Genomic DNA, 288,358 nt, shown 5'->3' on the forward strand with positions numbered 1-288,358 from the left:
CCAATCAATAAATGCTTATTGCGATTTTTTTTTACCAAAAATATGTAGAAGAACACGTATCGACCTAAACTGAGGAAAAAAATATTTTTTTTTAGATATTTTTTGGGGAATATTTATTATAGCAAAAAGTTAAAAATATTGCATTTTTTTCAAAATTGTCGCTCTATTTTTGTTTATAGCGCAAAAAATAAAAACCGCAGAGGTAGTTAAATACCACCAAAAGAAAGCTCTATTTGTGGGGAAAAAAAGGACGTCAATTTTGTTTGGGAGCCAGGTCGCACGACCGCGCAATTGTCAGTTAAAGCAACGCAGTGCCGAATCGCAAAAAGTGGCCCGGTCTTTGACCACCCAGATGGTTATGGTTTAGGGTTAGCAGTTAATGGTTAGCATTAGGGTTAGGGGTTTAGGGTTAGGGCTTAGGGTTAGCAGTTAGGGTTAGGGTTTCGGGTTAGAGTTAGGGGTTAGGGCTAGGGTTAGGGCTATGGCTTGGGTTTAGGGTTAGGGTTACGGTTGGGGGTTAGGGGCTAGGGTTGGGGTTGGTGTTAGGGTTAGGGCTTAGGGTTAGCAGTTAGGGGTAAGGGTCAGGGTTAAGGGTTAGGGGTATGGTTAAGGTTAGTTTTTCCCCTTGAAGAATAAGGCTAGGACTGAGGAATTTGAATAGGGACCTCCCCCAGAGGTCAAATGTCAGATTGCAGTTTCCCAGAGGCCAATGGTCACAAGGCATGGCTGACCCACCCCCACCAAAGTTTACCACCTACCCCAACAAAGTCGGGGAATGAACAACTCGGAATACCGAAATTTCGAAAATTAGGAAATTCAACATTTCGGCAATTCGAAATTCTATATTTTGGAAATTTGGAGATTAGGTATTGAAATTTCCTTTCAAATTTGGCTGTTAGTGAACGTAACGAATACAAATTCATCCAAAGTTAAGAATTATAAAAAATAACGAATGGAACTAATAATAATTAATAATAATAAATGTTATTATTGTTTATTATTCATTTGTTCCATTCCATTGCCATGCAAGCTTTTTAACCCTCTTCTTGATCAACATGCCTAAGAATAAGCAAGCTTGGTGATTTTAAACTCTATGTAACATATGACGATAATCTTTTTTATGCATTCAATATGTTCTACTAAGGCTAGGCTAGACTCTACTTTGTAGAGTACATAATGACAGTACTTCCAAGTGGGAAGATATATAGTCAGATTCAGAAAGACTAGCTTAAGTTTGTGCGGGCGTAGCGTATCTCAGATACACTACGCTGCCGTAACTTAGAGAGGCAGGTACTGTATTCACAAAGAACTTGCGTCCTAAGTTACGGCGGTGTAGTGTAAATGTGCTGGCGTAACACCGCCTAATTCAAATTAGCAGGTAGGGGGCGTGCTTCATGTAAAATACCCGTGACCCCATGTAAATGAGGGCCGTTGGTACTGCGCATGCGTGCGCATGCTCAGAATCACGTCGCAAATACTCCTTGCTGTCGACGTGAACGTAACCTACGCCCAGCCCCATTCACGTACGCTTACGCAAACGACGTAAAATGCGACGTCTGTTCCGTCGCCTATACCTTGCATGGGCCATGCCATCTTTTTGGTGGTTCATCTTTACGCCGGAAAAACGCCTTACGTAAACAGCGTATCTGGCGCAAGTACGTTCGTGAATAGGCGTATCTTGCTCATTTGCATATTCTCGGCGTAAATCCACGTACACACCCGTAGCGGCCAGTGTAAATATGCAACTAAGATACAATGGCGTAGGAGACTTACGCCGGTCGTATCTTAGCAAGATTTAAGCGTATCTCAATTTGAGAATACGCTTAAAGATACAACGGCACGGATTCGGACTTACGACGGCGTATCTAGTGATACGCCGTCGTAAGTGTTTCTGAATCTAGCTAATAGACATTCTAAGGGCAGTGTTGGGGGCCTAAGGACATTTGCTACTTCTGAAGATTTTGCTACTATACCCTTATCCCGTACCCAGCTAAGTTGAGAATTTATAGAAACTTCTTAACGCTCTTCTTGATCAACATGCTTAAGAACTTGAACTCTACGTTACATATGACTATGATCTTCTTTATACAATCTTCAATATGTTCTACTAAGGCTAGGCTAGACTCTACTTCGTAGAGTACATCATGACAGTACTTCCAAGTGGGAAGATATAGACATTCTAAAGTCAATGTTGGGGCCTAGGGACATTTGCTACTTCTGAAGCTTTTGCTACTATACCCTTATCCCAAATCCAGCTAAGTGGAAAATTCCATCCGTACAAACTTTTTAACCCTCTTGATCAACATGCTTTGGAAATAGCAAGCTTGATAAATCTGAACTCTACATTACACATTACTGTGATCTTTATTACGTGTTCAGTATGTTCTACTGAGACTGAGCTAGACTCTACTTTGTAGAGTACATCATGACATTACTTGGTCAGGGCCGGACTGGCCTACCGGGATAGCGGGAAAATTCCCGGTAGGCCGCCTGCTGTGTCAGTCAAATTTATCAGGTCAGCGTCAGCTGTGGGCCGCGGCCGCCATCGCGGCCGCACTTTACAATTGTACCCCTGCGTGCGATATGATTAGCCCATCCAGTGTGAAGTCTGTAAACAGCGGCGGGCCGGCCGCCGGCGGGTTGCGGCCGCCATGCTCGCCGCTTCACTGACACTTTCCTTCCAGCGCCGCTGTGTGAAGTGACTGGAGCGATCATGCTGATGGAGGGAGGGGAGGAGCCGAGCAGGAGAACCGAACGTCCCATCGTCCCGTGCGGCGCCAGCACCGCCCACTAAGTTTCTCCACGTGTGAAGGCAGAGCCGCAGAGGAGAACAAGTGTACGGCGCCGGCCACCCTTGGAGCAGAAGGCAGAAAAGGTAGGTGCAGGGGAGGGGGGGGGGGCCAGCCATGCAATGGTGAGAGAGATTATACAGTCCAGATTACAATTTGCAGGGGCAGCAAAGGTGACACAGAGAGGGGGGGGGTTGCATGGTGCACCCCCTTTCTCTGTCACCTTTGCTGCCCCTGCAAATTGTAATCTGGCCTGTATAATCTCTCTCTACCCTGTCACCCAGCCTCCGTCACCCAGCCTCTGTCACCCAGCCTCTGTCACCCAGTCCTCTGTCACCCAGTCCCTGTCACCCAGCCTCTGTCACCCAGCCTCTGTCACCCAGTCCCTGTCACCCAGCCTCTGTCACCCAGCCTCTGTCACCCAGCCTCTGTCACCCAGTCCCTGTCACCCAGCCTCTGTCACCCAGCCTCTGTCACCCAGTCCCTGTCACCCAGCCTCTGTCACCCAGCCTCTGTCACCCAGTCCCTGTCACCCAGCCTCTGTCACCCAGTCCCTGTCACCCAGCCTCTGTCACCCAGCCTCTGTCACCCAGCCTCTGTCACCCAGTCCTCTGTCACCCAGTCCCTGTCACCCAGCCTCTGTCACCCAGCCTCTGTCACCCAGTCCCTGTCACCCAGCCTCTGTCACCCAGCCTCTGTCACCCAGCCTCTGTCACCCAGTCCCCTGTCACCCAGCCCTCTGTCACCCAGTCCCTGTCACCCAGTCCCTCTGTCACCCAGTCCCTCTGTCACCCAGCCTCTGTCACCCAGTCCCTCTGTCACCCAGCCTCTGTCACCCAGTCCCTCTGTCACCCAGTCCCTCTGTCACCCAGTCCCTCTGTCACCCAGCCTCTGTCACCCAGTCCCTCTGTCTCCCAGCCTCTGTCACCCAGTCCCTGTCACCCAGCCTCTGTCACCCAGCCTCTGTCACCCAGTCCCTGTCACCCAGCCTCTGTCACCCAGTCCTCTGTCACCCAGTCCTCTGTCACCCAGTCCCTGTCACCCAGCCTCTGTCACCCAGCCTCTGTCACCCAGTCCCTGTCACCCAGCCTCTGTCACCCAGCCTCTGTCACCCAGTCCTCTGTCACCCAGTCCCTGTCACCCAGCCTCTGTCACCCAGCCTCTGTCACCCAGTCCTCTGTCACCCAGTCCCTGTCACCCAGCCTCTGTCACCCAGCCTCTGTCACCTAGTCCTCTGTCACCCAGTCCCCTGTCACCCAGCCTCTGTCACCCAGCCTCTGTCACCCAGTCCCCTGTCACCCAGCCTCTGTCACCCAGCCTCTGTCACCCAGCCCTCTGTCACCCAGTCCCCTGTCACCCAGTCCCCTGTCACCCAGTCCCCTGTCACCCAGCCTCCGTCACCCTGTCACCCAGCCCCCTGTCACCCAGTCCCTGTCACCCAGCCCTCTGTCACCCTGTCACCCAGTCCCCTGTCACTCAGTCCTCTGTCACCCAGCCCTCTGTCACCGAGCCCTCTGTCACCCAGCCCCCTGTCACCCAGCCCTCTGTCCCTGTCACCCAGCCCTCTGTTACCCAGCCTCCTGCTGTCACCGAGCCCACTGTCACCCGGCCGTCTGTCCCTGTCACCCAGCCCGCTGTCACCCAGCCCCCTGCTGTCACCCAGTCCCCTGCTGTCACCCAGTCCTCTGTCACCCAGTCCTCTGTCACCCAGTCCCCTGCTGTCACCCAGTCCTCTGTCACCCAGTCCTTTGTCACCCAGTCCTTTGTCACCCAGTCCTCTGTCACCTAGCCCTCTGTCACCCAGTCCCCTGCTGTCACCCAGCCTGCTGTCACCCAGTTCCCTGCTGTCGCTAAGTCCTCTGTCACCCAGTCCCCTTGCTGTCGCCCAGTCCTCTGCTGTCAGCCAGTCCCCCTGCTGTCGCCCAGTCCCCCTGCTGTCGCCCAGTCCCCCTGCTGTCACCCAGTCCAAGTCCCCCCTCTGTCACCCAGTCCCCTGCTGTCACCCAGCCTGCTGTCACCCAGTCCTCTGTCACCCAGTCCTCTGTAACCCAGTCCCCTGCTGTCGCCAAGTCCTCTGTCACCCAGTCCCCTTGCTGTCGCCCAGTCCTCTGCTGTCGCCCAGTCCCCCTGCTTTCGCCCAGTCCCCCTGCTGTCACCCAGTCCAAGTGACAAGTGACACGCTGAATCTGGTGAGGGGATGGGTGGCAAGTGACATGCTGAATCTGGTGACAAGTGGCAAGTGACATTTCCGAGTGTCTCCGATGCTCTCCGGCGCCCCCCACCTCTGGCCACATGCGGTATTGCATGCAATTGAAGTCAATGCGGAACAAATTATTTTCGTTTCCATTAACTTCAATGCGGAAACTCACTTTGATATGTGAGCACTTTGGATTACGAGCTTCTCCTGGAACGGATTATGCTCGTAATCCGAGGTTCCACTGTGTAACATTATATAATCTCCCTAGCCCTATGTGCTTTCATATCTGTCTTATCTTTATATAATACACTCTTTAAATGTTTCTTTAAAATATATGGTTTTCTCTTTTATGAACAAAAAAATAATGACGTTATGATGTTGGGCTGGTATAATAATGCTATGGGGCTGGTATGAAATGTTTTCCAGGGCTGGTTTTTACTCCCAGTCCGGCCCTGCTTCCAAGTAGGAAGAAGTAGACATTCCAAGGTCAAAGTTGGGGCCCAGAGACATTTGCTGCTATACCCTTATCCCAAACCCAGTCAAGTGGGGAATTCTGGCCATACAAGCTATTTAACCCTCCTCTTGATTAATATGCTTAAGAATTAGCAATCTTGGTGATTTTAAACTATGTAACACACGACTATGATCTTCTTTATGCATTTAATTTGTTCTACTAAGGCTAGGCTAGACTCTGCTTTGAAGAGTACATTATGACAGTACTTCCAAGTGGGAAGATAAGCCTAAGGACACTTGCTACTTCTGAAATCATAGCCTTATCCCGAACCTAGCTAAGTAGAGAGTTATATAGAAACTTTTTAAGGCTCTTCTTGATCAACATGCTTTAGAATTAGCAAGCTTGAAGAACCTGATCTCTACGTTACATATGACTATGATCTTTATGCATTCTTCAATATGTTCTACTAAGGCAAGGCTAGACTCTACTTTGTAGAGTACATCATGATGGTACTTCCAAATGGAAAGATAAAGACATTCTAAGGTCAATGTTGGGGTCCAGGGGTATTTGCTACTTCTGATGCTTTTGCTACCATTTGTTCTACTAAGGCTAGGCTAGACTCTGCTTTGAAGAGTACATTATGACAGTACTTCCAAGTGGGAAGATAAGCCTAAGGACACTTGCTACTTCTGAAATTATAGCCTTATCCCTAACCCAGCTAAGTAGAGAATTACATACAAACTTTTTAACGCTCTTCTTGATTAACATACTTTAGAATTAGCAAGCTTGAAGAACCTGATCTCTACGTTACATATGACTATGATCTTCTTTATGCAATGTTCTACTAAGGCTAGGCCAGACTCTACTTTGTAGAGTACATCATGATAGTACTTCCAAATATGAAGATATGGACATTCTAAGGTCAATGTTGGGGTCCAGGGATATTTGGTCCTTCTGATGCTTTTACTACTATACCCTTATCCTGAACCTAGTTAAGTAGAGAATTCCATACAAACTTTTTAACCCTCTTCTTGGTCAACATGCTTTCGAATGAGCAAGCTTGAAGAACTTGAATGCTACGTAACATATGACTATGATCTTCATTATATGTTCAGTATGTTCTACTGAGGCTAGGCTAGACTCTACTTAGTAGAGTACTTCATGACACTATTTCCAAATGGGAAGATCTAGACTTTCTAAGGCCAATGTTGGGGCCTAGGGACATTTGCTACTTGTGATGCTTTTGCTACTAAATCCTTATCCCGAATGTTTTCGAATGAGCAAGCTTGAAGAACTTGAATGCTACGTAACATATGACTATGATCTTCTTTATATGTTCAGTATGTTCTACTAAGGCTAGGCTAGGCTAGACTCTACTTTGTAGAGTACTTCATGACACTATTTCCAAATGGGAAGATCTAGACTTTCTAAGGTCAATGTTGGGGGCTTAGGGACATTTGCTACTTGTGATGCTTTTGCTACTAAATCCTTATCCCGAATCCAGTAGAGAATTCCATACAAACTTTTTAACCCCCTTGATCAACATGCTTTAGAATAATTAGCAAGCTTGACGAACCTGAACTCTTTGTTACAAATCACTTTGCTCTTCATTACGTGTTCAGTATATTCTACTGAGACTGAGCTAGACTCGTATACATCATGACAGTACTTCCAAGTAGGAAGAAATCTACATTCCAAGGTCAATGTTGAGGCCCAGGGACATTTGCTGCTATACTCTTAACCTGAACCCAGCGAAGTGGAGAATTCCAGCCATACAAACTTTTTAACCCTCTTGATCAACGTGCTTTAGAAGCTTGATGAAATCAAACCCTACGTAACATAAGACTACGATCTTCATTATGTGTTCAGTATGTTCTACTGAGACTGAGCTAGACTCTACTTTTGTAAATAAATCAGCGTCAGCAGTGACCTTTTAAAATGATGGAAAAAAAAAATGTGAAGGTAGGATTTGTTCTCATCTAATCGCAGACCAAAGCGGTTAACATGGGTCAGTATGCCAAAGCAGTTCTCATTAGTTCTATTCTCATAAGGCAGGACATTGGCCTCTCTCTTATTCCAGCTTCCAAGGGCCCCCTAATTGGGTCTGTTTCCACCAACAACACAAGCTCCACGACAGGAAAGTTTTAATTATAATGTTCAGGAGGGTGGGCCGCATTCCCCCGCACACTCAGAGGTCCTGTCCGTTCTACTCAGTCCTTGCAACACTAAGCACACAGTTTTCTTTGTCACCCAGACCTGCCCTGCCAGTCTCCAGGCAACTTGTTTTAGTAGCAGCGATGCCCTTGGGCCGGAAGCTTGATCGGTAAGAGGTAATCCGCTTGATATGGATCTCATTCAGCTTTTTAAATTATTTAGTGTGGGAACAATGCTGCTTAGGGCTCAGTGAAGGTTCACGGCTGTTACGCATTTGTTTGGTTCTACAGACGCCAAATGCCAAGACTTTTCAATCCAAACTTATCAAGTATTCCGTCTTGGCGCATTTGTCTCTGGAGCTGTATTTCAAATTTTATGACTCGTCAACTGTCCAATATACAGTTCCAGTGGCGGCTCGTGGGTTTTTTGTTTGGGGGGGGGGGGGCGACTAACAACCACCGCCCGCGGCACCTAAAAACCCACCACCCCCTCCGACCGCTGTCTGCTGGTCGATCCACTTACCCCATCTAGGCGGCGGGCATCGGTGGGGATCGGGCAGCGGTGGACCTCAAGGAGCGGCGGGGATCGGGGCATCGGCGGACATCGGGCTGCGGTGGGCAGTAGGTAGCTGCTCCTGCGTCTTCTCCTCCTCCTTGCTTCCACTGTGCGTCTTCTCCCCTCCTCCTAAGCATCCAATAGGATCGCCTGTCCTTTATCCAATAGGGTGACCGGTATCAGATCCACTTCTCGATTGGCCGGGAGGAGGATCAGAGTTGTAACAGCAAATTTTCATTCGCTGTTGTAACACCTGGGTGGGCTTGTAGCGCAATGCTCTGCGCCACGAGCCCACCCTATTTTGAAGCCTATTAGCATCAAATTGCCGCATCGCTAGAAGGTGGAGGGGGTGGCGGCCCTGGATAGAGGGGGCGGCGCTCGGGTGCCCCTAATGGACGGGTCGCCACTGTGCAGTTCTTCATTTACTGTATGTGGTGGAGTCATTATGACCCTGGTCTGGTGATCTGCTTGTGGGGTGGTGCAGCGTGGTGCCGTGGCAGTAAGCGCTCAGTGTTCAGATGCAGTAACAACTGAAATCTCTCCCTACCACTAATACTGTCCCTGACAGATGGGTTACCTGTCCCTACATTACCCGAATGCGAAATGCACGGCAAGCCTGGGAGCCAGGGTTTTAAATAGACTCTGCCTGACTCAAGATGGCTGCCAGACTCACATGTGTCAGCATCCAATAGGAAAGCTGCACTGCACCCGGTGCGGGGTAAACTGCAGCACTGCAGTGTGAAAGCAGCCCTATACTATTATACCCAGTGTATTGCTTCACACTGAGCTGAAGATCTCTTCTTTCCTGCTGCTGGCACCACTCTGGAGACCACAACCCGGGATAAGAGGTGGAGTGCGGTTGGTATCACTCCGCATGGGACAGGAGCCGGCACTACAGAGGAGTCATTGGCTTATGCGGCTCTTGATCCCTACTACACCTCCAACTTTACATGTAGTCGGTAGTCCCTCTGCAGTACACTCTGTTTGATGCTGTGGGGTGGCGGGTCAGCAAGCCCAGACCGCGATCTACAGGTTGCTGACCCCGCCATAGAGGAATCATGTTCCCCTTGACTTCTTCTCCCTCCGCAATACTGCTGCGGTTGAGCACCACCTGCAGTGGAGAAGGTATACTGCACCTGCCTACATGCGTATATCAAATTGTCCCAGGCCAACAATTTCCCCCTCTGGGTCCTGTATCAGACACGCTGACCTTCTTGTGGAAAGATTCTCCTCTGTGCGGAGATGTCTATCCTATACATATGCATAGGCATGCGCACAGGGTGTGCCAGACAGGGGAGGGCTGGCAGGGGGGGCAGCCACCGGCCGCCACTACCAAATGCTGTTTTTGCAGAGCAGAAATATGCCTGCTGGAGCTCTGTTATCACGGCCGCTGCTCACCTCCCACTGTGCAGCCGTGCCTGTGTCAGCTCCGAGGAAGATGGCTGCAGAGCTGAGCTATGTCTCGTCTCACACATAGCTCAGCCTCAGCGCACACCAGCGCTGACATCCCCTTCTCTCTCTCTGCACAGACACAAGGAGAGATAGAGCTCATCTGCTCCTCCTCCTTCTGAGTCTGCCCCGCCCACACTCCCCGGGCATGTGTGGGCACTGTACAGGAAGTTTGAATCCAAAAAAGCATCAGACAGCCTGCCTGCGCCTCAGCCTCCATCCTGGTAAGCTCGCCCTCTCTAGTCTCTCCTGCCTCCCAGTGTAAAAAAAGGGGTGCTCTATGGACTTTGTTAAAGGGGAGGGGGGCAGGCTTTGGTGAGCAGAGACCCTCTTTACACAATAGTCCACAGCATGCACCCTTAAATCAAGTTTCTCAGAACACCCCTTACATCAGATCTGATGTATATGGGTCTGTGCGGACGTAGGGGGGGGGGGGGCCTCTGTGCAGACTTTGATGTAAGGGGAGCCTCTGTGCGGACTCTGATGTAAGGGGGCCTCTGTGCGGACTCTGATGTAAGGGGGCCTCTGTGCGGACTCTGATGTAAGGGGGCCTCTGTGCAGACTCTGATGTAAGGGGAGCCTCTGATGTAAGGGGAGCCTCTGTGCAGACTCTGATGTAAGGGGGCCTCTGTGCGGACTCTGATGTAAGGGGAGCCTCTGTGCAGACTCTGATGTAAGGGGGGCCTCTGTGCGGACTCTGATGTAAGGGGAGTCTCTGTGCGGACTCTGATGTAAGGGGGCCTCTGTGCAGACTCTGATGTAAGGGGAGCCTCTGATGTAAGGGGAGCCTCTGTGCAGACTCTGATGTAAGGGGGCCTCTGTGCGGACTCTGATGTAAGGGGAGCCTCTGTGCAGACTCTGATGTAAGGGGGCCTCTGTGTGGACTCTGATGTAAGGGGAGCCTCTGTGCGGACTCTGATGTAAGGGGAGCCTCTGTGCAGACTCTGATGTAAGGGGGCCTCTGTGCGGACTCTGATGTAAGGGGAGCCTCTGTGCAGACTCTGATGTAAGGGGGGCCTCTGTGCGGACTCTGATGTAAGGGGGGCCTCTGTGCAGACTCTGATGTAAGGGGGCCTCTGTGTGGACTCTGATGTAAGGGGAGCCTCTGTGCGGACTCTGATGTAAGGGGAGCCTCTGTGCGGACTCTGATGTAAAGGGGGCCTCTGTGCGGACTCTGATGTAAGGGGAGCCTCTGTGCGGACTCTGATTTAAGGGGAGCCTCTGTGCGGACTCTGATGTAAGGGGAGCCTCTGTGCGGACTCTGATGTAAGGGGAGTCTCTGTGTGGACTCTGATGTAAGGGGAGCCTCTGTGCAGACTCTGATGTAAGGGGGCCTCTGTGCGGACTCTGACGTAAGGGGAGCCTCTGTGCGGACTCTGATGTAAGGGGAGCCTCTGTGCGGACTCTGATGTAACGGGGCCTCTGTGCGGACTCTGATGTAAGGGGAGCCTCTGTGCGGACTCTGATTTAAGGGGAGCCTCTGTGCGGACTCTGATGTAAGGGGAGCCTCTGTGCGGACTCTGATGTAAGGGGAGCCTCTGTGCGGACTCTGATGTAAGGGGAGCCTCTGTGCGGACTCTGATGTAAGGGGAGCCTCTGTGCGGACTCTGATGGAAGGGGAGCCTCTGTGCAGACTCTGATGTAAGGGGGCCTCTGTGCGGACTCTGATGTAAGGGGGCCTCTGTGCAGACTCTGATGTAAGGGGGGCCTCTGTGCGGACTCTGATGTAAGGGGAGGCTCTGTGCAGACTCTTGTGATCATGAAAAATCTTAGACTGTTTTCCTCGATCCGTCACTTTTCCACGCTCTATGGGCCACTTGACTGGACTTGCCCCCCAGGCCTAAGGCTGCCAGCCCTCCCCTGGTGCCAGGTGTGCCTGGGCACACCACCCTAATCACCCTGTGCTGCACAGATTTCCTCTGCTGCTTGGTTGCAGAAAAAAGGGACTGGGGGATCTCTGTCCTCATTCCCTTTCTCTCTCCCAAAAGTGAGACCCCTGATATTTTACCAAAGCAGGGCAAAATCGTGGGTGCGCGGTATACGCCGATACCCGCTTTCCCGCGCCGAGTTTTGAATACTGCGCCGACATATACCGAGCGCAGTACACTCGGGTATAGTCGGGCAGTCTCGGCTCTTTCCGCGCTCACGTCCTGGACGTACAGGACGTCAGCGCGGGTAGCCGAGCATTGCCGACAATACACGAGTGTACTGCGCGTTATACCGCGATAAATACGGTATATATATTACAGTGGAACCTCGGATTATGAGCATAAGCCGTTCCAGGAGAACGCTCTTAATCCAAAGCACTCGCATATCAAAGCGAGTTTTCCCATTGAAGTCAATGGAAACAAAAATAATTTGTTCCGCATTGACTTCAATTGGATGCAATACCGAAGGCGGTCAGGAGTGGGGGGGCACCAGAGAGCGCCGAAAAGGCCAGAGGACACTTTGGCTTGTTTCCTGCGCCCCCAGTACCTCAGGCCAAATGAGGTACTGCAGGCCAATGTTCGGCTTTTCTCGGCTCCTGCGCCCCCAGTACCTCAGGCCAAATGAGGTACTGCAGGCCAATGTTCGGCTTTTCTCGGCTCCTGCGCCCCCTGTACCTCAGGCCAAATGAAGTATGGCAGGCCTATCTAGCTTGAATTCTGCTCGTCTTTTGCGTGTCAACACTCGCAAACCGGGTCAGAATTAAAAAAAAAAATCAAAATGCTCTCAAACCAAGTTACTCTTAAACCGAGGTTCCACTGTATATATATATATACAGTATATATATACACACAAACTTGTGTTTGGGTTGCACACCCTAATGCAATAGGCTGCGCACACCTATGGAGCAAATTATAACATACAGTATCTCACAAAAGTAAGTACACCCCTCACATTTCTGTAAATATTTTCTTGTATCTTTTCACGTGACAACACTGAAGAAATGACACTTTTAGCTGGATTCACGTAGGACGGCGTAACTTTACTGCGTCGGCCGGGGGGGCGTACGTTCGGGAATTCGCGTATCTAGCTAATTTGCATACTCAACGCGGAATTCGACGGAAGCGCCACCTAGCGGCCAGCGGAAATATGCAGTTAGGTTCCGACAGCGTAAGAGACTTACGCCTGTCGGATCTAACAGATATCTATGCGTAACTGATTCTAAGAATCAGGCGCATAGATTCGACGGCGCAACGCAGAGATACGACGGCGTATATGGAGATACGCCGTCGTATCTCCACTGAGAATCTGGCCCTTTGTTTTGTTTTTTCAAATCGTCGCTCTATGTTTGTTTATAGTGCAAAAAATAAAAATCGCAGAGGCGATCAAATACCACCAAAAGAAAGCTCTATGGGCCCGATTCACAAAAGGGATACGACGGCGTTTCTCCTGATACGCCGTCGTATCTCTGTTTCTATCTAAGCGACGGATTCATAGAATCAGTTACACATAGATATCCCTAAGATCCGACAGGTGTAATAGTTTTACACTGTCGGATCTTAGGATGCAGTACCTCGGCCGCCGCTGGGGGGAGTTTGCTTCGTAAACCAGTGTCGGGTATGCAAATTAGGAGTTACGGCGATCCACAACGGATTTTCGCGTTCGCTACGTCGCCGCTAGTCTAGTTTCCCGTCGCGGTAGTTCACCCTCACCCACATGATTTTACCATCGAGACAGGCATAGTAGCGCGAGCTACAGTATGCCTGTCCCGATTTTATTTACCCCCGTACTCACTGTGCACTCGTACATCGTAGATTTCGGCTCCCGCGGGGAATGGGCGTGCCTATGGAGAGGGAGGATGATTGACGGCCGGCCCTGGCACGTCACTCTCCCCGAAGACAGCCGGAGTAGGTCTCGGCTCTTCACGGCGCCTGCGCACAGGCTATGCGCAGGCGCCGTGAAGAGCCAAGCCTATTTCGGCTATTTCCGGAGAAGCGTGACGCGCCAGAGCCGGCCGTCAATCATCCTCCGTCTCCATAGGCACGCCCATTCCCCGGTATCTTCGATGTACGAGTACAAGGTGAGTACGGGGGTAAAAAATCGGGACAGGCATACTGTAGCTCGTGCTACAATGCCTGATTTTATGGTAAAAGAAAAAAAAATTTTTTTTTTTTGCGTTGATAGGGTGAACCCCCGCTTTAAGTCAGCAAGTGTATTGCTGTCTAAAGTATGGCCGTCGTTCCCGCGTCGAAATTTAAAATTTAACGTCGTTTGCGTAAGCCGTCCGGGAGTACGGAAGTACGCTACGCGCGTCGCCGTTCAAAAAAATGACGTCACGGCGCGCAAAGCACGGCGGGAGTTAGGAAACGGAGCATGCGCAGTAGGTCCGGCGCGGGAGCGCGCCTAATTTAAATGGCACACGCCCATTTGAATTGGCCCGCCTTGCGCCGGAGGCCGCGGGCGTAGTTTTCACCGCAAGTGCTTGGTGAATCAGGCACTTGCGATGAAAAATTGCGGCGGTGTAACTTATCTAGGATAAGTTACACCGCCGCGATTCTACGTGAATCTGGCTCTATGTGTGGGGAAAAAAGGACGCCAATTTTGTTTGGGAGACACATCGCACGACCGCGCAATTGTCAGTTAAAGCGACGCAGTGCCGAATCGCAAAAAAAGTGGCCTGGTCTTTAAGCTGCATAATGGTCCGGGGGTTAAGTGGTTAATGGGCACAAATTGGCAATCGGTTGGGACGTTTTTGAGCCAAAAAACAAAAACAAAAGGACAACTTTGGAAATTTTCTGCCCAATGGACGATAAATTGAAAGGTTAATGTGTTTCCCGTCCAAACTGTTTGCATTAGGTATATGTGAAAAATAAAAAAATGTATTCATTTATGTCCATTGAACGATTTATCGGTCATTACACGGTGGCACTATCGTTCGCTCTCGCGGCCGAATGTTCGTTTATTTATTTATTTATTTTTTTCGAAAATGGGTTTGAACGATTTTTCGTATAGTGTGTGGCCAGCATTAGACTTTATTGTACATTAGGCCAGAATGAAGACATTTTTAACATTTTGTACAAAAAAACTTTATTTTATTTTTTTTATACAACAAAACAAGTTTGATTTGAATTTTAATTGCTGCAACAGAATCCCATGGGAGATACTATTTTTTATTAATTTTTTCATGATTACTGACACAAGAGCATTTCTAATCATTTATAAATGTTTGAGAGATTTTTTATTTTTTATTATTTATTTGAAATGCACAAGAGAACTTTTTCCTACAATTGACACATTTAAGGAGACAGCGCCACCTGGTGTTGGTTGCATGCCTGACTGATCAATAGGGACTACCAGCTGCTCTGAGCTACACTTTATGTAAAATTAAGCTGATCTGTTAACCGCTTAAAGTGGAGGTTCACCCAAAATATAAATGTTTAACATTAGATTGAGGCTAATTAAGGGGAGCAGAAACAGGTATTTTTTTTTAAATCAATGCAGTACTTACCGTTGTAGAGAGAGATGTTCTCCCGCCGCTTCCGGGTATGGTCTTCGGGACTGGGCATTCCTATTTGATTGACAGGCTTCGGACGGTCGCATACAGCGCGTCACAAGTTTCCGAAAGTAGCCGAACGTCGGTGCACAGGCGCAGTATAGAGCCGCACCGACGTTCGGCTTCTTTCTGCACCTGGTGACGCGCTGTATGCGACCGTCGGAAGGCTGTCAATCAAATAGGAACGCCCAGTCCCGAAAATCGTACCCGGAAGCGGCGGGAGAACATCGATCTCTAAAACGGTAAGTACTGCATTGATTTAAAAAAAAATACCAGTTTCTGCTCCCCTTAATTAGTCTCAATCTAATGTTAAAACCTTTTTTTTCGGGTGAACTCCCGCTTTAAGCCCCGTACCATTATGCTTGTTAAGGACCTTGCCCCTTTTTGCGATTCGGCGCTGCGTCGCTTTAACTGACAATTGCGGCGGTCGTGCGACGTGGCCCCCAAACAAAATTGGCGTCCTTTTTTTCCCCACAAATAGAGCTTTCTTTTGGTGGTATTTGATCACCTCTGCATTTTTATTTCTTGCGCTATAAACAAAAATAGAGCGACAATTTTGAACAAAATTCAATATTTTTTACTTTTTGATATAATAATTATCCCCAAAAATATATATAAAAAAACATTTTTTTCCCTCAGTTTAGGTCGATACGTATTCTTCTACATATTTTTGGTAAAAAAATTCGCAATAAGCGTTTATCGATTGGTTTGCGCAAAATTTATAGCGTTTACAAAAGAGGGTATATTTTTATGGCATTTTTATTAATAATTAATCTTTTACTACTAATGGTGGCGATCAGCGATTTTTTTTTGTGACCGCGACATTATGGCGGACACATCGGACAATTTTGACACATTTTTGGGACCATTGTCATTTTCACAGCAAAAAGTGCTATGAAAATGCACTGATTACTGTGAAAATGACAATTGCAGTTTAGGAGTTAACCACTAAGGGGCTCTGAAGGGGTTAAGTGTGACCTCGTATGTGTTTCTAACTGTAGGGGGGTGGGGCTGGACATGTGATGTCAGTGATCGTCTTTCCCTATATCAGGGAACACACGATCACTGACACTGCCACAATGAATAACAGGGAAGGTGTGTTTACACTCACCTCTCCCCGTTCTTCACCTCCGGTGACGATCGGGTCCGCGGGTCCGGAGCTTCAGGCCAGGTCGCTCGCAACCCCATGGCTGGGCCTTAAAGAGACACGTACAGGTACGTGCTTGTGCCCAGCCGTGCCATTCTGCCGACGTATATCGGCGTGAAGGGGTCCTTAAGTGGTTAAAGGACCGAGCCTCTTCCTGAGATTTGTTGTTTACAAGTTAAAAAAAAGAGCTATGGGTGTAAGGGATGTTATGATGTCACTTCTGCCCCGCTATAGTATGGAGATCATGGTATCGCTTTACCTCGGATGCCTCCATACTTAGATGTGCCTCTTTTAATCATAAATCATGTGAGTTGCTAAATGTTGTACCTTAACCACTTACCCCCCGGACCATATTGCTGCCCAAAGACCAGAGTACTTTTTGCGATTCGGGACTGCGTCGCTTTAACAGACAATTGCGCGGTCGTGCGACGTGGCTCCCAAACAAAATTGGCGTCCTTTTTTTCCCACAAATAGAGCTTTCTTTTGGTGGTATTTGATCACCTCTGCGGTTTTTAGTTTTTGCGCTATAAACAAAAATAGAGCGACAATTTTGAAAAAAATGCAATATTTTTTACTTGTTGCTGTAATAAATATCCCCCAAAAACATATATAACATTTTTTTTTCCTCAGTTTAGGCCGATACGTATTCTTCTACCTATTTTTGGTAAAAAAAATCGCAATAATCGTTTATCGGTTGGTTTGCGCAAAATTTATAGTGTTTACAAAATAGGGGATAGTTTTTTTGCATTTTTATTTATTTTTATTTTTTTACTACTAATGGCGGCGATCAGCGATTTTTTTCGTGACTGCGACATTATGGCGGACACTTCGGACAATTTTGACACATTTTTGGGACCATTGTCATTTTCACAGCAAAAAATGCATTTAAATTGCATTCTTTATTGTGAAAATGACAGTTTGCAGTTTGGGAGTTAACCACAGGGGGCGCTGTAGGAGTTAGGGTTTACTTTGTGTGTGTTTACTAGTGTAGGGGGGTGTGGCTGTAGGAATGACGTCATCGATCGTGTCTTCCCTATAAAGGGAATGATGCGATCGATGCGCCGACACAGTGAAGCACGGGGAAGCCGTGTTTACATACGGCTCTCCCCGTTCTTCAGCTCCGGGGAGCGATCGCGACGGAGCGGCTATAAACGAATAGCCGCGCCGTCGTCCCGGATCGCTCCTGAAGCCACGGGGACCGCCGCATGTACGGGGGGGATCGGACCCCCGATCGGACCCCCGACCCACGTCAAGCAGGGCACGTATATATACGTTGATGTGCCTGCCTGTGCCATTCTGCTGACGTATATGTACATGAGGCGGTCCTTAAGTGGTTAAATGTAACCATATTGCTACACTTAGGCCTCGTACACACGTCCGAGAATCTCGTCAGGAAAAACCCATCGTTTTTCCCTGACGAGATTCTTGGCAAGAAACTCTTGCCGCCGGAGTGTACTGACTTTCATTTCAAAAGAACCGCGGTTCTCTTGAAAGGAAAGAACGCGGTGACGTCATCGCGTATGCCGTGGAAGCTACCGCGCATGCGTCAAAGTCATTTTGAGCATGCGCGGGTTATCACGGCGACAGGCATGTTTACACACTCTCGGGTTTCTCGTCGGGAAACAGGCCGACAAGAATCTCGAGAAGAAAAAAAAAGAGATAAGGTTCTTTTTTCTCGTCGAGATTCTGGCCAGATTTTCAGACGAGAAACCTGATTGCCTCGTACACACGAACGGGAATCTCGGCAAGAATCCATTTTCTTGCTGGTTTTTGCCGAGAAACCCGGTCGTGTGTACGAGGCCTTCAGGGCGCCTCTCTTCTCTTTTATAATCTGGAGCTCCTGCTGGATTTTGCTTCTTGTGGAGGCTTCCATTTGTAGACGGACATTTTATGGTTACACAACCAATCACATCGTTCTAATCTTTTTTATATGGACTATAAACTGAAGGACTTATGAACAAATGGAACGAATCATTTGAGTTTCCATTATTTCTTATGGGGAAATTTGCTTTGATATACAAGTGCTTTGGATTACAAGCGTGCTTCCTGGAACGAATTATGCTTGCAATCCAAGGTTTTACTGGGGTAGATTCACGTACCTATTACGGCGGCGCATCTCCAGATACACCGCCGTAATTTGAAATCCGCGCCCGCGTATCGTTACGCCGATTCTTAAAGGCAGATACGCTTAAAAAATAGGCTTCCTCCACCGACGCAACTTGATTGCGGGCGGCGTAGAATTGTGTGCAATATTACGTTGGCCGCTAGGGGCGCTTCCGTTGTTGTCGGCGTAGAATATGCTAATTACCTAGATACACCGATTAACAAACGTACGTACACCCGTCGCAATTTTTTTACGTCGTTTACGTTAGGCTTTTTCGGCGTAAGGTTGTTCCTGCTATTAGGAGGCGCAGCCAATGTTAAGTATGGACGTCGTTCCCGCTTCGAAATTTGAATTTTTTACGTCGTTTGCGTAAGTCGTTAGTGAATAGGGCTGGACGTAATTTACGTTCACGTCGAAACCAATACGTCGTTGCGCCGTATTTAGAAGCAATGCACACTGACATAGGTACACGGCATGCGCCGTCCGTAAAAAAAACGTCAATCACGTCAGGTCATCATACATTTACATAAAACACGCCCCCTCATCCACATTTGAATTACGCGCGCTTAAGCCGGCGCCCCATTTACGCTACGCCGCCGCAACTTACGGAGCAAGTGCTTTGTGAATACTGCACTTGCTCCTGTAAGTTGCGGCGGCGGAGCGTAAATACGATACGCTGCGCCGTCGTATCATTGCGCGCCCCTACCTGAATCTACACCATTGTATTTTTCTGTCAGTCGTTTCTCCTCTATCAATGTGAGTAGCAGGCTAGTCGGCAAAACGGAGAACGTAGTTGTGGAATGAGAGACGACCCTATAAAACATTTGCTGGGTCCTCTAGGACAATGCCTCCTAATAGAAGGTCAGCAGCCCATGGTGCTTTGCGTCCCGCGACCAGCAGCCTTTTCTGTACGTTCTGTGGGCCTCAGCTAATTTCTCCGGCCTCGATCGTTCTGTTTTGTTTGGGGGGTTTTGGCTGCAGCCAGAGAACATCAGGACCAGACTCTTCTCTGAGTTTCCAACATTCTCGCTGATATTCACCTTCGGGACAATTGGCTGGAGCCGAGTTTGTGAGAAGAACATAGGAAGGACACAGGAAGGACACAAGAAGAACATAGGAAGGACACAGGAAGGACATAGGAAGAACACAGGAAGGACACAGGAAGAACACAGGAAGAACATAGGAAGAACACAGGAAGGACATAGGAAGAACACAGGAAGGACACAGGAAGGACATAGAAAGAACACAGGAAGAACATAGGAAGGACACAGGAAGGACACAGGAAGAACACAGGAAGAACATAGGAAGGACACAGGAAGGACATAGGAAGGACACAGGAAGGACATAGGAAGAACACAGGAAGAACACAGGAAGGACAGAGGAAGGACACAGGAAGGACACAGGAAGGACATAGAAAGAACACAGGAAGAACATAGGAAGGACACAGGAAGGACACAGGAAGAACACAGGAAGAACATAGGAAGGACACAGGAAGGACATAGGAAGAACACAGGAAGGACACAGGAAGGACATTCTTGACCAGGGGAGGTAAGCTGGACCTTCAATTTACAGAGATAAATACAAGCAACCCTCGTGTCAGGCCCCGTACACACGACCGGTTTTCTCGGCAGAATCCAGCAAGAAACTCGATGGGAGACGTATTCTGCCGAGAAAACCGGTCGTGTGTACACTTTTCGCCGAGAAACCCGTCGGGAAACTCGTCGAGCCAAATAGAGAGCATGTTCTCTATTTCCTCGTTGGGCAATGGGAAAATTTGGCTCGACGAGTTTTCTGACAGCCTAACAAGGAACTCGACGAGCAAAACGATGTGTTTTGCCCGTCGAGTTTCTCGGTCGTGTGTACGGGGCTTCAGTCATGGGCTAGGATAGCGGAGTCACCCATGGACAATATTTTAATATTTACGTCTGGTGCATCAAAAAAAACGAGGGTTGCCCCGATACCACTTTTTTAAGCACCGATACTTTTTTTTTCAAGTACTCGCCGATACCGATTACCGATACTTTAACCACTTGCTTACTGGGCACATATACCCCCTCCCCTTCCTGCCCAGGCGAAACTTCAGCTTTCGGCACTGCGTCGCTTTAACTGACAATTGCGCGGTCGTGCCACGTGGCTCCCAAACAAAATCGGCATTCTTTTTTCCCCCCACACATAGAGCTTTCTTTTGGTGGTATTTGATCACCTCTGCGGTTTTTATTTTTGACAGGCAAGTGCCGTATTCTCAAACTAAAGTTGCGGCCGCATAGCGTAAATAGGCCGGCGTAAGCCCGCCTAATTCAAATGTGGTAGATGTGGGCGTGTGTTATGTAAATTTAATGTGACCTCACGTAAATGACGTTTTTTTTTACGAACGGCGCATGCGCCGTCCGTGAAAGTATCCCAGTGCGCATGCTCCAAATTAACACGCAAGAAGCCAATGCTTTCGACGTGAACGGAAATGACGCCCAGCCCTATTCGCGAACAACTTACGCAAAATTTTCAAAATTCGACGCGGGAACGACGTCCATATTTAACATTGGTACGCCTCATCTACTCCTCATATAGCAGGGGTAACTTTACGCCGGGAAAAGCCTAACGTAAACGCCGTATCTGTACTGCGTCGGCCGGGCGTACGTTCGTGAATTGGCGTATCTAGCCGATTTACATATTTCTAGGCGTAAATCAGCGTACACGCCCCTAGCGGAAATATGCAGTTAAGATACGACGGCGTAAGAGACTTACGCCGGTCGGATCTAATACAAATCTATGCGTAACTGATTCTAAGAATCAGGCGCATAGATACGACGGCTCGGACTCAGAGATATGACGGCGTATCTGGAGATACGCCGGCATAACTCGTACGTGAATCCGGGCCAATATTGTTGACTTTTTTGCTATAATAAATATCCCAATAAAAAAAAAAAATTTTTTGTCAGTTTAGGCCGATACGTATTCTTCTACATATTTTTGGTAAAAAAAAAAATCGCAATAAGAGTATAGTGATTGGTTTGCGCAAAAAAGTTATAGCGCCTACAAAATAGGGGACAGAATTATTATTTTTTTACTAGTATTGGCGGCGATCTGCAATTTTTATTGGGACTGTGACATTATGGCGGACACATCGGACACTTTTGACACATTTTTGGGACCATTCACATTTATACAGCGAACAGTGCAATAAATGTGACTGGCAGGGAAGGGGTTAAATCTAGGGGGCGATCAAGGGGTTAAATGTGTTCCCTACTAGTGATTCTAACTGTGGGGGGGAGGTGACCGATCAGTGTCCCTATGTACAAGGGACACAGCATCTCCCTGACAGGACGTGGATCTCTGTGTTTACACACACACAGAGATTTGCGTCCTTGTGTGTGTAACGGGCGATCCCGGGTACCCGGAGGACATCGCGGCAGCCAGGCACGCGCAATCGGCACCTCAGTGACGAGGCGGGCGTGCGCTCGCGCGCCCCCCAGTGCCCGGAGGAGCCGATAGCGTCAATAGACGTCCTCCCGGCATTGGTTTAGTGGTTAAAATTTTTTTCTATATATTTATCTATTACCACAGGATGCTCTGGATAGGCACTACAAGTACCAGCATTGCAGAACCTAACACCACAGGTTGCTTTGGGTTGTACAGGGACAGCTGGCAGTTCTGGAGACACTACAAGTCCCAGCATGGCATGATAATCAGCACTGGTTGCCCTGCCTTTTATAGGGCAGTCCAAGGACAACTGGCATCTTTAGAGGCACTACAAGTCCCAGCATTGCAGGATCTATCACCACAGGATGCTCTGGATAGGTACTACAAGTACCAGCATTGCAGAACCTAACACCACAGGTTGCTTTGGGTTGTACAGGGGGACAGCTGGCAGTTCTGGAGACACAAGGAAACAAGGGAAGTATTAGTCTTGGAACGCATAGCCCAGTGTTTTGTATTGTCTGTAACGTCACTTCCGTGACTTTATCTGACGGTTTCACTGCTCTGTATTGTCGCAAATCCTTTGGAACGCATCGCGCATGCGCAGTGCGAAATTTCTCGGCGGAACATCACTTCCGTAGCAAGATGCGATGGGTAGCCGAATGTGACGAGACATGGCTCCCTGCCAGCCTACTTCAGGACTCGCTCGACGCTCCGCCCTCTGCCTTTGCTCCATTCAAGGTATCGGGTGAAGCAATCGGGAGCATTAGTGCGAGTACAAGTACTCGCGCAAATGCTCGGTATCAGTCTCGGTACTAGGTTTTCGGTAGCGGGACAACCAGTGGCTGCTGGTGCTCAAAATTTTTGGGCGCAAACAATTAAAAAAAAAAAAAAACATCAATTGCAGCCTCACTGTGCCCATCAATTGCTGCCACTGTGCCCATCAAGCGCAACCACTGTGCCCATCAAACGCAGCCACTGTGCCCATCAATTGTCGCCACTGTGCCATCAAATGGAGCCACTGTGCCATAAAATTGTCGCCATTGTGCCATGCCATCAAAGCAGCCACTGTGCCCATCAATTGTTGCCACTGTGCCCATCAATTGTCGCCACTGTTCCATGCCATTGTCGCCACTGTGCCCATCAATTGTCGCCACTGTGCCATGCCAAACGCAGCCATTGTGCCATCAATTGTTGCCACTGTGCCCATCGATTGTCGCCACTGTGCCATGCCAAACGCAGCCATTGTGCCATCAATTGTCACCACTGTGCCATGCCAAACGCAGCCACTGTGCCATGCCATTGTCGCCACTGTGCCCATCAATTGTCGCCACTGTGCCATGCCAAACGCAGCCATTGTGCCATCAATTGTTGCCACTGTGCCCATCGATTGTCGCCACTGTGCCATGCCAAACGCAGCCATTGTGCCATCAATTGTCACCACTGTGCCATGCCAAACGCAGCCACTGTGCCATGCCATTGTCGCCACTGTGCCCATCAATTGTCTCCACTGTGCCATGCCAAATGCAGCCACTATGCCATGCCATTGTCGCCACTGTGCCCATCAACTGTCGCCACTGTGCCATGCCAAACGCAGCCACTGTGCCATGCCATTGTCGCCACTGTGCCCATCAATTGCTGCCAGTTTGCCAGTAAAATGCCGCCAGATTGCCCCAAAATGCTGCCAGATTGCCCCCCCCCGCCCGGCACTTACCTTTCTCGGTCAGGCATCCTCCTCCACAATCCCTCGATGTAGTCCCGCCCTCGGTGTCGCTTCAGCCAATCAGGTTACCGGTAACCAGATCCGGTGAACCTGATTGGCTGAGATGCGTGCCAGTGTTAACCAGGGAACGCACACACGTGCGTCCCCTGGTTAACTATTTGGAAGCCGATTACAGCCCTCAGGCTGTAATCGGAAAGCCTATAAGAGCCGCTGGCCCTGATAGACACTTCCACAGCCAACCAGCTGCCTTTATTCAGATGGCCGGCGCTCGCCAGGGGGCCGGCCATCTGAATAGTGGGCGGCAGCGGTGACAATACATGGATTCATGCAATGTATGAATCTATGTATTGTTTTCAGTGGCGGTGCAGGAGCGAGAGGGGGCGGCGCTCCTGCGCCCTCTATGGACGCACCGCCACTGGAACCCTACAAAAAACGATGGCCCGGATTCAGAAAGAATGGCCTAACTTTATGCGGGCGTAGCGCATCTCATATACGCTACGCCGCCGTAATTTAGAGTGGCGAGTACCATATTCAAACAACTTGCGCCCCAAGTTACGGCGGCGTAGCGTATATGGGCCGGCGTAAACCCACGTAATTGAAAGTAGGTTGGCAGTGGGCGTGTTTTATTATAATGAACTGTGACCCCATGCAAATGAGGGGCCGAACGAACGGCGCATGCGCCGTCCGTGGACGTATCCCAGTGCGTATGCTCAGAATCACGTCGCAAATACTCAATGCTTTTGACGTGAACGTAACTTACGCACAGCCCTATTCGCGTACGACTTACGCAAACAACGGAAAATTCGACGCTGTTCCGACGTCCATACTTAACATTGCCTGCGCCTCATATAGCAGGGGTAACTTTACGCCGGTCATACGCCTTACGTAAACGACGTATATCAATGCGCCGGGCGCAAGTATGTTCGTGAATCGGCGCATCTAGCTCATTTGCATATTCTACACGTAAATCTACGGAAGCGCCCCTAGCGGCAAGCGTAAATATGCAGTTGAGATACGACGGCATAAGAGACTTACGTCAGTCGTATCTTAGACAAATTCTGGCGTATCTGATTCTTTGAATCAGGCGCCAAGATACGACGGCCCGGATTCAGACTTACGACGGCGTATCTGGAGATACACCCGCCAAGAAAAAAAATCGAGAGCTGGTTCTCAATTTTTCCGACTGGAAAAGTTCTTGTCGGAAATTCCGGTAGTCTCTGTTGCATAAAAAATAAACACGCATGCTCGGAATGAAGTTGACGCATGATCGGAAGCATTGAACTTTATTTTCCTCGGTTCGTCGTAGTGTTGTACGTCACCGCGTTCTTGATGGTCGGAATTTGGTGTGACCGTGTGTAGGCAAGACAAGTTTGAGACGAAATTCCCTCTGAAAAAAAAAAGGACAGGTAAGTGTCCTTATTAGGCCCCGTACACACGACCAAACATGTATGCTGAAACTGGTGTGCGGGCCAATTTCAGCATACATGTTCGGTCGTGTGTAGGCGCGAGCGGGCCGAATTCCAGCAAACATTTGCCCGCCGGGCTTTTTCCCAGCGGGCAAATATTCCTGGACGTGTTTTAAAACCGTCCGCTGGAATCCTGCCCGCTCGGACATGTACGGTCGTCAGTACAGACCTACCGTACATGTCCGAGCGCCCGCCGTCCCTCGCATGCGTCGAATGACTTTGACGCATGCGTGGAAGCCTTTAAATGGCAGGCCCGCCCACGTCTCCGCGTCATCGCCGCGGCGACGACGCGGACACGCCCCGCGTATTGTTTACGCGCGGACTTCTGTACGATGGTTAGTACAACCATCGTACAGAAGCCCTCTGGCAGGCATGTACGGTGAAAACGGTCCGACGGACCGGTTTCACCGTACATGTTTGCTCGTGAGTACCCGGCCTTAAAAGTCAGTAGCTACAGTGTTTGTAGCTGCTGACTTTTAAAAAAAAACAAAAACAAATCGTGGGTGGAACCCCGCTTTAACCACTTCCCGACGGCCGCATGTATATGTACGTCCACAGAATGGCACGTACAGGCAAATGGGCGTACATGTACGTCCTTGCCTTTCCGCGGGTCGGGGGTCCGATCGGGACCCCCCCCCCCCCCCGCTACATGCGGCGGTCGGGTTCCCTCGGGGAGCGATCCGGGACGAGGGCGTGGCTATTAGTTTCTAGCCGCTCCGTCGCGATCGCTTCCCGGAGCTGAAGAACGGGGAGAGCCTTATGTAAACACGGCTTCCCCGTGCTTCACTGTGGCGGCTGCATCGATCGAGTGATCCCTTATATAGGGAGACTCGATCGATGACGTCCATCCTACAGCCACACCCCCCTACAGTTGTAAACACACACTAGGTGAACCCTAACTCCTACAGCGCCCCCTGTGGTTAACTCCCAAACTGCAACTGTCATTTTCACAATAAACAGTGCAATTTAAATGCATTTTTTGCTGTGAAAATGACAATGGTCCCAAAAATGTGTCAAAATTGTCCGAAGTGTCCGCCATAATGTCGCAGTCATGAAAAAAAATCGCTGATCGCCGCCATTAGTAGTAAAAAAAAAAAAAATTAATAAAAATGAAAAAAAACTATCACCTATTTTGTAAACGCTATAAATTTTGCGCAAACCAATCGATAAATGCTTATTGCGATTTTTTTTTACTAAAAATAGGTAGAAGAATACGTATCGGCCTAAACTGAGGAAAACATTTTTTTTATATATGTTTTTGGGGGATATTTATTATAACAAAAAGTAAAAAATATTGAATTTTTTTCAAAATTGTCGCTTTATTTTTGTTTATAGCGCAGTTACTTCCGGGCATTATACCACTCCCCCGCCCCCTACCCTCTGTCTCCTGGGAAACAAACTTTCCAGGAGAGAGCGGGGACCAGTGAGGACAGGCTGTGCCGATCACGCATGCGCAGTAGGGAACCGGGCAGTGAAGTTGCAACGCTTCACTTTGTGATTCCCTCACCGGGAATGGAGGCGGGGGCAGCCAAGAGACGAGCGATTGCTCGGCCTCGGCTGCCAACATCGCGGGCGTGCTGCCGCTGCACAGGCATTTGTAGCTGCAGTATTTGTAGCTGCTGGCTTTTAAATAAATAAAATTCGGGTGGACCTCCGCTTTAATGTGGAACCACTCACCAATATGAGGATAGGAGTTGCCTATCTATAAAATATCCGGGAAAATTCAGAAAAGGAAGGGGCTGGTAAATGAAATATTCATATTTACCAGCCCCTGCCCCCGCTGTCAATCCTGAAACAACCCCCCCGTAGCAGCCGGAGGGGGAGGAGGGAAGCTGGCAGCACTGCAGGAGGGACACAGGGGGTGGGTGCCAGGAAGCATGGGGAAACAGTACTGCACAGGGATTAGGGTGTGCCCAGGCACAACCGGCACACCCTGTGTGCACGCCTATGAGACCGTTAAGTGTTGAAGGGATTTACAATTACATTAAAGATCGTCTGACGTCTTTGTATTTCAGGCTGTGAGCTGCGGGAGCCACGGGCGGAGAGTTTGAAGCGAGTCTCTGGAATCTGATGGACCTCGCTGGGGTAGGCAGTGATGTGACCTACAGAGGGAGCTTCTGAAAGTCTCATGGTGTGTGACCATCACTGATGTAGCTTTGTTTTCTCATATCTGCAGCTACTGAATCTGCTTGTTTCTCGTATCTTTGATCAGGGCCGATCCTAGGCAGGGTGCACAGGGTGCTTTGCACCCAGGCGCCTGCAGAGGTGGGGGCGCCAAAGTGGCAGAGTTCTCCCCTCCCTCCTCTCCTTGTTTGTGTCTGTCCAGAACTAGTGTTCTGAGCATAGGTGTGTGTCCGTCCAGAACTCATGTGTCTCTGACCATCTCCTGTACTATGTCTACAGTCTCTGACCATCTCCTGTACTATGTCTACAGTCTCTGACCGTATCCTGTACTATGTCTGCAGTCTCTGACCATCTCCTGTAGTATGTCTGCAGTCTCTGACCATCTCCTGTACTATGTCTACAGTCTCTGACCATCTCCTGTACTATGTCTACAGTCTCTGACCATCTCCTGTACTATGTCTACAGTCTCTGACCATCTCCTGTATTATGTCTGCAGTCTCGGATCGTCTCCTGTACTATGTCTGCAGTCTCTGACCATCTCCTGTAGTATGTCTGCAGTCTCTGACCATCTCCTGTACTATGTCTGCAGTCTCTGATCGTCTCCTATACTATGTCTGCAGTCTCTGATCATCTCCTATACTATGTCTGCAGTCTCTGATCGTCTCCTGTACTATGTCTGCAGTCTCTGACCGTCTCCTGTACTATGTCTGCAGTCTCTGACCGTCTCCTGTACTATGTCTGCAGTCTCTGATCATCTCCTATACTATGTCTGCAGTCTCTGACCATCTCCTGTATTATGTCTGCAGTCTCTGACCGTCTCCTGTACTATGTCTGCAGTCTCTGACCGTCTCCTGTACTATGTCTGCAGTCTCTGATCATCTCCTATACTATGTCTGCAGTCTCTGACCATCTCCTGTATTATGTCTGCAGTCTCTGACCGTCTCCTGTACTATGTCTGCAGTCTCTGACCGTCTCCTGTACTATGTCTGCAGTCTCTGATCGTCTCCTGTACCATGTCTGCAGTCTCTGATCGTCTCCTATACTATGTCTGCAGTCTCTGATCATCTCCTATACTATGTCTGCAGTCTCTGATCGTCTCCTGTACTATGTCTGCAGTCTCTGATCGTCTCCTGAACCATGTCTGTAGTATGTCTGGGGGTCTTTCTAACAGACTCTCTGTCGGGGGAGCATCTCTGTGGTTAAGTCATTGCCATAGAAACATTTGTAAAGGGGAGGAGTTAGTAAAATGACCACGCCCATGTGGGGGGGCGCCAAAAAATATTTCTGCACCCAGGCGCCTGTGACCCTAGGATCGGCCATTGAACATGCTCTAATTTTTCACGTAGATTTTAACGTTGTAAAAAATGATCGTGTGTGGGCTTTAACGACGTGAAAAAAAACCCGCATGCTCAGAAGCAAGTTATGAGACGGGAGCGCTCGTTCTAGTAAAACTACCGTTCGTAATTGAGTAAGCACATTCATCACGCTGTAACAGACAGAAAAGCGCGAATCATCTTTTACTAACACGGAATCAGCTAAAGCAGCCCCAAGGGTGGCGTCATCGGCATGGAACTTCCCCTTTATAGTGCCGTCCTACGTGTTGTACGTCACCGCGCTTTGCTAGAGCATTTTTTTTCTCACGATCGTGTGTAGGCAAGGCCGTTTTAATGATCTGGTTGAAAAAAACATACACGCAATAATTTTTTCGGCATGAAAAAAACGACGTTTTAAAAAAATGTCATTTAAAATGATGGTGTGTGGGCTTCACATCATTTTTCAGGTTCAGAAAAAAGACACATTTTTTTTCGAACATTTGCATTTTTAAACGACGTTTTAAACGATGTTGTTTTTCGAATTGTAAAAAATGATCGTGTGTGGGCAACATCGTTTTGATGATGAAGTTGGAAAAAATGATCGTGTGTACGCGGCATATGTCTTACTAGTCTTGAAAATGCTCCCTCCCCCTCCTAACACCTACAGCCGGGAGAACAATGGTAGAAAAACTACTGCGCTTATCCAACAAAGTAAAAAACAGCAAGCAACTATAGGTGTTATATTACACTAAAAACAGAAATGGATAGTACCTGCCCTCCTTACATTGAGGAGTGTCCATCAGAATCCCCTCCTTACATTGAGGTTACATTGAGGATTGCCCATCAGAATCCCCTCCTTACATTGAGGAGTGCCCATTAGAATCCCCTCCTTACATTGAGGAGTGTCCATCAGAATCCCCTCCTTACATTGAGGAGTGCCCATCAGAATCCCCTCCTTACATTGAGGAGTGTCCATCAGAATCCCCTCCTTACATTGAGGAGTGTCCATCAGAATCCCCTCCTTACATTGAGGTTACATTGAGGATTGCCCATCAGAATCCCCTCCTTACATTGAGGAGTGCCCATTAGAATCCCCTCCTTACATTGAGGAGTGTCCATCAGAATCCCCTCTTTACATTGAGGATTGCCCATCAGAATCCCCTCCTTACATTGAGGAGTGTCCATCAGAATCCCCTCCTTACATTGAGGAGTGCCCATCAGAATCCCCTCCTTACATTGAGGAGTGTCCATCAGAATCCCCTCCTTACATTGAGGAGTGTCCATCAGAATCCCCTCCTTACATTGAGGAGTGTCCATCAGAATCCCCTCCTTACATTGAGGAGTGTTCATCAGAATCCCCTCCTTACATTGAGGAGTGTTCATCAGAATCCCCTCCTTACATTGAGGAGTGCCCATCAGAATCCCCTCCTTACATTGAGGAGTGTACATCAGAATCCCCTCCTTACATTGAGGAGTGCCCATCAGAATCCCCTCCTTACATTGAGGAGTGTTCATCAGAATCCCCTCCTTACATTGAGGAGTGTCCATCAGAATCCCCTCCTTACATTGAGGAGTGTACATCAGAATCCCCTCCTTACATTGAGGAGTGCCTATCAGAATCCCCTCCTTACATTGAGGAGTATCCATCAGAATCCCCTCCTTACATTGTGGAGTGACCATCAGAATCCCCTCCTTACATTGAGGAGTGCCCATCAGAATCCCCTCCTTACATTGAGGAGTGTTCATCAGAATCCCCTCCTTACATTGAGGAGTGTCCATCAGAATCCCCTCCTTACATTGAGGAGTGTCCATCAGAATCCCCTCCTTACATTGAGGAGTGTACATCAGAATCCCCTCCTTACATTGAGGAGTGCCTATCAGAATCCCCTCCTTACATTGAGGAGTATCCATCAGAATCCCCTCCTTACATTGAGGAGTGTCCATCAGAATCCCCTCCTTACATTGAGGAGTGTCCATCAGAATCCCCTCCTTACATTGAGGAGTGTCCATCCGAATCCCCTCCTTACATTGAGGAGTGTCCATCAGAATCCCCTCCCTACATTGAGGAGTGTCCATCCGAATCCCCTCCTTACATTGAGGAGTGCCCATCAGATTCCCCTCCTTACATTGTGGAGTGCCCATCAGAATCCCCTCCTTACATTGAGGAGTGTCCATCAGAATCCCCTCCTTACATTGAGGAGTGTACATCAGAATCCCCTCCTTACATTGAGGAGTGTCCATCAGAATCCCCTCCTTACATTGAGGAGTGTCCATCAGAATCCCCTCCTTACATTGAGGAGTGCCCATCAGAATCCCCTCCTTACATTGAGGAGTGCCCATCAGAATCCCCTCCTTACATTGAGGAGTGCCCATCAGAATCCCCTCCTTTGCATCCAGCAGTGCTCATTAGAGTCCCCTCTTACGTCGATGTATGCCCAGCAGAGTCCTCCCTTTTACCCATGTGCGGGGCTGCTGTTGGAAATCGTGGGGCCCCATACAGCCTACCTGACGGCCTCTCCACTGAAAGTAACTGAGGACATACAGTAAGTTTATCCGTCTCTTTTCTCTGTAGCCTCAGCTGCACAGATGAATGAATAGGAAGCGCCCCTGAGGCTTCCTGCTCCTTCACATACTGAAGCATAATTTTACTATGCTTCAGTGACCAATGGGCACAGGAGTGATTGTTATTGATCACTCACTGTGTTCATTCAGGAAAGGAAGGGGCCAGTAAATTACATATTTACTGGCCCCTTCCCCCGCTCTCCATCTTTGAACAGCCCCCTGTGTGGTGGCAGCATATGCCGATAGGACAGGAAAGAAGCCGACAGCGCTGCAGGGGAAAGGGGCACACGGGGAGCCCGGACAGCAGATGGAAGGGGCGCATGTACTAGAACCAATTTCCCTGCGGTGCAGCTGGAGGGAGAAAGAGAAGAAGAAGCTGGCAAAACCTAGTACAGGAGGGCTGGCTGTACTGCCTTATCCATGGCCCTGCGCATGTGTGCCCAGCAGAGTCATCCCTTTGACACATGTGTGCCCAGCAGAGTCCTCCCTTTGACACATGTGTGGCCAGCAGAGCCACCCCTTTCACCCATGTGTGCCCAGCAGAGTTCCCCCTTTCACCCATGTGTGGCCAGCAGAGTCCCCCCTTTCATCCATGTGTGACCAGCAGAGTTCCTCCTTTCACCCATGTGTGCCCAGAAGAGTCCCCCCTTTCACCCATGTGTGCCCAGAAGAGTCCCTCCTTTCATTCATGTGTGGCCAGCAGAGTCCCCCCTTTCATCCATGTGTGGCCAGCAGAGTCCCCCCTTTCACCCATGTGTGGCCAGCAGAGTTCCCCCTTTCACCCATGTGTGCCCAGCAGAGGCCCCCCTTTTACCCATGTGTGCCCAGCAGAGTTCCTCCTTTCACCCATGTGTGCCCAGCAGAGTTCCTTCTTTCACCCATGTGTGCCCAGCAGAGTCCCCCCTTTCACCCATGTGTGCCCAACAGAGTCCCCCCTTTCACCCTTGTGTGCCCAGCAGAGTCCCACCTTTCACCCATGTGTGGCCAGCAGAGTTCCCCCTTTCACCCATGTGTCCCCAGCAGAGTTCCTCCTTTCATCCATGTGTGCCCAGCAGAGTCCCCCCTTTCACCCAAGTGTGCTCAGCAGAGCCCCCCCTTTCACCCATGTGTGCCCAGCAGAGTGCCCCCTTTCACCCATGTGTGCCCAGAAGAGTCCCCCCTTTCACTCATGTGTGCCGAACAGAGTCCCCCCTTTCACCCATATGTGCCCAGCAGAGTTCCTCCTTTCACCCATGTGTGCCCAGCAGAGTTCCTCCTTTCACCCATGTGTGCCCAGCAGAGTTCCTCCTTTCACCCATGTGTGCCCAGCAGAGTTCCTCCTTTCACCCATGTGTGCCCAGCAGAGTCGCCCTTTCACCCAAGTGCGCTCCCGCGAGTCCCCCCTTTCACCCATGTGTGCTCAGCAGAGCCCCCCCTTTCATCCACGTGTGCCCAGAAGAGTCCCCCCTTTCACCCATGTGTGCCCAGCAGAGTCACCCCTTTCACCCATGTGTGCCCAGCAGAGTCCCCCCTTTCACCCATGTGTGCCCAGCAGAGTTCCCCCTTTCACCCATGTGTCCTCAGCAGAGTCCCCCCTTTCACCCATGTGTGGCCAGCAGAGTTCCCCCTTTCACCCATGTGTGCCCAGCAGAGTTCCCCCTTTCACCCATGTGTGCCCAGCAGAGTCCCCCCTTTCACCCATGTGTGCCCAGCAGAGTCCCCCCTTTCACCCATGTGTGCCCAGCAGAGTCCCCCCTTTCACCCATGTGTGGCCAGCAGAGTTCCCCCTTTCACCCATGTGTGCCCAACAGAGTTCCCCCTTTCACCCATGTGTGCCCAACAGAGTTCCTCCTTTCACCCATGTGTGCCCAGCAGAGTTCCTCCTTTCACCCATGTGTGCCCAGCAGAGTCCCCCCCTCAGCTAACATTGGGGGTTCATTCTGGGGGGGTGAGAGCGACACATTGCATGTTGATGAATGTGTAATGGGCGACACTTATTATTCGTAGATCCAGTGAAGTCACCAAGCTGCAGAATGTTGTTCCCGGTGTTCTGGGTGGCCCAACTCTTGTCGCTGGTACTACATAGCTGGGCAGAAGAGGAATTCCAGTGGACACAGACCGATCGAGGATCGTTTTATTACGGCACTTTCCCACCCAGTAAGTTTCATTGGTGAATAGTTACATAGTAACACTTCAAACATCTTCTAGGGCGATCAGCGGATGCCAGCGGACATCTATTGGCCGGCACCCACTGATCAGCTTGTGTTGTGTCAAATCATTAGACATGCGCACTGCTGAAAAATGTATTAATTTTCGTTTCATTTGTTTCAGTTTTCTTTTAGTTTTTCGGAGTATTCGTTAAGATCGCAATTAAAAAATTTGTAAATTAAAAAATTTGTAAATTAAAAAATTCGTAAATTAAAAAAATTGTAAGTTAAAAAAAGTGTAAATTAAAAAAATTGTAAATAATTTACTATTTTTTTTATTTACAAATTTTTTAATTTACACTTTTTTACACTTTTTTAACTATACATTTTTTTAATTTACGAATTTTCTAATTTACGAATTTTCCTATTTACAAATCTACGAATTTTTAATTAACACATTTTTTAATTTACAATTTTTTTTAATTAAAAAATTCGTAAATTTGTAAATAGGAAAATTCGTAAATTAGAAACATTTATAGTTAAAAAAAGTGTAAATTAAAAAATTTGTAAATAAAAAAATTGTAAATTAAAAAATGGGTTAAATAAAAAATTTGTAAATAAGAAAATTTGTAAATACGAAAAATAAGAAAGAAAATACGAAAATTCTAAAGAATAACTAACTAATAATAACTAAACTATTAAATTATAGGTAGTGGAATTTCCTTTCAAATTTGCTGTTAGTGAATGTAACGAATACAAATTTATCCAAAGTTAGGAATTACCTGAAATACCGCATCTAAACAAATGGAATAGAATGAATAATAAATAATAATAAAAAGTTTTTATTATTATTGTTATTTATTATTATTAGTTTGTTACATTCCATTCGTTTAGATGCGGCATTCGTTATTTTGGATAATTCGAAACTTTCCTTCGGATTTGGCTGTTAGCGAATGTAACGAATACGAATTTGTATTCGTTACATTCCCTAACAGCCAAATTGAAAGGAAATTCCAATACCTATAATTTAATAGTTAGTAATAGTCAAGTTATTATTAGTTAGTTATTATTTACAATTTTCGGGTTTTTGAATTTCCGAACAATTGAAAAAATGTGTTAAAAGGGTTTCTGTTTTTATTTTATAATTTCCGAAGTTCAAATTTTTTTCTAATTTCCAATTTTTTTCTAATTTCCGAAAAAAATTGTTAAACGGGTTCCTGCTTTTTTCCCCCCAATTTCAGATTTTTTTCTAATTTCCGAATTTCAGATTTTTTTAAAATTTTTAAAATTTACGAATTTCCGAAAAAAATTGTTTCTGTTTTTTTTTTCTAATTTCCGAATTTTCGAAGAAAAAATTGTTAAACGGTTCCTGTTTTTTTTCTAATTTCAGATTTTTTTTTCTAATTTCCAGTTGTATGCATTTTTCCGAATTTCCCCCAAAAAATGTTAAACGGGTTCCTGTTTTTTTTTTTCTAATTTCCAAATTTCAGATTTTTTTCTAATTTCCAGTTTTATGCAAATTTACGAATTACCTAAAATAATTGTTAAACGGTTCCTGTTTTTTTTTTTTTTTCTAATTTCCAAATTTCAGATTTTTTTTTTGATTTCCAGTTTTATGCAAATTTCCGAATTTCCTAAAATAATTGTTAAACGGTTCCTGTTTTTTTTCTAATTTCAGATTTTTTTTTCTAATTTCCAGTTGTATGCATTTTTCCGAATTTCCCCAAAAAATTGTTAAACGGGTTCCTGTTTTTTTTTTTCTAATTTCCAAATTTCAGATTTTTTTCTAATTTCCAGTCTTATGCAAATTTCTGAATTTCCTAAAATAATTGTTAAACGGTTCCTTTTTTTTATTATTTTTTTTCTAATTTCCAAATTTCAGATTTTTTTCTAATTTTCTGTTTTATGCAAATTTCCGAATTTCCCCAAAAAGAAAATGTTAAACGGGTTCCTGTTTTTTTTTTCTAATTTCCAAATTTCAGATTTTTTTCTAATTTCCAGTTTTTATATGCAAATTTACGAATTTCCCCAAAAAAATGTTAAACGGGTTCCTGTTTTTTTTTTTTCTAATTTCCAAATTTCAGATTTTTTTCTAATTTCCAGTTTTATGCAAATTTCTGAATTTCCCCCAAAAAATGTTAAACGGTTCTTGTTTTTTTTTTTCTAATTTCCAAACTTCAAATTTTTTTCAAATTTCCGAATTTCTTTTTTGATTTACGATTTTTTTTTTCTCGAATAATTTTTTTTTTTCGAATTTCAGATTTTATTGGAATTTACAAAATTGCGATCATAACGAATAACCCGAAAAGGCAAGAATTTCCAAATTAATTTGTTAAACGGGCTTTCATTAATTGGTGCCAATTCCGAATGAACGAATTTCACGAAGTTAATAAAAAAAAAAACGAATTCGGAACGAAACGAATTGCACACGTCTATAAATCACGGTGCGTGTTCACGCCCCCCTACTGGCAAGTGCCGGATCGCGTACTAGGTACGCGATCCGGCGCAGAGCGGGCCGCCATGCTGCAGTATATGTACGGTGGGCGGCCCGCAAGCGGTTAATTGAAGGAGCTGAAGCTGATTGGCTGCCAGAGATGCACCAGATTTTGCACTCTCCAGTTTTAGTAAATCCCCCCCCCCCCCCAATGTATTGAGTGCGACTTTGTCTTCTGTGCAGCTTTCATGTGGGGAGTGGGGAGCTCGGCCTATCAGACGGAAGGAGCCTGGGACCAGGATGGGAAAGGGAAGAGTATTTGGGACGTCTTCACCCACAAGAAAGGGAAAGTCTATATGAATCAGACGGCGGATTCTTCCTGCGAAGGATACAGCAAGGTCAAGGTGAAGACAAAATGTTCAAAACACAAAAACTTTATGTATAAAAACTGAACGCTAAACTAAATGCAAATATAAAATACATGTATGGGAGACGATCGACCTGCCAGAGGATTTGAATGAATGTCCATCCGTTCCTAATCTGCATGCTTACCCCCTGAGCGTAAAGCCCCCCTCCTCCCAGTACAAATCCCCCCCCCCCCTCGCTGAAAGCTGCCCTCCCACCACCCCCCATCCACCAAAATTACCTTTCCAAGCACAAATCCTCTCCCTCCCACCCCGGCACAAATTCTCCTTCTAATCCCCCTCCTAGCAAACCCCCCCTAAACAAATCCCCTCCTAGCACAAACACTCCCCCCCCCAGGCACAAATCATCTCCCCTTACTGCAAATCCCCCACCCAACAGAAATCTTTCCACCCCCAAGCTCAGATCCTCTCTCTTTACAAATCCCCCCCCCAAAAAAAATACCCCTCCTAACACACATTCTCCCCTCGGAGCACAAATCCTCTCCCCCCCCCACTGCAAATCCTTCATCCCAGCACAAATTCTCCCCCCTCCTAGCACAAATCCTACACACACCACCTCCCCCTAAACTTCCCCTCCTAGCACAAATTCCCTCCCCCCCCACCAAATGTCTCCTCCTTGCAAAAATCCTCTTCTCCCAACATAAATTCCCCCAAATCACCATTCCGATCACCCCCCCCCCCCCCAGCACAAATACCCTATCCCTCCTAGCACACATCCTCAGCCCCTAATTTTCCCCTCTGGGAACAAATCCTCTCCTCCCTCTGCAAATCCTTCATCCCAGCACAAATTCTTCCCCAAATCCCCCCTCCTAGCACGAATCCTACACACACCACCTCCCCCCTAAACTTCCCCTCCTAGCACAAATTCCCTCCCCCCCACCAAATCTCTCCTCCTTGCATAAATCCTCTTCTCCCAACATAAATTCCCCAAATCACCATTCCGATCCCCCCCCCCCCAGCACAAATACCCTATCCCTCCTAGCACAAATCCTCAGCCCCTACATTTTCCCTCTGGGCACAAATCCTCTCCTCCCTCTGCAAATCCCCCACCTAACACAAATCTTTCTAGAGAGGTCTATTGATGCTGGATGATCTATTGTCAATGGGGGGAGGGGAGGGGGTGGCGCTCAGAAGTGAGTAAGATGAGGGACTAAGGGGCGGTGCTCAGAAGTGGGTAGGGGGTGGCCCTCAGAAGTGAGTAGAGGTGGAACTAAGGGGTGGCACTCAGAAGTGGGTAGGAGCAGAACTAAGGGGCGGCGCTCAGAAGTTGGTAGGGCGGTGCTCAGAAGTGGGTAGGGATGGAACTAAGGGGCGGCGCTCAGAAGTGGGCAGGGGCGGCACTCAGAAGTGAGTGGGGGCGGAACTAAGGGGTGGCGCTCAGAAGTGGGTAGGGATGGAACTAAGGGGCATTGCTCAGAAGTGGGTAGGGGACGGAACTAAGGGACGGTCCTCAAAAGTGGGTAGGGGCGGTGCTCAGAAGTGGGTAGAGGCAGAACTAAGGGGCGGCGCTCAGAAGTTGGTAGGGGCGGTGCTCAGAAGTGGGTAGGGATGGAACTAAGGGGCATTGCTCAGAAGTGGGTAGGGGCGGTGCTCAGAAGTGGGTAGGGGCAGAACTAAGGGGCGGCGCTCAGAAATTGGTAGTGGTGGTATTTAGAAGTGGGTAGGGATGGAACTAAGGGGCATTTCTCAGAAGTGGATATGGGACGGAACTAAGGGGCTGTGCACAGAAGTGGGTAGGGGGCGGTACTAAGGGGCAGCACTCAGAAGTAGGTAGGGGGCGGAACTAAGGGGCGACGCTCAGAAGTATGTAGAGGGCAGTGCTCAGAGGGGGTAGGAGGAGGAACTAAGGGGCGGTGCTCAGAAGTGGGTAGGGGGCGGAACTAAGGGGCTGTGCTCTGAAGTGGGTAGAGGGCGGCACTCAGAAGTGAGTAGGGGGTGGAGCTCAGAAGTGAGTAAGGGGTGGTGCTCAGTAGTGGGTAAGGGGCGGCATTTAGAAGTGAGTAGGGGGTGGCGCTCAGAAGTGAGTAAGGGGCGGGACTCAGAAGTGGGTAGGGGAGGCGCTCAGAAATGAGTAGGGGGTGGCGCTCAGAAGTAAGGTGCGGGACTAAGGGGCGGCGCTCAGAAGTGGGTAGGGGGAGGCGTTTAGAAGTGAGTAGGGGCGGAACTAAGGTGCGGTGCTCAGAAGTGGGTAGTGGGGCGGTGATCAGAGGGGGTAGGAGGCGGAACTAAGGGACGGCGCTCAGAAGTGGTTAGGGGCGGTGCTCAGAAGTGGGTAGAGGCGGCACTCAGACGTCTGTAGAGGGCGGAACTCAGAAGTTGGTAGGGGCGGTGCTCAGAAGTGGGTAGGGGCTGAACTAAGGGGCGGCGGTCAGAAGTGGGTAGGGGCGGTGCTCAGAAGTGGATAGGGGCAGAACTAAGGGGCGGCGTTTAGAAGTTGGTAGGGGCGGTGCTCAGAAGTGGGTAGGGGCAGAACTAAAGGGCGGCGCTCAGAAGTGGGTAGGGGGCGGAGACAAGGGGTAACTCAGAAAGGGGGGGGGGTCCTGCACCTATTTTCTAAGAAAACAATCCCTGCCGTGGGTAATGTTCCCGCTGTCAGAATCCCCGATCACCACTCCCTGTATTGATGGGTGAACCGCGGGTTACGCAATCTATGGCCAGCCGCCTATGTATGGGGAGATTAGTATTTACAATGGGATGAGCTTTTATAAATATCAAAGGCTGAAAGCTGAGATGTGATTGGCTCTGAGGATCGCCATTCTCTCTCTGTCTATGGTATATGACTATCACTGTGTGTTGCAGGAGGACATCGATCTGCTGAAGGAGCTGAAGGTTTCTCATTACCGTCTTTCTATCTCGTGGCCTCGCCTGATTCCCACCGGCATTAAATGTAAGAAGAAGAACCACCCAATCAGGACGTGGATGTGTGATGAAGCTCAACCAAACTTGCTACAATGTACTTCTCATCTACCAACAAATACACTAGAGTGATAACAGTGTCAAAAGTATTGGGACGCCACGCACATGAACTTTAATGGCATCCCAGTCTTCTGCCGCGTACACGCGACGTTTTTTTCAACCCGATCATTAGAACGGCCTTGCCTACACACGATCGTGAAAAAAAAAATGCTCTAGCAAAGCGCGGTGACGTACAACGCGTACGACGGCACTATAGAGGGGTAGTTCCATGCGGATGGCGCCACCCTTGGGGCTGCTTTATCTGATTCTTTGTTAGTAAAAGACGATTCGCGCTTTTCTGTCTGTTACAGCGTGATGAATGTGCTTACTCCATTACGAACGCTAGTTTTACCACAACGAGCGCTCTCCCGTCTCATAACTTGCTTCTGAGCATGCGCTTTTTTTTCACGTCGTTAAAGCCCACACACGATCGTTTTTTACAACCTTAACGTTAAAAACGTCGTGAAAAAATAGAGCGTGTTCGAAAAAAATTTGGTAATTTTTTAGAACCCGAAAAATGCTCTGAAGCCCACACACAATCGTTTTTAACTGGTTGGCTCTCCTGCGCGAGAGCCCATAGCTCTACGTCGGCAGGGGAAGTGGCCACTAGGGGCCCGCGCGTGCCCCCCGCTCGCGATCACCGCTGGGCACCCGCGATTGCTCGTTACAGAGCGGGGACCGGGAGCTGTGTGTGTAAACACACAGCTCCCGTCCTGTCAGGGGAGAAATGTATGAACAGCCATCAGTCATTTCCCCTAGTGAGGCCACTCCCCCCTTCAGTTAGAACACACCCAGGGAACATACTTAACCCCTTCCCCGCCCCCTAGTGTTAACCCCTTCACTGCTATTTTTTATAGTAATCAATGCATTTTTATAGCACTGATCGCTATAAAAATGCCAATGGTCCCAAAAATGTGTCAAAAGTGTCAGAAGTGTCCGCCATAATGTCGCAGTACCGAAAAAAAATCGCTGATCGCCGCCATTACTAGTAAAAAAAAAAGATTAATAAAAATGCCATAAATCTATCCCCTATTTTGTAAACGCTATAACTTTTGCGCAAACCAATCAATAAACGCTTATTGCGATTTTTTTTTACGAAAAGTATGTAGAAGAATACGTATCGGCCTAAACTGAGGAAAAAAAATGTTTTTTTTTATATATTTTTTGGGGGATATTTATTATAGCAACAAGTAAAAAATATTGAATTTTTTTCAAAATTGTCGCTCTATTTTTGTTTATAGCGCAAAAATAAAAACCGCAGAGGTGATCAAATACCACCAAAAGAAAGCTCTATTTGTGGGGGGAAAAGGACGCCAATTTTAATGACATTAAAAAAAAACGTAATTTTTTAGAACCCGAAAAACGGTCGTGTGTACGCGGCATTAGTCCGTAGGGTTCAATATTGAGTTGGCCCCGCCCTTTGCAGCTATAACAGCTTCAACTGTTCTAGGGAAGGCCGTCCACAAGGTTTAGGAGGGTGTCTATGGGAAGGTTTGACCGTTCTTCCAGAAGTGAATTTGTGAGGTCAGGGCACTGATGTTGGAAGAGAAGGTGTTGAGGTCAGGACTCTGTGCAGGCCAGTCAAGTTCCTAAACCCTATTGAGAATCTGTGGGGGCATCCTGAAACGGAAGGGGGAGGAGCGCAAGGTCTCCAACACCCACCAGCTCTGTGATGTCATCATGGAGGAAGGGAAGAGGACTCCAGTGGCAACCTGTGAAGCTCTGGTGACCTCCATGCAGGGCCGCCATCAGGAATTATGGGGGCCCCTTACACAGCTTTAGGCATGGGCCCCCTGGAGTAGAGAACCGGGGGGGTGCTGCCACCTGAAATTGAGAAGCAGGGGGGGAAATCAATAGTCTTTTTGATTTTCTTATCACACAGCAAAGATATCAACTACCACTTCACCTTCAGAAGTCTTCCTCAGCTCACTGCTCACCCTAACTCCACAAGCCTCAGGATGCAGCATTCAGTAGTAATCCTCTGGACAACTTATAGAGGCCTTCATTTCCTCATTCTGAACAGCTGAAGCCATCCAACGTCCTTAAACCTTTCTGGCTACCTCTGCAGCCGACACCCGATAGTAATTGGTGAATTTTCTAAACAAGGCAGAGATGTTTCTCCCGTCTGTGACAACACCCCCAGATTTACCTGACTTCCTGTCACAATATATACAAATAATTGTTTAAAAGAAATCACAAAAAAAAGGGGGGGTTGCCACCCGGGACCTCTGAGCCCTTTAATAAAAAAAATAAATAAATAAATAAAACCTCTGGGCCCTTTAATAAAAAAATTAATAAAATAAACATGTATATATATATATATATATATAAAAAAAATTGCCCTTTTAATAAAAATTTCAATAAAAATATATAAAAAAAAATATATATTTTTTTATAATAAAAAAAAAGGGGGGGGGGGTTGCCATCCGGACCTCTAAAAAAAAATTATAAAAAAAATTGGCCCTTTAATAAAAATTTAAATATATTAAAAAATATATATTTTTTATAAAAAATAAATAACAAAAAGGGGGGGGGGGTTGCCATCCGGGGCCCTGGGGACCTCTAAAAAATAAATTAAAAAAATTGTCCCTTTTAATAAAAATATATTTAAAAAAAATGTATTAAAAAAAAAAGGGGGGGGTTGCCATCTGGGGCCCTGTGGGCCTCCGGGCCCCTGGGAAACTCCGGACCTTTTTTTTTTAAAGGGGGGTTGCCATCCGGGCCCCTTACAGGTGTACTGCCTGTACCCCCCTGATGGCGGCCCTGCCTCCATGCCCGAGAGGGTTAAGGCAGTGCTGGAAAATAATGGCGTCCACACAAAATATTGACACTTTGGGCCCAATTTGGACATTTTCACTTAGGGGTGTACTCACTTTTGTTGCCAGCGGTTTAGGCCATTATCAGCGCAGTGCATGGAAAGCACGTCCTCTGTAAATGGAATGTTATTTCTTATACAGTAAATTTAGAATTCTTTCTTTTTTTTTTTTTTTTCAGCTGAAAGCGTCAATGAAAAAGGTATAAAATATTACAACGATCTAATTAATGCGCTTTTGGAAAACAAGATCACTCCGGTGGTCACCTTGTATCACTGGGACCTGCCACAGGTAAGTTACACACAAGTTTTCTTTTTTGGTCACAGATCTCGGGAGGACTTTCTGTAACACACACTATCTTATCAAAAGTATTGGGACGCCTTCCTTTAATAGAGTCCTGACCTCAACACGATAGAATACCTTTGGAATGAATAAGCGTGGAGGAATAGTGCCTCATCATTGGTGTCAGTGGGAGGAATAGTGTCCCATCATTGGTGTCAGTGGGAGGAATAGTGCCCCATCATTGGTGTCAGTGGGAGGAATAGTGTCCCATCATTGGTATCAGTGGGTGGAATAGTGTCCCATCATTGATATCAGTGGGAGGAATAGTGTCCCATCATTGGTATCAGTGGGAGGAATAGTGTCCCATCATTGGTATCAGTGGGGGGAATAGTGCCTCATCATTGGTGACAGTGGGAGGAATAGTGTCCCATCATTGGTGTCAGTGGGAGGAATAGTGCCCCATCATTGGTGTCAGTGGGAGGAATAGTGTCCCATCATTGGTATCAGTGGGAGGAATAGTGCCCCATCATTGGTATCAGTGGGAGGAATAGTGCCCCATCATTGGTGTCAGTGGGAGGAATAGTGTCCCATCATTGGTATCAGTGGGAGGAATAGTGTCCCATCCTTGGTAGCAGCGTGCAGCCCCACTCCAGGGGATGACATTCTCTGTGTGGTTCCAGCTTTGTGCAGTAATGGGGAACTTACTGCAATATTCCCCAGATCCCGTCCCATGCTGAGCCCCCCTCCTTTCCTCGCCTTGGCCCAGCTTGGTGCGGCTCTATGATGTGTTCTGTAGCCTCGCAGACCAAGGCTTCCTCTCACATATGGGTGGAACTTTCCCTTTTATATAAACCTCACAAACCTCGAGTCACACTAATCGATGGGAAATCACGATGGAAAATCACGATGGAAAATCACGATGGATAACACGGCATACTTCATTCTTTACAAATCTGGGATTGTATGAATGACTTGTGTAGTGAAGCTCTCTATGGACTTGTATGAAGCCCGCCCATCAATGCCGCCTCTCTAACCCCCGTTCTCTCTGTGTGCCCATCTGCAGACCCTCCAGGAGAAGTACAGCGGCTGGCAGAACATCAGCATGGTGGCCTACTTCACCGATTACGCCAACCTGTGCTTTGAGAAGTTCGGTGACCGGGTGAAACATTGGATCACATTCAGCAACCCATGGGTGAGTGACAGCCAATGGCTGGCCGTGAAATGAAGCAGAACTGTCATTTGGAAGTAGGGAGAGACATCGCTGAGCACAGAAAGTTCTGCTGGAAGTGGAATCTCTATGGCTGTCATGCTGACCCATTGGGCTAGATTCAAGTACAATTGCGCTTTTTTTACGGAAGCGCAGGGCAACGTTTTTGCCCTGCGCCCCTGCAAATTTACTGCGCTGCCCTTGATTCACGGAGCAGTAGCTCCGTAAATTGCGTGGGCGCGCCGGCAAAATGCCCGGCGTAAGCGCGCGCTATTTAAATGATCCCGTAGGGGGCGGGAATCATTTAAATTAGGCGCGTTCCCGCGCCGATCGTAGAGCGCATGCTCCGTCGGGAAACTTTCCCGACGTGCATTGCGGCAAATGACGTCGCAAGGACGTCATTTGCTTCAAAGTGAACGTGAATGGCGTCCAGCGCCATTCACAAATCACTTACGCAAACTACGTAAATTTGAAATTTCGCGACGCGGGAACGACGGGTATACGTAACATTGGCTGCCCCTGCTAATAGCTGGGGCAGCCAAATGGTCAGCATGACATTGGCTGCCCCTGCGAAAGACGCCGTACGGAAACAACGTAAACTGCGTACGCAGGCCTCGCGTAACGTTGTGAATCGGCGTTAGTATGCAATTTGCATACTATACGCTGAGCCATCGCAACAATGCAGCCTAAGATATGCGGGCATAAGAGCCTTATGCCGCGCATATTTTAGGCTGCAGTCGGCGTAACGAGGTTCCTGAATCAGGAGCATTCGTTACGGCGGGGCAAGTAAGCAATTGCGCTGTGTAACTATGGTTACACAGGCGCAATTGCTTCTTGAATCCAGGCCATTGACTTCAGTGCCGGGGACTCAGAACTAATAGGCAGAGGAGGAGGTTCTTCATACTTGATCTAGTCCAGTGACTTATATAGCTAGATTCAGAGAGAATGGCTTAACTGTGAGCCGGCGTAGCGTATCGCAAATACGATACGCCGCCGTAAGTCAGAGAGGCAAGTACTGTATTCACAAAGCACTTGCTTCCTAAGTTACGGCGGCGTAGCGTAAATGGGACGGCCTAAGCGCGCCTAATTCAAATGTGGAACAGGGGGGCGTGTTTTATGTTAATAACTAGTGACCCGACGTGATTGACGTTTTTAACGAACGGCGCATGCGCCGTCCGTGTACATATCCCAGTGTGCATTGCTCCAAAGTATGCTGCAAGGACGTATTGGTTTCGACGTGAACGTAAAACGACTTACGCAAACGACGTAAAATTTTCAAATTTCGACGCGGGAACGACGGCCATACTTAACGTTGGCTAGGCCAGCTATTTGTTCGACTAACTTTACGCCGGAAAAAGCCTTACGTAAACGACGTAAAAAAAATGCGCTGGGCGCACGTACGTTTCTGAATCGGCTTATCTAGTCATTTTCATATTCTACGCCGAACTCAACGGAAGCGCCACCTAGCGGCCAGCGAAAAAATTGCACCCTAAGATACGACGGCGTAGGAGACTTACGCCACTCGTATCTTAGCCTAATTTAAGCGTATCTGGTTTCCAGAATACGCTTACATTTGCGACGGCGTAGATTCAGAGTTACGACGGCGTATCTACTGAATCTGAATCTAGCTACGAATATTTAAACCAAATGGTCAGCATGACACCAGGCAACTAGCATCTCTCCTTCAGGACTTCTCTAGAACCTCTCCCAGCCTCTGACACTCCCTATCCCAGTATGTCAGGTTAGCTCCTACCATCCTTAAAGCGGGATTCCACCTACAATTTTTTTTTTTTTTTAAATAAACAGCTTCTTTTTTTCTTTTTTTTTTCTTTACCACCTCAGCTTTTTACCAAATTCTAGAGACACGCTCATGATTTGATGCTTCTTACGTCTCTATTTGAGGTTTGCATCATGTGTGGTATATATTCTGTATGCTTTTAGTATTTCTTAAATATATATATTTGTGAACATAGCAGTATAGATGCCAACCACCTGTAGGGGCATCCAGGTCACGACCCAGCTGTTTTTCCCCCAGCGCCCCGTGTTGGCTGGTCAAAACTGGATTGTTCTACAACAAGAAAGACACTTATATATATATATATATTTTTTTTTTTTTAATTTGCGCCCACCCTCCCTCCCCTCATGGCTCCCAGGAATCTCCTGTTTGTCCCTAGTAAAAGAAACAAGAAAAAGAAGAGGGAAAAAGAAGAAGACTTAGAAGACGACTTAGCCTCAGCTGTTCGGCTAATAATAACTAGGGAAATGGAAAAGAGGAGGTATAATAAAAATAGAAGAGGGCCGAAGAGAGAAAAAGATATATGTATCTCGCTTTAGAATGACAGAGGGAGGGATGAAAATTTTTGTGAGACCCTTGCATATATCTAGAATCAATCAGACCCTAACTCTCTCTGCATAGCTCCATGTTTTTTATATTCCTTCCATTTACCCCATTTCTCCCTATGTTCGCTGTTCTTCTCCAAATAACTATCCTTTAGTTCTTCTAATCTATACGTTTCCTCCACTGCGTCTATCCAACTCCAGATATGTGGGCTTTCCGTCTCCTGCCACTTCTTAGGTATAAGTCTCTTGGCTGCATTTAAAAGGTGGGGGATTAGGGACTGCTTATATTTTTTTACGCCCACTTGGCTGCCATGAAAGAGGACGACCCATGGGTCTTTCTTGATCTCCTCTCCCGTGATAATCTTTATTTGTCTCAGTATTGTGTCCCAATACGTTTGGATTTTGGGGCATAGCCACCATAAATGGGCCATCGTACCTCTTTCTTGGCAGCCCTTCCAGCAGTCTGCGGACTGACCTGCTTTAAATTTGTTTGCTTTGTCCGGGGTGATATACCATCCTGAGAGGCACTTATAATTTGCTTCGGCTGTTCGTATATCTATTGCAGATGAGTAGGTTAATTGAGTGATCCTCTGTACAGTGTTAGTCCCCCTCGTGATCCCTAACTCTCTTTCCCATTTGTCTATAAAAGGTGCTTCACCCCGTGTTCCTAACTTAACCAATAACCCGTACAATTTAGTGATTGTGCCCTTAGAATTCTTAGATTTACAAATTTTCTCGAGTGAAGTCAGCTCCGCCTCCGTCCGTAGTGGGCGGGGGAGGTGCCGCACGAAGTGAGTCAACTGGTGGTAATGCCACCTATCCAGATTCCAGTAGTCCGTTTTGGCTTTCAAATCTTCATAGGTCATTATCTCACCGTTTTTAATAATATCCCCCAAGTGCACTGTGTCTCTCCTTATCCAGTTCCCTCCTATTTTTTTTTCCCCAGGTGGGAAATAGGGGTTTTCTTTTAGATTCATTAAAGGGGAATTAAATTTCCCTTCTAATTGTGCCTGCGTCCTGTCCCACATTCTTAAAGTGTCCCGTGTTATGTCGTGTATTTTGTGATCTAGTGCTCTGTGTTGTGCAGGGATCCAAATAATGTTATTCAAATGGTTATTTGTTAACGCTTTCTCAATTTGCACCCACCTTTTATCTGTCCTGTCCCGAGCCCACTCTACCGCACGCGATAAGACCGCCGCCTTGTAATAACTTTTGATGTCCGGGGCTGCCAGACCGCCGAGTGGCTTGCCCTGTTTTATTATGGAGAGGGATATTCTATGCTTTTTATTTTTCCAAACGTAATTTAGTAACAAAGTGTTAAGGATCCTCAGAAATTGCTGGGGAAGAGCAATTGGGACTAATAAGAATTTGTAGAGAATTTTAGGAACTACCACCATCTTCAACATATTTATACGTCCAATCCATGATATGGGTTTATTGATCGTTCTTTTTAATTCATTCTTGATCTCATTTAATAAGGGAATATAGTTTATTTTATACATCTTCTGTATTGTGTTGGCAAGTTTTATTCCTAGGTACTTAAGTTCTTTAGTCCATGGGAACGCGCATACTTCCTTAACTAAATATACCTCTCTTTTATTTAAATTAATGTTCAGGATTTCAGATTTGGTTACGTTAATTTTAAAGTTGGAGATAGCGCCATATTGTTGCAAGACTCTAGAAAGCTTGGGGATAGATTTGACTGGGTTAGTTACATAAAATAATATGTCATCGGCAAAAGCCGATAGTTTGTGTTCCTCCCCTTCTACTCTCACTCCGTTGATGTCCGGGTCATTACGAATAGTGGCCAGCAGCGGCTCTAGGGATAGAATAAAGAGGAGGGGAGACAATGGACACCCCTGTCTCGTCCCGTTTTTCATCTCGAAGGGTTCCGATAGTATGCCATTGATTTTTATTTGCGCGGTAGGGTAGTGATATAATGTTTTGATCCAGCGGGACATCCTGCTTCCTATTCCCATGACAGTGAGAGTTTCCATCATGAGCCCCCAGTCTACCCTGTCAAATGCTTTTTCAGCATCGACTGACAGGAATAGACCTGGGGGCTCGTTCTGCCTTATGGTCTGGAGCAGAAGAATTGCCCTTATGCTGTTATCTTTGCCCTCTCTGTTGGGCACAAAGCCTACCTGGTCGGGGTGCACCAATAAGTGCATGACCCCTTTCAGGCGGCCCGCCAGAATTTTTGCAAAAAGTTTGATGTCTGTGTTTAACAGAGAGATAGGTCTGTATCCCGAACATAGAGAGCTATCCTTGCCTTCCTTCAAGATTATTGCAACCACAGCCGCTATAGCTCCGCTGCTAGTTTCAAATTCCGACCCCAATCCATTAAAATAATTGCAGAGTCTCGGTATCAGGATGTTACTAAATCTCTTATAATAAAAGGTGGAAAACCTGTCCGGCCCCGGACTCTTTCCGCCAGTGGTAGAATTTATGGCCCTTTTTATTTCTTCCTCGGTTATGGGGCGGTCAATGATCAAGCTTTCCATCTCCTCCAGCGATGGACTGGCCATCGGGAGTACCGGGAGAATCCCGGTGGGCCGATCGGATAATTGGGCCGGCCGGCTGTCAATCACTGTCATTTTCGTCCTGGCCGCGTCCATCAAGCTGCGCTGGCCTGCCACTTCCCTCCGGCTCCGCCTCCTCCTATGTTTAGAGCGGCCCTGATCACCTCCCAGCGGCGTGACGTATCTCAGGGGTCACGCTCACGGCCGTATGCAGGAGGGGATGGGAGGAGCCGAGCCCGAGGAGAGAGGCCTCAAGCTGCAAGACGAGGTGGAGCCAGCGCCGCCGAGGAGGAACGTGGTACAAGTACAGTACGCTTCAGTGCCACCACCACCGCACCATTCCGGCAACAAGTAAGGTTAAGAAAGAGGCAAAGGATGTAAATTATATGCAGGAAAAATGTTAATTGCTGAGTGGTGGATAGTGAGACTGTTTAGTGTAGACTTTTTTTTTTTTACTCTACTTATTTCTGTTTTTTCTTTCTATACACTGTACCTGCCCCAACACAACCCTCTGAGGGTTGCAAATAGAACCATCCTTTGCCCCTTTAAGTGCTTAGTTTCCTATTGGCTATTAACTAATGCCTTAGTTAGCATCGGATGTATGCAGATTATGAGATGTGATGACTGCCATTTTTTTTTTAATATGCATCATGGGGGGGGGGGGGGGGCGGGTAAATCTGCCACCACTGGTCACAGTTACTGATGTGATATGTGTATGAAGATACTCACAGTTCATAATCTTCATACACTTATTACATCAGTTACTATGACCAGTGGTGGCAGACAGTACATCCCCCCCCCCCCCCTGCCATGCTGCGTATTAAAAAAAAACAGAATGCTAGTCTGTGAGGGGGGGGGGATGTCTGCCACCACTGGACATAGTAACTGATGTAATAATGTGATATGTGTATGAAGATTATGAACTGTGACTGTCATTCAGATTTTTTTAATATGCAGCATGGCGGGGGCGGGGGGGGGGGGGGGAGAGGGGGAGGTAAATGAACTGTCTGCCACCCACTACTGGACATATCACATTATTACATCAGTTACTATGTCCAGTGGTGGCAGACAGTACATTACCCCCCCCCCCCCCCCCCCCACCTAGCATTCTGTTTTTTTTTTTAATACGCAGCATGGCGGGGGGGCAATGTACCGTCTGCCACTACTGGACATAGTAACTGATGTAATTTGTAAAAAACCTGTTTATACTTACAGTGGAATGTTTTTACTTACGTTTTTTTTTTGTGTGTTTGGGAAAAATAAAGTGGGCCGGTCTGGCTGAAGTCCAGGGCCACTTTATTGTCCCAGTCCATCCCTGATCTCCTCCAATCTAGGAAGTCCTGCATTATCAAGGAACTCTCGGGTCTCCTCCTCCCTTTCCCCTACCTGCCGACCTGGGTGTTTTATTGTGTATAGGTCCTCGTAATATTTTTTGAATGTATCCGCGATTTCGCAGGTTGCGTAAACCAATTTCCCGTCTTTACCTTTAATTTTCTCAATATAATTCCTGGCTTTCTTTTTTTGGGCCATTTTAGCTAAAAGTTTGCTTGGTTTGTTTCCCCATATGTACCTCTCTTTGGAAATGCAGTTTAGTTTATACCTTGCTTCTTGTTCCATGATCTCCTTAAGTGCGTCTCTTTTTAGAATTAAATTATGATAAGTCACTTTTGATCTCAGCGCTTTGTGTTCGCGTTCTAGAGTCTCTATCTCTTTCCTCAGGGTGATAGCTTTACTTTTTCTCTCTTTTTTTTTTTGCGCCCTCGGCAATTAGAATCCCTCTGATAAAAGCTTTGTGCGTCTCCCACAGGGTTGCGCTGGTAATCCCCTCTGTGTCATTCGTGAGGAAGAATTGTTTTAATTCTGCCTCCACCCTGCTTCCCCCTCCTTCATCGTGGATCAGGCTATCATCCAGGCGCCACGTCGGCCGCTGTCTCCTTTGTGCAGCTAATAAAATTTTCATAGAGACAGGGGCATGGTCCGATATAGTCATAATTCCAATTTCTGTCTCCGTAATAGCGTCAATCAACCTGTGGTCTGCCAGGATGTAGTCGATCCTAGAGTACGTTCCGTGGGGGGGGGGAGAAAAATGTGTAGTCATGTTCATTTGGATGGTTAATCCGCCAGACATCCACTAGTTGACATTCATGGAGCTTATGTCTAATTCTCTGTAGATGCACATTTTTTGTCTATCTCCCACGGAACGTGCTATCTTCTGTTGGGTTCAAAACAAAGTTTAAATCGCCCATCAGGATTATAAATCCCTCGGCAAAGTTGTTCAATTTTCCCAGAATTTTATTTAAATATTGGGTTGGGTGCACGTTAGGGGCGTATATGTTGGCTAAGGTGTAAATAATATTTTCAATCCTTATTTTAAGGAACAGGAATCTCCCTTCTGGGTCAGTCATCCTTGCCTCCAAGGTAAACCCGAACCCTCTTGTAAACCCAATTGCTACTCCCCTTGCGCGTTTTGAGATGGAATCACCGTAGACCCAAGTAGGGTACGCCGGGGAGTAAAGCTTGATATTAGCATCCAGGGTCAAGTGAGATTCTTGAATAAACACTACATCCGCTCTAAGTTGTTCAATCTCTGCTAAGACCTTTAATCTTTTACCTACTGAATTTAATCCCTTTACATTATAGGATAAACATTTTACTTCTGTCATTTCCAATAACTAAGTCACCTCCTTAAACGCACGGGACTTTTCAGGAAGATCCTAAGATCCTTCTAACACTGTAGCTGCTGACTTTTAATAAGGACACTTACCTGTCCTAGGCACCTGCGATGACGCAGTGCCGAATCGCAAAAAGTGGCCCGGGGCTTAAGCGGTTAACGAGCGTTTCGCAATACAAGCATTTTTTTTCCCCCAAATCCTGACTCGGTTTGCGAGGGTTGTTTCAGGATTCAAGCCTCTGCGGTGTTCAGTACCTTATTTGGCCAGAGGTGCGGGGGCGCCGGAGCCGATCGGAAATACTCTGTTTCCAAGTTCAGCTGAGCTGTCCCAGAGTATTTCTAAGCCTCTCTGGCGCTCCCCCCACCTCTGGTCGCATGCGGTATTGCATGCCATAGAAGTCAATCCAGAACTAATTATTTTCATTTCCATTGACTTCTATGGGGAAACTCGCTTTGATATACGAGCATTCTCCTGGAACGGATTATACTCGTAATCCGAGGTTCCACTGTATAGGTAGGCTGGACCCTGCTAGATTGACACTTTTTTTTCCTTGTGGGTTGCTTTCCACGTTGTCTTCTAATAAAGATTTCTGCATTTAAAAAAAAAAATAAAAAATGACCTATTTTTTTCCCTATAAACAGTCTGTGGCAGTTGAAGGCTATGAGACGGGAGAACATGCGCCGGGCCTAAAGCTGAGAGGGACTGGAGCATACAAGGCGGCACACCACCTGATCAAGGTGAGTAAAACACCCACTCGCTGCATTTACACCTGAGCGTTTCCAGCTCATAAAACGTTCGAAAAAAAATGCCCAACAATCAAAAAATCCCATTCATTTCAACGGCACCTGTTCACATCTCAACGTTTTGTCACCATTCTTTCAATGAATACAAGGCTTTTTCTGATTGGACGAGGTGGAGATTGTGGCGTCACCGCCCCTCCTCTTCACCTTGTCCAATCAGAGCATGCCTTGTATTCATTAAGAAAAATACAAGGCGTCCTGTGAGTGGTGGCAGTGACAAGCAAGTGCAGGGCCGCCATCAGGGGGGTACAGGCAGAACACCTGTAAGGGGCCCTGATGGCAACCACCCCCCCTTTTTTTTTTTATAAAAAAAAATGTTTTATATATATTTTGTTTTATATATATATATATATATATATATATATATATTATTTTATTATTATTATTAAAGGGCCCAGAGGTCCCCAGGGCCCCCAGATGGCAACCCCCCCCTTTTTTTATAAAACAAATTTACATTTTTATATATATATATATATATATATATATATATATATATTTATTTTTAATATATATATATTTTTATTAAAGGGCTCAGAGGTCCCCAGAGCCCCATGTGGCAACCCCCCCCTTTTTTTTTTTATAAATGTTTATTTATTTATTTTTGTTTATATATTTTTTTTATTAAAAGGCCCAGAGGTTTCTTTTTTCTTTTTATTAAAGGGCCCAGAGGTCCCCAGGGCCCCCGGATGGCAACCCCCCCCCTTTTTTTAATAAAAAAAATGTACATTTTTAATATATATATATATATATATATATATATATATATATATATATATATATTTATTAAAGGGCTCAGAGGTCCCCAGGGCCCCATGTGGCAACCACTCCTTTTTTTTTATAAATGTTTATATATTTATTTTTGTTTATATATTTTTTTTTATTAAAGGGCCCAGAGGTTTCTTTTTATTAAAGGGCCCAGAGGTCCCCAGGGCCCCCGGATGGCAACCCCCCCATTTTTTCTATATATATATATATTTTTTTTTTATATATATATATATATATATTTATCAAAGGGCTCAGAGGTCCCCAGGGCCCCCCCCTTTTTTTTTAATGTTTTTTTTTTAAATATATATTTTTTTTATTAAAGGGCCCAGAGGTTTATTTTTTCTTTTTATTAAAGGACCTAGAGGTCCCCAGGGCCCCGGATGACCGCCCTTTTTTTATAATTTATTTTATATATATATATTTTTTTTATTTCTTCTTTTTTTTTGTAAAGGCCCCCCCCGCTTCTCAATTTGCAGCACCCTCCCCCCCCCCCCCCCGGTTCTCTGCTCCAGGGGGCCCATGCCTGAAGCTGTGTTTTGGCGGCCCTGAGCAAGTGACCCGCCCCCCTGTAGTCAGCGTGCCGATCAGCACAGGACCCAGAAGATTGCGGCTATCACTGTAATAGAGTAGACCACTATAGTGATTTTCAGCTTTCTCATTGTCCCCTCAGGTATGAGATATACAGATGTACATCGCACCAAGCTGGACCAATAGAACTTATACAATACACATCATACCTGGAGGCAGAGGCGGGCTCTAGGCTTCGTGAGGCCCTTAATAGACACGGGGGGCCCCACTCATGCCCATAATGAAAAAATTCAAGCAAATAAAAAATGGCTGCAGAAAGATGCATGGATCTATCACACAGTGATTGAGCAGAGGCAAATTAGGAGGCCGCGAGGCCCCATGTGAGTGCGAGGCCTCAGGTGACCGCCTAATTAAAGAGCCGCCTCTGCCTGGAGGTCGGATTTACATACAACGCAGTGGCGGCCTGTAATGCAGGGCAAAAGGGGTCCAGCCCCCTACCCATGTGTCTGGCCCCTTAATCTACATGCAGGGTGCCGGACGCATGGATTCCAATGTTTTTTTTTAATGAAGCACGTGAGGCTCTAATAGGCTTCAAAAAAAGGGTTGGACCCTCTTCCTGATTGGCCGGGAGGAGAATCAGTGTGACAATAGCAAATATTCATTCACTATTGTCACACAAGTGGGTGTGCTGGGGGCGCACTGCGCCCCCAGCACACCCACTTGTGTGACAATAGTGAATGAAGATTTGCTATTGTCACACTGATTCTTCTCCCGGCCAATCAGGAAGCGGGTCTTGAGACTCGTTTCCTGATTGGCTGAAAGGAGAAGCGATCCTATTGGCCTAAGGAGGAGGAGGAGGAGGGAGGAGACGCATGGCCACGGGACGGCTGCACATCCAACGTTTCCAAAAGTGCCTTTTATCTGTGCTTAATCATCGGTAATGATTAAGCACAGGTGAGATGTGTGAAACGCGTCCACGTGACTAACACCTGGTGTTCCTGGTGGATTTTGACCGTCTGCAATAAAAGGCACTTTTGGAAACTTTGGATGTTCTTTTTCTCAAGTTTTTACGGAGGCGGGTCGGGGGGGCTAGCACTCCTACTTGGTTCCAATCAAGGTATTGCACACACCTGGGGCAGCAGATTTCTCTTCTTATGACACGGCCACGTGATGCCAAGGAGGAGACACAGGGGAAGCCGTCACCCAGAGGAAAGTGCTACCCGCAACATAAATGGGGCAAGTGTGGGGCTGGTACTCCAGTTGTACTGACCGACTGGGGGGGGGGGGGATGGGTGACCTGACCAACCGCCACACATACCACCAGCCACCACTGCATATAAGTAGGCCCGTCGCTACAGCACAGGCAAAACAAACAATTGCTTGGGGCCCCGAGCTGGCCTGGGGCCCCCAACTTCCCCTTCCCAGGCTGTAGTGTGGCCGAGCTCCTCTTCCTTCCTCCTGGAGTCCTGTCAGTCCGGCCGGGTACCGCGCGTGGTACAGGAGATTCAATTTCCTGTTCCCGGCCGGACTGACAGGAAGTTCACACTGAGTGCTCACAGGAAACTGAATCTCCTGTACTGCGCGGTACCCGGCCCGGGAACTGTCTGATAGGGGACTGGGGACCCTGGGGGCTGGGGATGTAACACGGGACTGACAGGAGGAAGAGGAGCTCCGCCACGCTACAGCGGCAGCCTACAGGGAAGAAGGGGAGGTGAGAATAGAAAAACATACGGACAAGGGAGGGGGGGGGGGGGAATAAGAACATGGTTGTAAAAAATTTGTGTAGCGCCAACGTAGGCTTTGCGTGCGGGGGGGGGGTGCTTCGGGGGCCCCCCATTTTGCTTGGGCCCCCAAAATTCCTTCAAACGGCCCTGCATATAAGTACACCTCAATCCACTAAGCAGTTTTTACACGGCTGCCAATAACACACCTGTGACGTACGATGTTCTATATGTTGCAGGCACATGCCAGGACGTGGCACAGCTATAACAAGTACTGGCGCGGCAAGCAGAAAGGTATGACCCGAGTGCCCTCGGTAAATATGTTCACATTTGCACAAATGTTTTTTTGGTTGATATTCTGTCTCTATCATTTAAATAACACCTATGATAAAAATTATAGACCCTTCATTTCTTTGTACAGTAAAACCTTGGTTTGAGAGTAACTTGGTTTGAGAGCGTTTTGCAAAACAAGCAAAATTTTTCAATACATTTTGACTTGATATACAAGCGATGTCTTGATATAAGAGTAGCGTCATGTCACCACTGATTATAACCACTTAAGGACCGCCTCCCACACATATACGTCGGCAGAATGGCACGGCTGGGCACAAGCACGTACAGGTACGTCGCCTTTAAGAGCCCATCCGTGGGTCGCGCGCACCCGCGACCCGGTCCCGAAGCTCCGAGACTGTGGCCGCGGGACCCGATCGCCGCCGGTGTCCCGCGATCGGTCACAGGAGCTGAAGAACGGGGTGAGGCGAGTGTAAACAAACCTTCCCCGTTCTTCTCTGTGGCAATGTCAGTGATCGTCTGTTCCCTGATATAGGGAAAGACGATCAATGACGTCACACGTCCAGCCCCGCCCCCCTACAGTTAGAAACACACATGAGGTCACACTTAACCCCTACGGTGCCCCCTAGTGGTTAACTCCTAAACTGCAATCGTAATTTTCACAGTAATCAGTGCATTTTTTATAGCACTGATTACTGTGAAAATGTCAATAGTCCCAAAAATGTGTCCGATGCCATAATGTCGCAGTCACGAAAAAAATCGTTGATCGCCACCATTAGTAGTAAAAAAAAAAAAAAAAAAATGTTATTAAAAAAAATGCCATAAAACTATCCCCTATTTTGTAAACGCTATAAATTTTGCGCAAACCAATCGATAAACGCTTATTGCGATTTTTTTTTTTACCAAAAATATGTAGAAGAATACGTATCGGCCTAAACTGAGGAAACAAAAAATGTATATCTTTTTTGGGCGATATTTATTATAGCAAAAAGTAAAAAATATTGCATTTTCTTCAAAATTGTCGCTTTATTTTTGTTTATAGGGCAAAAAATAAAAACCGCAGAGGTGATCAAATACCACCAAAAGAAAGCTCTATTTGTGGGGGAAAAAAGACGCCAATTTTGTTTGGGAGCCACGTCGCACGACCGCGTAATTGTCAGTTAAAGCGACGCAGTGCGGAATCGCAAAAAGGGGCCCGGTCCTTTACCTGCATTTTGGTCCGGGTCTTAAGTGGTTAAAATAACATTCCCTGAAATCGCAGCGGCAAAATTGCTCCAAAATTGCGCAATTTTGAATTTGCAGCAGTGTGAACCTAGCCTTAGATGCTCCTCTCTTCTCTTTTATACTCTGGAGCTCCTGCTGGATTTTGCTTCTAATCCCCTTGTGGAGGCTTCTATTTGTGGAGGACATTTTATGGTCACACAACCAATCACATCGCTCTAATCTTTTTATATGGACTATAAACTGAAGGATTTATAAATAAATAATTGTGGAACCAATCATCTGAGTTTCCATGATTTCTTATGGGAAAATTTGCTTTGATATACAAGTGCTTTGGATTACAAGCGTGTTTCTGGAACGAATTATGCTCGCAATCCAACGTTTTACTGTACATGGGAACATTTACACAATCTGCAGGGGATTAGATAAATATTTTTGCCGCTGTACGCAGAATTGTGAAACTTCACCAATCATCTTGCCGTACTATCGCAGATACACTACGCCGCCGTAACTTACAGCGTAGTTTCCTTATCCAGAAAGAATTTGCGCCGTAAGTTGCGGCGTAGTGTAAATGTGTCGGCGTAAGGGCGCGGAATTCAAATGACTAAGATGTGGGCGTGTTTTATTCCAATGCATCTTGACCCCACGTAAATGACTTTTTTTTTTAACGGCGCATGCGCCGTCCGTGGGGGTATCCCAGTGCGCATGCTCGAAATTACGTCGCAAATAGTCAATGCTTTCGACGTGAACGTAATTTACGCAAAGCCCTATTCGCGAACGTTTTACGCAAACGACGGAAAATTCGTTGCTGTCCCGACGTCCATACTTAACATTGCGTACGCCTCATGAGGCAGGGGTAACCTTACGCCGAAAACAGCCTTACGTAAACAACGTAAAAAAATGCGCCGGGCGGACGTACGTTCTGAGAATCGGCGTATCTAGCTTATTTGCACACTCTACGCGGAAATCAACGGAAGCGCCACCTAGCGGCCACCGTAAATATGCACCTAAGATCTGACGGCGTACTAAGACGTACGTCAGTCGGATCTAGCCCACATTCAGGCGTATCTTGTTTTGTGGATACAAAACAAAGATACGCCGGAGCAAATTAGAAGTTACGCGGCGTATCAATAGATACGCCGACGTAGCTTCTTTGTGGATCTGGCCCGTAGTTTCTTCCGACGCTCTGGTGTTGAGGAGTACAACGTGCGGGTGAATTTCTCCCTTCTCTTTAGGAATGGTTGGCATTTCCCTGACTACAGAATGGGGTGAACCCGTGGACATCTCCAGCCAGAAGGATATTGAAGCTGCGGAGAGATTTGTTCAGTTTAATTTTGGATGGTTTGCTAATCCTCTTTTCAACGGAGACTACCCACAGATCATGAAAGAATATATAGGTAAGTGAGAGACTTTCTGCTTAAAATGGACCCGAGGTTAAAACCAAAAGATTTTCTATGTTACCGGGGAACATCTAGAAAGGTTTGTTTAACCACTTCCCGACCTCCTCATGTACATATACGTCACATGTATGTACCTGTACGTCCTCTGCTAGACGTGGGTGGGGGGTCCGATCGGGACCCCCCCGCTACATGCGGCGGTCGGATTCCCGCGGGGAGCGATCAGAGACGACGGCGCGGCTATTTGTTTATAGCCGCTCCGTCGCGATCGCTCCCCGGAGCTGAAGAACGGGGAGAGCCGTATGTAAACACGGCTTCCCCGTGCTTCACTGTGGCGGCGCATCGATCGCGTCATTCCCTTTATAGGGAAGACACGATCGATGACGTCACTCCTACAGCCACACCCCCCTACACTAGTAAACACACACAAAGTAAACCCTAACTCCTACAGCGCCCCCTGTGGTTAACTCCCAAACTGCAACTGTCATTTTCACAATAAACAATGCAATTTAAATGCATTTTTTGCTGTGAAAATGACAATTGTCCCAAAAATGTGTCAAAATTGTCCGAAGTGTCCGCCATAATGTCGCAGTCACGAAAAAAATCGCTGATCGCCGCCATTAGTAGTAAAAAAAATAAAAATGCAAAAAAACTATCCCCTATTTTGTAAACGCTATAAATTTTGCGCAAACCAACCGATAAACGATTATTGCGATTTTTTTTACCAAAAATAGGTAGAAGAATACGTATCGGCCTAAACTGAGGAAAAAAATATTTTTTATATATGTTTTTGGGGATATTTATTACAGCAAAAAGTAAAAAATATTGCATTTTTTTCAAAATTGTCGCTCTATTTTTGTTTATAGCGCAAAAAATTAAAACCGCAGAGGTAATCAAATACCACCAAAAGAAAGCTCTATTTGTGGGGAAAAAAGGACGCCAATTTTGTTTGGGAGCCACGTCGCACGACCGCGCAATTGTCTGTTAAAGCGCCGCAGTCCCGAACTGTAAAAACCCCTTGGGTCTTTAGGCAGCAATATGGTCCGGGGCTTAAGTGGTTAAACAGTGCTATAAAAAATGTTTCTGTTGTTTTGAATTCCTTCTGAAAAATAAGTGTACTTCCTGGTAGGGGAGGGTGCCTAGGCACGCCTGGGATTCTCAATGTTCTCCTTGCTGGAGGCTCTGACATGACAAAGCAAAACCCTGCCTCTAGGAATATGGCCACCTCCAGGGCCGATCCTAGGGTCACAGGCGCCTGGGTGCAAAAATATTTCTGGCGCCCCCCACATGAGTGTGATCATTTTACCAACTCCTCCCCTTTACAAATGTGGCAATGACCCAACCACAGAGATGCTCCCCCCACAAAGTCTTCGTGGGATCCTTACATGATCTCTTAACAATAAACAAAATACAGGAAGAGAAGCAGAGTACTTTATTGGGAACTGGAGGGGGGCCTCTGTGATGGACACAGAGAGGGCTTCTGTTAGAAAGACCCCCAGACATACTACAGACATGATACAGGAGACGGTCAGAGACTGCAGACATAGTAAAGGAGACAGTCAGAGACTGCAGATACAGAGATATAATCCCCCCCCTGTACAAATCATTAGTGAGACCTCATCTGGAATATGCAGTTTAGTTTTGGGCACCAGTTCTCAAAAAGGATATCAGGGGACTGGAGAAAGTGCAGAGAAGGGCAACCAAACTGATAAGAGGCATGGAGGAGCTCAGCTATGAGGAAAGATTAGAGGAACTGAATTTATTCTCTCTTGAGAAGAGGAGAATAAGGGGGGATATGATCAACATGTACAAATATATAAGGGGTCCATATAGTGAACTTGGTGTTGAGTTATTCACTTTACGGTCATCACTGAGGACAAGGGGGCACTCTTTACGTCTAGAGGAAAAGAGATTTCACCTCCAAATACGGAAAGGTTTCTTCACAGTAAGAGCTGTGAAAATGTGGAACAGACTCCCTCCAGAGGTGGTTCTGGCCAGCTCAGTAGATTGCTTTAAGAAAGGCCTGGATTCTTTCCTAAATGTACAGAATATAACTGAGTACTACGATTTGTAGGTAAAGTTGATCCGGGGTAAATCCGATTGCCTCTCGGGGGATCAGGAAGGATTTTTTTCCCCTGCTGTAGCAAATTGGATCATGCTCTGCTCGGGTTTTTTGCCTTCCTCTGGATCAACTGTGGGTATGGAGTTGGGTGTATGGGATTGTACTATGTTTTTTATTTTGTTTTTTTATTTTGTGGTTGAACTGGATGGACTTGTGTCTTTTTTCAACCTGACTAACTATGTAACTATGCAGACATGGTACAGGAGATGGTCAGAGACTGCAGACATAGTAAAGGAGACAGTCAGAGACTGCAGACATGGTACAGGAGATGATCAGAGATGGCAGACATAATACAGGAGATGATCAGAGACTGCAGACATCGTACAGGAGATGATCAGAGACTGCAGACATAATACAGGAGATGGTCAGAGACTGCAGACATGGTACAGGAGATGGTCAGAGACTGCAGCCACAGTACAGGAGATGGTCAGAGACTGCAGACATAGTACAGGAGACGGTCAGAGACTGCAGACACGGTACAGGAGATGATCAGAGACAGCAGACACAATACAGGAGATGGTCAGAGACTACAGACATAATACAGGAGATGATCAGAGACTGCAGACATCGTACAGGAGATGGTCAGAGACTGCAGACATAATACAGGAGATGGTCAGAGACTGCAGACATGGTACAGGAGATGGTCAGAGACTGCAGCCACAGTACAGGAGATGGTCAGAGACTGCAGACATAGTACAGGAGACGGTCAGAGACTGCATACACAGTACAGGAGATGATCAGAGACAGCAGACACAATACAGGAGATGGTCAGAGACTGCAGACATAATACAGGAGATGGTCAGAGACTGCAGCCACAGTACAGGAGACGGTCAGAGACTGCAGACATGGTACAGGAGATGGTCAGAGACTGCACACATAGTACAGGAGACGGTCAGAGACTGCAGACATGGTACAGGAGATGGTCAGAGACTGCAGACATAATACAGGAGACAGTCAGAGACTGCAGACTTGGTACAGGAGACGGTCAGAGACTGCAGACATGATATAGGAGACGACCAGAGACCGCAGACATAGTACAGGAGACGGTCAGAGACTGCAGACATGATATAGGAGATGATCAGAGACTGCAGACATAGTACAGGAGATGGTCAGAGACTGCAGACATAGTACAGGAGATGGTCAGAGACTGCAGACATAGTACAGGAGACGGTCAGAGACTGCAGACACGGTACAGGAGATGATCAGAGACAGCAGACACAATACAGGAGATGGTCAGAGACTACAGACATAGTACAGGAGATGATCAGAGATGGCAGACATAATACAGGAGATGATCAGAGACTGCAGACATCGTACAGGAGATGGTCAGAGACTGCAGACATAATACAGGAGATGGTCAGAGACTGCAGACATGGTACAGGAGATGGTCAGAGACTGCAGCCACAGTACAGGAGATGGTCAGAGACTGCAGACATAGTACAGGAGACGGTCAGAGACTGCAGACACGGTACAGGAGATGATCAGAGACAGCAGACACAATACAGGAGATGGTCAGAGACTGCAGACATAATACAGGAGATGGTCAGAGACTGCAGCCACAGTACAGGAGACGGTCAGAGACTGCAGACATGGTACAGGAGATGGTCAGAGACTGCACACATAGTACAGGAGACGGTCAGAGACTGCAGACATGGTACAGGAGATGGTCAGAGACTGCAGACATAATACAGGAGACAGTCAGAGACTGCAGACTTGGTACAGGAGACGGTCAGAGACTGCAGACATAGTACAGGAGACGGTCAGAGACTGCAGACATGATATAGGAGATGATCAGAGACTGCAGACATAGTACAGGAGATGGTCAGAGACTGCAGACATAATACAGGAGACAGTCAGAGACTGCAGACTTGGTACAGGAGACGGTCAGAGACTGCAGACATGATATAGGAGACGACCAGAGACCGCAGACATAGTACAGGAGACGGTCAGAGACTGCAGACATGATATAGGAGATGATCAGAGACTGCAGACATAGTACAGGAGATGGTCAGAGACTGCAGACATAGTACAGGAGATGGTCAGAGACTGCAGACATAGTACAGGAGACGGTCAGAGACTGCAGACACGGTACAGGAGATGATCAGAGACAGCAGACACAATACAGGAGATGGTCAGAGACTGCAGACATAGTACAGGAGATGATCAGAGATGGCAGACATAATACAGGAGATGATCAGAGACTGCAGACATCGTACAGGAGATGGTCAGAGACTGCAGACATAATACAGGAGATGGTCAGAGACTGCAGACATGGTACAGGAGATGGTCAGAGACTGCAGCCACAGTACAGGAGATGGTCAGAGACTGCAGACATAGTACAGGAGACGGTCAGAGACTGCAGACACGGTACAGGAGATGATCAGAGACAGCAGACACAATACAGGAGATGGTCAGAGACTGCAGACATAATACAGGAGATGGTCAGAGACTGCAGCCACAGTACAGGAGACGGTCAGAGACTGCAGACATGGTACAGGAGATGGTCAGAGACTGCACACATAGTACAGGAGACGGTCAGAGACTGCAGACATGGTACAGGAGATGGTCAGAGACTGCAGACATAATACAGGAGACAGTCAGAGACTGCAGACTTGGTACAGGAGACGGTCAGAGACTGCAGACATGATATAGGAGACGACCAGAGACCGCAGACATAGTACAGGAGACGGTCAGAGACTGCAGACATGATATAGGAGATGATCAGAGACTGCAGACATAGTACAGGAGATGGTCAGAGACTGCAGACATAATACAGGAGACAGTCAGAGACTGCAGACTTGGTACAGGAGACGGTCAGAGACTGCAGACATGATATAGGAGACGACCAGAGACCGCAGACATAGTACAGGAGACGGTCAGAGACTGCAGACATGATATAGGAGATGATCAGAGACTGCAGACATAGTACAGGAGATGGTCAGAGACTGCAGACATAGTACAGGAGATGGTCAGAGACTGCAGACATAGTACAGGAGACGGTCAGAGACTGCAGACACGGTACAGGAGATGATCAGAGACAGCAGACACAATACAGGAGATGGTCAGAGACTACAGACATAGTACAGGAGATGATCAGAGATGGCAGACATAATACAGGAGATGATCAGAGACTGCAGACATCGTACAGGAGATGGTCAGAGACTGCAGACATAATACAGGAGATGGTCAGAGACTGCAGACATGGTACAGGAGATGGTCAGAGACTGCAGCCACAGTACAGGAGATGGTCAGAGACTGCAGACATAGTACAGGAGACGGTCAGAGACTGCAGACACGGTACAGGAGATGATCAGAGACAGCAGACACAATACAGGAGATGGTCAGAGACTGCAGACATAATACAGGAGATGGTCAGAGACTGCAGCCACAGTACAGGAGACGGTCAGAGACTGCAGACATGGTACAGGAGATGGTCAGAGACTGCACACATAGTACAGGAGACGGTCAGAGACTGCAGACATGGTACAGGAGATGGTCAGAGACTGCAGACATAATACAGGAGACAGTCAGAGACTGCAGACTTGGTACAGGAGACGGTCAGAGACTGCAGACATGATATAGGAGACGACCAGAGACCGCAGACATAGTACAGGAGACGGTCAGAGACTGCAGACATGATATAGGAGATGATCAGAGACTGCAGACATAGTACAGGAGATGGTCAGAGACTGCAGACATAATACAGGAGACAGTCAGAGACTGCAGACTTGGTACAGGAGACGGTCAGAGACTGCAGACATGATATAGGAGACGACCAGAGACCGCAGACATAGTACAGGAGACGGTCAGAGACTGCAGACATGATATAGGAGATGATCAGAGACTGCAGACATAGTACAGGAGATGGTCAGAGACTGCAGACATAGTACAGGAGATGGTCAGAGACTGCAGACATAGTACAGGAGACGGTCAGAGACTGCAGACACGGTACAGGAGATGATCAGAGACAGCAGACACAATACAGGAGATGGTCAGAGACTGCAGACATAATACAGGAGATGGTCAGAGACTGCAGCCACAGTACAGGAGACGGTCAGAGACTGCAGACATGGTACAGGAGATGGTCAGAGACTGCACACATAGTACAGGAGACGGTCAGAGACTGCAGACATGGTACAGGAGATGGTCAGAGACTGCAGACATAATACAGGAGACAGTCAGAGACTGCAGACTTGGTACAGGAGACGGTCAGAGACTGCAGACATGATATAGGAGACGACCAGAGACCGCAGACATAGTACAGGAGACGGTCAGAGACTGCAGACATGATATAGGAGATGATCAGAGACTGCAGACATAGTACAGGAGATGGTCAGAGACTGCAGACATAGTACAGGAGACGGTCAGAGATTTTTCAGGCGCTTTAGCGTTAAAAATAGCGCCTGAAAAAAGCAATCATCTGCAATCCTAGTGTGAGAGCCCGGGTGTTTTCACACTGGACGGACACAAACAAGGAGAGAAGGAGGGAGGGGAGAACTCTGGCACTTTGGTGCCCCCATCTCTGCAGGCACCTGGGTGCAAAGCACCCTGTCTAGGATCGGCCCTGGCCACCTCCACACACAGAGGGCAGAACAAGGCATGGTATAAGTAACGGGAGAAAAATCTGATGCAGGGAGAGGAGATTCTCAAGTTTTGTTTTAACATCTGTTGGCATACAATATGTTGAATAGCTATAGACTTTAAGCATTTCTTAGTGATAATGTCAGGTCAATCTGTATTTAGCTGAATATATCTATAAGCAGTGGTGGCTGAGACTGCAGACCCCCTTCCTGGTCGGTTGGCCCTATACTTACCCCATCGCGGGCAGCGATTCCCTCTGGGCGACAGCTTTTTCCTGCATCTCCTCCCTCCCTCCTAGGCAAACAGGAAACGGGTTTGAAGGCCCGCTTCCTGATTGGCCCGGGAGGAGAATCAGTGTGACAATAGCGAATATTAACGGCCTGCCGACCCAGTCGCCGTCATTGTACTGCAAGAAAGGAAATCGCCCTGGACTGCCGCACTCTGTATAAGACGTTCTTTATTGAAGATAAAATCCAAATCACAGCGGACAGTCAAACTTGAAATGAAGACGGGGACAAGGCTAACGCGTTTCACATTGTGAGATGCAGAGCCAGCACCTGTGTGTTCAAAGTAGGGCGGGAGCTTCTAAAAGACTCAGAGGCTTGGTGAGCGGTAATCCTTTCCCCTTTCTCTTCACCCGTCATTATACTGCGGCAGGTTTGCACGGCTGCACGAATCGCCGTAGGTGTACGTCAGCCACTTTAAAAGCTCTAGGGGGTGTGCACGCGGCACGATTCCGGAGCCAAAGCTTGTGGCCGCAATGTCCGCCGGCGACCCGCGATCGCTCCTCAGAGAGCCAGAACGGAGATCTGTCAATGTAAACAGAGATTCCCGTTCTGTCAGGAAAGTAGAGAGAGATCTGCTGTTCCTAGTGATCAGGAACAGTGATCTCTCTCTATTCCTGATCAGTACACTCCCCTCATGGTTAGAAACACCTCCCTAGGGAACACTTGACCCCTTGATCGCCCCCTAGTGATAACCCTTTCCCTGCCAGTGACATTTATACAGTAATCAGTGGCTATTTTAAGCTCTGATTGTTGCTATAAATGTCACAGGTCCCAAAAAAGTGTCAAAAGTGTCCGATCTCTCTGACGCAGTGTCCCGATAAAAATCACTGATCACCGTCATTACTATTAAAAAAAAAAAAAAATGGCATAAATATATCCCTTATTTTGTAGACGCTATAACTTTTGCGCAAACCAATCAATATACGCTTCATTCGATTGGGCCGGGCATAAGCATGTACAGGTACGTTGCCCTTTAAGAGCCCAGGTCCTGAGCTCCGTGACCGCGGGACCCGCAGACCTGATCAGTGACATCACACGCCGAGCCACTCCCCCCTACAGTAAGAAACACACATTAGGTCACACTTAACCCCTTTGGCGCCCCCTACAGGTTGAACCCCTTCACTGCCGGTGTCATTTTCACAGTAACCAGTGCATTTTTATAGCACCGATTGCTGTAAAAATGACAATGGTCCCAAAAATGTGTCAAAAGTGTCTGCCATAAAGTCGCAGTCACGATAAAAATCGCTGTTTGCCGCTATTACTAGTAAAAAAAAAAAAATATTAATAAAAATGCCATAAAACTATCCCCTTTTTATAAATATAAAAATATGTAGAAGAATACGTATCGTCCTAAACTGAGAAAAAAATACGGGGGTAGATTCAGGTACAGCTGCGCGCTCCTTACGGAGGCGCAGTGTACCCTTTTTACCCTGCGCCTACGCAAATTATTTGCGCTACGCTTCATTCATGAAGCAGTAGCCACGTAATTTGCGTGGGCGCTCTTCAAAAATGCCCTGCGTAAGGGCGCCTAATGTAAATGATCCCGTAGGGGGCGGGAATAATTTAAATTAGGCGCGTTCCCGCGCCGAGCGTAGAGCGCATGCTCCGTCGGGAAACTTTCCCGACGATTAACTTACGCAAACTACGTAAATTTCAAACCTCGCGATGCGGGAACGACGGGTATCCTTAGCATTGGCTGCCCCTGCTTTTAGCATGTGCAGCCTTACGTGAAACCCGACGTACGCAAACGACGTAAACTGCGTACGCAGGGTTCGCGTAACGTTGTGAATCGGCGTTAGTATGCAATTTGCATACTATACGCTGACCACAACGGGAACGCCACCTAGCGGCCAACGCAAGAATGCAGCTTAAGATATGAGGGCATAAAAGCCTTATGCCACGCATATCTTAGGCTGCAGTCGGCGTAACGAGCTCTCTGAATCAGGAGAACTCGTTACGCCGGGGCAAGTAAGCAATTGCGCTGTGTAACTATGGTTACACAGGCGCAATTGCTTCTTGAATCCAGGCCATTGTTTTTTTTTCAAAATCGTCGCTCTATTTTTGTTTACAGCGCAAAAAATAAAAACCGCAGAGGTGATCAAATACCACCAAAAGAAAGCTCTATTTGTGGGGGAAAAAGGACGCCAATTTTGTTTGGGAGCCACATCGCACGACCGCGCAATTGTCTGTTAAAGCGCCGCAGTGCCGAATCGCAAAAAGGGGCCAGGTCCTTTAGCTGCATAATGGTCCGGGTCTTAAGTGATTAAGTGATCACCATAGCCCTAGGTTATTTTCTGCAAATAGGATAATTATTGTAACCTTTGCCTTTCTGACCTTCCTGGGGCCCTAAGCTGAATGACATGTCACACTAAAGTTGAAAAGCGGTGGGGAAGGGGCCGAAAATTACTTCTCAAAAAGGTGGGGCCTCCAGTAATTTGGGGGGCCCTCCGCAGCTTTGCGGGGCCCTAAGCGGCTTGAATAGTGAGCCTATAGGGCGGATCGGCCCTGCTTTCGCCTATGGCATTTCAAAAAGTGATTTTAAAAGCAACCTGTGCATTCTTTTGTCTGAGTAATGTGTAAATTGTCTTCTGCTTTAAGGCCAGAAGAGCGCCCAGCAGGGTTTAGGAATGTCCAGACTCCCGACCTTCAGCTCTCAAGAGAAAGCTTTCATCAAAGGCACAAGTGACTTTCTTGGGGTCGGCCACTTCACCACCAGATACATCACCAACAGGAACTTCCCATCTGCTCAGGGGCCCAGCTACTTTACCGACAGAGACCTGAGAGAGCTGGTGGACCCCAAATGGCCTGAGCCGGAGTCCAAATGGCTATACTCCGTCCCGTGGGGTTTCCGGAGGCTGCTGAATTTTGTCAAGGTAACTTCCTGGAGGTAAAACACTTCTCACTAAACACTACGGGCCAGATTCTCGTAGAATGGCTTAAAAATGCGGCGGCGTAACGTATCTCATTTACGTTACGCGGGCCGCAAGTTTTACGGGCAAGTGCTTGATTCACAAAGCACTTGCCTGTAAAGTTGCGGCGGCGTAGCGTAAATCCTCCGGCGCAAGCCCGCCTAATTCAAATGATCCGGGTAGGGGGGCGTGGATCATTTAAATTAGGCGCGTTCCCGCGCCGAACGTACTGCGCATGCGCCATCCCTAAAATTTCCCGAAGTGCATTGCGCTAAATGACGTCTCAAGGACGTCATTGGTTTCGACGTTAACGTAAATGGCGTCCAGCGCCATTCACGGACGACTTATGCAAATGACGTACATTTTCAAATGGAACGACGGCCATACTTAACATTGACTGCGCCTCATAGACCCAGGGGCAACTTTACGCATCGCAAATCTTACGTAAACGTCGTAACTTCACTGCGTCGGTCGGGTGTACGTTCGGGAATTCGCGAATATTTTGCTAATTTGCATACTCGATCGAGAAAACGACGTCGGCGACACCTAGCGGCGAACAAAAAAATTGCATTTAAGATCCGACAGCATAAGAGCCTTACGCCTGTCGGATCTAACGGTTATCTATGCGTAACTGATTCTAAGAATCAGTCGCATAGATACGACGGCCCAGATTAGGACTTACGACGGCGCACATGGCGTTGCGCCGTTGTAAGCCCTTTCAGAATCTGGGCCTATAGGAGGACACACGCACCTTGGTAGTTGGATGAAAAATATGTTTCAGCCGCTGCTGTCCAGTATTAACCCCACTGGTGGGGCAAGAAAATTATGAATAAAAATAAATGAATAGCGCTGCTCCTCCTTAAAGGAGTTGTATACCCTGTAAATTATTATTATTTTTTTTACACCTGTAAAGGAAAAGCCATAATGAGCTAGTATGCACCGCATACTAGCTCATTATGAAATACTTACCTTAAAATGAGGTGACGGAGCTGCGGTGGCTCAACGCGATTGGCACTGCGCTGACAAGCCATTCACCTCTGCAGCTACGGGTTCGGATCCCGGTCTCGGCTACATGTGAATTGAGTTTGGTGGTCTCAGCCCGGCTCCCGGTGGGTGTGCTATGCGAGGTAAGCCTGGGCTTAGTACGCCCACCCCCCTCCCACAAAAACCACCACACTTACACGCACTTGAAATTGGGTTAACATGCACGCACTCTGACCACGCGGTCTCTAAAAAGAGAGGCGAAGGACTAACGGGGCTGGTTGAGCGGGCTAGATCCTCTCACTCCCTTATAGGGAGTCCCTCTGCCCCGTTGGGCTTCAAAGCGGAGCAGGTAGGACGGGCTGTGTGGGAGGACCCCCTCACACACCCGCCATTGCCACCCGGGGCATGGAGAAAGGTGGCAGATTGTTTTGTCACAAAGATGCGACTTTATTTCCTCTCCATCTTTGGGAGGATTAGGTTTAATGTCTAACACTGGCTGGGGAAAAACACAATTCACTGACAAAGGCACTCTATAAACATAACTGATTTTTACTCTACTTCATTAACCACTTAAGGACCGCCTCCTGCACATATTCGTCGGCAGAATGGCACGGCTGGGCACAAAGCACGTACAGGTACGTCCTCTTTAAGTGCCCAGCCATGGGTCGCAGGCGTGCTCCCGCGACCCGGTCCGAAGCTCCATGACCGCGGTCGCGGGACCCGATCGCCGCTGGAGTCCTGCGAATGGTCCCCAGAGCTGAAGAACTGGGAGAGTTGTATGTAAACACAGCTTCCCCGTTCTTCACTGTGGCGCCGTCATTGATCGTGTGTTCCCTGATATAGGGAATCACAATCAATGACGTCACACCTACAGCCACACCCCCCTACAGTTAGAAACACAGATGAGGTCACACTTAACCCCTTCAGCGCCTCCTTGTGGTTAACTCCCAAACTGCAATTGTTACTTTCACAGTAAACAATGCAATTTAAATGCATTTTTTGCTGTGGAAATGACAATGTCCCAAAAATGTGTCAAAATTGTCCGAAGTGTCCGCCATAATGTCGCAGTCACGAAAAAAATCGCTGATCGCCACCATTAGTAGTAAAAAAAAAAAAAAAATAATAACAATGCAATAAAACTATCCATTATTTTGTAAACGCTATAAATTTTGCGCAAACCAATCGATAAAAGCTAATTGCGATTTTTTTTACCAAAAATAGGTAGAAGAATACGTATCGGCCTAAACTGAGGAAATTTTTTTTTATATAGTTTTTGGGGGATATTTATTATAGCAAAAAGGAAAAAATATTACATTTTTTTCAAAATTGTCGCTCTATTTTTGTTTATAGCGCAAAAAATAAAAACCGCAGAGGTGATCAAATACCACCAAAAGAAAGCTCTATTTGTGGGGAAAAAAAGGACGCCAATTTTGTTTGGGAGCCACGTCGCACGACCGCGCAATTGTCAGTTAAAGCGACGCAGTGCCGAATTGCAAAAACTGGCCGGGTCCTTTAGCTGCCTAATGGTCCGGGTCTTAAGTGGTTAAGTAACTCCATTCTGCTCTAATGCATATGCTTTTCTTAGACCCAGTATGGAAATCCAATGGTGTTGGTAACAGAGAATGGGGTGTCAGAGAAGATGCATTGTTCTCAGCTGTGTGATGAATGGAGGATTCAGTACCTCAAAGGCTACACCAATGAGATGTTAAAAGGTGAGTGGTGAATGTTGGGATGCCCCAAGTAACTTTCTAACATCTCCTGTCCACATTTACAAACTGGCCCAACGACCATCAAGTCATTACACATGAAATTATTTATAGAAACACAGTGGGATAGATTCAGATAGATCAGCGGATCTTTAGATCCGCGTAATCTATCTGATTTACGATCCGCCGGCGCAAGTTTTAGAGGCTAGTGCTGTATTCAGAAAGCACTTACCTCAAAACTTGCGGAGGCGTATCGTAAATCCCCCAGTGGAATTCAAATTCCGCGGCTAGGGGGAGTGTACTATTTAAATCAGGCGCGTCCCCGCGCCGATTTAACTGCGCATGCGCCGCCGGCTAAATTTCCCAGCGTGCATTGCTCCAAATGACGTCGCTAGGACGTCATTGGTTTCGGCATGAGCGTAACTTGCGTCCGGCCGTATTCTGAATCGACTTACGCAAACGACGTAAAAATTCAAAACTCGGCGCGGGAACGACGGCCATACTTAACATAGGATACGCCGCATATAGCAGGGGTAACTATCCGCCGGAAAAAGCCGAACGCAAACGACGTAAAAAAAAAAGCGACGGGCGGAAAACAAGGCATTACCCTGTTCTGCCTAGTGACATGTCACTGATCTACTGTTCCCCCGTGATCGGGAACAGCGATCAGTGATGTGTCACTGGTAGCTCCTCCCCCTAAGAGTTAGAATCACTCCCTAGGACACACTTAAACCCTTCAGCGCCACCTAGTGGTTAACCCCTTCCCTGCCAGTGTCGTTTTCACAGTAATCCGTGCATTTTTATAGCACTGATCGCTGTAAAAATGACAATGGTCCCAAAAATGTGTCAAAAAAGTGTCCGATGTGTCCGCCATAATGTCGCAGTCGCGATAATCGCAGATCGCCGCCAATACTAGTAAAAAAAAATATATATATATATAATAAAAATGCCATAAATCTATCCTCTATTTTGTAGACGCAATAACCTTAGCGCAAACCAATGACTGGGGGAGTGGTGTGAATCCGCGCCACGGAAAAACCCTAAAATATAGGCTGCAGGAAGGACGGTGAAAAAGATACAAGGAAATGCCTAAAAAGAATGTCAGTTACAGTGGCTGCCTCTACAAATGTACCCCACCTAGGTGGGATATAGATACGAGGGAGGGAGTTAGTAGGTGGTGGCGCCTTCTGTGTGGATCATAAACATGTGTAGTGCACGTAAATGTTGATATGAGTGTTCAGGTGATATATAAATAAATAGTGAAAAGATAATAAATTAAACAATGAAAATAGAAATGCTTAAAAAGATGCTAACAAAGTTGCATATATAAAATAGTTGATAGTAGAAATGTGTCACATATGAAATCTGATATTAAACAATATAGTCCATTTATCTTTAACGCGCTGAATAATTCATTTCTAAAAAAATTTGTGCTGCAATATAAAGTGCTGGATAATCCGTGCAAAAGTGCTGCATGCCACTCAAGATGAGGTATTCTGGTGTTTCACTCAGTGCCCCCTCCGTGCTCGGGTATATCCCGCACTCACCAGATACAGACCCCCTCCTGGGGTAACAAGCATCCACAGTGTCCATGGCTGGACTGGGACAGAAATTTGGCCCTGGACTTCATTCAGACTGGCCCATTTTGACAGGTCTCTCCTATGGCAGCCGGACAACTCCCGCACCCACCCCCCCCCCCGCCACCCAAGCCCCCTCTCCCCCTTCACTAGCCATTCTACTTTATTAGAGTAGAACGGTTGGTACTGGTACTCTTATAGGCAGTGCCAGTGGGGAAGCTAGACATTATTTCACCCGGGGCAAAGAATCAGTTCGGTGCCCCCCCCTTATGGGACAAGATTAGGCAGAAGTGAGAAACTCCCAGGCCATAGCTGTTGAGTCAGCTGTCTGTCCCCTCCCCCCATGCTCCTCTGTCGTCTGGTCCTCCCCCTGATTCTCTGTTCCCCCCCAGGTGAGCGCTGCGGGAAGGGAGAGACAGAGGAGCGGAGGGGGGCAGCGGTCCGCTGTCACTGAGGTCGGCCCACTGAGCCAACGGCCCACCGGGAAACTCCCTGTAGTCCCAATGGCCAGTCCATCCCTGGTGCTGCGCTCTGGCAAATCTTTGATTATCCCCCTATATATGGCTTGGTTCCAAAGACCATTCAGGAGAAGGAAAAGGGATGCCCAAATAGTGTGATACCGTTTTTAAAAGTCTAATGTTTATTAAAAAAAAACACACTGGGTACTCACAATACATACGCTCCAGACGACGTCATCACGACGAAACCGGTCGAGCGGACGCACGCTGCTACAGCACTTCCACGAGGATTTACTACGCCTGACTTGTTTTTATGTATTGTGAGTACCCAGTGTGTTTTTTTAATAAACATTAGACTTTTAAAACGGTATCACACTATTTGGGCATCCTTTTTCCTTCTCCTGAATGGTCTGAAAGATAATCAAAGATTTGTCAGAGCGCAGCACAGGGCGGACACTGTGGATGCTTGTTACCCCAGGAGGGGGTCTTGATCTGGTGAGTGCGGGATATACCCGAGCACGGAGGGTGCACTGAGTGGATCATCAGAATACCTCATCTTGAGTGGCATGCAGCACTTTTGCACGGATTATCCAGCACTTTATATTGCAGCACAAATTTTTTTAGAAATTAATTATTCAGCACGTTAACCACTTAACGACCGCCGCATGTATATGTACGTCCACAGAATGGCACGTACAGGCAGATGGGCGTACATGTACGTCCCCGCCTTTCCGTGGGTCGGACCCACCCCCCCCGGGAAATGCGGCGGTTGGAAATCGTCGGGGAGCGATCCGGGATGAGGGCGCGGCTATTCGTTTATAGCCGCCCCCTCGCGATCGCTCCCCGGAGCTGAAGAACGGGGAGAGCCGTATGTAAACACGGCTTCCCCGTGCTTCACTGTGGCGGCTGCATCGATCGAGTCATCCCTTTTATAGGGGAGACTCGATCGATGACGTCAGACCTACAGCCACACCCCCCTACAGTTGTAAACACACACTAGGTGAACCCTAACTCCTACAGCGCCCCCTGTGGTTAACTCCCAAACTGCAACTGTCATTTTCACAATAAAGAATGCAATTTAAATGCATTTTTTGCTGTGAAAATGACAATGGTCCCAAAAATGTGTCAAAATTGTCCGATGTGTCCGCCATAATGTCGCAGTCAAGAAAAAAATTGCTGATCGCCGCCATTAGTAGTAAAAACAAAATAATTAATAAAAATGCAATAAAACTATCCCCTATTTTGTAAACGCTATAAATTGTGCGCAAACCAACCGATAAACGCTTATTGCGATTTTTTTTTACCAAAAATAGGTAGAAGAATACGTATCGGCCTAAACTGAGGAAAAACATTTTTTTTATATATTTTTGGGGGATATTTATTATAGAAAAAAGTAAAATTTTGCATTTTTTTCAAAACTGTGGCTCTATTTTTGTTTATAGCGCAAGAAGAAAAAAAAGGCAGAGGTGATCAAATACCACCAAAAGAAAGCTCTATTTGTGGGGAAAAAAAGGACGTCAATTTTGTTTGGGAGCCACGTCGCACGACCGCGCAATTGTCTGTTAAAGCGACGCAGTGCCGAATCGCAAAACCTGGCCTGGGCCTTATATAGTCCAATCTCTACAGAGAGATAAATGGACTATATTGTTTAATATCTGATTTCATATGGTTCCAAAGACCATTCAGGAGAAGGAAAAAGGATGCCCAAATAGTGTGATACCGTTTTAAAAGTCTAATGTTTATTAAAAAAAACACACTGGGTACTCACAATACATACTCTCCAGACGACGTCATCACAACGAAACCGGTCGAGCGGACGCACGCTGCTACAGCACTTCCACGAGGATTTACTACGCCTGACTTGTTTTTATGTATTGTGAGTACCCAGTGTGTTTTTTTAATAAACATTAGACTTTTCTACTATCAACTATTTTATATATGCAATTTTGTTAGCATCTTTTAAGCATTTCTATTTTCATTATTTAATTTATTATATTTTCACTATTTATTTATATATCACCTGAACACTCATATCAACATTTACGTGCACTACACATGTTTATGATCCACACAGAAGGCGCCACCACCTACTAACTCCCTCCCGCAAACCAATCACTATACGCTTAAAAAAAATAGCCACCCTCCTATTTTTATCACTTATCTCAGTCAATCACTGAAATTTTGGGGTGCAGCTTTATAATATTATTTAATTGAATTTTTTATAATATTCTCAAATTTCTTTTGCGCGAGATATATTTTTTTCTCACTATACGCTTATTGCGTTTTTTTTTTTTACCAAAAATATGTAGAATAATACGTATCGGCCTAAACTGAAAAAAAAAATTGCTTTAAAAAAAAAAAAAAAAATTGGGGATATTTATTATAGCAAAAAGTACAAAATATTGCCTTTATTTTTCAAAATTGCCGCTCTATTTTTTTGTTTATAGCGCAAAAAATAAAAACCGCAGAGGTGATCAAATACCAAAAGAAAGCTCTATTTGTGGGAAAAAAAGGACGTCAGTTTTGCTTTGGGAGCCACGTCGCACGACCGCGCAATTGTCAGTTAATGCGACGCAGTGCCAAAACGCAAAAAGTTGCCTGGTCTTTGGCCAGCCAAATGGTCCGGGGCTTAAGTGGTTAAATGGACCTTTGCTACAGCCTTTAACCACTTACCCCCCGGACCATATTGCTGGTCAAAGACCAGAGCCCTTTTTGCGATTCGGGACTGCGTCGCTTTAACTGACAATTGCGCGGTCGTGCGACGTGGCTCCCAAACAAAATTGGCGTCCTTTTTTTCCCACAAATAGAGCTTTCTTTTGGTGGTATTTGATCACCTCTGCGGTTTTTATTTTTTGCGCTATAAACAAAAATAGAGCGACAATTTTGAAAAAAATGAATATTTTTTACTTTTTGCTGCAATAAATATCCCCCAAAAATATATAAAAAAACGTTTTTTTCCCTCAGTTTAGGACGATACGTACTCTTCTACCTATTTTTCGGGAAAAAAAATTGCAATAAGCGTTTATCGATTGGTTTGCGCAAAAGTTATAGCGTTTACAAAATAGGGGGTATTTTTATGTCATTTTTATTAATATATTTTTTTTTACTAGTAATGGCGGCGATCAGCGATTTTTTTCGGTACTGCGACATTATGGCGGACACTTCGGACACATTTTTGGGACCAGTGGCATTTTTATAGCGATCAGTGCTATAAAAATGCATTGGATTACTATAAAAATGCCACTGGCAGTGAAGGGGTTAACACTAGGGGGCGGTGGAAGGGGTTAAGTATGCCTGGGTGTGTTCTTACTGTGGGGGGGGGGTGGCCTCACTAGGGGAAACACTGATCCTCTGTTCATACATTGTATGAACAGAAGATTAGCATTTCCCCCGCTGACAGGACCGAGAGCTGTGTGTTTACACACACAGCTCCCGTTCCCCGCTCTGTAACGAGCGATCGCGTGTGCCCGGCGGCGATCGCGCCCGCCGGGCACACGCACGGGAGTCGGGGGCGAGCGCGCGCGCCTCCGGTGGCGCGCACGCGCCCCTAGTGGCCGCTCTAAGAGCCGACGTAGTATGACGTGCTCTCGCCCAGGAGAGCCGACCTGCCGCCGTAGAATGACGGCGGTTGGTCGGCAAGTAGTTAACATGCCAAACAATCACCAATTTGTAGCATCATGAGACTACTTTTTAAAATTGTCTAACTTACAAACTCATAGTAATAAAATTTAGTAATTTTAAATAAATACAAAGAGATAAGGTGTTCCGGAGTAGTACTCGTTGTTGACATTTCTCCTTCTATGGCAGCAATAAAGGACGGGGTTCACATCCAGGGATACACAGCTTGGTCTCTGATGGATAAATTTGAGTGGGATGAAGGCTTTTCAGAAAGATTTGGACTCTATTTTGTGGAATTTCAAAGCAAGAACAAGCCTCGTTATGCAAAAGCATCCGTTCAGTTCTACAAAAAGATTATAAGAGCCAACGGCTTCCCTAATATCCGAGAGGTAAGTCCAATCTCTACAGAGAGAAAATGAAATGGAGTTATTCTGATATAATATAAAAACTGGATACTTTACCCCTGGATACTTTATACCGGTCCTTCTCAACTTTTTCAACACAATGGAACCCCATGAAATAACTTTCCGGTCTCGGGGAATCGCTCCTAAACATTCCTATATCTACAACTCATGATGGAGGGGGAGATTATGGTGTGGGGGGGAGGGGGATTATGATGCGGGGTGGTTTTTCAGGGGTTGGGCTTGGCCCCTTAGTTCCAGTGAAGGGAACTCTTAAGACGTCGGCACACCAAGACATTTTGGACAATTTCATGCTCCCAACTTTGTGGGAGGAGTTTGGGGACGGCACCTTCCTGTTCCAACATGACTGCACAAAGCAGGGACCATAAAGTGATGGGGGACACGGTGACTGGGGGGGGAACACGCATTGATAGGCGACACAGTGCACAATGCATATAGTCTGTTAATAGTTTGGCCACATCTACTTTTCGCATAGCGCCCCGATGGTCACTTTCTTAAGTTCTTAAAGCGGTGTTACGCCACCAAAAAAATAAAAATTAAAGGCCAGCAGCTACACATACTGCAGGTGCTGGCTTTTAATAATAGGACACTTACCTGTCCTGGAGTCCAGTGATGTCGGCACTCGCAGCCAGGGGCGGACTGACCATTGGGGCTCTCAGGCACTGCCCGAGGCCCCCATGCCACTAGGAGGCCCCATCTGGGTTTCCAGGCTCAATAAAACCAGGGACAGTATGTAAAAATCTGTGTTTATTTTTACATCTGTCCCTGATATGTCCAAAACCAACATGCTTTTGATGTGAAAATCCTGAGATTTTAGCTGCCCTGCCTATGCAATCCCTCCTGGCGTGGTGGCCATCTGTAAGCCCGGGGGCCCCATAATCTTCTATTGCCTGGGGGCCCCATGAGTTGTCAGTCCACCCCTGCTCGCAGCTGATGTTTTCATCAGCTGTCGGGTGCTCCCGCCGGCATTGCTTGTAAGGGAACCCAGCAGTGTAGCCTTTTAGCTTCACGCCGGGAACCCTACTGGCATGCGCGAGGCCCGCTCCTCTCTCCTACTGGCCCGGCGGCCGGGGGAGGAGGGAGCTCCATGGTGAGGTCATGGGCCGAACTCCTGGAAGTGGGAAATGATACCTGTCAAAGGTATACTGTCTCTCCTCCCCCCCAAAAGGTGCCAATTGGCACCTTTTATGAGGAGGCACCATGGCTTCCTCTGGCATCATCAATGGGGCACCATTCCTCCCACTGATAAACAATGGGGCTCTATTCCTAAAAATTAAAACTAGGGTTGTCCCGATACCACTTTTTTAGGACCGAGTACAAGTACCGATACTTTTTTTCAAGTACTCGCCGATACCGATACTTTTTTTTTAAATGCAGCCACATCCCTTAATTCAGCCATGTCTCTAAATTCAGCCATGTCTCTAAATTCAGCCATGTCTCTAAATTCAGCCATGTCTCTAAATTCAGCCATGTCCCTAAATTCAGCCATGTCCCTAAAGTCCCCATCAGCAGTGTCCACCGCAAAACATCCCCATCAGCACAGCAATGTCCCTGTCAGCGGTGTCCCCATCAGCACAGCAATGTCCCCATCAGCAGTGTCCCCAGCAGCATGTGTCCCCATCACCGCTGATGGGGACACCTCTGATGGGGACATTGCTGTGCTGATGGGGACATCGATTATGGGGTCACCGCTGATGGGGACATTGCTATCCTGATGGGGACACCATTGATGTGGACACCCATGTCCCCATCAGCAGTGTGCCAAACAACGGTGTCCCCAGCAATGTCCCCATCAGAACAGAAATGTCCCCATCAGCAGTGTGCCAAACAACGGTGTCCCCAGCAATGTCCCCATCAGAACGGAAATGTCCCCATCAGCAGTGTCTCCATCATCGCTGATGGGGACACCTCTGATGGGGACATTGCTGTGCTGATACCATTGATGGGGACACCTGTGTCCTCATCAGTGGTGTCCCCCATCAGAACAGCAATGTCCCCATCAGCAGTGTCCCCAGCTGCACAGCAATGTCCCCAGCAGCAAGTGTCCCCAGCAGCAGTGTCTCCATCATCGCTGATGGGGACATTGCTGTGCTGATGGGGACACCATTGATGGGGACACCCGTGTCCTCATCAGCGGTGTCCCCATCAGAACAGCAATGTCCCCAGCAGCAAGTGTCCCCAGCAGCAAGTGTCTCCATCATCGCTGATGGGGACATTGCTGTGCTGATGGGGACACCATTGATGGGGACACCCATGTCCTCATCAGCGGTGTCCCCATCAGAACAGCAATGTCCCCATCAGCAGTGTCCCCAGCTGCACAGCTTGTGTCCCCATCAGCTTGTGTCCCCAGCAGCAGTGTCCCCAGCAGCAGTGTCCCCAGCAGAAGTGTCCCCATAAGCATGTGTCCCCATCAGCGCAGAACAGCAATGTCCCCAGCAGCGTTTTGCAACATTCACTTGCCTCCGCTGTAGCCGGCTTCTGCTCCTTTTCTTTTTTTCTTAGATTCCAGAGTCCCGACTCCCGCCCGCTGCTACACACGTGGAAGATTTGTAATTTCAAACAGCGGGCGGGAAGAGGGGAGGTGCCGCGCCTGTGACGTCACTGGTTGTCGGGACATCGGCGGTCCCAGCAGCCAATCAAAAAGCACAGCGGGCGGGCCGGATCGAACACACAAGCGGACCGGGGTTTGGAGACCCCTGCGCTAGGGGAACACAACAGCTGTCATTTGCATTTGAATAGCTGGGTGTTCCCCCCGCCGCGCTGTCATGTATAGCCCCTCCCCCTTGCCCAGAAACTTTGATAGACAGTCGTATCAAAGTGCCCGGGCAAGGGGGAGGGGCTATACATGACAGCGCGGCGGGGGGAACACCCAGCTATTCAAATGCAAATGACAGCTGTTGTGTTCCCCCTTGCATAGTAACTAGATGTCGGCAGCGGCGAGGGGAGGGGGATTGAGCAGCGCCCTCTCCACCATACGAGGACTGCTCTGCTCCGCTCTCCACCCGCACTCGAAAAAAAAAAAAAAAAAGTATTCTATTTAGGCATCGGGAGTATTTGCGCGAGTACAAGTACTTGCGCAAATACTCGGTATCGGTCCCGATACCGATACTAGTATCGGTATCGGGACAACCCTAATTAAAACTAATGATGGGGCTTGGTTTACTTCAACTGATGCTGGGGCATTTTCTACTCTGCCGCGGAAGTTCCCCTTTTGGGTGGAACTCCGCTTTAAGTTGGAAGGTATGTATATACATGAAGGGGGGTGGCAGGAGGGCAGCAAAATGCACCTTCGCCTGTGTAGACAAAAATCATTGCACCGGCCCTGAAGAGGGGCACCTTTAAAATTAAACCAGGTGAGTAAGGTTCCTTTTCCCTTCATATAGAAATGTTCTTTATTAAAACTTGTAGTGCTGTAACTTGGCATTGTGTGTTACAGAGAGAGGGGTGCCCGCTGATGGTGTATGCACAATTACCATGAAAAGAGTAAGGCCCCTTTCATACCTTCCACTTTTCACATATGTAGCCAGATTCAGGAAACTTACGACGGGCGTATCAGTAGCTACGCCGTCGTAACTCCGAATCCGCGCCGTCGTAACATTAAGCGTATGCTCAAACTGAGATACGCTTAAATGTTGCTAAGATACGACCGGCGTAAGTCTCCTACGCCGTCGTATCTTAACTGCATATTTACGCTGGCCGCTAGGGGCGTGCACGCTGATTTACGCCTAGAATATGTAAATCAGCGAGATACGCCTATTCACGAACGTACGCCCGGCCGTCGCAGTAAAGATACGCCGTTTACGTAAGCCGTTATCAGGCCTAAAGATATTCCACCAAAAAGATGGCGCAGCCAATGTTAAGTATGTACGTCGGACCCGCGTCGAATTTTAAAATGTTTGCGTAAGTCGTCCGTGAATGGGGCTGGGCGTAATTTACGTTCACGTCAAAACCAATAAGTCTTTGCGGCGTAATTTGGAGCATGCGCACTGGGATATGTCCACGGACGGCGCATGCGCCGTTCGTAAAAAACGTCAATCACGTCAGGTCACGATTAATTTGCATAAAACACGCCCACCTCTTCACAATTTGAATTAGGCGTGCTTAGGCCGGCACATTTACGCTACGCCGCCGTAACTTAGGACGCAAGTGCTTTGTGGATACAGCACTTGCCTCTCTAACTTACGGCGGCGTAGCGTATATGCGATACGCTACGCCTGCCTAACATTAGGCTCAACTACCTGAATCCAGCTAATGGAATAGAACATGTTCATTGTATTTTATATGCACATTTTTGTTAAATTCATTATGCAAAGTAAGCGAGAAACTTTTAGAATTTTCAAAACGGCAGATGCATTAAAAACACATTTGGAAAGAGTCATTTCAGTGCAAACTACTTAATGAGGCTTAACTTTATCAGGTGGAAAACTGGCACCGTATAGCAACAGAAACCTGCTCCACTACAAACAAACTCCTGGCTGCAGGTAAGCACATATGAGCTGTGCGAGTGTGTGATTGGAAAATAATATGGGGGGCTGTACTGAAAGTAATGCAGAAGTGGGCCCCTTTTTTTTCTTAACTTACATCGTTCTACAGGAGGGCTTCTATAGACATGATCGTGTTGCTCACACGCCCCTGGAGGCATGCTCCGTGGGCTGATCACAGAGAGTGCCTCCAGGGGCGTGCGAGCAACCCGATCATCTGGGGGATGTCTATAGACGCCCTCGCGGCACTGGAAGCCCAGAAAGTGGTTAATAAATCCTTATTGGTTATTACTAATGATTAGGGATGTCCCGATACCGATACTAGTATCGGTACCGGTACCAAGCATTTCCCTGAATGCACTCGGGGGAAATGCTCCGATGCCTCACCCGATACCTTGGCAGTCAGGGTGATCGGTGCGGCAGGGGAGTTGCAAGTCTTCTCCGTGCTGTCCCCCCCCCCCCCCCCCCGCCGTGCTCCGTGTGCTGCCTTCTCCTTCTTCCCCCCGCCATGCTCCGTGTGCTCATTGTGCTGCCTTCTCCTCCCCCGTGCGCTGCCTTCTCCTCCCCCCCGTGCTGCCTTCTCCTTCTCTCCCCCCCCCGGCCGTGCTCCATGTGCTCATTGTGCTGCCTTCTCCTTCTCCTCCCCCCCGTGCTCCGTGTGCTGCCTTCTCCTTCTTTCCCCCCCTCCGCCGTGCTCCGTGTGCTGCCTTCTTCCCCCCCTCCGCCGTGCTCCGTGTGCTGCCTTCTCCTTCTTCCCCTCCGCCGTGCTCCGTGTGCTGCCTTCTCCTTCTTCCCCCCCGCCGTGCTCCGTGTGCTCATTGTGCTGCCTTCTCCTCCCCCCGTGCTCCGTGTGCTGCCTTCTCCTCCCCCCCGTGCTCCGTGTGCTGCCTTCTCCCCCCCCCCCCCATGCTCCGTGTGCTCATTGTGCTGCCTTCTCCTCCCCCCGTGCTCTGTGTGCTGCCTTCTCCCCCCCCCCCCCCATGCTCCGTGTGCTCATTGTGCTGCCTTCCCCCCCCCCCCGTGCTCTGTGCGCTGCCTTCTCCTTCCCCCCCCCCCCCGCCATGCTCCGTGTGCTCATTGTGCTGCCTTCTCCCCCCCCCCGTGCTCTGTGCGCTGCCTTCTCCTCCTTCCCCCCCGCCGTGCTCCGTGTGCTGCCTTCTCCTCCCCCCCGTGCTCTGTGCGCTGCCTTCTCCTTCTTCCCCCCCGCCGTGCTCCGTGTGCTGCCTTCTCCTTCTTCCCCCCCGCCGTGCTCCGTGTGCTGCCTTCTCCTTCTTCCCCCCCGCCGTGCTCCGTGTGCTGCCTTCTCCCCCCCCCCGCGCTCCGTGTGCTGCCTTCCCCCCCCTGTGCTCCGTGTGCTGCCTTCTCCTTCTTCCCCCCCCCGCCGTGCTCCATGTGCTGCCTTCTCCAAAACTATGGCCTGGGGGCTGCATGCGGCCATTTGCTTACCTTTAACTGGTCCTTGGGTCACTATTCCTCTAACTGACACAAACAATGGGGGACAATTCATAGCAATGGTACCAACGATGGGTCACAATCACAATTCCTCTCACTAACTCCCAAAATGGTGCATTGTTTACGCCAACTGATGCCGGGACATTTTCTATTCCCGGTGGCCACAGTCCGGCCCCCCCAAAGTCTGAAGGACAGTAATCTGGCCCTATGTTTTGGAAATCCCTGGTCTAGAGGAATACACTCCTTTTTTCCTTAATTTGGGAAGGAGCGACGGCCTATATAGGGTTCAGGTTTATTTGGGATTAATATATCCCCTCTTTTACCCAATACTGGGGTGACACTCATAGCTTTTTTTTTTTATCTTTTTCAGTTATATGCACTATTACTCCTACTGATACCAATGATGGGACACTATTCCTCCCACTGACGCCAGTGCTGGGGCAACATTTTGCCCCAACGATACCAACAATGGGTGACTATTGCTCCAACTGACACCAATTATGAGGCACCATTGCTTCCACTGGCCCCATCAATGAGGCACCATTCCCCCCACTGATATCAACAATGGGGCTCTGTTCCTTAAAGTGGAGTTCCACCCATAAATATAACATTACATCAGTAGTTTCAAAAAAATGTCATTAGTCCTTTACGGAAATTTTTTTTTTTAGATGCCTTCAAAGTGTTGTTGCTAGGCAGAATAGTTAATCTTCCCACTTCCTGCACCTAGGTGCTTAATGCTTCCTAACCTACACCGCACAGACTCCTGGGAATGTAGTGGGTGTAACTTTCCAGGAGTCTGTGCATTCCCCAGTCTCAAAGAATCATGTGACTTTGACAGTACAGGTGCTGAAACCTGATCTGAAACCTATTACACTGCTTGTGCAGCACTGAGCATGTGCGAGATCTGCAAGGCTGAAATCCAGGAAGTCATACAGTCTGGCTTCATGATGCCCACACTTAAGATGGCCCCAGTCAATTTCTATTTTATAAAGTGTCTAAATGCTGTAACAACCTAACAAAACGGACCTTAGTTTACAGACTAACTTTACTAGAATACATTAAGCTTGTGTATTACAGGGGTATTTATATTTAAAAAGTGAAATTGTGGCCGGAACTCCGCTTTAAATTTAAACCAATGATGGGGCTTGGTATACTCCAACTGATGCCAGGGCATTTTCTACTCCACTGACCACAGTCCACCCCCCCAAAGGCTGATGAGCAGTAAACTGGCCCTTTGCTTAGAAAGTTTGGAGACCCCTGCTATAGGGGAAGAGTTACTCTACCAACAAGACCAACGTGAAATTTGACTAGCCTATAAGTTATTACAAAAAGTTATGCCCACAATTGCTTTACTTTCGGTACAGCCCTCATAGATCAGTCCACGACAAAATCCCCCTGATCGGTTGTAGGCAATTGATGTACTGTAGAATATACCCAGAAAATATCATAGGGTCAAACGACTGAGGAATACAAAACATTAAATACGGTAATAGGAGCTTACAGGCACCTAAAGTCTAACTCCAGGTTTCCTGTCACTTTAACCACTTAACCCCCCGGACCATATTGCTGCCCAAAGACCAGAGCACTTTTTTGCGATTCGGCACTGCGTCACTTTAACTGACGTGCTCCCAAACAAAATTGGCGTCCTTTTTTCCCCACAAATAGAGCTTTCTTTTGGTGGCATTTGATCACCTCTGCGGTTTTTATATTTTGCGCTATAAACAAAAATAGAGCGACAATTTTTAAAAAAATGCAATATTTTTTACTTTTTGCTATAATCAATATCCCAAAAAAATATATATAAAAAAAATGTTTTCCCTCAGTTTAGGCCGATACGTATTCTTCTACATATTTTTGGTAAAAAAAAAAAAATCGCAATAAGCGTTTATCGATTGGTTTGCGTAAAATTTATAGCGTTTACAAAATAGGGGATAGTTTTATTGCATTTTTATTAATTTTTTTTTTTACTACTAATGGCGGCGATCAGCGATTTTTTTTCATGACTGCGACATTATGGCGGACACTTCGGACAATTTTGACCCAGTGAAAAGTGCTATAAAAATGCATTGTTTACTGTGAAAATGACAATTGCCGTTTGGGAGTTAACCACTAGGGGGCGCTGTAGGGGTTAAGTGTGACCTCATCTGTGTTTCTAACTGTAGGGGGGCGGGGCTGGATGTCATTGATTGTGTTTCCCTATATCGGGGAACACGCGATCAATGACAGCGCCACAGTGAAGAACGGGGAAGCTGTGTTTACACACACCTCTCCCCGTTCTTCAGCTCCGGGGACCGATCGCGGGATTCCAGCGGCTATCGGGTCTGCGGAGCTTCGGACCGGGTCGCGTGCCAGCGACTGGGCACTTAAAGATAACGTACAGGTATGTGCCTGTGCCCAGCCGTGCCATTCTGCCAACGTATATCTGCAGGAGGCGGTCCTTAGGTGGTTAAAAGCAGCGGCAAGCCTGCTCACCTCACAGGTTTGCTAATCCACTGCTTTTAAAACTCAACATCTAACCAATCAGACGGCTTTCTAAGTACTGTTATAAATAAGTGTAAAACGCAAAACTCCGGGGGGGGGGGGGGGTAACAAGGTGTCCGCTTGCCCCCTTCTCAGTGTCTTTACTGTGGAGGAGTGCGGGGTGTAGCAAGATGGCGGTGTCGGATTGCCACTTCCTTTACCAATTCTGACGGGTCGCCATATCTGATGAAACACTGGCCCCCCTGCATTGTATGTTCATAGCAGGAAGCTCAGCCTGTTTCTGGGGGGGGGGAGAATTCATTCTGAGATTGTTTAGAAAGGACTGCGGTCTGCCACGAGGACTTTTATGTGGGAAGTGATTAATAAACATAAGGAATATAGGAAAAGACGCTGCTTCATCTAGTGACACCCCATAGTGTGATGTTGTGGACCTCTACCAGCCATGAGATTGTGCAGGATTTCATCTCCATCGATTTTCATGTTGCCTACCCTTTTTATTTTTTTCTGTTTTCTTCTTGAAAAAAAATAAAAAATCAGAGGAACAGAGGAATACGGCTGCAAATATTCTGCGGCTAATTCATGGTAAGATGTGCTTTCAGAAAGAAATGACATATAAATGTAGTGAAATCTTCTACAGTCACTGTTTATTCTAACTCTCTTCCCCTTACAGTAGGACTTTAACCACTTGAGACCCGCGCTATTGACAAAAGACGTCCACAGCGCGGCTCTCAAGTGCCAAGTGGACGTCATTTAAAGTGCATTACCTGCGCGCGCCACTGGGGGGCACGCAGCGGGTAAACACTGTCCCGGCGCATCCCTGGGAAGCCGATGCGTGTACCTGGCGGCCGCGATGTCCGCCGGGTACACGCGATCGGCGGGAACACAGCAGGGACGTGGAGCTCTGTGTGTAATGATGAGGTGTAAACACAGAGCTCCACGTGCTGTCAGGGAGAGAGGAGACCGATCTGTGTCTCTTGTACATAGGGACACAGCATCGGTCACCTCCCCCAGTCACCCCCCCTCCCCCACACAGTTAGAACACACCCAGGGAATACATTTAACCCCTTCCTCACCCCCTAGTGTTAACCCCTTCACTGCCAGTCACATTTATACAGTAATTAGTGCATTTTTATAGCACTGATCGCTGTATAAATGTCAATGGTCCCAAATTTGTGTCAAAAGTGTCCGAAATGTCCGCCGCAATATCGCAGTCCCAATAAAAATCGCAGATCGCCGCCATTACTAGTAAAAAAAAAAAAAAAAAAAAAAAATCATAATTCTGTCCCCTATTTTGTAGGCGCTATAACTTTTGCGCAAACCAGTCGCTTATTGCGATATTTTTTTTTTTTTACAAAAATACGTTGAAAAATACGTATCGGCCTTAACTGAGAAAAAATATATATATTTTTAAAAAAAATTGGGATATTTAGGTGATCAAATACCACCAAAATAAAGCTCTATTTGTGGGGGAAAAAGGACGTCAATTTTGTTTGGGAGCCACGTCGCACGACCGCGCAAATGTCAGTTAAAGCGACGCAGTGCCGGAAGCTGAAATTTCGCCTGGACACGAAGGGGGTTTATGTGCCCAGTAAGCAAGTGGTTAAAAGAAGGATCCTATACAGAAGTTTAATTTAAAAGCGGGAAACTATTTCACTAACCCCATTATATCCAAAGATAGATTTATCCCCTTTCTTTGCAACGTGAAAGAAGCTTGTTTACAGTCAATCACCTGGCACCTGAGCCACTACATCATGGTATTTAGTAGGGTTGTCCCGATACCGAGCATTTGCCTGAGTACTTGTACTCGGGGGAAATGCTCCGATGCTTCACCCGTGGACGGCCCAGCGCGTAGCTAAGGGCCGGCACACGCTCGATGGCCGAAAATGGGGGGGAATACAAGGATCGAGGATCCAGCCTGTCACCCAGTCGGCAGTTGATTGTAGATCTCAGGATCCAAAAATGCAGGAAAACAAAAAGAAAAGCAAGAAAATTGCAAAAAAAATCCCCAGAGCACATGGGCACAGAGGAGCCATGTCATCTCCTTTGCTAGGCAGAAAAAAACTGGGGCTGCAGAGCAGAGAGTGGGGGATGTACCCGGGGGAACCGCCCCCCCTGGGAGGTACTGTACTGTGTGGAGTGTTTAACACTTAACATGCTGTTTTTCTGTATTTAAATTGCATTGTTTATTGTGAAAATGACAGTTGCAGTTTGGGAGTTAACCACTAGGGGGCGCTGATGGGGGTTATGTATGACCTCATCTGTGTTTACAGCTGTAGGGGGTGTGGCTGTAGGTGTGACGTCATCGATTGTAATTCCCTATATCAGGGAACACACGATCGATGACGGCGCCACAGTGAAGGCGGTCCTTAAGTGGTTAAGCAGCCCATAGATTATGCTATTTTCCTTCTACCTTGGGTCGGTGTTGATGGAGGAATCCCTCCCACCAGCGCTATTGTGTTTTGCCCGAAGGGGAAGCCTTCCCTACTGGCAGAACGCAATTATCGCTGCTGGTGGCTATAGCCCCCCTGTAGTGACCGCATTAAGAAAAAGAAAAAAAAAACGACAGGCTGGTTGTCGGTTTTTGTGGCTGGGAGGTGACTAGCGGTGACCGCTCAGTTTGTAATGACAGGCTGGGAGAGGCCGTCACTTATCGCATGTATCTGCGCACCCAGAGTTTACGGGCGGATGAGCGACCCTGGACGAAGAGAGACGCCTTCAGGCTTAGACATCCGTCCCTGACTGCAGGTACTCATTGGATGTGAGAATGCAAAGAGCGACGGCTCGTCTCAGCCTGTCATTAGTTTGTGACCACCGGCTGTTCCCATACACCTGTCATTCCAGCTGCAGAAAACGGGCACAAGCATCTCGCCTGTGCCAGGGAGCCTGGCCTTTTCCTGCTTTACATTCTTGTAGGTAGATTCAGAAAGAGTTAGGCCGGCTTATCAGTAGATAAGCCGACCTAACTCAGAATCTACGCCGACTTATGTTTAAGCGTATGCTCAAACAGAAATACGCTTAAATAAAGCTAAGATAGAACGGCGCAAGCCGTCCTATCTTAGCTTGCAATTTTTCGGATGGCCGCTAGGTGGCGCTTCCATTGCGGCCGGCGTAGATTATGTAAATGAGCTTTTACGCCGATTCCCGAACGTACGCCCGGCCGCCGCAGTCGATTTACGCCGTTTCCGTAAGGCCTTAGGCGACCTAAAGTTATTCCACCTATGAGGTGGAATAACAATGTTAAAGTATGGCCGCCGTTCCCGCCGCGAGGTTCGAATTTTTTACGTCGTTTGCGTAAGTCGTCCGCGAATCGGGATTTACGTCGTTTACGTCCACGTCGAAATCAATAGGCCCGTACGGCGTACTTAGCCGCAATGCGCCCTGGGAAATGTAGGCGCCCGGCGCATGCGCAGTGTAAAAAAACGTCAAAAACCGTGAGGTCAAGCCTCATTTCCATACAACACGCCCCCCTCCCAGTCATTTGAATTAGGCGCCCTTACGCCTGCTCGTTTGAGGTTACGCCGCCGTAGATTAGCAGGTAAGAAGATTGAAAATTATTACTAGCCTAAATAATTTACGGTGGCGTAGCCTAAACAGGCTAGGCTACGCCGCCCTAAAGATATTCCTGTGTACCTGAATCTACCTATTGGTGTTAAAAGTAAAAAAACGAAGACGGTTGGGGCAACTTTCTGATTTCATCCGATGAAAACACGATTTAGTGGTCATATGATTGGCAGCAATAATATATCTTACAATGTATACTGCCGTATATATTTCATATGGTGTATAATAAACGTCTAGGATAACCCGAGTATTTCTCTACCAATCCCCAGACCCGCTGACCAGCCACATGGAGATGGTGACGGAGATCGTGGTCCCCACAGTGTGTACTCTGTGCATTCTGATCAGCGCTGTGCTCCTGATGATTCTTCTGCGAAGACAGAGCTAGGAGATCTATAGATACGATGGAATACGGACAGTGCCGCCATCTCTGCCCCGCACAGACTCTCTGAAGAATTGTGACCCCTCCCCCCCCCGTCTGTTCTGTTACCCTGATGAAAAAAAAGAAATACAGTGTTGGAGTTATCAACCACATCCCAGAGTGTACAGAGTTACCCTCCACATCCTAGAGTGTACAGAGTTACCCTCCACATCACAGAGTGTACAGAGTTACCCTCCACATCACAGAGTGTACAGAGTTACCCTCCACATCCCAGAGTGTACAGAGTTACCCTCCACATCATAGAGTGTACAGAGTTACCCTCCACATCCCAGAGTGTACAGAGTTACCCTCCACATCATAGAGTGTACAGAGTTACCCTCCACATCATAGAGTGTACAGAGTTACCCTCCACATCATAGAGTGTACAGAGTTACCCTCCACATCATAGAGTGTACAGAGTTACCCTCCACATCATAGAGTGTACAGAGTTACCCTCCACATCACAGAGTGTACAGTGTTACCCTCCACATCATAGAGTGTACAGAGTTACCCTCCACATCAGAGTGTACAGAGTTACCCTCCACATCATAGAGTGTACAGTGTTACCCCCCACATCATAGAGTGTACAGAGTTACCCTCCACATCATAGAGTGTACAGAGTTACCCTCCACATCATAGAGTGTACAGAGTTACCCTCCACATCATAGAGTGTACAGAGTTACCCTCCACATCATAGAGTGTACAGAGTTACCCTTCACATCATAGAGTGTACAGAGTTACCCTCCACATCATAGAGTGTACAGCGTTACCCTCCACATCATAGAGTGTACAGTGTTACCCTCCACATCATAGAGTGTACAGAGTTACCCTCCACATCATAGAGTGTACAGTGTTACCCTCCACATCATAGAGTGTACAGTGTTACCCTCCGCATCATAGAGTGTACAGCGTTACCCTCCACATCATAGAGTGTACAGTGTTACCCTCCACATCATAGAGTGTACAGAGTTACCCTCCACATCATAGAGTGTACAGTGTTACCCTCCACATCATAGAGTGTACAGTGTTACCCTCCGCATCATAGAGTGTACAGAGTTACCCTCCACATCATAGAGTGTACAGTGTTACCCTCCACATCATAGAGTGTACAGAGTTACCCACCACATCATAGTGTGTAGAGCAGGGGTAGGCAACCTGGGGCCACCTCCGGCTGTTGCAAAACTACAAGTCCCATCATGCCTCTGGGAGTAATGGTAACTGCCAGCCTTGCAATGCCTCATGGAAAATGTATTTTTCACAACAGCTGGAGGGCCCCAGGTTGCCTTCCCCTGGTGTACCCACCACATCATAACATGTATAGCAGAGAACTGTAGGTAAATACAAACCTGGTTAGTGAGCCTTTATTTTAAAACAGAAACAAGTGAGTAACATGGATTGGTATATTACAGTGCCTTGAAAAAGTATTCATACCCCTTGAAATGTTCCACATTTTGTCATGTTACAACCAAAAACGTAAATGTATTTTATTGGGATTTTATGTGATAGACCAACACAAAGTGTCACATAATTGTGAAGTGGAAGGAAAATTATAAACGATACAAATAAATATGTGAAAAGTGTGGGGGGTACGTTTGTATGGCGCCCCCCGGAGTCAATACTTTGTAGAACCCCCTTTCTCTGGAATTACAGCTGCAAGTCTTTTTGGGGGTGTCTTTACCAGCTTTGCACATCTAGAGAGGGACATTTCCCCTCATTCTTCTTTGTACAATATCTCAAGTTCTATCAGATTGGATGGAGAGCGTCTGTGATCAGCAATTTTCAAGTCTTGCCACAGATTCTCAATGGGATTTAGGTCTGGACTGTGACTGGGCTATTCTAACACATGAATATGCTTTGATCTAAACCATTCCATTGTAGCTCTGGCTGTATGTTTATTAGGGTCTCTCCAACAGGGCACTCGAAATGCGGAAGAGGCAGGAGTGCCGCTGAGGGACCCCAGAAGAGGAGGATCTGGGCCACTCTTTGCAAAACCAACTGTACAGAGGGGGTAAGTATGACATGTTTTTTTTTTTTAAAACAAACCTTTAGATATTCTTTAATGCCGATACTCATGTGGTATTTAACTCTAAGATCCCTTTCACACTAGAGGCGTTTTAGCGATAAAAATAGCGCCTGTAAAGCACCTGAAAAACGTCTCCCAATGCTCCCCAGTGTGAAAGCCAGAGGGCTTTCACACTGGAGCACTGTGCTGGCAGGATGTTAAAAAAAATCCTGCAAGCAGCGTCTTTGGGGTGATGAAGGAGCGGTGTATACACCGCTCCTCCAACGCCCCTGCCCATTGAAATGAATGGGCACCGCTGCCAAAGCGCTTCGGCAGTGGCGCTATTAACCCTTTCTTCAGCCACTAGCGGGGGATAAAAGTGTCCCACTAGTGGGTGAAAAGCACAGCTAAAATGACGGTAAAGCGTCGCTAAAACTAGCGGCGCTTTACCTCTAACGCGGCAGGTGGCTCAGTGTGAAAGGGGTCTTAGTGAGAGCTCATTGTCTCAGTGGGGAGGATTTCTCCATCCATTCCTCCTTTGATTATGTGGATGGAGAATCCATTTGTTTTGTTTTATTTTTAATTCAGCCTGCTGATCGAGAGGGGAGAAAGAAGGAAGTGAGAAGAGAGAGAGAGAAGAGAGGGAAGAGGAGAAGGAGAAGAGAGGGAGGAGGAGAAGAGAGGGAGGAGGAGAAGAGAGGGAGGAGGAAAGGAGAGGGAGGAGGAAAAGAGAGGGAGGAGAAGAAGGGAGGGAGGAGGAGGAGAAGAGAGGGAGAAGGAAAAGAGAGGGAGGAGAAGAGGGGAGGGAGGAGAAGGAGGAGAAGAGAGGGAGGAGGAAAAGAGAGGGAGGAGGAAAAGAGAGGGAGGAGGAAAAGAAAGGGAGGAGAAGAAGGGAGGGAGGAGGAAAAAGAGAGGGAGGAGGAAAAGAGAGGGAGGAGCAGAAGAGAGGGAGGAGGAAAGGAGAGGGAGGAGGAAAAGAGAGGGAGGAGGAAAAGAGAGGGAGGAGGAGGAGGAGAAGAGAGGGAGAAGGAAAAGAGAGGGAGGAGAAGAGGGGAGGGAGGAGGAGGAGAGGGAGGAGGAAAAGAGAGGTAGGAGGAAAAGAGAGGGAGGAGAAGAAGGGAGGGAGGAGGAAAAAGAGAGGGAGGAGGAAAAGAGAGGGAGGAGCAGAAGAGAGGGAGGAGGAAAGGAGAGGGAGGAGGAAAAGAGAGGGAGGAGGAAAAGAGAGGGAGGAGGAGGAGAGGGAGGAGAAGAGAGGGAGAAGGAAAAGAGAGGGAGGAGAAGAGGGGAGGGAGGAGAGGGAGGAGTAAAAGAGAGGGAGGAGGAGGAGAGGGAGGAGAAGAGAGGGAGAAGGAAAAGAGAGGGAGGAGAAGAGGGGAGGGAGGAGGAGGAGAGGGAGGAGTAAAAGAGAGGGAGGAGGAGGAGAGGGAGGAGAAGAGAGGGAGGAGGAAAAGAGAGGGAGGAGAAGAAGGGAGGGAGGAGGAAAAAGAGAGGGAGGAGAAGAGAAGGAGGAGGAAAAGAGAGGGAGGAGGAGGAGGAGAAGAAGAAGAGAGGGAGGAGGAGGAGGAGAAGAGAGGGAGGGAGGAAGAAGGAGGAGAGAGAGTAAGAATGAGGAGGAGTAGGAGAGAGAGAGAGGAAGGAGGAGGAGTAGGAAAGAGAGAAAGGAGGAGGAGTAGGAGAGAGAGAGGAAGAAGGATTAGGAGTAGGAGAGAGAGATGGGGAGGAGGAGGAGAGAGAGATGGGAAGGAGGAGTAGGAGAGAGAGAAAGAGAGAGGGGAATGAGTAGGAGAGAGAGGGAGGAGGAGGCGAGAGGGAGGAGGAAAATAGAGGGAGGAGGAGGCAAAGAGAGGGAGGAGAAAAAGAGGAGGAGGGGGAGAAGAGAGGGAGGAGGAGAAGAGAGGGAGGGGAGGAGGAGGAGGGGAGGAGGAGGAGGAGAGAGGGAGGAGGAGAGAGGGAGGAGGAGGAGGAGAGAGGGATGAGGAGGAGGAGGAGGAGAGAGGGAGGAGGAGAGAGTGGAGGAGGAGAAGAGAAGAGAAGGAGGAGGAGAAGAGAGGGTGGAGGAGTAGAGAGGGAGAAGGAGGAGGGGTAGGAGGAGGAGAGAGTGGAGGAGGAGGACCACATGTGGCCAGCCACATACTAGCTTTGTAGCTGCAGTCTATCTCAGTAGGAATACTTATTCTAATGTGAAGAAAGGGTGATCAGTCACCATATAGTTCATAACCTCGAGAATCAAAGAAGCTAAATCCATCTCAGGACTGGGGACGTGATTTGCAGACTGGGATCAGCTCAACATTTTATACTATTGATCTTCATCCAAATAAGTTGTAGCGTCAGCGACACTCCATAGGTGAAAAGGATCGTCGCAGGATCCATCCTGCTACATAAGACTCTAATAAGGGAACTGAACAGCCTCGGATTGCCCGCTGTCAAACGATCGTTAGATGGAACAAAGTAAATAATAAAAAACAACAAAATGCAGTTTAATAGAAAATCATTTATAAGAAATATGGTTACAATGTAGGAGAACATTCACCTGTGTGAATACTCAGCAGAAGCACACGTGACTGCAGCTGATCTGGGCTTGATAGTAAGCGATGTCCTCATTGTCCACGCTGAATGTCATGTCAGGCTGAACACCTAGGAATACAAATACAACAACTCTGAGGTCACGGCATAACTATTGTTGTATCTATGGGAACATCAGAAATAATGTAGTTAAAGCGGGAGTTCACCCATTTATAAAAATTTTCCCCTTTTCCCCTTAGATGGATGCTCGTTTGGTCTAGGGGAATCGGCTATTTGTATTAAAATATGATCCGTACTTACCCGTTTTCGAGCTGCATCTTCTCCGCCGCTTCCGGGTATGGGTCTTCGGGAGCGGGCGTTCCTTCTTGATTGACAGTCTTCCGAGAGGCTTCCGACGGTCGCATCCATCGCGTCACTCGTAGCCGAAAGAAGCCGAACGTCGGTGCGGCTCTATACTGCGCCTGCGCACCGACGTTCGGCTTCTTTCGGAAAATCGTGACGCGATGGATGCGACCGTCGGAAGCCTCTCGGAAGACTGTCAATCAAGAAGGAACGCCCATTCCCGCAGCCCATACCCGGAAGCGACGGAGAAGATGCATCTCGTAAACGGGTAAGTACAGGTCATATTTTAAAACAAATAGCCGATTCCCCTAGAGAAAACGAGCATCCATCTAAGGGGAAAAAGTGCCCTCTAAGGGTGAACCCCCGCTTTAATTCACTCCCCTCCGGGTGATCTCTGTACATTGCAGGGATTTTAACAAACTTTGTTGCAGATTCCTACTTTTTGTTATTCTGAAGTAATCCCTGTGTGTTGAACAAAAGGGGCGATAGGGGGCGCTAAGTGAAAAAAATGAAAAACCCTTGTATGACCATATGACATGGCAATAAAGTGAACACGTGCAAAAAAGTGCAACAATAAACGTCGCAGCAAAGATTAATCACAGCCGATCAGCAGCTTTCAGCTAAAATCTCATGCTCCAATCACAGCACAGGTCAGCAGGGGGCGCGCGCATGTGTGACCCAAACCCGGAAGGAAGCCGGCAACGTGCCATCGGGCAGGTTGTTATTTTATTACCTTCCAACATACAAAAAAAGTGCCGACTTCCCTACAAGCTGTCCTGCTGCATGCTACCATGGAGGCCAACAATGGCGGCAGCCTAGATATCTCCATTAACCAGTTAAAGACCGCCACACGACTAAATACGTCAGCAGAATGGCACGGCTGGGCATATGGATGTACAGGTACGTCCCCTTTAAGAAGCCACTCGCGACCCGGTCCTGTGCTCTGTGACCGAGCCCCGCGGACCCGATCGCCTCTGGTGTTCCCGCGATCGCGTCAAAGAGCTGAAGAACGGGGAGAGGTGAGTGTAAACAAACCTCTCCCCTGTGCTTCCTAGTGAGCCTGTGACTGATCGTCTGTTCCCCGTCATAGGGAACGACGGTCAGTGAAGTCACACACCCAGCCACGCCCCCCTAGAGGTAAGAAACACACATTAGGGAACACTTAACCCCTTTACTGCCAGTGTCATTTTTACAGTAATCAGTGCATTTGTATAGCACTGTTTGCTGTAAAAATGACAATAGTGTCAAAAGTGTCCGATATAATGTTGCAGTCACAATACTAGTAAAAAAATAAATTATTAATAAAAATGCCACAAAACTGTCCCCTATTTTGTAGACGCTATAAATTTTGCGCAAACCAATCCATAAACGCTTATTGCAATTTTTTTTACCAAAAATAGGTAGAAGAATACGTATTGGCCATTTTTTTTTATATATTTTTGGGGGATATTTATTATAGCAAAAAGTAAAAAATATTGGGCCAGATTCACAGAAGTACGCCAGCGTATCTACTGATACACCGGCGTACTTTCAAATTTGCCGCGTCGTATCTTTAGTTTGAATCCTCAAACCAAGATACGACGGCTTCTGGCTTTGATCCGACAGGTGTACGCCTTCGGATCGTAGATGCAATACTTCGGTGCCCGCTGGGTGGAGTTTGCATAGTTTTCCGCGTCGGTTATGCTAATTAGCTTTTTCCGTCGATCCACGAAGGTACGCGCGGCTGTCGCATTCTCTTACGTCGTCGCTAGTCGGCTTTTCCCGGCGTATAGTTAAAGCTGATATTTTGCGGCATATAGATAGACTTGCCATGTTAAAGTATGGCCGTCGTTCCCGCGTCAAATTTAAAAAAGTCGTCCGTGAATAGGAAAGGACGTAACTCACATCTAAGTTCAAAAAATGACGTCGGTGCGACATCATTTCGCGCAAAGCACGGCGGGAAATTTCAAAACGGAGCATGCGCAGTTCAATCGGCGCGGGGATGCGCTTCATTTAAATGAATCACGCCCCCTACCCGCCCAATTTGAAATACGCGCCGAGAGATACACTACGCCGCCATAACTTATGGTGCGAAATCTTCCTGGATTCGACTTAGAGCCAGGTAAGATACGGCGGCGTAGCGTATCTCTGATACGCTGCGCCTGGGCAATTCTATGTGAATCTGGCCCATTGTTTTTTTTTTCAAAATTATCGCTCTATTTTTGTTTATAGCCCAAAAAATAAAAACCGCAGAAGTGATCAAATACCACCAAAAGAAAGCTCTATTTGTGGGAAAAAAAGACGCCAATTTTGTTAGGGAGCCACGTCGCACGACCGCGCAATTGTCAGTTAAAACGACGCAGTGCGGAATCGCAAAAAGGGGCAAGGTCCTTAACCTGCATAATGGTCCGGGTCTTAAGTGGTTAAACTATATCTGAAAAACAAACACACACAATAAATCATGCAGTACGTTCGCGTAATACCTGAAACGTCACACGGCAGATGGTCTACGGGTGGTCTGGCACTGAGCTGCCATGTGGTTTTTACTTCTTTTTGCCCGTGTCCACTGATGATCTCCAGTCTCCATGTCTGAGGGTGTGAACTGCAGAGGAAACAATCAATATCAACTGTTTATTGAAAGTTTATTGAAAGCAATCAAAAATCAAAGACCATAATACATCATTTATTTTGTTATTTACTAAGGCCCGGATTCTCGTACGAGTTACGCCGGCATATCTCCAGATACGCCGTCGTATCTCTGAGTCCGAGCCGTCGTATTTTGGCGCCTGATTCAAAGCATCAGATACGCCCAAATTTCACTAAGATACGACCAGCGTAAGTCTCTTACGCCGTCGTATCTTAACTGCATATTTACGCTGGCCGCTAGGGGCGTGTACGCTGATTTACGCCTAGAAATATGTAAATCAGCTAGATACGCCAATTCAAGAACGTACGCCCGGCCGACGCAGTACAGATACGCCGTTTACGTTAGGCTTTTCCCGGCGTAAAGTTACCCCTGCTATATGAGGCGTACCAATGTTAAGTATGGACGTCGTTCCCGCGTCGAATTTTGAAAATTTTACGTTGTTTGCGTAAGTCGTTCGCGAATAGGGCTGGGCGTCATTTACGTTCACGTCGAAAGCATTGGCTTCTTGCTGGGTTAATTTGGAGCATGCGCATTGGGATACTTTCACGGCGCGTGCGCCGTTCGTAAAAAGCGTCATTTACGTGGGGTCACATTTACATAACACACGCCCACATCTACCACATTTGAATTAGGCGGGCTTACGCCGGCCTATTTACGCTACGCCGCCGCAACTTTGGCTTGAGAATAAGGCACTTGCCTGTCAGGACCTGTACCGCATCCTGCCAGAACATTTTTGGTATGTGGTTATAACCAAAGTACTGGAACGCAGGATCTAGCCCTCCAAAGAGAGGCATTACAGGCAAAAACCTTGTGCTTCGGATACGAGGCCCCAGGTTCCATCCACTTTGGCCTCAATGGCACTTTGGATGGATCTGGTCTTTATGGAGGTTATTTAAATCCAGCATGGATCCCTCCAGTGGAGCTCCTCAGAGTACATCTTCACTTGTAACCAACACCTTAGACACTGGTGAAAAAACTGAGGTGCTCCCAGTATGGGAGGGGTTATATAGGGAGGAAACTTCCTGTCTAATTGATTACACCAGTGTCCAGCACCTGAGGGTGGAATATAACCCACTTAGTAATTACTAGACTCTGGCCCAGATTCAGAAAGAAGTTACGCCGTCGTATCTTAGTTGCATATTTACGCTGGCCGCTAGGTGGCGCTTCCGTCGATTTACGCGAGGAATATGCAAATTAGGTAGATACGCCGATTCAGAAACGTACGTCCGCCCGGCGCATTTTTTAACATCGTTTACGTAAAGCTTTTTTTCCGGCGTGAAGTTACCCCTGCTATATGAGGCGTATCCTATGTTAAGTATGGACGTCGGGCCAGCGTCGAATTTTCCGTCGATTACGACGTTTGCGTAAGTCGTTTGCGAATAGGGCTGTACGTAAGTTACGTTCACAGCATTGACTATTTGCGGCGTAATTTGGAGAATGCGCACTGGGATACGTTCACGGATGGCGCATGCGCCGTTAGTCAAAAATTTCATTTACGTGGGGTCAGCCTTCATTACCATACAACACGCCCACTGCATGGGGAATTTTAATTCCACGGGCTTACGCCGGACCACATACTCTACGCCACCTTAACTTAGGGCACAGGTTCTTTCTGAATACAGAACCTGCCTCACTAAGTTACGGCGGCGTCGCGTATCCGAGATACGCTACGCCCGCACAAATTTACGCCGGGCTTTTTGAATCCGGCCCTCTGTGTCCATCTTATCACTTTTATTGCTGTCAGAAGGAATCTAAATGTCCCTTGTGACAGTAATAGGTGGTGACAGGTACTCTTTATGGAGGGACCAGGGATCTAAAAGACCCCAAATCGCAACTTTGCACTTCAAAGTATTCAAAATGGCAAAAGTGGCGTTTTAAAAAACGTACTTTTGTGTTTTTACATCAGAGACCTGATCAAAGTAATTTCCGACTTCGTTTGGGACTTCAGTCTACCAGTGGGACGGAAGACCAGCGCAGAGCGGCGGAAGGGGGATGTCTTAATGCATAGAGTGCACCTTCCGCCTTTACAATCACTTTAAAGTGGAGTTCCGCCCAAAAAAAAAAAATGTTCTTTTAATATTAGGACACTGACCTGTCCAGGGCGCCCGCGATGTTCTCACCCGAAGCAGATCTGTCCCTCGGCTCTCGGGTGGAGTCGCTACCTTTGGTAAGGGAATCAGTCGCTATCTTTGGTAAGGGAATCAGGAAGTGAAGACTTGCGTCTTTACTTCCTGGTCCCTTACTGTGCTGCGCGATCCCACTGGTCCCGGACGTGGCGTAGTCACCGCGGTAATCTATGACCAGAAGTGGGAGCACATACCTGGTTTAGATTCCAAAAAGCAGAAGTTCAATTTTTGGGTGGAACTCCGCTTTAAGTGGAAATTAAGCGGAAGTAAAAGCATAAAAAGGAAAATACATGACTTGGGCGACTTACTTTTGGTAAAAACTGCCGATGACAGTCGGTCTGATTGGAAGCTTAAACACGTGCTGCTCATTCCAGGGGTTCTCTTTGTAATGCTTGAGACAGATTCTGTGCAGGGGGAAATAAACAGGCTTCAATGTCTGCTTGGTGAAACATATCTAATATATAAACTGCAGAAATCTAGAAAATGCCATATAATGCAAATGTGATGTTCAGTAGAAAAAGTGCTACTCGGACCAACCAATCAGAACGCACAGAAATGTGTATTATTACTTGTTATGGGTTGAAGTGTAGTGTAGTATAGCACCAGCCAGGGCAGGACTTAGGGTGGTGGGGGCCCCTGGGCTTGAGTGTTGAAGGGGCCCCCTGGAGCCGAGAATTGGGGGGGATCGAAGTTGTTGAGCGGGGGGGGGGGGGGGGGCGAATTGAAGTTGTTGAGCGGGGGGGAGCGCATTAAAGTTGTTGAGCGGGGGGGGATTTTGCAGTTGTTGAGGGGGGGAGTGCCTCTCACCTGTGCCAACAGCCGGGGCCACAGACTGTCATTAGCCCGGCTCTCGGCTTTCTTCCCTTCAGCAGCCACAGTCCTCCACACACCACTCCGGTTCCTCCTGCTTCCGTGCTGCCTCCTCCTCTTGCAGTGCGGGAAAATTAACCCTTTTGCGGGACTGCGGGAAGAAGCTGTCTGTGCGGGAAAGTCCCACAGAATCCGTGCGTGTTGGGAGGTATGCGCAGGGCCGCCATCAGGAATTTTGGGGCCCCTTGCACAGCTTAAGGCATGGGCCCCCTGAAGCAGAGAACCTAGGGGGGGTGGGGGTGCTGCCGCCTGAAATTGAGAAGCGTGGGGGCTGCCGCAAATTGAGAAGCGGGGGGGCCTTTACAAAAAAAAGAAGAAATAAAGAAGAAAACAAATATATATAAATATATGTAGCCATCCGGGGCCCTGGGGACCTCTGGGCCTTTTAATAAAAAGAAAAAATAAACCTCTGGGCCCTTTAATAAAAAAAAAAAAAAACATTTATAAAAAAATACATAAAAAAAGGGAGGTTGCCAAACCCGGGGGCCCTGGGGACCTCTGGGCCCCTGGGAACCTCTGGGCCTTTTAATAAAAAATAAAAAAATAAACAAAAATAAAAAAATAAACATTTATAAAAAAAATAAAAAAGGGGGGGTTGCCACATGGGGCCCTGGGGACCTCTGAGCCCTTTAATAAAAAAAAAAATATATATATATAAAAAAAATGTAATTTTTTTTATAAAAAAATAAAAAAGGTGGGTTGCCATCCGGGGGCCCTGGAGACCCCTGGGCCCTTTAATAATAATAATAAAAAATATATATATATATATACATATATATATATTATATATATAAAAATAAAAAATATATAAAAAAAACATTTTTTTACAAAAAATAAATAAAAAAAAGGGGGGTTGCCATCCGGGGCCCTGGAGACCCCTGGGCCCTTTAATAATAATAATAAAATATATATATATATATATAATATTATATATATAAAAATAAAAAATATATAAAAAAAAACATTTTTTTACAAAAAATAAATAAAAAAAGGGGGGTTGCCGTCAGGGGCCCTGGGGGCCTCCGGGCCCCTGGGGACCTCCGGACCCCTAAAAAAAAAAAAAAAAAAAAATTTTTTTTTTTTTTAAAGGGGGCCCCCTATTGGGTGGGGCCCCTGGGCTTGAGCCCAGTCAAGGCCAATGGTAAGTCCGGCCCTGGCACCAGCTTATTGAATAAAGCCAGCCACATATGGATCGAAATTCGTCCTGGTCAGCAGGCAATGGCTGAATTTTGATCCATGTATGGGCACCCTGGTTGTGCAATCTACTGATCGACTTTTGTACAACCTGCCCCTCGAGTTAGTTTCCGAACTATCGGTGCCGGTTTTCTGTCGGGAAGTGCCCTCCCCCACATCGAATAGTGCCCGGGATGAACTGCGCATGCGCATTACAACAGATGAGACGGCGCCTGCGCACAATAGCAGACAAAATTATTTTTTCTGTCAGATTGTCCCCTGTGCTGCCAAGGGCGTGTTCATATGGGTGAGGGGACGGATTATTAAATGATGGGCAGTGCTGCTAAAACATATCCCAAACCGTCCTCTCCGCTCTTCTCAAGACCTCCAACTGTCAAGCTCTCTCGTCTCTTCCTCCCATGCTCATCTTCAGGATTTCTCCAGAGCCTCTCCCATCCTCTGTAACTCACTACCTCAACCTGTCTGGCTATCCCCTACTCTTAAAAAAAAGGGAAAAACTCTGCGCTAAACCCACTTACAAGTGAGGAAAAATTTATATATGACCTCTAAATACAGGAAGGAATAAAAAAAAAAATGAGTGAAAAATGAATTTAAATAGGGGAGTGCTGCTGCCTATTCAAAGCTCAAATACTTAAACTTCAAAGACATACATACAAAACAGAAATAAGCGCGCAACTCCAAACATTTAAATGTGCAATCACAAGGGAGTGAAATAATGTTATATCAAAACCATAAAGTGATGAAAAAATTGATGTGTTGATACACCCTGTACCAGGTGAACAAAAAAGATATAAATAAACCCAAAACGAATAAATAAAGAGGTAATTGAGTGATCAAAGTCCTCAAAAAAATATATCAAAGAAAATCCTGACCACCAGATACTTCCGAACAATAGTTCACTTGCCGACCGCCGCATGTACATGTACGCCCACAGAATGGCACGTACAGGTATATGGGCGTACATGTACTTCCTTGCCTTTCCGCGGGTCGGGGGTCCGATCGGGACCCCCCCGCTACATGCGGCGGTCGGATTCCCGAGGGGAGCGATCCGGGACGATGGCGCGGCTATTCGTTTCTAGCCGCCCCCTCGCGATCGCTCCCCGGAGCTGAAGAACGGGGAGAGCCGTATGTAAACACGGCTTCCCCGTGCTTCACTGTGGCGGCGCATCGATCGTGTGATCCCTTTTATAGGGAGACTCGATCGATGACGTCAGACCTACAGCCACACCCCCCTACAGTTGTAAACACACACTAGGTGAACCCTAACTCCTTCAGCGCCCCCTGTGGTTAACTCCCAAACTGCAACTGTCATTTTCACAATAAACAATGCAATTTAAATGCATTTTTTGCTGTGAAAATGCCAATGGTCCCAAAAATGTGTCAAAATTGTCCGAAGTGTCCGCCATAATGCCGCAGTCACGAAAAAAAATCGCTGATCGCCGCCATTAGTAGTAAAAAAAAAAAAAAAAAAAAAACTATCCCCTATTTTGTAAACGCAATAAATTTTGCGCAAACCAATCGATAAACGCTTATTGCGATTTTTTTTACCATAAATAGGTAGAAGAATACGTATCGGCCTAAACTGAGGAAATTTTTTTTTATATATCTTTTTGGGGGGATATTTATTATAGCAAAAAGTAAATAATATTGCATTTTTTTCAAAATTGTCGCTCTATTTTTGTTTATAGCGCAAAAAATAAAAACCGCAGAGGTGATCAAATACCACCAAAAGAAATCTCTATTTGTGGGAAAAAAGGACGCCAATTTTGTTTGGGAGCCACGTCGCAGGACCGCGCAATTGTCTGTTAAAGCGACACAGTGCCGAATTGTAAAAACGCCTTTGGGCATTTAGCAGCATATTGGTCCGGGGCTTAAGTGGTTAATTGCTGCAGACTTTAACCCAACATCTTGAAGAAACTTGAATCTTAATATTCAGCTGAAGAAATATAAATACTGACTCTTACCCAATCGTTGGACCCCGGGTTTTAAGGAGGTCAGATGAGCTTGTGCATCAGCCTGCCGGCCCCGATGTATAATCACTTATCTTGGGGATTAAAAAACTTCTTGCAAGATAGAAGCACTAAAGTGTTTTTTTAATAAATTCTTTGGATATACTACACTATGAGGATCTCCTCCCCAAGATAAGTGATTGTACACTGGGGCCGGCAGGCTGATGCACAAGCTCATCTGACCTCCTTAAAACCGGGGTCCAACGATTGAATAAGAGTCAGTATTTATATTTCTTCAGCTGAATATAAAGATGCAAGTTTCTTCAAGATGTTGGGTTAAAGTCTGCAGCGATTAATGAACTATTGTTCGGAAGTATCTGGTGGTCAGGATTTTCTTTGATATTTTTTTGAGGACTTTGATCACTCAATTACCTCTTTCTTTATTCGTTTTGGGTTTATTTATATCTTTTTTTGTTCACCTGGTACAGGGTGTATCAACACATCAATTTTTTCATCACTTTATGGTTTTGCTATAACAATATTTCACTCCCTTGTGATTGCACATTTAAGGCCCCTTTCACACGTACGGACCGTATGTCATCATTTTCATCCGTCCGTTTGCGGATGAAAACGGGACATACATGGGTCCCTATGTGATTATGGGTCATCCGCCGACATCCGTAATTTGTCCGCCTCCGCAAAGATCCGCATTTGCAGACGGAAGAAATCCTATTTTTCTTCCGTCTGCCGGATCGGATGTCCGTGTTCGTCCGATCCCCCATAGGGGAGAGCGGAGGAAACACAGGGCGGTCCCTGCACAGTGTGCGGGGACCGCCCTGTCAGCCGCCAGCTCAGCGGGGATCAACGGAGCGATCCCCGCTGAGCTTTGCGGACACACGGAGCGGATCATTACTGATCCGCTCCGTGTGAAAGGACCCTAAATGTTTGGAGTTGCACGCTTATTTCTTTTTTGTATGTATCCCCTACTCTTGCTACCTTCTGGCGATCCCTGAAAACTCATCTCTCCAGGGAAGCCTATCATGTCTCCAACTAAACTTTTACCACTTCCATCAGCTCATTCCCCACAGTTACAACCTTTTGTACCACCTGCCCCACCCTATTAGATTGTAAACTCTTCTGAGCAGGGCCCTCTTAATCCTCTTGTATTTTATTGTATTGTAACTGTATTGTCTCCCTTTTATATTGTAAAGCACTTCGTAAACTGTTGGCGCTATATAAATCCTGTATAATAATAATAATAATAATGCCCAGTACTTTTCTGCTATTCTTCCTGGACGCCTGTGAAAGTAAAAAATATTATGTTTTTTTTTCAAAATTGTCGCTCTATTTTTGTTCATAGCGCAAAAAATAAAAACCGCAGAGGTGATCAAATACCACCAAAAGAAAGCTCTATTTGTGGGAGAAAAAAAATATAAAGATTTCATTTGGGTATACAGTGTTGCATGCTGAAAACAAAAAATTGGTCTGGGCAGGAAGGGGGTGAAAATGCCCGGTATTGAAGCGGTTAAATAGAATGTCGGACAGTCCCTGCTGGTCGGGCCCGAGATTCGACCCATCTATGGCTGGCTTTTGGAGTCATCAAATATTCTCATTCATTTTCCTGCTGTAAGTACTTTGGGCCAGATTCACAAAAGAGATACGACGGCGTTTCTCCTGATACTCCGTGTTATCTCTGTTTCTATCTATGCGACGGATTCATAGAATCAGTTACGCATAGATAGCCCTAAGATCAGACAGGTGTAATTGTTTTACACTGTCGGATCTTAGGATGCAGTACCGTGGCCGCCGCTGGGGGGAGTTTGCGTCGTAAATCAGCGTTGGGTATGCAAATTAGGAGTTACGGCGATCCACGACGGATTTTCGCGTTCGCTACGTCGCCGCTAGTCTAGTTTCCCGTCGCAAAGTTAGTCGTCGTTTTTGGTGCCTTAACTTTACACAGCAATCGTATTGCTGTATAAAGTATGGCCGTCGTTCCTGTGTCGAAATTTAAAAATTAACGTCGTTTGCGTAAGCCGTCCTGGAATACGGAATTACGCGTGTCGCCGTTCGAAAAAATACGACGTCACTGCCAGCAAAGCACGGCGGGAATACCGAAACGGAGCATGCGCAGTAGGTCCTGGCGCTGGAGCGCGCCTAATTTAAATGGCACACGCCCATTTGAATTGGCCCGCCTTGCGCTGGACGTATCTACGATACACCGCCGCAAGTTTCCAGGTAAGTGCTTTGTGGATCGGGCACTAAAACTGGAAACTTGCGGCGGTGTAACGGGTTACGTTACACGGCCGCAAATGTATGTGAATCTGGCCCTTTGTTAGGAAGAGTGTGTAAAAGGACTCACTGTGTGAGAGGAAAGAGGTTCTCGTGCTCCAGGCTGAGGAAAGCATTGCAATGTGCTACCACTTCAAGCATATGATGCAGCTTCTTGACGCGATGCACCTGCTCCTGCAGATCCACTGATGTGCTGACAAAGTAATCCTAAAGAATATAAAACAAGGGCAAATAATTACATGGGACATAGACAGTGGCGACTGGTGGTTTTTTTTTTTTTTTTTGGGGGGGGGGGGGCAAAAGCAACCCCCCCCCTCCCCCGCGGGCGCTGTTTGCCAGTCGGCCCGTCACTTACACCATTACGCCGAGTAAATAGATACCTAACATGTCACGCTTTAAAATTGCGCACACTCATGGAATGGCGCCAAACTTTGTTACTTAAAAATCTCCATAGGCGACGCTTTAAATATTTTACAGGTTACCAGTTTAGAGTTACAGAGGAGGTCTAGTGCTAGAATTGTTGCACGCGCTCTAACGCACGCGGCGACACCTCACATGTGTGGTTTGAACGACGTTTACATACGTGTGCGTTCGCTTCTGAGCGCGGGGACAGGGGCGTTTTAATTTTTTTTATTTTTATCTTACTTATTTATTTTTTACACTTTTCTTTACATTATTTTTTTTCGATTGCTTTTATTCCTATTACAAGGAATGTAAACATCCCTTGTAATAGGAAATGTGTGTGACAGGTCCTCTTAAACCACTTCAATACGGGGCTTTTATACCCACCTCATTACCGGGCCTATTCTGGCACTTCTCTCCTACATGTACATATCCTCATTCTTTTGCTAGAAAATTACTCAGAACCCCCAAACATTATATATGTTTTTTTAGCAGACACTCTAGGGAATAAAATTGTAACTTTTTATCTTGCACGGTATTTGCGCAATAATTTTTCAAACGCCTTTTTTTGTAAAAAAAAATGGTTTCACAAATTAAAAATTACAAAAAACAGTAAAGTTAGCCAAATTTTTTGGTAAAATATGAAAGATGATGTTACACCGAATAAATAGATACCTAACATGTCATGATTTAAAATTACGCACACTCATGGAATGGCGCCAAACTTTGTTACTTAAAAATCTCTATAGGCGACGCTTTAAATATTTTACAGGTTACCAGTTTAGAGTTACAGAGGAGGTCTAGTGCTAGAATTGTTGCACACACTTTAACTCACGCGGCGACACCTCACATGTGGGGTTTGAACGACGTTTACATACGTGGGCGGGACTTACGTGTGCATTCGCTTCTGAGCGCGGGGACAGGGGCGTTTTAATTATTTTTTTTTTTATCTTACTTATTTATTTTTTACACTTTTCTTTACATTTCTTTTTCCGATTGCTTTTATTCATATTACAAGGAATGTAAACATCCCGTGTAATAGGAATAGTGTGTGACAGGTCCTCTTCATGGAGAGATGCGGGGTGGTCAATAAGACCTCACATTTCTCCTCCAGGCTGGAAAAAATTAGATCGTGGAAAAAAATTCACAGATCTCATTCTTACTAGCCACAATTGCGGTTTGTTTACTTACGGGTACCCGGGCGTGACGTCATCACATCGCGCCCGGGCCTCCGACGGTCATAGAGATGACTGGTGACCATCTGGTCACCAGTCATCTCTACAATGCACACCCGGCGCACGGCGATCATCTTTCCGGGCCCCCGATGGGACGGGAGAGCCTGGAGAAGCACCGGATGGCGGCGGGAGGGGTTGTCCCCTCCCGCCGCCTATAAGAACGATCAAGCGGTGGAACCGCCACTATGATCATTCTTACAGTGCGCAGGATCGCCGCCGGAAGAAAATGATATCTGAATGATGCCTCTAGGTGCCCCCATCATTCAGATATCCCCGCACAAAGGTACAGGACGTCATATGACGTCCACCCGGGATAACAGATCCCCTTTTGGACGTCATATGACGCCGTGTGCGGTTTTAAAGTGGTTAAAGTCTATTACAGCCTCTGGCTCTAATCTGTGCTTCAAAAAAAAAAAAACCCTCCGCATTGGAATCCATGCCCCGCTGTCCTGAACGGGGCCGGATGCATAGATGAGGGGGGGCAGCAATAGAGGGGGGATATCCGATTTTCTGTATGCAATTCCGACACACAAAAATCCTACACATGCTCGGAATCATTTAACTTAATTTTTCTCGGCTCGTCGTAGAGTTGTACGTGACCGCGTTCTTGCCATTTGGAAATCCCGACAACATTTGTGTGTCCGTGTGTATGTGCAATACAAGTTTGAGCCAACATTCCGTCGGAAAAAATCCTACGGTTTTGTTGTGGGAATGTCCGATTGTACGCGGCATAAGTGTAGCAATATGGTTACATTTAATGAAGATACAATTAGCAACATATTGCTACACTTAGAGGCGCCTTTCTTCTCTTTTAACCCCTTGCCGCCGAACGTACGCACATATGCGTCCTCAGCTTTCAGGGGGTTATACCGGGATGATGCCCGCAGCTGCAGGCATCATCCAGGTACCGTTGTTTAGAGCCGGCGATTGGCTATCCAGGCATAACAACCGAGCGGCTAAAAGGATGCATTGAGGGGAAAAAACATCTACCTTTACAACCCATTTAAAGTATTCAAAATGTCAAGATCTGCGTTTTTGATTACTTTGTTTTTAAAAACTTGCGCCATTAACCACTACAGCCCCGGATAAATTGGCTGCCCAATGACCTGGCCATTTTTTTTACGATTCTGCACTGCGTCGCTTTAACAGACAATTGCGCGGTCGTGCGACGTTGCACCCAAACTAAATTTACGTCCTTTTTTCCCCACAAATAGAGCTTTCTTTTGGTGGTATTTGATCACCTCTGCAAATTTTATTTTTTGCGCTATAAACAAAAGAAGAGTGACAATTAAAAAAAAAACACATTGGGGTGGATTCAGTAAGCAATTGCGTCTGCGTAACCATAGTTACGCAGTGCAATTGCTTAGTTGCGCCGGCGTAACGACTTTTCTGTATTCAGAAATCTCGTTACGCCGACTGCAGCCTAAGATATGACTGGCATAAGGCTCTTATGCCGTCGTATCGTAGGCTGCATTCTTACGATGGCCGCTAGGTGGCGTTCCCGTAGTGGTCAGCGTAGAGTATGCAAATTGCATACTAACGCCAATTCACAACCGTACGCGCGCCCTACGTACGCATTTTACGTCGTTTACGTTCGTCGGGTTCCGCGTAAGGCTGCTCCTGCTATTAGCAGGGGCAGCCAATGTAAGTATACCCGTCGTTCCCGCGTCGCGATGTTTGAAAATTACGTTGTTTGCGTAAGTGAATCGTGAATGGCGCTGGACGCCATTTACGTTCACGTTGAAGCAAATGACGTCCTTGCGACGTCATTTGCCACAATGCACGTCGGGAAAGTTTCCCGACGGAGCATGCGCACAACGTTCGGCGCGGGAACGCGCCTAATTTAAATGATCCACGCCTCCACGGGATCATTTAAATTACGCGCCCTTACGCCGGGCAGTTTTAAGGAGCGCCCACGCAAATTACGTAGCTACTGCTTCATGAATGAAGCGTAGCGCAGGGAATTTACGGAGGCGCAGCATTAAAACGGTACGCTGCGCCTCCGTAAGAGGGCGCAATTCGTACCTGAATCCACCCCAATATTTTGTACTTTTGCTATAATAAATATCCCAATTTTTTTAAAAAACATATTTTTTCCTCAGTTTAGGCCGATATGTATTTCTTCTACATATTTTTGAAAAAAAAAAATGTAATAAGCGTATATTCATTAGTTGGCGCAAAAGTTACAGCGCCTACAAAACAGGGGATAGATTTATGGCATTATTTTTTTTTTTTTTACTAGTAATGGTGGCGATCTGCGATTTTTAAATCGGGACTGGGACATTATGGCGGACACATCGGACACTTTTGACACATTTTTGGGACCATTCTCATTTATACAGCGATCAGTATTTCTGTAAAAATGTCACTGGCAGGGAAGAGGTTAACACTAGGGTGTGATCAAGGGGTTAAATGTGTTCCCTAATGCGTGTTCTAATTGTAGGGGGATGGGACTAACTAGGGGAAGAGATTGATCGGTGTTCATACATTGTACACACGATCAGTCTCCTCTGCCCTGAGAGAACCGGGATGTGTGGGTTTACACACACATCCCCGTTCTCGCTCTGTAACGAGCAATCAGACCGCCAGGCACTCACATCGGCTCTGGCGACATGCCTCCGGCGCGCACACGCGCGCCTCCCGCAGGGCCTTAACCACTTAAGACCCGGACCAAAATGCAGGTAAAGGACTCGGCCAGTTTTTGCGATTCGGCACTGCGTCGATTTAACTGACAATTGCGCGGTCGTACGACGTGGCTCCCAAACAAAATTGGCATCCTTTTTTTCCCACAAATAGAGCTTTCTTTTGATGGTATTTGATCACCTCTGCGGTTTTTATTTTTTGCGCTATAAACAAAAATAGAGCGACAATTTTGAAAAAAAAAAATGCAATATTTTTCCTTTTTGCTATAATAAACGTCCCCCAAAAATATATAAAAAAACGTTTTTTTCCTCAGTTTAGGCCGATACGTATTCTTCTACATATTTTTGGTAAAAAAAAAAATCGCAATAAGTGTTTATCGATTGGATTGCACAAAATGTATAGTGTTTACAAAATAGGGGATAGTTTTATTGCATTTTTATAATTTTTTTTTTTTTTACTACTAATGGCGGCGATCAGCGATTTTTTCCGTGACTGCGACATTATGGCGGATACTTCGGACAATTTTGACACAATTTTGGGACCATTGTCATTTTCACAGCAAAAAATGCATTTAAATTGCACTGTTTATTGTGAAAATGACAGTTGCAGTTTGGGAGTTAACCACAGGGGGCGCTGTAGGAGTTAGGGTTCACCTAGTGTGTGTTTACAACTGTAGGGGGGTGTGGCTGTAGGACTGACGTCATCGATTGTGTCTCCCTATAAAAGGGATCACACGATCGATGCAGCCGCCACAGTGAAGCACGGGGAAGCCGTGTTTACATACGGCTCTCCCCGTTCTTCAGCTCCAGGGAGCGATCGCGACGGAGTGGCTATAAACGAAAAGCCGCGCCGTCGTCCCGGATCGCTCCCCGCGGGAATCCGCCCGCCGCACGCAGCGGGGGGGGGGGGGGGGGTTCCGAGCGGACCCCCCACCCGCTAGAAGGCAAGGACGTATATATACGCCCTTCTGCCTGTCCGTGCCATTTTGCGGACGTAAATAGTCGTGCGGCGGGCGTTAAGTGGTTAAAGAGCCGATGTACAGCTACGACAGCTCGTGCAGGGGGGCCAGCCTGCCGCAGTATACCTGCGGTGGCTGGTCCGGAAGCGGTTAAGATGCCAGTAATCTGGGGAAGTGATATCATGACATTTGCTTCCAGATCCGAGACCCGAACGAAGCATTGGCTTGGTTCGGGTCGTTGGCCAGCCAGCGGACGTGACGGCTGGTGGGACGGGCTAGCCAGGGCGAGCAGCTGCTGAGTTGCATCGGTTGTTATTACAAAAAGGCCGACCGTCCGCTAGGGCTGCGCATCTTCACCGGTCTCACGATTCGATGCGATTACGATTATCAAGTCCACGATTCGATTCGATTCGGCGATGCATCACGATTGCAGCGCAAGTGCGCATGGCTCTCCCCCCAAAATACTAAAGGAGATGATCAGAGACTGCAGACATGCTACAGGAGATGATTAGAGACTGCAGACATGCTACAGGAGATGATCAGAGACTGCAGACATGCTAGAGGAGATGATCAGAGACTGCAGACATGCTAGAGGAGATGATCAGAGACTGCAGACATGCTACAGGAGATGATCAGAGACTGCAGACATGCTACAGGAGATGATCAGAGACTGCAGACATGCTACAGGAGATGATCAGAGACTGCAGACATGCTACAGGAGATGATCAGAGACTGCAGACATGCTACAGGAGATGATCAGTGACTGCAGACATGCTTCAGGAGATGATCAGAGACTGCAGACATGCTTCAGGAGATGATCAGAGACTGCAGACATGCTACAGGAGATGATCAGAGACTGCAGACATGCTACAGGAGATGATCAGAGACTGCAGACATGCTACAGGAGATGATCAGAGACTGCAGACATGCTACAGGAGATGATCAGAGACTGCAGACATAGTACAGGAGATGATCAGAGACTGCAGACATAGTACAGGAGATGATCAGAGACTGCGGACATAGTACAGGAGATGATCAGAGACTGCGGACATAGTACAGGAGATGATCAGAGACTGCGGACATAGTACATGAGATGATCAGAGACTGCGGACATAGTACAGGAGATGATCAGAGACTGCGGACATAGTACAGGAGATGATCAGAGACTGCGGACATAGTACAGGAGATGATCAGAGACTGCGGACATAGTACAGGAGATGATCAGAGATTCAGAGATTGTGGACATAGTACAGGAGATGGTCTATATTTCTCCTCCATACAGCCCAGTCCCTGCAGTGACAATGACTTATCACAGGTGACACATCAGATTCCACTACATGCCCGTACCCCCCCTGTGTCCCCGGATAACAGCACCCCCTCCTCCTCAGTACTTACATGCTGTTCTGCGCAGTGCGCACACAGGATGATTGGAGGGAACAATGAGGAAAAATACATGATTTTGCCTGTGCATTTTCAGTGTGTTTTTATGTGCTGACATTGTCATCAATACGCCCTTTAAAAATGCACAGATGACAATGAACCCTCAATAAAAATATCAGTACAGCGAGGACTACCGTGTTATTTATTTTCTATTAAAATTAACACATTCCCAAGTCCTCGCTGTACTGACATTTTTTATTGAGGGTTCATTGTCATCTGTGCATTTTTAAAGGGTGTAAATAGGGTGAAACTCCCCTTTAAAAAGTGCACAGGAATACACATGGCTGCTGGGGGGCAGGACTCAGGGATTACATTCCACAACTGACAGAGCCCTGTGAGTTTCACTGCACTGCACTGTCTGCTGAAATTTCACTGACTCTTTGCACATTCCAGCACACTAGGAGTTAACACAGTGGAATGTGCAGAGAGTCAGAGAAATGTCAGCACAGGCAGAGCATGTGTAGGAATCAGACTGCTGATAAAATACCTGTGATAACAAATGCTGTTATAGCCAGGGCTGTAATATGCTTTTTACAACATATGCAGAATCATCATACCTCATGTCTCCGTGTGTATATTACTTTCCCCTCATGTGACTCCATGCTCGGACCTGCCTCTCATCTCCCCTGATGTCCGTTCTCAGCCCCGCCCATCGTCTATAGCTAAAGTAACAGATCACAAGAGAGGCAGGCGGGGCTGAGATCAGAAGAGACTTTGAGACGAGGGATGTGAGAGGACAGAGGAAGAGAGAGGCGGGCCGGACCATGGATCACATGATCGCATGTACAGTTACTACGGAGCTACGAGGTATGAATCTGCATACATTTTTAAAAAAAGCACACAGAGCGATTGCCACTTAATGGATTACAAACCGCATTTATAAAAAAAAAAACATTTTAAAAGACCTGCTCGGAGCGACATCGATTATTGGGGTCACATGCATCGATGCCGAATCGGGGGGCCCCGAATCGCGATGCATCGTTGCATCGATTATATTCAACACCCCTACCGTCCGCTCTAAAGAACAGTACTGGGGTGATGCCTGCACCCCGGTAAAACCCCTTGAAGCAATAACGGTAATGTTGGTTCGTTTTTAGACCGATACTGCTAAAAAAGTGAATACCGGCCGCACCGATCATCGGTCGATCCCTAGAACTCACGCTTTAACTTTCTCCAGGCCTATGATCATAAATAAAAGATTTAAGAATTCACTTACCAAGTAATTGAAAGTTGCAAGTTCTCGACCTGTTAAAGAGAAATATCCTGTTACAATATGTCTATCTAGGATACAGGCAGTGAAACCGACACATAGTACTGAACACAATGAAATGCTACGATCCCCAAATCAAGTACAAAGTCAAAACAACCCGGTTAGGACGCTCTTCATTGGCCGACTTCTGTAACATGGACAGGGACAGAGATTTGTGACTGTGGGCAGAGACACCGTTCTAGCATGTCATTTTCATACAAGAGGCTAAAAGCATTTTGAAGAGGAAAATACATTTAGGTGGAGATATACCGTGTTCCCCCGAAAATAAGCCTGGGTCTTATATTAATTTTGGCAACCTAAAACACACTAGGGCTTATTTTCTGGGGGTGTCTTATTTAACTATGGTATGTACAATGATCCTAAAGTGGTTGTTATCCTAAAGAAAATAAAAAATCCTTTTCCTTTAAAGCATGATAGATCTCCTGTGTCCCCTGTCTTCTCCCCTCCCCCTCCCTGTCAGGTCAGGAGTCAGTATTGTGATGTAAAAAGCATCTTAAAATACGGTACCTTTCTTGCAGCTACCCTGGCTGTCGCATGGTCTGCCTGGGCTCTTCTCTGCTCCAGGATCCCCGCTGGCGTCGGCCTGCTCCGTGCACTGGGGAGGGGCCGCGGGCGTCGGGCGTGAGGAGAGCAGAGGAGGAGGGAGCCGGTGTCCTGCCGGAGTCGGCCTGCTCCGTGCACTGGGGAGGGGCCGCGGGCGGGAGGAGAGCAGAGGAGGGGGGAGCCGGTGCCCTGCCGGAGTCGGCCTGCTCCATGCACTGGGGAGGGGCCGCGGGCGTCGGGCGGGAGGGGAGCAGAGGAGGGGGGGGGCGGTGTCCTGCTGCCGTCTTCCCGCTCTGTGCGCTGAGGAGGTAGGGGCTGCTGGCATCGGGCAGGAGGAGAGCGGAGGAGGGGGAAGCCAGTGTCCAACTGGCGTCTGCCCGCTCCATGTGCTGAGGAGGGGGGGCTGCGGGTATCGGGCGGGAGGAGAGGGGGGAGCCGCTGCAATCATTCTGCAAAGTGGATTAAACAAAATTTAAACAAATTTTACTAGGGCTTATTTTCGGGGTAGGGATTATATTGCAGCCCTCCCCAAAAATCATGCTAGGTCTTATTATCGGGGAAACACAGTATATATAATTTTTTTTTTCCCCCACTCCGGGTAAAATGTATTTTCCAATCGCCCTCCCTCTCACCCACCCCACCAGGCAGTGGTTTTAATTTCTGTGTGAGGTCACACAAATAATATTTTAACTGCTCTATGATTAAAAAAATAACCATGTTAATTCCATTAACCACTGCAGCCCATTTTGGTGGTCAAAGATCAGGCCACTTTTTGCGATTCGGCACTGCGTCGATTTAACTGACAATTGCGCGGTTGTGTGACGTGGCTCCCAAACAAAATTGACGTCCTTTTTTTTCCCACAAATAGAGGTTTCTTTTGGTGGTATTTGATCACCTCTGCGGTTTTTATTTTTTGAAAGAAAATGCAATATTTTTGACTTTTTGCTACAATATCCTCAAAAAATAAATATATAAAAAAACAAAATCCCACAATTTAGGCCGATACGTATTCTTCTACATATTTTTGGTAAAACAAATTGAAATTAAGCGTTTATTGATTGGTTTGCGCAATAGTTATAGCATCTACATAATAGGGGACTGTTTTATGGCATTTATATTAATTATTTTTAATAGTAATGGCAGCGATCAGCGATTTTTATTGTGACTGCGACATTATGGCGGACACACCGGACACTTTTGACACCATTGTCATATTTACAGCGATCAGTGCTATAAAAATGCACCGATTACTGTAAAAAATGACACTGGCAGTGAAGGGGTTAACACTAGGTGGTGCTGCAGGGGTTAAGTGCTCCCTAGGAAGTGATTCTTACTGTTAGGGGGCGTGGCTACACATGACGCATCTCTGATGAACGTTACCAATCACGGGAACGGTCATCAGTGACAGTGTCACTAGGCAGAATAGGGGGTTGCCTTGTTTAGAAAGGCATTCCCCCATTCTGCCCTTGCCGACCGCAATCGCGGTACTCCCGGGAACATCGAGTTCCTGGGACCCGCGGCCGCAATCGAGAAGCAATTGGCGGGAGCGCACGCGCCCGTACCCGTAATCTGCCTGCCCCGTGCCATGTTGTCAACGTAAATAGTCATGCGGCAGGTGGTTAATCAATAAAATAAAATAATCCTCAATAAAGCAAAAAGAATATTGGAATGCATTCAACTCCAGAGATAAAACGATAATTCTCCCGCTCTACAAGACTCTGGTCCGGCCGCACCTGGAGTATGCTGTTCCGTTCTGGGCACCAGTCCTCAGGAAGGATGTACTGGAAATGGAGCGAGTACCAAGAAGGGCAACAAAGCTAATAAAGGAAATGGAGGATATCAATTATGAGGAAAGGTTGCGAGCACTGAACTTATTCTCTCTGGAGAAGAGACGCTTGAGAGGGGATATGATTTCAATGTACAAATACCGTACTGGGGACCCCACAATAGGGAGAAAACTTTTTCGCAGAAGGGAGTTTAATAAGACACGTGGCCACTCATTTAATTGAGAAGAAGAGAGGTTTAACCTTAAACTACATAGAGGGTTCTTTACTGTAAGAGCGGCAAGGATGTGGAATTCCCTTCCACAGGCGGTGGTCTCAGCGGAGAGCATCAATGGTTTAAAGAAACTATTAGATAAACACCTGAATGACCACAACATACAGGTAATACTGACATATACAATGTAATACTGACATATAATCACACACATAGGTTGGACTTGTGTCTTTTTTCAACCTCACCTACCATGTAACATGAAGTGATTTTTCACTTCTTATTGAAAACATTTTTTTTCTCTGTATGGGATTTAGTCTACTTCATACACTTTCATGCACCATTTTCCCTACTAAGGATCTCACACACCACAGTTATTCAATACACATATCCAGGGCTTTTTTTCAGCAGGAACGCGGGGGAACGCAGTTCCGGCACCTCCAGCTCTGAATATATGTAATGGCAAGGAGTGCTGGGGTGTATTGGAGGGTCTATTGATGCTGGCTGCTGGGAGATCTATTGTTACCTGAGGGGATCTCTTTTTACAGGGGGGCTCTTATGCTACTGGGAGACAATCGTTGCTGGGAGACAACTGTTGAGGGAGGGGTCTATTGTTGCTAGCTGTTCAAAGTCTATTGTTGCTGGGGGTGTGCCATTATTGCTGGCTACAGGTGATCTGTTTTACTTCCTATCATCCATGTAACAAATTACATTCAAATTACTTAGCACCATGAATTGATACTTGGTTCTGTATCCATTGCTGAGAGGTGGGTAGGGGGTGGAACCAAAGAATGGTCCTCAGAGGTGGGTAGGGGTTGGAACCAAGGAATGGTGCTCGAAGGAGGGTAGGGGGTGAAACCAGGGAATGATGCTCAGAGGTGGGTAATGAGTGGAACCAAGGAATGGTGCTTAGAGGTGGGTAGGTGCTGGAACCAAGGAATGGTGCTCAGAGGTGGGTAGGGGGTGGAACCAAGGAATAGTGCTCTGAGGTGGGTAGGGGGTGGAACCAAGGAATGTTGCTCAGAGGTGGGTAGGGGGTGGAACCAAGGAATGGTGCTCGGAGGTGTGTAGGGGTGGACACGAGGTGACTCGGAAGAAGGGAGTTCCTGCACCTATTTTTTGGGAAAAAAAGCCCTGCACATATCACTCACCTTTTTAAAGCCCCAATTTGGTTTTTGCGATCACACATGCTCACTCATATATCACTATCTGATGCATGACCGTCCATTGGAGGGGTTGCCTCTTGGGCTGTCTGTCCGTCGCCTAACATACCATCTCAGCTCCCAGAAAAGATGTTCCCCATGTGGGGATACTCATGACCCTCAGTCCCGTATCAATTGCACATGGATACCCTCGATATTCTGCACGTGTACACGCTTTCTCCTGATGAGCGACATCAAGTCACGAAACGCGTTGAGCCAACAGATTTTGTGTTCAAATTGTATACTGTATCCTACCACATCATTGTGGATTCTGTTCATGCATTATGCATTTGATTATATTTCAATCATGTACTCAAATCAAATTTTGGGCGTTTTCTATATGTAACATGTGTCATCCATTTTTTGGATTATTTATAAATTAAGTACTTCGCAGGGATACAAATTCCATCCCTTTCCCCCCTGTAAGAACAGCGATCTGCCATGTTTACATAGGCAGATTGAAGTTCTGTGTCTCTGCCCGGCGATCAGCGGGTGTCGGTGGACATTGAGTACCTGGTGCCCCGCCAATCTACTCCCGCTGTGTGTAGTCACAGTGGGAGCGAGCCGCAGGAGGTGCGTAATCACGTCCCCTACCCGGAAATGTGGGATACGCAACAGCGCAGGCGCACTTTAGAAATGGAAATCGTGCCGTTTCTAAAGGGGGTCATGTCGTGACTGGCTGCTCCCGCGCACGAGTGACGCAACGTGACTCTGGCCAGTCACAGAGCCGAAGTTTGCGGCCCCGGAAGGAAGAGGGGTTAAGATGGGCGCTCGCTGCTAGTGGGGACAGTGGTGACATCGCAGGCTTCGGTTTCAGGTAAGTGACACATAATGGGCTACTATACTCGGCTCCCAGCTACATCACTAACCTAGTAGCAAAATACCAACCAAGCCGATCTCTTCGGTCCTCCCAAACTTTCTGCTCTCTAGCTCCCTTTTCACCTCCTCCCATGCTCGCCTCCAGGATTTCTCCAGAGCTTCTCCCGTCCTTTGGAACTCCCTGCCCCAACCTGTTCGACTGTCCCCATATCTATCCATATTTAGACAATCCCTGAAAAATCGTCTCTTTAACCACTTCCCGACCGCCGCATGTAGATATACGTCAGCAGAATGGCACGTACAGGCACATTGGCGTACCTGTACGTCCCTGCCTAGATGTGGGTACATGCGGCGGTCGGATACCCACGGGGAGCGATCTGGGACGACGGCGCGGCTATTCGTTTATAGCCGCTCCGTCGCGATCGCTCCCCGGAGCTGAAGAACGGGGCGAGCCGTATGTAAAACACAGCTTCCCCGTGCTTCACTGTGGCGGCTGCATCGATCGAGTGATCCCTTTTATAGGGAGACACAATCGATGACGTCAGTCCTACAGCCACACCCCCCTACAGTTGTAAACACACACTAGGGAGTTAACCTACAGCGCCCCCTGTGGTTAACTCCCAAACTGAAACTGTCATTTTCACAATAAACAATGTAATTTAAATGCATTTTTTGCTGTGAAAATGACAATGGTCCCAAAAATGTGTCAAAATTGTCCGAAGTGTCCGCCATAATGTCGCAGTCACGAAAAAAATCGCTGATCGCCGCCATTAGTAGTAAAAAAAAAAAAATAAATAAAACTATCCCCTATTTTGTAAACGCTATAAATTTTGCGCAAACCAATAGATAAACGCTTATTGCGATGTTTTTTAACAAAAATAGGTAGAAGAATATGTATCGGCCTAAACTGAGGAAAAAAAATGTTATATATGTTTTTGGGAGATATTTATTATAGCAAAAAGTAAAAAATATTGCATTTTTTTCAAAATTGTCGCTTTATTTTTGTTTATAGCGCAAAAAATAAAAACCGCAGAGGTGATCAAATACCACCAAAAGAAAGCTCTATTTGTGGGGGAAAAGGGACGCCAATTTTGTTTGGGAGCCACGTCGCACGACTGCGCAATTGTCTGTTAAAGCGACGCAGTGCCGAATTGTAAAAACCCCTTGGGTCATGTAGCAGCATATTGGTCCGGTCCTTAAGTGGTTAAAGAAGCATATCCTGCTTCTAACCAACACTGTTTTACTTCCTCCATCAGCTCATCCCCCCACAGCGATTACCTTTTGTATCAATTGACCCTCCCTTTTTACATTGTAAGCTCTAATGAGCAGCGCCCTCTGATTTCCCCTGTACCAAATTATAATGTAACTGTAATGTCTGCCTTTATTTTGTTAAGCGCTGCGCAAACTGTTGGCGCTATAAAAAACCTGTATAATAGTAATAATAATACTATGCGATGCATAGTAGCCCATTATTCTTTACCTTTGCAGGAAAATAAAAAGGAAGTAAAACCCATCAGGGTTTATTTCCTCTTTAACCACTTCCCGCCCAAGGACGTCATATGACGTCCTGGACTTTCAGTGGGGATATCTGAATGATGCCTGCAGCTACAGGCATCATTCAGATATCCATCTTTTCAGCCAGCGATCCTGTGCACCATAAGAAAGATCATATCGGCAGTTCCGCCGCTTGATCGTTCTTATAGGCGACGGGGGGGGGGGGGACATCCGCCCCCTCCCGCCGCCATCCGGTGCTTCTCCAGGCTCTTCCGTGCCATCGGAGACCCAGAGAAACGATCTGCCGGCGCCGGACGGGAGGCATAGAGATGACTGGTGACCACATGGTCACCAGTCATCTCTATGATCGTCGGAGGCCCGGGCGTGATGTTATGACGTCACGCCCAGGTACCGGAATGTAAACAAAGCCGTAATCGCGGCTGAAAGCATGAGATCCGTGAATTTTTATTCACAATCTCATTCTTTCCAGCCTGGAGGAGAGATTATTGACCCCCCCCCGCATCTCTCCATAAAGAGGACCTGTCACGAACCATTCCTATTACAAGGGATGTTTACATTCCTTATAATAGGAATAAAAGTAAAAAAAAAAAAGTGTAAAAATTAAATAAATGAAGTAAAAAAAAAAAACAAAAAAAAAAAATAATCATTTTTTTTTAAATGCCCCTATCCCCAGGAGCTAGCGCTCAGAACCGAACGCACACGCAAGTCCCACCCACATATGTAAACACTGTTCAAACCACACATGCGAGGTATCGCCGCGTGCGTTAGAGCGCCAGCAACAAATATTAGCACTAGACCTCCTCTGTAACTCTAAACTGGTAACCTGTAAAAAAAAATTAAGCAACGCCTATGGAGATTTTGAAAGTACTGAAGTTTGGCGTCATTCCATGAGTGTGCGCAAATTTTAAAGCGTGACATGTTGGGTATCTATTTACTCGGCGTAACTTCATCTTTCACATTATACAAAAAAATTGGGCTAACTTTACTGTTTTGTTATTTTTAAATTCATGAAACCGTTTTTTAAAGTTTTTAAAATTATTGCGCAAATACCGTGCGAGATAAAAAGTTGCAATGACCGCCATTTTATTCCCTAGAGTGTCTGCTGAAAAAACATATATAGTGTTTGGGGGTTCTGAGTAATTTTCTAGCAAAAAAATAAATATGATTTTTGCATGTAGGAGAGAAGTGCCAAAATAGGCCCGGTATGGAAGTGGTTAACCACTTAAGCCCCGGACCTTTAGGCAGCTAAATGCCCAGGCCAGGTTTTGCGATTCGGCACTGCGTCGCTTTAACAGACAATTGCGCGGTCGTGCGACGTGGCTCCCAAACAAAATTGACGTCCTTTTTTCCCCACAAATAGAGCTCTCTTTTGGTGGTATTTGATCACCTCTGCGGTTTTTATTTTTTGCGCCATAAACAAAAATAGAGCGACAATTTTGAAAAAAAATCAATATTTTTTACTTTTTGCTATAATAAATATCCCCCAAAAATATATATAAAAAATGTTTTTTTCCTCAGTTTAGGCCGATGCGTATTCTTCTACCTATTTTTGTTAAAAAAAAAAATCGCAATAATCGTTTATCGATTGGTTTGCGCAAAATTTATAGCGTTTACAAAATAGGGGATAGTTTTATTGCATTTTTATAAAAAATTTTTTTTTTACTACTAATGGCGGCGATCAGCGATTTTTTTCGTGACTGCGACATTATGGTGGACACTTCGGACAATTTTGACACATTTTTGGGACCATTGTCATTTTCACAGAAAAACATGCATTTAAATTGCATTGTTTATTGTGAAAATGACAGTTGCAGTTTGGGAGTTAACCACAGGGGGGCGCTGTAGGAGTTAGGGTTCACCTAGTGTGTGTTTACAACTGTAGGGGGGTGTGGCTGTAGGATTGACGTCATCGATCGAGTCTCCCTATATAAGGGATCACTCGATCGATGCGCCGCCACAGTGAAGCACGGGGAAGCCGTGTTTACATACGGCTCTCCCCGTTCTAGCCGCGCCCTCGTCCCGGATCGCTCCCCGCGAGAATCGGACCGCCGCATGTAGCGGGGGAGGTCCCGATCGGACCCCCCACCCGCTAGAAGGCAAGGACGTACATGTACGCCCATATGCCTGTACGTGCCATTCTGTGGACGAACATTTACATGCGGCGGTCGGGAAGTGGTTAATGGATTTGTAAACCCTTGCAGTTTTTCATCTCAGTGCATTCTATGCATTGAGGTGAAAAGCCTCTTGTAGTAGACTCGGCTCCTCAGAGCCCCCCTTTTACTTACATGAGCCGATCATTCCTGCGCCGGAGATGAATATACTAGCTCCAGTCGGTGTTTCGGGTCCTGATTGGATAGATTGATAGCAGTGCGGGGGCGGAGTCGAGTCCTCCTGCCTGTGTCAATGGATGCAGCAGCAGGACATGGGAGCGCGCCCGCACGGGTGCCCCGAGGGAGAGCGCTTCTCAGACGGGGGGCACTCGAGAACAGGGGGAGCCAGGAGCGCGGCTGAGGGACCCCAGAAGAGGAGGATCGGGCACACTCTGTGCAAAACCAACTGCACAGAGGAGGTAAGTATGACATGTTTGTTTAACCACTTCCATACAAGGCACTTACGCACCTTCCCGCCCAAGCCAATTTTCAGCTTTCAGCACTGTCGCACTTTGAATGGCAATTGCGCGGTCATGCTACACTGTACCCAAACAAAATTGGCGTCCTTTTCCCCCCACAAATAGAGCTTTCTTTTGGTGGTATTTGATCACCTCTGCGATTTTTTTTTTTTTGCGCAACTAAAAAAAGACTGAACATTTTGAAAAAAAAAGGGATTTTTAATACAGCTTACCTGTAAAATCCTTTTCTTGGAGTACATCACGGGACACAGAGCGGCATATTCATTACTATGTGGGTTATATGGAGTACCTTCAGGTGATGGACACTGGCAATCTCAAACAGGAAATGCCCCTCCCTATATAACCCCTTCCCATAGGAGGAGTACCTCAGTTTTGTAGCAAGCAGTATGCCTCCCAAAATGGTCCCCATAAGAGGGGTGGGAGCTCTGTGTCCCGTGATGTACTCCAAGAAAAGGATTTTACAGGTAAGCTGTATTAAAAATCCCTTTTTCTTTCTCGTACATCACGGGACACAGAGCGGCATATTCATTACTATGTGGGATGTCCCAAAGCAATGCTTACAATGAGGGGAGGGAGAACATCTTCCCAAGACAAAAGGATTTAATTTAGAGATACTTAAATCATAATAAATCCAACTTAGTTGAGAAAAATAATAATTTTTAAATTTTACTCAAAAGGGAGCCCCCGGAATCCGAGGGTCTCAAACTGCAGCCTGCAGCACTGCCTGCCCAAAGGCTGCATCAGTATTCCTTCTTACGTCCAACTGGTAGAATTTTGTAAACGTGTGGACAGAAGACCAGGTTGCCGCCTTGCAAACTTGAGCCATAGAGATCTGGTGGTGTGCTGCCCAGGAGGCGCCCATGGCCCTAGTAGAATGAGCCTTCAATGATAACGGAGGAGGCAACCCTTTCAAGCCGTAGGCCTGAGTGATTAACTGTTTAATCCACCTTGAGATGGTGGACTTTGCAGCTGCCTGCCCCTTCTTGGGCCCATCCGGTAGAATGAACAGCACATCTGTTTTCCGGATCTTCTCTGTAGCTTTAAGATAGGCCTTCATGGCCCTGACAATATCCAAGGAATGCAGCAACCCTTCCTTTCTGGAAGTAGGTTTAGGGAAGAAGGATGGTAATACCAAATCCTGGTTCAAATGAAAACTGGATATAACCTTCGGTAGGAAGGAAGGATGAGGGCGGAGAACGACCTTGTCCTTATGAAAAATAAGATATGGTTCCTTACAGGATAAGGCCGCCAGTTCCGATACTCTTCTTGCGGAAACTATGGCGACCAAAAATACTAACTTCCTTGTCAGTAAAACCAAAGGAATTTCAGCCAACGGCTCAAAAGGTTGTTTCTGTAAACTTGACAGAACAAGATTTAAATCCCACGGACAAAGCGGGGATTTAACTGGAGGATTAATACGTAAGACCCCTTGAATGAAGGTCTTAACCAGCGAGTGGGTGGCCAGCGGCCGCTGAAACCACACTGACAAAGCTGAAATCTGTCCCTTGATTGTGCTTAATGCCAGTCCCTTATCCACTCCTAGCTGGAGAAAACTTAATACTCTATCGATGGTAAATTTGCGAGAAAGCCATCGCTTGGACTCACACCAGCCTACATAGGCCTTCCAGACCCTGTAATAAATCACCCTAGAGACCGGTTTCCTGGCTCTGATTAGGGTAGAGATTACTTTCTGAGACAGACCTCTACCCCTGAGAATCAGGGATTCAGCTTCCAGGCCGTCAAATTTAGATGCCGTAAGGCAGGGTGGAGGATCGGACCTTGCGATAGCAGGTCTGGCCGTAGAGGAAGAGTCCAAGGGTCTCCCACTACCATCTTCAGGATTAGTGAATACCATGCCCTTCTGGGCCATGCTGGAGCTACCAGGATAACTGGTATGTGCTCCACCCTGATCCTGCGCAGCAGGCGGGGTAGTAACTGGAGCGGGGGAAATGCATAAAGAAGTTTGAACTGATGCCAAGGGCAAACTAACGCATCGGTGCCGCAGGCCCTGGGATCCCTTGTGCGGGACATGAACCTGTCTAGCTTCTTGTTCAGTCTCGATGCCATGATATCCACGTCCGGCACTCCCCATTTCTGGCAGAGTGTCTGAAAAACTTGTGGATGCAGAGACCACTCCCCCGGCAACAGAGTCTGGCGACTCAAGAAGTCCGCCTGTAGGTTGTCCACTCCGGGAATGAATATAGCCGATATGCAGGGCACATGGGCTTCTGCCCACAAGAGAATTAAGCTCACTTCTCTCTGAGCGGCTAGACTCTTGGTTCCCCCTTGGTGATTTATATACGCCACCGCCGTGGCATTGTCCGATTGTATTCTCACCGGGAACCCCTGTAGTTTGGACGTCCAAGCCCTGAGGGCCAGTCGAGCAGCTCTGAGCTCCAAGATATTGATGGGCAACTGCTTCTCTGCCGCTGCCCAAGTGCCCTGGCGAGTGCAACCGTCCAAAATTGCTCCCCAGCCCATCAGGCTGGCGTCTGTGGTTACTATCTTCCAGGTCACAGGACTGAAAGTCTTTCCCTTCAGGAGATTCTGAGGGTTTAACCACCAAGATAGACTTTGTCGCACCCTTGGTGAGAGTGGCAAAGGAATATCTAAGGCCTGAGGCCTCTTGCTCCATACTGACAGGATGGCTGCCTGCAGGATGCGAGTGTGGCTTTGAGCGTATGGAACCGCCTCGAATGTGGCCACCATCTTGCCTAGTAGCCGCATACATAGGCGAACAGTTGGCCTTCTCTTGCTTAGAACTATTTGTATTAGCTCCTTGATGGCCTTGACCTTTAATAAGGGCAGAAACACCTTCTGTTGTTCTGTATCCAATCTCATACCGAGGTATTCCAGCTGCCTTGTGGGCAGGAATGCTGACTTGTCTCGATTTAGGACCCAGCCGAACCTTTCGAGGTACTGAACTGTGAGGGCCACTGCTCGCTCCAGGCCAGGAGACGAGTGGTCTACGACCAAGAGGTCGTCCAGGTAAGCCAGGACCGTGACCCCTTGGGTCCTTAGATTGGCTAGGATTGGAGCTAGGACCTTCGTGAATACCCGGGGGGCCGTAGCCAACCCGAAGGGGAGCGCCATAAATTGGAAATGACGTTGAGCCACCGAGAAGCGTAGAAATACTTGATGTGGCTGAAAAATTGGCACATGAAGGTAAGCATCCTTTATGTCTATGGACGCCATAAAGTCGTCCTTCTGGAGCACGGCGACAGCTGACCGAATAGTTTCCATCCGGAATGAGCGGACCTTTAGGTACACATTTACTCCCTTTAAGTCCAAAATTGGCCTGACATCGCCGTTGGGCTTTGGGATGATAAACAGGTTGGAGTAGAACCCCAATCCCTGTTCCCGGACTGGTACTTCTACTATCACCTTCTGGCATAGCAGATGATTCAATGCCGCTATCAATGCGGCTTTTTTCACAGGGTCGCCTGGTACTCTTGACTCCTGGTAATGAGGAGGAGGGATTTTTAGAAACTCTAGTCTGTAACCTGCGGCCACAGTAGACCGGACCCATTCGTCGGGGATGTTGGCTTCCCAAACCTCTGCAAAGAGGTGAAGCCTTCCCCCCACCCTCATGGGTGGGGGCGCCCCTTCATAAGGGGCTGGCTTAGCTGGTTTGCGATACCAAGGCTTCTTGCCGCCAGAGCCTGCGATTTGCTGTTAAAGTTTGATCGTACAGGAGGCCGTCGGTACTGCCTGGAATTTGAGGGCCCCGGAGCCGGAGAAAGTTGCCTTTTAAACGTAGGCCCCCGAAACTTCTTTTTGACTGGTAAAAGCGTACTCTTACCACTCGAAATAGTCTGAATGTATTTATCCAGATCTTCTCCGAAGAGTCGTCCTCCATGGAAGGGAAAACCTGCCAGAAGCCTTTTGCATGGGGGCTCGGCCGCCCAGTTCTTTAACCATAAGAGTCTTCTCATATGCACTAAAAATAGTGATAAACGAGACGCCTGCTGAATAGAGTCTTTTATAGCATCCACCGCAAAGCATAGAGCTCTGGGTATATCAGATAGCTCCTCTGCCTGCTGGGCAGGGATGTCCTTAAGCATCTGTTTAGTCTGGTCTTTTAAAGCTTGACAGACTCCAATAGCAGCAACTGCTGGCTGTACCACTGCCCCTGCCGTAGCAAAGGAAGCTTTTAAAAGAGTTTCCAAACGTTTATCAACCGGGTCTTTAAACATTTGTATGTTTTTTACCGGGCAAGTTAGTGATTTATTCACACAAGAGATGGCAGCATCCACAGCTGGGAGCGCCCATTTTTTGGCAAACTTCTCTTCCAACGGGTAGATAACAGAAAATTTTTTAGGCGGCAGAAAAATTCTGTCTGGTCGTACCCAATCTTGGAAAATTAATTCCTCCAATAGAGGATGGACCGGAAAAACTGCGTTGTTCAAGGGCGCCTTTAAGGAGCCCAAAGAGGAAATTGCCGGACCCCGGAGCTCCGGTAAATGCAACTTAAATGCTGAGTGAACCATGTCTGTCAAAGACTGGACCCACAGACTCTCCGCTTGGGAGGCTGAGAATGGTTCCTCAACAGTAGATTCCTCAATTTCTGAACCCTCTGGGTTCCTGTCCAATAGGTCCTCCTGAAAATCTAATTCCTCCGGCGAGAGAATTTCAGCATCTGAGGATACACATTTAGGCGAAGGGGATCTAGTCCGTTTCTTGCCTGGTAAAGACTTAGCGAACATACCCGCCAATCTTTTCTCTAGCCCTCCTAAAGAGACAGCTAGCATTTCCTCTGTGACAAACACAGGGTTGGGTGGATCTGGGCCAGCCGCCGCACCAGACCCCCCTACTGGCTCAACCAAGGCGGCCACAACTTGGTTAATAGGTGGGGAGAGTACTGGCATAGCCTGACTCGTATCCTCAGAATCCGAGGGGGAGCCCTTTTGTTTTTTGGCATTTTTTGTCCCCCTTGATCCTGAGCCTTTGGGAGCCATGGTACAATACCGAGGTACCCCTGCATGCAACAACTGACTGTTTGCAGCTAGGAAATAGTTAAGAGGTTTAGGGAACAGCAGGATTACTAGTGTCCAAAAACCCCTGGTGAGGCCGGATATGTTTATCAAAATAAAGGAAAAAAAAATAAAAATCCCTTTTTTTTTTCAATATGATATCCCCTTTTTTTTTTTTTTTTTTACAACATATGGCCCCACCAAATCTCTTTGCCAGCCTCCAACCTGCTGCAAAGGGGAATTTTTTGGCTTAATAGAACAAAATAGGCCAAGCCTAGGATGTACTACCCCTTTCTTGCCACCGGGGGTCACCGGAGTGCCGCTCTGCGTCCTCTCTCCTCCAGGTCAGCTCAGACTGAGCCAGAACGTAGCCTGTCTGTTCTTTAACAGAGGCGAAGGCACGCCTCTTCCTGCGCGCTCCCCGCCCCCCCCTCCCGGACGGCGCGAAAACTTTCTATTTTGGCGTGCCCGCGCGCGCGCCTGTCAGGGGAGAGAGACACATGAGAAGCAGGGAGAGAGGATCGTGCCGACGGCTGCAGGGCGGCAAATTTGAACCCCCGGACAGGTAGGACACAACAGAGACTCTCAGGACTCAGTTTTTTAGTCCAGAATAGGTCTGCAAAAACGACCCTATCTGACCAGCAGGGCAGCAGGTAGCCAGCAAAAGATTCACTTGGACAGGGGAACCAGAGATGGGGGGGGGGAAATCAGATCATCCTGTCTACACACAGACATAGTGACCCAGGTGCCCATGCAGAGCATACTCAGGCTACCCCCCTTTTTTGATCACCCCTGGGGAGCCCGCTGTCGAACCAAGTTCCGCAGGCTCCCCACTTACCTGCTCCCTGCCGCAGGACGTTTGCAAGCAAACCCAGTCCAATCTTCTCCCATCTCCGTGGGTAGTGTAGTAGACCATCAGGCACTGGGGTCCTGGAAGGAACCGCTGTCCTGGACCTATATAGCACCCCGGCAAACAGGGTACTTTTGGCTTTGGAAAAAAAGCTCCAAGTCCTGGGCCCAGGGTCCAGCCCTCCAGAGAGGGCATTATAGGCGAAACCCCACGGATTTTGGGGCCCGGGTACTGTCCACTTCGGCACTGAGGCACTCTGGACAGATCCGGTTAGCCTGCCAAAATCCTAAGGATATGGAGGCAAGCTATTCCGTGACCAACACCTAAGACACTGGCGAAAAAACTGAGGTACTCCTCCTATGGGAGGGGGTTATATAGGGAGGGGCACTTCCTGTTTGAGATTGCCAGTGTCCATCACCTGAAGGTACTCCATATAACCCACATAGTAATGAATATGCCGCTCTGTGTCCCGTGATGTACGAGAAAGAAATTACGTTTTTATTTTTTTGTTAATTTTTTTGTAAATAAGTACGTTTTCTCTTTCAATTACGGGCACTGATATGGCGGCACTGATGGACATCGATGAGGTAGTACTGATGGGCACAGATGAGGTGGCACTGATTGGCAGCGCTGGCACTGATGGGCACACATAGGCGGCACTGATGGGCACACATAGGCGGCACTGATGGGCACTCATGGGCGGCACTGATGGGCACTCATGGGCGGCACTGATGGGCACTCATGGGCGGCACAGATAGGTGGGCACTGGGCATGGATGAGCACTGTGGGGTGGCACTGATGGACACTGTGGGGCAGCACTGATTTATCCATGTTGCCAGTCAGTGCCCATTTGTGGGCACTGATTGGTATCTTTTTTATTTTTTACTGCTTTTTTTTTTTTTTGCCCTTCCCTGGTGGTCCAGTGTGGCGATCCGAGGGGGAGGCTGCGCTGATAAACAATCAGCGCAAACCCCCCCTGTCAGGAGAGCCGCCAATCGGCTCTCCTCTACTCGCATCTGTCAGACGCGAGTGAGGAAGAGCCATCAACGGCTCTTCCTGTTTACATCGTGATCAGCCGTGATTGGATTGGAGGCTCTTTACCGAGATCGGAGATGCAGGGTGTCAGACTGACAACCCGCATCACCGATCGCCGCGCTGCGCGCCCCCACGGGCGCGCGCATCATGAAATCCTGCAGGACGTCCAGTCAGGATTTCAGAACCACTTCCCGGACTTAAATCCCCTATGGACCGGGCGGGAAGTGGTTAAAAAAAAAAAGAGAGAGAAAAAAAAACTTGAATAAAATACAATGTTCCCCATAAAGAATTTCATAGATCTGATGATTTCAGTGCTAACCTATAAAGGAGTTCAAGTAATCTTTTTTCATCTTGTCTAGACCAATCTCAAGCAGCATGCGGATAGGAGTAAGGCCTGAAAGAGGGATACTTTTCATCTCTCCATGGTACGATTGTTGGATTAGTTGACTCAGAGTACTGCTGCTCCCACGATGGATCTGCAAAAAAACGTTGCAAAAAAAATGATATTGACAAACTGGAAAAATTACACAGTATTCAAACTAAAAAACAGACCTACCACTTGCCTATTCTGACACCTCTCACGTATATACTCGAGTATAAGCCGAGTTCTTCAGCACATTTTTTTGTGCTGAAAATGCCCCCCTCAGCTTATACTCGAGTCACCTTTTTGCGCCTGATCTCCTGGACTTTGGGGACCCGGTATCGGCCGGCCGTAGGTCCCCTGGATCGCAAACTTGGCACACATGTAGCCCCACTCTTCCTCTACAAGTGTGCAAAGTTTGTTGTCCGGGGGACCTACGGCCGGGGAGCACCGATTTTTCAAAGCCGGGCACCCCTTCCATAGACTCCCATGTTAAACAGTAATTTCTTCAGTAACTTTGGGGTCCCAATACCGGCCGGCCGTAAGTCTCCTGGCCCCGAAACTTGTCACACATGTAGCCCCAGTTCTTCTCTACAAGTGTAAAAAGTTTTCTGTCTGCGGGACCTACGGCCGGGGAGCACCGATTTTTCAAAGCCAGGCACCCCTTTCATAGACTCCCATGTTAAACGGTCATTTCTCCGGTAACTTTGGGGACCCGGTACTGGCCGGCCGTAGGTCCCCTGGACCCGAAACATGTCACACATGTAGCCTCAGTTCTTCTCTACAAGTGTGCCAAGTTTGCTGTCTAGGGGATCTATGGCCGGGGAGCACCAATTTTTCAAATCTGGGCACCCCTTCTATATACTCCCATGTTAAACGTAAGTCTAGTTATGGACACAGTGAGGCATGGGCACAGTGAGGCATGCACATGGACACCCTAGGCTTATACTAGAGTCAATAAGTTTTCCCAGTTTTTTGTGGTAAAATTAGGTGCCTCTTCTTATATTCGGGTCGGCATATTCTCAAGTATATACGGTATGTAAAAATCTAAATTTTTGCTAGAAAACAACTTGGAACCCCAAACATTATTAGGTAGATTCAGTAAGAGTTAGGCTGACTTATCAGTAGATAAGCCGACCTAACTCAGAATCTACGCCGACTTATGTTTAAGTGTATGCTCAAACAGAGATACGCTTAAACATACCTAAGATAAGACGGCTTGCACCGTCCTATCTTAGGGTGCAATATTTAGGCTGACCGCTAGGTGGCGCTTCCATTGCGGTCGGCATAGAATATGTAAATCACTAGATACGCCTATTCACGTACGTACGCCCGGCCGACGCAGTACAGATACGACGTTTCCGTAAGAGATAGGCCGCCTAAAGATAAAGATGCCCCCTAGGTGGCGTAGCCAATGTTAAAGTATGGCCGCCATTCCCACTTCGAAATTCAAAAATTTTACGTCGTTTGCTTAAGTCGTCCGTGAATAGGGATTTACGTCATTTCCGTCCACGTCGAAATCAATAGGACCGTGCGGCGTACTTAGCCACAATGCACACTGGGAAATGTAGGCGGACGGCGCATGCGCCGTTCCAAAAAAACGTCAATCACGTCAGGTCAAAGCATATTATCATAATAAAACACGCCCCCTCAGCCTATTTTGAATTAGGCGCGCTTGCGCCCGCCGCATTTACGCTACGCCGCCGTAAGTTAGGAGGCAAGTACTTTGAGAAAACAGTACCTGCCTCTCTGACTTAAGGCGGCGTAGCGTAAATACGATACGCTACGCCGCCTTAAAGTTGCGCGGGGCTACCTGAATCTAGCTAAATAAGTTTTCCCAGTTTTTTGTGGTAAAATTAGGTGCCTCGGCTTATATTCGGGTCGGCTTATTCTCAAGTATATACGGTATGTAAAAATCAAAACTTTTGCTAGAAAACAACTTAGAACCCCAAACATTATGTATTTTATTTCTAAAGAAGAGGCCCTAGAGCAGCGATGGTGAACCTTGGCACCCCAGATGTTTTGGAACTACATATCCCATGATGCTCATGCCCTCTTCAGTGTAGTTGAGCATCATGGGAAATGTAGTTCCAAAACATCTGGGGTGCCAAGGTTCGCCATCACTGGTCTAGAGGATAAAATGGTGTGCAGCAGTTTTTCAAACAATTACAAATTTTGGGAGGAAAAATACACTTCAGGCAAAATCGAACTAATGCTAAACCTGCACTCTGCCACATTCTAAACCTAAATTATCTAACCCTGCAAAGCAACAATTGCTATGCTATACTTGCCTTTTCTGCAGCTGATTGAGTCCGGTCCCAGCATCAGCTGCCTCTCCTGCACCCGCCCTTCAATGTGGAGGCGGGTGCAGGAGAGGCAGCCGACAACGGAAGCCCTATAGTACCGTATTTTCCGGCGTATAAGACGACCCCCTAATTTTCCAGGAAAAATTTTGGTTTTGGGATATACTCGCCGTATAAGACTACCCCCTTCCTACTAGTCTTTCTGGAAGCTGAGGGTTAGCCGGAACAACCGCTGACAGAAACAACCGCTGACAGAAACAGGCTTTTTTCAAGCCTCACTATGCCATTACATGCCTCACTGTGCCATTACATGCCCCCACTGTGCCATTACATTACATGCCCCCACTGTGCCATTACATGCCTCCACTGTGCCATTACATGCCCCCACAGTGCCATTACATGCCCCCACAGTGCCATCACATTACATGCCCCCACTGTGCCATTACATGCCTCCACTGTGCCATTACATGCCCCCACAGTGCCATCACATTACATGCCCCCACTGTGCCATTACATGCCCCCACAGTGCCATCACATTACATGCCCCCACAGTGCCATCACATTACTTGCCCCCACAGTGCCATCACATTACATGCCCCCACAGTGCCATCACATTACTTGCCCCCACAGTGCCATCACATCACTTGCCCCCACAGTGCCATCACATCACTTGCCCACACAGTGCCATCTCTTTCCCCCACAGTGCCATCACTTGCCCCCACTTTCCCCCCCACTGTGGCATCACTCACGTTTTGCAGGCCGGTGACAGTCTCCGTCTGCTGCGAGCGTCCATGATTTCAAAGCCACGCCGTCTTCTCAGCGTGTTTTGTGATTGGCGGAACACAAATCTTCCCAGTAGCGCCTCTGTTCTATGTTCCGCCAATCACGGAGGCCTTCTCGTCTCGTCCGAGGATGAGAAGGCATCCGTGATAGGCGGAAAACAGAACAGAGGCGCTGCTGGGAAGATTTCTGTTCCGCCTATCACAGGACAGCGAGGACGCGCTGATAAGACGGCGCGCAGCTTTGAAATTATGACGATCGCAGCTGCACGGAGACCGTACCCGGCGTATAAGACGACCCCCGACTTTGGATGCATTTTTTTGCATCCAAAAAGTCGTCTTATACGCCGGAAAATACGGTAAGTCTATGGGTGATGTCACTTCCCAGCCATTGTCAGTCCTCTCCTGCACACAGCTTCCGATAGATTAGGTTTACAATGTGGAAGAGAGCAGGGTTAGTGTTGGTTAGTTTTTGCCTGGACTCAAACCCTGTACACGCGGGCCAGAATCTCGTCAGGAAATACCCCCTCGTTTTTCCTGACGAGATTTTTGGCAAGAATCTCTTGCTGCCCGAGTGTACATACTCTTCTTTCAAAAGAGCCGCTCCCGTCACTACCGCCCATGCTGCGATGCAGTGCGTTACGATTGGCTGCTGGGACTGCCGATGTCCTAGCAGCCAGTGACGTTATTGGCGCGGCACCTCCCAGCTACCCGCTTGCTGTTTGTATTAAAGATCCTTCTGCGTGTCTAGCAGCGGGCGGGAGTCCGGAGATGCAGGAGAGCTGAAGTCGGGCTCTAGTACTGAGGCAAGTGCTGAAGATGTACATGTACAGTACACAGCTAATGGGGAAACTCTGGGGAGACTACTGATGGGGACACTACTGATGGGGACACTGATGGGGACACTACCGATGGGGACACTGATGGGGACACTACCGATGGGGACACTACCGATGGGGACTCTGATGGGGACACTACCGATGGGGACTCTGATGGGGACACTACCGATGGGGACTCTGATGGGGAGACTACCGATGGGGACTCTGATTGGGAGACTACCGATGGGGACTCTGATTGGGAGACTACCGATGGGGACTCTGATTGGGAGACTACCGATGGGGACACTACCGATGGGGAGACTACCGATGGGGACTCTGATTGGGAGACTACCGATGGGGACTCTGATTGGGAGACTACCGATGGGGACTCTGATTGGGAGACTACCGATGGGGACTCTGATTGGGAGACTACCGATGGGGACTCTGATTGGGAGACTACCGATGGGGACTCTGATGGGGACACTACCGATGGGGACTCTGATGGGGACACTACCGATGGGGACACTACCGATGGGGACTCTGATTGGGAGACTACCCATGGGGACTCTGATGGGGAGACTACCCATGGGGACTCTGATGGGGAGACTACCCATGGGGACTCTGATGGGGAGACTACCCATGGGGACTCTGATGGGGAGACTACCCATGGGGACTCTGATGGGGAGACTACCCATGGGGACTCTGATGGGGAGACTACCCATGGGGACTCTGATGGGGAGACTACCCATGGGGACTCTGATGGGGAGACTACCCATGGGGACTCTGATGGGGAGACTACCCATGGGGACTCTGATGGGGAGACTACCCATGGGGACTCTGATGGGGAGACTACCCATGGGGACTCTGATGGGGAGACTACCCATGGGGACTCTGATGGGGAGACTACCCATGGGGAGACTACTGATGGGGGACACGGTTGATGGGGGGACACTAGCTGCTGAATTTCCCACCCTAGACTTATAGTCGAGTCAATACGTTTTCCCAGTTTTTTGTGGTAAAATTAGGTGCCTCGGCTTATATTCGGGTCGGCTTATACTCGAGTATATACGGTAAGTAAAAATACAATTTTGTGTTGGGCTGCATTCAGAGCCGTCTTGGACCGCAGGTTGGACACCCCTGGCTTACATCGTTTTCTTTACCTTAGCAGTTCAAAGGTCACCTTTTGCCTGCTCTATCTTTTAGTAATGTAGCAATGGAGTTCCTATGCAGCTTGCAGTGTTTTATTATACAACTTGCATAATAGTATTGCTATAAAGCACAGGTGTCAAACACAAGGCCCACGGGCCGAATCCAGCCCCTCCAGCCCATTTCATGTGGCCCTCACACTGCCCCTTGTCTCCGCCCCCACCTGGTCTCAGCAGTCAGCAGCAGAGAGGACAGGACTCCTCCACCAGATCCTGCACTTCTCTGTCCAGCCCTCCTGGCAGCAGCACAAGGCAAGGGGGTGCACTGATGTAGAGGATAGTGGGGGGGGTGACTTCTGATGGTGGGGGGGCTCTTGACATGTGATGTAAGGGGGGTGGGGTGCTGATACAACTGGCCAACCGTAATGCTGATGTGGCCCGCAAGGAAACAAGGAAACGGAGTTTGACACCCCTGCTATAAAGCTAAAGATTGGGGTGTAAAACACTTACCCAGGGGTGCACTTCGCCATGTCTCATAGCCTGGATGACCAGAGAAAAGCAGGTTACAACATCTTGGTAACAGGAAACACCTTCATAATAAAAACACAGAAAGGTTTAATTAGCCTTTGCTTCCAGGAAGTCACTACAAAGAGGCTGAAGGAGATCAGTGGCACTAAAATGTCACAAAGGATGAAAGAAAAAAGAAGCCAATCGTGATACGCAGTACTTCAGCAAACTAAATGTGGTCCAGCAGGGATATGCAATTAGCGGACCTCCAGCTGTTGCAGAACTACAATTCCCATGAGGCATAGCAAGACTCTGACAGCCACAAGCATGACACCAGAGGCAGAGGCATGATGGGATTTGTAGTTTTGCAACAGCTGGAGGTCCGCTAATTGCATATCCCTGAGTTAGGGTTTTAGGTATCTGAATATAGTGAACGTTGCTGCAATAAGCAAAAAAAACATGGCCCAGATTAACAAAGCACTTACGCCGACGTATAAAACGTTACGCCGACATATGTGCGCCGGCGTATATGTGTGCGGCAGACCCACAAAACAATATGCGCCTAAAAACAGGCTACACCCCGCCGACGTAGCTTGCCTACGCCGGCGTAGGGTGGGCGCACATTTAGGCTGGACGCATGGTGCCGCTCCCATTGATAAGCCATTCAAACATGCAAATGAGGGAAATGAGGGAAATACAGCGATTCACAAACCTGCGTGTGCCCGGCGCATGTTGTACGTCCGGCGTAAAGTTATTCCCCATAAAGGAGGTGCAACCCAGCAACAGACATGCACAGGTCTGCACCAGGGAACACAAGCCGGCGTATTGTGCGCTGAACGTGTGTCTGGCTGGGCGTATGTTATGTTTGCGGCGTACGCAGTGATTCGGCGTAGCTTAGGCAGTTGTGTCGGTGTATAGTGAGCAGGCGCATTGGGGCTTGCGTCACGGCACATGTGCAGTTCGTTATACGTAACTGTCTGGCAATCGGCCCATCATTTGCATGGGGTCACGCCTCATTTGCATGGGTTCACGCCCACTTCCACCTACGCCGGCGTGCGCCTTCGAAACCCACGCCACGCTGGCGCAGCGTTGGGAGCACTGGCTTGCTGAATGCAATGCTTGCCTCTCTGCGCTGCGTTGGCGTAGCATACCGTGTTTGCTCTACGGCGGCGTACTGTGCGCCTTGCTCTCTGTGGATCTGGGCCTATGGGGTTGATTTACTAAAGGCAAATAGACTGTGCACTTTGCAACGTGAAGTTGCAAGAGCAGTTGCTCCAGAGCCTTAGTAAATGAGCAGAAGCTCTGCTGACTTCCTACGTCCAATCATGTGCATGCAAAAATGCTGTTTTTATTTTTTAACTTATATATATTTTCCTTGCACGTGATTGGGTATTCTTTTAAAAGTGAAACTTTCCTCATTTACTATGTCCTGGAGCAATTGCACTTTGCACAGTGCACAGTCTATCTGCCTTTAGAAGATCAAACCCCTAGGGCCTATAAAAAATCCACCCTGTGTACAACTCTGACTTTCAAGGCAAGGAAACAATAGAGATAGCGAAAAATAATAATAATACATTTTAATGAAAAAAGCATATAATATTGACATGATGTTCAAGAATTAAAACCATACAAAATGATACATTGTATACATTCAGTCCCTTATACGTCATTGTATACATTCAGTCCCTTGTACATCATTGTATACATTCAGTCCCTTATACATCATTGTACACATTCCTTATACGTCTACGGGTTTCGCCGTGAGGCTTCTTCAGGACGGACAAAGTAACAAGAACGGAGAAACAAGTCTCACTATCTGCAAGTACCTTAGAATGGACAAGATCTTAGCGCACAGCGTTAGGCTGTCTCCTGGGGCATACGGTTTACATCCTCTGAGACCTATTGTCTCTGTACGGGTCTACTTATAAGGCCAGCTACACTCTACTTTACCAGCACCCGATGAATCTAGTGCATTTTTGGATTCCTACTGCGCCTGCTGTGAACTATCCACTTCCAGACCTGCGCACGACGATGTACGTCCTATTTTTAAAGATTGATATCTCGGTAACGGCAGCAGCTGCTGCCACAACCGAGGTATCGATCTTTAGAGTGCGCGGTCCGGTACACGATAACGGCGGTCTCCGCCGTGAGATCGCCGTTATCGGTGGCGGGAGAGGGCCCCCCCCCCTCCCGCTGCTCTCCCGCACCCTCCGCCGCTTACCGGAGCCGTCGGTAGCGGCGGAGGTGATCGGGACCGTTCGGCTGGTGACTGGGGACGAGACTGAAGGAAAAATCTCCTTCGCCCGTCCCCATAGCTCTGCTGGGCGGAAGTGACGTCAAAACGTCAGTCCCGCCCAGCCTCTTAAAGAGACAATTTTTTTTTTTGTCATTTGAAAAAATGACAGTTTCATTTTATTTATTTTTTTTCTTGCATTTTAGTCTAAATATAAGATCTGAGGTCTTTTTGACCACAGATCTTATATTTAAGAGGACCTGTCATGCTTTTTTCTATTATAAGGGATGTTTACATTCCTTATAATAGGAATAAAAGTGATCAAATTTTTTATTTATTTTTTTTAGTGTAAAAAGTAATAAAAAAAATAAAAATAAATAAGAAAACGAAAAAAAAAAAAATTTTAAAGCGCCCCGTCCCGACGAGCTCGCGCGCAGAAGCGAACGCATACGCGAGTAGCGCCCGCATATGAAAACGGTGTTCAAATCACACAAGTGAGGTATCGCCGGGGTCGTTAGAGCGAGAGCAATAATTCTAGCCCTAGAGCTACTCTGTAGCTCAAAAAATGCAACCTATAGATTTTTTTAAACGTCGCCTATCAAGATTTTTAAGGGTAAAAGTTTGACGCCATGCCACGAGCGGGCGCAGTTTTTAAGCGTGACATGTATCATTTTACTCGGCGTAACATTATCTTTCACAATATTTAAAAAAATTGGGCCAAATTTATTGTTATCTTATTTTTTAATTCAAAAAAGTGAATTTTTTCCAAAAAAAAGTGCGCTTGTAAGACCGCTGCGCAAATATGGTGTGACAAAAAGTATTGCAATGACCACTATTTTATTCTCTAGGGTGGTAGAAAAAAAATATATATAATGTTTGGGGGTTTTAAGTAATTTTCTGGCAGAAAAAACAGTTTTAGTCTTACAAACACCAAATCTGAAAAACACCTAAGGTCTGGAAGTGGCTATATAAGCCCTATGCTGTGGATATAGGTCCCATTAAGCAACGGCCTTTCTATCCAATAAATCAAGAGTGGGCTGCTCATCAATCCTTAGTCTCTGCCCCGTATTTTCCTATTTGACTGTTCTCCGTTGTGTGCGGGTGTCTGGAAAGCGCTGGCGAACCGTCCTCTACAGAAGGGGTCTTAAAACCCTGGTCCAGCAGCTAGTGTCCCCCATCAGAGAGTGTCCCCCATCAGCCGTGTCAACTGTTTTTCTATCTAGCAGAACCCACGACATTTCCGGTACCTTCTTTGCTTACCACTTCTTAGAGATAACCCCTGATATCCAGATGTCCTCACAGTGGGGATCGAAAGTTTGGGCACCCCAGGTAAAAATTTGTATTAATGTGCGAAGAGGTTTTCTTCTGATGACTCTTCCATGAAGACCATATTTGTACAAGTATCTCTTTATAGTGGAATAGTGTACCACAACTCCAGTGTCTGCCAGATCTTTCTGGAGGGATCGTGCCGTCAAACGTGGGTTTTGAATTGCTTTTCTCACAATCCTGCGAGCTGTTCTGTCTGATATTTTTCTTGGTCTTCCAGATCTTGCTTTAACTTCCACTGTTCCTGATGACTGCCATTTCTTAATTACATTCCGAACAGAGGATATTGACATCTGAAAACGCTTTGCTATCTTCTTATAGCTTCTCCAGCTTTGTGAGCGACAACTATTTTCACTTTCAGTTTTCTAGACAACTGCTTAGAAGAACCCATGGTGCTGATTGTTGGGGCAAGGTCAGATGAGTCTGGGCATTTAAAACCTTTGAGATCGACGTCACCTGGTCTTCCCAGACGATGATTGAGAACAATCCATGACACTGGCAGGTCTCAGCTTTGCAAAGGGGGCAGTACATGCTAGAAATTCTGCAGGGTGCCCAAACTTTTGCAGACGCCATTTTTTTGTTTTCTGTAATTTTGAAAGTGTAAATGATGGAAATAAAATCTAACTTTTTTTGACATATTATAAGAATGTCTAATCTGTAATTTGATGCCTTTTGGAGATTTTTCCATCTTTCCTTGGCTAATACAAATTTTTACCTGGGGTGCCCAAACTTTCGATCCTCACTATATTAGATCTTGTCCATTCTAAGGTACTTGCAGATAGTGAGACTTGTTTCTCCGTTCTTGTTAATTTATCCGTCCTGAAGAAGCCTCACGGCGAAACGCGTAGACGTGTGTAAGGGACTGAATGTATACAATGTATCATCTTGAATGGTTTTAATTCTTGAACATCATGTCAATATTATATGCTTTTTTCATTAAAATGTATTATTATTTTTCGCTATGTTTATTGTTTCCTTGCCTTGAAAGTCAGATTTTTGGTTACTCTCCTGAGTAATCGTCCATGGGGTAGATTCAGAGAGCAATTACGCCGGCGTATCCATAGATACGCCGCGTAATTGCTAAGTAGCGCCGGAGTATCTACTTTCTGTATTCAGAAAGCTAGATACGCCGACTTTAGCCTAAGATACGACTGGCATAAGTCTCTTACGCCGTCGTATCTTAGGGTGCATTCTGACGCTGGCCGCTAGGTGGCGCTCCCATAGATGTCAGCGTAGAGTATGCAAATTGCATACTTCTGCCGATTCACATACGTACGTGCGCCCGGCGGTAGTTTTTTACGTCGTTTGCGTACGTCGTTTTCGTCGCAAGGCTGCTCCTGCTATTAGGAGGCGCAGCCAATGTTAAGTATGGACGCCGTTCCCGCGTCGCGATTTGAAAATTTTACGTAGTTTCCGTAAGTCGTCCGTGAATGGCGCTGGACGCCATTTACGTTCACGTCGATACCAATGACGTCCTTGCGACGTCAATTACCGCAATGCACGTCGGGAAATTTTAGGGACGGCGCATGCGCAGTACGCTCGGCGCGGGAACGCGCCTAATTTAAACGATCCAAGCCCCCTACCCGGATCATTTGAATTACGCGCGCTTACGCCGGCCCCTTTTACGCTACGCCGCCGCAACTTTACAGGCAAGTGCTTTGTGAATCAAGCACTTGCCCGTAAAACTTGCAGAGGCGTAACGTAAATGTCATTTGTTACGCCGCCGCAGTTTTGCGCGCCCCTACCTGAATCCACCCCCATGTTTCCCTCTAGATTATACGGATGTGGCTTTGTGAGTGCTTTTTCCTTTTCCTATTTTCCACCTTGTGTACAGTTACTCACCAAGTCTGGGAATTCCGTTTCATGGGGTAAGAGCACGCCAATATGAAGTTATAATCCGGTATTTATTTCTTATGTATATAAAACACATTTCCTGTCTTTAACCACTTAAGCCCCGGACCAATATGCTGCCTAAAGACCCAAGGTGTTTTTACAGTTCGGGACTGTGTCGCTTTAACAGACAATTGCGCGGTCGTGCGACGTGGCTCCCAAACAAAATTGGCGTCCTTTTTTCCCCACAAATAGAGCTTTCTTTTGGTGGTATTTGATCACATCTGCGGTTTTTAGTTTTTGCACTACAAACAAAAATAGAGCGACAATTTTGAAAAAAATGCAATATTTTTTACTTTTTGCTATAATAAATATCCCCCAAAAACATATATACATTTTTTTTTTCCTCAGTTTAGGCCGATACGTATTCATCTACCTATTTTTGGTTAAAAAAAATCGCAATAATCGTTTATCGGTTGGTTTGCGCAAAATTTATAGCGTTTACAAAATAGGGGATAGTTTTATTGCATTTTTATTTTTTTTACTACTAATGGTGGCGATCAGCGATTTTTTTCGTGACTGCGACATTATGGCGGACACTTCGGACAATTTTTGGGACCATTGTCATTTTCACAGCAAAAAATGCATTTAAATTGCATTCTTTATTGTGAAAATGACAGTTGCAGTTTGGGAGTTAAACACAGGGGGGCGCTGTAACATTTTTGGGTACATCTAGTGTGTGTTTACAACTGTAGGGGGGTGTGGCTGTAGGTCTGACGTCATCGATCGAGTCTCCCTAATAAAAGGGATCACTCGATCGATGCGCCGCCACAGTGAAGCACGGGGAAGCCGTGTTTACATACGGCTCTCCCCGTTCTTCAGCTCCGGGGAGCGATCGCGACGGAGCTGCTATAAATGAATAGCCGCGCCGTCGTCCCGGATCGCTCCCTGAGGCTTACCGATCGCCGCATGTACCGGGGGGGGGGTCCCGATCGGACCCCCGACCCACGTCAAGCAGAGCACGTACAGGTACGTACATGTGCCTGTCCGTGCAATTCTGCTGACGTATATGTACATGAGGCGGTCCTTAAAGGGGAGTTCCAGCCATTTGTATGTTTATTAAAAGTCAGCAGCAACAAAAAGTGTAGCTGCTGGCTTTTAATAAACAGACACTTACCTGCTCCAGCGACGCGCCGGCCAGGGCTCCGCTCCTCTCCCCCCCTCCCCGGCCGGCGTCTTCATCTTCAGTGTGGGCACCCGGCCGTGACAGATTTCGGCTTCACGGCCGGGCACCCACTGCGCATGCGCGAGCGGCGCGGCACTGCGCATGCGCGAGCGGCGCGGCACTGCGCATGCGCGAGCGGCGCGGCCCCGCGCCGTGTAATTGGCCAGGAGATCGCCTAGGACCTGTGACGTGTCCTAGGCGATCGCCTACAGCAGCCACTTCCTGAAGGCGATTAAGCTTAGTCGCCTCCAGGAAGGAGGAAGTGGGACAGGAAGTCCCACTCGTGCTGAAGCCCCCACTCCCCCCCCAAAAAAATTACATGCCAAATGTGGCATGTAAGGGGGAGAGGAGTGGGTTAAGAGGAAGTTCCAAATTTGGGTGGAACTCCTCTTTAAGTGGTTAATAGACCCATACATGGACTGCACTGCATTCTAAACTCCCTAGATATCAGTTTTAGTATATAAAGGTGTCACCTACTATTCCTCATCTTGCTCCACAACATCTCCGCAAAGTCCAGATCTCCGCGTTCTGAGAGAAAACAATGGATGGAACTCTCTACCTCTGCCACATCACTCTTGAGTTTCTAGAATGATATAATAGGAGGAATAAGAACCGAAAGGCAAATAAACAATTTGGTGTAGTAATTAGTGATGCACCGAAAATTTTAGTCGCTGAAAATTATCACCCCCGAAAATAAGGTTTTCAGCTTTGTGCCAAAAGAGCTGCGGAGCTGCGAGTTACTACTGAGTGGGGGGATCAGCAGAGTTGAGGATACATTACTGAGCAAGGGATCTGCTGAACAAGGGTACTAATAAGCTGGCCCCTTTTACGCTACGCCGCCGCAACTTTACAGGCAAGTGCCTCTCCTGTAGTCCAGGGGAGGGGGCGAGCACGACACTCCACACCAGGGAGAAAGCCTCGCATTACTGTGTGGAGTTACAGACAGAAGAACAGGAAGTGAGGATTTCTCAGAAGAAATAAGGACATTTAAAAGAAAAATGGAAGGATGAAGTAAGTGAAGGAGGACTGCACTAAGGTAAAGGAAGATATTTAGGGGGAAAAATTACCTTTACAACCCCTTTAACCACTTAACCCCCGGACCATATTGCTGGTCAAAGACCAGAGCACTTTTTGCGATTCGGCACTGCGTCGCTTTAACTGACAATTGCGCGGTCGTGAGACGTGGCTCCCAAACAAAATTTACGTCCTCTTTTTCCCCCACAAATAGAGCTTTCTTTTGGTGGTATCTGATCACCTCTGCGGTTTTTAGTTTTTGCGCTATAAACAAAAAAAGAGCGACAATTTTGAAAAAAATGAATATTTTTTTACTATTTTTTTACTATTTGCTATAATAAATATCCCCCAAAAATATATAAAAAAACGTTTTTCCTCAGTTTAGGCCGATACGTATTCTTCTACTTATTTTTCGTACAAAAAAAATCGCAATAGGCGTTTATTGATTGGTTTGCGCAAAAGTTATAGCGCTTACAAAATAGGGGATAGTTTTATGGCATTTTTATTCATATTTTTTTTTTTTACTAGTAATGGCGGCGATCAGCGATTTTTTTTCGGTACTGCGACATTATGGCGGACACTTCGGACACTTTTTTGGGACCATTGGCATTTTTATAGTGATCAGTGCTATAAAAATGCATTGATTACTATAAAAATGCCACTGGCAGTGAAGGGGTTAACACTAGGGGGCGGGGAAGGGGCTAAGTATGTTCCCTGGGTGTGTTCTAACTGTAGGGGGGTGGACTCACTAGGGGAAATGACTGATCGCTGTTCATACATTGTATGAAGAGACGGTCTGGCATTTCCCCCGCTGACAGGACCGGGAGCTGTGTGTTTAAACACACAGCTCCTAGTCCTCGCTCTGTAACGAGCGGTCGCGGGTGCCCGGCGGCAATCGCACCCGCCGGGCACGCAAGTCAGGGACGAGCGGTGGGGCGCGCGCCCCTATTGGCTGCTGAGGGAGGTGACGCATAGCTACGGGCTCTCGCCCAGCAGAGCCGACCTGCCGGCGGCTGGTCGGCAAGCAGTTAAAGTCGAAGCAAGTGTAGATAAGGCCCGACTCACGTACCTGTGCACTTTGATATCACTGATAGCGCTGGTCGCATTTCTACTTCCTTCAGATTAGGAATGGCGGCTGAGCACAGCGATAAATGTGTAACTACTTCCATACCGGGGGGCACTTATACACCTTCCCGCCCAGACCAATTTTAAGCTTTCAGCGCTGTTGCACTTTAAATTACAATTGCGCGGTCATGCTACACTGTACCCAAACTACATTTTTATCATTTTGTACCCACAAATAGAGCTTTCTTTTGGTGGTATTTGATCACCTCTGGGATTTTTATTTTCTACAAAAAAAAATAAAAAAATGAAAATTTAGAAAAAAAAAAAATATTTTTTTTTGTTTCCTTTATAAAACATTGTAAATAAAGGGATTTTTAATAACAGCTTACCTGTAAAATCCTTTTCTTGTAGTACATCACGGGACACAGAGCAGCATAGCCATTACATATGGGTTATATAGTGTACCTTCAGGTGATGGACACTGGCACTCTCCGACAGGAAGTTCCCTCCCTATATAACCCCCACCCATAGTGGGAGTACCTCAGTTTTGTAGCAAGCAATATGCATCCCAAAATTCCCCATAAGAGGGGTGGGAGCTCTGTGTCCCGTGATGTACTACAAGAAAAGGATTTTACAGGTAAGCTGTTAATAAAAATCCCTTTTTCTTTATCGTCCATCACGGGACACAGAGCAGCATAGCCATTACATATGGGATGTCCCCAAGCAATGCTCCATGAGGGGAGGGAGACAACCAGAAAAAAACCAAACAAGAGGTGCCACCGGACAAGAGGAGATTAAACTGCGGCCCGTAGTACCGCCTGCCCAAAGGCTGAATCAGCGTTCCTCCTAACGTCCATTTGACAAAATTTTGCAAATGTGTGGACAGATGACCAGGTTGCTGCCCTGCAGACCTGAGCCATAGGGACCTGGTGATACGCTGCCCAAGAGGCACTTATAGCTCTAGTGGAATGAGCCTTAACCGATAAGGGTGGACTCTTCCCCTTCAGGCCATAGGCCTGAATAATCGTCTGCCTAATCCACTTAGCAATAGTGGCCTTAGACGCTGCCTGGCCCTTCTTGGGCCCTTCCGGCAGAATGAATAAGACGTCCGTCTTACGAATCTGGGCTGTAGCTTCCAAGTAAATCTTTACAGCTCTAACTACATCCAAGGAATGTAGTAACCTCTCTTCCTTAGAAGAAGGCTTTGGAAAAAATGATGGAAGAATCACATCTTGATTAAGGTGAAAATTTGATACCACCTTAGGCAGGAAGGACGGAAGCGGCCGCAAAACGACCCTGTCCTTATGCAATAATAAATAAGGTGCCTTACATGACAAGGCTGCCAACTCCGACACCCTTCTGGCGGATGCCATGGCCACCAGAAACACTAGTTTCCTAGTCAAAAGGACCAAAGGGATCACGGACAAGGGCTCAAAGGGCTGCCTTTGCAAGGCCGATAGAACCAAATTTAGATCCCAAGGATACAGGGGAGCTTTAATCGGGGGATTCACCCGAATAACACCTTGTAAAAAGGATCTCATCAAGGAATGGGCAGCCAAAGATCTCTGGAAGAAGACCGACAAGGCAGACACCTGCCCCTTGATTGTGCCGACCGCCAAACCTTGTTCCACTCCCAACTGTAAAAACTCCAGGATTCTCCCAATGGTATATTTGCGGGGATCCCATTTCCTGGTTTCACACCAGGTAATATAGGCCTTCCACACCCTATAGTATATTAACCTGGAAACTGGTTTTCTTGCGTTTATAAGGGTGGAAACGACCTGCCCTGAAAGGCCTCTGTTTCTGAGAATCAGGGACTCAGCCGCCAGGCCGTTAAATTTAGGGCCTGTAAGGCAGGGTGGTAGAATGGCCCTTGTGAGAGGAGGTCCGGACGTAGAGGGAGGACCCAAGGCTCCTCTACGGTCATCCTTTTTATCAAGGAGTACCAAGGTCTTCGGGGCCACGCTGGGGCCACTAGAATCGCTGGCTTGCGTTCCCTTTGAATTCTGTGAAGAAGACGGGGTAGCATCCGTATTGGAGGGAAGGCATAGATTAGCGCAAACTGATGCCAAGGGCACACCAAGGCATCTGTCCCGCAGGCCAATGGATCCCTCGTTCGAGAGACAAAGTTTGCTACTTTGGCATTGAATCTGGACGCCATAATGTCCACCTCCGGAGTACCCCACTTCCGGCAAATGACCTGGAATACTTCGGGATGGAGGGACCACTCCCCTGGGGACATCTGTTGGCGGCTGAGGAAGTCCGCTTGCCAATTGTCCACCCCGGGGATAAAGATAGCTGAGATGCAGGGGACATGGGCTTCTGCCCATGAAAAGATCCGATCTACCTCCCTTTGGGCTGCCTGACTCCTGGTGCCACCCTGGTGGTTTATATAAGCTACGGCAGTGGCATTGTCGGATTGTACCCTTACTGGGGAGCCCTGCAGAACCTCCGTCCAGCCCAAAAGAGCCAACCGAGCTGCTCGGATCTCTAAGACATTTATGGGTAGGGCTGATTCTGCCCTTGACCATTTCCCCTGTAGGGTTAAATCGTCTAGGACTGCACCCCAGCCTGATAGGCTGGCGTCCGTGGTTACTATCCTCCATGAGGGGGGACTGAACGATCTTCCTTTCAGAAGATTTTTTGTGACTAGCCACCAACACAGACTCTGCCTTACCGCATAGGGAAGGGAAATGGGAAGATCCAAGGCCTGGAGTCTTTTGTCCCAGGCCGTGAGAACTGCTCTCTGTAGCCTCCGAGAATGGATCTGGGCATAGGGCACTGCCTCGAAGGTGGCCACTAGCTTTCCCAACAGGCGCATGCAGAGACGTATAGATGGCCTTGTGCTGCTTAGGACTATGTGGATTAACTCCCTTATCGAGTCCACTCTGGACTGGGGCAGGAAGATCCGTTGTTGTCTTGTATCTAAAATCAGACCTAGATACTCCAACCTTCTTGTGGGCTGTAAAGCCGATTTGTCCCGGTTTAGAACCCAACCCAGGGACTCTAGGCAGTTTACTGCTAGCAACACTGCCCGATTTAGACCGGCCGCTGAGTGGTCGACTACCAGAAGATCGTCTAGGTAGGCCATGATCAGAATGCCCTGTTCCCTTAGGATGGCTAATACGGGGGCCAGGATCTTCGTAAAAACCCGAGGGGCCGTGGCTAGTCCGAACGGAAGAGCCACGAACTGATAATGCCGATAGTTTAGGGCAAAACGCAGATACCTGTAATGGCCTGGGAAAATCGGAACGTGCAGGTATGCGTCCTTTATGTCGATGGAGGCCAAGAACTCCTTTCCTTGGAGGGCGGCCACCACCGAACGAATGGACTCCATTCGAAAGGACCGGACTCTTAAAAAGCGGTTTAATGACTTTAGGTCCAGTATAGGCCTGACGTCGCCGCTTGGCTTCGGGACAACAAAGAGGTTTGAGTAAAACCCTTGTCCTTGCTCCCCTGCTGGTACTTCCATAATCACTCCTTGAGATAGGAGTCGCTCTAGGGCGGCCAGAAGTGATGCCTGCTTTTGAGGGTCGCCTGGAAGTCCTGACGTTTGAAAGTGAGGAGGGGGGAACTCCCGAAACTCCAGCTTGTACCCCTGAGTCACTGAGGACAGAACCCATTGGTCGGTAACTTTGGCCCCCCACAACTCCGAGAACAACCAGAGTCTTCCCCCCACTCGAGAGAGTGGGGGCGCCCCTTCACAAGGCTGCCTTAGGGGCAGCCTTAACCGGCTTACGGTTCCACGGTCTCTTGTTCCCTGCAGGTTGGCCTTGTGGCCTGTTTGCAGCTGCGCGTCCAGGAGGCCGTCGATACTGCCTAGAGAATGAGGGCCCTGGAACTGGAGAGGTTGGACGCTTAAAAGAGGGACCTCGGAACCTTTTCTTAACCGGCAAGAGGGTGCTTTTACCACTAGAGATCTTTTGAATATATTTGTCAAGATCTTCTCCAAACAATCTCTCTCCTTGAAAGGAGAATCCTGTAAGGAGTTTTTTGCAGGGGGTTTCTGCAGACCAGTTCTTTAACCAAAGTAATCTTCTCATGTGAACTAAATACAGGGATAGGCGGGACGCCTGTTGGATTGAATCCTTGATAGCGTCTACCGCGAAACATAAAGCTCTAGGTAGATCGGCTAAGTCCTGAGCCTGTTGAGCCGGGAGGTCCTTTAGGGCCTGCTTGGCCTGGTCCTTTAAAGCCTGGCAGACGCCAATGGCAGCTACAGCTGGCTGGACCACTGCCCCCGCTGTGGCAAAGGATGCCTTCAGTAAGGTCTCAAGCCTTTTATCCACAGGATCTTTGAACATGTGAATATTGTCCACTGGACACGTTAAAGCTTTATTGACACATGATATGGCTGCGTCAACAGTGGGGACAGCCCATTTTTTCGAAAACTCCTCCTCTAAAGGGTACATAACTGCGAACCTTTTAGGAGGCAAAAAAATCCTGTCTGGCTTAACCCAGTCCTGAAATATCAGGTCCTTTAACAAAGGATGGACTGGAAACACCAGGTTGGCTTGGGGCGCTTTTAGGGAGCCCAATGAGGACACAGCGGAAGCCAGAGGCTGAGGCAAAGGCATTTTAAAAGCTGACCGCACCATATCCGTTAAGGACTGAACCCATAATTTTTCTGCGTGAGAAGCTGAAAAAGGTTCTTCTATAGTAGAATCTTCAGAACCTAAATGGTCCAGGTGATCCTCAGCCTGGTCTCCTGTATCTTCCAATTCCTCAGTGGAAAGGACATCTTCCTCAGGAGATTCAAACCTGGGAGACGGGGACCTAGCCCGCTTCTTCCCGGATAAAGAGGCCGTAATAAAAGCGGCCATCCTTTTTTCAAATCCACCCAAGGTGGAGGCTAACATCTCTTCCGTGACATAGGAAGGAGTTGGTTGAATAGGGCCCGCCATAGCACCTAGCAACCCCGATGGCTCACCCAGGGCAGCAACCTCCGGATCCTCCGGGGAGGTAGGGGCAGGTGGATTCTGGGAAATATCCTCCGAGCCCGATGGGGAACCCTTCGGCTTTTTAACACCTTTAGCATTTTTAGCGTTCCCTGCACCCTTAGGAGCCATAATAAACAAATCTGAGATACTCCGCTAATATACAACTAACTGTAATAGCTGGAGAAAAACACACATTTAAATAAATGAGGAAGAAAATTAGGCTAGGGTAATGTTAGACAGAAACTAAACTTCCCAAAACCTAACAAGAGATAGCAATATTGAGCCCCAAGGGCTTAATCATATCCTAATATTGCTTCCCTTAATGCTGGGCTAAGAGAGTACCAAAATTAAAAGTACTCTGACTGCTACTTAGTACACCGGCTTTACAGAGAAAATATGAGCTTAAACAGCTCTTTAGCAAGGTGTGTACAAAAAAACGGCCACTAGGTGTCACTGTGTCAGCATAACATAGGCAAACCTATCCTGCTCAGCTCAGCATCGCTGCTCCGTGTCCCTTCACAGCCTTCAGCAAACTGACAGGCTAAATAGAGTTTTCCCTCTGATGTACAGAGGGGAGGGAACTCCCTGGGCGTCCCCCGCCCCCTCCACGCAGCGTCGGCGCCTATAACAGTGCGCGCGCACGCGCGCGCGCGCTCCCGACGCCGCTCTGCAGGAAGCAGGAAGCAGAAGCCATGTGGGGAGAGGAGCCCGGGAGCTGCTGGAGACACACAGACATCAGGAAGTAAGTATTTTAAACCTGACATGCTCCCCTTTACATTTTCATGGAGCAAAAACACCTTGTAGCAGCAGCAGTCTATTAGCCCAGCCAGAGGAACAGTATACCTGGGTGTCTGAGCCATCCAGTCATGCAGACTTTGTGGTTTCTCTTTAGCCCATGCACAGAGGCATAAAAAAGGCTTTCCCCCAGAGTCCCCTGTGGGGAGCCCACTGACAAACCAAGTTCCGTAGGCCCCCCGCTTACCTTTCCACGCCGCAGGGTATTGCTCATGCAAGAGGCCCAATCTTCCCCCTTCACCGTGGGTATGGTCATAGACCTTCAGGGACCGGGGTCCAAGTCAGGAACACCACACACCTGGACCTATACAGCACTACTGGCAGCAGGTATCCATAGGTTAAAAAACCCAGTCCTGGAACCCAGAGTCCAGCCCTCCAAGGAGAGGCATTATAGGCAACACCCCATCCACGAATTGGGGCCCGGGTACCGTCCACTTTGGCTATGAAGCACCTTGGACGGATCCGGTCGGCTGGCCCTGGTCCCAAGGACAAACTGCAGGCACAACCTTCAACGTGCACCAACACCTAAGACACTGGCGAAAAAACTGAGGTACTCCCACTATGGGTGGGGGTTATATAGGGAGGGAACTTCCTGTCGGAGAGTGCCAGTGTCCATCACCTGAAGGTACACTATATAACCCATATGTAATGGCTATGCTGCTCTGTGTCCCGTGATGTACGATAAAGAAAAGTATGTTTTCTCCTTCACTAATGGGCACTGATGATACTGCACTGACTGGCACTGATGGGCACCGATGAGGTGGCACTGATGTGGTGGCATTGATGATGGGCACCAATATGCGGCACTGATGGGCGGCACTGATGGGCGGCACGGATAGGTGGCACAGATGGGCAGGGATAGGTGGCAGGGATAGACGTCAGGAATAGGTGGCACGGATGGGCAGGGAAAGGGCGGCACGGATGGGCAGGGATAGGCGGCACGGATGGGCAGGGATAGGCGACACGTATGGGCACGGAGAGGTGACACGTATGGGCACTGATAGGCGGCATGGATGGGCACTGATAGGCGGCATGGATGGGCATAGATGGGCACTAACTAATGTGTTGTACTAGTGGATGCCAATCAGTGCCAAACAATTCCTGCCAATCAGTGATGCCCATTGTGGGCACTAATTGGCATCCATTATGGCACTGATTGGCATCCATTAAGTGTCATACCTGGTGGTCTAGGGTGGCATACCTTTGATTTAAATCCCTGGTGGTCCAGTGGGCATCCCTGGTGGTCCAGTGGGCATCCTCAGGGGGGGCTGTGCTGATAATCGATCAGCACAAACCCCCCGTCAGAGGAGCAGCCGATCGGCTCTCCTCTACTCGCGTCTGACAGACGCGAGTGAGGAAAAGCCGATTACCGGCTCTTCCTGTTTACATCGTGATCAGCCGTGGTTGGACACGGCTGATCACGTGGTAAAGTGTCTCCGTGAGAGACACTTTACCTAGATCGGTGTTGCGGGCTGTCGGACTGACACCCTGCAACAACGATCGCCGCGATGCGCGCCCCCGGGGGCGCGCAGCGGCTCAGAATCCTGAGGACGTCATATGACGTCCAGTCAGGATTCTACAACCACTTTGCCGACGTCAATCTGTCATTGGCGGGCGGCAAGTGGGTAATTATGGGTGGCTTTGCTCCGGCAGCACGACCCGAATAGAGAGTTTCGTTTTGCAGCACTTGAAGGGTTAACAGAAGTCAGCACATCACTTAAACGGCTTAGTCACCTGTTTAAGAGCCATACATATGAAAAAAAAAACGCCTGAAGGATATTAAGTGTCCCCATCCATCATGTGTGCGGAGAGAAGGGGGGGGAGGGGCATACATAATACATGAGAGCAGCACAATGACTGGAAAATCATTTTAATCGAAGCCGTTTGGATAAACCCTTCAAACCTCGAGAGTAAATCCTCCGCAGTCTACAAGCAATAGACCTCGACAAGAAACCATTTCCCCCTCGGGCCCGCTTGTTGTTTCCTGGCTTTCCATCAATTTCTTTTTTGTCACCCTCGGGCAAAGCTGCTGAATTGTGCAATCGTAAATGTGCATCACTCAGGGTAATTGCCGTGTTTAATAATTGGAATATTACTCCTGAGTAATACCTATATCAGCTGGAAGAAAACGGCTTTGTAGTAACCTTGTCAAAAGCCGACACCCCTTCATTGCCAGAGACGACCCGCTTCATGTCATACAAATCATTTCAGGGACACTTACCTCGGCTTCTTTCCTAGGTGCGGGGTTATGAACGCCATCCAGTTTATTCTTTAGTTCTGGAAAGAAAAAAAAGCTATGAAATTGGAGAGGATGGCATATCCAAAATATTTTTTTTTATTATAACCAATTTTGACAATTTGTAAATCAAAGTAAACATTTATTAACCAGGACTGAGCCTCTTTCTGAGATTTGGTGTTTACAAGTTAACCACTAGGCACTTAAACCCCCTTCCTAACCAGACCAATTTTCAGCTTTCACATTTTGAATGACAACTACTCAGTCATGCAACACTGTACCCATATGACATTTTTGGCCTTTTTCTTTTACACAAATAAAGCTTTCTTTTACTGGTATTTAAAGTGGTTGACTTTTGCCTACAGGTAAGCCTATAATAAGGCCTACCTGTAGGTATAAAGAATATCTCCTAAACCTGTACGGTTTAGGACAGGCATGTCCAAAGTCTGGCCCGTGGGCCAAATGCGGCCCCCCTGTTGATTTAATATAGCCCTCTGGGGATTTTGATTTATATATTGTTTGTGGCCCCCAGGGCCACAAAAGATATATACTGTATTTATCGGCACTGCCTTGGAGGGGGGAGGACGAGCGCCGTCAGATTACATGAAGAGAATCTCCTGTTTACTCAGCAGCGTCTGTATTGGAAGTCCCGTCTCCTGAGATGCCATTGGACGACTATTCTGTCTATCATAGGAGGCGGGACTTTGTATTAAAGAGGCCACAGAGTAAACAAGATATTCTCCTGTTTGTAATCTGTCGGCACTCGTCCCACCCCCCTCCCTCTGCCCTCAGAGGCTGCAGATGGGCATCGATCAGGCTGCACTGATGGCAATGGTAAGGCTGCGTTTATGGCACAAATGAAATACTAAGTTTATGGCACATGTGAGGCTGCATTCATGGCAATTGTAAGGCTGCATTCATGGCAATGGTGAGGCTGCATTCATAGCAATGGTGAGGCCATGCGTGTTATACGCTGATAAATACGGTATATCCAAATAACACGCCCAAGCTCATTCTTGGTCCTGAGCAGCGCTCGGGGATTCGTTGGGGGCCACAAAATAAATATATACAGTATATCCAAATAACACGCCCAAGCTCATCTCTTTACCACACACAGCCACAAAGGCAAGAGAATTTGTTGGGCAGTGTATTAGTGCTCGGAGGAACACACTTAGACCGAATTTTAATGGTTCAAAGAATGTCAGGCAAAATAGTCGGCCCTCGCGCATGTTCTCTTCATCAAATCTGGCCCTCTTTGAAAAAAGTTTGGACACCCCTGGTTTAGGAGATATTCCCCTCGCAATGCGCCGCTGATTGCAGCGGCGCATGCGCAGGGGGGATCCACGGCTGAAGGGCCGGCCCCGCCGACCCATGCCGGATTGAAATCTCCCGCGCGCATGCACGGGAGTGACGTCATCGCCGCTCCAGCCAATCACAGCGCTGGAGCGGCGATACCCGGAAGACATGCTCGGCTCGGACCAGGTAAGTTCCCTACCTCGTTCCAAGGTAAGTATTTCATAATGAGCTAATATGCAGGGCATACTAGCTCATTATGGCTTTTGCCTTGCAGGGTTAAAAAAAAAAAAAAAAATGTATATGCGGGTTTAGAACCGCTTTAATCACCTCTGGGAGTTTTCTTTTTTTTTGCGCTATAAAAGAAAAAAGACCTTTGTTTCTGTTATAAAATTTAGCAAATTACCAATTTTTCTTCATAAATTTTGGCCAAAAATAGGATTTTTGTACTCGCCGTAAAATCCATTTCTCTGAGTTCATGGACGGACACAGCAGCAATTGACCTTAGGGTATTATCCTCCCTTTTAGGAGATTGACTAGGCAGAAAAACAGCACGATAAGTGTTAAAAACACTCCACACAGTACAGTACCTCCCAGGGGGCGGGTCCACCGGGTACATCCCTCTCTCTGCCTCATGCAGCCCCAGTTCGTAAACAAGCAGTACAAACAAGGAGGGGAGGGTGCTGTGTCCGTCCATGAACTCAGAGAAATGGATTTTACGGTGAGTACAAAAATCCTATTTTCTCTTCCATTCATGGACGGACACAGCAGCAATTGACCTTAGGGACGTCCCCAAGCAGTGTCAAAAAACAAGGGGTGGGAAAAAACACAGCAAACCAAACTTCACCCCAAACAAACCAGAGTTCCTCAACGGAGGAACTTCAACCTTAAACAGCCGCCTGTAAAACCCTGCGGCCGAAGGAGGCATCCGAAGATGCACTTACATCCACCTTGAAAAACTTTGAGAAGGTGTGGATTGACGACCAGGTCGCTGCCTTACACACCTGTAACACAGACGCTTGATGGCGGAAAGCCCAAGAGGCACCAATCGCCCTGATCGAATGCGCCGTAACCGGGAAGGGGGGCGCCCGCCCCTTTAGGGCATAGGCCTGAAGCACGACCTGTCGGATCCACCTAGAAATGGTGGCCGACGAGACCACCAGACCCTTCTTAGGACCAGTCACCGACACGAACAGTGAATCTGACCTCCGAAACGGAGCCTTAGCAGACAAGTACACCCGTAGGGCTCGAACCACGTCCAAGGAATGTAACGTGGCTTCCTTCGGGTTCTTCGGTCGAGGACATAAGGATGGAAAAACAATGTCCTCATTAATGTGAAAAGCCGAAACAACCTTAGGGAGGAAAGACGGCTGCGGCCGCAGCACCACCTTATCCCTGTGGATGACTAAGTAGGGAGCCTTGCAAGACAAGGCCGCTAGTTCAGAGACTTGTCTTACCGAAGTAGATGCCACCAGAAAAACCACCTTCTGGGACAGAGTCAACAAAGGAATTTTCCGAATGTCCTCAAATGGAGACTCTTGAAGCCCTGAGAGGACTAAATTCAAGTCCCATGGAGGCAGTGGAGGACGCACAGGAGGGGCCACATGTCGAACCCCCTGCACAAACGTACGCACCAGAGAGTGCGCCGCCAAGGGTCGCTGAAAATAAACAGCCAAGGCCGAAATCTGACCCTTAACCGTACTTAAGGCGAGAGCCTGATCCACTCCACGCTGTAAGAACAGCAGAATCCGGGACATCACGTATGCACAGGGGTGCCAATTCATCTCCTCACACATAGAGATGTAAGCCTTCCACATACGATGATAAATCTTCCGGGAAGTAGACTTCCACGCCCGCAGCATGGTAGAAATCACTGAGTCTGACAGACCTTGGTCCTTCAGCTCCTGGCTCTCAACAGCCACGCCGTTAAAGCCAATGACTGTAAAGCAGGGTGAAAGATCGGACCCTGCGACAGCAGCTCTTCTCGTAGAGGTGGACGCCAAGGAACGTCTGCCACCAGACGCACCAGATCCGCGTACCAGGGACGGCGTGGCCAATCCAGAGCGATCAGGATTGTCGGTATCCCCTCGGCTTCCACTCTGCGCAGCAGACGAGGAAGAAGCTTCAGAGGAGGGAAGGCATAGATTAGGCGATAGTGACCCCATGGTGCCACCAACGCGTCTGACGCGTCCGCCCACAGGTCTCTTGACCTGGCCACGAACCGTGACACCTTCCGATTGAGACGGGACGCCAGAAGATCCATCTGGAGTGCCCCATTTCAGACACAGGCTCTAAAACACATCTGGATGAAGCGACCATTCTCATTGGTCTAGCGTTTTGCGACTTAAGTAGTCGGCCTGCCAGTTCTGTACCCCCGGAATGTACACAGCCAACAGAGCCGGGACGTACCCTTCGGCCCACCGGAGGATGCTTCCGCCGCTGCCGCCGAGCTCCGTGTGCCCCCTTGATGATTCACATACGCCACCGCCGTGGCGTTGTCGGACTGGATCCTGACCAGACGGTCCTGCAGACCCAGAGACCACTTGGAGAGCCTGATCGCCCGGAGTTCCAGGACATTGATCGATAGGCGGGACTCCTCCTGAGTCCAGCGCCCCTGGGCTGACTGGACACCCCAGACACCTCCCCAGCCAGAGAGACTGACGTACCCTTCGGCCCACCGGAGGATGTGAGCGGCTTCCGCCGCTGCCGCCGAGCTCCGTGTGCCCCCTTGATGATTCACATACGCCACCGCCGTGGCGTTGTCGGACTGGATCCTGACCAGACGGTCCTGCAGACCCAAAGACCACTTGGAGAGCCTGATCGCCCGGAGTTCCAGGACATTGATTGATAGGCGGGACTCCTCCTAAGTCCAGCGCCCCTGGGCTGACTGGACACCCCAGACACCTCCCCAGCCAGAGAAACTGGCACCCGTCGTGACCACCGTCCAATGGCACGGCAGAAACGATTTCCCGGTCCGAAGTACCGGAGACGTCAGCCACCACACCAGGAAGGACCTGACCAGGCGACTCACCTGGATCTGGGAATCCAGAGACGAAGGGAGCTTGTCCCAACGCGACAGAATTTCTCTCTGTAACACTCGAGTGTGGAATTGAGCATATGGAACCGCCTCGAAGAAGGCCACCATCAGACCCAGAACTCGCATGCAAAAGCGAAGTGACGACCACTTCTGGGTTGCCAACTGCTGCACCGCAGATTGCAGTGTCTGTAGTTTCTCCGTTGGGAGGAAAAATCTCGCCTCTGAGGAATCCAGGACCTACCCCAGGTATTCCAGATGCTGAGACGGTACCAACACTGACTTCTGGACATTCAGCAGCCAACCAAATTCCCGGAGGGTCTGGCAGGTGATAGACACATCCACCTCTAACTCTGAGCCTTAAGAAGCTCTCAGGAGAAGGTCGTCCAGGTATCCTACAATCGCGATCCCGCGCTGCCTCAGCAGGGCTAGAATCAGAGCGAGCACCTTGGTGAAAACCCGTGGCACCGAGGCCAGGCCGAAAGGGAGGGCCACAAATTTAAAGTGGTCCTCTCTGACCACAAAGCGCAGAAATCTCTGGTGCTTTGCACATATGGGGATATGCAGGTACGTGTCCTTGATATCCAAGGACGCCAGAAAATCCCCCTGATGGAGTATGATAGACAGGGGGATGTAGTGGCGCTTGCAAATACTAAAAACCGACAATAATTTAAACAATAAAATATTCTAAACAATGATTCCTAAAGTATGAGAGTGAGTCCGTCCTCTACTGGGGTAAAGATGTGTTCCACTCGAGGTCTATGCCCAAAGAATACCATCCAACATCAAACATTAGATGTGGAAGGAACTGCGAGTGAATAAATAATGAAATCCAATGGATAAAAGTGCCTATCTGGCCGCACAGTGTACATGGGATAATAATCCTTTTTTAAAAAATATGTGTCATAAATCCTTAAAGTGCTTGATAAAAATCAAGTGCAAAGTGCTAATAAATAAAACAATAATAGCAGTGAATGAAAGCTCCAGCTCTCCTGGAAAGTAGTTAATTACTAATTAGCAAACACATGCAGGAAAAAGCAACAACTGAAAAGAAGTCCAAAAATGCAAGTGTCCTAAAAACCTAAACGGTTCAATCATAAAACTGTTGTTTTTCTGTGCGATGAAAAAAATATAATAATGTAATAATAAATAAAAAATAAAAAAATAAAAAAATCATAAATAATAGTCCAAAAACAGATAGTACAATGCCACTGCAGGATTAGTGACACCCCTGATGGAGTGCCGCCACTACAGAGCGAACCCAGTCCATCCTGAACTTTTGCACCTTGACAAAACAGTTGAGGGCCTTGAGATCCAGGATTGGACAGACCCCTTCCTTCTTGGGGACTACAAACAGATTGGGGTAAAACCCCTGAAACCGTTCCAGTAAAAGAACAGGCACAATCACTCCCCTGACCAGCAGATCCTGAACAGCCCCAGCCAAGGCCCCCCGACGTTCCGGAGGAAGCTGGAGGTTGGAAGGAAAAAATCTGTTTGGCGGACAAGAGAGAAACTCTATCTTGTCCCCCGAGGAAACTACTTCGCAGGCCCACCGGTCGAAAAGAAGAGACCTCTACCGAGCCGCAAATTTGCGAAGCCGGCCCCCCATCCGAGAGACGGGCGGGGGCAGACCTTCATGCGGAAGCAGGTTTATCCGCAGGCTTGTTGGGCTTGCGGAACCAGGGGCGCTTCTGCCCTTCAGCGGGCGCCTTAGCGCCCTGGAAACGTTTTCCTGCCGCACCGAGAGGACGAAAAAAACGATTGGGGCGGTAAAGGAGGGCCCCTGCGGTAAAGGAGGGCGTCCAGAGACGCCCCAAAAAGCCGTTCACCCTTAAAGGGCAAGTCCACCAAGGCCATGTCATTCTCCTTGCTAGTCAGAAAAAAACTGAGGCTGCAGAGCAGAGAGTGGGGAGGTACTGTACTGTGTGGAGTGTTTAACAATTAACATGCTGTTTTTCTGCCTAGTCAATCTCCTAGAAAGGAGGATAATACCCTAAAGGTCAATATGCTGCTGTGTCCGTCCATGAATGGAAGAGAAAGGCCTGTGTGCGGCTCTCCCCTCCCCCACATTGCAGTTTTACAAGTGTGTTTTTTTATAAATGGACCCCTTTAACCACTTGCAGACCGCCCACCTTACATATACTGCAAGCAGGGCGGCCGCTCTGTTCCAGATCACATACCTAGTACATGATCTGACACTTCCGAGCCTGGGGGAGCACGCGCAACCTTCAGCGACACATTGGCCCCAATTGGCAGGTACTGTGGTATCAATGTCCGCTGGCACCTGCCGACAATTCAGTACACAGGCAGAACAGCAGTCTGCCCATGTAAACAAGGCAGATCGCCATTCTGTCATTAGGGAAGGCACTGATCCTGTATTCCTGTGATCCAAGGATTTTTGCCTTCCCTTAGTAAAAGCACCTACCCGCACAGTACCCAAGCACTGGCTAGACACACAGTAAACCCTTTGATCGCCCCCAATGTTAACCCCTTTCCAGCCAACGTCAGTACAGTGACAGTGCAATTTTTTTTAGCACTGATCACTTTAGAAGTGTCACTGGTCCCCAAAAAGTGACAGTTAGTGTCCGATTTGTCAAACCTGCTATAAGTAAAAAAAAAAAATATCCCATAGTTTGTAGACCAGGTGTCTTCAAACTATGGCCCTCCAGTTGTTCAGGAACCACAATTCCGATCATGCCTAGTCATGTCTGTGAATGTCAGTTTTACAATGCCTCATGGGATGTGTAGTTCTGCAACAGCTGGAGGGCCGTAGTTTGAGGATCCTTATTAAATGTAGATGCTACAAAATTTGCACAAACCAATCAATATACACTTATTGTAATTTTATCTTTTACCAAAAATATCTAGCAGAATATATATTGGCCTAAAATTGATGAAGAAATTAGATTTTTTTTTTACATTTCTTTTTTATTCAATATGTTTTATAGCAGAAAGTAACATAAAGAGAAGCACAAACCTGTGACCAAAAGGGTAACCACACAGAGCCTCAGCTGACACATAAGCATGCACATTAATGGTGTGGCAGACCCAATTGCCGCCACCCAAGTCCCCCCACCTGATACAGATTTGGTGGGGACCCGTCTGGGGGATAGTGTAAAGGCAACCGGCAGGTACTGCTGAAAAGCTGAGATGTCTACTCTCGGACATCTGATGCACTGGGCCAGTCAGACCACCTCCAGAGACATCTAGGCATCGGCGAGTGAAGCTGTGGAGAGTGAGTTGGTCATTCCATGCCACCCTGTCATCTCCTGTCACCTCAGTTGGTTAATTGTTCTAAGTTCCGTCCCTGACACCACCAGCCATGCCCGATCAGCCATAGAGAGACCATATTACCGGAACCACAGGGACATGTTGTAAGACCTGCCAAATGACGTGCAGGTTGCCATGACAACCGCCCGCACTCTTTTCTGAAGACTGAGAAGGAGCGCGGGACAGTACACCTCCGTCCCAGGAAAGAAACAGCAAGGGAAGGGCAATTGCTCAGAGGCAAAATGGCGGGTTTAGCTACACCCCCATGCAGGCCAGAGATGGAAAACCCAGGAGGCACGGCAGAAGGCGGCAACCAACCGGCACAGAACAGCAAATGCAGGCGAGTGATATCAGGAGGATGATGATGCCTTAAGTCAGAATGGCAGCGCCACAAGTTGCGGCCTAAACTGCCGAAACACATAGCATTGCGGGTGGCCCGACGTAATTTGGCCACACTAAAGGGGTTGTAAACCCTTGTGTTTTTTTCATCTTAATGCATCCTATGCATTAAAGCGGGAGTTCACCCATTTAAAAAAAAAAAAAAAATCTCCCCTTAGCTTCCTGCTCGTTCGGTCTAGGGGAATCGGCTATTTATATTAAAATATGTGCAGTACTTACCCGTTTTCGAGCTGCATCTTCTTCCGTCGCTTCCGGGTATGGGTCTTCGGGAGCGGGCGTTCCTTCTTGATTGACATTCTTCCGAGAGGCTTCCGACGGTCGCATCCATCGCGTCACTCGTAGCCGAAAGAAGCCGAACGTCGGTGCGGCTCTATACTGCGCCTGCGCACCGACGTTCGGCTTCTTTCGGAAAATCGTGACGCGATGGATGCGACCGTCGGAAGCCTCTCGGAAACCTGTCAATCAAGAAGGAACGCCCATTCCCGAAGCCCATACCCGGAAGCGACGGAGAGGATGCATCTCGTAAACGGGTAAGTACTGCACATATTTTAAAATAAATAGCCGATTCCCCTAGTAATAACGAGCAGGAATCTAAGGGGGAAAAGTGCCCTCTAAGGGTGAACCCCCGCTTTAAGGTGAAAAAACTTCTGCCAGACACTGGCCCCCCCAGCCCCACGGTTTTACTTACCTGGGCCCCGTCATCCCCTCTGCGGAGATGTGCTCTCCCGGCTCTTGATTGGATAGATTGATAGCAGCGCAGCCATTGGCTACCGCTACTGTCAATCAAATCCAATCACGCGGGCGCCGGGGTCGAGTCCGGCATTCGTGTCTATGGATGCAAACGCTGGACTCGGGAGCGCGCCCGCAAGGTAACCCCCAGGAGAGAGCTTCTCCTAGGGGGTTATCTGATGCGAGGAGGAGCCGCTGAGGGACCCCAGAAGAGGATGATCAGGGCCACTCTGTGCAAAACGACATGTGAAGCTCGTTTTGCACAAGGATCACATGTCATACTTACCTCCATGACATGTTTGTTATTTTAAAAAAAATAAAACACAAAGCACAATCAGTCTGGTGATGTAAACAAGGGCAACTTCTTTCACTGCCGGCCAGGAAAATGCAAAGACATAAAAAAAGACACAGGAGATATAATCACCATTCAAAAGTTCCTGCACCATCTCCACAGCGGTCTTCGATTCGGAGGTCTCTGGCCATTCTGTTACTCCGGTTCTCAATCCTTCAGACAAAACCTGACAAAACATACATTTTAGGAACTTCCTTAAGGAGGAAGTAAATCCTCTTAAATAAATAAAGAAAAAAAAAACAGAAAAGGCATAATGAGCTAGTATGCATAGCATAGCCATTTACCTGAAATCGAAGCCCCCGAAGCGCTGCTCCTTCCCCTCCGCCGCTATGTGCCCTCGGTGCTTCTACCCGTTTTCACCGCTCCGGCACTAATTGGCCGGAGCCGTGATGACGTCACTCCCGCGCACGGGACCGGCAGATCCACGCGCAATGCGCTAAAACGCGGCAATAACCCCCACATTATCCCATTCACAAAAACAGCAGGCTCAGTGTGCCTGTGCCGTTGTCTCCTTAACCATGTCGATTTCTTGCACCTACAGGTAAGCCTTAACCACTTAAGCCCCGGACCAATATGCTGCCTAAAGACCCAAGGGGTTTTTACAGTTCGGGACTGCGTCGCTTTAACAGACAATTGCGCGGTCGTGCGACGTGGCTCCCAAACAAAATTGGCGTCCTTTTTTCCCCACAAATAGAGCTTTCTTTTGGCGGTATTTGATCACCTCTGCGGTTTTTATTTTTTGCGCTATAAACAAAAATAGAGCGACAATTTTGAAAAAAATGCAATATTTTTTACTTTTTGCTATAATAAATATCCCCCAAAAACATATATAAATTTTTTTTTTCCTCAGTTTAGGCCGATACGTATTCTTCTACCTATTTTTGGTAAAAAAAATCGCAATAATCGTTTATCGGTTGGTTTGCGCAAAATTTATAGCGTTTACAAAATAGGGGATAGTTTTATTGCATTTTTATTTTTTTTACTACTAATGGCGGCGATCAGCAATTTTTTTCGTGACTGCGACATTATGGCGGACACTTCGGACAATTTTGACACATTTTTGGGACCATTGTCATTTTCACAGCAAAAAATGCATTTAAATTGCATTCTTTATTGTGAAAATGACAGTTGCAGTTTGGGAGTTAACCACAGGGGGCGCTGTAGGAGTTAGGGTTCACCTAGTGTGTGTTTACTAGTGTAGGGGGGTGTGGCTGTAGGTCTGACATCATCGATCGAGTCTCCCTATATAAGGGATCACTCGATCGATGCAGCGCCATAGTGAAGCACGGGGAAGCCATGTTTACATACGGCTCTCCCCGTTCTTCAGCTCCGGGGAGCGATCGCGACGGGGCGGCTATAAACGTCCCGGATCGCTCCCCGAGGCTACCGACCGCCGCATGTACCGGGGGGGGTCCCGATCGGACCCCCGACCCGTGTCAAGCAGAGGACGTACAGGTACGTACATGTGCCTGTCCGTGCCATTCTGCTGACGTATATGTACATGAGGAGGTCGGCAAGTGGTTAATCTAGGCTTACCTGTAGGTGCAAGTTGTGTGGTTGGGTTTACAAACACTTTAAATAAACAAAATACAAACTATTTTCAGACAAGCTGCTTACTAACAAAAAACTAAACCAATTAAACCCTAAATGCAGCCAAAATCAAAAACCCAAAAAATCAGCAAAAGGGACATAATGTATAGTCAGTAGGATTTGTCCATTGTGCAGATTCCTATTCTGTTATTAGCGATCCTCCTCCACCCTCAAATTTTAATATTTGCACGCCTGCAGATTTTTTAACTACAGTGGGGTGGATTCAGGTACGACTTGCGCCCTCTTACGGAGGCGCAGCATACCGTTTTAACGATGCGCCTCCGTAAATTACCTGCGCTATGCTTCATTCATGAAGCAGTAGCTACGTAATTTGCGGGGGCGCTCCTTAAAACTGCCCAGCGTAAGGGCGCGTAATTTAAATGATCCCATAGGGGGCGTGGATCATTTAAATTAGGCGCGTTCCCGCGCCGAACGTAGTGCTCATGCTCCGTCGGGAAACTTTCCCGACGTGCATTGCGGCAAATGACGTCGCAAGGACGTCATTTGCTTTAACGTGAACGTAAATGGCGTCCAGCGCCATTCACGATTCACTTACGCAAACAACGTAATTTTCAAACATCGCGACGCGGGAACGACGGGTATACTTAGCATTGGCTGCCCCTGCTAATAGCAGGAGCAGCCTTACGTGGAACCCGACGAACATAAACGACGTAAACTGCGTACACAGGGCGCGCGTACGGTTGTGAATCGGCGTTAGTATGCAATTTGCATACTCTACGCTGATCACTACGGGAACGCCACCTAGCGGCCATCGTAAGAATGCAGCCTACGATACGACGGCATAAGAGCCTTATGCCAGTCATATCTTAAGCTGCAGTCGGCGTAACGAGCTTTCTGAATACATGGTTACGCAGACGCAATTGCTTACTGAATCCACCCCAGTGCTTGCTAACCGGGCCTTTTTTCTGACACGTGTTGCCTACAATTTAAAATCAGTATTTTTTGCTAGACAATTACTTTGAACCTCCAAACATTATATATATATTAGCAGAGACCCTAGAGAACAAAATGGCAGTCTATGAAAATTTTTGTGTCACACTGTATTTGTGCAGCGTCATTCAAACACAACATATAGCCGGATTCAGAAAGACTTAAGCCGACGTATCTACGGATACGCCGTCGTAAGTCTAAATCTGCGCCGTCGTATCTATGCGCGGATTCTTTAAATGAGATACGCCTGAATTTTGCCAAGATACGACCGACGTAAGTCTCCTACGCCGTCGTATCTTGGGTGCATATTTAGGCTGGCCGCAAGGGGCGCTTCCGTTGATTTACGTGTCAAATATGTAAATGAGCTAGATACGCTGATTCACGAACGTACTTGCGCCCGTCGCTGTAATCTACGTCGTTTAGGTAAGGCGTTTTTCCGGCGTAAAGTTAAACCACCAAAAAGCTGGTCTAAGTCGTTCAGGGTATGGACGTCGGAAGTGCCGTCGGATTTGACGTCGTTTACGTGAATGGGGCTGGGCGTAAGTTAGGTTCACGTCGTACGCATTGAGTCGTCGTATCTTAGGGAGTATTTGCGACGTGATTCTGACGCCATTCGTTCGGCCATGCATTCACATGGGGTCACGCTTCATTATAATACTACACGCCCACTGCCTTGCTACTTTGAATTACGTGGGCTTACGCCGGCCCATTTACGTTACGCCGGCGTACATATGGGAGCAAGTGCTTTGTGAATACTCAGCTTGCCTCTCAATGTTACGTCGGCGTAGCGCATATGAGATGCGCTGCGCCTATCTAAAGATGCGCCGATCTCTCTGAATCCGGGCCATAATATATAGTGGAATCTCGGATTGCGAGTAACACGGTTAACGAGCGTTTCGCAATACGAGCGCTGTATTTTTAAAAATCGTAACTCGGTTTGCGAGTGTTGTCTCGCAAAACGAGTATGATTCAGGCCAAATCGGTGTGCAGTCCTGCACTTGGCCTGAGGTGGGGGTGCCGGAGCCGAGTAGAGCCGATCGGTGTCGTTCGGAAATGCACGGAAAGGCCCAAGGACAGCTCGGCTGACCTCTGCAAATCTCGAGGTTTGCCGAGGTGTTCTCTGGCCTTTCCGGCCATTTCCGAGGCCCCCCCCCACCTCTGGTCACACACGGTATTGCATGCCACTGAAGTCAATGCGGAACAAATTATTTTCATTTCCATTGACTTCAATAGGGAAATTCGCTTCAATATGCGAGTACTTTGGATTACGAGCGTTCTCCTGGAACGGATTATACTCGTAATCCGAGGTTCCACTGTATACCCAATTTTTGGTATAAAATGAAAGATGATGTTACGCCGAGTAAATAGTTACTCAACATGTCACGTTTTAAAATTACACGCACTTGTAGAATGGCGTCAAACTACGGTACTTCAAAATCTCCATAGGCGATGCGTTAACATTTTTTTTATAGGTTAGCAGTTTAGGGTTACAGAGGAGATCTAGCGCTACAATTTTTGCTCTCGCTCTCATGTTCGCGGCGATATCTCACATGTGTGATGCAACCTACATATGCGTTCAGTACTGCGCATGAGCAAGCGGGGGCGGAGGCACTTTAAAAAAAAAAAAATACATTTATTTTATTCGATTTTTTTTATTTTTACAGTGGGCCTTTAACCACTTAAGCCCCGGACCCAAGGGGTTTTTACAGTTCGGGACTGCGTCGCTTTAACAGACAATTGCGCGGTCGTGCGACGTGGCTCCCAAACAAAATTGGCGTCCTTTTTTCCCCACAAATAGAGCTTTCTTTTGGTGGTATTTGATCACCTCTGCGGTTTTTATTTTTTGCGCTATAAACAAAAATAGAGCGATAATTTTGAAAATAATGCAATATTTTTTACTTTTTGCTATAATAAATATCCCCCAAAAACATATATAAACATTTTTTTTCCCTCAGTTTAGGCCGATACGTATTCTTCTACCTATTTTTGGTAAAAAAAATCGCAATAATCGTTTATCGGTTGGTTTGCGCAAAATTTATAGCGTTTACAAAATAGGGGATAGTTTTATTTTATTTTTATTTTATTTTATTACTACTAATGGCGGCGATCAGCGATTTTTTTCGTGAATGCGACATTATGGCAGACACTTCGGACAATTTTGGCAGATTTTTGGGACCATTGTCATTTTCACAGCAAAAAATGCATTTAAATTGCATTCTTTATTGTGAAAATGACAGTTGCAGTTTGGGAGTTAAACACAGGGGGCGCTGTAACATTTAGTGTTCACTTAGTGTGTGTTTACAACTGTAGGGGGGTGTGGCTGTAGAACTGACATCATCGATCGAGTCTCCCTAATAAAAGGGATCACTCGATCGATGCAGCGCCATAGTGAAGCACGGGGAAGCCGTGTTTACATACGGCTCTCCCCGTTCTTCAGCTCCGGGGAGCGATCGCGACAGGGCGGCTATAAACGAATAGCCGCGCCATCGTCCCGGATCCATCCCCGAGGCTTACCGACCGCCGCATGTAGCGGGGGGGTCCCGATCGGACCCCCCACCCACGTCAAGCAGAGGACGTACGTGCATGTGCCTGTCCGTCCAATTCTGCTGACGTATATCTACATGAGGAGGTCGGCAAGTGGTTAAAAAAATAGGATTTTTGTACTCACCGTAAAATCCTTTTCTCTTTCGTCCATGGACAGACACAGCTTCATTATACTCTTGACTGTAGGGTTATGTTCCGTCTATTAGGAGAGGAGTCCTCTCCTAATAGACGGAACATAACCCTACAGTCAAGAGTATAATGAAGCTGTGTCTGTCCATGGACGAAAGAGAAAATTTTTTTTGATCACTTTTATTGCTATAATGAAAACATCCCTTGCGATAACAATATATCATGACAGGTTCTCATTATGGAGAGATCTGGGACCCCAAATCTCCCCTCTACCCAGAAAATCCACCCCCCCCCCCCCAAAAAAAAACTTATCTTTTGCTTTAAAGGAGTAGTCCAGCCTGAGCTCATTTGGCTGGGCTTCTCCAATGGGTCGCAGGAGTGCAATTCATTTTACACTCCTGTGACCCGTTTTCAGCAGCAAGCGGTCTGATGATAGCAAAATCAGTCCAGGCACCGCGTCATCCCGACTCTGGATCCACCTGGTGCCTGGACTGATAGTCGTCTCAGCCTCTCAGCGAGATACCCGCTGAGACGGCCGCTCCCCGCCACAGCTCAGCGCTCCAATGAGCGAGGAGGAGCAGAAGAGAGCTGCTGACTGACAGGCAGCAGCTCTCTGCTCGGGGATCTGTGAGAAGTGAGCCATCGGTGACGTCCGACCAGTTCTCCGGTGGACCGATGCTGCCTCAGTGCAGAGACGCCCGGGGACCGATGCTGCATCCACCTAGGTAAGTATGAATAGCCAATATAAAAAAAAAAAAACATATTTCTCTTTTAACCACTTAACCATATTGCTGCCCAAAGACCAGAGCACTTTTTGTGATTTGGCACTGTGTCGCTTTAACTGACAATTGCGCGGTCGCGCGACGTAGCTCCCAAACAAAATTGGCGTCTTTTTTTTCCCCACAAACAGAGCTTTCTTTTGGTGGTATTTGATCACCTCTGCGGTTTTTATTTTTTGCGCTATAAACAAAAATAGAGCGACAATTTTAAAAAAAATGCAATATTTTTTACTATTTGCTATAATAAATATCCCCCAAAAATATATAAAAAAAAAGTTTTTTTCCTCAGTTTAGGCCGATAAGTATTCTTCTACATATTTTTCGTAAAAAAATAAAAATAAATCGCAATAAGCGTTTATTGATTGGTTTGCGCAAAAGTTATAGCGTTTACAAAATAGGGGATCGTTTTATGGCATTTTTATTAATATTTTTTTTTTACTAGTAATGGCGGCGATCAGCGATTTTTTTGCGGTACTGCGACCTTATAGCGGACACTTTTGACACATTTTTGGGACCATTGGCATTTTTATAGCGATCAGTGCTATAAAAATGCATTGGATTACTATAAAAATGCCACTGGCAGTGAAGGGGTTAACACTAGGGGGCGGGGAAGGGGTTAAGTATGTTCCCTGGGTGTGTTCTAACTGTAGGGGGGGTGGCCTCACTAGGGGAAATCACTGATCTTCTGTTCATACATTGTATGAACAGAGGATCAGCATTTCCCCCCCTGACAGGACCGGGAGCTGTTTGTTTACACACACAGCTCCCGGTCCCCGCTCTGTAACGAGCGATCGCGGGTGCCCGGCGGCGATCGCACACGCACGGGAGTCGGGGGCGAGCGGAGGGCGCAGGAGCTACGGGCTCTCGCGCAGGAGATCCGACCTGCCGCCGTAAAACGACGGTGGCAGGTCGGCAAGCAGTTAAGGGAAAAAAAACAACATGTTTATATGGCCCGAGAACCAGAAGTGACGTTGACGACACTCCGGTCCTCCAAGGGCAAAGAGATGAGCAGTGGCCATCTTCGCTTATCTCTATGGAAAAATCTTGCCAACGCCGGATGGTTCCCAAAGCTACCGATCGGTAACTTTAGCCTAGGAACCATCTGAAAGAGGCAGGAGGGGGGAGCACCTCTCCCGCCGCTTCTAAAAGTGATCTTGCGGCGAATCCGCCACTGAATTAAAACAAACTGCGCAGCTCTGACCAAAGTTGAAAAATGTACTTGCTATAGGTGTAAGCCTGGCCGAAAAACTCCCAGAGATGGCATCATCCCATCCTGCCTTTGAGAGACTCCTACCTCTTACTATTCAACCCCATCACTAGGAAAAAAAAGAACTACACCTACCAGCAAAAACTCAAGCTCCTTATACACGGAGTAGACAGGACTTCTGGGATCTCCGGATTCCACCATGATATTCTGTGAGATGACAAAGAAAAGGAAGGCATGTTGGAAAATTAAAGAGATGTATCACTGGCGAGTACATATATCCATTTATAAAAATATTTAGCAGTTTTGCACATAGCAGCCCCGATCCTCTTCTGGGATGCATAGCCGGCGCTGCAGGCCCCTCCTCTTCATCGGGTACCCCCCATGGAAAGCCGCTTCCCATGGGGGGCACCCTTGCGGGCTCGCTCCTGAGTCCTGCTGCCGTGTCCATGGACAGTGGGACTTGGCCCCGCCCCTGCGTCACTAGATTTGATTGACAACAGCGGGAGCCAATGACTCCTGCTACTATTACCCTGTCTAATAAAGGAGAGAGACAGCGGCTGGAGCCGCTGCGCCTGTGCACAACGCTGGATCAGATCGGGCTCAGGTTTAAAAGAAATAAAATAAAAGAAGGGGGTGTCTGGGGGGAGCTGCAGCACAGAAAGTTATTCACCTTAAAGAGGAACTGCAGTCTGCTCACATAATATGTAAAAAAAACATATTTTCCATTCTGAATCTTCCCTCCAACCGCTTTGCATATTATTGAATATATACTGTCATTCTGTACTTGCCAAATATGCTGCAGAAATCTCCCTCCACTGAGTCTGGCTGCAGCCATTTTAACTGTGGGCAGCTGAAGCTGCTGCCTGTTCACTTCCTGGATTTACACAGACACACACCTCCAGCTCTGTAGCACTCATAGGTCCTCTTATGACTCATCTCCCTCTCCCTTTCTGGCAAACTCTGGTCGTGTTGGTGGCATTAGTACACTGAAACAGGCTACAGATAAACACAATGACCTGGATTCACGTAGAGCGGCGCATCTTTAGACTGGCGTAGCGCATCTCATATGCGCTACGCTGACGTAAATCAGTGAGGCAAGAACAGTATTCACAAAGCATTCGCTCCCAAACTTGCGCCGGCTTAACGTAAATTGGCCGGCGCAAGCCCGCCTGATTCAAAGTAGGAAGGTAGTGGGCGTGATCCATTAAAATGAATCGTGACCCCATGTAAATGAAGGGCCGAACGAACGGCGCATGCTCAGAATCACGTTGCATATACTCCCTAAGATACGACGGGTCAATGCCTACGACGTGAACGTAACCTACGCCCAGCCCCATTCACGTACGACTTACGTAAACGACGTAAAATACGACGGCTGTTCCCTGGTCCATACCCTAACATGACTTACACCTGCTTTATGTGGAATAACTTTACGCCGGACGTACGCCTTACGTAAACGGCGTAGATTACAGCGACGGGCGCAAGTACGTTTGTGAATCAGCGTATCTCGGTCATTTGCAAATTCGACGCGTAAATCAATGGAAGCGCCCCTTGCGGCCAGCGTAAATATGCGCCCAAGATACGACGGCGTAGGAGACTTACGTCGGTCGGATGGAGCCAAAATTCAGGCGTATCTTATTTCAAGCATCAGGCGCATAGCTACGACGGCGCATCAGTGCACTTACGCGGCGTATCAGAAGACACGTCGGCGCAAGTGCTTTCTGAATCCGGCTAAATGAGATTATGGTAAGCAGGCAGCCTCTCAATACACATCCCCTGCGGAGAGACGTCTCCAGTCCAGACCATTGTCTATGTGCAATGAACCAAGACAATTAGACACAGCAACAAGGGGGGGGGGGGGAGAGAGCGAAGGGCTGTAGCATTACATTACATTATCTCAATGCCAGCTTGTCTCCAGTTTCTCCTGGGCCATAATCTGTGGGTAACAGGCCCGCCCACAGTCCCTTCCAAAACACACAGTGACAGTGGGTTCTGTCACAGCAGTGTCTATAGTTTTTCCGTTGGGAGGAAAACTCTCGCCTCTGAGGAATCCAGGACCAACCCCAGGTATTCCAGTCGCTGAGACTGTACCAAAACTGACTTCTGGACATTCAATAGCCAACCGAATTCTCGGAGGTCCTGACAGGTGATAGACACATCCTCTTCTAATTCTGAGCTTGAGAAGCTCTCAGAAGAAGGTTGTCCAGGTATCCTACAATCGCGATCCCGCGCTGCCTCAGCAGGGCCAGAATCGGAGCGAGCACCTTGGTGAAAACCTGTGGTGCCGAGGCCAGGCCGAAAGGGAGGGCCACAAATTGAAAGTGGTCCTCTGCGACCGCAAAACGCAGAAATCTCTGATGTTTTGCGCATATGGGGATATGCAGGTACGCGTCCTTGATGTCCAAGGACGCCAGAAAATTCCCCTGATGGAGTGCCGCCACTACAGAGCGAACCGACTCCATCCTGAATTTTTGCACTTTGACAAAACAATTGAGGGCCTTGAGGTCCAGGATTGGACGGACCCCTTCCTTCTTGGGGACTACAAACAGATTGGAGTAAAACCCCTGAAACCGTTCCATCGAGGGAACTGGCACAATCACTCTCCTGACCAGCAGATCCTGAACAGCCCCTGATAGGGCCTCCAGGCGTTCCGGAGGAAGCTGGAGGTTGGAAGGAAAAAATTTGTTTGGCGGACAAGAGAGAAACTCTATCTTGTACCCCGAGGAAACTACTTCGCAAACCCAGCGGTCGGAAAGTAGGGACCTCCACCGAGCCGCAAATTCGCGAAGCCGGCCCCCCACCCGAGACCCGGGCGGGGGCAGACCTTCATGCAGAAGCAGGCTTGTCCGCAGGCTTGTTGGGCTTGCGGTACCAGGTGCGCTTTTGTCCTTCAGTGGGCGCCTTAGCACCCTGGAAACGTTTTCCTGCTGCACCTGGCGGGCGAAAAAAACGCTTGGGGGCAGTAAAGGAGGGCCCCTGCTTACAGCGAGGCTCCTTACCCTTTCCAGATTGTGGGAGCAGAGTGCTCTTACCTCCTGTGGCATCTTTTATGATGTCATCCAGAGACGCCCCAAAAAGCCGTTCACCCTTAAAGGGTAAGTCCACCAAGGCCTTTTTAGAAGATTGGTCCGCAGACCAACACTTTAGCCACACAAGGCGGCGTAACACTACCGTGTAGGCGGAGGCCCTGGAGAGCAAGGGGAGCGTATCCAGGGCCGACTCAGACAAATTTTAGGCCATGCACCAACTGGTCGGCCAGGTCCACACAGAGCTCAGGAGCATTATGCGCCTCCAGCTCCTGCAGCAAGGACTTTGCCCGTTCGGTAAGTGTCTGCGACACTGGAGCCCCGGCCAAAACCGGTCTCACCGCCGACCCCACCACTGTAAACATGGAGCGGGCCACAGCCTCAGCTCTCCTATCTGCGGGGTCCTTAAAAGGCGGGAGCCCCTTCCACAGGTAACGTGGTGGCTTTGTTCAGCCTGGACACAGGGGGGTCCACTGACGGAGGAGAGACCCACTTTTTTTAAAAGTCCTCCTCAAAAGGATAACGGACCGCAAAGTATTTTAGAACAGCAAAAACTTTCTGCGGCCGATCCCATTCCTTGTACAACAATTTGTCCAGATATGGAACACAAGGAAACACTTTCGCGGTGCGGGGGGGGCTTGCGGAACCCAAAAGGGACCGGCATGTCTGATGCCTCCGCCGAATCCTCAAGTTTTTGAGTATCCCGCACCGCAGTGATAAGAGCTCCAACAAACACCTTATCATGCGCTGACCTTGAAGCAGAGTCATCCTCACTGTCCGTGTGAGCTAGGCCTGCATCTTCTGACATAACAGAACCAGGACCGGACGCAGTAGCGGGGCCCGATTCCAGGTCAGAGACATCCCCAGAAGAAGGCGGAGGGAGGGGGGCGCTTTTTACCCCCCTTCTGGCCACTCGCCGCTTCAATCCTGGCAACAAGCACCTCAAGGACTGCCGTCATAGCATCCACCGTGGCCGCAGGAACAGGGGCACTAAGGGTTAACTCTAGTATGTCTGGGGGAGAAGCCTCCGGTTCGGACGCCATGCTGACCCACTATAAATGCCACCCTTGTACTGCAAGGCAAGACCCACAGGCCACCCTCCCAGCCGCAACAGAGAGCAGGAGACCCCCCAGAGGACTCACCACCCGACCAGGCTGTAGTGCTGCTGAGAAGCTAGAAACGCTGCCCGTGCTGTGCCGTCCCTCAGGAAGTGTGCTGGGACCGTTCGCGCCGTTATTCTGGTCACTAGAGGCCAAAATCCCTTCCAAGATGGCCGCCGAAATACAAAAAACAGCATGCGGGCTACAAGAAAATGGCCGCCCATCGTCAATAAGAGCGGCTGTCACCGGCAAAATGGCGGCCGAACACTTTTTTTTTTAAAACACATAGTGATAAAAAAAAAAAACACGGCAACATACCAGACCCTACAGGTCCTCCCCCGCAAACACGGCAGCATAAAAAGACATACAGCACCCCACAGCAGCCGCAGCCCTCAGGTAGGACGGAGCCCCCCACCTCACGGGGTTACAGCATGGCTGTCGACCCGGCACACTGTGAAATGGACATAGAGCCCAGTCATATGTGTGCCCTGGAGCATATAGCTCATCGGCCACCCCTAGAGCAACGGGGCATGTCGTGGACGGCCCAGCGCATAGCTAAAAGGCCGGCACACGCTCGGTGGCCGAACTGGGGGGACTACAAGGATCGAGGATCCAGCCTGTCACCCAGTCAGCAGTTCATAGTAGATCTCAGGATCAAAAGTGCAGAAAAAATTAAATAAAAAATCTTTAAAAATCCCCAGGCCACATGGGCCCACAGGGAGCCATGTCATTCTCCTATGCTAGGCAGAAAAAAACCGAGGCTGCATGATGCAGGGAGAATGGTTGTACCTAGAGGGACCGCCCCCAGGACGGTACTGTACAGTTTAGATGTATGTTTAACACTTAACATGCTTTTCTGCCAAGTCCTCTCCTGATTGAAGGCTAATACCCTAATGTCCATCCATGCTGTGTCCATCCATGAATGGAAGAGAAATGACACTGGCAGTGAAGGGGTTAACCTCTAGGTGGCGCTGAAGGGGTTAAGTGTGTCCTAGGGAGTGATTCTAACTGTTGGGGGGGAGGAGCTACCAATGACACATCACTGATCACCGTTCCCGATCACAGGGAACATTCGATCAGTGACATGTCACTAGGCAGAACAGGGGAATGCCTTGTTTACAAAGGCACCCCCTTGTTCTACCTTCGCCCACCGCAATCCCGGGCCGCGCGGAAACATCAAGTTCCCGGGACCGGCGAGCGCACTCACGAGACAGGCGTACAGGGACGTACAGGTACGCCCATTTTGCTGCCCATGGCATTCTGTCAACATATATCGCCGTGCGTCGATCGCTAAGTGGTTAAAAGGTAAAATAATACACTGTATGCTTCCCTTTCCAGGTCTGGTATATAGTGAATGATTTAGGCTGACTGATATACCATACCATTGTGGCCGCAGAGGTCAGAGGTGGGATGTGCAAGATCTTGTCCACTCCGTTCCAAACAAAATCGACTGTGACGTTAGTTTGCGATTCAATAATAGAGCTTTCCACTGTGCTAAATAAGTCATACTGAGCAAATCCTCTTGTCTGCATCTAGGAAGGAAAAAGAAAGCATGGAAAATGTATTAGAGGATGCATCTCAAATAGTCCACTTCTATCACCCCGACTTGTGTATCTAAACAACTTGTATCAGTGTACATGTATATGTTAAATTAAATACTGTATTTATCGGCGTATACCGCGCACTTTTTTCCCCTTAAAATAAGGGGAAAATCGTGGGTGCGCGATATACGCCGATACCCGCTTCCCGCGCTCAGTTTGAATGCCTGCGCCGACATATACCGAGTGCAGTACACTCTGCTACATTCGGCCAGGCTCGGCTTCGCTCGTGCTCACGCATAAACGTCACAGAGCGTGAGCACCAGCGAAGCCGAGCCTGGCCGAATGTAGCCGAGTGTACTGCACACCGGAATATTTCGGCGCAGGCATTCAAACTGAGCGCGGGAAGCGGCGATTCGACGGGTAACAGTGCGGGAGGAACCGGGAGGACACCACCAAAGCCGCAGACGGACGCCAGACCCGACGAGGAGGACACCACCGAAGCCGCAGACGGACGCCAGACCCAACGAGGAGGACACCACCGAAGCCGCAGACGGACGCTGGACCCGACGAGGCCGCCACGCAAGACACCAAAACTGTAAGTACTAAAATGTTTTTTTTACAGGAATGCGGGTCCACATTAGGGGTGCGCGCTAGGGTTGTCCCGATACCACTTTTTTAGGACTGAGTACAAGTACCGATACTTTTTTTATGTACTCGCCGATACCGAATACCGATACTTTTTTTAAATGTGTCCCCAAATGCAGCCATGTCCCCCACATATTGCAGCCATGTCCCCCACATATTGCAGCCATGTCCCCCACATATTGCAGCCATGTCCCCCACATATTGCAGCCATGTCCCCCACATATTGCAGCCATGTCCCCCACATATTCCAGCCATGTCCCCCACATATTCCAGCCATGTCCCCCACATATTCCAGCCATGTCCCCCACATAATGCAGCCATGTCCCCCACATATTCCAGCCATGTCCCCCACATATTCCAGCCATGTCCCCCACATATTCCAGCCATGTCCCCCACATAATGCAGCCATGTCCCCCACATATTCCAGCCATGTCCCCCACATAATGCAGCCATGTCCCCCACATATTCCAGCCATGTCCCCCACATAATGCAGCCATGTCCCCCACATAATGCAGCCATGTCCCCCACACAATGCAGCCATGTCCTACATACCTTGATGATGCCGCACATGCCGCCGTTAATCAGCGTGCGGGGGAACATTACAGCTTTCGTTTGAATAGCTGTATCCCCGCCGCGTATAGACACTCCCCCTTGCGCGGGATTGGACAGATCATCCGTCCAATCCCGCGCAAGGGGGAGTGTCTATACGCGGCTGGGATACAGCTATTCAAACGAAAGCTGTAATGTTCCCCGCACGCTGATTAACGGCGGCGGCGGCACAAGTATTCTATTTCAGTATCGGGGGTATTTGCGGGAGTACGAGTACTCCCGCAAATACTCGGTATCGGTCCCGATACCGATACTGGTATCGGAGCGCGCAATACCCCGATAAATACGGTAATGATATCCTCCACATGCAGAATAATTAGTAATTGATTGGATCTATGACACTGGTAAAACTACAAAAGAGGCCACTTGGTAAACGATGAAAATCAGGAACTCACAGCGGATGAGTGATGTCTCTCTTTGTGTGATCTCTTCAGGGCTTCTAAGCTTGGGAATGAGGTTCTGTCTGTGGTCGGGACTGTGAATAAACAACAAGATTAGTACAAAGAGTACAACGAAACCCCTCTAATTAATATTTATGACAAAATTAACATTTGAATTGAATTATATCCGTTCATGAATATAAAGTGGTAAAGTGTCAAATATATAAACCCTGCTGTGATATTACAGATAGTCTGAAAGCCACTTTACATGGCGACTATTGGACCCTCCTGATCAGAGGGCACACTGGACCTCGTAATAAAGGGTATCAGATGGTTAATATTAAAAAATATGTCAGCTGTAAAGGACAGACTGATAAAGTAGCGAATAAAAGTTTGCAGTTTAGCTAGTAAAAAAAAAAAAAAAAAAAACTTTATTGCTACATGCCCACAGACATTTTCAAAAAACGGGCTGTAAAAGCTAGTAAAGACGCCAGGATTTTTTCCGCGTCTTGCATTGAATTCGATGCACGTTTCGCCGCGCTAGCTTTCGCGTTTTTCTTTCTCTATTCAAAATCAATGGTTCCCTATGGGAGCCTATTGATTTGAATAGAGGACCAAAATGATCCAGCTTGTGGGGCGACTCGTGTGCGGATAATCTTGAAGGGGAACCCCGCGAAAATTAAAAAAAATAAAAATAAATTGTGTAAGGTTCCCCCCAGACCCTTCGGTCTGGTATGGATCTTAAGAGGAATCCCCACACACCAAAAAAAAAAAAAACGGCGTGGGGGTTCCCCCAGGATCCATACCAGACCCTTATCTAAGCACGTAGCCCGGCAGGTCAGGAAAGGGGGCAAGCAAACACCCCCCCCCCTCCTAGACCATACCAAACCATATGCCCTCAACATGGGGGGGTTGGCACTGTGCCCCCCCACCCCAAAGCAACTTGACCCCATGTTGATGAGGACAAGGGCCTCTTCCTGACAACCCTGGCCGTGGGTTGTCGGGGTCTGCGGGCGGGGGGCTTATCGAAATTTGGGAGCCCCCTTTAATAATTATAGAATTTTTTTCAAAATTGGCGCTCTATTTTTGTTTATAGCGCAAAAAATTTAAGTCGCAGAGGTGATCAATACCACCAAAAGAAAGCTCTATTTTTGGGGAAAAAAGGACGCCAATTTTGCTTGGGAGCCACGTCGCACGACCGCGCAATTGTCAGTTAAAGCGACACAGTGCCGAATCGCAAAAAGTGGCCCGGTCTTTGACCAGCAAAATGGTCCGGGGATTAAGTGGTTAAGTCTCCAGTTGGTGGACGAGTCCCACATACCTAAATAGGTCACTTTATGGAAGGCCATTCCTGTGATCTCATTTCTGCTGGTTTTAATAGGCTCAGCGCCAAGCCAACAGGTTCCTTCTGGGTCGGAGCCGTCACATCGCACCCACAATTGAGGCAAGACGTCCACTGCTTTCCCATTCCGCAGATCAGCCATGTTGGGGTTGTGTGTCAAAGTATAGCTGGAAAGTAGCTGCCTACAAAAAGGTAACGCACACAAACTACATTAGTATTCACTATGGATGCTACATTTTTTTTTAAACCACTGAATACCGGGCACTCCCCCCCCCCCCCCCTGCCCAGGCCAATTTTCAGCGCTGTCACACTTTGCCTGACAACTGCGCGGTCATTAGGGGTGCAACGGATCGTCATTGATGCGTGATCCTAACGGGTCAACGTCCGCGAATCGGCATACCATGCGATCCGCGGATTGAGCCCATAGGAAAGGGCGCGGCTTCGGCCTAGCCCCGGCCATCTTGGTACAACCAGCGGTGGCCTAGGTGAGCTTCCCAGAGCGGCGCTGACTGGGAAATGTGGACATTACAGTGGACATTACAGTGGGGGAGATGACGTGGACATTACAGTGGGGGAGATGACGTGGACATTACAGTGGGGGAGATGACGTGGACATTACAGTGGGGGAGATGTCTGTGGACATTACAGTGGGGGAGATGTCTGTGGACATTACAGTGGGGGAGATGTCTGTGGACATTACAGTGGGGGAGATGTCTGTGGACATTACAGTGGGGGAGACGACGTGGACATTACAGTGGGGGAGATGACGTGGACATTACAGTGGGGGAGATGACGTGGACATTACAGTGGGGGGGGGGAGGGTGTGGACATTACAGTGGGGGGGGGGAGGGTGTGGACATTACAGTGGGGGGGGGATGTGGACATTACAGTGGGGGGAGATGTGGACATTACAGTGGGGGGGAGATGTGGACATTACAGTGGGGGGGAGATGTGGACATTACAGTGGGGGGGAGATGTGGACATTACAGTGGGGGGGAGATGTGGACATTACAGTGGGGGGGAGATGTGGACATTACAGTGGGGGGGAGATGTGGACATTACAGTGGGGGGGAGATGTGGACATTACAGTGGGGGAGATGACGTGGACATTACAGTGGGGGAGATGACGTGGACATTACAGTGGGGGAGATGATGTGGACATTACAGTGGGGGGAGATGTGGACATTACAGTGGGGGGGAGATGTGGATATTACAGTGGGGACTATATATGGTGGTGATTCTTAAAATTATTCGATGGTTTTTTATTAAAGTCAGCAGCTACAAATACTGTAGCTGCTGACTTTTAAAATAAGGACACTTACCTGTCCAGGGCGCCCGCGATGTCGGCACCCGAAGCCGATGTGTCCCCCGGCTTTCTGGTGCTGCCACCACAATCTTCAGTAAGGAAATCAGGAAGTACAGCCTGGTTAGCTACTGCGCATGCGTGATCCCACTGGTCCCTGTGTGTCTCCCAGAAGACAGCAGGGGGTACGGACGTGGCGTAGATACCTACGGGTGGCTCGGTTATCTATGCCCGGAAGTGGGAGCAAAATACCTGTATTAGACAGGCATCTGCTCTCCCCTCCCCCTGAAAGGTGGCAAAAATGTGACACTGGGGGAGGGGGGGGGGAATCCGAAAAGCGGTATATGTACGGTGGGCGGTTGTAAGGCGGTAATATAAAAGACAGGGATTTTTTTTTGGCATGATCAGTCATATTTTCAATATCAATGCCAAAATTTCACAATGTCTGCCAGGGTATGCAAACTTTTGGGCACAACTGAATATGAACAACCATAGGGATTTAACTAGGGTTGTCCCGATACCAATACTAGTATCGGTATCGGGACCGATTCCGAGTATTTGCGGGAGTACTCGTACTCCCGCAAATACCCCCGATACCGAAATAGAATACTCCCGCCGCATCCCGCTGCTACGCCGCATCCCGCCGCATCCCCGCTACTTGGTTAATACGGGTGGGGAACATTACAGCATTCATTTGAATAGCTATAGTCTTTCCCGCCGCGCCGCGTATAGACACTCCCCCTTGCTCGGGTGAACTGTCCAATCCCGAGCAAGGGGGAGTGTCTATACGCAGCGCGGCGCGAAAGACTACAGCTATTCAAAGCTGTAATGTTCCCCGCCCGTATTAACCAAGCGGGGATGCGGCGCGGCAGCGGGGATGCGGCAGCATGTACGGTAAGGGGGACATGGCTGCATATATAAGGGGGGACATGGCTGCATATGGGGAGGACATGGCTGCATATGGGGGGGACATGGCTGGATATGGGGGGGGGACATGGCTGGATATGGGGGGGGGACATGGCTGGATATGGGGGGGGGACATGGCTGCATATGGGGGGGGGGACATGGCTGCATATGGGGGGGGGGCATGGCTGCATATGGGGGGGGGCATGGCTGCATATGGGGGGGGGGGACATGGCTGCATATGGGGGGGACATGGCTGCATATGGGGGGGACATGGCTGCATATATGGGGGGCACATGGCTGCATATATGGGGGGCACATGGCTGCATATGTTGGGGGACATGGCTGCATTTGGGGACACATTTAAAAAAAGTATCGGTATTCGGTATCGGCGAGTACTTGAAAAAAAGTATCGGTACTTGTACTCAGTCCTAAAAAAGTGGTATCGGGACAACCCTAGATTTAACCAAAGAGCTACAGAAGACACATGATGCATGCCTAAGAAAATGAATTCTACAGGCCAGGCGTGTCCCCCAATTCAGATTACCAGGGAAAGGAAAGCAGGAAATGACAGACATACCTGGCTTTCACGGAGGACAGCGGCAATGGTAGGCAGGACTCCTCCACAGGGACATTGAATGAATGGCTGTAACTGTCCTGGGATTTGTCCAAATTTTCTTCATCTACTTTAAAAGGCTGGAAAAGAACAGGTACAGGAGATCACTTAAAGCATAACCAAAAGTAAAAAAAAAAAAAACACAAAAATGACAGATATGCTTCTGGTTTCAATTCATCCCGCAGATTTAAAATTCTGTGTACATTTAGTTCTCAGAAATACTTTAGAATTGTTCCATCTGCATTCAATTAATTTGTTGCTCTTTTCATCTCCCCTGGTAGCCACCCATTCAGATGCTCAAAGAGCAGAGAATGTAAGCAGGGGTGAGCCTGAGTGAAGGAACACATCCCCAGCATCCCTATAGACAAGCATGTTCTTTCCTGATGGCCACTGGATGGTGCTCTTTCCCTGGAAATTGTACATCTAAGGCTGCATTCACACCTTGGCGTACAAAATCGCGGCGTTTTGTCCCGCGATTTGCGGCGACAAAACGCCACGATTGTGAATGCAGCCTTCACCCCCTCTATGGAGATGTTTCACATCTCCTATGCCGAACGCCGAAAGCCGCCTGAAAAAAAGGTCCGGGACTTTTTTTCAGGCGGCAGGCGTGGAGATGTGAACCATCTCCATAGAGGGCAATGTAAAATCATCCCTCTGGCGTCTCGGGACTGCAGCGGCGTCGCACTACAGGCGTATATACGCCTAGGTGTGAACGGGGGCTAAAAAGGAGATCCCAGGGATGCGTTTTTTCACTTTTGAAATGAGCAGGATGCCGATTTATGAAGAACAGGAAATATTAAAGAAAACAGCAGCTACATGGATGGACTAATGACATGCACATCTGAGGCCTCGTACACACGACCGGATCTGTCCGATGAAAATGGTCCGCGGACCGTTTTCATCGGACATGTCCGCTCTGAGATTTTGGTCTGATGGTTGTACACACCATCAAACCAAAATCCGCGCGGACAGAATACGCGGTGACGTGACGACGACGTGAAGGCGACGATGACGCGGCGACGTGCGCGAACCCGGAAGTTAAATGCTTCCACGCATGCGTCGAATCACTTCGACGTCATGCGCGGGTTCTCGGGCCAGCGGACATGTCCATTCGTTCATACTGACCATTGGACATGTCCGGCGGACATCGTTCCAGCGGACAAGTTTCTTAGCATGCTAAGAAATTTTTGTCCGCCGGAAAACGGTCGGCCTGGACAAATGTCCGCTGGAAAACGGTCCGGTCGGCCATACAGACGACCGAACATGTCCGCGGAAACTGGTCCGCAGACCAGTTTCAGCGGACATGTTTGGTCGTGTGTACGAGGCCTGAACGGGAGCCCAGGGATGTGGTTTTTTTACTTTTAAAATCAGCAGGATGGCAATTTATGGAGAACAGGAAATAGTAAAAAAAAACGATGAAATACACTCATTTTCAAAGTAAGAAAAAAAAAACACTTAAAGCGGGGGTTGACCCAAAAAATAAATTTTTAACATTACATTCAGCCGAGTTTATCATGACAATCGGCTGGTTTTTTTTTTTTTTTATCCCCGTACATACCTTATTTTCACCGCCGCTTCCGGGTATGTCTTCTGCGGGACTGGGCGTTCCTAATTGATTGACGGGCTTCCGACCGTCGCATACTGCGCGTCACGAGTTGCCGAAAGAAGCCGAACGTCGGTGCGCAGGCGCCGTATAGAGCCGCACCGACGTTCGGCTTCTTTCGGCAACTCGTGATGCGCTGTATGCGACGGTCGGAAGCCTGTCAATCAGATAGGAACGCCCAGTCCCACAAAAGACATACCCGGAAGCGGCGGTGAAAATACGGTATTAAGGAAGAGGGGAAATCTTCCAATGGGGACACTAGTTCTGGTGACCTGGAATTCCCTTAATTTACAGGGATTTCCTTTCACTTCCTGTTTGGCTGAGACAGGAAGTGAAGGAAAATCTCCACAATGGGACAGAGATGGTGAAAAAAAAACTGACAGGGGTTATAACTAGGGATGTCCCGATACCAATACTAGTATCGGTACCGATACCAAGCATTTCCCCGAGTACTTGTACTCGGGGTAAATGCTCCGATGCCTCACCCGATACCTGGGCTCCGTGTGCTGCCTTCTCCTTCTCCCCCCCACCGCCATGCTCCGTGTGCTGCCTTCTCCTTCTCCCCCCCACCGCCATGCTCCGTGTGCTGCCTTCTCCTTCTCCCCCCCACCGCCATGCTCCGTGTGCTGCCTTCTCCTCCTCCCCCCCCCCCGCCATGCTCCGTGTGCTGCCTTCTCCTTCTCCTCCCCCCCGTGCTCCGTGTGCTGCCTTCTCCTTCTCCTCCCCCCGTGCTCCGTGTGCTGCCTTCTCCTTCTCCCCCCCACCGCCATGCTCCGTGTGCTGCCTTCTCCTTCTCCCCCCCCCGCCATGCTCCGTGTGCTGCCTTCTCCTTCTCCCCCCCCCCGCCATGCTCCGTGTGCTGCCTTCTCCTTCTCCTCCCCCCCGCCATGCTCCGTGTGCTGCCTTCTCCTTCCCCCCGTGCTCCGTGTGCTGCCTTCTCCTTCTCCTCCCCCCCGTGCTCCGTGTGCTGCCTTCTCCTCCCCCCGTGCTCCGTGTGCTGCCTTCTCTTTCTCCTCCCCCCGTGCTCCGTGTGCTGCCTTCTCCTTCTCCTCCCCCCGTGCTCCGTGTGCTGCCCTCTCCTTCTCCTCCCCCCGTGCTCCGTGTGCTGCCTTCCCCCCCCCCCCCGCGCGCTCCATGTGCTGCCCCCTCCGCGCCGTCTTCTCCCCCCTCCGTGCCGGAGGTAGGAGCCGCCAATTCCGGCTCCTACCTTTTCCGAATGGACAGAGTCAGTGATCACTGACTCTGTCCATTCACATAACTGAGCATCGTAACCTGTGTTTACGATGCTTCAGTTTGTGAATGGAGAGGAGCTTCTCTCCATTCATTTCAGCTGAGGCTGCAGAGAAAGGGACTGGGAAATATGTGTCCTTAGTCCCTTTCTCTGTCTCAAAGAGGAGATGTCAGAGGTCTGTTAAGACCCATGATATCTCACCAAAGACCCCCAACAGGGCTGATAAAAAAAAATTGCAATAAATAATAAAGAAAAAAAAATGTAAATAATAAAGAAAAAAAAAAAAACACACACACACACACACACACTGATAATCCACCCCCCCCCCCCAAAAGTAAAATAAAATTGTAAAAAAAAAAAAAAAATACTGCCACTGTCACATGACATTAAAAAAAAAGTATCGGTACTCGGTCTCAAAAAAGTGGTATCGGGACAACCCTAGTTATAACCCTCCCTTACTCTATCCAAAATGTCTATAGTTCTACTTAAATGCATTTAATGTGCTTTCAGTACATCCTTTATATGTGCTTATTGTTCTCAAACATGAATACATCATCGTGTTTTCAGGGCACCGTACCTTTCCCTCCATAACGAAAGCCATTTCACCTCCACCCCAGAAACCTTCCAGTGACTTGCATTGGCCTGGATTAACCAAGTGAACCTGCAGGTCATCCTAAAATGAAAAGGAAAAAGAACAGTTTTTTTAGATCACATTTAAAAGTGTTACTATAATAACAAAAAAACAAAAAAAAAAACACATTGTGATGAACCCTCGTCCTTAACAGGACTATGTCCCCCGTAAATGCTTCCTATGTCCAGAACCAGCACAACCCAAGACCCCTTAGCTCACCCAGTCACCAGCCGCAACACACAGTGTAGGGGGGGAAAAAAACAGCAGACTAACTTTATTCAAGCACAAGTTACACAGATATCCAACGCCGAGACACTTCCCCCCACTCTTGGATTCCGGGCGGGTTAAAATGTCCAATGACAACACACACACAGGTCAGGTGTATTCAAACTTCTCATCAGTAAAGTCTTATCAGCAAGTGGGGGGGCTGCTGGAGGAGTCCCCCTCCCTCTTTCCTCACAGCAAACACTAGGGATGAGCTCTGCGTGTTGGCACAGCCCACGTGCAGAGCCCACCAGGAAGTCGGCACGGCGCTGCGCTAACCACAGGCAGGGAGACATTTCCCGATCTCTGCAGCCGAGCATCGGGACAATGTCTCACTGCCTCTGATTAGTGATCGGGGCCACTCTGTAACATGATAGTAACATGATCGGGGCCACTCTTTACAACCCCTTAATTTCCTGGCATAGAATAATAATATACGTAGGGCTGGGAAAAAATTTGATTTTTTTTTTAACCCTGTACTAAGGACATGGCCAATCATCTTACATGAGAGAACATGGCCTGTCATATTACATGGTGGGGGGGGGGGCACAAAAACTATCCTAACAGTCACCCATAGGCAGGGATGGACTGGCCATTGGGACTACAGGGAGTTTCCCGGTGGGCCAATGGCTCAGTGGGCCCGCTTCAGTGACAGGGGAATGCCGCGTCCCTTCGCTCCTCTGTCTCTCCCTCCCCGCAGCGCTCACCTGGGGGGAACAAAGAAGCAGGGGGGAGGACCAGAGGAGCAGGGGGGACGACAGAGGAGCATGGGGGGAGGGGACAGACAGCTGACTCAACAGCTATGGCCTGGGAGTTTCTCACTTCTGCCTAATCTTGTCTCGTAAGCAGGGGGGCACCGAACTGATTCTTTGCCCCGGGTGAAATAATGTCTAGCTTCCCCACTGGTATTGCCTATAAGAGTACCAGTACCAGCCGTTCTACTCTAATAAAGTAGAACGGCTAGTGGCTAGTGAAGGGGGAGAGGGGGCTTGGGTGGCTGGGGGGGGGGTGTGTGGGAGTTGTCCGGCTGCCATGGAAGAGATCTGTCAAAGTGGGCCAGTCTGGATGAAGTCCAGGGCCACATTTCTGTCCCAGTCCAGCCCTGCCCATAGGGTGCTCTTCTCAGTAATACAGAATGGGCCTCATCCGGCACTTCCTGGTTGGACGATCCATCTCTGGGAATACCGTGCTCCCTGCAGCCGCCACTGACATAGGAGAGGCGGGCACCGATCATTGCTCCCTTCCGATCAGTTACCGGCATGACGACGATGCGTAGGTGAGGAAAAACTCCCAGGTAAACAATGCTGTTGAGATACTTCTGTTGTCCCACCCTGAGACTGAGAAGCAGGAAGTGACCGGACACGTCACAATACCGCCGGCAACCACTAGAGACAGCGACTGCTGACATGTAGGAGGACACGAGAACAATGCTGTCCTGAATCCACTGGGTGGCGCACTGTGAGAAAGAAGGAAGCCCACACCCAGGCATCCATCCAGCGGCGCATCACGCTGATGTCAGTTCCGATATCGGCGCCATATGCGTTCCACGCTGGTTCCGACAGCTTCTCCTCGGTCCAGTCTTCCCTCAGGGTTTTCGTAGCACAATAAATATACTGTATATTTTTAAAATATATTTACTGTTCGCAGTTATTTTGTTTTGTTAAAATTTGTATATAAAAAAAAGTAGTCCAACTAATACAGATTGAGCTGTTTATCCCATCCTCCAGGTCATTTATGAATAAATTACCAGATATACCCGAATATATGCCGAGGCACCTAATTTTACCACAAAAAAATGGGAAAACGTATTGACTTGAGTATAAGCCTAGGGTGGGAAATGCAGCAGCTACTGGTAAACAATGCCCATATGCAGCCTCACTGTGCCCATCTGCAACCTCACCTTGTTTATGGCGCCCATTTGCAGCCTCCACAGTCACAGAAACTTCTGGTTTGAGCCGCGGCTACAACAAAATGGCGGCGACTCTGAATCACAGCAGGACGACCGGACAATTTTCGGGCGGATCGGACAGGTTTCCAGCGGACAAATGTTTCTTAGCATGCTAAGAAACATGTCGGCTGGAAGCCTGTCCGTCGGACATGTTCGGTCGTCTGTACGACTCACCGGACATGTCCGCTCGGCCGAAAGCCCTCGCATGCGTCAAAGTGATTCGACGCATGCGTGGAAGCATTGACCTTCCAGGGTCGCGCACGTCGCCGCGTCATCGTCGCGGCCACGTCACCGGGTTCGCTGTCCGCAGGAAATTTGGTCTGATGGTGTGTACAGCCATCAGACCAAAATCCGCCAGCGGACATGTCCGATGAAAACGGTCCGCGTGTCCCGTCGTGTGTACGAGGCCTTAGTAAAAATTAGGAACAATGGTCTGGCAATTACATAACTGAGTTCCCCAAGTACCCTCGGGTGCAAGCCATCTGGTCCCCGGAGATTAATGTTAAGTTTCCAAAGTCTAATTTTAATTCTGTCCTCTGTTAACCATGGAGGTGTTTGCTGTGACGTGTCATGAGGATAAAACACTGCAGTTTTGGTTACTGAAGCCCCCTGATTCCCTTGTGAATGTTGGACCTGAACAGCTCCAAGTTCTCTGCACCACAGACTAAGTTGGTGCTATATAAAAGGAGAAAGAAAATAGGAATACCCAGCACATACCTTGTAGATAAAAGGGTCCTGCTGCCTCTCTTTCTTCACTTCCTTACAGATACTGCAAGAGAAAGAATAACAATTCATTTCAGATTAATATTTTCTTAAGATTTTAAATATCTACAAACCCTCCTAAACCAAATTTTCCACAAGTCTGTGCCTAAAAGGTGAACTGGGAGTTGCCATTGCTGAATTTTTATAGAAAGTTAACCACTCCGGAAGATAGACCCCCCTCTTAATGGCCAGGCCGTTTTTTTTTTCGATGCGGCACCGCTACGCAGATAATTGTACAGTCGTGCGACACTGTCCCCAAAATGACGTCCTTTCTTTTTTTCCCCCACAAATAGAGCTTTCTTTTGGTGGTATTTGATCACCTTTGCGTTTTTTATTTTTTACGCTATACAGTGAAACCTCGGATTACGAGCATAATCCGTTCCAGGAGAATGCTCGTAATCCAAAATACTCGTATATGAAAGCGAGTTTCCCCATTGAAGTCATGGGAAACGAAAATAATTTGTTCCGCATTTACTTCAATGGCATGCAATACTGCATGCGGCCAGAGGTGGGGTGGGGCGCCGGAGAGCCTCGGAAACAGCTGGAAAGGCCCAAGGACAGCTCAGCTGACCTCAGAAAGGCTCGGGAACGTAGTATTTCCGAGCATTTCCGAACGGACACCCCCCCACCTCAGGCCAAACGCGGTACTGCACACCGCTTTGGCCTGAATCCTGCTTTTACGAGAGAACACTCGCAAACCAATTTAGGATTTTTCAAAATACAGCGCTCGTATTGCGAAACGCTCCTTAACTGTGTTACTCGCAATCCGAGGTTCCACTGTAAATGTAAAAAAGACTGACAATTAAAAAAATATATATATATATATATTCTGCTGTAAAACATCTAATAAATAAAACATTTATAGCCAGATTCACGTAGAGTTACGCCGGCGTATCAGTAGATACGCCGTCGTAACTCCGAATCTGCGCCGTTGTATATTTAAGTGTATTCTCAAATTGAGATACACTTAAATCTAGCTAAGATACGACCGCCCGCGCCGTCGTATCTTAGCTGTCTATTTACGCCGGCCGCTAAGGGGCGTGTACGCTGATTTACGCCTAGAATGCGTAAATCAGCGAGATACGCCTATTCACGAACGTACGCTTGCCCGTCGCAGTAAAGATACGCCGTTTACGTAAGGCGTTTTTTTAGGCCTAAAGATATTCCACCAAAAAGATGGCGCAGCCAATGTTAAAGCGGAGCTCCACCCTAAAGTGGAGTCCCGCTGATCGGAACCCTCCCCCCCTCCGGTGTCACATTTGACACCTTTCAGGGGGGAGGGGGGTGCAGATACCTGTCTAAAGACAGGTATTTGCACCCACTTCCGGCCCGGCATTCACGGGCAAAAGACGGGCATTCTGTCACATCCCGTCTGTCCCCCGTTGTGTGCTGGGAACACTCGGCTCCCAGCACACAGCGGGAGCCAATCGGTGGGCGCGGCGCGACTCGCGCATGCGCCGTAGGGAACCGGGCAGTGAAGCCGCAGCGCTTCACTTCCTGGTTCCCTCAGCGTGGATGGCGGGGGGAGCAGCAGAGTGACGAGCGATCGCTCGTCATCTGCTGCGATCGGCACTGGACTCCAGGACAGGTAAGTGTCCTAATATTAAAAGTCAGCAGCTGCAGTATTTGTAGCTGCTGGCTTTTAATATTTTTTCCCGTGGCACATCCGCTTTAAGTATGGACGTCGGAACCGCGTCGAATTTTTAACTTTTTACGTCGTATTCCGTAAGTCGTCCGTGAATGGGGCTGGGCGTAATTTACGTTCACGTCGAAACCAATAAGTCTTTGCGGCGTAATTTGGAGCATGCGCACTCGGTTACGTCCACGGACGGCGCATGCGCCGTTCGTTCAAAACGTCAAGTCACGATTCATTAGCATAAAACACGCCCACCTCATCACAATTTGAATTAGGCGCGCTTACGCTGGCACATTTACGCTACGCCGCCGCAACTTAGGACGCAAGTGCTTTGTGAATACAGCACTTGCCTCTCTAACTTACGGCGGCATAGCGTGTATGAGATACGCTACGCCTGCCTAACGTTAGGCACGTCTTTATGAATCCAGCCATATAAAATCTAAATTTCTTCATACATTTAGGCCAAAGTGTATTCTGCTACATTATTTGGGAGGGAAAAATCCCAATAAGTGTATATTTATTGGTCTGCGTAATAGTTATAGCGTCTACAAACTATAGGATATATTTGTTTTACTAGTAATGGTGGCGATCAGTGGCTTATAATAAGACTGTGATGTTAGGGCAGACCATTGGATACTAACTGACACTTTTGATACTTTGTGGGAACCAGTGACACAAATACAGTGATCGGTGCTAAAAATATGCACTGTCACTGTACTAATGACACTGGTTGGGAAGTAGGGATCGATCGATATTGTATTTTCTGTGCCGATACGATACCGATATTTTAGCCACCTCTCCTGACGATATTATTTGCTGAGATTTTGTACATTGAAAAAACTAATTTCTGACACTGTCCTTTTACATATTTTTTATAACGGTTATTGGTGTCACAAGGAATGTAAACATCTCTTGTGATAGTAATAGGCATGCGACAGGTACTCTTTATAGAGAGATCTGGGGTCTTTAAGACACCAAATCCCACCTCTGCACTTTAAAGAATTCAAAACGTCAAGATCGGCGTTTTTGAATACTTTGGGCCATATTCTTATACATCTAAGGCGGCGGAACGTATGTACTTTACGTTACTCCGCCGCAAGTTTAAGTGGCAAGTGCCTGATTCACAAACCACTTACCTGTAAACTTGCGGCGGCGTCGCGTAAAGTCCACCCGCGCAAGCCATCCTAATTCAAATGATCCTGGCAGGGGGCGTGGATCATTTAAATTAGGCGCGCTCCCGCGCCGATCGTAATGCGCATGCTCCGTCGGGTAAATTACCCGACGTGCATTGCGCTAAATGACGTCTCACGGACGTCATTTGTTTTGACTGTAACGTAAATGGCGTCCAGCGCCATTCACGGACGACTTACGCAAACGACGTTAAATTTTGAAATTTCGACGCGGGATCAACGGCCATACTTAACATTGAGTACGCCACCTAGGGGGCATCTTTATCTTTACGCCACGTATCGCTTACGGAAACGACGTTAAAACACTACGGCGGGCAAGCGTACGTTAGAGAATCGGCGTGACTAGTCATTTGCATATTCTACGCTGACCGCCACCTAGCGGTCAGCGTAAATATTGCAGCCTAAGATACAACGGCGAAAGCCGTCGTATCTTAGGCATGTTTAAGTGTATCTCAGTTTGAGAATACACTTAAACATGGGAAACGGACTTACGTAGGCGTATCTGCTGATACGCCTACGTAACTTGTTTAAGAATATGGCCCTTTATTTTTTAAAACTGGCGCCTTTAACCACTTCAGCCCCGGACCAAAGCATTTTTTGCGATCCGGCACTGCGTCGTTTTAACCGACAATTGCGCGGTCGTGCGACGTGGCTCCCAAACAAAATTGACGCAATTTTTTTCCCCCACAAATAGAGCTTTCTTTTGGTGGTATTTGATCACCTCTGCGGTTTTTATTTTTTGCGCTATAAACAAAAATAGAGCGACAATTTTTAAAAAAATGTAATATTTTTTACTTTTTGCTATAATAAATATCCCCAAATATATTTTAAAACATTTTTTTTCCTCAGTTTACGCCGATACGTATTCTTCTACCTATTATTGGTAAAAAAAAAAAAGTTAAAAAAAAATTGCAATAAGCGTTTATTGATTGGTTTGCGCAAAAGTTATAACGTCTACAAAATAGGGGATAGTTTTACGGCATTTTTATTAATAATTTTATTTTTTTACTAGTAATGGCGGCGATCAGCGATTTTTATTGTGACTGCGACATTATGGCGGACACACCGGACACTTTTGACACCATTGTCATTTTTACAGCGATCAGTGCTATACAAATGCACTGGTTACTGTAAATGACACTGGCAGTGAAGGGGTTAACCACTAGGTGGCGCTAAAGGGGTTAAGTGTGACCTAGGGAGTGATTCTTACTGTTAGGGGGCGTGACTACCAGTGACACATCACAGAAACGGTGAGATCAGTGACATGTCACTAGGCAGAATAGGGGAATGCCTTGTTTACAACATCGAGACCCTGGGCGGCAAATTTAACCACTTAAGCCCCGGACCAAAATGCAGGTAAAGGACCTGGCCTCTTTTTGCGATTCGGCACTGCGTCGCTTTAACTGACAATTGCGCGGTCGTGCGACGTGGCTCCCAAACAAAATTGTTGTCCTTTTTTCCCCACAAATAGAGCTTTCTTTTGGTGGTATTTGATCACCTCTGCGGTTTTTATGTTTTGCGCTATAAACAAAAATAGAGCGACAATTTTGAAAAAAATTTAATATTTTTTACTTTTTGCTATAACAAATATCCCCCAAAAATATATATATAAAAAAAAATTCCTCAGTTTAGGCCGATGCATATTCTTCTACATATTTTTGGTAAAAAAAATAAAAATCGCAATAAGCGTTTATCGGTTGGTTTGCGCAAAATTTATAGCGTTTACAAAATAGGGGATAGTATTATTGTATTTTTATAAATTTTTTTTTTTTTTTTACTACTAATGGTGGCGATCAGCGATTTTTCTTGTGACTGCGACATTATGGCGGACACTTCAGACAATTTTGACACATTTTTGGGACCATTGTCATTTTCACAGCAAAAAAATGCATTTAAAATGCACTGTTTACTGTGAAAATGACAATTGCTGTTTGGGAGTTAACCACAAGGGGGCGCTGAAGGAGTTATGTTTCACCTAGTGTGTGTTTACAACTGTAGGGGGGTGTGGCTGTAGGCGTGACGTCATCGATTGTGTCTCCCTATAAAGGGCATGACACGATCGATGCAGCCGCCACAGTGAAGCCGTGTTTACACGCGGCTCTCTCCGTTCTTCATTTCCCGGGGACCGATCGCGGGACCCCAGCGGCGATCGGGTCGCGGGCGCGCGCCCGCGACCCACGGCTGGGTAGATGTAAAGGACGTACCGGTACGTTGATCTGCCCAGCCGTGCCATTCTGCCGACGTGTATCGTCGTGCGGCGGTCGTTAAGTGGTTAAAGGGACGTACAGGTACGTCCATTTGCCTGCCCGTGCCACGTTGTCGACGCACATCTGCGTGCGGCGGTCGGCAAGTGGTTAAAACATCCAATAAAAAAATAAATAAAAAAAAAATCTAAATTTCTTCATACATTAGGCCAAAGTATATTCTGCTACATTGTTTTTGGATAAAAAAATCCCAATAAGTGTATATTGACTGGTTTGCGTAAAAGTTATAGCGTCTACATGGGATATAAATATATATTTTTTTTTTGTTTACTAGTAATGGTGGCGATCAGCGACTTATAGTGGGACTGTCATGTTCCAGCGGACACCAACTGACACTTTTGATACTTTGTGGGAACCAGAGACACGAATACAGTGATCGGTGCTAAAAATATGCACTGTCACTGTACTAAAGACACTGGTTGGGAAGTAGGGGGTCGACCGATATTGTTTTTTTTTCTGTGCCGATACGATACCGATATTTCAGCCACCTCTATTGCCCAATATTTTGTACATTGAAAAAAATTTTTTTACACTGTCCTCTTACATATTTTTTATCACTGTTATTGGTGTCACAAGGAATGTAAACATCCCTTGTGATAGTAATAGGCATGCGACAGGTCCTCTTTATAGAGAGATCTGGGGTCTATAAGACCCCAAACCCCTCCACTGCACTTCAAAGTATTCAAAACGTCAAGATCGGCATTTTTGAATACTTTATTTTAATTTTTTTTAAACTGGCGCCTTTAACCCCTTCAATACCAGGCTTTAAAACCCACCTCCATACCGGGCCTATCCTGGCACTTCTCTCCTACATGTACAAATCCTCATTCTTTTGCTAGAAAATTACTCAGAACCCCCAAACATTATATATGTTTTTTTTTTTTAGCAGACACCCTAGGGAATAAAATGGCGGTGATTGCAACTTTTTATCCTGCACAGTATTTGCGCAATCATTTTTCAAAAGCCTTTTTTTTTTTGTAAAAAAAAAAATGGTTTCATGAATTAAAAAATAACAAAAGAGTAAAGTTAGCCCGATTTTTTTGTAAAATGGGAAAGATGATGTTACGCCGAGTAAATAGATACCCAACACGTCACGCTTTAAAATTGCGCACACTCATGGAATGGCACCAAACTTCGTTACTTAAAAATCTCCATAGGCGACGCTTTAACATTTTTACAGGTTACCAGTTTAGAGTCACAGAGGAGGTCTAGTGCTAGAATTGCTGCACACGCTCTAACGCACGCGGCGACACCTCACGTGTGTGGTTTGAACGGCGTTTACATACGTGGGCGGGACTTACGTGTGCGTTTGCTTCTGAGCGCAAGCTACCGGGGACAGGGGCGTTTTAATTTTTATTTATTTATTTATTTATTACACTTTTTTTTTTCCGATCGTTTTTATTCCTATTACAAGGAATGTAAACATCCCTTGTAATAGGAATAGTGTGTGACAGGTCCTCTTTATGGAGAGATGCGGGGGGGGGGGTCAATAAGACCCCACATCTCTCCTCCAGGCTGGAAAGAAAGATCGGGAAAAAAATTTCACCGACCTCATGCTTACTAGCCACAATTGCGGTTTGTTTACTTACGGATACCCGGGCGTGACGTCATCACATCGCGCCCGGGCCTCCGACAGTCATAGAGATGACCATCCGGTCACCAGTCATCTCTATGCTGCACATCCGGCGGACGGCAATCTTCTCTCCGGGCCCCCGATGGGACGGGAGAGCCCGGAGAAGCACCGGATGGCGGTGGGAGGGGGGGGGGGGGATGTCCCCTCCCGCCACCTATAAGAACGATCAAGCGGGCGGAACCGCCGCTATAATCATTCTTCTGGTGCGCAGGATCGCCGCCGGAAGAAAATGATATCTGAATGATGCCTCTGGGTGCACCCATCATTCAGATATCCCCGCCCAAAGTACAGGACGTCATATGACATCCACCCAGGATAACAGATCCCCTTTTTGGACGTCATGTGACGGCGTGCGGGTTTAAAGTGGTTATGATGCCAGTAATCCGGGAAGTGACGTCATGACATTGCTTCCGGATTACTAGATCCGAGACCCGAACGTAGCATCTGACAATTCTTTTCACGCCTCTCTCAGAAATCACCATGGTTGTGGCCGGTTTGCGGCAAAAGGATTTTCTTTCCGCTTCCGGATTATGGCCGGATTATGGACCCAACAGTGCTCACTGGAACATTGAAGTTTAGAAATCCTTCTGTAACCAACTCCATCAGTGTGTTTTACAGCAATAAGGTTGAGAAACTTTCTGTTAAAGTGAATTTTTACCATTAAAAAAATAAAAAAATGTGTTAGAAAAACCTCTGCACAAATACCCTGTGCCATTAAAAAATTGCAACACCCACCATTTTATTCTCTAGAGCCTCTGCTTATAAAATATATATATAATATTTGGGGGGTTCCAAGTAATTTTTTCTAGCAAAAAATGCTGATTTAACCGCTTAACCACTTCCCGCCCGGTCAATAGACAATTGACGTCCGGGAAGTGGTTGTGAAATCCTGACAGGACGTCTATTGACGTCCTTGTGGATTTCATGCCGCCGTGCGCCTGTGGGGGCGCGCTGCGCGGCGATCGGTGATGCGGGGTGTCAGTCCGACACCCTGCATCTCCGATCTCGGTAAAGAGCCTCCGGCGGAGACTCTTTACCACGTGATCAGCCGTGTCCAATCACAGCTGATCACGATGTAAACAGGAAGAGCCGTTGATCGGCTCTTCCTCACTCGCGTCTGACAGACGCGAGTATAGGAGAGCCGATCGGCGGCTCTCCTGACAGGGGGGTTCGCGCTGATTGTTTATCAACGCAGCCCCCCCTCGGATGCCAACACTGGACCACCAGAGAAGGGGGCAGTAAAAAAAAAATAAGAAAGATGCCAATCAGTGCCCACAAATGGGCACTGACTGGCAACAGGGGCACTGGGATAAACAAGCGATGCCCAGCAATGCCCTCAGTGCCACCCCTCAGTGTCCATCAGTGCCACCCCTCAGTGTCCATCAGAGCCACACCTCAGTGCCCAGTGCCCAGTGTCTACCTATAAGTGCCCATCTGTGCTACCCATAAGTACCCATCAGTGCCACCCATGAGTGCCCATCAGTGTCGCCTATGAGTGCCCATCAGTGCCGCCTGAGTGCCTATCTGTGCCACCCATAAGTACCCATCAGTGCCACCCATGAGTGTCCATCAGTGTCGCCTATGAGTGCCCATCAGTGCCACCTGAGTGCCCATCAGTGCCGCCTATAAGTGCCCATCAGTGCCACCTATAAGTGCCCATCAGTGCCACCTATAAGTGCCCATCAGTGCCACCTATAAGTGCCCATCAGTGCCACCTATAAGTGCCCATCAGTGCCACCTATCAGTGCCGCCTAACCGGTGCCCATCAGTGCCGCCTATCAGTGCCGCCTCACCGGTGCCCATCAGTGCCGCCATATCAGTGCTCGTAATCGAAGAAGAAAACTTACTTATTCACAAAAAAAAATAACAGAAAAAAATAAAAACTTAATTTTTTTCAAAATTGTTTGGTCTTTTTTTAGTTGTTGCGCAGAAAAAAAAAAATGGCAGAGGTGATCAAATACCACCAAAAGAAAGCTCCATTTGTGGGAACAAAATGATAAAAAAATGTTTAAGTACAGTGTAGCATGACCGCGCAATTGTCATTCAAAGTGCGACAGCGCTGAAAATTGGCCTGGGCAGGAAGGTGCGTAAGTGCCCCCCGGTATGGAAGGGGTTAAGGACCGTCGCACGACGATATACGTCAGCAGAGCGGCACACCTGGGCACAGGGACGTACAGGTACGTTGCCTGTTAGGCTGCATTCACACCTCCGCGACAAGTAACGCCGCGTACGCGGCGTATTTTGCCACGAATAGTGTAACTTTTTTTTTTTTTTTTTACAAATCCTTCCCATTGCTTTGTATGGCCAAACGCCAATGCCGCCTGAAAAAAAGGGTCCGGGACTTTTTTTCAGGCGGCAGGCGTACGGCGTCTATGAGATGTGAACCATCTCATAGACAGCAGGCGTTTTGTCGCGGAGGTGTGAATGGGGCCTAAGAGCCCAGCCGTGGGTCGCGCCGCCTGCGGCGCGCTCGCAACCCGGTCCTGAGCTCCGTGACAGCGGGACCCGATCGCCGCCGGTGTCCTGCGATCGGGTCACAGAGAGGAAGAACCGGGATAGGTAAGTGTAAACAAACCTCTCCCCGTGCTTCCTAGTGAGCCTGTCACTGATCGTCTGTTCCCTGTCATAGGGAACGAGGATCAGTGATGTCACACGCCAAGCCACACCCCTTAACAGTAAGAATCACACATTAGGACACACTTAACCCCTACAGCACCCCCTAGTGGTTAACCCCCTTCACTGTCATTTTCACAGTAATCAGTGCGTTTTTATAGCACTGATCGCTGTATAAATGACAATGGTCCCAAAAGAGCGTCAAAAGTGTCCGATGTGTCCGCCATAATGTCGCAGTCACGATAAAAAAAAATCGCTGATCGCCGCCATTACTAGTAAAAAAAAAAATATATATATTAATAAAAATGCCATAAACCTATCCCCTATTTTGTAAACGCTATAACTTTTGCGCAAACCAATCAATAAACGCTTATTGCGATTTTTTTTTACCAAACATAGGTAGAAGAATACGTATCGGCCTAAACTGAGGAAAAAAAAAATTATATATTTTTTGGGGGATATTTATTATAGGAAAAAGTAAAAAATATTTTTTTTTTCTCAAAATTGTCGCTCTATTTTTGTTTATAGCGCAAAAAATAAAAACCGCAGAGGTGATCAAATACCACCAAAAGAAAGCTCTATTTGTGGGGAGAAAAAGGGACGCCAATTTTGTTTGGAAAACAACGTCGCACGACTGCGAAATTGTCTGTTAAAGCGACGCAGTGCCGAATCGCAGAGTGGCCAGGTCCTTTAGCTACAAAATGGTCCGGGGCTGAAGTGGTTGAACTTGTAAGCAACAAATGTCAGGAAAAAATGTCCTGGTTCTTAAGTGGTTAATAAAAAAAGAATGTAAACAAGAAATGACAGTAACCCATAGCAACCAATAAAGTCAGCTCAGTGATGATTGGTTGCTATGGTTTACCACAGAATGAAGAAGGGACATTCTCCTTCCAGTGTCCTAGGCGGTGACACTCACCCGCTGAGGAAGGAGAAGAGCTCACTGGCCGCCCCGTGCCGGTCCCTCCACATCCTCCCCTCCTCCGCCATCCGAACTGCGCGCGCTAGCCCTGTCACTCCTAGGGTCCCCGCCCCGGAAGTACTCCCGCAATCCCCACTACTGGTACCCAATAAAGCACATCAAAACAGCTAAAAATCACAAAAAAATCCGTCTACACTAAGAAATTAAATCATTGTATCAGTTAATTTTACTGATTTGAAGTGATCCGTAGATTTTCATAACGTAACTTCCGGGTCTCTTCGCCCCCCGGAAGTACCTCCGTTCTCCCTACTACTGGAAACCCACAAAACGTATCAAAACAGCTTTACAATTAGAAAAATCCATATAAATAGAAAAAACAACATTTTTTTCTGTGTATTTAACTGATTTGAAGTGATCTGAGCATTTTTGTATACGTCACTTCCTGCCCTGTCATCAAACCGGATCCATCCGCGACAGAAAAATAGTCCGTAGGCTCAGGTTTGGGGTTACGGCGATATATTTTAGCCCTTTAATTACAAATCCCGGTGGGGGGTGACAAGGGGGGACGCCGTCGGTATTCATCGTCCGGTAATGAGCGGCGTAGAAGGGCTCTCGGTGTCGGTGCGCACTGCGCAGGCGCGGAACCTTTTCGGAGGCGGAGGGGCATATAGAGCCGCGTTGCCTAGACTCCTCCCTTTTCTCTCTGTGGCCGCCATCGAGTAGCAGCCTTTGAGCCCGGCCGTCAGCATGGTGAGGAAACCGACCGGGGTCCCGTGTACCGGGAGGGTGGAGATTGGGGGCTACCGGGGAGGAGGTGAGGGGAACTTTCTGAGTCCGGTCCTCGGATGTCGCCCGTTGCTGAGCGGGGAGGACCAGGCCGGAGGTGCCGCGTGTGACTGGAGAGCGGGCCCGGCGGTCTGCCATGAGGCGTTACCCTCCCCCTCCATAGAAAGACAGCGGGACTTCTCCCTACTACACCATAGACTGAGACTAATGTCATACTCCCTCACCCCGTAGACATAGGCCGCACTCACACTCCATGCAATGGCTGAGGCCGCACTCACACTCCATGCAATGGCTGGGGCCGCACACTCACTCCATGCAATGGCTGGGGCCGCACTCCATGCAATGGCTGGGGCCGCACTCACACTCCATGCAATGGCTGTGGCCGCAATCGCACTCCATGCAGATTAATACACTGGCTGGGAACCACCTGCACACTCCATGCTGCCTTCTGTTGGCTGCCACCAGACTCATCCTCCGAGCAGTCTTCTGTGCTGGCTGGGGACACTTGTACTCTATGCTGGCTGACTTTTGCCACTCATACTCCATGCAACTTCTCCCTAAGCACTGCCTGAGGATGCATTCATACTCCATGCAGTGTGCTGGCTGGGGACACATTCATACTCCATGCAGTCTTCTGTGCTGGCTGGGGGACACATTCATACTCCATGCAGTGTGCTGGCTGGGGGGACACATTCATACTCCATGCAGTGTGCTGGCTGGGGGGACACATTCATACTCCATGCAGTGTGCTGGCTGGGGGGACACATTCATACTCCATGCAGTGTGCTGGCTGGGGGGACACATTCATACTCCATGCAGTGTGCTGGCTGGGGGGGACACATTCATACTCCATGCAGTGTGCTGGCTTGGGGGGACACATTCATACTCCATGCAGTGTGCTGGCTTGGGGGGACACATTCATACTCCATGCAGTGTGCTGGCTTGGGGGGACACATTCATACTCCATGCAGTGTGCTGGCTTGGGGGGACACATTCATACTCCATGCAGTGTGCTGGCTTGGGGGGACACATTCATACTCCATGCAGTGTGCTGGCTTGGGGGGACACATTCATACTCCATGCAGTGTGCTGGCTGGGGGGGACACATTCATACTCCATGCAGTGTGCTGGCTGGGGGGGACACATTCATACTCCATGCAGTGTGCTGGCTGGGGGGGACACATTCATACTCCATGCAGTGTGCTGGCTGGGGGGGACACATTCCTACTCCATGCAGTGTGCTGGCTGGGGGGGACACATTCATACTCCATGCAGTGTGCTGGCTGGGGGGGACACATTCATACTCCATGCAGTGTGCTGGCTGGGGGGGGACACATTTATACTCCATGCAGTGTTCTGTGCTGGCTGGGGGGGACACATTTATACTCCTGCTTTAGCCCACGCACTGGCTGTGACCACACTCCATGCTGACTTAGCTGATGCAGAGACTCAAACTTTATGCTGGCTGGGAACACTTTCATACTCCATGCAGTCTTTATAGGCTGACACCACTCTTGCTCCATGCTTGGCCTAGCTGACAGACTTGTGCCACTCATACTCCATGCATCTTCTCTCTGAGGATGCGTACATACTCCATGCTGTTGCTTCTCTCCCCCGAGCATGCACGCCGTGATGTCTGATAAAGTGGAACTAAAGTGGTTAGATACCTTTTACAACCACTTTAATCTACATGTAAATCTATAATAAGGCTTTCCTGGATAACTTCTAAACCTGCGCGGTTTAGGAGAGATCCCCCTGTATGTCGTCGGGACACAGGCACACTGGGGAAAACTGAAGCCATGTATATATCATTTTTTTTTTTTTTTTTTTTTGCAGAGACCCTAGAGAATAAAATGGTGGTTGTTGCAATGTATGTCGCATAGTATTTGCACAGTCCTTTTTTTGAGGGGGGGGGGGCGGGTATGGGTATTCTACTGTTAGGAGATTGGCTAGGCAGAAGTGTTAAAACACAGCACCGCCCAAGGGGGCGGTCCCCCTGGGTACATCCCTCTCCCTGCATCTTGCAGCTCAGTTTCTTTTTTGCCTGGCACACGAGAATGACCTTGCTCCCTGTGGGCCCATGTGGCCTGGGGATTGTTTTTATTTCTATGTTTTTTGATCCTGAGATCTACTATCAACTGCTGACTGGGTGACAGGCTGGATCCTCGATCCTTGTAGTCCCCCCCCCCCCCCCATGTTCGGCCATCGAGCGTGTGCCGGCCTTTTAGCTATGCGCTGGGCAGTCCATGACATTCCCCGTTTCTCTGGGAGTGGCCGGTGAGCTGTATGCTCCAGGGCACAAATATGACCGGCTCTATGTCCGTGTGCCGGGCTGACAGCCATGCCGTAACCACGCGGACATTGGGTCTGTCTAGGATGCCTTCAGCCGGTCGTCGCAGGATGGGTAAGTAGCAGTAGTTCTAGGGTTCTACCTTTCCTTCCTCCCCTCCTCCCTAGGCTCTGGGTAGCTAGACTGGCTGCGAATCGGGGGTCCAAATAGGGCTGGGGGCTGTGCGGTGGGTGTGCTATCTGGGGGGCAGACTTGGGTGGTCCCAGGTGTTCACTGCCATTATGTGCTGTTTTTCTTCACTCATGGTCGCCTTTTTGGCGGTGCTCAGCGCTGTTTACATGTATTGGCGGCCATTTTCTTGTAGCCCGCATGCTCTGTTTACATTAGCTTTCATGAATTTAAAAAGTAAAGTAGCCCTTTTTTTTTGTATAATGTAAAAGATGTTACGCTGAGTAAATGGATGCCAAACATGTCGCGCTTTATAATTGCGCACACTCGGAATGGCGACAAACTGCGGTACTGAAAAATCTCCATAGGCAAAGTTTTTTTTTTTTTTCGGTTACCAGGTTAGAGTTGGGCTCCATTCACACCTAGGCGTTTTGTCGCCTGTATCGTGACGCTATTGCAGCCTGAAATATGCTGGAGGGGTGATTTAACATTGTCGGCTATGAAGATGGTTCACATCTCCACTCCTGAAGCTCAAAACAAGTCCCTGACCCTTTTTTTCCAGGCGTCTTTGGCGTTCGGCCATACCCGACAATGTGTAATCACCCCTCCAGGGAAAACCGCGGTAAATACGCCGTGTTCAGGTGTGAGTGCAGCCTTACAGCGGATGTCTAGTGCTAGAATTATTCCTCTCGCTCGGACTATTGCTGCGATACCTCACGTGTGATTTGATCACTGTTTACATATGCGGGTGCGACTTCCGTATGAGTTTTAAAATGTTTTTTCTTTTTATAATATAGCTGTCTTTAAAAAAAAAATATGTAAAACTTTGCATCGCATTACAAGGAATGTAAACCTCCCTGATGACAGTAATAGGTGGCGACAGGTACTCTTTATGGAGGGATCGGGGTTCTAAAAGACCTCCAATCCTTCCTTTGCACTTCAAAGTATTCAGATCACCGAAAATGGCGATTCTGAATACTGTGTTTTTGTTTTTTTAAATCCGGCGCCATTGTCGGCCGAGTAACCCGGCAGTGACATTGCTTTTGTGTTTACGTTGAAGAGACTGGATCCAAGCTGTTCACGGCTTCGACTCAATCTCTCTAGGCGCCGGAGGTGTCGTGGATCGGGTGTTCTGTGGGTCGGCAGGCCCGGTAAGAGCGGAGGGGGGGGGGTGTCCCTCCTGCTCCTCCGGGGTAACAACTGAGCAGGTTTTAGTTAATTTTGTGGGGTGGGGTAAAAAGATGCCCAACATTTCATGCTTTAAAATTGCACACTCTCATAGAATGGCAACTAACTTCACTTAAAAATTAAGCGACGCTTATGGATATTAAAGTGGGTGTCCATCCTAAAAAAAGTACACCAACAGTCTCCTTAAAATCTATTAAACGTTTGAGGAGAATTTTTTTACTTACCGCAAACGGCTGTTTCTAGGCAGTCGTCCTAATCTGCCACTTCTATTCCGCGGAGCTCTTTCTCTTCCTCTCTCGTTTTCCTTGGTAATGGGGCCCGCCAACTTCTGAGATCTGTGTTCCAGAAGTCAACCGGCCATTCACAAAGCACTGCGCTACTCGTGCATGCGCAGTAAAAACGGGCAGTGAAGCCGCAAGGCAAAACCCCCACTGCACATGCATGAGCCTTGCTGCACTTCCTGAATGTTTCTGCAGTTTTCTGGGACCAGTGTTGAGGGGGGCGGGAAACTTTGCTCAGATCTGATCGAAAGTGGGAGGTGGTTCTCATCAAAGCGGTAAATAAGCGGAGTGACCCCGTTTAGGCTGCATTCACGCCTGATCGTTTTGTCGCCTGAAGCGCGGCGCTCAGACGCTAGAGGGGAAAAATAACATTATTGTCTATGGAGATGGCTCACATCTCCAACGCCTGATTTTCAAACAAGTCCCGGACCCTTTTTTGACGCGTGAATCGGGCGGCTTGGGCATTTTACATTGATGCCAATGACCTGTACAAAACTGTGGGGGAAAACGATGCGTTTTGTCGCGGCAAATCGCAGGGAAGACGCCACAATTTGTTGCGGTAAAAACTCTGCAATACGCCTAGGTGTGAATGCAGCCTTAGGCTTTAATAATCCCCATGATGACGCGTACAGGAAACCCCACCCCCCTTCTGGCACCTCCCCAAACAAGGCTTTTCTTATGACTGCTGTGTACACACGAGTCCCCATACAGGAAGTGAGGGAGCTATACATGCAACAATGTAACTTGCATGTCACAATCTGACATTTTTGTATAAATCATCCTTTGTTGTCATGAAATCCTAGAGAACTCCACCTATAGGGCAAGCACACACCACCCATACACATCCTTAGCAGCTGATTGGCTCCCAGGAATGAGTGACACAAAGTCTTTATAAGGATACAATGTATCACTGAGAATTGCTCTGCAGTGAAAACTGAATTCTCTATTTAGGGGTCTCAAACTGGTGGCCCTCCAGCTGTTGTGAAACTACAAGTCCCATCATGCCTCTGGGAGTCATGCTTGTTACTGTTAGTCTTGCAATGCCTCATGGGACTTGTAGTTTTACAACCTGGAGGGGCACCAGTTTGAGACCCCCCTGCTACATCCATAGTTTTCTCTCCTCCAATGCAATGATGGTGTAATTTGCGCCTTACCTGGTATTCAGTGACGGTTGCCTACTGTCATTATGCTGATACTGAGGGCTGACGATAATCGAGTCTGAGCATTGTGTGTGTTCTCTCAATGTGAAGTGCGTCTTTGTAATGAACATGTATATGACCACTTGTTTTATTCCCCCTCCCCCACAGGCCTGCGCTCGTCCTTTGATCACGGTGTACTCCGAAAAGGGGGAAACGTCAGGCAAAAATGTGACTATGCCCGCAGTGTTCAAGGCTCCTATACGCCCAGATATAGTCAACTTTGTGCACACCAACCTGCGCAAGAACAGCAGGCAGCCGTTTTCAGTGAGCAAGCTTGCTGGTATGTATTCTGAGGGGGGTTGGGGTTGTAGATTTTAAATGAAATCAGTTTTTGCTCTTGTATAGAAAGTGGTTGTAAGCCAGTAGGTGGCTGACCTCAGGTAATACACAGAAGAATCAAATCCTGCAACATAAGTTGTACCAGTTTATAGCAGGGGTCATCAACCCTGTTCTCAGGGCCCACTAACGGGCCAGGTTTGCAAGATAACTGAAATGCATCACAGGTGATATCATTTGCTGCTCAGTGATTGCACTATTCTAGTCTGCATCTCCCCAAGTTGATGCATAAAACCTGGCCTGTTGGTGGGCCCTGAGGACAGGGTTAATGACACCGATCTTATAGCATTCTTTCCCCTACATCCATTTAAAGTGCAGAATTTACACAGAATCGCTCAGCTCTGAAGTGCAGGGGGGCAGAGAACTGGTGTTGCGTCCGTGAGGACGGCTCTGAGAGCTGATTGGAGGGAAGGGACACACAGGAACAGAGCCGAGGCTGTCAATTACAGGCTTTGCCTTCTCATGTCAGCATTTTTCTTGGTGTCGGGAAGACTAAACAGAAGGGGTTCATGCTTGTAGCAGTGGAAGGAGACAGCAATTACACTTGGACCCCTTTCACACTGAGTCACTTTGCAGGTTAAAAATGGTGCCCTGAAAGAGCCGCTCCTGTGTGAAAGCCTGAGTGCTTTCACACTGGGGCGCTGTGCTGGGAGGGCTTCAGAAAAAGTCCTGCCAGCGGCTTCTTTGCAGTGCATTAGGGCCGGTGTATTCGCCGCTCCTAAAGCGGTGCTTTGCTTGCACATTTAACCACTTAAGGACTGCTGCACGACGATATACATATCCGAAGCTCCGTGACCACGGTCCAGATCGCCGCTGGCGTCCCGCAATCGGTCCCCGGAGCTGAAGAACGGGGAGAGCTATGTGTAAACACAGCTTCCCCATTCTTCACTGTGGCGCCGTCATCGATCGTGTGTTCCCTTTTATAGGGGGACACAATCGATGATGCCACCCCCCCTAAAGTTGTAAACACACTTCAGGTCACACATGACCCCTTCAGCGCCCCCTTGTGGTTAACTCCCAAACTGCAACTGTCATTTTCACAATAAACAATGCATTTTTTGCTGTGAAAATGACAATGGTCCCGAAAATGTGTCAAAATTAAGTGTCCGCCATAATGTCGCAGTCACGAGAAAAATCGCTGATCGCCGCCATTAGTAGTAAAAAATAAAAATGCAATAAAACTATCTATTTTGTAAACACTATAAATTTTGCGCAAACCAATCGCAAGGAGAGGAGAGTATCGATTGCTTGGCACCTCCAAGCCGGCTGTCAACCAAAGTCTGAAAAGTAGTTATCACATCGCTTTTCAGAGTGTGGTAGTCTGACCAGGTAGCTTGTAATTCAGATTGGCAGGTGCCTATTGATCTGTATTTAAACTTTCTTGCGGAAATGTTTTTTTTACACATGATGAGCTTCACTTCATTGGTCCGTGTTTCTGAAACTAATGATTGCCAAGAAGTTCTGATGAAAACTTTTCAGACAGATAGAAGTTGATATGCAATAAATATTTTACTTGAGTTAATTTAATTTATTTATTTTTTTTCATTTCCAGGTCACCAGACCAGTGCTGAATCATGGGGTACCGGAAGGGCTGTTGCCCGTATTCCCCGTGTCCGCGGCGGTGGAACGCACCGTTCTGGTCAGGGTGCGTTTGGAAACGTATCCTTTCTATAAAAAAAAATGTGCAGAATTTGCGGCTTGCTATGATGTTGTAATTTGCGTCTTACTCCTCACTTGGCGACAGTTGCCTGCTGTCAAAATGTCGGTGTAGGACGGCTGATGTAAACTTTATTTCTGAGCAAGATAACTTAAATTTTGGGAAAGTATTTTTTTTTTCTATTGATGTTACATATTGTGTTCCTTAATATAAAGCTCTTTAGATGTGCCGAGGAGGACGTATGTTTGCCCCAACAAAGATCTGGAGACGCTGGCACCGTAGAGTCAATGTAACCCAGAAGCGATATGCTGTCTGCTCTGCACTGGCTGCTTCTGCCCTGCCTGCACTCATCATGTCTAAAGGTAATTGGATACTAGTGACAGTTCTCATTTCAGGTGTTTTTTTTCTATGTGGCTCCATATGATGATTTCCACTTCTGGTCCGTGTTTATGAATTCTGTGATTTCTGTGGAAGTTCTGATGAGTCTCTATGTATAACACATATGTAGTATGTCCAAAGCATGTGGTCCTGTATAATTCAGACTACTCCCAGCATATAGCCAGGAGCCTGCTGGCACAATTCAGACAACCTTCACATGTCCTTAGGATAGTTAAAGGATAAGTTTCCCTTTTCTTAACATGTTGCACCCTGAATGAGTAATGTTAGAAAAGGACTGCTCCCTCTGCTTTGACAGTTAACAAAGGATCTAGCTGTCGCAATAAAAGCGTGTGCAGGGCTCCCTGACCCATGTCGGTGTTCTGGGAAAACTACAAATCCCAATAGCCTTGGTACAGTAGTGTAGATGCTGCCGGTGTTCTGTGAAAGCAGCCAATTCGGAAATCTCCAATTATTGCTGTTTGAGTTGCCGAAAGTGACGTGGATGGTTATTTTTGGCGAGTTTTTATTTTTTTTTTTTTTTTTTTGGCACAACACTGGCCATCTGCTCCCTGCTCCCTCCTCACTCACTGGCTGTGATATACAGCAGTGGGAGACAATGACTTTTGCTGCTGTTTTGGCCAATGGGAGAGCTGCTGCTCCCATACACATAGCTGGCGGGGGGGGGGGAGAATTCTTAAAGGTATATTAACTTTCAGCCTTTACGACCATATTAAATTCCAACTCTGGGGGGAGAAAAATTTAGCCCTTGCTGTCTCCAAACTAATGCCAGGCGTGGCCCTTCCGCTTGCCTTTATCTGGCCTTTAAGGATAAAAGATGGGATAACTAATTCTCCCACTGGCACCAATTCTGGGGCACTCTTTGGACACCAATGATTTTTTTTTTTTATTCAACCAATACCAGGCATTTTCTACTCCACTGGCCAGCCCCCATAAAGTTTGAAGGGCAATACATTTTCTGTTTTTGATAGTTTGGAGACTCCTGGCTTGGAGGGTAACAGGGTGGTACTTTCCCCTTAATCCCTTGGCAAGTGGTGCTTCTTTCCACTATCTAGTGCACTGGTATATAGGTGGACCCTTGGCACCTCCCATACAGTGTAGACCTGCTGGCCCTTACATTGTACATGACGACAGATCTGCAAACTGAGGACCAGTTCCATTGGGGGGGGGACAGCCGGCAGGAGTGAGTATTAAAGTATATCCCCTTAAAGTGTGTGTAAACCCACTTTAAAAAACGAACCTGCAAGACAAAATCATGAGCTAATATGCTTGGCATACTAGCTCATTATGTAATGCTCACCTGGGATCGCAGCCCCCCCCTGCTGCGGTACACGGCGCCATGTCGTTCTGGAGTTAATTTCAGGTATCCTGACTTCGGCCAATTGCAACGGAGGCGCGTTACCCGTCGCGTGCGTGGAAAGTGCTTTTCTTTTAGGATTGTAGGGTTTATAAAATTCATAATGAGGTTCTTTGAGTTTAATTCTGTGTTCCACATTTTATTTTAGGTCACCGCATTGAGGAGATCCCAGAAGTTCCATTGGTGGTTGAAGATAAAGTTGAAAGTTACAAGAAGACAAAGGAGGCCGTTCTGCTGCTGAAGAAGCTCAAAGCGTGGAATGACATCAAGAAGGTAAAAGGATTATGGTTTCAAAGGGGCTTCGTTGGGCACTGATGGATTGTTGGCTGCAGCTATGATGAGTTCCACTTCTGGTCCGTGTTTCTGAACCTCTGTGATATCAGTGGAAGTTCTGAGCTACATTGAATTGCCTTGGATCCTTTAAGTGTGGGGTTTTTTGGTGGATAGTCGGCTTTATTGTAATAACCAATGCAGCTCAGCTGTTAACAGCAGCGGAGGGGGACATCCTTTCGCCGCTCTACCATCCCACTGGAAGGCCCGCGCAGCCAGCTGGCCAAAGACCCTGAACAAAGCGCATGCTTCGGGTCTCGGATCTACTAACCCGGAAGCTATGTCATGACATCACTTCCTGGATTACTGGCATCTCAGACACCAGTTTAAAAAAAAAATGGAAAGAGTTTAGAATTTAAAAACGCAGATCTTGAAGTTTGAGGTCTTGTAGACCCCCAGATCCCTCCATAAAGAGCACCTGTCACAATGGATGTTTACATTCCTTGTGACAGCAATAACGGTTATAAAAAAAAAATAGTGTAAAAATTTAAATGTGCAGTAGATCAGCCTGAGAGGTGGCTGAGAAATCTTATCGGCACAAAACAATACTGGTCAATCCCTAATGAGCATTGCACTCCTGGCCCATCATAAGCATAATTTTTAGTGCACTGCCTTTGTCTGTAGCTGTTGCCTGAAGGTGTGGGTTTTTTTTTTTTTTAATGTCCTAGGCAAGAATAAAATTGGGTGCTGCACTTGACGAACATGTGTGGGTTGAATGCTGTGTGCATCCAACATGTGTATTTGTATTTGCACGCAAGGACTGTGACACATAAACTAAAAAAAAAATTCACAATACAGGTGCATCTCATAAAATTTGAATATCAAAAAGTTAATTTTAGTAATTTAAATCCATTTCATATAGATGCGTTGCAGAGTATATTTCAGGCATTTCTTTATTTTTGATGGCTTGCAGCTAGGGACACCCCAAAATGCAATATCTTGGAGAAGTAGAATATTACGCAAGACCAATAAAGATGTGTTGGTCCACTGGGACATCCATATCGATATGTCATTCAGTGAGTTTGTGGTCTGTGAGATCGAGGTGGAGAGATCTGGGTGTCGACATATAGGTGGTTTTGGAGGGTGCCCAAGGCAGAGCCTTGGGTTCCCTTAACAGAAAAAGGAGCAGCATAGATGGTGTGGGTGACACGGTGGTATATGGCTATTCAGCATTTAAGTTTACTTTTTCTTGGTTTCTTTAACCTGGTGTTATGGTCATTTATTTTTTATGTCAATTTGGTTCGGCAAGAGCCCCTGTAGCCAGTGATGCAGTCTTTCCTAAACTAGCCATTCTTTTTGTTCAGGTCTATGCTTCCCAACGTATGCGTGCTGGTAAGGGTAAGATGAGGAACCGCCGTCGCATCCAGCGCAAAGGACCTTGTGTTATCTACAATGAAGATAATGGCATCATTAAAGCCTTCAGGAACATCCCAGGTACGGTCAGTTAAAACAGAAGCCATAATCTCCAGCTTTAGTAATTTTTTCCTAAATTTTATATATTTGTGGAATTCAGACTTTAATTTAACTTCCATATCGGCTTTGCCATTTTCAGGAATTGCACTCCTTAATGTAAACAAACTGAATCTGTTAAGGCTGGCTCCCGGTGGTCACGTTGGACGGTTCTGCATCTGGACGGAGAGCGCCTTCCGCAAACTGGACGCTCTTTACGGCACATGGCGCAAACCAGCCACCCTAAAGGCAAACTACAAGTATGTATGAATACACACCAAACAAAATTTCCCATGATGCTAAACTACACTGCAGAGTACATGAGCATCATGGGGGGGGGGGGGGTGTAGTTCCAAAACATATGGGGTGCTAAGGTTCGCCTTGAATGTTTTATAGCATGGCTTTTTAAAGGCTTTCAGTGGCTTTATCCCTATGCCCACTTATTCAGATTACAATAGTGTCTCCAGTCACACGACTTCTAGTGACTTTTGGTCTAAAGAATGTGAAGTCTGATCAAAGTAGTGCAGGCACCATTTCTAATTTGCTGAGACTTTGCCGCACCAATTTGAATGTGTGCCATTAAAAAGAATGGGCTGCGACTTAAGTGACCTTTTATCCCAGGTGTGAATGAAGCCTTTACTGTGACAAGGGCTACACGGGGAAAGAGTGGAAGTTCCATTACTGGAAATACAACAGCTGCTGACTATTAGTATTGGGACACTTGCCTGTCCAGGGCACCCGCAATGTCTGCACCCAAAGTCAATCTCTCGGGTGCTGCCGCCGCCGCCACCATCTTTGGTAAGGGAATCAGGAAGTGAAGCTGCATCGGCTTAACTTCCTGGTTCCCTACTGCGAGTAGCGCTGCACGATCTGAATGATCCCTGCTGTCTTCTGGGATCTGTGTCTCCCAGAAGACAGAGGAGGCACTGGATGTGGCGTAGATACCCACAGATAATGTGGCTATCTATGCCTGGAAGTGGGTGAAAATACCTGTATTACACGGGTATCTGCTCCCTCCTCCGCCCTGAAAAATGCCAAATGACACCGGGGGGTGGAAGTTTATTTTTTTTGGTGGAACTCCGCTTTAAAGTGGTTAATAAACACAAGAATGGAGCAAGGTAGCTTTTAGCAGTGTGATACAACTGTAATATGAGTACATGGTAAATCCTGGGGGGGGGGGGGGGGTAATTTAAGTCCAGTAGTATAGCAATAGCTGAAAGTAAAATCTGATTAGTAAGGAGACAAGCAAGGGGGTGCCAGCTAAGTGTAGCATTACTTGCCATTTATTGCCAAATTTCTATTGTTTGCTTTTGAGCTGTAGACATGATGAGTTTCACTTCTGGTCCGTGTTTTTGAATCTCTGTGATATTTGTGGAAGTTCTGAGCTACAGTCAATTGCCCTAAATACTTGCAAGATTTTTTTACATTGAGTTTCTCTAGTTCTGACCTCTGTATGTAATATTCTTTCAACAGCCTCCCCATGCACAAAATGACAAACACAGATCTGAGCCGAATCTTGAAGAGTCCGGAGATCCAGAAGGCCCTGCGTGCTCCAATGTAAGTTTTGGGTTCCATCTTTTTTTTTTTTTTTGTCTGTTATAAAGCTGTTTGATACCCGCTCTTAATGATGAATTACACTTCATGGTCCGTGTTTATGAAACTCTGTGACTTTAATTGAAGGTCTGATCCTAAACAAATAGCTTTTTTTTGTTATTACTCCATAAAGTTTTAGTTACTGAAAATATTAAATGTGTGTTTTTTGTTTAAAATTTTCAGTAAGAAGGTGAAGCGCAGAGAACTCAAGAAGAACCCACTGAAGAACTTGAGAATCATGATGAGGCTGAATCCATATGCAAAGACTGCCAAACGCAACGCCATCCTGCGTCAGCAAGAGAATGTGAGTACTGGGGAAGGTCTGCTAAAATGTGTGCGCTTGAAATGGCATCTGCCACCAAATTTTTTAAGTCTGCAGCTACAAATCCTGTAGCGGCTGATTTTTAATATTGGGACACTTGCCTGTCCAGGGCGCCCACAATGTCCGAAGCCCATCTCGGGTGGAGGCACCGCCATCTTTTGTAAGGTACACGGGAAGTGAAGGCTTCACTTCCTGGTTCCCCACTGCGTGAGTCGCACTGGTCCCTGCTGTCTTCTAGGACCTGTCTCTCCCAGAAGACGGGGAAACAAAGTAGGTGCCAGACGGTGGTGTTGGTCACTGCGATGATCTATGCTCAGAAATGGGAGCAAATGTCTGTATTACACAGGTATCTGCTTCCCCCCCTCCCCCTGAAAGGTGCCAAATGTGACACCGGGTAGGGTTCCGAAAAGCGGAAGTTCAATTTGTGGGTGTAACTGCTTTAAAGCGGAGGTCCACCTAAAGAAAAATAAAAGCTAGCAACTAATACTGCAGCTGCTGACTCTTAATTAATGGACACTTAGCGGTCCAGGGGGCCCACAATGTCAGCAGCTGAAGCCGATCAATCGTTCGGCTCTTGGTTGCCCCCCCACCGACATCCTCAGTGAGGGAATCAGGAAGTGGAGTGTTGCGGCTTTGGTTCCCTACTGTGCATGCACGAGTTCACACTGCGCATCCTCACTGGTCCCTGCTGTCTGGGGTGTTTCCCCGAAGACAGCTGGGGAGTGGCATAACCCTGGGGTCTATGCCCAGAAGTGGGTGCAAATACCTGTATATAGGTATCTGCACCCCCCTAACTAAAACAATTTAGTAGCTGTATCTATCCTCGCAATGTAACGTCGCAAGCTCCACTTGTAACACCCTAGTTCATGTTGGCCCACAGGATAGAATTACTAATCTTTCAGCAGATGACGGTTCACCTGTGTATTGTGTGTATCCAGCGGTTCCCCTGGGGCTTGGGGGGCTTAGTTGGGCACTGATGGATTGTTGGCTGCAGCTATGATGAGTTCCACTTCTGGTCCGTGTTTCTGAATCTCTGTGATATCAGTGGAAGTTCTGAGCTACATTGAATTGCCTTGGATCCTTTAAGTGTTTTGTACACATGATTCCAAAATTAAGCGACCTGATCATTTCCCCCAAATTACTTTAAAAGGCTAAATATACTGCAGAACTGTCTATAAAATGTTTTGGCTCCTAACACTAGTTTTGCTAGTTCATTGGATAATAAGCATCACGCTTCTGGCCCATCATAAGCAATTTTAGTGCACCACCTTTTTGTCTTCACATGTTGCCTGGATTTTTTTATATTGCACCTAGTGCTGTTTTTTTTGGGTCTAATTTTTTGCAATTTAAAAACTCTTAAATTTGGTAATATATTATTTTGCTAAATAAGCCCCCCACATGGTTTATGCATATTTTGCTAGTATGTACTGCATATTGGCTTATTGACACCTGTCATAATATGCCTTCCTGTGCTGTCACTGATCTTGCAGTTCCAGGGCACTGGTCCTCTTTCTGGGTTCCAACTGTTTAGCCACTTGAGTGGCTGGCTGCAATGTCTATTGAGCATGTGCGCAGGAGCCACAGCACAATGCGTGCTGTAAATGTACACTAATCTAGTGTACATGACTGCTGCCAGGCGGGGGCAACCATTTATACAAGAGTTTGATAGATCTCCTAAAACTGTCATAAACTCAAACTCATTGTAGAACAAGGATATGCAATTAGCGGACCTCCAGCTGTTGCAAAACTACAAGTCCCATCATGCCTCTGGGTGTCATGCTTGTGGCTGTCAGAATCTTGCTATGCCTCGTGGGAGTTGCTGTTCTGCAACAGCTGGAGGTCCGCTAATTGCATATCCCTGCTGTAGAACTTCAGCAATGCCGATGCTGACACAACTCCCATGTGTGGGCGTGACCTTTATATCGACCAATAGAGGCTGGAGAATCGATACCTGGAAGCCAGCCACTCGTTAACGTTTGCAGCAAGCTGCTTCAGGACGCGATATCACTGGACTGAGTATAAAGTTTTATACTTGGTGTGGGTTAGAACCGTCATCTTTCAATAGATTTTCTAGAAATATCGGGGCTATAAAAAAATTTGTCAGTTGCACATTGGGTAAGAAGTTGTGATCTGGATTAGGTTCATAGTAAATTTTTATCCTGGTCTATCCTAATTTTTCTTTTTCTTTACAGATTAAGACAAAACAAGCAAAGCGAGAGGCAGTAGCGGCAAAGAAGGCGACACCTGCAGCGGCACCAGCAAAGAAGGCGGTACCTACCCCCGTGGCAGCAGCCAAGGCAGCAGCTTCCAAAGCCAAGGCGTCAAAGGCCAAGGCAGCAGCCAAGAAATCTTAAAGTGACTTGTAGAAAAAGTTCAGCACTTTGCATTTGTCATCAATAAAATGCCGTTTAATATGAACGTTTGGTGTTGAAAACATTTTTGTTATTAAATTGTTGTATAGGTCAAATTTGAATATATTTTAATATGCTAATTTGGAGAATTTCTCACATGGTGAAATGTTAAGTGGTCTCAAAGGTGTTTGGTAATTCTCCCCACTCCTGGGGGGGGGAGAACCTCAAGTTAAACTGATAACTGCTGGTACAGAGGGATATGTTAACATCTGAAAGTTCCAGTGGCTCATGAGGTGCTTGGACCGCTCTCATGAGAACAAGCTATAAAGAAAAAAATAACGCTCATCTTCCGCCATAATCCTGGTAAACCACTTCAATTGGAAATGGCTTTGTGTGTGTGTATATACGAATTGCAATCAGCAGCTGGTTCACACCACAAATCGCATTCAAGATCCGTTCTGGATGAGTTTCTGCATGCGTGTTTACTGCATTCCAGTGTTTTCGATGCACTTAGAGGCTTCCCCCCCCCCCCCCCCACCATGAATTCTACAGGGGTTAGCGCAATTTTGATGTGATTTGTACCATGGTCCAGTGCAGAAATAATGCAGCATGGGTTTTTTGTTCTTGAGCTGGAATTGACCACACTGGTGTGGACTGTGCCATTGGAAACCATATAACCTACTTTCAATGCATTTTTATTTTTTGATGCAGGAAAAAAGTTAAACTGCATTTTGGTGTGAACTGCCCCTAAAGGATGGCTTTTCTCGCCGGTGTAGGAATGATGTCACTCCTATATAAAAAGGGAAAAACTGCGCAAGACAAAACATGGATAAAGGCAGCAGCTTGTAATGGGATACATGTAGCAAACAAATTGTAAACTGCGCCAATGATAAGAGTCCGCGTCCGTCCCTAAACCCCAAATAAATTTAACATTACATTCAGCCGAGTTGTCAGAATGACAATCTGCTTATTTCTTTATCGTTGCATCACGGGACACAGAGCGACATTCATTACTATATGGGTTATATGGAGTACCTTCAGGTGATGGACACTGGCAATCTCAAACAGGAAATGCCCCTCCCTATATAACCCCCTCCCATAGGAGGAGTACCCCAGTTTTTACACCAGTGTCTTAGGTGTTGGTCATGGTTTAGCTTGCCTCCGCATCCTTGGGATTAGGTGAGCTAACCGGTTCTGTCCAAAGGCCTCAGCGCTAAAGTGGTCAGTAACCGGACCCCAAACCATTGGGGTATAGCCCATAATGCTTTTCTTTTTAGAGAGCTGGACCCTGGGCCCAGAACTTAGAAACCTTTGGGTGCCTAATGTTTCTGTTGCCAGAGTGCTATATGGGCCCAGGACAGTGGATCCTTCATAGGAACCCAGGGCCTGAAGGTCTAGACATCCCCACGGAGATGGGGGAAGATTGGGCCTCTTGCTTGGCAAAGTCCTGCGGCATGGAGCAGGTAAGTGAGGGGAAAACTTGTGGAACTTGGTTCTTAGCAGGTTTTTTCTGGGGGGTCACAGGGGACATGCCTAAAGTTATGCGCTGCATCTGGCAAACTAGTCACATAGCTTAATGATAGGATGGCTCTATGTGTATTTTTTTTCCCCATAAGAAGTGACCTCCCTTGTAGTGTTGGAAAAGCATTTGAGTAGGGCCTGTGTAATATAAAATGTATGTGTGTCAGAGAGCTATGCTTACCTGCAAGCCTCCAGGCGATGCTCCATCAGTCTTCCTCCTCAGAGCCTGCTAAGCAGGCAAAACGCTGACCTCCTCGTGGTTCCAGCTGGAGCAGAGAGGCTCCCTTCCCCCCAACCCCCCCCCCTATCGGCGCGCGCGCGCGCGCCTTCACGTGTTATAGGCGCAATTCGCGCCGTTTAGCTGAGGGGGGAAGGGCGGGTCAGTGGTTTAAGGAAGGGGCGGCCCTTCCTTTTCGTTCCAAACAGCATTCGATACATTGGAACTGGGGAGGAAAGACCAGAGCGGCAGCACGGGGCGCCGAGGACACACAGTGGCCAAAAAGAATATTGCAGTCTTCAGAAGACTGTTTTCAAGCCTAGAAATAGGCTGTTTCTTTCCATCTCATAGTTTTTCTTGCAATACTACTCAGGGGGACAGAATGATTTTTCGTTCCTGGATTTGAAAAAAAAAAAAAAAAGGGTCATCTAGGGGAGAGGAAGCATTTTTTTTTTATCCCCCAAACAGGTGTTTGGGAAATTAACTTTTATAGTTCCAAGTACCAATAGGTAGCAGGTGTACCTCGGTATTGTACCATGGCATCCGGGTCAGAGGGTACAAGAGGTGGGGATTCCCCCAGAGAGTCTGAGGTCTCGGACAAAGCTATGCCGCTGCTTTCCCCTCAGGGAGCCTTGGGGCCATCGGGATCTGGGGCTGGAGCTGGCGCGGGTCAGTCCAACCCTAAGATGGTCACGGACGAGGTATTACTCACCTCTTTAAGAGAGATGGAGAAAAGAATGGGAAAAATGATAGCCACAGCTATGCGGGGCAGTAAACGGATTAGATCTCCGTCGCCCGAGCATGGACCCTCAGAAGAGGAGGTCCTTTCCTCAGGGGAATTGGACGATCTCTTGGACAAGGACCAAGTAGGTTCAGGGATCGAAGATCCGGATACAGAGGAGTCTGGAGCAGTCTCCCAAGGGAAGGGCTGGTGGATTCGAGCCTTAACGGACTTGGTCCATAATGCATTCAACTTGCCAGTACCAGATCTCCAGGTATCAACAGTTTCAGCTTTGGGCTCACTGAGGGCGCCTCAAAGCAATGCAGTGTTTCCGATCCACCCTCTATTAGAGGGAGTTTTGTTCCAAGATTGGAACAAGCCAGATAAAATCTTCTTACCACCTAAAAGATTCTCTGCCCTATATCCTATGGAAGATAAATTTTCCAAGAAATGGGCTACTCCTGCAGTGGACGCAGCCATCTCATGTGTTAACAAGTCGTTAACATGCCCTGTAGAAAACATACAGGTATTCAAGGATCCAGTTGATAAACGCTTGGAAGCACTACTTAAGAACTCCTTCACTACGGCAGGGGCAGTAGTACAGCCAGCGGTGGCTGCGATTGGGGTTGCTCAAGCATTATCGGATCAAGTTAAGCAGATGCTTAATCTTATTCCTGCCCAGCAGGCAGAAGAATTTTCGGATGTCCCTAGGGCCATATGTTTTACAGTAGACGCAATTAAGGATTCTATCCAGCAAGCTTCACGTTTATCGTTATCCCTTATCCATATGAGAAGACTCTTATGGTTAAAAAGCTGGGAGGCCGAGCCCCCATGCAAGAAGCTCCTGGTAGGGTTTCCCTTCTATGGAGGACGACTCTTCGGAGAAGACCTAGATAAATACATTCAGACCATTTCAAACGGCAAAAGTACTCTCTTGCCAACTAAGAAGAAGTTTCAGGGGCCTGCGTTTAAACGACAGTACTCCCCTGGGCAGGGGCCCTCTAATGCCAAACAGTATCGACGGCCTCCTGCGAAAGCAAACTTCGGCTTCAACAGCAAGTCTCAAGGACAGGCTGCTAGAGGCAGAAAGCAGTGGTTTCGCAAAACCAGCCCCCAAGCCCTTATGAAGGGGCGCCCCCACCCACGAAGGTGGGGGGAAGGCTGCGACTCTTTTCAGAGGTTTGGGAAGCCAGCATTCCCGACGAGTGGGTACGGTCTTCCGTGGCCACGGGCTACAAATTAGATTTCCTAAAGTTTCCTCCTCCTCATTTCCAGGAGTCGAGGATTCCAAACGATCTGGAGAAAGGAGCCGCATTAATGTCGGCATTAAATCATCTACTTTCCCAGGAAGTAATAGAGGTACCAGTCCTGGAACAGGGACTAGGTTTCTACTCCAACCTATTCATCATCCCGAAGTCCAATGGAGATGTCAGGCCAATTTTGGACCTAAAGATGGTAAATGCATACCTAAAGATCCGCTCATTTCGGATGGAATCCGTGCGGTCAGCAGCTGCCACACTCCAAAAGGACGACTTCATGGCGTCCATAGACATAAAGGATGCCTACCTTCATGTTCCAATTTATCAGCCACATCAAAAATATCTACGCTTCATGGTGGCTTCGCGTCACTTCCAATTCGTGGCGCTTCCCTTCGGGTTGGCTACGGCCCCCCGGGTGTTCACGAAGGTCCTAGCTCCAATCCTAGCCAAACTAAGGATCCAAGGGGTCACGATCCTAGCATACCTGGACGACCTCCTAGTCATAGATCACTCGTCTCCCGGCTTGGAGCGAGCAGTGGCCCTCACGGTCCAATACCTCGAGAAGTTCGGCTGGGTCCTAAATCGAGAAAAGTCAGCTTTCCTGCCCACAAGGCAGTTGGAATATCTCGGCATGAGATTAGACACAGAACAACAAAGAGTGTTTCTACCTCTGAGGAAGGTCAAAGCCATCAAGGAATTAATCCTACTGGTTCTAAGCAAGAAGGAACCGACTATTCGCCTATGTATGAGGTTACTAGGCAAGATGGTGGCCACATTCGAGGCGGTACCATACGCCCAGAGTCACACTCGCATCCTGCAGGCAGCCATCCTGTCAGCATGGAGCAGAAGGCCACAGGCCTTGGATATCCCGTTGCCGCTCTCATCAAGAGTCCGACAAAGTCTGTGTTGGTGGTTAGACCCTCAGAACCTACTGAAGGGGAGATCTTTCAGCCCAGTGGCTTGGAAGATAGTGACCACAGACGCCAGCCTGACAGGCTGGGGAGCAATTTTGGATGGTTGCACTCGCCAAGGTACTTGGGCAAAGCTAGAGGAGCAGTTGCCCATCAACATCTTGGAGCTCAGAGCTGCTCGACTAGCCCTCAGGGCTTGGACGTCAAAATTGCAGGGGTTCCCGGTGAGAATTCAATCAGACAATGCCACGGCTGTGGCATACATAAATCACCAAGGGGGAACCAGGAGTCAAGCCGCTCAGAGAGAGGTGAGCTTGATTCTCCTATGGGCAGAGGCTCATGTGCCCTGCGTATCGGCAATATTCATTCCCGGAGTGGACAACTTTCAGGCGGACTTCTTAAGCCGCCAGACTCTATGGCCGGGGGAATGGTCTCTGCATCCACAAATCTTTCAAGCACTCTGCCAAAGATGGGGAGTGCCGGACGTGGATGTCATGGCTATGGGAGGGCCTTGGCATCAGTTCAAACTTCTTTATGCGTTTCCCCCGCTTCAGTTACTACCCCGCCTGCTGCGCAGGATCAGGGTGGAGCACATACCAGTCATCCTGGTAGCTCCAGCATGGCCCAGAAGGGCATGGTACTCACTAATCTTAAGGATGGTAGTGGGAGACCCTTGGACTCTTCCTCTACGGCCAGACCTGCTATCGCAAGGTCCGATCCTCCACCCTGCCTTACGGCATCTAAATTTGACGGCCTGGAAGCTGAATCCCTGATTCTCAGGGGTAGAGGTCTGTCTCAGAAAGTAATCTCTACCCTAATCAGAGCCAGGAAACCGGTCTCTAGGGTGATTTATCACAGGGTCTGGAAGGCCTATGTAGGTTGGTGTGAGTCCAAGCTATGGCTTCCTCGCAAATTCACCATTAATAGAGTTTTACGTTTTCTCCAGCTAGGAGTGTGTAACGGCTACCCACTGGTAGTGAGGGGTATCGGCCGTTGGAGACGTCCTTTTCCCTGGCAAGCTGCGATATGCAGGTACCGCCGGTATATCCCATGGAACGCCCTTCCAAGAAACGAGACGTGCTACGTTTGGAGGGTCAAGCAGACTCACTTTATTTGGCATATTTCACCTGCTTATATCTGGTTACAACTGTTACAAGAACAATGACAGTTTCCGCCCTCCCCTTTTCCCAGTAGGGGGCTTCAACACAGACCCCCTGAAACAATGACATCTCCTTGAATTAATCACTTGGCCAGTTTCTAGACTCTTCGGCACCTCACCCCACTTAACATTTCCTGGCCAGGCACATAGAATTCAATTAACCTTTAAAACAATTATCACTCACACATAATCCCCATCAGCATACACCTCACAGGGGGGCTGTTTACCTGCACACAAAAGAGGGTTCATTAGCATTCCAGCAATGAAAGAGACTTGTCCAGTTAACCCTTTGAGCTCAGAATACAATCTGGTACCTTCACTTGTGACAAGCCATGCAGTTCCTTGTAGTCCCCCTGCACGAAGATTATAACTGTCTCGGCAGCATGCCTGTGTCCGTTACACTACTCCCCCTTTGTGGAACACTCCGGCAGACCCGGATTGATCCTTTTCGGATCAACTTGGGGATGTCCGGTCTGCTGTTAGGGTAAAAGTTCCGTTTGCCTGGACAGTCCGTCGGCCTTCCCATTGGCTTACCATGTCGGTAGCTGATGGTGACGGTGAAGAATAGAATTCAATTCTGGAACAGTCACTTGCTTTGCTCTCTCAATGGCTCCCAAAACCTGTTGCTGATGCTCTTGGGACAGATACGGCACCACCTGGATGCAAATCCCATTTAATCTTTTGACAATTTCCGCCTGTTTGTGCATTTCAATGTTCAAGCCACGGGACATCTCATAATACGTGACATAGTGTCGTTGCATCTCTGATTTCTCACTGGCCAACTTGTCACATTCCCATTTTAGACTGTGATATTGTGCCGGATCTACAGTACAGGTTGGGGAAGGTAGTCTTACCCGGTTCTCAGCAGCAAGCGGGTTGATTCCAGCAACGCGGGTGGTCACGGGACAAGCAGCAGCAGGTGTAGGTAAATAAGCCGAAGTCAGAGGGCCAATGTCGTTGCCCAGCACCACCTCGGCAGGTAGGTTGTCCATGATACCAACTGTGGTCTTTCCTGACCCGGCTCCCCAGTCTAAGTGCACCCGGGTGGTGGGTACGTGAAATACAGCACCCCCTGCGACCCGGACGGCAACTGTGCGAGTGGACACGTTCTCTGGCTTTACCAGATGTTTTTGAATCAGAGTGATAGTAGTCCCGGAATCTCTTAAGCCTTGTGCTACTTGTCCATTCACTCGTACCTCCTGACGGTGATGCTGACGGTTATCCGGAGAGGCCGCTTGTATTGGGTCTGCCTCATACCAAATTCCCAGACATTCCTCAGGGCCCCCCTCGGTCTCCAGGCAGTGGGCCGCAGAGGGACGTGATGGAGTGACCTCTGTGTTAGGTTCTGTGCGTCTCCAATTGTTATTTGTAGCTCTCAAAGGGCAATAACGAGCAATATGTCCCGTGTCGCTGCAGTGATGGCACGTCACCCTAGGCGAATCCCGGGGGTAGTTGCTAGGCCCCTGAGGACGTGGTGGGACTGGAGCCCGAAACTCTGGGCGTGGGGTGACGGTTGGAGTACGCGGTTCTACCTTATGAGCCAGCCGTGTAGTACCCTGGCTTACTTTCCTTGTTTCCGCGTACTCATCTGCTAGCCGAGCCGCCTCGTTTAAGTTAGCGGGCCGGCGATCTCGTACCCAGTCTTGTATGTCTGCGGCCAGGTCTTGGAAGAAATGTTCCATTAGGAACAGCTGCAATACTTCCTCCCCGGTGTTGGCCTTGCACCCTTGGACCCAAAGCGATGCCACCCTTTGTAACTGGTTGGCCCATTCCATGTGGGAGTCCACAGCCATCTTCTTGGACTCCCGGAAGCGCCGGCGGTAGGCTTCTGGCGTTACGGCATATCGGGTTAGCAGCGCCTTTTTAACTTGCTGGTATTGTAAAATATCCTCTGGAGTGAGAGCCCGAAAGGCTTCATTGGCTTTGCCCGACAATTTCCCCGACAAAATAGTGACCCATTGGTCTGGTGGGACCTGGTGTAGTGAGCACTGCCTCTCAAAGTCCGCCAAATATCCATCGATTTCCTCCTCACTTTCTACAAAAGCTTTAAATGCAGTGAACGGTATTTTCTTTCCTGTAGCAGCAGGTGGGGGGGTAGGAACTGCAGGTGTAATGGGCTGTCTCGCTCTTACCAGTTCCAGTTCTTGTCCCCTCTTCGTTTGTATTTCTTCCCTTGCTTCCCGGAACAGCTGGTTGATTAGTTCCACGGACGTTTCTGGATACAAGGATAATCTCCGCTGTACAATCCCAGTAATTACATCTTCTTTGCTGACCGGTGCAAGGGGCTCCGTTCCTTCCATGGATCCATCCATTTCGTCCAGCTCCAGCAGGTCAGCTATCAGCTCCCTCCGTGGTCTGTTGCTGGCGCTCCTACCACGAATCTCCAATAGATCTTTCAGTGTGGATCTTTTCAGCCTGGCGTACTGCGACTCCATTCAGCACTTGCTCTTTGGATAAAAGGACCATCCCACTGCTACCAACCAATGTAACGGCTACCCACTGGTAGTGAGGGGTATCGGCCGTTGGAGACGTCCTTTTCCCTGGCAAGCTGCGATATGCAGGTACCGCCGGTATATCCCATGGAACGCCCTTCCAAGAAACGAGACGTGCTACGTTTGGAGGGTCAAGCAGACTCACTTTATTTGGCATATTTCACCTGCTTATATCTGGTTACAACTGTTACAAGAACAATGACAGTTTCCGCCCTCCCCTTTTCCCAGTAGGGGGCTTCAACACAGACCCCCTGAAACAATGACATCTCCTTGAATTAATCACTTGGCCAGTTTCTAGACTCTTCGGCACCTCACCCCACTTAACATTTCCTGGCCAGGCACATAGAATTCAATTAACCTTTAAAACAATTATCACTCACACATAATCCCCATCAGCATACACCTCACAGGGGGGCTGTTTACCTGCACACAAAAGAGGGTTCATTAGCATTCCAGCAATGAAAGAGACTTGTCCAGTTAACCCTTTGAGCTCAGAATACAATCTGGTACCTTCACTTGTGACAAGCCATGCAGTTCCTTGTAGTCCCCCTGCACGAAGATTATAACTGTCTCGGCAGCATGCCTGTGTCCGTTACAGAGTGGATAAAGGATTGGCATTAAGCACAATCAAGGGACAGATTTCTGCTCTGTCAGTGTGGTTTCAGCGGCCGCTGGCCACCCACTCGCTGGTTAAGACCTTCCTTCAAGGGGTCTTACGTATTAAACCTCCAGTTAAATCCCCGCTTTGCCCGTGGGATTTAAACCTTGTTCTGTCAAGTTTACAGAAACAACCGTTTGAGCCGTTGGCTGAAATTCCTTTGGTTTTACTGACAAGGAAGTTAGTATTTTTGGTCGCCATAGTTTCCGCAAGAAGAGTATCGGAACTGGCGGCCTTATCCTGTAAGGAACCATATCTTATTTTTCATAAGGACAGGGTCGTTCTCCGCCCTCATCCTTCCTTCCTACCGAAGGTTATATCCAGTTTTCATTTGAACCAGGATTTGGTATTACCATCCTTCTTCCCTAAACCTACTTCCAGAAAGGAAGGGTTGCTGCATACCTTGGATATCGTCAGGGCCATGAAGGCCTATCTTAAAGCTACAAAGAAGATCCGGAAAACAGATGTGCTGTTTATTCTACCGGATGGGCCCAAGAAGGGGCAGGCAGCTGCAAAGTCCACCATTTCTAGGTGGATTAAGCAATTAATCACTCAGGCCTACGGCTTGAAAGGGTTGCCTCCTCCAGTATCATTAAAGGCTCATTCTACTAGGGCCATGGGCGCCTCCTGGGCAGCACACCACCAGATCTCTATGGCTCAGGTTTGCAAGGCGGCAACCTGGTCTTCTGTCCACACGTTTACAAAATTCTACCAGTTGGACGTAAGAAGGAATTCTGATACAGCCTTTGGGCAGGCAGTGCTGCAGGCTGCAGTTTGAGACCCTCGGATTCCGGGGGCTCCTCTTTTTTGAGTTAAATTTAAAATTTAAGATTATTTTTCTCAACTAAATTGGATTTATTATGATTTGAGTATTCTCTAAATTAAATCCTTTTGTCTTGGAGATGTTCTCCCTCCCCTCATTGTAAGCATTGCTTTGGGACATCCCATATAGTAATGAATGTCGCTCTGTGTCCCGTGATGTACGATAAAGAAAAAGAGATTTTTAATACAGCTTACCTGTAAAATCTTTTTCTTGGAGTACATCACGGGACACAGAGCTCCCACCCCTCTTATGGGGACCATTTTGGGAGCCATACTGCTTGCTACAAAACTGAGGTACTCCTCCTATGGGAGGGGGTTATATAGGGAGGGGCATTTCCTGTTTGAGATTGCCAGTGTCCATCACCTGAAGGTACTCCATATAACCCATATAGTAATGAATGTCGCTCTGTGTCCCGTGATGTACTCCAAGAAAAAGATTTTACAGGTAAGCTGTATTAAAAATCTCTTTTTTTTTAATCCCCGTACATACTGTATTTTCACCGCCGCTTCCGGGTATGTCTTCTGCGGGACTGGGCATTCCTAATTGATTGACAGGCTTCCGATCATCGCATACAGCGCGTCACGAGTTGCCGGACTGCGAGTCGGCTCTATACGGCGCCTGCGCACCGACGTTCGGCAACTCGTGACGCGCTGTATGCGACGGTTGGAAACCTGTCAATCAATTAGGAACGCCCAGTCCCGCAGAAGCCATACCCGGAAGCGGCGGTGAAAATACGTTATGTACGGGGATAAAAAAAACAGCCAATTGTCATTCTGACAACTCGGCTGAATGTAATGTTAAACATTTTTTTTGGGTGAAGCCCCGCTTTAAGATGTATTAAATTGTTAACCCCAAAATATTTGATGTGCAGTTAATTAACTCCAATGAGTCCATCTGTACCTTGGTCCGTAAATCGCCACAAATCCTGTTGAATGACACCGCAGTGCTTCACACAAAGTGCCCACCACCGTATTAAATGGCCACTTACCAGAGGCAAACTAAAAAAACATTCGGCTATGACCCAGCTGCGGCCTTTGTCTTGGCGCTAAATAGTGACTGAATAATAAAAACGAAGCCATTAAAGTAAACTGCGCCAACCGGAAAAATTTATAGTCTGGTGTAAAAACCAGAAGGCTGCAATCACGTGATACAAATACAAAAAAAAACTGCGCCAACTAATATATATATATATATATATATATTACACTCCGCAAACAAGGCAGGTATAAATATAACAAAATGAACAAAAGTCCAAATAGAGGTTGAATGATGGACAAATGCCTCAGATATTGGGAGATCAGGACTTGCACCCAGGTGCACTTGACATCCGTGGAAACCACCACCACATGGAGAGCAGCTTGCAGATAAACAGCAGTGTATATTGATCCAACAGAATGGAACCACAGGGGGATTATCCTCCAAGTGTGGAGACTCGGATGTGTGTCAGACGCCCAATCCGTGGGTCATACCATAATAGAAGGAAACCGAACCATAGTGTGATAACGTTTAAAACTCAGGTTTCATAAAGATAAAATCCTACTCCAGACATCCATGAAATGTAGGCATGTACAAACAAATGCCGGCCGGCACAATGGGAGCCCTTCCTCCTTGCGTTGAACGCGGTGATGTCACTGCATGCTGTCTCAGATGCATTTTGTCATAAGTCTGATGTTTTTAATGGGGATGGGCTCTGCAATGATTCACCGCTATATATACCCAGGCCTTGCTTTGGTCACAAGGAACAAGAAGTAGAAAAAAATAAGTTTTGAGTATGGGGAAAAAATGGCTGATTCAGCCCATAACGGACTATGATAAGCATCAATCAGAGAAATGTATTAAAAGTTCTTGTCAAAGAACAATATGAACAAAATAAATTAAAAAAAAAATGGGTGTCCCCTACGGGGCAACATGGCCCACATATGGTGGGAATGTCCTAGAATCCGCTCCTTCTGGAGAATTATTTTCAATATGATCTACAAAGTAACTGGATACCGGATCCCTAGGACTCCCTATATTGCCCTCCTGAATGCCCATGTCCCACAACTTTCTAGATCCACACAAAAGTTGGTACACTTTATTTTACTGGGCACCAAGATTGCCATTGCCAAATCTTGGAAACGGCCCAAGCCGCTTGTTTCGGTGGTTAGACAAAGTCTCATGATTCAAGAAAAATCATCCAGCATTCTGGATGATTCCTCCGAAGTGTTCCGTGAGACTTGGGCTCCCTGGGCTGACTATGTTGGTACCCCTGGATCTGTATAGGCTTGTATGATCTCTTGATTAGTGTTAGGTATTATACTTCCCCCTCCTCACCTTACCCCCCCTTCCCTCTTCTTCCTTTTTCTTCTGTCCTTCCTCCTTTACCTCTTTTGCTATCCCTGTTGGTTTTAGTCTTATTCACTAACTACTTAAGCGAGTTCTGTGGGGTTATGGTTCTATGACGTTGTTGTTCTTTTTTTTTTTTTTTTTCTCCTCTTCTGGGGGTACTCATCTTGTTACCCTTAGGTGGTTTTATATACCTTACCCGCATTGGTGAGAGTGGTGCGGGTTGGGAGCGGGGGTCTGGGACCTTACTCTTGGCACAGCTGGTTCCCAAGTGGGGTGTCGAGGGTTTGGGTCCCGGATCACCCTTAGGTCCGGTTCCTTCCCTATAGGGTATTGATACAAGTCTGTTAATTATTTTATGTACTCTTACTGGACTGCTTTTCAGACTGTCCTATTATCTGATTTATCCCCCGGGATTGGTTGTTATGGTTTTCTTTGTATTTTTCTGCTATAACCACAAAATGGTATGAACTGCCTCTAGGGGCTTTTGTTATTTATATTTATATGAATTTACTGTAACCCTATTGAAAATCTCAAAAACTTATTGAAATTAAAAAAAAAATGTAAAAAATGGAAAGCAGATCCCTGAAAGGAGTCAACTTCATAGTTATACGGCCAAAAATGTATAATAACACCAGTAAACCCCTACTAGAGAAATATACATTTCTCTCTACAGCTACAGGTAAGCACTAGCCTTGAAAAATGTGCATGTGAAGAAAAAAGTAAAAATATATATCAAAGACCTGTGATAGTCTAGACAAGTGCGATCACGACCACATTTCGAGTGATCACATGACCATATTATTATTAGGGCTGTTCCGATACTAGTATCGGTATCGGGACCGATACCGAGTATTTGCGGGAGTACTTGTACTCCCGCAAATGCCCCCGATGCCTGGCCGAATACTCAGCAACCCCCCCCGCCGCCGCTTGGTTAATACGGGCGGGGAACATTACAGCTTTCATTTGAATAGCTGTAGTGTTTCCTGCCACGTATAGACACTCCCCCTTGCTCGGGTGATCTGTCCAATCCCGAGCAAGGGGGAGTGTCTATACGCAGCGTGGCGGGAAACGCTAAAGCTATTCAAATGAAAGCTGTAATGTTCCCCGCCCGTATTAACCAAGCGGCGGCACGGCAGCATCTATGGAATGGGGGACATGGCTGCATCTGTGGGGGGACATGGCTGCATTTGTGGGGGGACATGGCTGCATTTGGGGACACATTTAAAAAAAAGTATCGGTATTCGGTATCGGCGAGTACTTGAAAAAAAGTATCGGTACTTGTACTCGGTCCTAAAAAAGTGGTATCGGGACAACCCTAATTATTATATTAATTACTCTTAATGTGAACATAGGAATGGAGGGATTGCGGATCAATATTACAGAAGCCGCAATTCATATCCATATAATGAAAAATAGTGGATGAAACGTATGTAACTAAATAGAATGAACTAAGACCCCTAATTTAAAGAGGGAAATTCACAAATACTGTGTCAAGAAAATGTGAAAAAATAAATATAAAAATGTATTAGTTTGAAAAAACTACAATACAAATTATTAATCATATTGTAGTGTAGTGCGAAAAATAATTAAGGGGGAGGGGGAAACTCCCATCCTTGTGTGACAAAACCAGACTTTTACAAACAACCAAAACGGATCAAGCATTACTTATAAGATCAAGCATTGTTTATAAATGCATTGAAGTCGGTGTCAATGTTTAACCACTTCCCGACCTCCTCATGTATAGTGTTGCTCACGAATATTCGCATTGCGAATATTCGACTCGAATATAGCATATTCGAGAAATCGCGCTATATTTCGAAATTCGCGGTGAATATTCGCAATTCCGAATATTCGATTTTTTACAATTTTTTTTTTGAATCAGATCACATCCTAGATATCTCCATCGACGTCTAAAAGCATTGCTGGTATCATTAGAGACCCTGGGCCGAGTAGCTGAAGCGTTCATTGAATTTTCCAGAAAGATCGCAATGCGATTATTCGGCAAACGCAATATCGCGCGATTATTTTCCTCGCCCCGATCTTCCGCATCAGAGCGATTTTTACAGTTTCATTTTTAAAACAGATCACATCCTAGTGATCTCCATAGACGTCTGAAAGCATTGCTGGTATGATTAGAGCCATTGGGCCGAGTAGCTGAAGCGATCATTTTATATTGCCGAATATTCGCAATGCGAATATTCGGCAATAGGAATATTGCGCGATTATTTGCTCCGCCCTTTTGCATCAGAGCCAATCAGAGTTCTCCTTCCACACTCGTCACAGGTTAGCAACCAATAGGAACCTGCCTGCATGGACATTATATAAGCTCACTCCCAGCACCATTTCATTGCAGATTCAGAAGCTGGCTATAGAGTGTGGAGGCTGTTTCTGTGTTCCTGGTTTCCTGTGTCTTTGTTCTTGATTGATTTAGATCATCACCAGCATTGCTATTTAGTGATTCCAGTGGATCTTTTCCAGTATATCAACTGCTTTTTTCAAAGCAATAGACCCAAGAGCTTTTTTCAAAGCTACGTTTTGTGCTGTTTTGTGCTGTTTTTTTCATTTGTGTTACTGTTTGATCCTGCAATCCTCCCTGTTCAGTTATATTTGCAAGAGATTTCAGAACACATATTGATCTGAGCTTTATAAAAGAGCTTTTCTAAAAGCTAAGTTTTGTTCATCTTGTGTTACTGTCAGATCTTGCAGGTTCACTGTTCAGTGATATTTGATAGGCATCTCAGTTCAAATTTTGTTTAGTTTTCCCTAAAGAGCTTTTATAAAAGCTAAGTTTTGTGTTCAGTTTAGTTAAATTTTGTGTAGTAAGTGTACACACTGTTAGTGTACATTTATTTCATCTAGCTTAGCTTAGTGTGTGTTTAGTGTCTGTGTTTTGTGTTTAAAAAAAAAAAAAAAAAAAAAGTTAGTGTTTGTTTAGTGCTTTTTTTTTTTTTCTTTAATTTTGTAGTCCTTGTCTGGTGTACTACTTTTCTTATAGTTTAGTAGCTGTCTGTGTACGTCTTTGTCTGCGTGCCTGTCTTGTAAAAAAAACACAAAAACACATTTTGTTCACATTTTCCCCCCCAATAAAGTTTAACCCCCCCACACACATATCAGCAATTATGAGCGGCATCCGTGGCCGTGGCAGTAGGGGTAGGGGAGTTACTCCCAGTGCTGGATCGCTGCCAGCACGGGGTACCTCTCGTGCCCCTACTAGTGGTAGAGGATCGGGTGCAAGGGGAGTACGCCTGATCCGGGAGTTCTTCCCATCGGGCAGCCGCCCGATATTGCCATCTCAGGCTCAAGTAGTGGTGGACTACATGGGGCACAGCAGTGCCACTGAGTCGTCGGTCCCGACTCACAGTAGTACCACCATTACACCGTTGCCTGTACTACCCCCCCCCAGCCCCCAAGAGTCCAGCATCTTACTGTTCGACAGCGACAGTGATAGGGATCTCTTGGGGGAGGCCATGCATCAGGCAGACCTCCAGCTCTGTCCTGATGGTCAGGACCTTTTTGAAGGGATGGATGAGGAGGATGGGATACCTGCTGGCAGTATCCCAGAGACATCCCTTCAAACTGGTGCTGCTGTTTTGGTGCAGGAAACAGCAGCACCTAGTCAGACCCAGGCGTGGGTGAGGGGACAGCGGAGCCAGGCTAGAGGCTCCATGTCACGTGGTTCCCTCAGACCAACACATCTCAGCCCTTGGTCTGACATCTCTGGGGGCGAAGAGGGTGACCCATCATGGTTGCCATCTGACGCGTCGGCTCACTACGTCAGTGACGACGGGGAAGGTAGGCACCCTGGTGAAACGGTGCGCCAGGTCACCACCAGGGAGACCATCGTCAGGGTCTCCACTGGTGATGGCAGCAGGAGGTGTCAGGAGGAGGAGCAGCAGCAGCAGCAGCAGCAGCAGGCAGCTCCACCTGTGCGCACCGAATCCCAGCAGGTGCAAGTAAGCGTCACCCCATCTGACAGGAGGGCGGTGCTGAAGTCACCTGTCTGGAATTTCTTTACCCTGGTGGCAGACAACCCTACCGTGGCCATCTGCCGGATTTGTAAAGTGAGGGTGAAGAGAGGGAAGTGTTTGGCTCGGGTGGGTACCACAGCCCTGAACCAGCACCTCAGGATAAACCACTGGGCGTTGTATGAGGAGATGAAGCGTGGTGGTGGTAGCAGCGCCACCACCACAAGTGAGCAGGGTACAGCAGCCCCTGCCACATCTTCATCTGTTTCCAGCAGGTCATGCCCCCCCGCTCCCTCTAGTAGAGGTACTGGTACCGGCAGCCAGACCTCTACTTCCACAGCACCCTCCACGTCTGTGTCCCGCACTGCCGTCCGGCGCCAGGCGTCGATTTCAGACGCCTTTGACCGCACCACTCCCTTCCCCCCTGGAGACCGACGTGTGCGTTCCCTCAATGGGCTCCTGGCAAGGGTTATTGCCCAACATCTGCTGCCCTTCAACATAGTTGACAGCAACCCCTTCAGGCAGATGTTGGAGCAGGCCCAACCCCAATGGCGTGTCCCCAGCCGCCATTTCTTTGCCAGGACTGGTGTCCCTGCCCTACACCAGCACATTGTTCAGAATGTAACCCTGTCGCTGGATCACGCTGTCAGCGACAGGGTTCATCTGACAATGGATGGCTGGACCAGCAGGCATGGGCAGGGACGCTACATCAGCTTCACGGCCCATTGGGTTTCCCTCCGAGGCGTCGGTGAGGGATCGTCGGCAACCGATCTTGTGGTGCCGCCCCGGGGTGTCCAGGGGAGAACTGCTGGTCTCCCTCAAGCCACTGTCTCCGCAGCTGCTGAGCCTCCCAGCAAGCGCCCCCGTAGCTACTCAAGTGTGGGGCACGTGCGCTGTCAGGCCGTGCTCCAGCTTGTTAGTTTAGGGGACCGGAGACACACTGCAGAAGAAGTGCTGAAAGCACTTCAAGCTCAGGTCCAGAAGTGGCTGACACCCCGAAGGCTCCAGCCAGGTATGGTTGTCTGCGATAACGGCAGCAACCTACTCGCCGCCCTCCATGCTGGCAGTCTGCCGCACGTGCCCTGTCTGGCACATGTCCTCAACCTGGTGGTGCAGAAGTTCCTGCGCACTTATCCAGGGTTGAGTGACATTGTGGCAAAGGCGCGTAGGATTGCCAGCCACTTCAGGCGCTCCCCAACCGCTACCGCGTCCCTGTCCAAATTGCAGCGGAAGTACAATCTGCCCCTTCACAGGCTGATTGTGGACAGTGTGACGCGGTGGAACTCCACCCTCCACATGCTGAAGAGGTTGTGGGAGCAGCAAAGGGCGGTGAGGGAGTACCTGATGGAACTAGGCACTCAGAGGGCTTCACCACAACTCCCTTTCATCGCCTGTGCGCAGTGGGGGCAGATAAACCAGGTCTGCCAAGTGTTGTCCTCCTTCGAGCAGGCGACCAAGATGGTCAGCAGTGAGCAAATTGGCCTCAATAGCGTGCTGCCAATACTGTTCATGCTGGAGAGGACACTAGATCGCCTGCTCGAGGCTGGGGAGAGTGCCTTGGTGGAGCAGGAGGAGTCAGCAATGCTCCACCGAGACCAGGGCCAGGACCAGGAGGAGGAGGAGGAGGAGGAGGATGATGATGAAGAGGAGGAGGAGGTGGTTGCTGGTGTCGTCCCGGAGTCAGGGCCTGGTCAGGAGGGAGAGCCGGTGTTGGGGGCACCGATAGTCCGGGGGTTGGGCATGTCTGAGTTTGACCAGCAGCGCCTCAGGGAAGAAGAGTCGCACCTCATTCACCTGGCCAGCATTGAGGAGTCACAGCGGGCTGTGCTCTTCCCCATGGCTGCCCACATGCTCAGATGCCTCAGGAGGGACCCCCGGGTTAAGACCATCAAGACGAGGGATGATTTCTGGATGGCCACCCTTTTGGATCCCAGGTGCAAGGGGAAACTGGAGCAGTTCATCCCAGCCAGCCGGAGGCAGCACCGGATGGAGGAACTGCAGGCAGCCATTGTCAGACGGTTGGAGCAGGCAACTCCCCGGCCTCCAGTTGTCCCCCCTCATCTCACCCAGCAGGTGGCTGCACCCAGCTGCAGCCGAGCAGGGGACCTAATGGAAGAGATGAGGATGTTCTTCCAAACCGAGCGACCCAGTACCACCACCAGCAGCAGCAGCAGCAGTCACCACCAGCGGCTGGCCCACATGGTGGCAGACTACATGGCGTCCGTCGGTGCTTCTGACAGTATGAGCACCGACGACCCCATGGAGTACTGGGTTGCCAGATTGGACACCTGCCGCGAGCTCGCTCAGTATGCGCTGGAGTTATTGTCTTGCCCCCCCTCCAGCGTACTATCTGAGCGGACATTCAGCGCGGCAGGTGGGGTGGTCACGGACAAGAGGACCCGTCTGTCCACAGAGTCCGTGGACAGACTCACATTCATAAAGATGAATGAGTCCTGGATCGGCGGTGACTTTCTGGCACCCGTCGTCGGTTCAGGGCGCTGAAGGGTCCCTTGCCATGCATTCCCTGATGAAGCCCCGGACCTGATGTATTTACAGTGCTGAATATAACTATTTCAACATCAGAGAAAATCAATGTTAATATTTGGTACAGTAGGCTTTCTTTGCAATTACAGCGGTCAAAAATTTCTTGTAGTTTTACACCAGCTTTGCACACACTGGAGGAGGGATTTTGGCCCACTCCTCCACACAGATCTTCTCTACATCAGTCATGTTTCTGGGCTATCGCTGAGAAACACGGAGTTTGAGCTCCCTCCAAAGATTCTCTATTGGGTTTAGGTCTGGAGACTGGCTAGGCCACGCCAGAACCTTGATATGCTCCTTACAGAGCCAATCCTTGGTTATCCTGGCTGTGTGCTTTGGGTCATTCTCATGTTGGAAGACCCAGCCTCGACCCATCTTCAAAGCTCTAACTCAGGGAAGGAGGTTGTTGCCCAAAATCTTGCAATACATGGCCCCGGTCATCCTCTCCTTAATACAGTGCAGTCACCCTGTCCCATGTGCAGAAAAACACCACCAAAGCATGATGCTACCACCCCCATGCTTCACATTAGGGATGGCGTTCTTGGCATGGTACTCATCATTATTCTTCCTCCGAACACGGTTAGTGAAATTATGATCAAAAAATTATATTATAGTCTCATCTGACCACATGATTTTCTCCCATGACTCCTTTGGATCAGTCAAGACAATTATGTCAGCAGTTATTTCACACCCTATATACTCTTATTAAGACTGCTGTACATCATGGCAACTCCTGCCCATGTGATATGACTCTGTATCAACTACTACTGTTAATACTACTACTGCTGCTTCTGCTGCTGCTGCTGCCCAGTCAAGACACCTATGTCAGCAGTTATTTGACACTCTATATACTCCTATTCCTACTGCTGTTCATCATGGCACCTCCTGCCCATGTGATATGACTCTGTATCAACTACTACTGTTAATACTACTGCTGCTTCTGCTGCTGCTGCCCAGTCAATACACCTATGTCAGCAGTTATTTGACACTCTATATACTCCTATTCCTACTGCTGTTCATGATGGCACCTCCTGCCCATGTGATATGACTCTGTATCAACTACTACTGTTAATACTACTGCTGCTTCTGCTGCTGCTGCCCAGTCAAGACACCTATGTCAGCAGTTATTTGACACTCTATATACTCCTATTCCTACTGCTGTTCATGATGGCACCTCCTGCCCATGTGATATGACTCTGTATCAACTACTACTGTTAATACTACTGCTGCTTCTGCTGCTGCTGCCCAGTCAAGACACCTATGTCAGCAGTTATTTGACACTCTATATACTCCTATTCCTACTGCTGTTCATCATGGCACCTCCTGCCCATGTGATATGACTCTGTATCAACTACTACTGTTAATACTACTGCTGCTGCTTCTGCTGCTGCTGCTGCCCAGTCAAGACACCTATGTCAGCAGTTATTTGACACTCTATATACTCCTATTCCTACTGCTGTTCATCATGGCACCTCCTGCCCATGTGATATGACTCTGTATCAACTACTACTGTTAATACTACTGCTGCTGCTTCTGCTGCTGCTGCTGCCCAGTCAAGACACCTATGTCAGCAGTTATTTGACACTCTATATACTCCTATTCCTACTGCTGTTCATGATGGCACCTCCTGCCCATGTGATATGACTCTGTATCAACTACTACTGTTAATACTACTGCTGCTTCTGCTGCTGCTGCCCAGTCAAGACACCTATGTCAGCAGTTATTTGACACTCTATATACTCCTATTCCTACTGCTGTTCATCATGGCACCTCCTGCCCATGTGATATGACTCTGTATCAACTACTACTGTTAATACTACTGCTGCTTCTGCTGCTGCTGCCCAGTCAATACACCTATGTCAGCAGTTATTTGACACTCTATATACTCCTATTCCTACTGCTGTTCATGATGGCACCTCCTGCCCATGTGATATGACTCTGTATCAACTACTACTGTTAATACTACTGCTGCTTCTGCTGCTGCTGCCCAGTCAAGACACCTATGTCAGCAGTTATTTGACACTCTATATACTCCTATTCCTACTGCTGTTCATCATGGCACCTCCTGCCCATGTGATATGACTCTGTATCAACTACTACTGTTAATACTACTGCTGCTTCTGCTGCTGCTGCCCAGTCAATACACCTATGTCAGCAGTTATTTGACACTCTATATACTCCTATTCCTACTGCTGTTCATGATGGCACCTCCTGCCCATGTGATATGACTCGGTATCAACTACTACTGTTAATACTACTGCTGCTTCTGCTGCTGCTGCCCAGTCAAGACACCTATGTCAGCAGTTATTTGACACTCTATATACTCCTATTCCTACTGCTGTTCATCATGGCACCTCCTGCCCATGTGATATGACTCTGTATCAACTACTACTGTTAATACTACTGCTGCTGCTTCTGCTGCTGCTGCTGCCCAGTCAAGACACCTATGTCAGCAGTTATTTGACACTCTATATACTCCTATTCCTACTGCTGTTCATCATGGCACCTCCTGCCCATGTGATATGACTCTGTATCAACTACTACTGTTAATACTACTGCTGCTTCTGCTGCTGCTGCCCAGTCAAGACACCTATGTCAGCAGTTATTTGACACTCTATATACTCCTATTCCTACTGCTGTTCATCATTGCACCTCCTGCCCATGTGATATGACTCTGTATCAACTACTGCTGTTAATACTACTGCTGCTGCTTCTGCTGCTGCTGCTGCCCAGTCAAGACACCTATGTCAGCAGTTATTTGACACTCTATATACTCCTATTCCTACTGCTGTTCATCATGGCACCTCCTGCCCATGTGATATGACTCTGTATCAACTACTACTGTTAATACTACTGCTGCTGCTTCTGCTGCTGCTGCTGCCCAGTCAAGACACCTATGTCAGCAGTTATTTGACACTCTATATACTCCTATTCCTACTGCTGTTCATGATGGCACCTCCTGCCCATGTGATATGACTCTGTATCAACTACTACTGTTAATACTACTGCTGCTTCTGCTGCTGCTGCCCAGTCAAGACACCTATGTCAGCAGTTATTTGACACTCTATATACTCCTATTCCTACTGCTGTTCATCATGGCACCTCCTGCCCATGTGATATGACTCTGTATCAACTACTACTGTTAATACTACTGCTGCTTCTGCTGCTGCTGCCCAGTCAATACACCTATGTCAGCAGTTATTTGACACTCTATATACTCCTATTCCTACTGCTGTTCATGATGGCACCTCCTGCCCATGTGATATGACTCTGTATCAACTACTACTGTTAATACTACTACTGCTGCTTCTGCTGCCCAGTCAAGACACCTATGTCAGCAGTTATTTCACACCCTATATACTCTTATTAAGACTGCTGTTCATCATGGCACCTCTTGCCCGAGTGATTTGACACTGTATTGTCAATGTCTACTACTACTATTACAGCTCAGTCAAGACACCTGTGTCCCAATTTTTTGGTACACTATTGACTACTATGACCACTACTGATGCTGTAAAGTATTCCCCAAGTGTTTTTATGCTATGTATTACTATTACCACTACTGCTTGTAAATCATGCCTGTGTGATACTTAGTGGGAATGCTTTAATAAGCATTCCTAGTATGGATACCCGTAAATGTATTAATCTTAATTAGTGTGAATGCTTTAATAAACATTTCCAGTATTGATATCCGTAAATTTAGTAATCTTATTATTCCTTAAGTTTTTTGGTTCTGCGTAACTTCGGCATACTTTCAACTATTGAGACCATTCAACTGTAAAAATGTTCGTCTCGTTCAGCTAATGATGGGACTTCTTCAAGTTTTTTTCTACTTTTTACACTTTTATAAATTTTAAGCTTTTAGACCCTTTTTTTAAACATTGAAGTCAATGAGAACATCCTTTTCCCCTTTGAATTCACATGCCATGCCAAAAGTTTCAGCTACTTCATACTTTCACTTACAGACACTGAAAAAACTTTAAAGCGGTCACAAAATATTTAGCTATCCGGCTATGACTTTTCAAATCGTTATCGTTTACAATTTTTTGGTGAAAACGCAATTTACGTTTTGCGAATTTTTCACAAAAATGCAATAGGTTATAATGTAATCCTATGGAGGGGATTTAGAGTCTGTCAGGTGACCTTAACATTGGAGATCTTTGTAATTAAAAATATCTTTACAAAAAGGGGAAACAAATTGGTCTCACGCCCACAAGATCTACTTTTCATACACAATTTTTAGATCAAAACGTAGCTATGCTTGTCTGGTTTATGGCAATGTGACCAATTCTGCGATACGTATTTTAGTTTTAATTATTGGAGCAACAGCCAGAAATTATGTCTCATAGACTCTCATGTGAAATTATCTAAAAAATGTTGCTGCAGAACTCACAAAGACGCTCTTTTCTAAATCGCAGAAATGGCCACATTTTTAAGTTTATCTACATAAATTTCATATCGATGCGTTTACAAGGGCCGTGTATTTCAAACGGTGTAGTCGTTGTATCAATTGCATGTACGTTTGAGGATTTATTAAGCTTTGTTTGGAGGCTTAAATCATGTATTAGATCTGTGAATTAAAAGCGTTTGTAATGTTATTTCTTTCCATAAATAACTTTCCTGACCTCAGTGCAATATTCCTCCTCACTGACCTGGGGGGGAGGGGAAACCTATTGAGGGGGGAGGGGCGACCAGGAAGTCAGCATACTCTATACTTTGCAGATAGAGAAAGAAGCTGTGTGTCCTAAAGATAGTGTAGTGGTTATGGTGAATGTCTTTGGCAAGGGGCTCACCAATTAAGCTATTCAGCATTCCCACTCGCATTTTCCTCAGGAAATGCATTGTCTAGTTATATTATATTTTAATACTCCTGCTGCTGCCTCCATGCTGAGTAAAGCTTCATGAGCTTTCTGGCACAGCGGATCCACCAACAGCCTCCGCTACAAGCTACCAGACCGGACTACCAGACCGGATCTAAACAGCAAGTGTAACTATAACAATGAACCTTATGTTAAACCCTGTTTTGCGGCATTTATACTGCAACCATTGGGCTGACTGCAAGAGCTCATCTGCATTCTCTCTCTTTCTTGCTCTCCCTCTCTCTCTCTTTGTATATATATATATATATATTGTTGCTTTTGTTATGTTCATTTTTCAACAGTTTATTTTGTGTTCGTCGTGTCTGTGTCGTGTGCTTTAGTTTGTCCTAGGTTAATGTTAAATAAAATAATAGTATAAAATGTTTTTGCTTATTATGAAGTTAAATGTGTTGATGTTGATTTGTTTGATGTGAAGTTAGATGTGTTGAAAAACCTACAACTCTATCTCAAAAAGAAATGAAACATTTCCAAAAAATAAGTTTTTTTAATACAAAAATAAATTTAAATATAGCTCTCAATCCGTTTTTGAATGCGGTGCATTTCCGCAATCTGACCCGATAGCTGCTGCTCTAGCAGAGCATTTTGTTGGTTGAGGTAGCTCATCTTACGCTGGTTCTGAAGGATCTTCTGGTGCGTCTTTTCAATGAGTATATTTTGCCTCTTCAGATCTCTTGATGCTTTTAGGATATAATAAAAAAACATTTGGATTTCAAATAACGTTACCAAATAAATAAATATTTTTTTTTGCTTATTAATCAATCATTATCATGTGTATACACTTGTTATGTGTCTAACACATCCCGGGAGTGCAGAATTATTAGGCAAATGAGTATTTGGACCACATCATCCTCTTTATGCATGTTGTCTTACTCCAAGCTGTATAGGCTCGAAAGCCTACTACAGATTAGGCATATTAGGTAATGTACATCTCTGTAATGAGAAGGTGTGTGGTCTAATGACATCAACACTCTATATCAGGTGTGCATAATTATTAGTCAATTTCCTTTTCTTTGGCAAAATTGGCCAAAAGAAGGATTTGACAGACTCTGAAAAGTCCAAAATAGAGAGATATCTAGCAGAGGGATGCAGCACTCTTAAAGTTGCAAAGCTTCTGAAGCGTGATCATCAAACAAAAGAAGCGTGTGGAAAAACAAAGGTGCAAAATAACTGCCCATGAACTGAGAAAAGTTAAGCGTGCAGCTGCCAAGATGCCACTTGCCACAAGATTGGCCATATTTCAGAGCTGCAACATCACTGGGGTGCCCAAAAGCACAAGGTGTGCAATACCCAGAGACATGGCCAAGGTAAGAAAGGCTGAAAGACGATGACCACTGAACAAGACACACAAGCTGCAACGTCAAGACTGTGCCAATAAATATCTCAAGAAAGATTTTTCTAAGGTTTTATGGACTGCTGAAATGAGAGTGAGTCTTGATGGGCCAGATGGAAGAGCCCGTGGCTGGATTGGTAAAGGGCAGGGAGCTCCAGTCCGACTCAGACGCCAGCAAGGTGGTGGTGGAGTACTGGTTTGGGCTGGTATCATCAAAGATGAGCTTGTGGGGCCTTTTCGGATTGAGGATGGAGTCAAGCTCAACTCCCAGTCCTACTGCCAGATTATGGAAGAGACCTTCTTCAAGCAGTGGTACAGGAAAAAGTCACCATCCTTCAAGAAAAACATGATTTTCATGCAGGACAATGCTCCATCACACGTGTCAAAGTACTCCACAGCGTGGCTGGCAAGAAAGGGTATTAAATAAAAAAAAGTAATGACATGGCCTCCTTGTTCACCTGATCTGAACCCCATTGAGAACCTGTGGTCCATCATCAAATGTGGGATTTACAAGGAGGGAAAACAGTACACCTCTCTGAACAGTGTCTGGCAGGCTGTGGTTGCTGCTGCACGCAATGTTGATGGTGAACAGATCAAAACACTGACATAATCCATGGATGTCAGGCTTTTGAGTGTCCTTGCAAAGAAAGGTGGCTATATTGGTCACTGATTTGTTTTTGTTTTGTTTTTAAATGTCAGAAATGTGTATTTGTGAATGTTGAGATGTTATATTGGTTTCACTGTTAAAAATAAATCATTGAAATGGCTATCTATTTATTTTTTGGTTAAGTTGCCTAATAATTCTGCACAGTAATAGTAGTCACCTGCACACACAGATATCCCCCGAAAATAACTAACACTAAAAACAAACTAAAAACTACTTCCAAAAAAATTCAGCTTTGATATTAATGAGTTTTTGGGGTTCATTGAGAACATGGTTGTTGTTCAATAATAAAATGAATCCTCAAAAAATACAACTTGCCTAATAATTATGCACTACCTGTATACTTCTAGCATCAATACCATATTATGGTTATACAATCTGACAGGTGCGCTTTATATGTTGTCCATTTTTATATCTACATTTTGTTGTTGAAATGTTATTAATCATTGTGCACATATTTACCTTCCTGAATGAGGCTCACAGGACCGCTCTCTTCCTCCTGCTCTTCTGCTTGAGAAGTTGGGGTGGTGGGGGGGGGAAGCTCCTCAGCTTGCTCCTCAACAGGAGCTGGGGTTGGGGAGTGGGAGGGCCCTGGCTGCTCCTCCTCATCCATGTCCTCCTCTGCCGCATCCTCCTCTGCCGCATCCTCCTCCTCATCGGCCTGGCGCCTTCTGCGCTTGGCGCGGACAACTGGCATTGGAGCTCCTATAATAACACAATGTTCATATATTATAAAAATGTTTTCTAATGACGTATGCAAATTCTGTGTACTGTGCTGTATTGTATATGAATACAAATTGATTTATATAGACAGTTAACCAATGGGACAATGTTATATTAAAGGGTCTTGTGGGCACTACAGGGGACTGAGCGTGAGCTGGGATGCAACCATGTTAAAATGAGCTGTTTTTGTCTCCTTTGTTTTGTTCAGACCATCTCATGTTAAAAAAAGGGCCTGATGGAGCACACGGGATTACTATAACAACCCCACTCCTAACACAGGAATTTAGTGGTAATCTATATATATAAAACTCAACGTGTGTGTGTGCATAAATGTATGTATGTATGTATGTATGTATGTATGTATGTTCCAGCATCACGTACAAACGGCTAAAGATATTTATATGAAACTTGGCACACAGGTTACTTATATGTCAGCCACAAACATAGGATAGGTGGTTTAAACCTTACCCACCCCCACTTGCCATGGTCGGGGTTTTTCTTTAAAGTCCCATGCAAAGCAATGGGAAAATTATGTTCCCACATAACTTCTGTGTTCCTGTCTGCTGCCCCATGTCTTTTTTCAACAGTACTATGAATACCTTGGCCGGTGGTGATATATGTTAGCACAACATGGCATCTTGGTTAACAACATCTGACCTTACATGAATTACATATGACCTTACATAACTGTCACCAAAGGAGCTGCGGTGGCTCCACGCGATTGCCACTGCACTGACAACTGATTCACCTCTGCAGCTAGGGGTTCGGATCCCGCTCTCGGCTACCTGTGAATTGAGTTTGGTGGTCTCAGCCCCGCCACTGGTGGGTGTGCTATGCGAGGTTGGGTTGGGAGGACCCCCTCACACCCGCCATTGCCAACCGGGGCATGGAGAAAGGTGGCAGATTGCCTCTGGGGGAGGCCTCCCAACTCCTGCAGGCCGGCTCCTCTCTCTTTCGAGTTCACGCACAAAATACACTTTTTTAAAAAAAAACATAACTGTCAACAATAACTTACCTGGATGATATTTAGCCCGAAGACGTCTGACATTACCCATTTGGCGCCTCTTGAGGTCAGACCACTTCTTAACAATGGCCTTGTGGTCATGTTGGCCGCCAAAGTCAGCGATTAGGGCGCTGACCACAGCCCTTTTCTGTGGCTGCCGCCGCAGGTCATCGTGTCCTGTTTCCAGGAACTTCTGCAAGATGAAGAACAAAGTATATTGTAATACTTCTGTTGACAGCCTTATGGATATATGACGTAAATGTATGCTATTCAACAATTGGAAGCATTCTCGCCTTATTAATCAATGACAGGGGTAACATGAAAGATTTTATATCCTGCCATTTCGGTCGCCACCTTTTTTGCATAAATATAGCAGCCATTATCATTTGCATAATTATGAATATATTATTAACAACACAGGATACACGTATAGGGGAGATATGCGTTGCTAACTCTTTTCCCTGTCAGGAGCCTAACGCCCCGGGGGGTCAGAGACGGGACCTTTTTCGGAGGACCACTGACGTATGTACCAGTCGCAGTTTTTTGTGATGTCACTCTTTAGGTGTGTGCACATTTTTCACTGCATCCGGGTGGAGTTTTTGGGTTGTGTTTTGCACGCCACAGGCTTTTCAACAGGAAAAAAACAGCTGGAGGCAGAATGGTTGCAAAACACTACGTGTTTGTTACTTAACTCTGGGTTTCAAGACCAGTCCACCTCCAGCTGTTGCAAAACTACTACTCCCATCAGCCACGGTCTGTCAGTGCATGCTAAGAATTTTACTTTTGCTGCATTTAGGGTGCCACAGTTTAGAGACCCGTGCATAAAGGCCTGAAAAATGGGGGCCTGCAGAACTTACAATACTAGAAGTGCCAGCATTCCCAGGCATGCTGGAAGTTGTAGTTCTGCAACATCTAAAGGGCAATATGTATTCGAACGTCCTTGGGCCTTGAGGACACTGAAGTCAGGACGTTCGCATACGTCCTATGTCCAAAAAAATTTTAAATTCATTATGCTAAATAACAAGGAAAAGTGCCTAAATACACATTTGCCAACCAGGGTGTCTGCAGCTGTCCAGGCATGCTGGGACTTGTAGTTTTGTAAAAGCAGGAGACACATTTTTTGTGAAATACTAATATATGATCATATATACTAACTTTTAAACTAGACTTAAATGCTGGGCTGGGCTGGGACTTGTAGTTTTGTAAAAGCAGGAGACACATTTTTGGTTAAATACTAATATCTGATCATATATACTAACTTTTAAACTAGACTTAAATGCAGTTGAAGATGATGAAATAACAGTGGTCAAAATACTTACACAAATCAGCAACTTTTCCTCAGACTTAGTGAAATTGCTTCCAACCATGTTGCTGTGTGATTGCGCTGCGATCATAAGTTGGAAACTGGCAAGGCTCCAGGAAATGGTCGCGTGTTGTTCGCGTGTTGATTGCGCTGCTTGGACCGAGATGGGTCCATATGGCTTCGGCTGTATGGACCACAGTAACTCTTTTCCCTGTCAGGAGCCTAGGAGCCTAACGCCCCGGGGGGTCAGAGACGGGACCTTTTCGGAGGACCACTGACGTATGCAACCGTCGCAGTTTTTTGTGATGTCACTCTTTAGGTGTGTGCAAATTTTTCCTTGCACCGGGTGGAGTTTTTGGGTTGTGTTTTGCACGCCACAGGCTTTTCAACAGAAAATAACCAGCTGGAGGCAGAATGGTTGCAAAACACTACGGGTTTGTTACCTAACTCTGGGTTTCAAGACCAGTCCACCTCCAGCTGTTGCAAAACTACTACTCCCATCAGCCACGGTCTTTCAGTGCATGCTAAGAATTTTACTTTTGCTGCATCTAGGGTGCCACAGTTTAGAGACCCGTGCATAAAGGCCTGAAAAATGTGGGCCTGCAGAACTTACAATACTAGAAGTGCCAGCATTCCCAGGCATGCTGGAAGTTGTAGTTCTGCAACATCTAAAGGGCAATATGTATTCGAACGTCCTTGGGCCTTGAGGACACTGAAGTCAGGACGTTCGCATACGTCCTATGTCCAAAAAAATTTTAAATTCATTATGCTAAATAACAAGGAAAAGTGCCTAAATACACATTTGCCAACCAGGGTGTCTGCAGCTGTCCAGGCATGCTGGGACTTGTAGTTTTGTAAAAGCAGGAGACACATTTTTGGTTAAATACTAATATCTGATCATATATACTAACTTTTAAACTAGACTTAAATGCAGTTGAAGATGATGAAATAACAGTGGTCAAAATACTTACACAAATCAGCAACTTTTCCTCAGACTTTGAGAAATTGCTTCCCACCATGTTGCTGTAATATTGGGAAACTGGCAAGGCTCCAGGAAATGGTCGCGTGTTGTTCGCGCAATTGCGCATGCGCGATCGAAAAATCGCAATCGCAATATGTATTTTGGTTAAAATATCATACATATTCGATTTCAGAGTGCTGCTACAGCAGTTTTCGAAATATCTGCAATAAATTTCGCATTCGCATGTTGCGATATTTCGATAAAATATCAGGAATATTCTGAGCCAATCAGAGCGCTCCTCCAGCATATCTCGAAATTGCGCAATAAATATCGCATTCGCATGTTGCGATATTTCGATAAAATATCACGAATATTCTGAGCCAATCAGAGCGCTCCTCCAGCATATCTCGAAATTGCGCAATAAATATCGCATTCGCATGTTGCGATATTTCGATAAAATATCACGAATATTCTGAGCCAATCAGAGCGCTCCTCCAGCATATCTCGAAATTGCGCAATAAATATCGCATTCGCATGTTGCGATATTTCGATAAAATATCACGAATATTCTAAGCCAATCAGAGCGCTCCTACCGCAGTTATTAAAAAAATCGCAATTATTTTCGCATTCGCAATAGCGAAAAATCGCATTCAATTAATTTCGATAAAATATCACGAATATTCGAATTTAGCGAATATATCTCGAATATTCGAATATATATTCGAGATATATCGCGAAATCGAATATGGCATATTCTGCTCAACACTACTCATGTACATATACGTCAGCAGAATGGCACGAACAGGCACAATCGCGTACCTGTAAGTCCTCTGCTAGACGTGGGTGGGGGGTCCGATCGGGACCCCCCCCTGTACATGCGGAGGTCGGGTCTGCTCGGGGAGCGATCCGGGACGACAGCGCGGCTATTTGTTTATAGCCGCTCCGTCGCGATCGCTCCCCGGAGCTGAAGAACGGGGAGAGCCGTGTGTAAACACGGCTTCCCCGTGCTTCACTGTGGCGCCGTCATCGATCGGGTGATCCCCTTTATAGGGGAGACTCGATCGATGACGTCATTCCTACAGCCACACCCCCCTACACTAGTAAACACATACACAGTGATCCCTAAATGTTACAGCGCCCCCTGTGGTTAACTCCCAAACTGCAACTGTCATTTTCACAATAAAGAATGCAATTTAAATGCATTTTTTGCTGTGAAAATGACAATGGTCCCAAAAATGTGTCAAAATTGTCCAAAGTGTCCGCCATAATGTCGCAGTCACGAAAAAAATCGCTGATCGCCGCCATTACTAGTAAAAAAAATAAAAATGCAAAAAAACTATCCCCTATTTTGTAAACGCTATAAATTTTGTGCAAACCAACCGATAAACGATTATTGCGATTTTTTTTACCAAAAATAGGTAGAAGAATACGTATCGGCCTAAACTGAGGGAAAAAAAAATTTATATATGTTTTTGGGGGATATTTATTATAGCAAAAAGTAAAAAATATTGATTTTTTTTCAAAATTGTCGCTCTATTTTTGTTTATAACGCAAACAATAAAAACCGCAGAGGTGATCAAATACCACCAAAAGGGGGAGTGGCCAACGACCATGATGTGAGGAAGTGCTTTGCCTGAGCTCTGTCCATGCTGCACACAATCCTACCTCAATCCTGCTGAACCGATTGCCATCCGAGGATTCCACCGATCCCTACAGCTTCCAGGAAGCCTTGTGCCCGTCGGGAGATGGTCAAATACGGCCCACCGATGGAGGAAGCCTCAGGATTCGTCTCGCAGGCCCCACCATGTGAAACTGGGAAAGATGGTGCTGGTCACCATGCTGCAGGCACATACAGCCAGCCATCCTCCTCCATGGCTACACCGAGGCAAAAACCAGCAGGGAAGGGTGAGTCACACTGTTCACCCCCTATTCTGAGCCCAGAAGACCCCTTCCTCATATCACCAGCCAGGGACTCTGACCATGAGAACACTGACATGGATGCTGCTGATGTAGGCCCCACAGAGCCATCCCTGTCTCAGATCATGGCTGCCATCCAGCATAGCCATGCATCCCTGACCACTCAAATGGATTCTATTAAAACTGACTTATCCTTTCTGAAGCAGGATGTCCACAACCTCAGCCATAGAGTGTCTAATGCTGAACAACGCATCAGTACACTAGAGGATGAGATCCGTCCATTGCAGGGCTCTGTCAGGGAGCTGCACCAGGCCCAGGAACACACTACAGATAGACTCACTGAAATGGAAGACCGTTTACGGAGGAGTAACCTTCGCTTCCTGGGGTTCCCAGAGGGGTCTGAGGGTAGGACCCCAGAAATGTTTATGGAAAGATGGCTGATCTCCACGTTTGGCTCTCCCACCTTCTCGCCACTATTCGCCATTGAAAGGGCACACAGAGTCCCCATGCGCCCCCTTCCTCCTGGGGCCCCACCACGGGCCATGATTATCAAGCTGCTTCATTTCAGGGACAGGGAGGCTGTTCTCAGAGCTGCCAGGGAGAAGGGAAGAGTGTCCTTTAATGGAAGCGGAATAACCATTTTTCCTGATTTCTCAGTAGCCACACAAAAGCAACGGGCCACCTTCATTGCCATTAAACGCAGGCTCCGTGAGCTTCAGCTTCCCTACGGCATGCTGTATCCTGCCCGTCTAAGAATCATCTACCAGGGCAAGGCCTACTTCTTTACTGATCCTAAGGAGGCATCCCACTGGGTGGACACCCTGGGACTAGGGTGACCACGTGTCCCGGTTTGCCCGGGATCGTCCCGTAATATACACTTTTGTCCCGTGTCCCGGGAGCCTTCAAACCGGGACAATGGAGAGTCCCGGAATCAACTGCCTGCCACACTCACTGCCGCTGTAATTAAATGATTCTAAATCACTGGTTGCTAGGGAAGCCCCGCTTGGCTTGTAGCAACCAGTGACGTCACCGCAGTGTCCCGCTCTCTCTGCGGCCTCCGACTCCACCCCCATCTCCTCCTCCTCCAGCGGCCAGCCGCGGTTCTTGCTGCAGAGAGAGCAGCAGCGTAACAGGCAAGTGAGTCACTCACCTACCGCGGCACAGACCAAGACCTCCTCCTCCTCCCCTCCAGGCCTCGGTTGCTCAGCTGGACTCGATCCGCCGCCCGTCCTGAGTCCCGACATCCCGCGAGTCCCGACTTCCGCTGCGCCGCGGCGCCGGCCATCCTTTCTCTGTCACCTTTGCTGCCCCTGCAAATTGTAATCTGGACTGTATAATCTCTCTCTACCCAGTCCCTGTCACCCAGTCACTCTGTCACCCAGTCACTCTGTCACCCAGTCACTCTGTCACCCAGTCACTCTGTCACCCAGTCACTCTGTCACCCAGCTCTCCGTCACCCAGCTCCTCTGTCACCCAGTCACTCTGTCACCCAGTCACTCCGTCACCCAGCTCCTCTGTCACCCTGTCCCTCTGTCACCCAGCTCTCCGTCACCCAGCTCTCCGTCACCCAGCTCTCCGTCACCCAGCTCCTCTGTCACCCAGTCACTCTGTCACCCAGTCCCTCTGTCACCCAGTCCCTCTGTCACCCAGTCACTCTGTCACCCAGCTCCTCTGTCACCCAGCTCCTCTGTCACCCAGCCACTCTGTCACCCAGCCACTCTGTCACCCAGCTCTCCGTCACCCAGCTCCTCTGTCACCCAGCTCCTCTGTCACCCTGTCCCTCTGTCACCCAGCTCTCCGTCACCCAGCTCTCCGTCACCCAGCTCTCCGTCACCCAGCTCCTCTGTCACCCAGTCACTCTGTCACCCAGTCCCTCTGTCACCCAGTCCCTCTGTCACCCAGTCCCTCTGTCACCCAGTCACTCTGTCACCCAGCTCCTCTGTCACCCAGCCACTCTGTCACCCAGCCACTCTGTCACCCAGTCACTCTGTCACCCAGTCACTCTGTCACCCAGCTCTCCGTCACCCAGCTCCTCTGTCACCCAGTCACTCTGTCACCCTGTCCCTCTGTCACCCAGCTCTCCGTCACCCAGCTCTCCGTCACCCAGCTCTCCGTCACCCAGCTCCTCTGTCACCCAGTCCCTCTGTCACCCAGTCCCTCTGTCACCCAGTCCCTCTGTCACCCAGTCACTCTGTCACCCAGCTCCTCTGTCACCCAGCCACTCTGTCACCCAGTCCCTCTGTCACCCAGTCCCTCTGTCACCCAGTCACTCTGTCACCCAGCTCCTCTGTCACCCAGCTCCTCTGTCACCCAGCTCCTCTGTCACCCAGTCCCTCTGTCACCCAGCTCTCCGTCACCCAGCTCCTCTGTCACCCAGTCACTCTGTCACCCTGTCCCTCTGTCACCCAGCTCTCCGTCACCCAGCTCTCCGTCACCCAGCTCTCCGTCACCCAGCTCCTCTGTCACCCAGTCACTCTGTCACCCAGTCCCTCTGTCACCCAGTCCCTCTGTCACCCAGTCACTCTGTCACCCAGCTCCTCTGTCACCCAGCCACTCTGTCACCCAGTCCCTCTGTCACCCAGTCACTCTGTCACCCAGTCACTCTGTCACCCAGCTCTCCGTCACCCAGCTCCTCTGTCACCCAGTCACTCTGTCACCCTGTCCCTCTGTCACCCAGCTCTCCGTCACCCAGCTCTCCATCACCCAGCTCTCCGTCACCCAGCTCCTCTGTCACCCAGTCACTCTGTCACCCAGTCCCTCTGTCACCCAGTCCCTCTGTCACCCAGTCCCTCTGTCACCCAGCTCCTCTGTCACCCAGTCCCTCTGTCACCCAGTCACTCTGTCACCCAGTCACTCTGTCACCCAGTCACTCTGTCACCCTGTCCCTCTGTCACCCAGCTCTCCGTCACCCAGCTCCTCTGTCACCCAGTCACTCTGTCACCCAGTCACTCTGTCACCCAGCTCTCCGTCACCCAGCTCCTCTGTCACCCAGTCACTCTGTCACCCAGTCACTCTGTCACCCAGCTCTCCGTCACCCAGCTCCTCTGTCACCCAGTCACTCTGTCACCCTGTCCCTCTGTCACCCTGTCCCTCTGTCACCCAGCTCTCCGTCACCCAGCTCCTCTGTCACCCAGTCACTCTGTCACCCAGTCCCTCTGTCACCCAGTCCCTCTGTCACCCAGTCCCTCTGTCACCCAGTCCCTCTGTCACCCAGCCACTCTGTCACCCAGTCCCTCTGTCACCCAGTCCCTCTGTCACCCAGTCACTCTGTCACCCAGTCCCTCTGTCACCCAGTCACTCTGTCACCCAGTCACTCTGTCACCCAGCTCTCCGTCACCCAGCTCCTCTGTCACCCAGTCACTCTGTCACCCTGTCCCTCTGTCACCCAGCTCTCCGTCACCCAGCTCTCCGTCACCCAGCTCCTCTGTCACCCAGTCACTCTGTCACCCAGTCCCTCTGTCACCCAGTCCCTCTGTCACCCAGTCCCTCTGTCACCCAGTCCCTCTGTCACCCAGCTCCTCTGTCACCCAGCCACTCTGTCACCCAGCCACTCTGTCACCCAGCTCCTCTGTCACCCAGCCACTCTGTCACCCAGTCCCTCTGTCACCCAGTCCCTCTGTCACCCAGTCACTCTGTCACCCAGCTCCTCTGTCACCCAGCCACTCTGTCACCCAGTCCCTCTGTCACCCAGTCCCTCTGTCACCCAGTCCCTCTGTCACCCAGTCCCTCTGTCACCCAGTCCCTCTGTCACCCAGTCACTCTGTCACCCAGTCACTCTGTCACCCAGCTCCTCTGTCACTCTGTCACCCAGTCACTCTGTCACCCAGTCACTCTGTCACCCAGTCACTCTGTCACCCAGTCACTCTGTCACCCAGCTCCTCTGTCACTCTGTCACCCAGTCCCTCTGTCACCCAGTCCCTCTGTCACCCAGTCACTCTGTCACCCAGTCCCTCTGTCACCCAGTCACTCTGTCACCCAGTCACTCTGTCACCCAGCTCCTCTGTCACCCAGCTCCTCTGTCACCCAGTCACTCTGTCACCCAGTCACTCTGTCACCCAGTCACTCTGTCACCCAGTCCCTCTGTCACCCAGTCCCTCTGTCACCCAGTCCCTCTGTCACCCAGTCACTCTGTCACCCAGCTCCTCTGTCACCCAGTCACTCTGTCACCCAGTCCCTCTGTCACCCAGTCCCTCTGTCACCCAGTCACTCTGTCACCCAGTCACTCTGTCACCCAGCTCTCCGTCACCCAGCTCCTCTGTCACCCAGTCACTCTGTCACCCTGTCCCTCTGTCACCCAGCTCTCCGTCACCCAGCTCTCCATCACCCAGCTCTCCGTCACCCAGCTCCTCTGTCACCCAGTCCCTCTGTCACCCAGTCCCTCTGTCACCCAGTCCCTCTGTCACCCAGTCCCTCTGTCACCCAGCTCCTCTGTCACCCAGCCACTCTGTCACCCAGTCCCTCTGTCACCCAGTCCCTCTGTCACCCAGTCACTCTGTCACCCAGCTCCTCTGTCACCCAGCTCCTCTGTCACCCAGCTCCTCTGTCACCCAGTCCCTCTGTCACCCAGTCACTCTGTCACCCAGTCACTCTGTCACCCAGTCACTCTGTCACCCAGTCACTCTGTCACCCTGTCCCTCTGTCACCCAGCTCTCCGTCACCCAGCTCCTCTGTCACCCAGTCACTCTGTCACCCAGTCACTCTGTCACCCAGCTCTCCGTCACCCAGCTCCTCTGTCACCCAGTCACTCTGTCACCCTGTCCCTCTGTCACCCAGCTCTCCGTCACCCAGCTCTCCGTCACCCAGCTCTCCGTCACCCAGCTCCTCTGTCACCCAGTCACTCTGTCACCCAGTCCCTCTGTCACCCAGTCCCTCTGTCACCCAGTCCCTCTGTCACCCAGTCACTCTGTCACCCAGTCACTCTGTCACCCAGCTCCTCTGTCACCCAGCCACTCTGTCACCCAGTCCCTCTGTCACCCAGTCCCTCTGTCACCCAGTCACTCTGTCACCCAGTCACTCTGTCACCCAGTCACTCTGTCACCCAGCTCTCCGTCACCCAGCTCCTCTGTCACCCAGTCACTCTGTCACCCTGTCCCTCTGTCACCCAGCTCTCCGTCACCCAGCTCTCCGTCACCCAGCTCTCCGTCACCCAGCTCCTCTGTCACCCAGTCCCTCTGTCACCCAGTCCCTCTGTCACCCAGTCCCTCTGTCACCCAGTCCCTCTGTCACCCAGCTCCTCTGTCACCCAGTCCCTCTGTCACCCAGTCACTCTGTCACCCAGTCACTCTGTCACCCAGTCACTCTGTCACCCTGTCCCTCTGTCACCCAGCTCTCCGTCACCCAGCTCCTCTGTCACCCAGTCACTCTGTCACCCAGTCACTCTGTCACCCAGCTCTCCGTCACCCAGCTCCTCTGTCACCCAGTCACTCTGTCACCCTGTCCCTCTGTCACCCAGCTCTCCGTCACCCAGCTCTCCGTCACCCAGCTCCTCTGTCACCCAGTCACTCTGTCACCCAGTCCCTCTGTCACCCAGTCCCTCTGTCACCCAGTCCCTCTGTCACCCAGTCCCTCTGTCACCCAGCCACTCTGTCACCCAGTCCCTCTGTCACCCAGTCCCTCTGTCACCCAGTCACTCTGTCACCCAGTCACTCTGTCACCCAGTCACTCTGTCACCCAGCTCTCCGTCACCCAGCTCCTCTGTCACCCAGTCACTCTGTCACCCTGTCCCTCTGTCACCCAGCTCTCCGTCACCCAGCTCTCCGTCACCCAGCTCTCCGTCACCCAGCTCCTCTGTCACCCAGTCACTCTGTCACCCAGTCCCTCTGTCACCCAGTCCCTCTGTCACCCAGTCACTCTGTCACCCAGTCACTCTGTCACCCAGTCACTCTGTCACTCTGTCACCCAGTCCCTCTGTCACCCAGTCCCTCTGTCACCCAGTCACTCTGTCACCCAGCTCCTCTGTCACCCAGTCCCTCTGTCACCCAGTCCCTCTGTCACCCAGTCCCTCTGTCACCCAGTCCCTCTGTCACCCAGCTCCTCTGTCACCCAGTCCCTCTGTCACCCAGTCACTCTGTCACCCAGTCCCTCTGTCACCCAGTCCCTCTGTCACCCAGCCCCTCTGTCACCCAGTCACTCTGTCACCCAGCTCCTCTGTCACCCAGTCACTCTGTCACCCAGTCCCTCTGTCACCCAGTCCCTCTGTCACCCAGTCACTCTGTCACCCAGTCCCTCTGTCACCCAGCTCCTCTGTCACCCAGCTCCTCTGTCACCCAGTCCCTCTGTCACCCAGTCCCTCTGTCACCCAGTCACTCTGTCACCCTGTCCCTCTGTCACCCAGCTCTCCGTCACCCAGCTCCTCTGTCACCCAGCTCCTCTGTCACCCAGACACTCTGTCACCCAGCCCTCTGTCACCCACTCCCCTGTCACCCAGCCCCCTGTCACCCAGCCCTCTGTCACCCATCCCCCTGTCACCCAGCCCTCTGTCACCCAGCCCTCTGTCACCCACTCCCCTGTCACCCACTCCCCTGTCACCCACTCCCCTGTCACCCAGCCCTCTGTCACCCAGCCCTCTGTCACCCTGCCCTCTTTCACCCTGTCCCCTGTCACCCTGTCACCCAGCCCCCTGTCACCCAGCCCCCTGTCACCCAGCCCCCTGTCACCCAGTCCCCTGTCACCCAGTCCCCTGTCACCCAGCCCTCCGTCACCCTGTCCCCTGTCACCCAGCCCTCTGTCACCCACTCCCCTGTCACTCAGCCCTCTGTCACCCTGTCCCCTGTCACCCTGTCCCCTGTCACCTGTCACCCATTCCCCTGTCACCCATTCCCCTGTCACCCATTCCCCTGTCACCCATTCCCCTGTCACCCATTCCCCTGTCCCCTGTCACCCTGTCCCCTGTCACCCAGTCCTCTGTCCCTCTGTCACCCAGTCCTCTGTCACCCAGTCCTCTGTCCCTCTGTCACCCAGCCCTCTGTCACCCAGCCCTCTGTCACCCAGTCCCCTGTCACCCAGTCCCCTGTCACGGGCCCGCTGATTTCATGATACGCCCCTGCCCCCAAAACTGGCAAAAAAAATATGTAAAAAAACGTATTTTTTTTTGGGGGGGGGGGGGGTGTCCCTGAATGGCAGTTTGGAAATGTGGTCACCCTACCTGGGACGTCCAGAACGCAGGAACCAGGACCGAAGGTCGCCCCCACACTGAAAGTGAACATGCTGAGTGTACTTTCCTTGACAACCCTTCTCTCAAATATTTTGGGGTGGTGGGGTACTCCCCTGTGCCATTGTTTGCACACTATTTGTCCAGCCTGGAGGGCTGTGGTCATCCTGTTCCTGCTGATGCATTTACTATTATTTTCTTTGCCTTTTCTACCCCCATTTTTTGAACACCTTACCTGCTGTTTTTTGAATCCTCCATCCTGATTCGGGATCACCTGATATGTTTGTTCTGTGTGGTTGCGGACAGCAGCCAGCGTCTAAGGACCTCTACCACTTCTCAGGGATTGTTGTTGGGGGGTTTGAGTCATGGCCACCCCGCCTTGCAATTTTGGTTTTGGGAACAAAGCTCTCATATGTTTGGGTTTGGGAGCCGGGAGGGTTAGGGTGGGTTGGGCTGTTCAGGGACTTTTGTTCGGGACTGTTTTTGTGTTTTTTGCACTTTTTCTGAAATGCTGGTACTTGTTGTTGCATGTCTATCTATGGGCCGGACTAGCTGGCCTTGCTACTATGCACCTGATATTATGTATTGCTGGAGCATTGTTATATGTTTCTGACTTACTCCTTAGTGTACGCATCCCTCGTGGTGCGTCGGGCGCCAGTTTCTGGCCACTCCCGGCGTGCGGCGAGGAATGGGTTCCTCCAGCCATACACTACATGCTTTTTCATGTCTAAATTACGTTTTGTGTCGTGGAATGTACGGGGGCTTAATTCAAAAGTGAAAAGATCGTTGATGTTTGAATATTTGGCACGTCATAATCCGCATGTGATCCTACTCCAGGAAACCCACCTCCAGGGCTCTAGAGTAATGGCCCTTAAGCGGGCAAAAATCGCTTATGCTCTCCACTCCACATACTCTACTTATGCCAGGGGCACTTCCATCCTTATTGCCAAATCTGCACCAGTTAGCATTAAACATGTTAAGCTTGATCCTAATGGTTGCTTTGTGATTGTCGTTATGGAATTCATGGGTAAACCATATACGTTAACTAGCTTATATGCTCCGCCCCCATTCACTAAAGTATTCTTTGAGCGGGTAATGAACTCCATATTGGCGATAGCGGAGGGTCCCTTATTGATAGCGGGTGACTACAATACAGTATTGGATAATTCCATAGATAGGTTGCGTTGCTCTACACTACCTCCCACCCCCTTGGGATCCTTTTTAACTCAATTTGACTTGGTGGAGGTCTGGAGGTGGAAGCATGCGGATGGGAGGGAGTATTCTTGTCATTCTGAGTCTCACGGTACTTTATCCCGTATTGATTTATGTTTGGTCTCGTCAGATCTGTTGAATTCGGTGACTGAGGTCAAGTACCTCCCTAGGGCGGTGTCTGATCATTCCCCTTTGTTGGTGGACCTCGCCCTGGGCACCTCTCCCTCCTCCTATCGAGTGTGGCGACTGAGCCCGTTATGGTTGGCGGATGAGGTTGTGGTGAACCAGTGTATGACAGAGATGGGTTCTTACTGGGTGACTAACAGGCAGAGCGCCTCAGTTCCGATGGTGTGGGACGCCTTTAAGGCCACCACACGTGGCTCTTTTGCTGCGGCCATTGGTCAGACGCGCAAGGCCTCGCTATCGAGACTGACAGATGCAGAGAGGTCTCTCAGAGAGGCAGAGGCCGCTTATTCAGCGACCCCCTCTCCTGAGACACACGCCGCTTGGAAGCATGGGGCCAGGGAACTGGACCTGGTGCTTTTGGAGCGTACTCAGAAGAAGCTGCTGTATCAGAATCAGCGGATCTTTGAGTTTGGAGATAAAAACAGTCGCCTCCTGGCGTATCTCTCCAGACCGGACTACCAGCCTTGTAGTATACCTAGGATTAAGGATTCCGGGGGAATTGTAGTAGAACAGAATAAGGAGATCATGGAGGCCTTTGTCACATTTTATTCTTCCCTTTATGCTACTAGAGCACATTACACAATTGTGGAATTGGATGACTATCTTTCTGAAATCTCACTGCCTAGGCTTCAGGCCCAACAGGCGACACTCCTTGACGCTCCTCTGACGGCTGAGGAAATTGGGGAGGCTATCCAATCCTTTGCCAGAAACAAAACACCGGGATTGGATGGTTTGCCCATCGAGTGGTATATGCAGTACAGGGATCTGCTTGTGCCTCATCTGGGCAGGGTGTATGATTTTGCTATCAGGACGGGGCAGCTGCCGCCTTCTATGTCAGAGGCACTGATTGTCCTTATTCCTAAGCCACACAAGGATCACCTCCTCTGTGAATCTTACAGGCCGATCTCACTCATTAATTCGGACGTAAAAATTCTAGCAAAGGTACTTGCCTGGCGACTGAACACGGTCATTACTACCATTATTGGTGCAGACCAAACCGGGTTCATCCCGGGGCGATCGACCTCCATCAACCTACGTAGATTATTCACTAATCTGCAGGCAACCCATGAAGAGATGGGCTCTAGGGCCGTTCTGTCCTTAGATGCACATAAGGCATTTGACTCGGTCGAATGGCCTTACCTGCTGGAGGTCCTGGCGAAGTTTGGATTCGGCAATACCTTTATCAGGTGGGTGCAACTACTGTACTCGAAGCCCACTGCTAGACTAAGAGTGAACGCAGCCATATCTGATCCCTTTCCAATAAAGAGAGGCACCAGACAGGGGTGCCCTCTGTCGCCGCTGCTCTTTGCGCTGGCAATAGAGCCTCTGGCGGCGTTGGTGAGGTCCTGTGGGGCAGTCGCGGGGCTGACGATCGGGGGTCTAGAGGAGAAGGTATCTCTCTACGCTGATGACATGTTAATATACTTGTCGGACCCCCAGTCGTCCCTCCCGGCCCTGCTGGATCTCATTGGGAGGTTTGGCCACTTTTCGGGATTCCAGGTTAATTGGGACAAGTCCATTCTGTTTATGATGGACCAGGCGACGTCGGTCCGGCTAGCACCATCTTGTCCACTACAGATAGTCAGCTCCTTCCGGTACTTGGGAGTCATAATACAACATCCCATGGCCTCCTATGTCAAGACTAATTTAGACCCCCTCATAGGGCGCTTGAAAACTACTTTCAAAACCTGGGCTAATCTTCCATTAACATTACTGGGTAGAATTAATATTTTTAAGATGATTTTCTTGCCACGATTTCTGTATGTTTTGGGTAATTCGCCAGTGTATGTCACAAAAAATAAATTCAAAGAGATAGATTCCATCCTCACCTCCTTTTTGTGGGGAGGGGGGGCGGTCAGGATTGCCAAGGACACCCTTCAGTTACCAGTACTGGAGGGCGGATTGGCCCTCCCCTGCCTTCAAATGTATTATATTGCCTCTCAATTGGCCCACGTACACTGGTGGTTTTACCCCGAAGCCAACAATGCAGCCACTGCATTGGAGGCAGCCATCCTCACCTCCTATGAATCCCTGCAAAATTTGATTCATCGTATGTCCCTTGGGGGGCGGGAGGGAACGAGTATTATAGCTATGACTCTACGGATTATTAAACTCACTAAATTGCAAGTCCCCTCCAGCAGTAATACATACTCACCGAACACTCCACTGTGGGGGAATCCAAACCTTCCGGAATTTTTCCGTAGATCGGATGGGGGATACTGGTCGAAAAGGGGGGTAAAAACTATTTTACATCTGTTCTCAGGCAATGTGTTTCGTACTTTTGAGGAATTTCGTAGAGACTATAATCTGCCACGCACGGCTTACTTTCTTTACCTACAGATACGCCACACTGCAGCAACGCAGTTTGGCCTTCGTAACATAGTCGTCCAGCTTTCTCGGCTGGAGCGACTTCTAACTGACCCCTCGCACACCAAGTTAGTCTCCACATATTATGGGTCTCTCCTGCACACTACGACTCAAAGGCTGAGCAAAGCGGCTGCTAGCTGGAGAGCCGACATCCCTGAACTGACGGAGGAGATCTGGCAGGAGGTATTGCCCCTCCAGGTCCCTTCTGTCATTTCGTCCCGTGACAAGGTAATACAGACCAAACTGTTATACAGATCCTACTTCACACCATGCTTACTGTTCAAACTCAGCAGAATCCCCTCAGCGCTATGCTCCCGATGCGGCGCGGCCGATGGCACGTTCTTTCATATGATGTGGGAGTGTGCTCCGATTAGGAAGTTCTGGTCGGAGGTCACGGCCTTCATTAGCTCGCTGACTGAGATACCCAATATATGTAATCCTCTGAGGTGTTTACTGGGCCACATTGATGACGAGACTATATCTAAGAATATGCAAACCTTCCTGCGGATAGTACTGTTCTATGCTAAGAAGTCTATAACCTTCCACTGGAAGTCTCCATCCTTACCTACCATTACCTTTTGGCTCACCACCATCAATCGTGCTATACCGCTGTATAAGATGACATATGAGGCCAGAGGGTGTCCAAAAAAATTCTTGAAGGTCTGGGGCTCTTGGGTTGATTCCGAGAGCACCATACCTCCTGCTCCTTGAACTTTGACTGATACCTCTGCCCGTTGAATAGATCTAAGTGAGTAAATGAACGATTCTGTTGTTTTTCTCCCACCTTTCTCTGTGCGTTTTTATGAAAATGCTCAATGTGTACCAGCTACCAAAGTTTTGTAAAATGATGTACCGGGCGATGTTCGCCTAGGATGTGTGTTTCTTGTATTGTCTGTTTTGTATGTACAAAAATTTCAAAATAAAAATTTAAAAAATACCACCAAAAGAAAGCTCTATTTGTGGGGAAAAAAGGACGCCAATTTTGTTTGGGAGCCACGTCGCACGACCGCGCAATTGTCTGTTAAAGCGACGCAGTCCCAAACTGTAAAAACCCCTTGGGTCTTTAGCCAGCATATTGGTCCGGGGCTTAAGTGGTTAATGGGGTGTTCCAGCCTTTTTTTACGTTTATTAAAAGTCAGCAGCTACAAAAAGTGTAGCTGCTGGCTTTTAATAAACAGACACTTACCTGCTCCATGGTTCCAGCGACGCGCCGGCATCTTCATTCCTAGTGTGGGCACCCGGCAGTGACAGCTTTCGGCTTCACGGCCAGGCACCCACTGCGCATGCGTGAGCGGCGTGGCGCCGTCTGATTGGACAGGCGCTCGCCTACAGAAAGGGGCTGCAATAAGGCGATTAAGCTAATCGCCTTACCAGCCCCTCGGCGGAAGTGGGACATGAAGTCCCACTCCTGACCCCCCCACTACCCCCCAAAAAAATTACATGCCAAATGTGGCATGTAAGGGGGGAAGGAGTGGATTAAGCGGAAGTCCCATTTTTAGGTGGAACTCCGCTTTAAGACTTCAACCGGTGGATCCAAGCCATTTCCAGCTTGGATATCTCTCTCACAAGAACACTACCCCTCCAATTAGGCTTAAATTTGTCAATGCCCAAAAATAACGTATTGGACGGATCTCGGTTGTGTTTTAAAAGATGGTGCTTGGACACTGAATGGTTTTTGAACCCTGTAATGATATTGGTGATGTGCTCGTATAGGCGAACCTGTAGGGGTCGCTTAGTCCGGCCCAAATACTGTAGGCCACAAGGGCAATTAAAGTGAAACAAAAAAAAACAGATGAGTGGTATGTGATCAGAAAAGTCATTGAATAAAAATATAAGTCCAAAAATTCATGTGTGAACTGGAAAAACTTGAATGGTGAATTCCACTAAGTGAATAATTCTTGAATACGAGGCAACATGCCATAATCCCACACTAAAATGTGGCACACACTTGTGTGGGATTATCGCATTATTGACTTAGTGAGATTCACCATTCAAGTTTTTCCAGTTCACACATGAATTTTCTGATCACATACCACTCATCTGTTGTGTTTTTTTGGTTCTTTAATTGCACCAGCCCTGTTAATATTTCAAAGTAAGTTCCTAAAGATATCTACTGTATCAGTGTTTCTCAAACTGTGCCGTGGGATCATTTATGTTGTTCGCGGGCCGCGCCAGCGCCACGCTGTAAGGCTCTGCCAGCATACTGCTGACTGTCACTCACTGAGCAAGTGTGCAGGCCTTACACGGACACGGTCGCCTGTGTGTGAATCGGATTGGTTGATGTTCGCCACCACCAGACCCTGCCAATCTGGATCGTGAATACGATTAGGCTGCCGGTGGTGTGCCGGGGCAGGTGCCGTGCCAGGTTCTTACAGCCAATAAGGTGCTGAGCACGGCGTGCCTCAATGTAACGTCATTCACGCCTCCTGTCCAGGGCTGGACTGAGACCAAAATTTGGCCCTGGACTTCACCCAGACCGGCCCACTTTAAGTTTGCAAACAAGCACAAAAACAGTATATAAACCATACGCAATTGTGCAAAAAAACATAAGTAACATAACATAAGGGGCCGGATTCAGATAGGTTAGCGGATCTTTAGATCCGCGTAACCTATCTGATTTACGATCCGCCGCCGCAAGTTTTTGAGGCAAGTGCTTAATTCAGAAAGCACTTATCTCAAAACTTGCAGCGGCGTATCGTAATTCCCCCGGCGGAATTCAAATTCCGCGGCTAGGGGGCGTGTAGTATTTAAATCAGGCGCGTCCCCGCGCCGATCGAACGGCGCATGCGCTGTCCGCAAATTTACCCAGCGTGCATTGCTCCAAATGACGTCGCAAGGACGTCATTGGTTTCGACGTTAACGTTAATTACGTGCGGCCGTATTCGCAAACGACTTACGCAAACGACGTAAAAAATTCAAAACTCGGCGCGGGAACGACGGCCATACTTGACATAGGATACGCCGCACTTACCCCTGCTATAGCAGGAGTAACTTTCCGCCGAAAAAATATTGATAATATTGAATAGTGTTGATGCATCTATTTAATTGTATTTTTAAATGTTCATCTACTTATTCTATGCTTGTTGTATATCTGGCCACAAGAGGGCAGTAGATTGCATATGCAAATGCAAATGCACCATCCGCATAGCAAACAACATAGAATGTTTTTAAAGTTTTATATTAATTAATTTTTTTTTTTTAATTTGTTTATTAAAATTATGTGTGTTTATGCATCGACATTTGATCTCACTAGAATTCAGCTATGTGAGTAAAGTTTTGCCGCAATGATGTTTGTCTTTCCCTTTGGTTGCTCACACTAATGTAAACGCTGTCAATGAGAAGGCTATCTAAACCCCAAGCCATTCTCATAATGTAGGAACCCATGAGTAAGTCGCGTGCCTGTGACGTAACGCGTAGGGAGGAGCCTGCGATCGAATCTGAGTGCATCGGATCGAGCTGAGGAAACAGCATACTGAGTGGCGTTTTCATGCTTTACTGAAAGCGGGGATTCGTGAGTGCATATGTCAATGCTCTGATTACATTTTTTGATCTGTCATCAAATATTGCGCAATGAGAGTTTTTTTCTCTTTTCTTTCATGCAATCCCTGTCTGTGAGTGCCTGTATCATCTGATCACAGCGGTGGAGGGCTGGGTTAGCATTCAGATTGAAGAGAGTGATTTTTTCCCTGCATGGAATCCTGCTAATCGCTGTGCACTAATTAAGGACATATTAGTAATTCACAGTTTATGGAGTGTTCTCCCTGATTAGTTTTCTTTGTACGTTTTATCACCTTTTAAGTTAATATTAGCGCATCTATATTTTATTTGTTTCACTGTTTGGATTTGGTATCACTCAAGATAGCAGCTATATTATTTGGTTTTTTATTTAGGTGCACGTGGAATTGATTATTTAATTAGCGCTGTAGTATATTTTTCACATTTCCGCCGGAAAAAGCCGAACGCAAACGACGTAAAAAAAAAAAGCGCCGGGCAGTCGTTCGTTTCTGAATCGGCGTAAATGCTCATTTGCATATCCGATGCGTAAAAGATATGGAAGCCCCACCTAGCGGCCGGCCTGGAATTGCAGCCTAAGATCCGACGGTGTAAGTCACTTACACCTGTCGGATCTTAGGCATATCTATGCGTAACCTGATTCTATGAATCAGGCGCATAGATACGGCGGCCGGACTCAGAGATACGACGGCGTATCAGGAGATACGCCGTCGTATCTTCTTTATGAATCCGGCCCACGGAGTCCTCACTCACCTCTTTTATTATTTCACTTATTCTCCTCTGTATTTTTCTCATCCTTCTCACATCACTGCATGAAGTGGAGGGCGACACTGAAACCGGCCCACTGTGTAAAAGCTGTATACAGAGGAACCTTGGAGTACGAGCATAATCCGTTCCAGGAGAATGCTCGTAATCCAAAGCACTCGCATATCAAAGCGAGTTTCCCCATAGAAGTCAATGGAAACTAAAATGATTTGTTCCACATTGACTTCTATGGCATGCAATACCGCATGTGGCAAGAGGTTGGGGGGGGGGGGGGGGGCGCCGCAGAGACTCGGAAACTGTTTGGCTGCATTCGGGAACGGAGCATTTCCGAACGGCTCCAGCGCCCCCGCACCTCTGGCCAAATGCGGTACTGCACACCGCAGAGGCTTGAATCCTGCTCGTTTTGCAAGACAACACTCGCAAACCGAGTCTGGATAAAAAAAAAAAATGCTTGTATTTGCGAAACGCTCGTTAACCGCGTTACTCGCAATCTGAGGTTTCACTGTATATGTAAAAAAAAAAAAAAATGTACAGGGCTTGGTGATAAAAACATCAAGGTGAATAATACACATTGGGCTGGATTCAGAAAGATGAACGCATCTTTCTGCGGGCGTAACGTATCTCCAATACGTTACGCCGCTGTAACTTTGGGCGCAAGTTCCGTATGGAGAAAGAACTTGCGCCCTTAGTTATGGCGGCGTAACGTATGTGTTGCGGCGTAAGCCCGCTTAATTCAAATGGGGATGTTGGGGGCGTGTTTCATTTAAATTTTACTTGACCCTGCGTTTTTGACGTTTTTTTTTTACGGCGCATGCGCCGTCCGTAAAATATCCCAGTGTGCATTGCGCCAAAGTACGCCGCAAAGGATGTATTGGATTTGACGTGAACGTAAATGACGTCCAGCCCTATTCGCGAACGACTTACGCAAACGACGTAAAATTTTCAAAACTCGGCGCGGGAACGTCGGCCATACTTAACATTAGCTACGCCTCATATAGCAGGGGTAACTATACGCCAAAAAAAGCCTAGCGTAAACAACGTAAAAAAATGCGCCGGTGGGACGTACGTTTCTGAATCGGCGTAAATACCTCATTAGCATATTCCTCGCATAACTATACAGAAGCGCCACCTATCGGCCAGCGTAAATATGCAGCCTAAGATACGACGGTGTAAGACACTTATGCCAGTCGGATCTTAGGGAAATCTATGCGTAACTGATACGCCGTCGTATCTCGTATCTGAATCCAGCCCATTGGGTGTTGAGAAAAAGCAAGTAGTCCAAAGTGACAATCCCAACACCATAAATAAATAAATGTGAATCTTCTGGGTTGATGTTCCTTCAAAAAGCTTCACCACGAGTCGTCATTAGGTAAAGGGGACCTCGCCAAAGGTGACCACTTTACAGTAGGTCAAAATGCGCTTAGATTGAATGGACCAGAGGAATTCTAGGTAGGCATCCCTCCACTGTGTAACCCCCTCCAGATGGCGGCTGAGTATAAGGGAACAGACTCCACCAAGAACACACCAAAAACTCTTATGGCGGGGTAAGTTTTAATAAAAAAAAAAAATTCAAACGTAAAAACAAGATTTTGCACTCACATGTGACTGTGCTATGCACATCGCTAAGGTGTCTAGAGCATGTGCGGATAGATATAGCGGAATCACGGTGGCGTGCGATCCAAGCGGCAGTGATTCTGCAAGGGCGTCTCTGCAGCCGTGTGGTGGGCAGCATGGGAGAGCCGGGCAAGCAAGAGAGCAAAGAGATGACATCATCTCTCACCGCTTGCCCTGCATCACCGCTGTTACGTCCCCACTGCGCAGCCGCGGAGAGATTACATCCTCTCTCTCTGCCTGCCCTCTCTCTGGGGAGCCTGATGTAAGTGGGGGGGGCTCTCTGGGGACCCTGATGTAAGTGAAGGGGCTCTCTGGGGACCCTGATGTAAGGGGGAGGCTCTCTGGGGACCCTGGTGTAAGGGGGAGGCTCTCAGGGGACCCTGATTCAAGGCTGGGGCTCTCTGGGAACCCTGATGTAAGTCGGGGGCTCTTTTTGGACCCTGCTGTAAGTGGAAGGCTCTCTTGGGACCCTGCTGTAAGGGGCTGGGGGCTCTCTGGGGACCCTGATGTAAGGGGCTAGGGGCTCTCTGGGGACCCTGATGCAAGACAGATGCTCTCTGGGGACCCTGATGCAAGACAGAGGCTCTCTGGGGATTCTGATGTAATGGGGAGGCTCTCTGGGGACCCTGATGTAAGGTAGAGGCTCTCTAGGGACCCTGATGTAAGGGGGGCTCTCTGGGGACCCTGATGCAGGACTGAGGCTCTCTGGGGACTCTGATGTAAGGAGGGGGCTCTATGGGGACCCTAATGCAAGACAGTGTCTCTCTGGGGATTCTGATGTAATGGGGAGGCTCTCTGGGGACCCTGATGCAAGACTGAGGCTCTCTGGGGACTCTGATTTAAGGAGGAGGCTCTCTGGGGATCCTGATGTAAGACTGAGGCTCTCTGGGGACTTTGATGCAAGACTGAGGATCTCTGGGGACTCTGATGTAAGACTGAGGCTCTCTGGGGACTTTGATGCAAGACTGAGGATCTCTGGGGACTTTGATGCAAGACTGAGGATCTCTGGGGACTCTGATGTAAGGGGGAGTTCTTTTGTGGACCCTGATGTAAGGGGGGTTCTCTGGGGACCCTGATGTAAGGGAGCTCTCTAAGGACTCTGGTATAAGATGGAGGCTTTTTTTTTGCGCAATTGCGTATAGTTTATATACAATTTTTGTGCGTGTTTTCAAACTTAAAGTGGGCCGGTCTGGATGGGGTCTAGGGCCAAATTTTTCTCCCAGTCCAGCCCTGGATTTAGGTCTGCACTTTGACTGGGCCATTCTAACACATGAATATGCTTTGATCTAAACCATTCCATTGTAGCTCTGGCTGTACTTTAGGGTCGTTGTCCTGCTGGAAGGGGAACCTCCACCCCAGACTCAAGTCTTTTGCAGACTGACAGGTTTTCTTCTAAGATTGTCCTGTATTTGTCTCCATCCATCTTCCCATCAACTCTGACCAGCTTCCCTGTCCCTGCTGAAGAAAAGCATCCCCACCACATGATGCTGCCACCACCATGTTTCACGGTGGGGATGGTGAGTTCAGGGTGATGTGCGGTGTTAGTTTTGCACCACACATAGCATTTTGCTTTCAGGCCAAAAAGTTCACTTTTGGTCTCATCTGACCAGAGCACCTTCTTCCACATGTTTGCTGTGTCCCCCTCCCCCACATGGCTTCTCACAAACTGCAAACAGGACTTATTATGTCTTTCTTTCACCAATGTCTTTCTTCTTGTCACTCTTCCATAAAGGGCAGATTTGTGGAGAGACCACTAATAGTTGTCCTGTGGACAGATTCTCCCACCTGAGCTGTGGATCTCTGCAGCTCCTCCAGAGTTACCATGGGCCTCTTGGCTGCTTCTCTGATGAATGCTCTCCTTGCTCGGCCTGGTCAGTTTAGGTGGACGGCCATGTCTTGGTAGGTTTGCAGTTGTGACATACTCTTTCCATTTTCGGATGATGGATTGAACAGAAGCTCCGTGAGATCTTCAAAGCTTGGGAGTTTTTCTTTTTACCCTAACCCTGCTTTATACTTCTCCACAACTTATTTTTTGTTATTGTTTTTATTGCAGTATTTCAAGTATGAGGTACAAAACATAGCCCATTGGGCATACCCAGGCTCGTACATACAAACAGCGAACATAACTAAAAAAAATTAAAAAAAAACAACCAATAAAAACTTGGGGCCAGATTCTCGTAGTTCGTCGTATCTTTGTGCGGGCGTAACGTATCCGATTTACGTTATGCCTCGGCAACTTAGCCGGGCAAGTGCTGCATTCTCAAAGCACTTGCTCCGTAAGTTGCGGCGGCGTAGCATAAAAAGGCCAGCGTAAGCCCGCCTAATTCAAATTTGGAACAGGGGGGCGTGTTTTATGTTAATGACTTGTGACCCGACGTGATTGCCGTTGTTCAGGAACGGGGCATGCGCCGTTCCGTGGAATATCCCAGTGTGCATTGCTCCAAAGTACGCCGCAATGACGTATTGGTTTCGACGTGAACGTAAATGACGTCCAGCCCCATTCACGGACGACTTACGCAAACGACGTAAAATATTCAAAATTTGACGCGGGAATGACGTCCATACTTAACATTGGTACGCCGCATGTACGCCACCATATAGCAGTGGTAACTTTACGCCGGGAAAAGTCTAACGTAAACGGCGTACATTCGTGAATTCGCGTATCTAGCTGATTTACATATTTCTAGGCGTAAATCAGCGTACACGCCCCTAGCGGCCAGCATAAATATGCAGTTAAGATCCGACGGCGTAACAGACTTATGCCGGTCGGATCTAATAGAAATCTATGCGTAACTGATTCTCTGAATCAGGCGCATAGATACGACCGGCCAGACTCAGAGATACGACGGCGTATCTCTTTTGAGAATCTGGCCCTTGGTACGCTCGAACCACCTGTGCAGGTTGGAACACACATATTTTTCCCAAATACTCTTCAGAGCCTAACTCACTATGAAGGTAGATACCCTCTCAGATTTTAAATACCCAGAAAATTATTTATCTAGTGTGTTTTGAAAAACGAAGGGAAAGGGGGTAGGAGATTGGGATTTTAAATCGGTGTAATCGTTGGTAGTTATGAGAAAGAAATCGTTATTGAGCCAAATGTACAGAAGTAAAAAACATTTTATTAAGGTATAAACCAATTAAAATTGATCCTAGTAGTTTTCTACATATAACATAGGTTGGCGGTCACAAAATAACAGGTTATGGTTGAGCAAGAGGAATTGCAAAGTCCCGACATGTTTCGCTTATAAAGCTTCCTCGGGGGTATGCAAAGGCAATCCAAGCTCATAATTATAACTATATAGATAGAAAAAACATACAGTTAATATTGCATATAAAAAAACATAAAACAAAACAAAGTTAAAAAAGTAAAAAAATGGAAAGAGTACTTTTAGGTATTGCTGAGAGAAACCAGAACTGTCGTGCTTACCCAAATGCTCATATAGACCAACACCTGCCAACACCTAAAGTACTGGATCAGAGTGAAGTCCCTTAGCGGGAAAGGAGTGCCCCGAACCGACCACAGAGAACATTAATGGAGGAAAACTGGTTGAAGGGTAGAAAAAAATAAGAATTAAGGAGTGCAAGTAGGTGGTTGACATAAGCACAGGATATTGATCGTACACTCTCTGAAAATGTAACTTACTTAACCACTTAAGGACCGCTGCACGACAATATACGTCGGCAGAATGGCACGGCTGGGCACATCAACGTATATGTACGTTGCCCTTTAAGCTCAGCCGTGGGGTCGCGGACTCCCGCGACCCGGTCCGAAGCTCCGTGACCGCGGGACCTGCGGACCCGATCGCCGCTGGAGTCCCGCGATCAGTCCCCAGAGCTGAAGAACGGGGAGAGCTGTATGTAAACACGGCTTCCCCGTTCTTCACTGTGGCGGCGTCATCGATCGTGTGATCCCTTTTATAGGGGGACACAATCGATAACGTCACACCTACAGCCACACCCCCCTACAGTTGTAAACACATATTAGGTCACACATAATAACCCCTTCAGCGCCCCCTGTGGTTAACTCCCAAACTGCAACTGTCATTTACACAGTAAACAATGCATTTTAAATGCATTTTTTGCTGTGAAAATGACAATAGTCCCAAAAATGTGTCAAAATTGTCCGAAGTGTTCGCCATAATGTCGCAGTCATTAAAAAAAACGCTGATCGCCGCCATTAGTAGTAAAAAAATATTTTTTAAATAAAAATGCAATAAAACTATCCCCTATTTTGTAAACGCTATAAATTTTGCGCAAACCAACCGATAAACGCTTATTGCGATTTTTTTTACCAAAAATATGTAGAAGAATACGTATCGCCCTAAACTGAGGGAAAAACATTTTTTTTATTTTTTTTTGGGGGATATTTTTTATAGCAAAAAGTAAAAATATTGCATTTTTTTCAAAATTGTCGCTCTATTTTTGTTTATAGCGCAAAAAATAAAAACCACAGAGGTGATCAAATACCACCAAAAGAAAGCTCTATTTGTGGGGAAAAAAAGGACGCCAATTTTGTTTGGGAGCCACGTCGCACGACCGCGCAATTGTCAGTTAAAGCAACGCAGTGCCGATTTTCAAAAAGGGGCAAGGTCCTTTAGCTGCATTTTGGTCCGGGGCTTAAGCGGTTAAAAACAGAAAAATAGCTGGATCAGAGCGGGGGGCGCGCATCACGGCGATCGTTGTTGCAGGGTGTCAGTCTGACACCCCGCAACACCAATCAAGGTAAAGAGTCTCTCACGGAGACTCTTTACCACGTGATCAGCCGTGTCCAATCACGGCTGATCACAATGTAAATAGGAAAAGCCGGTAATCGGCGTTTCCTCACTCGCGTCTGTCAGACGCGAGTAGAGGAGAGCCGATCGGCTGCTCCTGTGACGGGGGGGGGGGGGTTTGTGCTGATCGGTTATTAGCACAGCCCCCCCGAGGATGCCCACTGGACCACCAGGGATGGCCACTAGACCACCAGGGATTAAAAAAAAAAAGTATGCCACCCTAGACCACCAGGGATGAGAAGGACACAAAAAATGGATGCCAATCAGTGCCAATCAGTGCCGCAATGGATGCCAATCAGTGCCCACAATGGGCATCACTGATTGGCAGGCATGGTTTGGCACTGATTGGCATCCATTAGTACAACACATACGATAGTGCCCATCTATAACCATCCGTGCCACCTATCAGTGCCCATCCGTGCTGCCTATCCATGCCCATCCGTGCCGCCCAGTCGTGCCGCCTATTCGTGCCCAGCCGTGCCGCCTATCTGTGCCCAGCCGTGCAACCTATCCGTGCCCATCTGTGCCACCTATCCAAGCCCATCCATGCCGCCTATCCGTGCCGCCTATCGGTGCCCATCCGTGCCGCATATTAGTGCCCATCAATGCCACCACATCAGTGCCGCCTTATCAGTGCCCGTCAGTAAAGGAGAAAACGTACTTATTTACAATGTTTTATAACAGAAACAAAAAAAACATTTTTGTTCTAAATTTTCGGTCATTTTTTTTGCAGAAAATAAATATCCCAGAGGTGATCAAATACCACCAAAATAAATCTCTATTTGTGGGTACAAAATGATAAAAATGTAGTTTAGGTACAGTGTAGCACGGCCGCGCAATTGTCATTCAAAGTGCAACAGCGCTGAAAGCTAAAAATTGGTCTGGGCGGGAAGGTGTATAAGTGCCCCCCGGTATGGAAGTGGTTAAGGTTGTTTGGAAAAATAGTTGAAAGCAAATCAGGTGTAAAAACAACTGACTATACACTGAAAAGCACAAAAAAAAAGAGAATTGTAGAAATATTTGTTCATTTATGTCAGAAATTGGCATAAATGAAGAGAGCGACACGAAAAGGACAATCTCAATATAGTTACAACGCCTGACCTGATAAACACATATTGCACAAAGAGCAAAAGAGTCCAATAAAGAATATCATAAAAAGAGAAAAACAGGATAGAAAGAGAACAAGGTATTGTATTGAAGAAACAGGGGTAAGATATATGAGCCAGCTAAGAGATTTACTGTGATATTAATACGGCCGTTCATCCAGCTTCCACTGCTCTCAGACAGCATGTGTCACGAGAGCAGAATAAATAGCATTCTGCCAAACGTACCCGGCGTCTGACGTCACCGGGGACAGGGCGGGCTAATTGCGCACTAGCGGCCGCCCAGAGCGTCGCTCCTCTCCCTCCCCTCTCCACTGGCGCCTCCATTCACTCTGTGGGCACCCGGCCGTGATAACTTTCGGCTTCACGGCCGGGCACACACTGCGCCTGCGCGAGTGCGCTGCGCTCCCTGAGTGGACAGGCGATCTCCTGGGACCTGTTACGTGTCCCAAGAGATCGCCTAGAGCAGGGGTCTCCAAACATTCTAAACAAAGGGCCGGTTTATTGTCCTTCAGACTCATGGTGGGCCAGACATTGGCCAGCGGGAGTAGAAATTTTCCTGGCATCATTTTTATTGAACATCTGGTATTAGGGGGAGGAATAGTGCCCCATTGCTGGTATCATAGGCAGTCATAGTGCTCTATTAGTTGTGTCAGTGGGAGACATGGTGCTCCATTGTCGGTGTCAGATGGCAGAATAGCGTCTCGTATCAGTGGGAGGGATAGTGCCCCAAGGGCCAGATAAAGGCAAGCAAAGGGCCGCATCCGGCCCTCGGGCCGCAGTTTGGAGACCACTGGTCTAGAGGGAGGGGCCACCAAGAGGAGGAGTCGCCGAGGTGGTCCCTGAGAGGGAGGAGAAAGTCCCACTCCTACTGAAGCCCCCCACCCCCCCCCCAAAAAAAAAAATACATGTAAGGGGGTGAAGGGTGCTTAAAGCAGAAGTTCCACTTTTGGGTGGAACTCCGCTTTAATCTCCCAAAACGTAACTCGACAGGAGGTACGTTTAGGAGCATTCTAATTGGTCAGGGTCACCACATGGACCAATCGAAACCCGGGTAGCCCGTCCTGTCACCACGGGCGAAGAGGAGAGAAACCCGCTGGCTGGGATTTCAAATTCCCTGCATCAGAACGGGCGTATGCCAGACTCCAGATTAGCGGTGCGATAGGGACAGGGTCCAGTGTATATAAACGTTGGCAGAATGGCGCGGACAGGCATATCAACGTACCTGTACGTCCCCTTTAAATGCCTGTCCGTGTGGTCGCGCGCACCAGCGCGCTCACGACCCTGCCACCATCCCCGTGAATCGTACTGCGGGTCCCGCGAACTCGATCGCCGCGGGGGTCCCCGCAATCGTTTCACGGAGGTATGGAGCGGGAAAATGCTTGCGTAAACAAGCATCTTCTCGCTCTGCCTAGTGACAATGACACTGATCTCGGCTCCGTGTACTCGGAGCGGAGATCAGTGTCATGTGACAAAGAGCCCATCCCCCCTACAGTAAGAAACATTATGCAGGGAACACTTAACCCCTACAGCGCCACCTAGTGGTTAACCCCCTTCATTTTTTTGAGATGCACCTGTATATTTTAAATCAAATCTCTATTATTTCTTTGGCAATAACACGGTGTGGGTGTAGTTCTGCCAGTCACAGGCTGTGTCACGCCCCTCCAGTCTGTATCTTAGAATAATGCCACATACACACTCGGAATTTCCGACAACAAAACCGTGGATACATTTCCGACGGATGTTGGCTCAAACTTGTCTTGCACACAGAGTCACACAAATGTTGTGGGAAATTCCAAACGTCAAGAAGGCGGTGACGTACGACGGCGCTAGAAAAGGGAAGTTCAATACCAGTCGTGTTAGTAGAAGTTTGGTGAGAGATGATTCGCGCTTTTCAGCCTCATGCTTTTCAGTCCTTTACAGCGTTATATTTATATAATATATAAGTGATATCTGTGGGGGGGTGATATTTATATAATATCAGTAAATGGGTGAGGTAAATCTCATTGCTGTGTTTCATACTTCCAGCCAGTAGGTGGCGCTCTCCCCCTAGCCTGCCTATACATGACACGCTGGAGTCCGGCTGCCAGCACTAAACATGACGCCCGGCGTTGCCCTCACCTGACTCGGCGCGGGGAGATGACGTAGGGATAATCGTGACAGGGGATCGTGAGGAACGGAGGGGGTTCTGTGGTGATGAGGCGGCCGGGGCGGTGATCCGGGGCACAGAGCAAGATGCTGAGTCGCCTGCAGGAGCTGAAGAAGGAGGAGGAGACTCTGCTGAAGATCAAGGCGGCTCTGAATGACCAACTCAACAGGTTGAAGGTCGGAGGGCGACCGGGGGAGGGTATAGGAGAAGTGGGGGGGAGGGGTCCTTCTAAACAAGGAATGTTCTGGACTGATCCATTATTATCTAATCCATATATTCTGATAGGGGAGTGTTCTAATGGAGGAAATCTGCCCATACACCATACAATCTCCAGACTCTCCCCGATATGTATCCCAGGAGGCAGTGGGGCAGACAGTGGGCAGGGCTGAAGAAAGGTAAACAGTGTCTGGAGCCCCTCCCACTGGCTGTTGTCCCCTGCGGCAGCTCCGCCCCACTCCCCATCCTGAGACAGCTCCGCCTCACTCCCCCCCCCCCCCCCCCTGCGACAGCTCCGCCTCTCCCACTGGCTGTCCCCTGCAGAATCTCCGCCCCCTCCCCCCACTGGCTGTTCCCCTGCGGCAGCTCCCCCCACTGGCTGTTCCCCTGCGGCAGCTCCCCCCACTGGCTGTTCCCCTGCGGCAGCTCCGCCCCACTCCGTTTACTGGCTGTCCCCTGTGGTAGCTCCCCCCACTGACTGTTCCCCTGCGGCAGCTCCGCTCCCCCCACTGGCTGTCCCCTGCGGCAGCTCCCCCCACTGGCTGTCCCCTGTGGCAGCTCCGCTCCCCCCACTGGCTGTCCCCTGCAGCAGCTCCTCCCACTGGCTCCCCCCACTGGCTGTCCCCTGTGGCAGCTCCCCCCACTGGCTGTCCCCTGTGGCAGCTCCGCTCCCCCCACTGGCTGTCCCCTGCAGCAGCTCCTCCCACTGGCTCCCCCCACTGGCTGTCCCCTGTGGCAGCTCCCCCCACTGGCTGTCCCCTGCGGCAGCTCCGCTCCCCCCACTGGCTGTCCCCTGCAGCAGCTGTCCCCACTGGCTGTCCCCTGTGGCAGCTCCGCCCACTGGCTGTCCCCTGCGGCAGCTCCGCCCACTGGCTGTTCCCCTGCGGCAGCTCCCCCCACTGGCTGTTCCCCTGTGGCAGCTCCGCTCCCCCCACTGGCTGTCCCCTGCAGCAGCTCCTCCCACTGGCTCCCCCCACTGGCTGTCCCCTGTGGCAGCTCCCCCCACTGGCTGTCCCCTGCGGCATCTCCGCTCCCCCCACTGGCTGTCCCCTGCAGCAGCTCCCCCCACTGGCTGTCCCCTGCGGCAGCTCCGCCCACTGGCTGTTCCCCTGCGGCAGCTCCGCCCACTGGCTGTTCCCCTGCGGCAGCTCCGCCCACTGGCTGTTCCCCTGCGGCAGCTCCGCTCCGCCCACTGGCTGTCCCCTGCGGCAGCTCCGCCCCCTCCCACTGGCTGTTCCCCTGTGACAGCTCCGCCTCTCCCACTGGCTGTCCCCTGCAGAATCTCCGCCCCCTCCGCCCACTGGCTGTTCCCCTGCGGCAGCTCCGCCCACTGGCTGTTCCCCTGCGGCAGCTCCGCCCACTGGCTGTTCCCCTGCGGCAGTTCCCCCCACTGGCTGCCCCCTGTGACAGCTCCGCCTCTCCCACTGGCCGCCCCCTGTGACAGCTCCGCCTCTCCCACTGGCCGCCCCCTCCCCCCACTGACTGTCCCCTTCGACAGCTCCGCCTCTCCCACTGGCTGTCCCCTGCGACAGCTCCGCCTCTCCCACTGGCTGTCCCCTGCGACAGTTCTGCCCCCTCCCCCCACTGGCTGCCCCCTGTGACAGCTCCGCCTCTCCCACTGGCTGTCCCCTGCAGAATCTCCGCCCCCCTCCCCCCACTGGCTGTTCCCCTGCGGCAGCTCCGCCCACTGGCTGTTCCTCTGCGGCAGCTCCGCCCACTGGCTGTTCCCCTGCGGCAGCTCCGCCCACTGGCTGTCCCCTGCGGCAGCTCCGCCCACTGGCTGTCCCCTGCCGCACCCTCCCCCCCACTGGCTGTCCCCTGCAGCAGCCCTGCCCCCTCCCCCCGCTGGCTGTTCCCCCGAGGCATCTCCGTCCCTCCCCCACTGGCTGTTCCCCCGTCATCATCCTCCTCTGACCACCTTTCATATTTTACGATCTACTTTTATCTCCACTAACCTCCATGTTCCGCGCACTGATCTCATTACTTACTATATGATGTTACATTGTATTCTTCTTTGTATCCATGTAATAAGAGAGTATAATGACCCTTTATGTATTGGTGAGTGTAACGCCCCCCCCCCCCCCCCCCCATGTATCTTTCAGGTTGAGGAGCTGACGCTTCAATCTATAATCAGCGCTGGAGAAGGTCAGGAGGATCTCCAAGCAGAGCCACCTCAAGTGGTAAGTGAAAAAAATCAGAAGCCCCAAACATTATATACAGTACCTCACAAAAGTAAGTACACCCCTCACATTTATGTAAATCTTTTCATGTGACAACACTGAAGAAATGACACTTTGTATCTACAATGTTGTGTAGTGAGTGTACAGCTTGTATAACGGTGTAAATTTGCCGTCCCCTCAAAATAACTCAACACACAGCCATTAATGTCTAAACCGCTGCCAACAAAAGTGAGTACACCCCCTAGGTGAAAATGTCCAAATTGGGCCTAACTGCCCATTTTCCCTCCCTGGCGGTCATGTGACTCGTTAGTGTTACAAGGTCTCAGGTGTGAATGGGGAGCAGGTGTGTTAAATTTGGTGTTATCGCTCTCACTCTCTCATACTGGTCACTAAGGATGAGCTCTGGTGTGTTCGCATGCTACACGTGCAGAGCCCGCCAGGAAGTGTGCACGGCGCTGCGCTAATCACAGCCAGGGAGACATTTCCCGATCTCTGCAGCCGAGCATCGGGAAATGTCTCCCTGGCTGTGATTAGCACAGCGCCGTGCACACTTCCTGGCGGGCTCTGCACGTGTAGCATGCGAACACGCCAGAGCTCATCCTTACTGGTCACTGGAAGTTCAACATGGCACCTCATGGCAAAGAGCTCTCTGAGGATCTGAAAAAAATTACTGTTGCTCAATATAAAGATGGCCGAGGCTATAAGAAGATTGCCAAGACCCTGAAACTGATTTTCAGCACAGGGGGCCAAGACCATACAGCGGTATAACAGGACGGGTTCCCTTCAGAACAGGCCTCGCCATGGTCCACCAAAGAAGTTGAGGTCACGTGCTCAGCGTCATATCCAGAGGTTGTCTTTGGGAAATAGACATATGAGTGCTGCCAGCATTGCTGCAGAGGTTGAAGGGGTGAGGGGTCAGCCTGCCAGTGCTCAGACCATACGCCGCACACTGCATCAAATTGGTCTGCATGGCTGTCATCCCAGAAGGAAGCCTCTTCTAAAGATGATGCACAAGAAATCCCGCAAACAGTTTGCGGAAGACAAGCAGACTAAGGACATGGATTACTGGAACCATGTCCTGTGGTCTGATGAGACCAAGATAAAGGTATTTGGTGTCAGATGGTGTCAGGCGTGTGTGGCGGCAACCAGGTGAGGAGGACAAAGACAAGTGTGTCTTGTCTACAGTCAGGAATGGTGGGGGAGTGTCATGGTCTGGGGCTGCATGAGTGCTGCCGGCACTGGGGAGCTACAGATCATTGAGGGAACCATGAATGCCAACATGTACTGTGACATACTGAAGCAGAGCATGATCCCCTCCCTTCAGAGACTGGACCGCAGGGCAGTATTCCAACATGATAACCACCCCAAACACACCTCCAAGACGAACACTGCCTTGCTAAAGAAGCTGAGGGCAAAGGTGATGGACTGGCCAAGCATGTCTCCAGACCTAAACCCTATTGATCATCTGTGGGACATCCTCAAACGGAAGGTGGAGGAGCGCAAGGTCTCCAACATCCACCAGCTCTGTGATGTCATCATGGAGGAGGGGAAGAGGACTCCAGTGGCAACCTGTGAAGCTCTGGTGACCTCCATGCCCAAGAGGGTTAAGGCAGTGCTGGAAAATAATGGCGGCCACACAAAATATTGACACTTTGGGCCCAATTTGGACATTTTCACTTAGGGGTGTACTCACTTTTGTTGCCAGCGGTTTAGACATTAATGGCTGTGTGTTGAGTTATTTTGAGGGGACGGCAAATTTACACTGTTATACAAGCTGTACACTCACTACACAACATTGTAGATACAAAGTGTCATTTCTTCAGTGTTGTCACATGAAAAGAAGGAAATATTTACAAAAATGTGAGGGGTGCACTTACTTTTGTGAGAAACTGTATATATATTTTTTAGCAGAGACCCTAGACAATAAAATGCAGATTGTTGCAATATTTTATGTTCCATGATATTTGCACAGCGGTTTTTCAAATGCAAGGTTTTTGGAAAAAATACACCTGCAATTTAACCACTTAAAGCGGAGGTTCACCCGCACATGACCCTTTTTCCCCCTTAGATTCCTGCTCGTTTTCTCTAGGGGAATCGGCTATTTGTTTTAAAATATGATCCGTACTTACCGTTTACGAGATGCATCTTCTCCGTCGCTTCCGAGTATGGAATGCAGGGCTGGGCGTTCCTATTTTGATTGACAGTCTTCCGAGAGGCTTCCGACCGTCGCATCCATTGCGTCACGATTTTCCGAAAGAAGCCGAACGTCGGTGCGCAGGCGCAGTATAGAGCCGCACCGACGTTCGGCTTCTTTCGGCTACTCGTGACGCGATGGATGCGACGGTCGGAAGCCTCTCGGAAGACTGTCAATCAAGAAGGAACGCCCGCTCCCGCAGCCCATACCCGGAAGCGACGGAAGAAGATGCATCTCGAAAACGGTAAGTACTGCTCATATTTTAAAACAACTAGCCGATTCCCCTAGACAAAACGAGCATCCATCTAGCATCCATCTAAGGGGAAAAATTGTTTTATGGGTGAACTCCCGCTTTAAGGACCGGACCAATATGCTGCTAAATGACCCAAGGGGTTTTTACAATTCGGCACTGCGTCGCTTTAACAGACAATTGCGCGGTCGTGCGACGTGGCTCCCAAACAAAATTGGCGTCCTTTTTTCCCCCACAAATAGAGCTTTCTTTTGGTGGTATTTGATCACCTCTGCGGTTTTTATTTTTTGCGCTATAAACAAAAATAGAGCGACAATTTTGAAAAAAATGTAATATTTTTTACTTTTTGCTATAATAAATATCCCCCAAAAACACACATATATATATATATATATATATATATATATATATATATATATATATATATATATATATAAAAATGTCCTCAGTTTAGGCCGATACGTATTCTTTTACCTATTTTTGGTAAAACAAATCGCAATAAGCGTTTATCGATTGGTTTGCGCAAAATTTATAGCGTTTACAAAATAGGGGATAGTTTTATTTATTTTTTTACTACTAATGGCGGCGATCAGCGATTTTTTTTTTCGTGACTGCGACATTATGGCGGACACTTCGCACAATTTTGACACATTTTTGGGACCATTGTCATTTTCACAGCAAAAAATGCATTTAAATTGCATTGTTTATTGTGAAAATGACAGTTGCAGTTTGGGAGTTAACCACAGGGGGCGCTGTAGGATTTAGTGTTCACCTAGTGTGTGTTTACAACTGTAGGGGGGTGTGGCTGTAGGACTGACGTCATCGATTGTGTCTCCCTATAAAAGGGATCACTCGATCGATGCAGCCGCCATAGTGAAGCACGGGGAAGCTGTGTTTACATACGGCTCTTCCCGTTCTTCAGCTCCAGGGAGCGATCGCGACGGAGCGGCTATAAACGAATAGGCGCGCCGTCGTCCCGGATCGCTCCCCGAGGGAATCCGCCCGCCGCATGTAGCGGGGGGGGGTCCCGATCGGACCCACGTCTAGGCAGGGACGTACAGGTACGCCCATTTGCCTGTACGTGCCATTCTGCCGACGTATATGTACATGCGGCGGTCGGGAAGTGGTTAAAAAAAATAAAGTCAGCAGCTACAAACACTGTAGCTGCTGACTTTTTATAAGGACACTTACCTGTCCTACTGGCCCGTGATGTCGCCCCCCCCCCCAAGGCCAATCCCACGCTATAAATTTTGCCTAAACCAATCGATAAGCGCTTATTGGGATTTTTTTCCTTTTTACCAAAAATATGTAGAAGAATACGTATCGGCCTAAACTGAGGAAAAATAATGTTTTTTTTATATATATTTTTGGGGGATATTTATTATAGCAAAAAGTATTCATTTTTTTCAAAATTGTCGCTCTATTTTTGTTTATAGCGCAAAAAATAAAAACCGCAGAGGTGATCAAATACCACCAAAAGAAAGCTCTATTTGTGGTGAAAAAAGGACGCCAACTTTGTTTGGGAGCCACGTCGCACGACCGAGCAATTGTCTGTTAAAGCGACGCAGTGCCGAATCGCAAAAAGTGCTCTGGTCTTTGACCAGCAATATGGTCCGGGGGTTAAGTGGTTAAAAATAAAAAATTGGCAGAACTCCGCTTTCAAAGTGAAAAAACACGAAGGTTTGTAGGTTTGTTGCCGCCATCAGTGACCATCTCGTTTTTTTTTCTTCTATTACTCTGCAGGAGTCTAAGAATGTGGACGACGAAACTGTGATCAATCAGACTCAGCTGCAGCTGGACACACTGGATTTTAACGATGAGGAAATGGAGGAGGAAGAAGAAGAGGAAGAGGAAGAAGAAGAAGAGGAAGAAGACTCGGACACCTAGTACACCACAGGAGGCCGATCCAAGGATGTAGTGTCCTCCCCCCCCCCCCCCCCACCATCTTCATGTCTTACAGCATCAATACTTGCATGCATCACTTCCTGTCTGTCGGAGGAGTCCATTGCTGCGTAGAAATTGGGAAGGGTCCATGTCAGCGGGGCGACCCTCCAGTACGAGAGAAGAACTCTTATCAGGCTTGTCGGCAGGAGTGCCGACAGAGCCGAGTGCACTGACCCTTCTATGTAGCCGTGTACAAAGTGAGTAGTGAGAGGCGATGATAAACCTTGCCCATGGTGAGAGAGCTCTTCGCCTAGTCTGGCATTTCGTAGGTTAATATTAGCGAGGGGACATTGTCCTTTTTTTTTTTTTTTTTTTGTCGTTTTCAGTCAACTGTTTTTCCTTTTTTTTTTTTTTTTTTTTTTTTTACAACGAAGCACTTAAAAGCACAAATGTGTAGCAAAAGAAATTCAGTGCAACTGTCAGTGGGGAAAACTGTTTTGTAGACACTACTACTGCCTGCCTACCGTTGGATTCATTATGACCAATTAAAGGACAACTCCAGCCCAAACTTTGTATTTTATTATGAATAGAACGGGAAGGGTTATAAACTCCATCAGGTGTTTTTTTTTCGGCTGTGTGTATCCCTACCGGGGAGAACTTCCTGTTAGGACAACGACCAATCCAAAAACACACTTGTGGTAGAGCGGGGAAAGGCTTAGAACATCTGATAATGGTTTTTATTGATGTCTGTGTTTATTTTTTATCTGTTTGTCTAATTATTTTTAGTAAAGCAAGGAAGCCACCAAATAGTACCGTATTTATCGCGGTATAACGCGCTCCCGCGTATACCGCGCACCCCTAAAGTTGCCGTGAATCCTGTGGAAAAAAAAAGTTTTTTTTGTACTTAGTTTTGGTGTCTTGCGCGGCGGCCTCGGCGGGTCCGTCTGCGGCTTCGGGTGTCCTCTTCCTCTGGTCCCGGCGTCCTTCTGCGGCTTCGGGTGTCCTCTTCGTCGAGTCCCGGCGTCCTTCTGCGGCTTCGGGTGTCCTCTTCGTCGGGTCCCGGCGTCCTCGCGTCCTCCCCGCTCGTTTCCCGCGCCGAGTTTGAATACTGCGCCGACATATACCGAGCGCAGTACACTCGTGTATCGTCGGGCAGGCTCGGCAACTCTCGCGCTGACGTCCTGTACGCTCAGGACGTCAGCGTGTGAGGCGCCGAGACTACCCGAAGATACACGAGTGTACTGCGCTCGGTATATGCCGGCGCAGTATTCAAACTCGTGGCGGAAAAGCAGGTATCGGCGTAAATCGCGCACCCATGATTTTGCCCTGATTTTCAGGGCAAAATAGTGCGTGGTATATTAACCCCTTGAAGCCGACGTAACGCATATATGCGGCCCCTCTGCACTTTTTTTTTTTTTTTTTTTTCCCATGGGGCCGCATATATGCGTACCTCCCTTATTTGTGCTGGGAGAGTGCGGCACAGAGGCCGGGGTGCCTCACCGAGAGCCCCAGGTCCCGTACTAACAATCCTGGACCCGTAACTCCCAATTCCGGGTCACCTGATCGCTGTGGTAGCCTCTGACTGGCTACCACAGTGATCAGTCACTGTGAAGCCCGCCCCCGTGTTTCTCTATTTTTGTGAATGAAGAGGAAGGATACAATGTATCTTTCTCTTTCCTTGCAGAGAGAAGGAAAATAAAGTTTGTATAAAAATAACTGCACTGGGCAATTCCCCCCCCGCCCATATATGCGTACCTCACTTTTTTGTGCTGGGAGCGCGCCGCACAGAGACGGGGGGTCTCACCGAGAGCCCCAGGTCCCGTACTAACAATCGTGGACCTGTAACTCCCGATTCCGGGTCACCTGATCGCTGTGTTAATAAATAACTGCACTGGGTTTTTTTCCTCATGGGGCCGTATATATGCGTACTTCCCTTTTTTGTGCTGGGAGAGTGCGGCACAGAGGCCGGGGTGCCTCACCGAGAGCCACAGGTCCCGTACTAACAATCCTGGACCCGTAACTCCCGATTCCGGGTCACCTGATCGCTGTGGTAGCCTCTGACTGGCTACCACAGTGATCAGTCACTGTGAAGCCCGCCCCCGTGTTTCTCTCTCTTTGTGAATGAAGAGGAAGGATATGATGTATCTTTCTCTTTCCTTGCAGAGAGAAGGAAAATAAAGTGTGTATAAAAAAAAAACTGTACTGGGCAATTCCCCCCCCCCCCCCCCCCACGGGGGGTCTCACCAAGAGCCCCAGGTCCCGTATTAACAATCTGGACCAGTAACTCCCGCTTCAGGGTCACCTGATCGCTGTGGTAATAAATAACTGCACTGGGCTTTTTTTCCCCCCATGGGGCCACATATATGCATACCTCCCTTTTTGTGCTGGGAGCGCGCCGCACAGAGACAGGGGTGTCTCACAGAGGGCCCCAGGTCCCGTAATAACAATGTGGACCCGTAACTCCCACTTCAGGGTCACCTGATCGCTGTGGTAATAACCACTGGGCTTCCCCCCCCCCCCCCATGGGGCCGCATATATGCGTACCTCCCCATTTTGTGCTGGGAGAGCGCCGCACAGAGACAGGGGGTGTCTCACCAAGAGTCTCAGGTCCCGTACAGACAACCTGGACCCGTAACTCCCGATTCAGGGTCACCTGAACGCTGTGGTAGCCTCTGATTGGCTACCACAGTGATCAGTCACTGTGAAGCCAGCCCCCGTGTTTCTCTCTCTTTCTGTGAATGGAGAGGAAAGATACGATGCATCTTTCCTTTTCCTTGCAAAGAGAAGAAAAATAACTGCACTGGTCCTTTTTTTTTTTCCCCCATGGGGGCCGCATATATGCATCCCTCCCTTTTTGTGCTGGGAGCACTACACACAGAGACGGGGGGTCTCACCAAGAGCCCAAGGTCCCGTATTAACAATCTGGACCCGTAACTCCCGCTTCAGGGTCACCCGATCGCTGTGGTAATAAATAACTGCACTCAGCTTTTTTTCCCCATGGGGCCGCATTTATATGCGTACCTCCCTTTTTGTGCTGGGAGCGGTGCTGCACAGAGACGGGGGGTCTCGCCAAGAGCCCCAGGTCCCGTACTAACAACCTGGACCCGTGACTCTCAATTCAGGGTCACCTGATCGCTGTGGTAGCTTCTGATTGGCTACCACAGTTATCGGTCACTGGGAAGCCCGCCCCCGTGTTTCTCTCTCTATCTGTGATTGGAGAGGAAAGATATGATGTGGGCTTTTTTTTCCCCATGGGGCAGCATTATATGTACGTATCTCCCTTTGTGCTGGGGGCCACACAGAGACCAGGGTGTCTCACCAAGAGCCCTAGGTCCCGGACTGACAACTCCCGATTCTGGGTCACCTGATCGCAGTGGTAGCCTCTGACTGGCTACCACAGTTGATCAGTCACTGTAGAGGCCGCCCCCGTGTTTCTCCCTCTTTCTGTGAATGGGGAGGAAAGATACGAAGTATCTTTCTCTTTCCTTGCAGAGAGAAGAAAAAAAAAGTGTGTATAAAAATAAATAACTGCAATGGGCTTTTTTTTTTCCGCAAATATGTGTACCTCCCTTTGTGCTGGGAGCGTGCCGCACAGAGACTGAGGTGTCTCACCGAGAGCCCCAGGTCCTGTACTAACAATTGGGACCTGTAACTCCCGCTTTCAGGTCACCTGATCGCTGTGGTAGCCTCTGATTGGCTACCACAGTTATCGGTCACTGTGAAGCCCGCCCCCATGTTTCTCTCTCTATCTGTGAATGGAGAGGAAAGATATGATGCATCTTTCTCTTTCCTTGCAGAGCCCCAGGTCCTGTGCTAACAACTCCCGATTCCGGGTCACCTGATCGCTGTAGTAGCCTCTGATTGGCTACCACAGTGATCAGTCACTGTAAAGCCTGCCCCTGTGTTTCTCTCTCTATCTGTGAATGGAGAGGAAAGATACAATGTATCTTTCTTTGCAGAGAAAGGGGGAAAAAAGTGTGTATAAAAATAAATAACTGCACTGGGCTTTTTTTTTTCCCGCCCCGTGGGGCCGCATATATGTGTACCTCCCTTTGTGCTGGGAGCGCCCCACACAGAGACGGGGGTGTTTCACCGAGAGCCCCAGGTCCTGTGCTCACAACGCCCGATTCCGGGTCACCTGATCGCTGTGGTAGCCTCTGATTTGGCTACCACAGTGATCAGTTATTGTGAAGCCCACCCCCTGTGTTTCTCTTTCTGTGAATGGAGAGGAAAGTTGCAATCTTTCTCTTTCCTTGCATAGGGAAAAAGTGTATAAAAAATACATAACTGCAGTGGGCTTTTTTTATTTTATCCTGTGGGGGGGGGGGGGGCCACATTTTATGCGTATCTCCCTTTGTTCTGGGAGCATGCCACACAGAGACGGGGGTGTCTCACAGAGAGCCCCAGGCAGGGTTTGACAAATTTGCTTGGAATCTAAGAGCCAGCTAAAAAAGTTTGGAGCCAGAAAACGCACCCCGTCCCGACAAGCTTGCGCGCAGAAGCGAACACATACGTGAGCAGCGCCCGCATATGTAAACGGTGTTCAAACCACACATGTGAGGTATCGCCGCGATTGGTAGAGCGAGAGCAATAATTCTAGCTCTAGACCTCTCCTCTGTAACTCAAAACATGCAACCTGTAGATTTTTTTTAAACGTCGCCTATGAAGATTTTAAAGGGTAAAAGTTTGTCGGCATTCCACTAGCGGACGCAATTTTGAAGCGTGACATGTTGGGTATGAATTTACTCGGCGTAACATTATCTTTCAGAATATTAAAAAAAATGGGGATAACTTTACTGTTGTCTTATTTTTTCATTAAAAAAAGTGTAATTTTTTCCCAAAAAAGTGCGCTTGTAAGACCGCTTCGCAAATACGGCGTGACAAAAAGTATTGCAACGATCGCCATTTTATTCTCTAGGGTGTTAGGATAAAAAAATATATATAATGTTTGGGGGTTCTAATTAGAGGGAAGAAGATGGCAGTTAAAAAATAGTGAAAAATTACATTAGAATTGCTGTTTAACTTGTAATGCTTAACTTGTAATACCAACGGCCACCACCAGATGGCACCAGCTCACACAAGGAAGAGCTGGGGACTTTTTTTTTTTATTTGCCCACCTTCCGAGTTAAGTCGCCAGGAGGCTATTTCTAGTCGCCATGGTGACCTGGCGGGATTTGTCGAGCCCTGGCCCCAGGTACCATACTAATGATCCTGGACCTGGAACTCCCGATTCCGGGTCACCTGATCGCTGTGGTAGCCTCTGACTGGCTACCACAGTGATTAGTCACTGTAAAGCCCGTCCCTGTGTTTCTCTCTCTCTATCTGTGAATGGAGAGGAAAGATACATAGGCCCAGATTCAGAAAGATGAGCGGATCTTTCTGCGGGCGTAACGTATCTCAGATACGTTACACCGCCGTAAATTTGGGCGCAAGTTCCGTATTCAGAAAGAACTTGCGCCCTAAGTTACGGCGGCGTAACGTATTGTGGGCCGGCCTAAGCCCGCCTAATTCAAATGGGGATGTTGTGGGCGTGTTTTAATTTCAAATTTAAGATGACCCCACGTATTTTACGCTTTTTGTGAACGGCGCATGCGCCGTTCGTGAAAAAATCCCAGTGCGCATGGTCGAAATTACGCCGCAAGTCGTCATTGCTTTAGACGTGAACGTAACTTACATACAGCCCTATTCGCGAACGACTTACGCAAACGACGTAAAATTTTCAAAACTCGGCGCGGGAACGACGTCCATACTTAACATTAGCTACGCCTCATATAGCAGGGGTAACTTTACGCCGGAAAAAGCCTAACGTAAACGACGTAAAACAAATGCGCCGGACGTACGTTTCTGAATCGGCGTAAATACCTAATTAGCATATTCCTTGCGTAAGGGAAGCGCCACCTAGCGGCCAGCGTAAATATGCAGCCTAAGATACGAAGGTGTAAGACACTTATGCCGGTCGGATCTTAGGGAAATCTATGCGTAACTGATTCTCTGAATCGGTCACATAGATACGAATTTGGTAGGAATCCGTTCCAAAACAGTGTAATCCAAGAATGTTGCCACATAAATAGTTCAGGGTAGATTCAGATAGTGACCTAGTGACCACGCCCGACATGTTTCGTCACGTGGACTTAGTCATGGGGTTGGTCACAAGGCGCTAAGTCCGTCCTTAAATCTGCCGCCTTCTCATTAATATGCAGCACCCAGGAACAGCGCGCGCCCGTAATCCGACAGCATCCAGCAAGCGCTGCGTGAGCTCACGCCGCTAACAGCTGACAGCGAGCACGTCCGTGCGTCCAGGGCCTAAGCCCCCAGTGGATGCGCAAGTGTACTACACTCGCTCCGGGCACAGAAACTATATAATAGTATGATATAAAGGTCCATAGCTGCTAATCGGTGTCCCCGTGACCACATGTCACCACTATCACACTGATTCCTTACATGACAATGGTGTCAAAACCTAAAAACAAAGTACATAGTGCAACTATTATCACATATGAAGTACCTGAATGGTTAAACATAATGGCCCAGATTCAGGTACATTTGCGCGATATTTGCGGGGGAGCAGGGCAACGATTTTGCCCTGCGCCCCCGCAAATATTTTGCGCTGCCCTCGATTCACGGAGCAGTAGCTCCGTAAATTGCGAGGGCGCGCCGGCAAAATTGCCCGGCGTAAGCGCGCGGGAATCATGTAAATTAGGCGCGCTCCCGCGCCGAGTGTACAGCGCATTCTCCGTCGGGAAACTTTCCCGACGTGCATTGCGGCAAATGACGTCGCAAGGACGTCATTTGCTTCAAAGTGAACGTGAATGGCGTCCAGCGCCATTCACGAATCACTTACGCAAACGACGTGAAATTCAAATTTCACGTTGCGGGAGCAGGGGCAGCCTTGCGCTAAAGTTGCCGTACAGAAACTCCGTACCTGGCTTGCGCAGGGCCCGCGCAAGCTTGTGAAGCAATTTGCATACTACTCGCTGATCACAATGGGAGCGCCCCCTAGCGGCCCACGCAAGAATGCAGCCTAAAATCTGCGAGGCATAAGAGCCTTATGCCTCGCAGATTTTAGCCTGCAGTCGGTGTAACGAGGTTCCTGAATCGGGAGCACTCGTTACACCGGAGCAAGTAAGCAATTGCGCCGTGTAACTTATGGTTACACAGGCGCAATTGCTTCTTGAATCTGGGCCAATATCTATTCTTAGCTATTTAAAAATTTGGTTAAACAAATTGCATATAAAATAACGTATAAAATTATATTGGTGTATGTGTATTTCACTTAGTGGGTGACACACATAGACCCAAAAGGTCATAATGACAGAAGTTAATAACTCTCATGATAAGTGCCACAGCTGCCTGGCACCCATGTATTACTATACATATATCAAAGTCAACTTCTACTCTAATTCTATGGTTCCTGCCCCCCTAACTAAACACACATCTATTATAGTGTGTGCATTAAGGACAGAAGTCCATAGTAGTGGTCTTTATTCTCATATAACAATATTCCCTCAGTCACAAAAATGATATAATCTCAAAAATTAAATGAGCACCTGTATAAAAACAATAGGTTAAGCATTGCTAATAAAGCAGTTCACATCCAGTTCTATATTAACCACTTGCTTACTGGGCACATAAACCCCCTTCGTTCCCAGGCGAAATCTCAGCGTCCGGCACTGCGTCGCTTTAACTGACAATTGCGCGGTCGTGCGACGTGGCTCCCAAACAAAATTGGCGTCCTTTTTTCCCCACAAATAGAGCTTTCTTTTGGTGGTATTTGATCACCTCTGCGGTTTTTATTTTTTGCGCTATAAACAAAAAAAGAGCAACAATTTTAAAAAAAATATATTTTTTTTTTACTTGTTGCTATAATAAATATCCCAATTTTTTTTAAAAAAAACTATTTTTTTTCTCAGTTAAGGCCGATACGTATTTTTCGACGTATTTTTGTAAAAAAAAAAAAAAAATCGCAATAAGCGACTGGTTTGCGCAAAAGTTATAGCGCCTACAAAATGGGGAACAGAATTATGATTTTTTTTATTATTTTTTTTTTTACTAGTAATGGCGGCGATCTGCGATTTTTATTGGGACTGGGATATTGCGGCGGACGTATCGGACACTTTTGACACAAATTTGGCGCCATTCACATTTATACAGCGATCAGTGCTATAAAAATGCACGAATTACTGTATAAATGTGACTGGCAGTGAAGGGGTTAACACTAGGGGGTGAGGAAGGGGTTAACTGTGTAGCCTGGGTGTGTTATAACTGTGTGGGGGGAGGGGGGTGACTGGGGGAGGGGACCGATGCTGTGTCTCTATGTACAAGAGACACAGATCGGTCTCCTCTCTCCCTGACAGGACGTGGAGCTCTGTGTTTACACACAGAGCTCCGCGTCCCTGCTGTCACCTGCCGTGTCACCGACGATCGCGTATACCCGGCGGACATCGCGGCCGCCAGGTACACGCATCGGGTCTTCGGCGATGCGTCGGGACAGTTTTTACCCGCCGCGCGCCACCCAGTGGCGCGCGCGGGTAATGCACATAAAAGGCTGTGTTTAAACGGCCACTTGGCACTTGAGAGCCGCGCTGCGGACGTATTTCGTCTATAGCGCGGATCTCAAGTGGTTAAGGCTCCTAGGGAAAAGACTTTTTAAAAGAAAAATCCACTGTGTTTCGCGTTGTGACAGGTCTCTCACCCTATTCGACCCCCTCCAGGCAGGGTGAACACAGTCTATGCCACAAAATTGGGCGAAGGAGGGGTCCTTATTGTGTTTCTCTTTAAAGTGTACTGAGACACTATGATACTCAAACCCTTTCTTAATATTTGCTAATAGCTAGATTCAGGTAGTTTGCCGCAACTTTAAGGCGGCGTAGCGTATCGTATTTACGCTACGCCGCCTTAAGTCAGAGAGGCAAGTACTGTATTCTCAAAGTACTTGCCTCCTAACTTACGGCGGCGTAGCGTAAATGCGGCGGGCGCAAGCGCGCCTAATTCGAAATAGGCTGAGGGGGCGTGTTTTATGATAATATGCTTTGACCTGACGTGATTGACGTTTTTTTTGGAACGGCGCATGCGCCATCCGCCTACATTTCCCAGTGTGCATTGCGGCTAAGTACGCCGCACGGTCCTATTGATTTCGACGTGGACGTAAATCCCTATTCACGGACGACTTACGCAAACGACGTAAAATTTTCGAATTTCGAAGCGGGAACGGCGGCCATACTTTAACATTACTATTCCAACTATTTGATGGAATAACTTTAGGCCTGATAAAGCGTTACGTAAACGGCGTATCTGTACTGCGTCGGCCGGGCATACGTTCGTGAATAGGCGTATCTAGTGATTTACATATTCTACGCCGACCGCAATGGAAGCGTCACCTAGCGGCCAGCCTAAATATTGCACCCTAAGATAGGACGGCGCAAGCCGTCGTATCTTAGATACCTGAATCTAGCTATAAGTGTTCAGCAATGCGTATTCTTAGGAGTCTTTTTGTCCTCCCTACATAAGAGGAACCTCCACGCAATGAACAACAGGGGTGGAGACAGAAATGGAACCCAAAACCCCCTATACAGAGAACCAGAGCCATACCCAAGAGAAGAAGGGGGTGCAGGCAGACGGAACCAACCCCAAGAAACGGATGAGGAACATATAACCACAGGAATCTACAACCTAAGTCAGGTTATATTGAGTCAGAAAGAACTTAATGGGCCGGATTCAGAAAGAGATACGACGGCGTATCTCCTGATACGCCGTTGTATCTCTGAGTTCCGACAGTCGTATCTATGCGACTGATTCAGAGAATCAGGTTACGCATAGATCTCCCTAAGATCCGCCAGGTGTAAGTGACTTACACCGTCGGATCTTAGGCTGCAATTCCAGGCCGGCTGCTAGGTGGCGCTTCCGTATTTTTACGCAAAGCAAATGAGGAGTTACGCCGATTCAGAAACGAACGACCGACCGGCACTTTTTTTTTACGTCGTTTGCGTTCGGCTTTTTCCGGCGGTAAGTTACTCCTGCTATATGGGTGGTAGCTAATGTTAAGTATGGCCGTCGTTCCCGCGCCGAGTTTTGAATTTTTGATGTCGTTTGCGTAAGTCGTTCGCGAATACGGATGGACGTAATTTACGTTCGCGTCGAAAGCAATGACGTCCTAGCGATGTCATTTAGAGCAATGCACACTGGGAGATTTTACGGATGGCGCATGCGCAGTTCAAGTAAAACGTAAAAAACGCGGGGTCAAGGGAAATTTAAATAAAACACGCCCCCTACATCCCCATTTGTATTACGCGGCCTTACGCCGCAACACATACGCTACGCCGCTCTAAGGGCGAAAGTTCTTTGTGAATAAAGAACTTACGCCCAAAGTTAGAGCGGCGTAACGTATCGGAGATTCGTTACGCGGGCCAGACAGATACGCCAATGTATCTGAATCCGGCCCACCATCCTCAATACAGGTTTAAAGTGTGCACCAAGAAAAAATATGAACAAGTTTGATATCTATATAGATACACATAAGTTCATCAGAACTTTGAATATGAAAAAATATTTTTTGAGTCACCCTGTTACATCCACTATGAAGAGCAACATTGTGACAACTAACGTTCATAGTGGACTCAACAATGAATCTCTTTTTAACCCCCAGATCTTTAACAATCACTTCATTGAAGTTCTCAAACAATTAGTGCTTAAAGTGGAGGTTCACCCAAAAAATCTATTTTTAACATTAGATTGAGGCTAATTACGGGAAGCACAATCGGGTGTTTTTTTTAAATCAATGCAGTACTTACCATTTTAGAGATAGATGTTCTCCGTGGCTTCCGGGTATGGGCTGCGGGACTGGGCGTTCCTATTTGATTGACAGCTCTTCCGACCGTCGCATACAGCGCATCACGAGTTTCCGAAAGTAGCCGAACGTCGGTGCGCAGGCGCCGTATAGAGCCGCACCGACGTTCGGCACCTCGTGACGCGATGTATGCGACCGTCGGAAGGCTGTCAATCAAATAGGAACGCCCAGTCCCGAAGACCATACCCGGAAGCGGCGGAGAACATCTATCTCTAAAACGGTAAGTACTGCATTGATTTAAAAAAAAAACACCCGATTCTGCTTCCCGTAATTAGCCTCAATCTAATGTTAAAACATTTTTTTCGGGTGAACCCCCGCTTTAAGGATATAGAAGAACTCCCCCTCAAGAAGGGAGTCAATCCTCACTACCGTGTTTCCCCGAAAATAAGCCTGGGTCTTATATTAATTTTGGCAACAAAAGACCCAGTAGGGCTTATTTTTGGGGTAGGTCTTATAACGTGCTGTTTCTCTCCCTCCTTGCCTGTCAGAAAGACTCCTGGAGACAGGAGTATCGTTATGCACACAGTGTGACATGTTGATTTAGTGCTGAGCCTCTGCATTGAGACGACTGTACCTTCCGTGACTGCAGAAGAAGGATGGGCCCCGAGATCCCCCGCTGACAGCTGGGAGAAGGAGGGGGAGACCAGCAGGGAGATGAGCTGAGTGCCGCTTTGTAACAAAGGCACCTGACACTGCTACCGTAGATCAAAGAGACACATACACAGCACACTGCCGTATCAGAGTGGATTATAGGAGTGCACATGCAACTCAAACTAGGGCTTTTTTTTGGGGTAGGGTTTATATTGCAGCCCTCCTGGAAAATAGCACTAGGTCTTACTTTCGGGGTAGGTCTTATTTTTGGGGAAACAGTATATCAAAGAAGGCATTAAATCTCTGGAAAATAAGAAAAACATTGTTGTTCGTCCAGCGGACAAAGGAGGCGGGGTGGTGGTGATGGACAAGGAGTTTTATCACACCCAACTAACAAAATTATTGGGAGATGTGACGACATACAAGAAGCTATCATCAGATCCAACTGAACCTTATAAATCACAACTTGATGCCTTGGTAGAGTGGGGTTACCAAATTGGAGCCTCGAACACCAAAGAAAATAAATACTTGGCTCCTTCCGCTTGCAGGATACCGGTGATCTATACCCTGCCTAAAATTCATAAAAATGCAATAACTCCACCTGCCCGCCCGATTGTCAATGGGAAACATGTACATCCAAAGATACAGTCACATAAGGGGACAGCCGACGCGTTTCGCACACAATTAGTGCTTAGTCATGGCTCTGTATCTTTGGATGTACATGTCTTACTTTTATCAATAAAGACAACTTCCTCAAGTTTATCCGGAGTGCGGCTGTCCATCGATTTTCATGTTTGCCTAGTGCATTGCCAGCACCTTGGACTCCTGGGAGGTTCCTCCAATTGTCTGCTAAAGATCCACCTGGAGCGGTGACTCCCTTCGATTGTCAATGGGATTGGATCCATCTCTGCCAGATTGGAAGAATACCTTGATAAATTTCTTCAACCAAGTGTACGGGAAACAAAGGCTTATCTTAAAGGGGTGGTTCCCCCTAAAACAAAATTCTAACAATACATTCGGATGTCTGCTTACACTGCGGGTAGGCTGGCTTTTGTTTTTTTGTTTTAGTACATACCTCGATATCGCCGTTTCCTCGCTTGGCGGTGGGCGTTCCTAGTTGATTGACGTTTCTCAGACGGGCGCATACTGCGCGTCACGACTTTCCGAAAGAAGCCGAACGTCGCTGCGCAGGCGCCGTATAGAGCCGACTCTATACGGCGCCTGCGCAATGACGTTCGGCTTCTGTCGGAAAGTCGTGACGCGCAGTATGCGCCCGTCTGAGGAACGTCAATCAACTAGGAACGCCCACCGCCAAGCGAGGAAACGGCGATATCGAGGTATGTACTAAAACAAAAAAACAAAAGCCAGCCTACCCGCAGTGTAAGCAGACATCCGAATGTATTGTTAGAATTTTGTTTTAGGGGGAACCACCCCTTTAAAGACACAGCCGATCTATTACAATCTCTATTACAAACGGCAGATGTGGCATCGCTGTACACTATCATACAACATGAAGATGCCGCACTGGCACTGAACTGGGCATTAAGTAAGAGAGAGGATATCCCACATATTCAGAAAAAAATTCTGGGGCAGGTTTTAGAATTTTGTATGTCACATAATTATTTTTGGTTTAATGGTTCCTTTTTTTCCCCAGCAGGTTGGCGTGGCGATGGGGGCTAAATTTGCCCCCCAGCCTAGCCAACCTGTTCATGGCAGAATGGAAAGATAGACGGATTTTAACTTGTGAACACCAAATGTCAGAAATAGGCTCAGTCATGAAAGGGTTTAATGTTCCCCTTCCATATATATTGTTCCTCTTTTTCTATATACGCACATGTGCACATTAGTAACTATGGGCCAGATCCACAAAAGGGATACGCAGGCGTATCTCCTGATACGCCGTCGTATCCCTGTTTCTATCTATGCGGCTGATTCATAGAATCAGTTCCGCATAGATATCCATAAGATCCGACAGGTGTAATGGACTTACACTGTCGGATCTTAGGATGCAGTACCGCGGCCGCCGCTGGGGGCATTTCTCGTCGAAATCCAGCGTTGGGTATGCAAATTAGCACTTACGGAGATCCACAAAGCTTTTTCCCTTCGTTAAGTCTCCGTAAGTGTTAGTGTGCCGTCGCAAAGATAGGGCTGCTTTTACAAAGTGTAAAGTTAGTACACCATGTAAAAGTATACCTGTCTTTCCCGCGTCGCTGTCAAATTTCTTTTTAAACATTTTTTTTTCCCACCGCATCTCTTTTTTACCCGTCACGATTCACAAAACTCGGCGTAACGTAACGCAAAGCACGTCGGGAAAATAGCGTCGGGAGCATGCGCAGTATGTCCGGCGCGGGAGCGCGCCTAATTTAAATGGGACTCGCCCCATTTGAATTGGCCCGCCTTGCACCGGACGGATTTAAGTTACACTGCTGCAAATTTCCAGGTAAGTGCTTTGTGGATCGGGCACTAACTTGTGTAATTTGCGGCGGTGTAACTTAAATCACAAAAGTTACGTTGCGCCCGCTCGTTGTGGATCTGGCCCTATGTCCTTTATGTGTATATGTATGCGTGTGTGTGTTTATGTATGTCTATATATGTGTGCATTCTTTTGAATGAATTTTTGTTATTGGATTGCACATGCGTACATCGGTGAGCGTAAGTTTGGTAACAATTCATGAGCCACTGACTGCCCACTATGGCCCAATCCCAGAGGAGTTCAGAGATCCGCTCCCTATTTGAGGAATATGATACACAAAGTGCCATAGATTTGGGATCCGGGATGTGAGAGGTTGGGGTGTAAGATCCCCCCCCCCTCCCCCCCTCCGTGTGTCTTTTTATGAATGCACTGAAGAGGCAGGAGATCTGTCTGCTTTGTCCTCTATAGGAAGCCTTCAGTAAAATGGCGGACAGTGTCCACAACAGCTGATGTCAAATCTTGGGCGACGGCTGGTGCACAGGAAGTGACGTCTGGATCCCACTTCTGGTTTCTAAGGAAACAAGGAAGTAAACAACACGGCTTGCGTTCCACCTGCCGGTTTGAGTATTATAATGCTTCCGATAATGAAAGCAGGTGCTGAAACGAGGAATGATGTGCTCCGGACGAGGACCAGAAAGATTGTGTGCGATTGGTGGGAAATGGACCGCGATGTGGCTGACATAACTATCTGGTATGATTATTGCTACAATTACTTCTGGATACACTCCAATTGCAGTTAAAGGGGTTGTAAAGGTAAAAAAAAATCCCTAAATATCTTCCTTTACCTTAGTGCAGTTCTCCCTCACTTACCTCATCCTTCCATTTTGCTTTTCAATGTCCTTATTTCTTCTGAGAAATCCTCACTTCCTGTTCTTCTGTCTGTAA

General features: G+C 47.9%; 4 protein-coding genes and 8 non-coding genes across 14 annotated transcripts; 11 read left to right on the forward strand and 1 right to left on the reverse strand.

Annotated features, from left to right (window-relative positions):
* Nucleotides 1-19,788: 19,788 nt before the first annotated feature.
* LCTL (lactase like) lies at nucleotides 19,789-89,140 on the forward strand. Of its 3 annotated transcripts, XM_040342253.1 has the most exons (16): nucleotides 19,789-19,876; nucleotides 26,947-27,016; nucleotides 32,917-33,066; nucleotides 35,734-35,894; nucleotides 38,715-38,802; nucleotides 41,865-41,974; nucleotides 43,029-43,157; nucleotides 51,348-51,443; nucleotides 54,760-54,814; nucleotides 57,268-57,429; nucleotides 67,018-67,292; nucleotides 69,898-70,024; nucleotides 75,861-76,060; nucleotides 80,511-80,574; nucleotides 85,045-85,089; nucleotides 88,338-89,140. In XM_040342253.1, exons 3-16 carry the CDS (start codon nucleotides 32,943-32,945, stop codon nucleotides 88,451-88,453), a joined length of 1,752 nt encoding a protein of 583 aa, XP_040198187.1. In that variant the 5' UTR covers nucleotides 19,789-19,876; nucleotides 26,947-27,016; nucleotides 32,917-32,942; the 3' UTR covers nucleotides 88,454-89,140. The 3 variants fall into 3 exon arrangements, with proteins under 3 accessions (XP_040198187.1, XP_040198186.1, XP_040198188.1); XM_040342252.1 differs by lacking the exon at nucleotides 19,789-19,876 and having other exon boundaries at nucleotides 27,001-27,062; XM_040342254.1 differs by lacking the exons at nucleotides 19,789-19,876; nucleotides 85,045-85,089 and having other exon boundaries at nucleotides 27,001-27,062.
* A 3,819-nt stretch (nucleotides 89,141-92,959) lies between these two features.
* ZWILCH (zwilch kinetochore protein) lies at nucleotides 92,960-195,026 on the reverse strand. The gene is made up of 18 exons (XM_040342255.1): nucleotides 194,927-195,026; nucleotides 184,630-184,681; nucleotides 181,647-181,742; nucleotides 178,200-178,315; nucleotides 175,393-175,595; nucleotides 174,087-174,166; nucleotides 172,279-172,428; nucleotides 166,906-166,977; nucleotides 159,643-159,736; nucleotides 150,479-150,534; nucleotides 140,921-141,026; nucleotides 133,833-133,912; nucleotides 128,236-128,392; nucleotides 112,302-112,330; nucleotides 104,478-104,614; nucleotides 98,414-98,509; nucleotides 95,816-95,934; nucleotides 92,960-93,122 (listed from the first exon to the last, which is right to left on the reverse strand). The coding sequence occupies exons 1-18, from the start codon at nucleotides 194,995-194,997 to the stop codon at nucleotides 93,031-93,033; spliced, it is 1,806 nt and encodes a 601-aa protein (XP_040198189.1). The 5' UTR covers nucleotides 194,998-195,026; the 3' UTR covers nucleotides 92,960-93,030.
* A 546-nt stretch (nucleotides 195,027-195,572) lies between these two features.
* On the forward strand, nucleotides 195,573-210,699 carry RPL4 (ribosomal protein L4). Its single transcript, XM_040342256.1, has 10 exons — nucleotides 195,573-195,679; nucleotides 200,950-201,121; nucleotides 202,730-202,836; nucleotides 203,058-203,196; nucleotides 204,736-204,860; nucleotides 206,222-206,351; nucleotides 206,470-206,626; nucleotides 207,840-207,923; nucleotides 208,143-208,263; nucleotides 210,474-210,699. The coding sequence occupies exons 1-10, from the start codon at nucleotides 195,677-195,679 to the stop codon at nucleotides 210,633-210,635; spliced, it is 1,200 nt and encodes a 399-aa protein (XP_040198190.1). The 5' UTR covers nucleotides 195,573-195,676; the 3' UTR covers nucleotides 210,636-210,699.
* On the forward strand, nucleotides 200,769-200,867 carry LOC120934179. The gene has a single exon (XR_005748326.1). It is a non-coding gene; the product is annotated as a small nucleolar RNA SNORD16 (small nucleolar RNA).
* Nucleotides 202,577-202,646, forward strand: LOC120934146. Its single transcript, XR_005748296.1, has one exon. It is a non-coding gene; the product is annotated as a small nucleolar RNA SNORD18 (small nucleolar RNA).
* On the forward strand, nucleotides 202,877-202,978 carry LOC120934181. The gene has a single exon (XR_005748327.1). It is a non-coding gene; the product is annotated as a small nucleolar RNA SNORD16 (small nucleolar RNA).
* On the forward strand, nucleotides 203,250-203,318 carry LOC120934144. Its single transcript, XR_005748294.1, has one exon. It is a non-coding gene; the product is annotated as a small nucleolar RNA SNORD18 (small nucleolar RNA).
* On the forward strand, nucleotides 204,917-204,986 carry LOC120934142. The gene has a single exon (XR_005748292.1). It is a non-coding gene; the product is annotated as a small nucleolar RNA SNORD18 (small nucleolar RNA).
* On the forward strand, nucleotides 207,685-207,754 carry LOC120934145. Its single transcript, XR_005748295.1, has one exon. It is a non-coding gene; the product is annotated as a small nucleolar RNA SNORD18 (small nucleolar RNA).
* LOC120934147 lies at nucleotides 207,986-208,056 on the forward strand. The gene has a single exon (XR_005748297.1). It is a non-coding gene; the product is annotated as a small nucleolar RNA SNORD18 (small nucleolar RNA).
* Nucleotides 209,273-209,342, forward strand: LOC120934143. Its single transcript, XR_005748293.1, has one exon. It is a non-coding gene; the product is annotated as a small nucleolar RNA SNORD18 (small nucleolar RNA).
* Nucleotides 210,700-266,823: 56,124 nt separating the features above from the next.
* On the forward strand, nucleotides 266,824-274,134 carry SNAPC5 (small nuclear RNA activating complex polypeptide 5). The gene is made up of 3 exons (XM_040342257.1): nucleotides 266,824-267,018; nucleotides 269,161-269,238; nucleotides 273,426-274,134. Exons 1-3 carry the CDS (start codon nucleotides 266,929-266,931, stop codon nucleotides 273,567-273,569), a joined length of 312 nt encoding a protein of 103 aa, XP_040198191.1. The 5' UTR covers nucleotides 266,824-266,928; the 3' UTR covers nucleotides 273,570-274,134.
* The last annotated feature ends 14,224 nt before the right edge of the window (nucleotides 274,135-288,358 follow it).

Source organism: Rana temporaria, chromosome 3 (assembly GCF_905171775.1).
Source record: "Rana temporaria chromosome 3, aRanTem1.1, whole genome shotgun sequence".
In the NCBI taxonomy this organism is placed as follows: domain Eukaryota; kingdom Metazoa; phylum Chordata; class Amphibia; order Anura; family Ranidae; genus Rana; species Rana temporaria.

Coding starts and splice junctions, on each gene's coding strand:
- ZWILCH (XM_040342255.1), bottom strand. CDS start 194,997: ATGGCGGAGGAGGGGAGGATGTGGAGGGACCGGCACGGGGCGGCCAGT. Junction 128,393..133,832: donor ATGGCGAAGTGCACCCCTGG/GTAAGTGTTTTA, acceptor GTTTTTTTGCAG/ATCCATCGTGGGAGCAGCAG. Junction 104,615..112,301: donor TTGCAACTTTCAATTACTTG/GTAAGTGAATTC, acceptor TATATTCTTTAG/GATTACTTTGTCAGCACATC.
- RPL4 (XM_040342256.1), top strand. Junction 201,122..202,729: donor TTCAGTGAGCAAGCTTGCTG/GTATGTATTCTG, acceptor TTTCATTTCCAG/GTCACCAGACCAGTGCTGAA. Junction 202,837..203,057: donor GTCAGGGTGCGTTTGGAAAC/GTATCCTTTCTA, acceptor AAAGCTCTTTAG/ATGTGCCGAGGAGGACGTAT.
- SNAPC5 (XM_040342257.1), top strand. CDS start 266,929: ATGCTGAGTCGCCTGCAGGAGCTGAAGAAGGAGGAGGAGACTCTGCTG. Junction 267,019..269,160: donor ACCAACTCAACAGGTTGAAG/GTCGGAGGGCGA, acceptor TGTATCTTTCAG/GTTGAGGAGCTGACGCTTCA. Junction 269,239..273,425: donor AAGCAGAGCCACCTCAAGTG/GTAAGTGAAAAA, acceptor ATTACTCTGCAG/GAGTCTAAGAATGTGGACGA.
- LCTL (XM_040342253.1), top strand. CDS start 32,943: ATGTTGTTCCCGGTGTTCTGGGTGGCCCAACTCTTGTCGCTGGTACTA. Junction 70,025..75,860: donor CACCAATGAGATGTTAAAAG/GTGAGTGGTGAA, acceptor CTTCTATGGCAG/CAATAAAGGACGGGGTTCAC. Junction 85,090..88,337: donor TATTCTGCGGCTAATTCATG/GTAAGATGTGCT, acceptor ACCAATCCCCAG/ACCCGCTGACCAGCCACATG.